The sequence below is a fragment of the Cavia porcellus genome, unplaced genomic scaffold (assembly GCF_034190915.1).
Source record: "Cavia porcellus strain 051 isolate PalLab524CR breed Dunkin Hartley unplaced genomic scaffold, mCavPor4.1 scaffold_17, whole genome shotgun sequence".
Taxonomy (NCBI): domain Eukaryota; kingdom Metazoa; phylum Chordata; class Mammalia; order Rodentia; family Caviidae; genus Cavia; species Cavia porcellus.
Window position 1 is genome coordinate 74,303,241 of NW_026947500.1, and position 250,782 is coordinate 74,554,022.

Below are 250,782 nucleotides of genomic sequence, written 5' to 3' on the forward strand. Positions count from 1 at the left end.
ATCCAACCACTGGGGAGGCTGAGGCAGGAGGGTCACTGTGAGTTTGAAGCCAGGCGGACCACATAGCGAGAACTCGTCTCAGAAAAACAAAACAAAAGTGGGGGGCAAGACACAGTTGGGGTACTTAGAGATACGGGAGCTGGTTCCTATGGATGCCTGAACTGGGCTTCACAAGAACCATGCAGGGTGGGAGAGTGCAGGTCAGAGCAAGCGCTCCCCAGTAAGCTACAGCCCAGGCCCTTTGCGTGTGTGTTCCCTCAGCCCCGAGGATTGAACCTGGGGCTGCTGCTCTGAGCTCCATTCCTTGGCCCTTTACAAACATTTTGAAATTCTGAGGCAGGGTCTTGATAATTTGCACAGGATGGTCTTGAATGATCCTCCTGCTTCTGCTTCCAGGATGATGGGGTGACAGTCATGCCTGGCTGAATTAGTCTTGATTCATTTATTTTTTTTTTTTTGAGACAGGGTTTTGAATTTGTAGTGATCTTCCTGACTTGGCTTTCCAAATCCAGGGATTACTAGTGTGTGCCACCACGCCCCATTCAAATTAACCATTTTAAAGTAAACACTTCAGTGTGTTTTACTATTATTCACAAGATACAACCACTACTGTCTAATTCCCCAATGGATGCCCCAGATCACCTGTCCCCTCCCCAGCCCTGGGACCCCTGAGTGCACTTCCTGTCTGTGGTGTCACCTGTCCTGGGCGTTTCCGATCCATGGAGCCCACATTGTGTGTCCTCCTGTGCCTGGCTTCTCTCACAGAGCACAGCACCCACAAGGTCCATCTGTACTGTGGTGAGTGTCACAGCCCACTCCTTTTCCTGGCTGTGTAATATTCCACCATGCGGACAGATCTTGGTTTGTGTATTCATCACTGATGGATGGCTGAGTTGCTTTTAACTTTTCACTGTTGTTCCTTGCATTACCATGAGTTTTCTTTTCACTATAAAATCTTCACAGCATTCCAAACCATACTCCAATTGCTTAGCATACACTGTGTCTTACCAAAGCCATCTGAGAGGTGCTATGATGATCTTTTTTAAGGTCTGGTTAAGCCACAAAGTGGCCCAGACAGGACTAGGACTTGTGCTCACTCTGCCTCAGCCTCCCAGAGTGCTGGAGTGACCTTGCACCCCCTTCACCTCATAGATGGGCTTGGGTGTGCACAGCTGTGCGTGGAAGGCTGGGGATTTGAACCCTGGAAGTCGGAACTCCCGCTCCCTTCAGTGCAGAGGCAGGCAGTGACCAGCAGGGGGCGAAGCATGCTGCGTCCCTGTGGCTGGGGTCGCTGGCCTGGGGGAGCCCAGGACACCCTGGGAGCCAGCCCTGCAGCAGGGTCCTGAGGTTCTGCAAATGTGGGTCCGAGCCTGGGTCCCGGAATGAGTCACCCGCCTGGCCCGGCCTTGGCCTTTGGAATCTCCCTGGGGCTGGGCAGCACGCATCATAGGTACCAACCAGAAAGTCCCCTGTGAGTGACATCATTACTTGGGTTCTTGGGGTGGCCACATGAGCAGCAGGGGGACCCTGGCAGGTGTGGCTGTGGCTTGCCTGCCTCCTGGGACCCTGCCCCAGACTTTTTTGTTTCTTGCAATAATGTCTCCTTAAGTCTTTAAATTACCCAGGCTGAGGGCTGAGGGCTGGGGATTTGTGAGTTCAATCCCCAGTACGAAAAAGAAAGAAAGAAATTGTCTTGGCTGGACTGGAACTTGGCATCCTCCTGCCTCAGCCTCCCAGAGTCCTGGGATGACAGGTGCTTACCACTACACTGGGGTCTTTGCTCCGAACTCAGTGCAGACCAGCCCAGATGACCCTCCAAGGTCACCTCCTTTCTCTATCTGAGGGGCAGCGGCTCAGGCACCCCCTCCAGCACATGATGGCAGACGAGGGGCCACTGGTTCCACCCAACTGTGCCACCCTGATGCTCTGTAACCTTCCATGGCTCCCAGTTGCCCAGGGTGGAGCCCCGCTATACCACCGTCCCCTCATCGGCCCTGCACATGCCCCTGGCTGTGTTTCTGAGCCTCGGGGGCCTTTGTGTGTGCCCAGGGCAGAGGTCGAAGGCCCAGGCCTCCAGATTCAAACCCGTCTGGCGGGTTCACAGCTCCCTGACATTGTGTAGGCACTGAAGGCCCAGCCCAGAGCCTAGGGGCTACTGGATGAAGAAGGGAGCCACAGGCAGAAACGGTGCCAGGCCCAGGGCGTGGACTCACAGGGGAGGGTCGCAGAGAGAGATGGAGAGAGACAGAGAGGGTGAGAGACAAAGAGGCAATGGAATCAGGTGCCCTGGCCCACGCCTGTCATTCCAACACTGGGGAGGCTGAGGCAGGAGGATCGCTGTGAGCTGGAGACCAGTCTGGGCCATAGAGGGAGTTTACAGACAGCCTGAGCTACAAAAGAGACCCTGTCTCAAAAACCAAAACAAAGCCAGAGAACAGAGATAAGGAGCCAGAGGCAGAGAGCGAGGGATGCTGGGAAACAGAGAGAGGCAGAGAGCGAGGGATGCTGGGAAACAGGCCTGCAGCGACAGAGATAGTGTGGGGTGGAGGGAAGCGGGGGCATAGCAGTGCATAGCTGCTCCTGCCTCAGTTTCCCGCATGCATGACAGGCAGGTGCGGGGGGCAGGACCAGGCCCAGCTGAGAGGAAGCAGCATGGAAAGCAGAAGTGGCTGGGGTGGCGGGCAGGACGGGTGCCCGTGGCTGCCGGGATCGCCGGGACTTTCCAGGTGGTACAGAAACAGGAAGTTGAGTCCAGTCCCGCCGCTCCCACTGGGCCGGGCCGGCCAGGGGCACCTGCCCCTCCTCACCTGTCCGGGACCCCGCTCTCCCTGCCTCTCCTCACCATGAGCTGGGCGGAGGAGAGGGGAAACTGAGGCTGGGGTGGGGAGGCTGAGGGCCTGAGAATCTCCTGACCCACAGGCTTCTTTCTGGAGTCTTCTGCTGTTTGAGGTTTTTAAGAAAGGCTGGGGTAGGCTGAGGCAGCGCTGGCTCCTCATCCCAGCTACTTGGGAGGCTGAGGCAGGAAGATCATCTTGAGAGTGAGGCTGCATTAGGTAATTTAGCAAGACTCTTGTCAAAATAAAACAATAAAAGGCAAGGGTGGGGTACAGCTCACTGGTGAACACTTCCCTAGCACGCAGGAGATCCCGAATTTGATCTTTAGAATTGCAGAAAAGAAAAAAACGGGGAGGGGAATAAGCAGGGATGGTTTATGTGCAAATCTCACAATCGCGCGGGTAGACACTGTAAGCCCTCCTGGGTGCACCTTATGGGGGGGGGCGGCAGCAAAGAGCGGTGATCTAACTTCCCTGGGGTCACACAGCCAGGAGCGCCACACCCAGAGCTCTGAGCTGAGTCCCCGCTCCTCTCCTGAGCCACCTCTTGTGATTCCTTGGAAATCCCCGAATGTGACTAATTCCCGAGATGCCCCGGGTCTTGGCACATTCCTGTGTGCTGAGCCACCTCGGCCCAGCCTGGCCCCGGCAAATGGCCTCCTTTCAGGCAGAAACGACCCGAGACAGCTGCTCGGTTTGCCGGGGCAGACGTGGTACAAGCTGAGTCTGGGCCTTCTGTCAGGTTTTCTGGTGACCTTTGGCCACACACAGGACAGTCCCGTGCCTTGGTTTGCTTGCCTGTGGAAGGCAGGTAATACCAGTTCTTGTCTCAGGGCCACCGTGGGACCACAGCCCAGTGTCTGGGCAGAGGACCCCAGAGCTCTGCTTTGCCCCTGGTTTCATTCTGGCAGTGCTGGGGACAGAACCCAAGGTCGCTCACATGTTAGGAAGTGTTTGCCACCAGCCTGCTTTTTTTTTTTTTTTTTGTCTTTTTGTGACAACATCTCACTGTACAGTCCAGGCTGGCCTTTAGCTCACTTTGTAGCCCAGGCTGGTCTTGAACTCACAAGGATCCTCCTGCCTCAGCCTCCCGAGTGCTGGGATGACAGGCATGTGCCATCATGCCCACTTCTCCAGCGCTTTTTTTTTTAATGTTGAAGCACAGTCTCACTAAATTGCTTAAGCTGGCCTCATACTTGAGATCCTCCTACCTTGGGCCCTTCAGAAGCCGGGATGACAGGCATGGGCCACTGGTTGGCACTTTTTAAATTTTGGGTTAAGGGGCCATGTGGGTCACTTGTGGGAGAAAATAGGAAAAAAAGAGACTGGGAACCTCCTGCCCTTCTGAACCTGGGTGGCTCGAACTCAGTGTGACTCCAGGCACCAAGTTCTGTCTCAGTGTAGTGTGCACCTGGCCCTGGGTTGGATTAGTGACCCCGTCCTCAAAAAAAAATAAAGAAAATTAAGAAAAAGTAAAATAACTTCAGAGTCAGGATTGCAATCCCAATTGCCCCAAATAGCATGCCAAAGGGCCACTTATTCTGGATAAATCACTTTGCCCCTTTGGGCCTCAGTTTACCCATCTGCCCCTTTGTCCCTTCAGGTTTGGTTACAGGAAACCCTTAGTTAATTCTATCTGCTAGTTCTGTGTCAGACTAGGTCTCTGAACAGCTTTTACTTTGCCCATGCTGTTCTGATCCCTGTCTATCTGGCAAACTCCTACTTGAATTTCAAAACCCCAGCTTCATTATCCTCTGTACCATGCAGCTATGCAGGATGTGCTAGGCAGAAACCTCACACCTCTTGGACTCTAAGTACCATGGTGCCAGTGTCTGATCCTGGCTCAGAGAACTGAGCTCTCTCTGGGCAGCAATTTTCTCAGCCTGAGGCCTGCCACAGAGATGCATCTCCAAGTTCACCAAGTGAAAAACAAACAAACTGACCGAGGCCATAGATAAGTAAACTCCAACTTCAAGGTTGGAATGGGGTGAGGAGGTGTCTGCTGATGGTGAGCTGGGTCCAGGTGACTGTGTAGTCATCTCTGACACCAGGCTGCAAAGAGGGTGTCTGCACCAGCCTGGCCCACCAGGTCCAAGCTGGCCTTGAACTTGAGATCCTCCTGCCTCAGCTTCCTGAGTAGCTGGATGACTGGTGTGTGGTGGGCAATTCTTAATAATTTTTGCATTCAGGTTTCTGTGCTTTCATTTTTCATGGGGTCTTGAGAGTTGTGTGTTCCTGGGCTTTGCTCATGGCCAGGTCTCATCTCTTTCCTTGCACAGGCAAATCTGGACAGTTTTCATCTGGCTGCTAGAAGCCTCTGAGGGGAAACATAGAGGGGTCCTCACTGTGCCTGAAAGGAACTTGCTTTTTTGGGGTAACCCTTGGGCCCCCATATGCATCACCATGCTGGCTGGACCTTAGTCCGTATTCCTTAGGAGACATTGCCGGTGAATGTTAGAATTACTGCAGAGGAGGCAAGAGAGGTAGAGAAACATAGGCTGCGAGCGGAGAGCTCAGCGTGTGCAAAGGCCCTGAGGAGGCTGGGGACGGAGCCCTGGTGCACAGCAAACCAACGTTGAGTTCACCTGGGTGTTGAAAAAAATATCTAAGGCTGGAGAGGCTGAGAGGAACCAAGGTGTCCAGTCCCGAGCAGCTGGGGACTGGCATCCTGGGTCCACCACAAGCCACGCCCACCGCCCACGCTTATTTAAATCAGCCCCGCCCCCACAGCGTGACCGGAAGTGCGCGGGGCCCCCAAGATGGCGCCCGAAACCCGGAAGTGAGCGGCGGCCACGGAGAGGCTCGGAGAAACTGAGGCGTCGAGAGCTTCGCGTCCGGCCGCACCCGGCTCCGAGGTGAGGCGTCCGGCCCGATCTCCCGCTGCAGACCGAGCACCTGCGCTGCGGCGGCCGGCCCGTGGCGAGGGGCCTCGTGCGCCCCTTCGGGGCCGGGGTTCCGGGGTCCGCGGGGCAAGGGCAGCGGCACTCCCGCCCGGAGCCGCCCCACAAGCCCCCCGAGCGCCCTTCTTCCGGCTTCGCGGTGCCGCGATCCGTGTTGAACCCCGAGCTTTCCTTTTCCGGAGACCCTTGACCCCAGGTCCCGGGTAACCCCGGGAGTCCCCCGGTGACCCCTTGAACTCGTGAAACTCTGTGATCTCTTGACGTCTCCCCCCTGGGAACCCCGGACCTTGCGTCTCTGCTGCCCCTTGGCCCTGGGCGACCCCAGATATCTCCCATCCTGGACCCCAGATTTTTCGGGGATCTGGGACCCCTTTCGCTCCACCCCTAACCCCGTTGCACGCGACATTCTTGGCCCTCAGCTCTGGGGACTCCCTCCGCTGGGGGTCGGTCCCCCCTGCTTTGGAAAGCAGGCTCTGGGCATAGCCGACCCCCGGGCGTCCTCACGGGGTCAGTCCCGCCGGTGGTGTGGGAGCGCTGAGCCTGAGGGGCTTGGAACCGCAGGCACCCCAAGGACTGGTGAGGTGGATGGGGACAGAGGTCTCGCTGGGGTGAGGAGCGCCCCCAGGAGCGTCCTGCTCTGTTAAAGCTCTCTCCAGCACTCCAGGACCTGGGCAGGAGGCCAGTGGGGCTTGAAGGCGCCAAGACCGGCCTGGGGGTGTGGGGCCCCGGAGCCCTCCGGCGCCTGGGCTGGGGGCAGTCTCCCTGATGAAGTGATTAACATTTTGTTAGGTTAAAAGAAAAATTGAGCGTGTAAACTGCGCCTCTGCCGCCGGGACATCCCCGGACTCCGCTTCCCGGAATGCCAGTGGGTCACACCTGCTCAGGAATGCATTTCCTGCCCGGGAATGATCAGTGCCGCCTTCTGCACCCCGCCAGTGGTGGGCCGTGGTGCCTGGCCCTGGAGCCAGCTGCGGGAGCCCTGTTGGCAGTTTGGGGTGGTGGTGAATGTTGTCCAGTGTGACAAGGGGTGCCTGAGGAGTCTCATGAGCCTGCTGTCCGGTGAGGTGACAGGCAGGACAGGAGCCTGGCACCTGGGGGAGTTCTGGAGCCCTAGGGCTCTGCTGGTGACAGGAATTGAACTCGGGAGAAATTCCCAGGGGTGGCGCTTCTGGCGGTGAGAGTGGGTGTTTTGAGCTGTTTGCAGCTGTGCTGGCTCCTGGGTGTTGGTCAGCTGTGGACTTCTCCAGAGGACTTGCGAAAGAGTGGCAGGGAGCTGGGCGTGGTGGCGCACGTTTGTCATCCCAGCACTCGGGAGGCTGAGGCAGGAGGATCACTGTGAGTTTGAGACCAGCCTGGGTGACACAGTGAGCCCAAGGGCAGCCTGAACTGCAGAGTGAAGCCCTGTCTCAAAAAACCAAAAACAAACCAAAAATCCAAACAAACCCAGAGAGTGACAGAGAGTAGCCCGCACCCCACATTGCCAGTGTCCCCACCCTTTCTTCCCCAGTGGGCACCCCCCTTTCTGGTTCTCCCAGCCTTCCTGGTTGTCATGGTGGTCCTGGATTTTCCCAGGGGAGGCCCCAGAGCTGGGGAGCTGCCTTTCAGACCCCCCCGGGGGTGGGGGCGGTCCCAGGCCCCCTGGCAGTGGAGGCATGGAGCAGGTCTCCCAGCCCCTGGGGACTGCAGGTGTGAGGCCTGCGTGTCCTCCCCAGGGAGAAGGGCTGGGTCCCCCAGGGGCACTGGGAGGCTTTTCTAGGAGGAATCTCAGTGGGTTTTGAAGTCCAGTGGGTCACAGGTGTGAGCAGGGGTCCATGTCCTGAACGCTGCCACCATGCATCGCTGGGCCAACTCTGCCCCCTACCCTGGTGGGGACACTGAGGCGCAGGGTGTCAAGACACAGCCTTCAGGCCCTTCTCCTACCTGCGGTCCCGTCCCATTCCCAGGTGTGACCAGCTCAGTTCCAATGGTGTCCCAGACACACCCCCTGGAGGGGGGCCCTGGCAGGAAATGCTGATGGGGTAGAAGATCGGGCCTAGTAAAGAGGCAGCTGTGACCCTGGGGGCCGCCCCCTTGCGGGTGGGGTGGGGAGGGGTGTAGCAGAATCTGAAGTCAACATCCTGGTTGGGGTTGACACGGTGGGGTGTGCGGAGGAGCCCCCACACCCCACAGCACTGACCCAGCCCCAGGTATGTGCGTGTGTGTTGGTGTGCTCATGGTAAGAACACATGTGTACGCATGGGTGTGTGTGCAAGCACATGAGCGCCAGGGGTATGAGTGTGTTTGGCATCTGGGCCACTGTGGGCGTGTGCAGGTACTGTGCACACCCCCCTCTGTGTGTGTCACCTGTGCCCGTGTCTGTGGGATCCCTGGTGGGCAGGGCTGTGATTGGACAGGACGTGGCTAGATGCTGGGTGCTGCCTTGGCCTGCCCAGTAACTCCCCCTGCCCTCCTTACTGTGAGCCCTAAGCCTGGGCCTGATGGATTGGAGAACGGACTTCCTCAAGGTCTCTGCTGGTGTGACTGCCACCTCCCGGTCCTCTCAGTGCTGCTTTGTGACAGGAGGACCGGCTCTGGGCGGGTGGTCTGGACTTCTGGTGAATGGGCTCTGGATGGCAGGCCTTTTGGAGGCCAGAGTCATACCTGTGCCAGGGGACAGGGAGGTGACCTGAGTGCGTGCGGTGACCACAAGCTCCTGGTCCTGTGGAGCCTCTGGGGACAGCTGGGTGGGGATGCCCTCTGCTGTGTGGGGCCTGGGGAGGCACTGGCTGTGGGAAGGTGATCTTTGTCCCCGTTGTGTGCAGGCACCCACCCCGCAGAGCCGAGGGCTGGCGGCAGACGGATGGATAAGTGGGGTGAGGGTCCTGTTGCACAGTGGGTCTTTGGTTTTTTGTTTGTTGTTTGGTTTTTGTCTTTTGAGACAGGGTCTCACTCTGTAGCTAGGGCTGGCCTTGAACTCACTGTGTAGCCCAGGCTGGTCTCGAACTTGCTGCAGTCCTCCTGCCTCAGCCTCTTGGAGTTCTGGGATGACACATGTGTGCTACCACACCCTGCCCAGTTGGTGTTTTGTGGCTCAAGGTTTCGGCAGGCGCCTTCTGCCTGGGTCCTAAATGGAGACCCTACAACCACTGCAGAGCCCACGTCCCCAGGAGGGAAGGACAGGGTCTTGGCAGGTGTCTCCTAAACCTTGCCATGGGCCTGGTGACCCAGGCGTAGGCCGACGGTCCTGGAGCCAGCGGACCGACCCGAGCAGGAACAGCTCCCTAAGTGAAACCGAAACCGGCAGTATGGGCTTGGATCCCTGATATGGATGAGTTTCGAAAGTGACAGTGATGTGCCCTGACTCCAGCGGGCAGGTCACCCGCTCTCCAGGGAGTCTCCACCCCCAAGGGCCGAGGGTCTGGGTGGGCAGTAAACATTTATGGACTGACTCATGGCTGCTGGGTGCGGCCACCAGTCCCTTGCTGCCAGCTGGAGAGACAGTCCCTGCCTTGGGGGTCAGGGCCGCAGTCACCGTGTTGTGTGGGGTGTCCGGATCTGGCTGGAGGTGAGCAGTAGAGCCTGCTGTGGGGGGCAGGGGGCTCTGCTCAGTGTCCAGATAGCCTTGGAAGTCGGGTGTCTGACTCTGCTGCCCCCGGCTTGCCGGGTCACAGTTCAGTGCCTCTCTGTGTAGCTCAGGTCTAGGTGAGCCAGCCAGGAGCGTTTTTGGGAGTGCTCCTCAGATTTTAGAATGACTGCCTCCTCCCCACAAGCTCAGGCCCCCTGAATCCCCAAGTGGATGAAGGGGCTTTCCGAATGGACCCGGGGTGCTCCAGGGCGCGGTCAGAGCCAGGTGGCAGAGCCCATGTTGCTCAGAAACCCTGGGAAAGTGCCCAGCACTGGGGGCCAGGCACTGGGGGCCAGGAATCACCCACTCTGAGCCAGGGGCTGCCACCCCCAGCCCAGACCGATGGTGGCTCTTGAAAAACCAGCCCATCTGGAAACCGGGCCGCATTCCAGGGCAGGAGGCCTGCTGTCCCCTCCCGTCACGTCACGTGCGCCCGAGCAGGCCTCCCTACCCTCAGCTCCTATAGTGGGTATGGGGGCGCTCCCTTCCTGACCCCATCCCTGGGCTTTCGCTCAGCTGGGGACTCAGAAGCCTCAATTTCCCTACATGCAGTCACATGGCTGGCGCCGGGGTGCTTTGAGGCTCCTGGCGGAGACACCCCATTCTCTGATTCCTCCCAGGGCACAGGGGACTCTGAAGAGGGGTTCCAGGAGAGGCTCAGGTAGGAGGTTGCCCGCATGCTCCGAGGCTGGTTGAGTATCACCTGTGTCCTTGTCTGTGTCACCCCGAGAAGGGGCCGCTTCCCCGGGACCCTGCTGTGGGCTGCGCCTCTGCGTGAGGAGGGAGATGAGGACAGCATAGTGCCCCTCCGTGTGGGCCCTGTGGGCAGGGCCTGGCAGTCCCAGTGACCCAGGGTCTCCCCTGGGGGGGAGGGGGAGAGGGCTCAGCATCTGCTGAGCGAGGGCCGGGCTCAGTGTCAGGTGCTTTGCTTTGCTTGTTCTGTGTGCTGTGTGGGGTGGGAGCCGGGCCTTTGCACTGAGCTGTGTGCTGTGTGGGGTGGGAGCCGGGCCTTTGCACTGAGCTGTGTGCTGTGTGGGGTGGGAGCCGGGCCTTTGCACTGAGCTGTGTGCTGTGTGGGGTGGGAGCCGGGCCTTTGCACTGAGCTGTGTGCTGTGTGGGGTGGGAGCCGGGCCTTTGCACTGAGCTGTGTGCTGTGTGGGGTGGGAGCCGGGCCTTTGCACTGAGCTGTGTGCTGTGTGGGGTGGGAGCCGGGCCTTTGCACTGAGCTGTGTGCTGTGTGGGGTGGGAGCCGGGCCTTTGCACTGAGCTGTGTGCTGTGTGGGGTGGGAGCCGGGCCTTTGCACTGAGCTGTGTGCTGTGTGGGGTGGGAGCCGGGCCTTTGCACTGAGCTGTGTGCTGTGTGGGGTGGGAGCCGGGCCTTTGCACTGAGCTGTGTAGGGTGGAAGCCGGGCCTTTGCACTGAGCTGTGTGCTGTGTGGGGTGGGAGCCGGGCCTTTGCACTGAGCTGCGCCCTCCGCGCTGTTTAGTTCATTCAATTTGAGACCGTCTTGCTAAGCTACCCAGGCTGGGCTCTGACTTGCCGTCTCCTGCCTCAGCCTCCTGGAGTGTGGAATGACAGATGCGTCACCATGCCCAGCGAGGCTGGCTCCCTTGCACCCACTGGGTGTGAGTGGGTCTGAAGTCCTTTTTTTATTCTATTTTTTGAGTCAGTGCCTCCTTCCTTTGTAGCCCAGGCTGGCCTTAAACTCACAGCGGCCCTCTTGCCTCAGCCTCCAAGTGCAGGGGTGACAGGCATGTGCCTCCCTGCGACTGCTGAGGGCTCGTTCTCACGCCTCGACGGCTCTGTCTTCCTCCTGCTGCCAGCCTCCCGGGTACCAGGGGCTCAGGACTCGAGCCTGCCCCACACTCGGTGGCGAGGGCTCCCATTTCGTAATCCCCCCCCATTCTGAGGACGATGGCCCTTCACCGCTGTCCTCTGGCGGGTTTCTGCCCACATGCAGCTGCTGCTTCGGGGACCAGATCAGGTGGGGGGCCGAGAGGAGTCCCCTGGCCAAGGCTTGGTCCGGCCCCATGCTGAGCGGACTGAGCCCGCACTTGGTCCAGCCTGCACTGTGCGGCCCGCTGTGAGGCTGCTAGGTTGGCGCCCCTGAGCAAGGGCCCCCGTCCCGACCCCCCGACCCTGCTCGCTGTCTCTTGTGCTTTGCTGTGGGCACTGTCCCTAGCAGGTCTCGGAGGCAGGGCTGGCGAATGCTTCTGGAAATCAGGCTGCAGTGTGCGACACCTTGCGGGGACCCTGTGAGCCCCCAGGAAAGGCTGTTCATCTGCGCCTTCCCTCGAGGGGAATCATTCCAGCTGAGGCCACCGCGCCTCCCCAGGGGAGAGCAAGGGAGGCACTGGGAACTCAGGGGACAAGCCCGAGCCAGGTGTGCACAGCCTCCCCCTCTCTGTCCGCCCTGCGCTCTGGGACGCTGAGGCAGGAGGATCACGGCTTCCCAGCCCAACCTGCACAACTGAGCAAAACATGGGTCACAGTAATGAAGAACACAGAGAGCTGAGGACATAGCTCAGGATGAAGGCCCTTTGTTCAATCCCAGCACCAAAAATAAAACTCTGAAACAGCCCTGTCCTCAGCCTCCTGCGTGCCTCCCCAAGCCTGCCTCTTCCTCATCCTCCACGGAAGGGCCTCCGCCTGGGCTGCTTGTGAGGTTCCAGGCTTGGGCGCTGGGCGCTGGCTCTTGTGTGCGTGTGCCTGGACTGTGCATGCCAGAGGTCAGGCGCAGTGGCCTCTGCCCCGCGTTGGCATCCAGGTGACTGGGTTCCAGACGCTGTCTCAGGACTCTGGAAGCCCAGGGTCATAGAATGACCCCATCTTAGCCTCCTAAGAGGGCTAGCCAAAGGTCGGGGCTGGCTCATGCTGGAGCTTGGGGCCCTCCAGGAGTTTCCTGGGCCTGCAGTCACCCCAGGCAGGGCTGCTGGGGAGCAGGAATTTATCCTATCACGAAGCAGGGCGTGAGTTCTCACACTTGTGATCCCAGGAGGGCAAGCTGAGGCAGGAGGATCTCCCTGAGTTTGAGGCCTGTCCAGGCTACATGGTGAGCTCAGGGGCAGCCTGGACCCTGTCTTGAAAAAACAGCAAGAAAGGTCCAGTCGTGGTCAGGAGCCCAGAATATGGGGCTCGGGTTGGGGAGGGCCCAGCGGCTCTTCCAGCTCCCGGGGTGCAGGCACCCCAGCCTCAATTGAAGACACTGTGGACCTGAGCTCCCAGGATTGTGTGTCCCCTTCCCTGGAAACCGGGTCTGACACTACGTGACTTCTGGCTCTTTCCTGAGGTCAGAAAGGCCGAGAGAGCTGAAGGCTCTGAAGGGATTTGGGACATCGAGGCATCTGGGACACTGCAGCTGGGGGTGTGCAAGGGATTTCTGGGGCTGCTGCGGGCCTTGGGAAGCAGAGGAGGGAGTTGGGGGGGGACGCGTGGCCGTGTCTTTTGCTGTCATGAATTTCTATCAAATCCGGTGGGCGTGTTTGGGGATGCTGATTCGTCACCCCATTGCTCCCTGCTCTCCCATGTCCCCTTCCTCATGGGAACCTCTGGGTCTGGCCTCACGTGTCCCCGTGTCTGTGGGGTGCCTGTGGGGCCCTGCAGCTGTACCTCAGCCCCGAGCCTTTGGGCGCCAGGATGGATGGAGGGTGCTGGTAGGGTTGGGCAGATCTGGGGTCCCGTCCTGGGCCTCTGGCTCACCCGGTGTCGAGGAACCCTGGGATGGCATGGTGAGGGTCAGAGTGGCCCCAACCTGGTTGATTCCTGTCGATGTCGCTCCCGGCCGGCAGGAAGGACACACGACAAAGTCTGGCAGTGGACAACCTTTTCTTTTATTTTCTCTCCGTACAGCCTGCCCTGGGATCGCTCCCAGCCGAAGCCTCCTCTGGTCCGCTCCCCGCGGCTCCTTCCGTGCTTCGCTCCGAAGCCTCTACCGGTCCGCTCTCCGCGGCTCCTTTCGGGCTTCGCTCCGAAGCCTCTACCGGTCCGCTCTCCGCAGCTCCTTCCGGGCTTCTACTTCCCCCCAGGGGTGGCACCAGTATATATACGGATACAGTGTCCAATCATGTTAAAGTAAGCAAGGCAAGCTGATTGGCTAACATATTATTGAGCGGGTTGTTTACGCGGTAAGCAGGAAACTAACGTGCTCGATGGGAGGGGTAATCTAACTCAGGCTTTACTCTTTACCACAGGCCGCATGATCGCTATATGCGGCGGCTCGGCAATGTGGTGGCTCCCAACAGATTCCCTGACTGTCTCATCCAGCTCGGGGGTGAGCTTGGGATCCCTCAGGATTGGAGATGGGCGGGTCACACAGTGTGCGTCAGCCCTGGCCGGGCTGGAGAGGCCGGGCTGGAGAAGCCGGGGAAGCTGGGACCTGGGCTCGGCTGGCCATGTGCGGGGTGGAGGCTCGGCAGGCGGGACAGTGTGGCCTGGAGACCTTGCTGCACTCACCTGCCGGGGGACCTTGTGGCTGTCGAGTCAGTGCACAGGGATGCAGTAGCTTTACTGCCAGCTCCCTGTCCCAGGGCCTGTCCTACATGGGCGGCCCCGGGACACACAGGACAGTGAAATGCTGGACCCCAGGGTTAGAGGCAGGCGGGAGCTGCAGGATTTCAGACTCTGGGGAGGAGGCGTGGAGGACGGAACCCATTGCTTTGACACTGAGCTATACCCCACGTAGGGAGCCTCCTGTTTCAGCCTCCCCAGTGGCCAAGACTAAAGGCCCGCACCACAGGGTTCAGCATGCCAGGGGTGAAGCTAGAGCCTCAAGAATATTACATATGGGGGCTGGGGATTTAGCTCAGCGGTATAAGTGCCTGCTTTGCAAGTGCGCAGTCGTGAGTTCGATCCCTGGTACCAAAAAGGGATATTACGTATGGTGTGTTGTTTTTTAGTTCATATTTGATGTTGTGTTGTTTTTGAGACAGGTTAGCTTTGATCTTGAAGTGATCCTCCTGCCTCAGCCTCCTGAGTGCTGAGATTTCTTTCCTTTTACTTTTTTTTTTTGAGACAGGGTCTAATTTGTAGTCCGGGTTGACCTTGAGCTCTACATAGTTTGGGCTGTCCTAGAACTTGTGGTAGCCACTCTGCGTCAGCTTTCTCAGTGCTGGGATTGTAGGTGTGCACCTCTGCACCCAGCTTCTGTCATGCTCGGTGTGGCTCAGAAGGAAGAGGGCTGGGGTGCAGTTCTGTGGGGAGCACTCACCTAGCAGCACAGAGCCCTGCATTCTATCTACAGCTCCGCAGAGAGGAGCCCGCGTGTAGTGGCACGGGCCTGTCATCACAGCACCCCCAGAGACGGAGGCAGGAGGTTGGCACATTTGAGCCCCAGCCTGAACAATTTTGCAAGACCCTGTCTTAACACTTTAAAAAAAGGTGGGGGCTGCAGCTTAGTGCAGAAGCCTTGGGTTTAATCTCCAGTTCCCCAGGGGAACAAGCAGAAAGAGCTGTTTAGAAGGGCCACCCGGGGGGCCCAGCCCCCATACCGTACCCCTGCAGGACTCCACTGCAGGGGGCAGGGTGAGGGAGCCGCTGGCCAGCAGTGTGAGCCTGGCCTGGTGTTGGGACAGGACGGCCACGTTTGTTCAGTCCAGCCCAGCCCAGCCCAGCGCAGCCAGCTAATGCAGGGGAGCTAACAGGGAGTGTGCCCGCAGGGTGCCCCTGGTCCCCCGCAGGCTGTCCCCAGGCCTTGCAGGAGGAGAGTGGTAGGGTTTTACCCTGAGGCGAGGTGTGGCCGTTTCCTGATCACTCATGAACCGCCCCCAGGTGAGCTTGGCAATGAACTTGAGAACTCTTTTTTTTTTTTTGGTCTTTTTCGTTTTTATCGGTACCAGGGATTGAACTCACTACTGCCTGCTTGTGCAAGGCAGGTGCTTATGCCGCTGAGCTAAACCCTCAGCCCCTACGAACTTGAGAACTCTTTTTCCTTCTGTCCTGCGGGTGGAAGCCAGGCTCCCTTCCCAGCCTGTGCTACTCTTTATTTGAGGCAGGCTCTGGCTAAATCAGAGTCACCTAGCTTGTATTAGAACCTTCGATCCTCCTGCCTCAGTCCCCGATAGTGCCCGATGACGGGCCACCATGCCTGGCTTGCAGCCTTACGTATCGTGTGACCGTGTCCGACCGCCCGCTGTAGCCTCAACACCTGGCTGTGCCCTGGTCTCGGCAGATGGGACCTGCCCGGGGGCTGTATTTTGAGGACTGTGCTCCTAAGCTTTCTGGAAGGATCCCTCCTGACCGCCGTCTGTCCTGTCCCCCATCTGTCCTGCCCCCCGGGGGCGCTGGTCCACCTAGCAAATCACAGGAACACATGCAACTGTTCCAGTGGCTTCATCTGTTAAAGCCACCGCAGATCTCTGGAGCCAGTCATGGCAGGACGAGGCAAAGGATCTCAAATTAAAGCCCAGCCTGGTGACTGCGTGGGGCGGTGCTGTTGTCCTTTAGGAACCCAGCAGTGAGTTCTGGGACCCCAAGCTGGATGCTGTGGCTGACCTGGGGTCATAGGCACCTGGGTGAGATGTGGGACCAGGAGGATGGGGGGGCCTCCCAGCTGGGCAGGGCAAAGCCACTGGGCCTGGAGCCACAGCTGCCATAGTCAGGTCTGGTGGCTGCCATCTGCCAGGAAAGGGTGCTCCTGACCCTTGCCAACCTATCTCAGCCCGTTCCACCAGCCTCAGCCCCTCCTCTCCGCCCAGCCTGGGGGCTGAAGCTCTCATGACAGCCTGAGTTTGTGTCCCGTGCTGGGGGCAGAGCCTTGCCAGGTGGGCCCCAGGCCGCGGGCCCTCATGGGAGTCCAGGATGCACTGAGGGGGCCTCCTTGACCCCTATCTCTTTGTGGAGGGACAGCAGGGCTCTTCCCACAAGACAGGGCACGCTGAGGCCTGAGGTGTCCCTTCCCTGTCGAACAGTGCAGGCTGTACCTGCCCTGCATCCCCAGGCCTGCGGCATCTTGCCCAGCTGTGTGGCTCCCCGGGAACTTCTCAGGTGGATCCCAGGATGTTGGCCACCTGACGCCCGCTGGTGGGGACCATAGAGAAGGGAATTCGTGGCCCAGGGGTGACCTCCAGGCCCTGAGGTCCCCAAGGTCCACACAGCAGACTCTGCACACCTGTCACTGCAGCTGCTCTGCCCACTGGGGCTTATGCTGTGGAACGTGGTCTGGAAGGGTCCTCGGAGTCCCAGGGCCTCTGTCCCTGCCGGTGCCAGGACAGGAGTGCGGAGCATGACTCAGTGACAGGCACTTTCCAGGGCCATCCCCAGCACCAGAGGAAGAAAGGGCCAGATGTGGTGGTACAGGCGTGTAATACCAGGGAAGTGCGTTGGAGGCTGAGGCAGGAGGATCGCAAGGTTGTGCCCAGCCTGGACAACTTTACAAGACTGTGTCTCAAAATAATTAAAACCAGGGGGGCTGGGGATTTAGCTCAGCAGCACAAGCACCTGCCTTGCAAGCGCACTGTTGTGAGTTCAATCCCTGGTGCCGATTAAAAAAAAACAAAACCGGGCATGGTGGCCCACGCCTGTAATCCCAGCACTTGGGGGGCTGAGGCAGGAGCCACAGCAGGTGAAAGGACACTGTTGCACCATATGATTGGCTCCAAGCCAGGCATGGTAGCCTGTCACAGTGAGGTACCTAGTGAGGTTAAGGTCAGTCTTGAATTATTAGCAAGACCCTGTCCTCAAAATAAATAAATAAAAACAAGGAAGGAGACAGGAAGAATGAAAGCTAAAGTAAAAAGCCAGGGGCCATAGCTCAGTCCAGAGGCCCTGGGTTCAGTCCCCAGGACGCAGGAGGAAGGCAGGGAGGAGGAGAAAGAAGGGGGCTGTGGTGCCCATCTGGGGCTGGAGAAGGGGGCCACAGGGGCTCCCCGCATTGGGAAGCTGCCTCCTGCCCAGCCCTGGTCCTGGCAGAGACCCTGCCTGGGCAAGGTGTGTGTACCTGGGAGGCCGAGCTGACTGCGCTTATCCTGAGCATGTGGCCCTGTGCTGAGGCCTGGCAGGTGGCAGGCATGTCCTGGGACCCTTTCCAGGGCCTGGTCTCCCCTGGGGCCCTGCCCGCCCATGCACGGTCTCAGCACCTTGCTGTGGCCTGCAACTGTCCCTTCCCACTGGATGAGTCACCTCAGAGCTTCTGTGCATCGGAAGCTGCCATGCCTTCGATGTCAGCTGAGACTGTGAAGTGTGGCCCATTCTCTTGGCGGAGACTCAGTGACCAGCCTGTGCCACAGCTAGCCAGGGACACCTAAAAATAGGCAACAGGGGACTGCGGGCCTGGGTCACACTTCACACACCACCACCCAGGCTGCTGTCATACCAGGCTCATTCTGGGCCCAGCAGAGTGGCCCCCTGGATATAGCGTGGCTTTGGGCACCAAGAGGTCTGCAGGAAAGGGACCCAGGGAGCACAGACCTCAGAGCAGGGGCGGTGGGTGAGGCCTGAGGGCTCCGTGGCAGGTGGAGCTGAGCAGAGGGCACCCGGGTGCCCGGAGCAGTGCAGAGCAGGGAGCCCTGGGGGTCGGAGGCCAGGAGAGGGCAGCCCAGCTGCTCTGGAAGGGACATGGAATGCAACCCAAGGCCACTTCCTGTCTGGCATCGCCTGTGCTGGACATTTCCTGTCCACGGAGCCGTGCTGTGTCCTCTGTGTCTGGCGTCTCTCACTGACGCATCCTCTGTGTGCATTCACACTCTGGGATTGCACACGCTTTTCCTGGAAGAGTAATATTCCAGCATGTGACTGAAGCCCCCTGTGTGTGTCCCTCTGTGGGCGCCTGGGCCGTGTCCACCATTTGGCCGTCACCCATGCGTCACTGTGAGCACCCTGTGCAGGGTCTCAGGTGACACCCTGTCCTCACCTGCCACTTTGGGGCCTGAGCTGTTGGAGCTGCTGACAGGGGCCCTATGGGGTAGGGCTCAGAGCCGCCAGATGCACAGTCCTAGCACGGGTGGGCTCAAGGCCGAGTGGGGTCCCTCTCGGGACCGCCCCGGGGTCACTGGAGCACACCCAGCTGTCCCCTTCAGAGTGGGGTGTCACTTTCCAAGTCAGCAGCACAGGGCTGGCTGTGGGGAGGGGCCTGCTGGGGGGTGTTTCCTGGCTGGCTGTCCCCGGGGGCCCATGCACTTGCTGGAGAGGTGCACTTGCTGGAGAAGTCCCCGTGCTGCAGGAAGGGGCTGCACCCCAGGAGCCTTGCCCCTTCAGTCCCATCAGCCCATTTGCTCAGGTGTTAGCAGGGTGTCCTGTGGGGTGTGACTGTTAGTGAGAGGTGGCCGAGACCCCAAGGCAGGGCAGGGTAGCGTAGGCACTGCTGCTGTGGGCTCTGGGCCTGTGGGGTCCCAGCTGGCGGTGGGGATGGGGCAGAGCACAGCAGGCGCCTGGCCCCAGGCTCCTGCCTGCTGTCCCCTCCCCCGGGGTTGCACAAGCACCCATGAGTGTGGCTGTGCGGTGATTACTGGAAGTCCCGAGGATTTCCACACTCCAGGGCTTGGCCGGGAGCGGTGGCCGCACCTCCCCTTCCTGCTGTCACAGTGATTAATGTCCCGGCCACCGCCCTCCCCACATGCCTGCCCGCCACCCACAGACCCCAGAGCTAGGGGCCGTGGGGTGAGGCTGGAGGGCTGGCGGGGCCTCAGGGATCCGGCGGGGTCCGAAGTCACCCACGGGAATCCAGCCATGTGTGGGCTGCAGCTGGTAAGGCCTCCAGGCAGGATGCTGTCAGTCCCAGTGGGCACAGTGTGAGCCCCAACCCAAAACGGGTTCCAGCTGCGCCTGGCTCGGCCCAGCCCCCCCGCGCCCTGGGACACTGCTCAGGGACCCTCCCTCTGGGCCTCGGCGGGCAGAGCCCAAGGTCAGCCAGCCGGACACTGCCGCCGCTCCAGGGCCTCCTTCCCTCCCGACGTCACGTTCACCTGCATGGCCAGCACGGAGCCGAGAGGCAGGGAGGGAGTCGTGGGCACCAGAACGGGGCCCAGGGCCTGTGGGTCAGGAGGGACGCCCTCAGACACCCACGTCTCTCCCTGCAGGGCATGATGCCACCCCCAGTGCCGCCACCAGCACGGAACCCCAAGCCCAGATAGACGCTCCTGATGCCTGCAGTGGGGCTTGCCATGGACGGGGAGTACCCACAGCACGAGCGCCCCCCCGCCGGCGTCCTGTACAGCCCGCCCCCGCTGCAGGTGAGTGCCCAACGGGCCCCGAGCCCTGCGCCCTGCGGTAACGCCCTGCTGGGAAGTTGGCCTCTACGGAGGACACTGCCCTGAAGAACCTGACCACGACCTTGACCTTGCCTGCTCCAGTGGACTTTGGGGGGCGGTCAGAGTAGAGCACTGAAAATGTATTTTTCTTTCCGACATGGTGACACAGGCTTGTGACCCCAGCTATGGTGGAGGCTGATGCAGGAGCGTGGCAAGTTCATGCCCAGCCCGGGCAACTTAACAAGAGAAGAGCGTATCTCAAAATAAAATACATAAAAAGTCTGAAGGTGCAGCTCGGGGTTTGCTGGGTGGCTCAATCCCCAGGGCCACCAGAACAAAACAAACTTAAGAAAACCTTCAGTGTAGCTGACTTTTTGCTGGCGCTGGGCCTTGACACTGAGTTACATACTCAGTTTCATTTATTTGTTGGTTTGTTTTAGGTACCAGGGATTGAACTCAGGACCTAGTGCTTGCCAGGCAAGTGCTTCTGCCTGCTGAGCTAAATCCCTGGCCTGTTGGTTTGTTTTATTTCAAGACAAGGTCTCGCTGGTTTCTAAATTGCTCAGGCTGCGTGTAAACCTGGGATCTTCCTGCCTCAGCCTCTCCAAGTTCTGGGATCACAGGCGCGTGTTACCTCGCTGCGGAGTATTTCTGAGGCCACGTTTGGCCCACAGAAAAGCCGCGCTCCCCTTGTCCTCCTGCCTCCCCTCCTTGCGCCACAGCCTGGGTCACAGCCGGTCCAACTAATTTACCCACAGCGACGCAACCTCCTCGTTAACAAGGCCAAGTTTGCTCCAGGTCTGGTCCTGGTGTTCAGCACGGACTGGGTTTTGATGCTGTGGGGCGCATGGGGGCCCTGAAATCCTCCCCATTCTGTCTTCTCGCCCACCCCTGGCACCTACAGATCTTTCTGGTACCCGGGTTCTCTCCCCAGAGCCGCAACTGGAATTAGGCAGCCCCACAGCCTGTGCAGGTGGGCCGTTGTCACTAATGTGTGTCCAAGCTTCTTCCATTTTGTAGCTTAGAGCTCGTGTCTTTTTCGGGGGGGGGGGGGTAGCATCCTGGGGTGGGATCCAGGACCTTCGCACTAAGCTACATCCCCAGCCCTTGTTAATTGATTTATTAATCATTTACTTAGGCTTTTTGAGACAGGATGTCAGTATCCAGCCCAAGCTGGCCTTGTGGTCACTGTGTAGCCCAGGCTGGCCTTGAGTGTGAAGCTATCTGCCTGCCTCAGCCTCCCAGAGTGCTGTGATCTGTGAGTTGTTGGCTGCAGTGGTGGTGGTGATGGAACCTGGGCCTCACGCGTGCCAATCACGCGCCTCCAGTGAGCCGCACCCCCACCCCTTCTTCCGAGTTCCCAGGACTGAGTACAGTGTCACAAGTCACCAAACTCCTAGAGGTCGGAGCCCGGCCCCCTCCTGTCACAGCGGCCCATGAGGAGGAGGGCTCGGGACCTGCCTTCCCTGGGCAGCAGGGACAGGGGGATAGGGCAGTCGGCTGGCGGGCACTGTGGTGCAGGAGCGGGTGCCAAGCGTGGCTGCTCCCTGCTGGACGCCCCGGGTGCAGCATCGGCCACTTCCTCCTGCCCCCCACCCCCCTGCCGCCCGGCCCCTCTGCCAGGGTCCCTAAGCTGTGGAGCTGGGAGACCCCAACCCGCAGAGTCTGGAAGGGGATGGGCGTCTCACAAACCTTGGGGAACAGGAGCTCGAGGCCCTGGCCGGCGTCCAGGGCCGTGGCACGGTTCAGCTTGGCTGTGTCCGGCTCCTCTCTGACCTCCCGTCCTGCCCCAGCTCCCCTCATCCTTGGACGGTTCCTCCCTGGTCCGCAGCTGGAGTGTTTAATTATTTCCCCACCACAGCCTCTGGGGAGAGTCCAGTTCTCCTCCGCTATAAATAGCGCTCTGTTCTCCTCTCCCCCGTGTTTAGTCCCCGGGGGTGTTTCCCAAATGGCAGTCCTGGGTCAGGAGGAGGGCTGGCAGCCGCTGAGGAGGGGACCCAGCTCCACAGCCACTTGTGAGACAGGCACTGAGCAGGCGCGGCTGGGTTACCCAGGTGTGAAGGTGCAGGCTGTAATCCCAGCCCTCGGGAGGCTGAGCAGGAGGGCTGCTTTGAGTTGGAGGCCACCCCGGGCTACACAGTGAGTTCAAGGACAGCCTGGGCTATGTAAGAAGACCCTTTCTCAAACAAGCAAACCCAGCCAGGGATATAGCTCAGCAGCACAGTGCAGGCCTGGCAAGTGTGAGGTTGTGAGTTCGATCCCCTAAAACCAGAAAAACAAACAAAACAAGCTCCAGGGGCTGGGGATTTAGCTCAGAGGCATAAGCGCCTGCCATGCAAGCGTGTAGTTGTGAGTTCAATCCCCAGTACCGATAAAAAAAAACAAAACAAAACAAAAATACAAGCTCGAGGAAAGAAGGGAGGCCTCGATTCCCTGAGGCTCCTCTGGCATCGGCTCCTGCAGGAGGTTCTCCAATTTTGGGCTGTGTGGCACACCACAGACCGGCCAGGGACCCTGTACCCTTTTTTTTTTTTTTGTCCTTTTTTGAGACAAGGTCTCACATTGTCCGTGAGGCTGACTTTGAACTTGCTCATGTGGCCCAAGCCGGCTGAACTCACGATGATCCTCCTGCCTCAGCCTCTCCAGTGCTGGGGTTACATGTGTGCACCACCACACCTGGCCTTTTTGTTTTCCTGAGCCATGATCTTGCTATCTTGCTGAGTTCTCCGGGCTGGCCTTGAACTTGTCATCTTCCTGCCTCAGCCTCCCAGATGACTGAGTAGGCATTTTGTGCTGCTCAGAGGACAGCCTCTGCCTCAGGGGGAAATCACAGGTATCTGGATGGACTCCATGACTGGGGCCAGTGCCTGTGTCCAGACCTCGTCCCCTAAGTAAGGCACCGCCCCCTCTGCTTGCCAGTGGATTCTCATTGGCCAGCCAAGGCCGGCTGCCCATCTCTGGACCAATCACGTCCTCAGGCCTGCTGTCTCACCTTGGAGTCACCCCTTTGGCTATGAGTGGGAAGCTCTGATTGGCTGCTGTGCCCTGTTTTCCTATTGGAGGGAACTTGAGTGCCCCTGATTGGCAGCCCCAGCAGAGGTCCAGACCAAGGGAGGAGGTTGGGCAGTCCAGCTTTGTCTGTCCCTGAACTCCCACCTCCTAGGCCTGCCCTGGGGGCTTCTTGGAGACCGTGCCCGGCAGGTGTGCCAGGGGACCCTCCCTGTGGTCCTCCTGCCTTGACCTTAGGTGTTCCCTGTGTCCCTCAATAATTCGTGCTTTATTTTGTTTTCAGTTAAACTTTTTATTTTGGCTAGGCATGGTAGCGCATGCCTGTAGTCCCAGCACTTGGGAGGCTGAGGCAGGAGGATCACTGTGAGTTCGAGACCTCCAAATTGAGCTCCAGGCCAGCCTAAACTGCATAGTGAGACGCTGTCTCAGAAAGACAAACACACACACCAGCTTTTTATGCTGAGATTATTGTAGATTCGCATACAGTCATGAGAATGCAGAGTTCCCCGTCACACCTTGCTGCCTGCTGCTTCTTACACAAGAGGTGACACAGAACCCCAGCTCAGGGTGCTGTCCTTGACACAGCTAAGGTAGAGGGTGTTGCTGTTACCCCAAGGGTTCCGTAAGATGCCCCTTCTTTTGTTTTGTTTTGTGTTTTGGCTTTTTGCAGCTTGATCTCACTACGTAGCCCAGGCTGGCTTGAAACTTATGGCGATCCTCCTGCCTCAGCGTCTCCAGTGCTGGGATGAGAGGAGGGTGGGACCAATCCTGGCCAAAATAAAAAGCTTTAACTGCTGAAAATAAAATAGAGCACAAATTTAAACCGCGTTGTTTCCAGAATGGTGTAGAGGTGGATCGCAGCAGTATGGCCCTTTCCAGTGGGCTCCAGTCTCCGGCGCTGTCCCTGGAGGCCCAGCGGCTTCTGTGTGTACCAAGCCACAACCCCCCTGTTACAGTGCTGTGGCCAGAGAGGTTGAGGTTCAGGCTTTCTCAGATTTCAGAATACTGTCATGTATAGGAAACTCGGTGCCCCGGGGTGGGATCCAGGTGCCTTGTGTGTCAGGTATATCTGTGCATGTGGCCTGGGGATCAGCTCTTTTTTTTTTTTTTTTTTTTAAGTTTTTTATCGGTACCAGGGATCGAACTCACGACTGCCTGCTTGCAAGGCAGGCGCTTATGCCACTGAGCTAAATCCCAGCCCTCAACCTGGAGATCATTTCATAGAATCTTTTTCTCTGTCTGGGACCTGACATGTGAAGTCATGGGGAATTCTCCATTTGCAGTATTACCTGACTTCAAAAAGTTTTTGGATTTGGATTTTGTTTGTTTGCTTGTGTGTGTGTGTGTGTGTTTTTCCTTTTTATCGGTACCGGAAATCGAACCCACGACTGCCTGCTTGCAAGGCAGGCGCTTATACCGCTGTGCTAAATCCCCAGCCCCTGTTTTTGTGTTTTTGAGACAGGGTCTTGCTGTGCAGTCCAGGCTGGCCTTGAGCTCACTCTCTGTAACCCAGGCTGGTCTCGAACTCACAACGATCCTCCTGCCTCAGCCTCCCGAATGCAGGAATTACAGTCATGGTCACCATGCCCAACTCAGGCTAATTTTGAACTCATTATGTAGCCCAGTCTGGCCTCCAATTCCCAGTGATCCTCCTGCCTCAGCCTCCCCAGTGTTACAGGTTTTTGGGATTTGCTTTGTTTTGTTTTGTGGGATTTTGTTTGGAGACAGAGTCTCATCATATAGTTCGAACTTACTATGTAGTCTAGATTGGCTTTGAACTTGCAGCAGTCCTCCTGCCTCAGCCTTTTGAATGCTGGAGTGACGGGTGTGTATCACCATGCCAGGCCTGGTAAAACTGCCAAACCGCTCTCCACAGGGACTGTAACACTTTCCATTCCTCTCCGCAGCATGTCAGTGACTGAGTTTTCTGCATTTTCACCAGCACTTGGTAGTGTCGGGATTGTTACTTCGGCCTTTCCAAGGGTGGCAGCCTGTGTGCTTGCTGCGGTTAGAGTCTGGGTTTTCCTGCTTTCAGTGATGTCGACGTCTTTCCCAAGCTGCTCTGTGACCCCTGTGACCCCGTGGTTTACACAGGAGGCCGAGGGGGCTGGGGACCAGAGATCAGGCCAGCAGGCCTGCGAAGTGAGCTCAGGGCCAGCCCACACTGCATACATAGCGAGAGCCTGTCTCAAAAAGACAAGAAATAGGGGGTTGGGGATATAGCTTAGTGGCATAAGCGCCTGCCTTGCAAGTGTGTGGTCGTGAGTTTAATCCCCGGTACCGATAAAAAAGAAACACACACACACACACACACACACACACACACAGACAACAAACAAAACAAAAGGAAATTGGAAAAGGAGGTGAGGGCGTAGCTCAGTGCAGAGTTGCTGGCTGCCACCCCCAGCACGGCAAAAACAAAAACAAATAGAGCCAAAGCGCAGGTCACCCCACCCTGGGTTAGGGTGCTCCCCCAATGGCCAGTGAGGCTGCCGAGGCCTCTCCTCTGGAGGTCAGGGTACCCTCAGAAGTGTGCATTCCAGGCCAGCCCTGGGGGTCCTGCTCCAGACCAGGAGAGGAGGCACCTCAGGGTCCTGCGACTCCCCCACCCCACCCCCGGGCCTTGCAGACCTCTTCTTCTCCGCAGCTCTTCCTTTTCCCAGGGCTATGTCCTCACTGGCCCATCCTGACACCATTCTCCTGTGTTCCAGAATGGTCTCTTGCACTGCCCTTGGTGGAGCAGCTTCTCCACACCATCGTACCCGGCCATACCATCGTACCCAGGCTTCTCCAGTGACAGCCAGTAAGTGTTTCCACAGAGAAACCAGAAGACGTCTCTCCTGTACAAGGCAGCAATTGAACTGGGTTTTGATGGATGTGTAGGAGTTTTCTGGGGGAGAACACTCCTAGCAGGGAAATCACAGGCAGAAGCAGCAGCCTGTGCAAACAGCCTGCCAACATTGCAGGCAGAGCCAAGAGGGGGTTCTAGAAGACTGGAGTGGGGGGCTGGAAATGTCCTCCAGTGAGGGGAGGGGTGTGACCTTCCTGGACCATGACAGCCCGAAAGCTTGGGAGCTGGGCCTGCTGAAGGCCCCAAAGGGTACTGTCCCCTCCCCCTGGCCTCTCCATGTATGAAGCTGAGCCTAGGTGGCTGGGGCAAAGGGACCCCAGCCCACGCCTTTCGGGCTGGGGCTCCCAGTGATGACTTTGGGACTCTGCACAGCAAGGCCGAGCTGGCTGTGGGAAGAGAGGGAAGCCCTTGGCCCAGCCTGTGGCGGGGACAGTCGAGGCTGCGCAGGGCGGAGGGGCCCAGGATGAAAGTGGGGCTCCGTGTGCATTGGGCGCCGCCCCCGCGTCCCTGCCATGCCCAGCTGTCACTGCTCCGTCTCCCCCCAGTGTGTACGCGAGCCCGACCTCCTTCCTGGACAGCCAGCCCTGCACCAATACCAGCTACGGGGCCGCGGCCTCCTCCGCCCCCAGCTTCCTGTCCAAGGGCAGCGACTTCCCTCAGGTAAGGGCAGCGGCTCTCATCTGGGGACCCGGCATTGCAGGGCGCACCGGGCAGCAGGCAGGGAGAGGGGCCGCCACAGGGACGGGCGTTGTGGGGTCACCCACAGGCCAGCTCTGGGGCGCAAGCCCCCAGCCCAGCAGTTCAGTGACAGCAAGACCCCGCCTCACAGCCAAAGCAGCAGGGGCAGGCCCTGTGCAGCCCCAGGACCTTGGTGGGGAGAAGGGGGAGGCGGAGGGCCCTTCGCAGCTGGCTCTGAGGTGGGGGGGTGACCTGGCAGCCCCGGGTGCAGCCCTGCCACTCCATGGGGAGCATAGACATCACCTCAGACCCGGCGGAAGCAACTGCACGGCTTCAAGCAGCACCCAAACAGGACAGGGAGCCGTTCCGTGGCCGGGCACGTCCTGCCTGGTCAGAACCGCTTCCGGCTGCTGTATAACTTGGAAGGCTCCAGACTGGGAAACCCTGCGTTGCTCTTCCGGGAGTGAGGCGAGCTTCAGGCCCCCAGGCTTTCATTGACATTGCCCCGAGTCTCTCAGCAGCATAAAAAAAAAGAGAAAGAAGGTGGCCCAGCTGGCTCTTTCTGCCCAGAGGGAGAAAACCAAACCATCTGCTGAGCCTTCCTGATTTCCCCCAGAGCCCAAGCCCCTGTCCCCAACTCCAGCCCTGTGGTTGGTCTTAGTTTCAGTGTCCATGTCTTATCCCCTGGGCTGAATCACAGAGCTGTGAGCCCCTCAGTGAGGCCCCCACTTGGCCCTGCAAAGAAAGATGAAACCAATGAGTAGGTGCTGACCAGGCTTCTGCCTGGGGGGGCTCCACAGATGGGTGAGAGTTTCCCAACTGGGGATCAGAGGCCAGTTCCGAGTCCCAGCCCTGCTGTGGGTATGACTGGGCCAGTGGTGCCCGTTCTGGAGAGCACGATACACAGAAGGGTTTCTGGAGGAAAAGAATGATGCTTTAGCCAGGCCTCGAGGCTCGTACGTGTAACCCCAGTACTGAGGGAGGCTGAGGCAGGAGTATTGCACATTGGGGGTTCCACCTGGGCAAACTTACAAGAGCCTGTCTCAAAATTTTAAAAGCAGCTGGAGATATAGCTCAGTGGTAGAGGCCCTGGGTTTGAGGCTCAGTACCAAAACAAACAACAAAAAACACAGCAGATACACACACAACAAAACAAAACACCCAAAAGAACAACAGAAAAAGCCAAAAACACCCAAAAGAACAACAGAAAAGGCCAAATCACTGAGCTGGCTGAATTGGCAGCAATCCTCCTGGACGACGAGGACCGTCACGGTGCCCGGCGGAGGCGGTTTGGGTTTGTAGAGGAGATGCGGAAGCTGGAGTCCCAGGTCCCGCCCACTGTCCGGAGCTGCAGTCCGCTGCCACCGCTGTGCGAGCCCGCGGGCACCGGGTGCTCCCCGCCGATGACCTCTGTAGGAGCTGGCTGCCCAGGTCCAGGGTATCCCTGGTGGGTCCCCCTGGTGGGCTCTGATGATGACTCCCGTCCTGCCGCCCTCAGGTGTCCTGCAGGAAGGGTGTCATGTCCTCTTCCAGGACTGTGTTGCTCCCCTGCTGAGGATGCCTCTGACCGCTCGGCTAGGCTCCTCTACTGTGCAGTGACCGATTTCCCCGCTCCCAGGCAGCAGGCCGTGGCCAGTGATGCCCTGGTCATCTGGGGTCAGGGCTCCACAGCAGACCCTTTTGCTGATATACCCATTTGAGACAGGGTCTCGTTGTGTAGCCCAGGCTGGCCTCGAACTCACAGCCATCCTCCTGCCTCGTCCTCCCAAGTGCTGGGGTGGCACCTTCTCCACTGTGGGTCCTACTGGGTGTCACTGCCGGCTTCCGCATCCTCCTGCCGAAGGTAGCGGGCGCTATGCAGGGCCAGCCGTCCTCCTGCCCGTTCCGTAGGTCTTGGCCCCGTCCCCGCCAGGCCGCTCACAGGTGTTTATCTTTCACATGGGGGACGTAGGCACAGTCGCTCACCGTCGCCCCGGCTGCCCTGCCTGAGCCCGTGTGGCCACCCCGGAGCCTTCTTCCCTCTGCATCTGCCGGGATGGCCCCGTGCCCTCCTCTGCTGGCCCTGGCCCTGAAGCACCAACCCGCCTCTCCGAGGGAGGGCCCTGCGCGCCCCATAAACCTCTGTCTCCGGGGCCACAGGAAGCCGCCAGGCTCTGCCATCCCCGGTCAGTGACCTGGAACAGCTCAGCGGCCCCCCGGGGTTGCCCATCCCCGGGCTGCAGGTGCGTGGGCAGCCCTGGGCGCGAGGTTCTGCTTCCATTTTTTTTGAATTTTTTATTGTTTTATTTTGTATTTTCCTTTCCTTTTTGAACTAAGATGTGAGTCATGTAACAGCAAAGCCACCATCTCAAAGTGCATGGCTCTGGGTGCCTCACAAAATAGCCGAGCTGCATGGCCATCGGACTGACCCTAGAACATGACCATCATTCCACCAGCGCCATCCCCATGAGTGCTCACTGACCCCTGCAGCCTGACACCAGGCCACCTCCTGTACCTGGCCTCGTCTGTCCTGAGCATTTCCTGTCCATAGGGCCCACACTGTGCGTCCTTTGTGTCTGGCATCTCTCTCTGTGCACGGCGTCCTCAGGATCTGTCAATGCCGTGGAGTGTCACAGCTGCATGCCTGTCCTGGCTGAGTGACGCCCAGGGTGTTGCTGAACCTCCTTGTGTGTCCACCCATTGGTGGACTTGGCGCCGTCACTGACCCGGGCTGCTGCTCCTGCTGCCTGGGGAACAGCAGGTGTTCGTGCTCCCGTGCAGGGTGTCACGGGGTGGTGAAGGGGACGGGCTTCCAAGAGGGCTGCTGCTGCCCGTGTGGCTGGGTCTTATTGAGGGTGCTTTCGGGAACACATGAGGCTCGAGGCTGGGCGTGACAGTGGCTCCCGTGCTGACCGTCCTCCTCCCTCTGCCACCCTGGTTTGTTCCTGCCCTGTCCTGAGCCCTCACCCAGGGCCGTTCCGCACTTCTCGGGGCTCCCCAGCCCCGCTGTGCCCTCCCATGGTCCGCCTAGCTATGCCCCAAGGGTCTGAGCCACAGCCCCCCACCCTGGGTCACTGCCGCAGTGCCCAGCACCCTCCGAGGCTGCTCACATCCAGGCATGGTCCCCGCTTTGCACACACTGCCCCCGTTGTCCCTTGGTGCTGGGAGCGCAGCCTGCAGGGCTCCCAGAGCCCCTTTCTGATCGGGGCTGCAGCACATCTGGAGGGCGTCTGTCCATCCAGCTGTCCGGGAATGGTGCTGTTCTGCCTGGCAGTGGGCACAGGGAGCCGGGAACCCGCCACCCCCATCGACTGCCCCTCAGCTGTGCCGGGCAGCAGGCAGCAGCGGTCTGGCCGCCAGCACCCTGCCGTTCCCGGCAGGGCCGGGCCGGACAGCTGCTTCCAGGAAGCCCTTTGGGGGGCATCGCTGCTGGCCTGCGGAGGGGGGCAGAGTGCCCTCCTCCTGCACTCCTGCGGCCCCGCGCTTACAGCCGCCCTTCCTTTGCGTCCCCTGTCCCACCAGGACCCCGGTGCTGGACAAAGGCCTCTCTGACCCTGTGACCCCTGTGGACGCGGCCCCTCCTCACCCCGCTTCCAGGTCTCCAGGGTCAGGGCCTAATTTGGCCTTCTGGGATCCAGGGTCCTCGGACAGGAGCCCTGAGCCAGGCAGAGGCCCAGTCCTCCACCTCCTCCCCGCCCCCGAGTGCCGCGCCCTCGTGCTCAGCTACACCGTGCACCGCTCCTGTGGCTGCGGGGGCTCGCCGGGTTCTCCCTGGAAGCCTCGGCTGTGTCTCCTCCCTGTACTGGGAACTGAGCTCGAGACGGTCACTGAGCTACATTTCCAGCCCTCTTTATTTTTTCATTTTTATTTTTATTGTTTGTTTCTGTCTTTTGAGACAGTCTTGCTAGATAGCCAAGGCTGGTCTCAAAATCACAGTGATCCTCCCGCCTCAGCTTCCCCAGTGCTCAGATGACAGGTGGGTGCCACCTTTCTCAGCTCAGAAGTCTCCTGAGGCTGTGCTGTTCCCTTCCCCCACTTCGGGGGGACCAACCACAGCCTGTCGGGTCTTCTGTTCGACACGGGGATGTCAGCAGGTGCAGGCAGGCTTGCCAGAGCCTTTTAGCGGTGAAGGACAAGGGACAGAAGTGACAGGCAGCAGGGGGAGGAATCCCAGGGCTGGGCAGCAGGGCTGAGCCCAGGGGGCAGCAGGGAGGCCCAGCTCAGCAACGCAGCTGGGTGGGGAGAGAGCCAACTGCACCCCACCTGTTGGTGACTGGACGGCCCTGGGGCCTGGCCCATCACCTCGTCCTGGCTGCCGTGCGCCAGTGACTGCTGGACTTGTCCTCCAGCCCTGTGCCACAGAGCCCTTCTCCTCACCCCCAGGGTGGCCACCGTCCCTGACTGTCCCTAGGGCTAGGGCGTGTGTGTCCTCCAGGTGATGCCAGTGGCTCCCTGCGAGCCTGGGCAGTGGGGGTGGAGGGTGGGCGGCCATGGGCCCCGTGGACAAAGGACCCCCTGCTTCCTCTGATATCTCAGGTGCTGTCTCCTGGGGATGCACCTGGGGCTGCCCTGCCAGATAGGAGGCGTCCGGGGACCAGAACAGATGTCACAGCTGTCGTGCATGGTTAACCTGGTTCTAAAACCTGTGGCCCTATGTTCTCAGCAGCTTCCCAGGAAGTGGGGACAAAATCACACAACCCCAAATCCATCCTTTTAAAGTACAGTCACAGGGCAAGGTGGCACATGCCTGTCATCCCAGCAGGAGGCTGAGGCAGGAGGATCCTTGTGAGCTCAAGGCCAGCCTGAGCTGCACAGTGAGGCTGTGTCTCAGAAAGACAAACAAAAAAGCACACTCATAGATTTGTGCAGTCACTACTGTGTCTTGTTCCAGAATGTTCTGCCAGCCCAAAGCAAGTCCCCATCCCATCTCCTCACCAGCCCCAACAGACCCGAGTCCACTTCCTGTCTCTGGGTCCTCCTTGGGCGTTTCCTGTCCGTGGAGCCATGCCGTGTGTCCTTCTGTGTCTGGCACTGCTGAGCGCAGTGTCCTAGGTCTGACCAGGCTGGCAGGAATCACCGCTCACTCCTTTTCCTGGCTGCACGGTGGTCCATGGCGTGTGTATCCGTCTGTTTGTGGCCTTGTGGTGTCCCACCTTTTTGCCTGTCGTGCTCGGTGCTACGGTGAGCATCCATGTGGACGCGCACCCTGCTAGTGGCGGCTGCCCCCAGAGGAGCCTTGTTCCCTGGTGAAGGGTTCACTCTGACGTTAGCCGTTTGAGGAACCGCCGGTAGCTGTGCCCTCTTGCATGCCAGTAGCTGTGCCCTCTCGCATTCCTCCCAGCCTGCCAGCCCTTCCTTCCACATCTCCCCAAGCCATCACTGCAGCGCTGCCCCAGCTGTCCCTGTGGCCCACTGTGTTGGGTGTCTCACATAATTTGGGGTGGCATCTCCCCATTCGTGCGGCCCTTCCCTACCTGCCCTGCCGTGTTGGGTCCACCGTCACCTACTCTGGCTTCAAGCAAAGGGTGGCAGCCATGGTAGCCCCAGGGGAGGGGCAGGTCTGTGCCTGTCCTGCTGCTGGGGACCCCAGTGTGGGGATTCTGGAGACCGGGTGACACAGCTGGTCGAGGGGCTACTTCAGCTGCTCCCCAGGCCCTGAACGGTGCCTGGCAGCGGGGTCTTAGGACTTACGGGGTGCGGATTCCATCCCTGTGGGACCCCTGTGCCCTGCACCTCTCCTGCTAGGGGCGCCCCTTTGAGATTACCCCCTCTGGCCTGGGTCTCCCCAGCAGCCCAGCTCTCTGTGGGCACCAGAAGTGGCCACCTGCAGCTCTGGAGCAGGGGCAGGACAGACACCGTGATGCTCAGGGGCCAGCATTACCACTGAGCAGGACAGGCTGTTCCCAGCCTGGTGCCCTTTCCCAGTGATCTTCTGCCCGAGGAGCCGCCCTTCCCCTGGGGCCGGTTCCTGCATGGCCCAGCCTTGCCTTGCCCTCCTGGGCTGGGGAAGAACAGGGCCACCTGGGGCGGGAGAGGGAGGGGCCGGTGCCTGGTCCCAGCTAAAACCCCAGGAGCAGAGTGTCCTGGGGAGCACTGGGGGTGGGATCAGAATTGCAACCCGAGGGATAAGTAGCGATCTCCTCTTGCGGGGCGCGAAGGGGCTGCCTCGGTTTCCCCACTCTCCTCATGCCTGTCATACTGGGTGGGTGCAGCAGAGCTGCAGCTGGCACCTGCCTGGCCCAGGGCAGGATGGAATAGAGCCCACAGCCTCGGCAAAGGGGGACTGAGGCTGAGCCCCCACACCCCTCCCCCCGCAGCGCCCCAGGAGGAACCCGGCTGGCCCTGCACGGGCGCAGCCCTGGTTGTTGACAGCGCCCGCCTGCCTGCCCACCCGCCCGCTGGGGCTGGGGCTGGATTCCGCCCCGTCCGGTAATTCTCCGCGCCCTGCCAGGAATCGCCCTGACTTAGCCGCCGAGCATCATTTCCTGAAAGTCAGCGGGCCTTAGAGGAAGTCAGCGGAGGCCGTGACTAACCCCACATGCAAATGCGGCCGGCCTGAGCGCCTCCCGTCCCTCCCCTCTGCCGACCGGGACCCACGATGCCGCCGTGGCCGTGGCCGCGGTCGTGAGGCATGCGCCCCGGGGCGGCTCTGGCAGGGGGACCCGGCGGCACCATGTCCCAGCTGCGCTTCTGGCTGCAGTTTGCAGCGCTCAGCAAGGTAACCGGGACAAAACCCTACCGGCCCGCCCCAGGGAGAGCGCAGGACAGGTCAGGCGCCTCAGGGACAGCTGGGGACAACAGTCAGGGGGCTGGGCAGGGTCTGTCTGCAGCCCCGCACCGCCTCTGGGTTTGGTTTTTGTTTTGTTTTGTTTTGGTTTTTTTGGCAGCCAAAGGGAATCGTCGGGGATTTTCCAAGGTGGGAGCAAACAGGGGACTCTGGTGGCTGGGGTGACAGCCGTGAAGCCAGGCACACAGGGGAATAGGTCCTCCGCAGCCAGGCTGGTAGCTAGGCTGTCGGGAGTGCAGTTTGTGCGCCCCCTACAGTGGTATCCCCTGCCTCTCAGCCCCAGGGATGCAGGGGGGATTCAAAGCTGAACCCCGTGGGCCAGGACAGAACTCCACCCGGGCAGGCAGGGACAGGTCCCCATCTTCCTTGGGACACCTGTGGGTCCAGCCAGAGCAGGGGACAGAATTACCTGTCTGGGGCTGGGGCTCCTCAGGACTCAGCTTCCAGGGCTGGAGGGGGTGTCATTTTGCTCTGAGGAACCCACTGCGGCCCCCAAGCCCCAGCGCAGTTGGGTGTGGCCGGCCGCTTCCCTCGGCCTCCACTCCTGGGTCTTGGCAGCCGCAGGGGCAGCAGCGTGCAAAAGGTGGGGTGCTAGCATGGGCACTGGACAGAGTCGGGGTCCCCAGGGGAGCAGGCAGTCGGGGGCACAGCACAGGCCCTGAGGCGACCCTCAGAGGTGGGGAGCTGCAATGCCACATGGTGTGACCCACCAAACTGTCACTTAGGTGCTGCTGGGAAGGGGTCTGTGCTGGTCCCCTCACAGCCACCCCTCTGCATGCAGGGCAGGCGGGGATGGGTGTTATGGGGTCCATAGAGCCTCACATCTGTCACCTCAACAGCTGAGGGCCTGTGCCTTGTGCACCTGGGGTGTCCACTCAGGGCAGGGATCGGACCACATGTGGTCTGGGGACGCTGCCCACAGAGCCTGGGACAGAGCAGGAGAGCTGGCCACAGGGCCTTCTTTACTTGACCTTGGCCGGGCACACCTGTCACCCCAGCCTCTGGGAGGGTAGAGCACCACAGTGAGCTCACCCTGAGAACAGAAAGGACAGGGGAGGCAGCGCGGGGCAGGGGCCCGCTGGACCCCAGCACCTAGGACTCTGCCTGGACCTGCAGGAGAGCTGCAGGGTCAGGTGCCCTGCAGGTGCCCAGGGTGTGATGTCCTTGGCGGGGGCCAGGGCAGCCATGTCCCATCCTCGCACTCCGGAGTCCCAGCACCCTGGTCCTGCCCCCATCTCTCATCTCCCCTCCTCAGGCTTCTGGGCGGATCCATCTCTGGGACATTCCGGGCCTCAGCTACCCCTCCATGAGGCTGTCCAAAGTGTCCCTTGGACTTTGGGGGAGGACGCAAAGGTCCTGGGCCATCTGCTTGGGTCCCATCAGCGTCCGTGACACCCATAGAATCTTCCCTGGGCAGCCGTGTCCACTTCCTGAACCACACTCTGACTGGGGTCCCCCCGGGGTGGCACTGCACTGAGTTCTCCTAGGGACGGTTCCTGGCAGGGCCCTCGGGGGTGGGGCCACCCTTTGTAGTCCTGGGAGGGCTTGGCATAACTGGCACCCCAACCTGGGTCAGACCACAGAACCTCAGTTTCCCTGAGACACACTCCTCAGCCTGCAGGATGGTGTGGGGTGCCCTGCCTGCCTCCCATCCCACCACCTGGCCTGCTGGCAGCCACCCAGCCCTCACCGAGGCCTGTCTGGCTGTCTGGCTGTCTGGCTGTCTGTCCAGGGACTTTCCTACTAGAGGCCTGGGGATGGATGCTGACCCAGGGACATCCAGGCTGGCAGTGGGGAGCAGTAGGGCAGGGATAGCCCTGGGGCTGGGCTGAGGGTGTGGCAGTCAGAACTTGCCCTTTGAGTGGGCCAGGCCGGCAATCAAACTCGAAGCCTTGTACTTGCCAGGCAGGTACTGTGTGGCTGAGCAGCAGCCCAGCTTTTTTCCCTTTTTGAGTGGGACATCATTTGTGTACACGTGATCATCTGTTTAAAGCATGTAACCCAGTGATTTCCATGTGTTCATACTGCACAACAAACATTCATCACTGACTCTGAGGTTCCCATGAGCCATCTCCCCCATCCCATCCCAGCACCAGAACCCACAGATCCACTTCCTGTCTCTGGATCTCTCATCTGTGGAGCCCACGCTGTGTGTCCTCCATGTCTGGCGTTTCTCACTGGGCATGGCGTCTTCAGGGTCCGTCCGTGCTGTGGGGAGTGGCATGGCCCACCCCTTTTCTTGGCTGAGTAATATTCCAGCATGGGGATAGACTTCAGTGCTGCTTACTGCCCTCCCACCCCGCACACAGGGCACCTCCTCACCAGGGCCTCTCTTGCAGGACTACTCTGAGGACCTGTCCAACACCTCCATCTTCTCCTCGTCGGTGGACTCCCTGTCAGACATCGTGGATACACCTGACTTCCTCTCAGCAGACAGCCTCACCAAGGTGCCCACCATCTGGGACGTGAGCACTGCCTCGTCCACCCATGACAAGGTTAGTGAGCAGACGTTCCATGCGGAGCCGCCCCAGGTGCCCCCAGACTTCTGTGTTCCTGTGTCCCAAGTCCCTCGAGGTCCATGTCGCCCCCAACTACTGAATGGCCCTCTCTGCTGAGAATCAGGTTCACCCTGCGGAGCACATATCCATTTTAGAGCTGGGCAGTGTGGTCACGCACGCCTGTAATGCCAGCACTCAGGAGGCTGAGGCAGGAGGGCCACACAAGTCCAAGGCCGGCCTGGCTACATAGCGAGACCCTGTCTCACTTCCCCTCTGCCCGCCGTAAAAGCAGTTTGGATGATAAATGCTCCCCCAGGCTGTCCAGCCCCCACACATTGTGCAGTGTTTGGGGAGCTGTGTGCTGGGTGCTGGCAGAGCTCTGGGCATGGAGCTAGTAGAAGCAGAGGTGCTGCCCACCCCTTCAGTGCCAGTGCGATGCCCCAGAGAACAGTCGGGTTCCCTTGTTTTTGGCTTGGGTTTCTGGTTTGTTTTTTTGAGACAGGATCTTACTATGTAGCCCAGACTGGCCCTGAACTCACAGAGATCCTCCTGCCTCAGCCTCCCTGAGTGCTGGTATGACAAGGTGTTTATCCCCTACCTCGCTGAGGTACCTGATTTCAGCATTGGGGAGGAAGGGACCACATCCACACCTCTCCAAAGAAGAATTGGGGTGTACGTTGGGAGTATATCTGGGGAACCAGCAGGGTGAGGACACACAGTCTCCCCCTGTCAATAAGGACTCACCTGGGGAGGCTCCCAGTGCCCCCATCCTGGACAGCAGAGGTACAGATTGCAGCTGGGGCTGGGTTCAGTGTGGGAGGTGTTGCCTAGAGCGCTGGGTGCTGACACCGCCCTCTGTACCTTCTCGGGGACCACTAAGCCCATGCACCTTGAAGTCCAGGCCCAGTAGGGCACTGCCAGCCCCGCCCACAGCCCAGCTGTCCATCCTGGGCAGCATAAGGGCATCTGAAACTCAATGCCCAGAGCTGCCCAGCCTGGCCGGGAACGTGACTCAGCCTTCCAGGAATTGCCGCCTCTGTTTGGATTTTGTTTTAAAAAAAAAAAAAAAGCCAGAACAGGAGGGTTGCAGGGACTTGTAACCTCCCTGGGCCTGGCTCCCAGAATCCCTCCCGGGTTCCTAAGGAGGACAAAAACGAGTCCTGAGAGCTGGTCAGCCTTCGACAGAACCTCTGGGGACCCTTGTCATCACAGGGCCAGACACCAGGGTCCTCAGCCTGTGGCTCCAAAAGCTCCTATGGGGAACCCACTTGGACTCTGGAGGGGTCCCAGGGCAGGTCCTGTTTTGGGACCACTCTCCTGTCTCTGGTTGGCTGTGGTTTGTACTAAGGACTGAACTCAGGGCCTTTGCTCTGAGCTACACCCTAACCCTGCTCCCACCATTTATTTTGAGACAGGGTCCCTCTAAGTTTCTAACCTGCCCAAGCTGGGTTTGAATTTTTAGTCCTGCCTCAGCCTCTCAGAAGGCTGGGATTACAGGTAAGCTCTGCCATGCCCAAGATTTGTTGAAAGAACATATATGCTTGGAATCCCAGATCCTGTCCGGGGACCCCTGTGTCCTCACCGTGGGACCTGGGCCTGCCTGGCCTCAGCACTGTGCTCTGTGCATTGATGACCGCACTGCTCAGGGGTTGGCAGGGTTCAGGTCCTGTGCATGCCCAACCCACGGACTCTGTGTCCCCCTATGCCCCAGTGGCATGCAGACTGCTTCCAGAGCCAGGTCCAGTCCATCCTGTCTGTGTCACTCCAGCTGGACCTGAGGATGGGCACTGCTATCTGTCAGAATTATCGAGCAATAGTCGGGTATGGTAGTGCATACTGGTCATCCCACTACTCAGGAGGCTGAGGCAGGAGGGTCATGGCAAGTTTAATGCCAGCCTGGGCTACATAGTAAGACCTTGTCTCAAAAAAAAAGAAAAATATGGCATACCTGCCCACTTCAGCTGATGTCCTGCCCACCCCTCAGCTATTCCTGCCCAGCAGACCATTCCCAGTCCTCGAGGACCCTGTGACCTCTCTGCCCAGCACCTCCCTTCTCGTCAGCTATCAGGTGAGCCTATCCTGGGCCAATGTACCCTGCAGCCCAGGAGGGGTCCCAGAAGCTGAGGACCTCCAGCATGCCAGGGCCTGGGTACCCGGAAGTAGGGAGCTCCTCTTTTTCCATGATGGGGAAACCACAGTCCCATAGAAGCCTCAGGGGTCTCCAGGCCGCCAGGTCCCCACAGGATGGGACTGACACCTGGATCAATGTGCCCTGCAGTCCCAGAGCCAGCCCGAGGATGAGGTGGAGGATGAGGAAGAGGAAGAGGCGGAGGAGCTAGGCCACGCCGAGACCTATGCTGACTATGTGCCTTCCAAGTGTGAGTGGCCCCTACTGGCCAGGAGACTCCACATCTCCTGAGACCCCCCCAGGACCACCCTCCACTAAGACCCATTGAGAGCTGGGGTCCCTAAGTCCCTGGGGGTCAGTTCCTCTATCAGCAAAGCTGAGGTCCACAGACTCGAGAAAAGCAGCCAGATGGTCTCCCTGGTCCCCTGGAGAGACCCCCTGGCCCCGCCTACTCCCTGATGGAGCCCTCTGTCTCTCCAGCCAAGATCGGGAAGCAGCATCCGGACCGCGTAGTGGAGACTAGCACTCTGTCCAGCGTCCCCCCGCCGGACATCACCTACACCCTTGCACGGCCCACCTCGGACAGCATGGCCCTGTCCGCCTTGCAGCTGGAAGCCATCACCTATGCCTGCCAGGTGACTGCCCCGACCCTAGCCGAGCCGAGCCGAGCCCCATCCCGCCCAAGGCCGGGGGAGCGGCAGCCCTGGCCTGACTGCCCCTTCTGGCCACAGCAACATGAGATCCTGTTGCCCAGTGGTCAGCGCGCGGGCTTCCTCATTGGCGATGGGGCCGGCGTGGGCAAGGGCCGCACTGTGGCTGGCATCATCGTGGAGAACTACGTGCGCGGCAGGAAGAAGGCCCTGTGGTGAGTGCAGGGTCCCAGCTGGGCAAGGGAGGGGGCCGGGGGCACCCCTGACCCAGTGGCCGCCCCCAGGTTCAGCGTGTCCAATGACCTCAAGTACGACGCTGAGCGTGACCTAAGGGACATCGAGGCCCCGGGCATCGCGGTGCACGCGCTCAGCAAGGTGAGCTGGCAGCCAGGGGTTGCGGGAGCGGCCCAGGGATGCCCAGCTGTCCCCCCACGGAGAGGCTGAGGCCTGCCCTGCGTCCACAGATCAAATACGGCGACAACACTACCTCAGAGGGAGTCCTCTTCGCCACCTACTCAGCCCTGATCGGGGAGAGCCAGGCCGGTGGGCAGCACCGCACGCGCCTGCGGCAGATTCTGCAGTGGTGCGGGGAGGCCTTCGACGGCGTCGTATCCGTGGCTGGGCGGGGCCAATTTGGTGGGCGTGGTTATGCCGAGGGGCGGGGCCAAGGCTGTGCAATGCTGGAGTCTCACAGGGGCCCAGCCTAAGTTACTAGGTTCCCTGGCCCTCCTGATCCTGTGCGGCCCGCCCCCCTCCCCAGTCCGCTCTGGGGGCTCTGACTGCCTGGGAGTCTGCACTGCAGTCTGCACTGCACAGGTTTCCACACCCAGGGCATGGACCAGGGGTTCTGGGGACACCCATGCAAGCGGTTGCTTTGCTGGGGCAGAAAGCTCAGAGGCCGTGCTTCATTTCTTCTTAAACTTCTAAGAAACAGGCCGTGTCTACCGCACTGTAGCTGTCTGGCCTTTCATGCACTACGCTCCTGGTGCTATTTGCTCTGGGTTCTCCACTCTGGGCTACCCGGTGAAGCCCTCCTATCTCGGCGGCCCAGAGCTGGAGAGTCACCAGATCCCTCTGCCAAGGCTGTTGCTGTCCCCGCCCGCCAGGGCTCCCAGCCTCTGCAGCAGGTGCACGCGCACCCAGGTGTGCTCCATGCTGCGGACGGGGTGGGGGGCGCCCTGGGCCAGCGAGGCCTGTGCAGTGCTGTCCCTGGGCCCCACTCGGGCTCTGCCCCCTCACTGCGTCGTGACTTGCCTGCACGCTGGCCCCGTGTCACCCATAGCCTCACTGCCACCTCCCCATCCCCAGAAGTGGGGGCTGGGCCAAGACGGGTGTGCTTCCTGAGCCGCAGACAAGGACAGGGAAGAGGAAGGCTGGTGGCCCGTGTGCCTCACCCCCCAAGAGGGTGCCTTCCGGCCGGTCTCATCCCGCACAGGGGCGCACGTCTGCCTTAATCCCAGCGCTTTGGAGGCTGCAGGTTCACACCAAACCAAAACAAGAACGAGCCAGTGGGGTCTGCTCCTGCATCCCTAGCCCCCAGACGGCATCTCTGCACAGCTGTCTTACAGAAAATACCAGCTTTGCGCTCTTGGCAAGCTGCGTGCATTGCAACACATTCGAGCTTTTAACTGCTCTAACCTTCTCCCTCCACCACCTTAGTGGCAGTTGAACTTACGACCTTGGCACTGAGGCCTTATTTTTATTCAGTTCCAGGGGATCGAACTCACAACTTCGCACTTGCCAGGCAGGCACTTGTGCCGCTGAGCTAAATACCCGGCCGCTTAATTTTTATTTTGAGACAGTCTCGATAAGTCATCTGAGTTGCTCAGGCCAGGCTTAAATTTGTGATCCTCCTGCCTCAGCCTTTGAGAATGAGGGGATCACAGGTGCTGCTTAAAATATTAACATCTTCCGTTCTCTTCCTCAGTGTTTTTAAAGGTGTTATGTTAGGTCTCCGTGTAGTTTCAGACAGTGAAATCAAGACCCTGAGTTGGTACTAACTGCTACCCAATGTCCACATCCATGAGGAACTGGGACTGATACAGTACAGGTGTGGGGTTCACCACAGACCCCCATGATGCAGGGCCCCCTCCTTCACGCTCCTCTGTGTGAGCATCTGCGTCCAGGCAGTTTCTGTTTTTTATGTGTCTGTGCAGTGCTAAGGCCCGAAGCCCTGACTAGGGCACAGTGGGCAGGGGCTTACTGCTGAGCCACCCCAGAGCGGAGGCTGCTTCCACTGCTGCCCGAAGGCAGCAAACCCTGTCACACAGCGGGGGGCTGGGCCGCTCCCTGGTTGGCAGATGCCACCAAGTACAGCCTTCACTTTCCAGGGATCGGGGCATCTCTCTCGTGGAACTTTCCTTAACTGACCCACCCCAGATCGTGTTTGATGAGTGCCACAAAGCCAAGAACGCCAGCTCCACTAAGATGGGCAAGGCCGTGCTGGACCTGCAGAATAAGCTGCCCCTGGCCAGGGTGGTCTACGCCAGTGCCACAGGTGGGGGTTTACAGGGGCCTCAGCTGGGCTCTTGAGAGCAGCAGGTGGCTGGATTGCTTGTGCAGCATCCATTAGTGATGCCGCATACCTGATGGCCATGGGGTAGCCTGGGTTACATGTGCAGCATCCATTACCAATGTCTGCCTCAGCACAGCCTGGGGCAGGTGCATCTATGAGCCGTGTGCTTCTCGGGACCTGGACAAACACAAGAGTGAGCACCAGCTGGCTTCAGCCAAGCTCAGCAGGTGCTCCCTGGCCTGGCTATGTCGCCCAGAGCTTCAGGCCTCCCCACCTAGCCCACCCCCTCACAGCCCTGGGGTTTCTGTCACCTATGCTCTGTGAACTCTGTGCAACTGTCACCTGGCTGAGTCAGGAAGCGCTGACAGCACCTCCACCCCTGCTGCCCAGGTGCCTCTGAGCCTCGGAACATGATCTACATGAGCCGCCTGGGCATATGGGGCGAGGGCACGTCCTTCCGGACATTCGAGGAGTTTCTGCACGCCGTGGAGAAGAGGTGAGCACTCCCCTGACCCAGCAGCAGGAGTCAGCGCACACCGTCTGCACAGCTGTCTCTCTCACCTGGGTCCCCTATCCTGCTTATAGGGGTGTGGGCGCCATGGAGATCGTGGCCATGGACATGAAGGTCAGTGGCATGTACATCGCCCGCCAGCTCAGCTTCTCCGGCGTCACCTTCCGCATTGAGGAGATCCCACTACCCCCAGACTTCGAGCGCATTTACAACCGGGCAGCGCTGCTGGTGAGCCGGGGCCCTCTGTGGGCACGGGTGGCAGAGGCCCACCTCCAGGACCCCAGCAGACTGCCCTTGCGATCACACTTGTTGTCTGCAAGAGTCTTGCCCGTAAGATGCCACAGATGTTTGCCAAAGTACTCTTTAAGTAGAATCAGGTGTGGTGGTCATCCCAGTGCTTGAGAGGTTGAGGCAGGAGGATCTCAAGCTCTTCCTGTACTGTTCAATGACCAAGTGACACCCTGGCTCAGCACACAAATCAGAAGGGCCAAGGGGGAGGCTCAGTGTGAAATCCCTGGGTTCAGTGCCCAGCACCTCAAAAAAGAAAACAAACAGGTAGACGCCACCTTGTCCTGGCCATGGTCTCAGGCAGGATTCCAGGCTGCACCCCCACTGCCCTGGCCTGAGGTCCTTGTGTGGCTGATACAGTGGGCGTGTGGTCTGCCTGGACCCTGGCCTCCTTCCCTGGCCCTGAGCTGGTGGCTGTGCTTAGGGTCACTGTCACCATAGGTCGCGTTCATACCGGTCCCTGCTTGCGCGCTCAGTGCCCAGGATGGAACCTGGCCACGCCTTGGTTCTCGGTGTCCCTGCTGGGCTCTGAGACGCCCCTCCCTGCCCCTCGATGCCCCTGAGCCTGACTACTTGGCTGGGCTCACCACGCGTTGTTCTTGCAGTGGGCCGAGGCCCTGGGCGTGTTCCAGCAGGCGGCCGACTGGATCGGCCTGGAGTCGCGCAAGTCGCTGTGGGGCCAGTTCTGGTCAGCGCACCAGCGCTTCTTCAAGTACCTGTGCATCGCCGCCAAGGTTCGGCGGCTGGTGGAGCTGGCCCGAAAGGAACTGGCCTGCAACAAGGTGAGAGGGCGGCTGCGCCCCAGCGCTGGGGGCCTGGCAGGCAAGCAGCGCACCTCAGGGTGGCGGGGAGCAGAGCAGGGTCAGAGCCACAGCACAAGAGGTTAGGGAGTGGAGCTGGCCGTGCTGATGCTCCCCTGTAAGCTCAGCATTTGGGAGGCTGAGGCAGGGTGACCGTTGAGAGCTCGAGGCCAGGCTGAGCTGTATCGGAGACCCTGTTTTCCAAAACCAAAACAAAGAAAGTAGGACGCAGACACAGACCCCAGGTTCCCGCCTCTGCAACCCAGCAGGACGCATCCGAGAGCCTGCTTTACTGACCAGCTAGGTGCTTCTCAATCTAGTGACACTGACATGTCAGGGTTCTTCACGGAGAAGAGGAACCATGGCACCCAGGTCCACGCCGCAGCCTCTCGTGGGCTCAGCATGGCGACCGGGGCAGACAGGCAGCTGGGGTCTCCGCGGGAAGGGACAGTGAGGCTGCGGCAGAAGCAGGAAGTGGCCACCAGTGGGCCATGTCCCCGGCCTGAGGGGACAGTCGCTGGAGCCGTCTTCGAGCTGCCTCTGTCCACAGTGCGTGGTCATTGGGCTGCAGTCCACGGGCGAGGCGAGGACACGGGAGGTGTTGGACGAGAACGAGGGCCGCCTGGACTGCTTCGTCTCGGCTGCTGAGTGAGTGACTGTGCCAGGACAGAGCAGGGCAGAAGGATGGGCAGCCAGGGCACCTCAGAAGCCACCCCAGGACCCCAGAGCCAGGGCCACCCAGCCAAAGTGGGGGCCCTGGCTCCGGCAGTGTGGGCCAGGCCCACCAGGCCCCTTGGGTCTCTGAAGCAGGTGCAGGGAGTCCGACCCCATATGGGCCCAGCGCTGTGTCAATAGGAGTCTGTGGCTTTTCAGAACTAGCCATTATGACCTCCCGCACCCCCCCCCCCAGTCCCTTCTGGAGTTCACCCAGCCCCAGGACCCATCCCAGCACCCTCCTGCTCCTTCTCAGGGCCAGGCCACTCATACGCTTCCCGCTCTTAGCCCTGGGGATCTGTGTGTCCCTCATTCCCCGGAGCCCAGCAGCTGTGTGGGCAGAGCCGGGCACAAGGCTGGCAGGTTGGGAGCTCAGAGGCAGCTCCCAGCCAGGCCCTGTCGCACTCCACTTTGTTCCAGCCAGGCATGGTGGCCCATGTCTGTCTTCCCAGGACCCTGGGAGGCTGAGGCAGGAGGACTGCAACTTAGAGCCCGGCCTGGGCAGCTCAGTTGACTTAGCAAGGCCCCTTCTCAACAGAGCAGTAAATGAGGGAACTGGGGATAGAACCAAGGGGGAGACCCTAGCTTCCACCCCTGGGACCACAGGGGCCCGCCTGCCCTGGAGAGCAGAGGGCAGCTGCAGGGCTCGAGCTGTCTTCTCCTTCCAGAGGCGTCTTCCTGTCGCTAATCCAGAAGCACTTTCCTTCCACCAGAAGGAAGCGGGACAGAGGAGCCGGCAGTAAGAGGAGGCGTAAGTCTGCCGCTGCCTGCCTGCTGCTCCCTGCGCTTTCTGCAAGCACCAGGCCGCCCCCACACCCGCACTCCCTGCCCTGCAAGGATTCAGCCTGACTCGGCCTATCCATGCTAGCCAGGCAGGGTGCCACCGCCCAGGCCTCCAGGACTGTCCCGGTGGCCACATGGAACACGCAGCTGGGCCCCAGCCTCAGCAGGGAGGCGAGGGGCCGTCACCCCAACAATGGCCAGTGCTTCCCAGATCAAAGTGGGCCTGGAACTCACTGGGGTGTGGACGGGGCTGGGGCCACCCACAAAGAGTCCCAAGGCCAGACTGTGCACAGTGGAAAGCCAGGCTCACAGGCTGAAGAACGTGCCCGGGGCCACAGCCAGGCCTTCCGCCATCCCCAGGCCAGGCCTTTAGGGTGCAGCATTTTTGAGAAGGAAGCCCAGGAAAGTGGCCGAAAGCTGCCTGAAGCCATGGCCATTCGCAGCAGATGGACTCAGGACTCTGGGAGAGTCTGATGCAGTGACACACAATGCCTGCAGTCCCAGCACTCTGGGAGGCTGAGGCAGAAAGATCACAAATACCAACTCAGCACAGGCTGTGCAGTGACTTAGCAAAACATTGTCTGGAAATAAGAAAACGGGCTGGGGATGCAGCTCGGGTACTAAGAGGGGCCTGGGGGTCCTGGCTCCTTCCTCAGGGCTCCTTCCCCTAGCTGTGCCGCGCCCAGCTTGGCATCCACGGGCCTCTCCCATTCAGAGCTTCCGCCTCCGCTCCCGCCCGCCACCCGCTGCAGCGCTGTCCCAGCTGCGATCTTGGCTCCTCTTGTAGGGCGGCCGTGTGGCCGAAGGACCAAGGCACTCAGGCTGGCGCCTGAGGGGACAGGCGTGATCCGCATCAGCGATGACAGCAGCACCGACTCGGACGCTGGCCTGGACAGCGACTTCAACTCCTCCCCCGAGTCCCTGGTGGACGACGACGTGGTCATTGTGGAGGCCGCCGGGCTTCCTGTGGATGACCGGGGTGAGCAGCCGGCCTCTCGCCCTCAGTCTCAGTTCTAGCTGCCTGAGGCCCAAAGCAGTGACATCAGGGTCCAGAACCCCAGTCCCCTGGTCTCCGGGAGAGTGCAGCGGGAGCGGGTTTCCCTCGTGGGCCTGACCTTGCCCTGCCCCCCCAGTCCCCCTGATCCCCCCACAGAGGGACCTGCACGGCCCCGCTGTCCTGGAGCGCGTGGAGCGGCTGAAGCAGGACCTGCTGGCTAAGGTGCGGGCGCTGGGCCGCGAGCTGCCCGTCAACACCCTGGACCAGCTCATAGACCAGCTTGGGGGCCCAGAGCATGTGGCTGAGGTAAGCTCTGGTGTCCCTGCTGATCACCTGTGTCACTGTCACCCCCAACCTCCACCCTGACTGTCAGAGTTTATGAGAAGCAGAGACCAGGCTGCTTTAGAAAGCTTTCCTGTCTCAGCCTTCAGAGCCTCCAGACCCCCAGTCTGGCCTGGCCAAGCCAGGTCTCACGGTCTGCAGTCCCAAGGCGGGACTCGGACCCCAAGCTCCCGTCCAGCCCCCCACCCGGCCCAGCCCTCGGGCAGCCAACTGCTGACCGTGACTCCTGCCACAGATGACGGGCAGGAAAGGCCGAGTCGTGTCCAGGCCTGACGGCACAGTGACCTTCGAATCGCGGGCAGAGCAGGGCCTGTCCATCGACCACGTGAACCTCAGGGAGAAGCAGCGGTTCATGAGCGGCGAGAAGGTGGGGGTGGGGCTCCGGGCGGGGCTGGCTTCTCCTGTGTCCTGTGTCCCGGTTCCCGGGGTGGGTGCCTTGGGAGCTGAGCCGCCCTCCCGCGCCTGCAGCTCGTGGCCATCATCTCCGAGGCCTCCAGCTCTGGCGTCTCCCTGCAAGCCGACCGCCGCGTGCGCAACCAGCGCCGCCGGGTGCACATGACACTGGAGCTGCCCTGGAGCGCCGACCGTGCCATCCAGCAGTTCGGTGAGTGCCAGCCCCAGCACCCCCCTCCTTCCCGGCCCCCCAACTCAGGGCCACCCCTGAGCGGTCCCCTCGCTGTGCCCCCAGGACGCACGCACCGCTCCAACCAGGTGTCGGCACCCGAGTACATCTTCCTCATCTCTGAGCTGGCTGGGGAGCGGCGCTTCGCATCCATTGTGGCCAAACGGCTGGAGAGCCTGGTGAGCCGGGGGCTGGGTGGGCCCCCCAGTGCAGGGTGGAGTCTGCTGCTGGGCCCCCCACCAACGGCCTCCCGCCCCTCCAGGGTGCCCTGACACATGGGGACCGCCGCGCCACTGAGTCCCGAGACCTCAGCAAGTACAACTTCGAGAACAAGGTGCCCAGGGCTGGGGGTCAGGGGCTGGGATGTAAGGACCCACCTGGCACCCCCCACTCACTCTCCCTGCCCCCCAGTATGGCACTCGGGCCCTCAGCTGTGTCCTGAACACCATCCTGAGCCACACGGAGAACCAGGTGCCTCTGCCTCAGGGCTACCCTGGAGGGGACGCCGCCTTCTTCCGGGGTGAGCTGAGGGGCGCCCTGGTGTCTGTCTGGGGTAAAAGCAAGCAGAGCAGCAGGTTAGAGTTTGGGGCGCCCGAGTTTGTAGACTGGGGTCCAATGGAAAGACTGTACCATAGCTAGGCATTCTGGGAGGCTGAGGCAGGAGGATGGAGAAGTGGGAGCCCAATCTGGGCAAGTGAGTGGCTTGAGAGATCCCCGTCCAACGGGAAAACACAAGGGCTGGGGGTGAGGTTGGTGTGAAGGCCCTGGGTTCAAGCCCAGTACCGAAAGGAGCTCCCCACCCCCACCCCACCCCAGCCATACACACAGCGGGCAGTGGACCTGCCAGAGGGGGCGCTACCACCCCAGGGGTCCCTGGGGAGGGTTCCTGGCTAGGATGTGTGAGGTCTCGGCCTATTCCTGAGGATGCTGGTCTCACTCCTGGAAGTCAGGATAAAGGGCTTCACCCTGCCTCCCCCTGCCCAGCAGCCGCACCCCAGGGCCCACAAAGACTCCCTGGTGCGGGGTAGAGCCAGGGCAGATGAGGGAGGCTCCAGGGGTCCCGCGGCTCAGGTGTGGCCCCTTCCTCACAGACATGAAGCAGGGGCTGCTGTCGGTTGGCATTGGCGGGCGGGAGTCACGGTCCGGCGGACTGGACGTGGAGAAAGGTAAGTCCTGAGACCCGGGCAGGGGTGGGGGGCGACGGGCCACCTGCCATGGCCTGTGACGTGGTCTCCTCTGGCACCCCAGACTGCTCCATCACCAAGTTTCTGAACCGCATCCTGGGGCTGGAGGTCCACAAGCAGAACGCACTGTTCCAGTACTTCTCAGACACCTTCGACCATCTCATTGCCATGGACAAGAAGGAGGGCAGATACGACATGGGCATCCTGGGTGAGCGGCAGGCACAGCCCGGGCGCAAGCTCCTCAGCCCTGCGTGACCAAGTGGCCTGGACTGCGGTCTAAGCAGCTGCAGCGCCAGCAGAGGGCGCCCTGGTGTACAGTCCAACCTCCCCTTGCTGGGACAGTGACCTTTTCCCTTAGCAACTTAAGTGATTTACCAAGATCCTGTGTCAAAATAAAAATAAAAAGGGCTGGGGATGGAGCTCAGTGGGAAGGCCCCAGGTTTACTCCCCAATGTGGCAAAAAAAGAAATTTTTTTTTCATTCTTATTTATAAAAACAAACCAAGCAGGCGTACACTCTCGCATCTCCCAGCTACTTAGGAGGCTGAGGCAGGAGGATCACTTGTTCAAGACCAGTATGGACAGCTTATCAAGACCCGGTTTCAAAATGAAAGATAAGGGCTGGGGTGTGGCTCTGTGTTGGGTGTTTGCTGAATACGTGTGGGGTCCTCGGTTCAATGCCCAGCACTGTAAAAGAAAATACACACAGACAGACACTGCTCACCAGGCTCCTCCCGAGACCAGGGCTGTTCAGATCAGGCCGCTAAGCCAGGCAGCGCCTTCCTGGGGTGAACATAGGCAGCCCAGATGTGTCTGGGCCAGGCTGTCTCTGCCCCACTGAGCCCTGGGGCACCCCCAAAGCTGTGGGATCCAGGGATGGCACAGTGCAGCCCAGAGCCCAGGTACTGTCAGTGGCAGCCCCTGGGCTCGGTCCCCAGCACCACAGGGGAAAACACAGAGGCCTGTATCAGGGGACAGGTAACCCTGCCCCTGTTAAGAGGCCCCCAACCAAGTTCATGCCCAGCCTGGCACCTTAGCAAGATCCTGTCTCAGACCTGAAAAGGACTGGGGTGCAGAGATCTGTCCCCATTATCAGCCAAAAAAGAGAAAAAGTGGGAGCAGGGACCCAGCCAGGCACCAGGTGCCCCCCTCACCTCCCGCTTGCCCGCAGATCTTGCTCCTGGAGTTGACGAGATCTATGAGGAAAACCAGCAGGTGTTCCTGGCCCCTGGGCACCCTCGGGATGGCCAGGTGGTCTTCTACAAGGTGAGCAGCCTCTGCCCCAGCCCTCGGCCCGCCTACCTGCCTTGGCCCTGCTAGTCTGCCCGCCCCTGACATCCCACGTCCCTGCAGGTCACTGTGGATCGCGGACTGAAGTGGGAACAGGCCTTCAGCAAGTCGCTAGGGTTTGAGGGCCACTACGATGGCTTTTACCTCTCCTACAAGGTGCGCTCTGGCTTGGGCACCTGGGGGTGGGCAGGGCACGGATCCCTGTCCCCCGGGACCTGGTGCCAGCCTCGAACTCGCCTCGGCAGGTGCGAGGCAAGAAGCTCAGCTGCCTGCTGGCCGAGCAAAGCAGCGCCAAACACTTCACGGTGTACAAGCCCAACATCGGCCGGCAGAGCCAGCCCGAGACACTGGACGGCCTGCTGCGCAAGTTCCAGAAGGCAGGGCCTGGGCAGCACGGGGACCAGGGTGGGGGCACGGGGCCGGGGCAGGACGGGCCGGGCTCACTCTGCTCCCCTCTGTGCAGGTCTCTGCGGAGGAGGCCCAGGAGCACTGGCAGAGCAGCTATGCTTACTCGCTGACACACTGCAGCCACATGGCCTGGTGAGCCGCGGACCAAGGGGCGTGCGGAGGGAGGGGTAGCAGAGGGACCCCGGCTCCCATACCGATGCCCGCCCCCGCGCCCGCAGGAACCAGCAGTGCCGGGCGGCCCAGGAGGGCAGGGACTGCGTGCAGGGGCTACGGCTGCGACACCACTACGTGCTGTGTGGGGCGCTGCTGCGTGTGTGGGGCCGCGTGGCCAACGTCATGGCCGAGGTCAGCAGCAGCAGCTACCTGCAGATCGTGCGCCTCAAGACCAAGGACGGGAAGAAGCAAGTGGGTGAGTGGGTGGGCACGTGGGCTGCACCTGGGCGCTGGGGTGCCAGGGCAGGGTCTGGGGGTCTGACCCAGCTGCCCCCGCACGCAGGCATCAAGATCCCCGAGGGCTGTGTGCACCGAGTGCTGCAGGAGCTGCGGCAGATGGACGCCGAGGTGCAGCGCCGCCGCCGCCCCGCGCCGCCGCCTGCCCCACGGCTCCCGCTGGCGCTGCCCTTCGGACCCGGCGAGGTGCTGGACCTGACCTACAGCCCCCCGGCTGAGGCCTTCCCGCCGTCAGCCTTGCCGCCCCCGCCGCCACACTTCGCCTTCCCGCAGCCGCCCCCGGATCCCGCGGCGCTGGCGCACCAGGGCTGCGACATCAACTTCAAGGAGGTGCTGGAGGACATGCTGCGCTCGCTGCACGCAGCGCCCGCCGAGCCCCCGGGGCCGCTGATGGGCGCAGGCACGGGCCCTGAGCGGCAGAGCGTGATCCACTTCAGCCCGCCCTTCCCCAACTCCTAGGCCGTGCCCGGCGGCCCGCACCTTTCCCCAACGGACAGACGGACAGGGCGCCGCTCCGCAGTGCCTTTCCCCGCAGACCCTGCCCGGCCCGTGCTGGGCTGGCTGCCGGGGTGCGGGGCGCCGTCCCCGGGCTGCCCCGGAGCTGGCGCCGAGCTGCTCACTCAGGAAACCCCGGTGCTCAGGTCCCGCCTCCGGGGCTCCACGGGGGAGGGGGGGGCAGACCCCATTAATATATGCAATCCCCACCCTGCGCCCTAAATTATTGCCCGCCCACCTCCTCCTCCCCAACCAGCGGCGGGTGGCCGAAATCTGTATTTATAAGGAACCCCAGTGTATATATGTAAAGAGATCTTTTTAAATACAGGAGCCTTTTGCCTACTTCCCAGTCTGCACTCACATCCAGGACCTGGGGGTGGCGGCCCCCCATCTGCTGAGGCCGCACCTGTGGGTGGCCCAGGAACGCACCCCTCTCTGCAACAGAGAGGGCTAGGTCTGGGGTGCTCTGCCTGCTTCCCCAGAGCACCCCCGCTTCCAGCGGGGGCAGGGGTAGCACCCGAGAGTATAGGAGGGGTTTACGGTGGCTCAGTTCTGAGATTTCGGCTCATACCTGCCTGGCTAACAGGAGGGCACAGGGTAGGGGGTATCACGGGGGGGGGGGCACAGGCCATTTCCGCCCTCCTGCTCTACCCAAGCTGCATGCCTTGCGGTGGGGAGCTCCAGAATGCGCCAGACCAATCAGTGGAGGGATTTAGTCATGCTGTGCTGGACCACCTGGGGCGCCCCACCTATGAGCCTGAGGTTTAGGGGGGTGGGGGGATCCAAACAAAAACCACAACAGGAACCTGGGTACCATGTGTGCCACAGCACTGTGGCACTACTGACCTCTGGCCCAAAATTCCAGGGGCCACTTTACCCAGAGGTTCCAGGATCACAGGTGTCTAGAAGCAGAAGCGACAGAAGACTCCGTGGATCAGAACTCGGAGGCAGTTCTGGCGACCCTCCCCTGGCACAGAGGTTCCCCCACCCAGCTTGTGGTCTTCCTGGGGATACTGCAAATTGGTGCATTGAGGAGCAGCTGGGCTCAGCTCTGCAGACCCCCCCCACTGTCTACCCCTCCCCCGCTTAGGAGATGATCTGGCCAGGGGTGGTGGTACATGCCCATAACCCCAGTGCTCCGAGGCAGGAGGATTGCTGCGAATTCCAGGCCAGCCCGGTCTACAAAGAGAGTTCAAAGCCAGCTTGGTCTACCTGTTATAGTGAGACCCTGTCTCAAAAAAACCCAAAGCCATGTGGACAATGGTCCCCCCTAAACACCAAGAGACTCAGCACCCAACACACTCTTGTCACTGTCTGGAGAACTGGGAAGGACGGAGGCTCCCAGGCCCCTGCAGCTACTCCCCAGGCCTGGCCTGGCACAGCGTCAGCCGCTTACTGCATTATCCCCTCTGCCTGCCCAAGGCTGTGGGATCAGTACAGCTGACCCAGATCCGCCAGGCACGGGACACACGGCCCTCCCACCCCAGGGAACCCCCTCCCACTCCAAGGAAGAGGGGGACACACTGCCCACTTCTATGCTTTATTCCCACAAGGTGGTGGAGGTGGGCGCCAAGCCCAGGCCGTGGCCAAGTCTCCCTCCGGCAGTGCACGCATCCTCGGGTCTGCCCCACCAGCACGCTGGTTTGCAGGCAGGCCGTCATGGCACCGGGTAGGAGACTCGGGGCGGCCAGGGTCTCAACGGGGCGCAACCATGGGGCTACAGGTAGCAGGGCAAGTCCTTCTCGATCACCTGCAGGGAGAAGGGGTGTCAGGGGTTGTCCTCTCCCCAGGGCCCCTATCCTCTCTGGGAGGAACCTACCAGGGGCTCCTCCATGGGGCCATAGCGTTTCACCACACAGCCATTCTTGTCGATGAGAAACTGTGGGGAAGGGGGGATGTATTAGTGGAGGGGCAGAGGTTCCTGGGAGAGATGGGGACCCTGCATCCCCACCTCCCATGCCTGCCAGCCCTTACCTTGGTGAAGTTCCATTTGATGGCGCTGTAACACAAACCGAGTCTGAGCAAGCTGCTGCCGCGCAAAACCACCGGCTACACAGCCTGGTCCCGGCCCCCAGCCCCCAGCCCCCAGCCCTGGGCACTCACTTCCCCAGCATCCCCTTCCCCTTGGGCTGAACTTTCATCCACTTCCACAGCGGGTGGGCGTCATCTCCATTCACGCAGACCTTGCTGAACATATCAAACTTGACGTTGTAGCTTTCAGCGAACTCCTTGATCTCCTCATTGGTCCCTGGCTCCTAGGAGACCAAGGCGCGGAAGGACAAAGGTGTGTGGGTGGGTGGCAGCGGACCCCTGGTCCCCGGCCCGCCCGGCGGCCCCGCCTCAGCCTTGAGCTCGCACCTGCTTCCCGAACTGGTTGCAGGGGAAGGCCAGGATGCGCAGACCACACTCAGCGTACCGCGCGTGCAGATCGACAAGCTGAGTGTAGTTTACTTCGGTTTTGCCTCATTGCGAGGCCACATTGGTGACAATGCACACGAAGTCCCTAGGGGCAGAGGGGTGGGTGGCAGTTAGGAAGACCAGGTCAACCCAACCCCTACTCTCCCGGCACCCCCACGGCCAGGCATTCACTTGTATTTATCCAGGCAGACCATGTGCCCGTCAATGTCCTTGGCGGAGAACTCGTGCATGGAGCGCGCACAGCGCCAGTCGTCCCGGGACGCGCACTGCAAAACACGGGGCGCTGAGTGGCGGTGGTTGAGACGGGGTGACGCGCGACCCACAAGGTGCTGGCGTGGGGGTGGGGGGTCCACAGGCTGGCAGACCCCAGGATCTGGGCACAAGGGAAATGGGTGTCGTCCCCAGGTGCACACGCCCCCCACTGGAGGCTCCAAGGTTGGCTGATAGCTGGGGATCCCAAAGGGCGCCGGAACGGGCAGGGGTGCTGGAACTCAGCGCGCACAGGGTCCAGCAGCTCGGAGCAGCAGTTCTCTGGGCTCTCCTGGGCCGCCCGCCCCGAGCTGCTGGGACGCGGGCGCGCTCTCCTGCGCCGGCGCGTGCGGGGTTGGCGCCGCCTAGGGCGCGGGCGCCGTCGGCCTCCGCAGCCGCGGCCCCGGCCCCGGCCCCGGCCCCGGCCCCGGGCCCTGCCGCGACCGGGGCAACTCGCGGCTGCACGGCCCATGCCCCCGTCTGGGCCGCGAGCGCTGTTTCGGGACAAAGGGCCGTAGCCGAGCGCCAGCCTCCACTGTGACGCAAGCGCGGGTCGGGAACAGCGTGACCCGCCTTCCAGGCCCCAGGAACGCCGCAAGCACCGCGGCGCCGGTTGCCGTGGTCACGATCCGCACCCTTCAGTCACCGCCACCTCCATCCTGGCCTCCATCCCCGACCTCTGCCCACGGTCCTGAGCAACCTCCCAGCACCTTCATTATATTTTTATTTTGCGACACAGGCTCGCTAGGTTGCCCGACCTAGCTCGAACTTGAGATCCTCCTGCCTCAGCTTCTCGAGTAGCTGGGACGCAGAGTCCTGGACACTGTCACCCCTCCCCGACCCCAGCCGACCGCGTCCTACCCCAGCTGACCCCAGCCTGGCCCGCCCACCATCCCGGACACCGTCACCTGACCCCGGTCACCGTCGCGATCCCCGACCCCGGCCAGGCCGCGCCGGAAGCAGCTTCCAGGCACGGTCACCTCGTCCGCGTGGCCATGTCGGGCCGGGAGCGGTGGGGGCGCTGACGCCTCCAACGGCCCCGGCGGGCAGGCGAGGAACGGGGAGCGGCGGGCGACGGGCAGCGCTCACCATGGTTCCGATCAAGCCAGGGGTAGCCAAAGCTCCGCACACAAGCGCCGGCTTCAGCAGGCGGCTCAAGCGATTTAGAAACATAGCGGCTACTAGAGCCAGCGGCTCCTCCCCTCGCCCTGCCGGCCAATGGACACGAGTCGTCTTGCCTCGCCAGCCCGCCCTCGGTCACGCCCACCCACGTTTCCATTGGTCAATCTCGCCGTCATGAGTATACGCGGCGATGCTAGCCAATCGGAGGTGGGAACAAGGGCAGACGGGGCGGGGAGCGGCCCGCAGGTTTGTTGTCGTCAGTGACTGCGCATGCTCCTCGAAGGTTGGTGAGCCGAGTGGGGGCCAGCCGGGAGCGGGGGGCGTGTCCATGCAGTCTGAGCGCCGGTTGGCTGCGGACTGTTATGCGGACTGCTGCCTGTGGGTGGGGGTGGGGGGCTCTTTGTGAATCCTAATACCTTTGGTTTTGTTTTTTGTTTATTTTGAGACAGGGTCTCACTACACAGATCAGGCTGGCCTTGAATTCACGGTGTAGCCCAGGCTGGCCGCCAACTGTCAGCAGTCCTCCTGCCTGCCTCAGCCTCCCTCCCGAGCGCTGAGATTGCAGGAGTGCGCCACCACACCTGGCTGGGAATCTCTTTGGAAACCTGGGGCATAGGCTGAACATAGCTGGACAAGACTCTCCCGCAGAGGAAAAAAAAAAAAAGCCTTTTGAACTGGGCGTGGTGGAGCACTCCTGCAATCGCAGCACTCAGGAGGCTGAGGCAGGAGAGTCGCTGCAAGTTCCAGACCAGCCTGGGCTACAAAGTGAGTTCAAGACCACGTGAACTGCATAGCACGTGTCTCTCTCTCTCTCTCTCTCTCTCTCTCCACACACACAAACACAACTTTTAAATATGGAAGTTTGACTTTTCCTCTTTTTTTTTTTTTTTTGCAGTAGTAGGGATTAAACCCAGATCCTTCACCCTAAACTCTATATCCAGCCCTTTATTTATTTATATTTTAAAGAGAGTAAAACTAAACAGAACAGAACAAAGCAGATCAAAAGAAAACAATGCAAATGAGGCAGATTTCAAAGCAAGACAACAGGAGATCATCCCTGGCTACCATAATGTCTTTTCTTTTCTTCTAAATAGCTGTCCGTATCTTCACACACAGTGTATTCATACAAAACAAATAGTATTAAACTGATCAGAACAGAGTGATAAAGGCATTACAGGCCTTCAAAACCAGACAATAAGAAAATCAACATGGCTGCCATAATGTCTCTTGTTCTACTTTTTATTTATTTATTTATTGAGACAAGGTCTCCCTAAGGGACTAAGTTACCCAGGCTGGGCTTAAGCCTGAGAGCCTCCTGCCAGACTCCCAGAGCACAAAGACATGGGTCTCCACCTCCTCCACCAGGCCCAACGCAGGTGCATCTTGCCCCTGGGAATCCTTTGTCCCTTAAACTGCTCATGGGGTAGCAGGTGGCCCTGGAGGCATCAGAGCTGGTAAGTTCCTAGGTCCACCCCAGAGACAGGGTGACGAGGTCCAGAGTTGGATTCTCTCGGGAACTGCGGATGACTCTCATGGCTGCACCCTCCCCACACCTCGTGCTCTGTCGGAGCACCCTGGTCTTGGCCACCACTGTACCCAGAGACCCACACATTCCTGAGAACTGAGTCATGGAATTCCTGTGTCCACCCCCACATTGGAACTCAGACCTGGGGCCTGCTGGGGGCTGGGATTGGGTGTCACTGCTTCTACAGACTCCCAGAACCCACTTCCCCACAGGCAGCTGGAGATAGGGTCCCTGGCTGGGCCCATGAGGGGAGCCCCCTCCTCTGCGGGACCCTGAGTGTGGAGGTGGCGGGTGACGCAGGGCTCCAGGGTGCAACAGTTCCCGTCTTGCACAATGTTTTCTCAATTCTGCTCCCGAGGGAAGAGGATCTGGGAGGCTGTTGGTGGAGAGCTCTGCTTATCACAGTTGCTCCTCAGGAAGCCCCCACCTCCGTTTCCTGTCTCCCAGGGACCGTGCTTGGTGATAGGGCACTGTGGCCAGAGACGGCCGCTTCCAATTTTGTTTTCTGGACTGGAGTTTTCATTGTCTTTTTTAGATCCAGCCTTGCTACATATCTCAGGCCAGCTTGGAACTTGTAGGAATCTTCCTGCGTCAGTCTCTGGGATGCTGGGGTCACAGGTGTGCGCCACCACACCTGCCTGGCAGCTTTCTCCTGTTTACCGTCACCTTGGTAGAAACCTTACCCGAAATGATTGTTTATTTCAAGGCTTCCAGAAAACCATCTCAGGGTGACGCCCTCCAAAACCACCTGGGATGTGGTGTAGGCTGTCACAAGGGCAGGGAATTGACTGGGGGCTGGAGCTGCATGCGGCTGCTCCCTGCGAGGGACCCCAACTACTCTTCGGTGAACCCCATTCCTAAAGCGGGAAGTGGAGTTTTGTGGGGCTCAGGGAGGATCCCTGAGTTGTGCTGGTCCAGAGAAGCCCACTATGTCCTGAGATCTTTTTCTTTTTCTGATCCCTTGAGCTCACTGTGTAGCCCAGGCCGGTCTCGAATTCCCAACAATCCTCCTGCCTCAGTCTCCCAAGTGCTGGGATCACAGGTGTGCACCACTACGCCCAGCTTTTTATATTCTGTAGTTTGAGAAGGACTCACCAAGTAGTTCAGGCTGGCCTCCAGCTCGAAGTCACTGAGCTCTGAGATGACAAGTGTGCACCATCATGCCCTAACTGATTTTTGTTCCCTTTTAAAGATGAATTTGTAGCCGGGGGTGATGGTGAACACTTGTCATCTCGGCAAAAGCGCAGAGTTTACTGGAAAAAAATTTTTGTTCAAAGCCCCAGTTTTTACTTTGTAACACGTGTTCAGACTGACACAAGACGCCCTGGCCTCCAGCCTGTTTGGAACAGAGACTCTTTGTGTAGGTGTTCAGGACACAGTGCCAGGCACCGGGAAGCAAAGCCCTGCCCAAGCCAGGGTGCTCAAGCCAGGCTGGCCCTAAACTTACAGTAACCCTCCTGCCCCAGGCTGCTGAGTGCCGAGCTTAGAGGCCTGCGCCGCCCTGCCCAACTGTTGTTTCTCAGTAAAGTTTGATTACAGAGGAAAAGCCTCTCTGTCTTTCTTTGTCTCTCTCTCTCTGTAACCCAGGCTGGTTTCAACTTCAGGCGATCTTCCTGCCTCAGCCTTCAGAATGCTAGAATGACAGGCATGTACCACCATGCTTGACAAAACACAGCTTCTGACATTAAGATAAAAGGTAGGATGCAGAAATTCATCATTGTGACTTTTGGAAAGGTGCAGTGCAGGATTTTTAGCACATTCACAATGTCACACAACTGTCACCTCTAATTTATTTATTTTTTGTCTGCCAAGGATTAAACTCACGACCTGACGCTTGCCGGGCAGGTTGGCCGAGCTACATCCCAGACCCTTATCTCCTCTAATTCTGATCTTTCCATCACCCCACAAAGAAGCCCTCTGCCTCCCCATAGTGGTCATCTCCCCCTCCCCGGCCTCAGCTCCCACAGGTCAGCTTGCTGCCGCTGCATTTTCCTGTCTGTAGAGTCCTCGGTGTGCGTCCTCTGTGTCTGATGTCTCTCCTTGAACGCACTGTCCTTGAGGTCTGTCCACACTACGGTGAGTATCACAGCCCCATTCCTTTTCCTAATATTCCACACCGGGATGCACTTCCCCGTGTGTGCCTGTTCCTTATTTGATAGACAGGAGTGGTTTTCACCGTTGGATTTTGCAGCGCTGTAGGAGTTTTTGTGTGACCCTGTGTTTTCATTTACCTGGGGTGGGACTGCTGGGTCTTAGAGAACCCTGTTTGAAGAGTTACCAGAATGCCTTGGGTTGAGACTTGTATCTAGTTGTTCCCCGCTAAGCTTCATGCGGTGTCAGGAGAGCCTTTTTGGAGGTGTCTAGGTCTAGGCTGTGTGTTGCTCGGCTCAAGTGTGCCATGCTGGGATTAAGGGCACTCCACCTGGTATGGCAGCCCCAGTGGAACCTTGTGTGCCCCGGAAGGGATACAGAGCAGGAGGGCGGCTGCTTCTGCCCTGCTTTGCCATGAGCCGTTTGCCCTCTGCACTGCCCTTTGCCGTGGGCCAGCTGTACTAAAACTTCTGCGAACTGTGAGCTGAAATAACCCTTTCTCCTTTAACTCGGGGCATTGGGTATTTTGTCTCAACAGTGAGAAAAGACATTTTGCGAGCAGCTGTGGCACCTGACTTTCCTTCCCTCCCTCTTTCTTTCTTTCTTTGTCCTTTTGACACAGAGTCTTTCTTGCAGTTCAGGCTGGCCTGGAACTCCCAGCAATCCTCCTGCCTCAGCCTCCCAAGAGCTGGGATGACAGGCACGCGCTACCACACCTGGCTGGCACCTGACACTTTCAGCCTGCCATGTTCGTGGCCCTTGGCCTGATTTCCCAGCCTCTGGCTCTGCCAGGCAGTGGGAGTGGCGGGTGTGAAGCCAATGGCCCAGTCCCCAGAACTGCCACTGAGGTCTAGGGTCACCCGCTGGACTCTGACCCAGCAGGCTGGCTGGGCCCTGCCAGCATGCAGGGGTCCCCAGGCTCATGACCTCCTCCTCCACTGCACCCACAGTGACTCCATGGCCCCAGAAAGCAGAGTTCAGAGAGCAGCTCAGCGCCTCTCCAGCTCTGTGAGGTCCCTGGCCGGGCAGGCAGCCCTGGGAGCAAGCCCTGCAGCTGGCATGGGCACCTGCCTCCGCCCTTCCTCCCTCGGGCCTGTGCTTTTCTTACTCCTGAAGAGGGAGACATTAAACTGTCCTGTCCAGGGGACTCTCCTGAGTTACAGGGGTCACATGGGCACCATCTCTGAGAAAACTAACCGGGCTCTAAACTGGCTTCCCAGCACCCAGATGTGCTTTCCTTCAAGGGGAAGGAGGGGCTGGCTGCTGCGGTGGTGGATGACGGCCTTTGTTTCACTTCCGTGTCCCTACTTGCTTGATGTCACAAACTGTAGAAAAGGGAACCTCTCCTTGGCCCCAGGCCCAGGCCAGCCGAAATCATTTCTCATGGCTGAGTCATGTGCCAAGAAAATCCCCCTGCAATCCCGCCCAGTCTCTCCAGTCTCCCAGAAATTTTGCAGTACGGAGTAACAGCAAGCCATGGCCACCCCAGTGCCCCTGCTGTCCTGCCCATGGCTGCCTTCCCTGGAACAGGTCGCCAGGGCTCAATTGGCCTCCACGATCATCCTGATTTCCCTCCTTCTCCCATTTAAAAGCCCTCCTCCTCGTCAGCCACAGTGGCTCATGCCTGTCTTAGCTACTCAGGAGGCTGAGGCAGGAGGATCTCAAGTTGGTGGCCACCCTGGGCAACTGAGCACGTCTTTAAGATAAAAAGACTTGAAAGAGAAGCCACATTGGACAGTGCAGACTTGGTCACCCAGGGAGGCCCGGATGCTGAAGCAGGAGGCTCAAAAGCTCAACCCCACTATGAGTCTCTTCCGTGTCATGGTGCCATCTACTTGCCTGACCCAAGGCTTGGTCCTCCATCCTGGCCTGCACCCAGGTAGCTGGTGATGCTCTCTCTTGTCTCCTGACACCTGGTCCATCTGGTGTCCAGGACACCTGGGAGCCTCCTGCCCTCAAATCTATTCCTGGAAACATTATGCAACTCAGGCATTCAGAGTGAGCTGGGGTTGTCAGCGGGTTACCTGAGAGGCAGGTGATGCTCCTGGCTCTGTCACAAGGCACAGGGAGGTGGCATGGGAGGAGCCGGGCACCTCTCCAGGGTTCTGGGGGTGAACTTGTGGCTGTGGGTGGTGAGCTGTTCTTATCTCAAACTATGGCTATCAGTGCTCCAGGCTCTGGACCTGGCCAACTGGGCTCAGGGCCCAGACGATGTGTCCTGGGTCCTCCCCCAGGAGTTGGCTCGAATTGCACCCAGTGCCAGGGACTGATGACACCCTGAAGTCTTTCCCCTTGGGACCCCGGGGCCTCCCCTGAACTCTCCTCCTGTCCCAACACCTTGAGATAAGAAGGCTGCAGCCCTCCTTCCCTGCCCCTGTCACTCCCCACCCACAGAAACAGAGAAACAAGACACAGGCCAGGTATGCTGTCAGCCACCTGTGATCCCAGCATGCAGGAGGCTGAGGTGGGAGGATCTCTGAGAGTTCAGTGCCAGTCTGGGCTACATAATGAGTTCAAAGCCAGCCTGAATCTCACAGCGAGACCTGGACACAAAAGTGGAAACTAAGGGGCTGGGGATTTAGCTCAGTGGCATAAGCGCCTGCCTTGCAAGCTGGCAGTCGTGAGTTCGACCCCCGGTACCGATAAAAAGGAAAAAGACCAAAAAAAAAAAAAAAAAAAATAGGGACTGGGGTGGTGGTACACATCACTGGGGAGGCTGAGGTGGGAGGATCATTGCGAGTTCGAGACCAGCCTGGGCTACAAGTGAGCTCAAGGCCAGCCTGAACTGCATAGCGAAACCCCGTCTCAAAAAAGACAAAAATAAAAGATAAATAAAGTCTGATACGCTGGCCTCGAACTCGCGCCTGTGTTCCTGCCTCAGTACCCGAATGCGGGGATAACAGGTGCACACCACCACTCCGGGTCTCGTGTGATTTTACATTGCCGCAGAGCAAGCGAGAATTGAACAATAACTACCACTCCCGAAAGACCGTGCGGTCAAAATCACGCGATAATTGCAAAATCACGAGGTCTCGCGAGACTAACCTCTGCTCTCGCCAAACTCAATCCGGGACGTCGCCTTATTCAGGCGTTTGCCGAGAACAGTCCGCGCAGAGCGGGGTCAAAGGGGTGGCCGCTGATCGCACTTCGACGCAAGCGCAGTGCGCACAGGTCCTGAGTGGCGCGTGCGTGGTGGTGTGCGAACAGCGGCGCCATGGACGACGAGGAGGAGACCTATCGGCTCTGGAAAATCCGCAAGACCATCATGCAGGTAAGTGGGCGTGGAGGTTGTGCCTTGAGAAGAAAGACGGGACAAGCGAGGACAAGGAGCGGGCGCGTCTTCCGCACCTCTGGCCCTCTGCGCGTCTTGCTTCTTTCCAAATCTGGGGAGGGAGGCGTTTCAGAGGGGGCGGCCACGGTGGGGTTAAAGTGGTTTCCCGGGGCCTGGCGCTCGGTTGATGGTTCGGAAACCAGGCCAAGATTGAGGGCCGGGCGTCCTGAGCCTTGGCTCCGAAGTGGGGTCCCTCCCCTGGCGCGGGTGCGCACGTATGACCACTAGGACTCGGGAGGCTGTAGCGGGAGGTTCGCCGTGTGTTCGAGGCCAACCTGGACTAAAAACTGATTTCCGAGCGAGGCTGAACTGCGTGGGGAGACCCTGTCTCACAAAAAAAAAAAAAAAAAAAAAAAAGAAGAGAAGAGAAAAAAGATAAAACAGTCAGGGCTCTTAGGCTGCCTGTGGAACTCAGTGTTGAGCGCTTGTCTCGCAGGCAGGTTCCAACCCCAGCACTGAAGAAAACGAAATGAAGAAGCCAGACATGTAGCACACGCTTATAACCTCCACATTCAGGGAGTCTGAGGCAGAAGGATTTCAGCCTTGAGCCTAGTCTCAGCAAGTTAGCGAGACCATGCCTCAACGTAAAAAAAAAAAGAAGAAAAAAACGAGAGAGGTTATCGAGTAGGTGGCCAAAAAGCGACCCCCGTGGAGGAAGAAGACAGAGCCTTATTTATTTATTTTGGTGTTTTTTGAGGCAGACTGGCCTTTTAGGTCCTGTTCGTGGCAATCCTGCTGTTTCAGCCTCCCAAGTGCTGGGATTACAGGCATCTGACTAAGAGCCCTTTAATGGGTGAAGCCCCCTGTGCCCTGATTCTGGGGTCCCAGCACCAGCAGTGGAAGGTCACACTTGTTTCTTGTTCCTGTCCAAGGCAGCTCTGCATGGCTGTAGGATTGGCCACAGCTGTGTGGGTTTAGTCCCAGCCGGATCCCTGCTAGGCTGGCTGATCTTGGTTGAGGCCAGGGTCTTTGTGGGTTTCTGAGACTGTATTGGTCTTATCCTATGGGGTGATAGTGGATCAGTCATGTGCTCCTAATATATTCTTCCCGGGATTTTGTATTTGTTTTTGTTTCCTATGTACTTCAGACTGATCCTAGACTCTATGTAGCTCAGGCTGGCCTGGAACTCAGTGATCTCCTGCTTCAGCCTCCTGAGTCCTGGGATTACAGGCCTGCGCCACCACACCTAGCCTGTTTTTTGTTGTTGTTGTTGTTTTTGAGACAGGGTCTCTATGCAGTTTGGGCAGGCCTTCAGCTGACTTTGTAACCCAGGCTGGTCTTGAACTTGCAACGATCCCCCCGCCTCCGCCTCTTGAGTGCTGGGATTACAGATGTGAGCCAACATGCCCGGCCATCGAGCCTGTTTTTTAATTTTGAGATAGGCTGTTGCTAAATTGCCCAGGTGGGTGTGACCTCACTATCCTGCTGCCTTGGCCTCCTGAGTAGCGGGCATGACAGGCCTTTGCCACCTTGTTTGTTTGTTTTCAGTCCTGGAAAGTGAGCCAGGGGCTTTCAGGTGAGCTGTATCCGTAGCCCTTTACATTTCTTGTTTGTGAAATGGGGTCTGGCCAAGTTGTCTAGGAGATTCATTCCCGTGCTCTTCCTGCCTCAGCTCCCAGAGTACTGAGATTACAGGCATGAACAGCTACGCCTGGCTGAGCCCTTAGCTCCCGAGGTTTTGTGTCCCAGGCTCTCCTACCTGTTTCCCTCCACAGTTATGCCACGACCGGGGCTACCTGGTGACCCAGGATGAGCTGGATCAGACCTTGGAAGAGTTCAAAGCCCAATTTGGGGACAAGCCAAGTGAAGGGCGTCCACGGCGCACTGACTTGACCGTGCTGGTGGCCCACAACGATGATCCCACAGACCAGATGTTCGTCTTCTTCCCAGGTGAGAGCCCGTCTCTGTCCCAGGGGTCCTGGTTCTGTATGTCATACTGAGGTGGCTCACTCTGTGGCAGTCTCCCCCTCTGTCCACATCTCCTCCTGACCCTGCTGTCCCCTTGGCTGGGAGAGAGCACCTTCTCTCTGCATCTTCTCAGTGTTATCAGTTTGTGACCTTCATGGTATCTTACATTTTTTTTTCCAACTTGTGTGCAGGGAATTACACACCTGATCCTGCCACTGTGCCACCCCTGAGTTGTGTCCTTGGCTTTTTGTGTTTTTTTTTTATCCTTTTGAGACAGGGTCTTGCTATGCAGCTCACGCTGTCCTAGAGCTCACTTTGTAGCCCTGGTTGGCTTCAAACTCCCAGGGATCCTCCTGTCTCAGCATCCCTGAGTGCTGGAATGACAGACCTGTTCCACCACACCCAGCCTTATTATTTATATTTCTTTTTTTTTTTTTTTTTGGTTGTTTTCCTTTTTATCGGTACCAGGGATCGAACCCACGACTGCCTGCTTGCAAGGCAGGCACTTACGCCGCTGAACTAAATCCCCAGCCCCTATTACTTATATTTCTGAGATAAAGTCTCCCTACGTTGTCCAGGCTGGCCTTGAACTTGTGATCCTCCTGAGAAACTGATGAGAGGTGTCACCAGGCCTGGTCCCTTAATCACCTTGTTTATGTATTGGGGTTTTTTGAGAGAGGCTCTTGCCCTGAGTTTGAGTTGCTCAGACTTCCTTCTAGGCCTGACCAGCCCTTGCCCGCCTTTTGAGCACTGTCTGCAGGTGCGCTCACACTTGGGGAGCCTGGGCCGGAGCTGCACACATCTGCGATGGGCAGGGTAGGGACCTGAGGCTGAGGAGGAGTGGGGTCCCTGCCGGAGCCTGCAGCTCCAGCCCCTGGGCTGTGGGCTCTGCCTCCCTCAGGGCTCAGCCGGCTCCGGCTCCCCAGGGCCCCCCTTGCCCCAGCTCCCTTCCCCCTGGGGCCATTCAGGCATCCAGCCCCATCCAGGGCCTCTGCTGCTCAGCAAGGAAACCTGAGGCCCCTAGGTGGTCCAAAGCGAGGCTGCCCTCCATCTGGTGCCGGGTCCCGGGGGTGGTGTGTCAGCATGTGTCTGTCCCCAGAGGAGCCCAAGGTGGGCATCAAGACCATCAAGGTGTACTGCCAGCGCATGCAGGAGGAGAACATCACCCGCGCGCTCATTGTGGTGCAGCAGGGCATGACGCCCTCCGCCAAGCAGGTGGGTCCAGGTCTCTCTTCCCTCTGCCTTGTGGCCAGAGCAGGGCTGTATCCCTGGGCACGTGTCAATGTTGCTTCTCTGACACTGAGACAAAGCCGGGCTGTTGGGCTCTGTGCCCAACCTCCTGAGGACAGAGGGCCCTGTGGTCACGCGTGGTGGTGCCACCTTCTCAGGGAAGGGTCTCTGTGCCGCAGGGCAGTCCCACAGGTGAAGGGTGCTGAGACCCCATGCCGCCCCCGCCCCAAGGCCATGAAAGTCCCGGGGGAGGGGGGCCTGGCAGTGACAGGAGGGCATCACACTGGAGGCTGAGCAGCCGGGTTCTCCCTTTGCAGTCAGTGCTGGGCGTGGGGGACAGGGCCCAGGCTGCCAGCCCTCCTGACACCTGTGTCCCTGCAGTCTCTGGTGGACATGGCGCCCAAGTACATCCTGGAGCAGTTCCTGCAGCAGGAGCTGCTGATCAACATTACCGAGCACGAGGTAGGCCCCGGGTGGAGGGCGGCAGGGGCAGCCCAGGGCTCACTGCAGCGTCAATGAGCTCTGATTGGCATGTTTGTCCCGACAGCTGGTCCCTGAGCACGTGGTCATGACCAAGGAGGAGGTGACAGAGCTGCTGGCCCGATAGTATCCTTTCAGGCCTGGGCTTCCCGTGCCCGCCTCCCCTGGTCCTGGCTGTCTCCCCTTCCTCTAGGCAGAGGCTGCTGCTCTTTGTGGAGGGAGGGGAGACAGCCAGGACTGGGGATCTCTGGGCCTGTTGAATTCCTGCCCACAGCCAGCTGGCTTTTCCCTGACTACTGCCCAGTAAGCTCCGGGAGAACCAGCTGCCCCGCATCCAGGCGGGCGACCCTGTGGCCCGCTACTTCGGGATAAAGCGAGGACAGGTGAGCGGCCCCTGGGAGAGCCCTGCGATCCCCTTCCACTCGGGCCACCAGGACCCGGAGGGCAGCGCCCAGGGTCCCCAGCTGGCTCTCAGCCTCCGCACTGCCCCGTGCCCTTGCAGGTGGTGAAGATCATCCGGCCCAGCGAGACGGCGGGCAGGTACATCACCTACCGGCTGGTGCAGTAGCCAGAGCGGTGGCGAGGCTTCAGTCTCCTTGGGGGTCAGCACTGCGCATGGCCCTGTCCTGTTGGCATCTGCCTGGCTTCTGTGGCTAGAGACAGAGGGACGTGGGCATGTCTGGGTCTCTTCCGTGTGGAGACCCGCCCAGCCTATTTGCTGCCGATGCCCAGGGTACCTCGTCAAGGTGCGGGTTCCAGCTGCTGTGTCTGGCTGAAGCCTCGGAAAGGACATGGTGCTGGCTTAGGCAGCCACCGGTGACAACAGATGAGCACCCGGAGTGGAGCTCCTGGTCCCCTGGTGTGGGCTGCCCAGTGTGCCTGTGGCCTGTCCCCACTCGGACCGTCCCCAACAAGCACACTGCGACCCAGGCTCTGAGGTCCCAGCCCGATCAAGTTCTCAGTTGCCAAGGGACATGGAGCGTGTGGGAAACGAAGCTGCTCTTCGTGAATAAACTCCCCAACACCAGGCTGAGTCCGGCTTCTGGGTGGCGGGCCCGCTGTGCGGGGGGAGGGGGGGGCACCTTGAAGGGGCTTGCTGAGCCCCCTGCCTCTCCCGGGTCAGCCTGTCTGACGCTCTCTAGCGTGGTGCTCGGAGGTCTCGTCTGTGCTGGGGAGCACTTTCTGTTGTATTTGGTTGCTTTCATTCTGAGGGTCCATCCAGGGACCTGACAGGCAGGGTGCTCACCCCCAGGCTGCACTGCCGGCCGCGGTCACCTCTGTTGTGTGGGTGACTTCTAGGCAGGGGCTCACTCTGTGGGGTTCATTTCTCTTAAGGTGCTGCAGCCTTGGCCCTCCCTAAAGCCAGGATGCTGTTACCCCAGAGGGAAGCCCTGTCCCCGTGCGCAGTCGCATCCCCTCCCCACCACCCAGCACCCACACCGCCACTTCCTGTCTCTGGTTTTGCTCACCCTGCGTGTTTGCTGTCCTTGGAACCAATAGTGTGTGTTTCTTGTCCCCTCTCTCACTGAGTGTGTCCTGTCACCCTCCTGGCCTGGCCAAGTGGGGCCAGAGCATGACTGTGCGTTTCTGTTCCAAGTTGTTCAGTGTGTCTGTTTCCAGGAATCGAACTCGGGGCCCTGCGTTGCTGGCGTTCGCTTCCATGTTGAGGCCCTCGTGAGCCGCGCTGCTGCAAGCACAGGGTCTCGTGCAGAGAGCTGTTTGTTCTGTGCTGCAGTCCTTGAGGTGTCCGAGGCGGGTGGTGACCTAGGGGAGCTGGGGCCCCAGGCCAGGTCACACGTGGCTGCACTGTCTCATGTGTTCACCCTGTGTGGTGTGGTGCGGTGCGAGGCCCCCTCGGCCTCCAGCCGGGCGGCTCTTGGGTCGCAGCTGTCCAGGTGGTGGGAAGGGGTTGCCTGGCTCAGGTTCACTTCTCCCAATGTGGCCTTCTCCTGCCCCTGCCCTGCTCGGGTGGCATCCTTGGAGAAGCTGTGTGCGTCCCTCACCTGTCACTTCTTGGGGTTACCCAGTCTGACTTTCTGGACCGCGCTGCTGGGGGTCGCAAGGAGTCGGGCCGGCAGAGGGTGCTGAGTGCCACCAGCTGAGACACGGTCTGGTTCCAGCCATGCCGCCAAAGCCAGCCCCCACTTGGGGGAGTAAAGGTGCTGGCCCCGGGGATGACGGCTGCCCTGCAGAGCCGCCGCTAGCCTGCTGGGCCGGCCCTCGGGACCCCAGTGCAGGCGGGAGGCCCTGGAGCGGCTGGTTCCTTTTTGTTTAGGTTTTTGTTGTGTGTTTTTTTTTCATGGCTTGATCTTGGTTTTTCATGTGTGGACAGGGTTTCTAATTTTTTGTGGTTCTCTTCTTTTATTTTCTCTCTCTCCCCTAGTCGTCTGTACCAGGTTTTCTAGGGTTAGTCTTCTGTACAGTTTTCCTGGTCCTCCCCTGTCCCCCAGCCTTGCTTCTGATCTCTCCCACCTCTTCTGTGTCTGCATTTTTTCCCTAAGCTCTTGTAAATTTTCGTCCCTGAGGGCCCACCTACTGCCTGCAGTTTTCTGGTTTGTCTTAGATTTTGCACTCTAACCAGGAATCTAGTGCAGAGGGTCTTCGGTGGGGAATCGATGGTCACCTCAGGGTGTCCTCTTCTGCGCTGTGTTGGTGGTGGTGTCACTGCTGACTGCCCGCTTTGGGCAGAGGCATACTTGTTTTCACCAGCTGATCTTCCCACTGCACCGGGCCTGAGGTCGCCGCAGGGTGTCAGAAAATCCTGTGGGCGGGGGCCAGGGACCTGCCACACACACAGGCTGCAGCGTGTCCCCGCAGGAGATTCAGGCGGTGGGATCTTCAAACAGACTCAAAAACCCCGAAGCCAGCCGGAGCACAAAAGCAGCTCCCCGTGGGCAAACCGGGCGCTGAGGTGGGCCGGTGTGAGGGCTGTCACAGAGCAGGCCGTGAGGCTCTGAGCAAACGGTTTCCCAGGTAACTGTGAGAAGGTGACCACGCTGGGACTCCCGCTTTGCGGCTGCGGGGCTCAGGCAAATGCCGGCAGCCCCAGCGCCCACATAGGAGGAAGCGGAATCGGTGAAGCAGGCGCCTGGACACAGTCCCGCTGGCGAGGTCCGCAGCCGGGCACCATTGTGAGGACGGAGCCTCAGGTGACAGTCTCACAGCTACTCATGCGCAGAGAGGCTTCTTCACACCGCAGGGAGCCACAGGAAGTGACCCATAGCTGCTAGGTAACGCAGAGTGACAGGGTGGCCCTGAGGAGGGTACACATGGATACAGCCGCTTCTCAGAGGCGGGGGGGACAACGTCCTCTGCAGGGAAAAGGCTTGTGCCCCAGAGATAAGAGGCAGAGTTAGCCACGATTAAAAAACCCAGCAAGGCGTGTGATAGGACTCCAGAAATTTAGCACAGGACCAGAATATTAAAATCTGTAGGGCTGGTCATGGTGGCGCACGCCTGTCATCCTGGCACTCGGGAGGCTGAGGCAGGAGGATCGTTGTGAGTTCGAGACCAGCCTGGGTTACAAAGTGAGCTCAAGGCCAGCCTGGACTATACAGCGAGACCCTGTCTCAGACTTTAAAAAAAAAAAAAGTCACATGCAAAGGCCAGCCCGTCAATCACAAGCCTGGAAGAACAGATGTGGTGACTTAGTCTCTTACTCAGTCCTGACTTGAAATCCACGTTGTCTGCAGTAGGGGCCAGGGATGTAGCTCAGCGGCACAGGACCTGCCTGGCCAGCACAAGGCCCCGAGTTCAGTCCCAGGTGCCCACCAAACAATAAGTGAATAAACAACTTGCAGATGCAGCTTGTCCATCTACAAACCCGCGGGCCACACTCGCAGCTCGTGGGAGTCACACGTTCGGCGTGGGACCTTGCAGCAGGGAAGAGCCTTGTGGGCCCAGCACCCACTGCGTGGCTCTGAGCTGTCAGCCACCCAAAAGGCTTGCCCATGTCCACCTCGAGGGAGCCAGGGACAGCGCTGCAGGACCTCTGTGTCCCCACCCTAGATCCTCTGCGGGGGTGCTGCTCTCACAGAAGACACCAGGCAGGCGGGGCGCAGGGGTGCACCGATCCCAGCACCCTGGGAGGCCGAGGCAGAATTGCAAAGGAAAGCCCAGCTTGGGTATCTTACTCAGTGACCTTAGGAAGGAACTGTCTCAAAATCAAAACTAATTCGACCCCCGGTACCGATAAAAATTTAAAAAAGACAAAAAAAAAAAAAATCAAAACTAAACATGGGTGTGGAGGTGCATACCTATAATCCCGGCACTGGGAAGGCTGAGGCAGGAAGGTTGCCATGAGTACCAGGCCAGCCCGGGCTATGTAATTACTTCAAGGTCATCCTAGATTACATGCCAAGACCCTGTGTCCAGAAAATACCAAAAGAACCACCCAAATTTAAAGTCAGGGATATAGTTCAATGCTAAGGTCCTGAGTTCAATTTCCAGACCACAATAATAAACAAACCAAACCCACTAGATTAAAAGTTTTATTTTAAGCAAAACAGAAGCTTGGGTTTGCAAGGACACCAAGGCCTGTGAGGGACTCCACTGTGTACCTAAGCCCAGCTGTCCAACTCCAGCTTTACACAAAAGTGACAGCTTCCTGCAGCCATAGTTCCCCCAGGGTTGGGGTGGCCGGGGCTGGCAGCAGCATTCCCCAGGGCCTGTTTAAGCTTGGATGGCAGCAGGGCGAGGTCCAGGTAGGCCCGAGTCACAGGGATGCCAGGGCTGTAGGACAGGCTTGTGAGGGACAGGGCTGTATAGTCCTCCAAGCCCGGGGTGCCCTGACAGGTGGGAGGCGATGTCCCCAAAGATGGGGACCCCAGCTGGACTGAGCCAGGCCTGCCCAAGAGTCAGACACAGGGTGGACCCCAGGCCCTGCAGTCCCTGGAGAGGCAGCCAGTGTGGTCTTGGAGCTGTGAGCATTGTCCAAGCCTGGGCATCCTTGGTGGTGACCCAGGACAGAGCCAGGACCCTCCGGGGGATCAGGAGAGCAGCAGTACGACGCTGCCACCTGGCCCAGGTGAATTCCGGCCACCTGTCCCCACAGCCACCTGCTGTGACTGTCTCACGGGCGGCAGCCTGACCAGCGCTGTGTTGTTGGACTGGTTGGTGTTGTAGGTGGACATCGACGGGGCCGGGCCCTCCTCATCCTCCTCCCCCAGCTGCTCCCCGCTGCCACTGCGGCTCCGGGGAGCCTCCTCGGCGCTGGCTTCGCCCTCCTGCTTCTCCAGGAAGCTGAAGCGGTGTATGGCACTCGAGTCCGACAGGGACAGGGGGTCCAAGGGCTCCTCCAGCTCTGAGTCAGAATCGTTGGATGCCACTCGGGATTCTGGGAAAACCAGGCAGAGAATGGAACAGGTGTTCCAGGGGCTGGGGATTTAGCTTAGCGGCATAAGCACCTGCCTTGCAAGCAGACAGTCGTGAGTTTCATCCCTGGTACTGATAAAAACGAAAAAAAAAAAATAAAAATAAAAAACAGGTGTCCCCTGGCTGCCAGAAACAGGCTGTCCCATTCCAGCCCCTGCTTCGGGGCTGTGTCTATGTCTCTCCCTCCAATATGGGGGACTGAACCCAGAGCTTCCCTCCGAACCCCAGCCTGATCTTTACAGTATTTTTCGTCTTGAGACAAACATATCGGCAAGTTGCCAGAGTTGTCTAGTCTGAGCTCTAACTTGGGATCCTCCTGCTTCATCCTCCCAGACTGCTGCGATGACAGGCATGTGCAACCATGTCTGTGTCCTGCTGCATCTCTTGGACACCACATTCCACCTCCCACACCTGCTGCACAGGGTCCGGGGCCCCATCTTGCCCACTGCTCACCTCGGCCCCCGTCGTCCTGCAGGACGTAGGTGGTGTCCTCACTGGCCTCCAGACAGGTCACCACCGGTATCACCACCTCTGAGCACTGGCTGCTCGGCTCCTCCTAAGGGACGGGATGGCGGGGAGTGTTAAGAAAATCACAACCAGATCCCTAAAGGATGAACTGGCTGCTGCTAAGCCCCAGAGAGTCCGCAGCAGTGACACTTAGCAAGCACTCTGCCACCGAGCTCCTACATGTCCACAGTACTTCAAATATGTTTAAAAAATTTTTTTTTCAAAATTAGAAGCAGTGGGGCTGGGGATTTAGCTCAGCGGCATAAGCGCCTGCCTTGCAAGCTGGCAGTCGTGAGTTCGATCCCCAGTACCAATAAAAAGGAAAAAGACAAAAACAAAAAAACAAAAACAAAATTAGAGGCAGTATCTCAGTAAGTTGCTAAGTTGCCTAGGCTAGCTTCAAACAAAATCCTCCTGCCTCAGCCTCCCAAAGTGCTGGGATGACAGATGTGTACCAAACCCAGCCGAAAGTTTTTTTTGGGGGGTGGCTGGTCTTTTTGAGACAGGGTCTCCTATGCAGTTCAGGCTGGCCTTGAGCTCACTTTGTAGCCCAGGCTGGTCTCGAACTTGCAATGATCCTCCTGCCTCAGCCTCCTGAGTGCTGGGATGACACCTTTGTGCCAACACACCTGCTTGTGAAAGTTCACTTTTATGATTCCCTATCCACTCTGGACATCTGCTAACCCCAATGGCTCCTATGTCAGGGATAAGTACTTTGATTAGGGAGACCAAGCCTGGCCCCGATGCCTGCACAGGAGTCTCTGTGCTGAGGCTGCATCCTACTCAGCTCCCTGGCTCTCAAGGCCTATGAGTGTGCTCACCATGCCCAGCTCTGAACACAGCTTCTAGTGAGTTCAAGGTCAGGCTAAACTGTATAGTGAGACCGTGTGTCAAAAAGCAGAAACAAACAGAACCCAACTGTGGATCTGTGCTGATCATGGAGAGTCTGATATGAGTTCCAAAGGAGGGTGTGGGGCCCACAGGGCCTTTGCACATGCCAGGGCTATCTTACCCAGTTCTCTGCTAGGAAGACACCACCCAGCAGCTGCCCTGTCCAAACCAAAGCCCTCACAAGGTGGTGTCTCCATCCTCCACGCACAGCCCTGGCTCAGACCCACCTGTGTCCGCAGCCCCTCCTCTGGCTCGTCCCCAAAGACCAGGCTGTACTGGGTGATGAGGGTCTCAATAACCCGGGCCTGGTGGGGGTAGTCTACCAGCGAGGACAGGGAGACAGTGGCGTCAGTGGGCCGCGGCCGCAGCAGTGTGGGCCCGAACACAATGCCTAGGTTTCCCGGGGTCATCTTGTTGTCCTGTTCTACCTCCACGACCCTGTGGGTGGGGAAGGACCGAAGTGTGTGAGTGGCCCCAGGAGACCCCCTCCCCCTCTCCCACCCCAGATCCCCGCCCAGCGGCCCTGACCTGCGCAGGTGCCGCAGCAGGTACTGCAGTGTGGCCCGGTTCTCCCAGGGCAGGTCCTGCAGCAGCTCCCGCAGGCGGCCCGCCATGGCCACGGCTGCGGCCTCACTCTGGGACCTATCCTGCCGGGCTCCGCGGGATGCGGCCTTGGCCTCGGCCTCAGCCTTCAGGTTGTCCTTGGCCAGACCCACCAGTTCGTGGTAGAGGCGGAAGGAGATGAGAGGCTCCGGCAGCTGCAGGACGATGGGAAAGGATATGGTCGGGGAGATCAGGCTGGGGGGACAGCACACCTACCAAGGCCACGCCCCTGCTGAGCCCTGGCCGCGCCCCATCCAAGGCTCCACCCACTCTGAGATATGACCTTGACAGCCCGCCAGAGCCACGCCCCAACAAAGCTCTAGCCACGCCCAATCAACTAGGCCACACCCACCACAGCATCTGGTCACACCCCCAGCTCAGTATGGGACCAGCTCCTGCCAAGACCACGCCCCTCCCAGCCTCTGGCTCCACCTAGCTCTGGCCCCGCCCCCAGGCCAACAACAACCCCACACCTGACGCAGGTAGAGTTTGAGGACATTGCTGATGTCATGGGGAGGGGCCTGTGACAGCTCCACCAGTTCTTTGGCAGTCTCAAAGGCCTGGCACAGCTTCTCCACACGGGTCTTCACCCCATTGACTCGGTAGATGCCCTGCGGGGAGGCGGTGAGTCCCCGCCCACCAGCCCCCCCCAACCCTAACCCTAACCCCCGCCAGCTCCCCCGGGCACCTTGGTGTGCAGAGCGCGGTGCTCGATCTCACACACGCACTTCTTCACAATGAATGGGATGCCGTCCGGGGTGCCCGAGGCCGCGCGCCCGAAGTCCTGTCCAAAGAGCTGAAGGCGGCCCTGTAGCTTCTTGTGGCCACACTGGATGGCCAGGGTCTCCAGGCATTTCTTGTGGCACGCCAGGCAGCACTGGGGACGCCAGGAAGTGAGCCCAGCAGCCCGGCCCTGTGCACACCCAGATCCACCTCCCCTCTCCCCAGAGCCCTCATGACCCCCCTGGTACCTGAAAAATCACAGGCTTTCTCTGAGACAGGGTCTCAATATGCAGTTCAGGCTGGCCTTGAGCTCACTTGGTAGCACAGGCTAATCTTACACTTGCAACGATCCTCCTGCCTCAGCCTCCCGAGTGCTGAGATGACAGGCATGCGCCACTACATCCATCTGGTACTGCTTGTTCTCCCTGCCCCCAGGGCCTTTGCGTTGGCTGTCCTTGCCTCCACCTCAGACACCCTGTTCACCCCTAGCCTCTCCTCCTAGGAGACCCAACCCTAAAAAGAGCCCCACTTGCCCTTTCTTTGCTGCTCCCCTCGCCCCTGTACTATCTAGAACCTTCACTTTAAGCTACATCCCTATCCCTTTCAACTTTTTTTTTTTTCTTTTTCCTTTTTATCAGTACCGGGGATCGAACTCACGACTGCCTGCTTGCAAGGCAGGTGCTTATGCTGCTGAGCTAAACCTCCAGCTCCCTTTTCTTTTCTTTTCTTTCTTTTTTTTTTTTTTTTGAGAACAGCATTTCGCACAGTTGTCCAGAGTATGGCTGGGCTCATACTCCTGACCTCCTGGCCTGGCTCAGCCTCCCAGAGTGCCGGCTGCCAGGCGTGCACCCCACGCACCTCCTCACACTCAGCCCCGTGGAAGTAGACGTAGCTGTTACACTCGCGGCACTTGGCCGGCGTGCGGAGTTTTCGGAGCCGGTGGGTGCGGGCCGCCTTGGACAGCCCGACATGGCGGAAGGGCCCGCTGGGCACGGCCACTGGCAGCTGGGGGGCCATGCTATTGATGTCATCTGGGGGGCAGAATGAGGAGTCCGTGTCATTGAGGCAGGAAGGGGACAGGCCCAGGTGCCCAGAGCCCTCTCCCGACCCGTGTCCCATCCTCTGCCAGGCTCAGGTCCCCTCACCCTGCTCCACCTCCTCCGTCCCGGCTCCGCCCTCCTGGTCCACCAGCTCCTCACTGGACGACGCAGTGCCACTGGATGACATCCGCTGGAACTTCTTAAAGTCCCCTGGCCAGGACACGGGGTTGTCAGAGTCCCAGCGTGACCCAGACCCACAGCCGGCGGGACACGACCGCCGTCCCCTGGGCAGGAGGGAGGACGGGGCAGCGGCCACCTCACCTGAGCCCGTGCCTGGGTCCACGCTGCTGTCCGAGTCCGAGACGGCGCTTGGCCACGACTTGTGTACCTGGTGTCCCCGTCCTCCTGGGGAAGCAGAAAGGGGCAAGTCCTGTGCGGAGCTGGGCTGGGGGCTGCCGGGAGCCGGTGCCCACTCGGGGCCTCTGCCAGTGCTTACCCCTGTGCTCCTTGGCTGATGTACCCTCACTGGGTCCGCCTTCCTCCGGGGGGCTGCTGCTGCTGGTTGTGGTGGTCTCAGTCCCCAAAGTGTCGCCAACATTGAAACTGCTTTTCCGGGTACGCATGACGGGGGACCTGGCGGGTACCCGGGTGGAGCGGGAGGTCACGCGGGCAGCCGGTGGGAGTGGGGGTGGGGCTCTGGGGCGGGGCTCTGGACGGGAGGGTGGGCCTTGGGTGGTGAGGGGCGGGGCTCTGGACAGGAGGGCGGGCCTTGGGCGGGGAGGGGAGGGGCTCTGGGCGGGCCTTGGGTGGTGCGGGGCGGGGCTATGGGCGGGGCGGGCCTGGAGCGGTACCAAGAGTTGGTGGACACGTGCGGCTCAAAGTCATAGCGCACGTCGGGCTCCTCCTCGCGCTGCAGCTGCCGCACATGCGACGCGTACTGCCGGCCAGGGTCGTAGAGCTTCGTGCTCTCGCACAGCATCTGGAAGTGCACGGGCAGCGGCGCTGTCTGCATGTGCATGAGCTGGTAGTAGGAGATGGTGGCCTGCGGAAGGCGGGTGGGGACCGGTCAGGCACTGGGCCGTGGCTGCTGACGGTTAAAACCTCCCCTCCCCCACCCTTCTCCCCAGTCCCCCGCCACTCCCCCTCCCCACCCCCCGCCAAGCGGGCGCGCAGCACGGCCGCCACCCACCGACTTGATGGTCTGGTCGCTTTGGCGGATGATCTCCTGGATCTGCCGCAGCGCGGTCACTTTCGTGTCCTCCAGCTCCTGCTTCTGAGTCTTGGCATCTGCCACGCACGTGCGGTAGGTGGCCAAGGCTTCCTCCGCCTGGGGTGTGTGTAAGGGGGTCAGGATGGGCCGGGAGGCTCAGCCCAGGGGCTCAGGCCTCAGCCAGTCTGTTACTGGTCAGGCCTGACAGGGAAACCTCCCGAGAGCCGGCTTGGTGCTGCATGCCTAGCATCCCAGGGCTTGGGAGGCTGAGGCAGGAGGATCACCAGGAGTTCGAGGCCAGCCTGGGCTACATTATAAATTCAAGGCCAGCCTGAATTGCATAGTGAGACTCTGCCTCGAACATAAATTAATTACAGTAACGTGGAGGCGGAGCTGGTTTCAGATTTGGTTGCATGCTTGTGCAGTTGAGTTGACCACAAATAATCGCTACTGACCTGGTTTTGATACAAGGGAAGGTGCCGGTTTGATACACTATACTAACTGATCCTGAATTCCATTTAGATTCCACTTGCTCTGAAGCCTTTATGGGACTTTTGCCTTCTTAACCACTGAATCCATAAAACTAATGGTCTTCTAGTGTGAAAGTGCAAATTTTAAACTTTCAATTAAAGCTGCCTTCTGAAAGGTTTTGTGGTTAACAAAAATAGTACCCTGTAAAATAGATTTGATGCTGACTGGAGAAAAGTGTTGCCCTTTGATTAAGAATAAAGACGTTCCTAAGATCAAAAATAATTAGTCAAATAAAACAAAAATTCTCTGGAGGAGCCAGGCAGGAGAAGGTGGGAGGGGCATTTTTTAAATTGTGTGTTTATTTTGTGGTCCTAGGAATGGAATCTTGGGCCTTTACATGAGCTACATTCCCAGTCTGATTTTTTGGGTTTTGTTTTTTTACTTTTTGAGAGAAGGTCTTGCTAAAGTGGTCCAGGCTGGGCTAGAATTTGAGATCCTTCTGCCTCAGCCACCCACAGTGCTGGAATGACAGCTGTGCACCACCACAGGTGCCACCGGGAAGGGTATTCTCAAGAGGAGCTGGGGTCTGAGTCGAAGCCTGGAGGCGAAATCTGCACCCCCGGTCTCATCCCCATACCCTGACCTTGTTCTTGGCTTCCTCCTCCAGCCGTCGCCTCTTGTCCAGTGTCTTGGAAGCTGCACTGCCCACCCCAGGTGGGGTGGCGCCCTGCTCTTCCTTGGCCACTTGAAACCGGGCCTTGTCATGGTCCTCAGAGCGCTGCACGTAGCTCGCCTTGGCCTTTTTCAGGTTGTTTTCAGCTTCTTGCTGTGGGTGTGGGAACGGGGAGATGGGCTCTGACCCTGCTCCACCAGTGTTTGCTTCCTGGAGACCCACGGCCCACTGCGGCTGGCAGCATGGGTGCCCATTGCTCAGGTGAGGAGGCTGAGGCTCCCCACAGAAGCACCAGCGATCAGCCAGCGCCCCGGCAGACGCGGCTGGCGCCTCACATCTCAGCTGATTTCACTTCCTTCCAAGAGATGAAATGTGGGGGGGCCTAGACAGGAAGTCAACAGCCCTGGGGCTCCTCAGGAAGCGCTTGGCCAGAAACTGGGGGGCGGATGGGGACTGCAGAAACGATGAGGTTCAGAAAAGAATAGATTGTGCTCAGGTGCAGCTTGTACTTGCTCTGGGTTCAACACCCCACCCCAAAAAGAACTAATACAATTAGGACCATAACGGTGATAAACAACCCTGATGAGGGGAAGGCCTTTTCGGATGAGTCACCCAAAAGGCTGTTAAAAAAAAAAAAAAAGAAAGAAGGCTGCCCCCGGTGGCACACACCCTGGCCTCCCAGCACCCTCCAGGGAGGCTGATGCAGGAGGGACACAAGTTCGAGTACAGACTGGGCCACTTAGTGCAAAGTGTTTTTGGTTTTATTTTTATTTTTTGAGAGACTGAGCCTTACTGTGAGGTTCCCGCTGCTATTCAACTCACTCTGCAGCCCATTCTAGCCTGGAACTCCCTGTGACCCTCCTGTCTCAGCCACAGGAGCACTGGGGTCACATAGAGGCTGTGGCCACCACGCCCATCTTCTGCAGGGCCTTTGAAGCATCACAGAGAGAATCAAGAAGAGACTACTTTCCCGGAGCCCCCTACTTAAGCTAGTGACCCCCAGGTTCTCTCCAACCTGGGAACCCTCGTGCTCTGGGGGCCTCTGGACAGTGAATCTTTGAACTAGGGCAGATAGATCTGAGATCTTTGCAGGAACCAACGAGGGCGCATGCGCAGTCCAGGTGTCCCACACCTGTGCAAGACACTGCGCATGCGCAGCCATCCTGTGTGTTTTTTTATACACACACCACACACACACACATACACACGCGCGCGCGCGCACCCCACACCCCTCTTCCGTGTCCCCTTGCCCCACCCCGGCTCCTACCAGCTTCCGCTGTGCACGTTGCCAGGACTCCTTGATTTCCTTCCTGCGCCTCTCATGCTCCAGCCGCCGGTGGGTGAGGGGCTGGGCGAGAGGGGACATGAGTGGGGACCTGGGGAGGCACCCCCGGCCGCCCTCCGCGCCCCGCAGCCCACCTGTATGAAGGTCTGCGCCTGCAGCGTGGTCGCTGCCTGCACAATACTGTGGCTGAACTCCATGTCCTGTTCCAGGGCCAGCGAGTAGATGGACATCAGGGGCATGTGGGGCTGCGGGGCAGGTGCTAGGTCAGGGAGGCTGGGGCCGCGGTGGCCCCAGCGTTCCCGGCGGCCACCTCCCTCCCTGGATTTGTGCTGTACTGGCAGAAAATACTGCAGCATTTTAAGAAACGGTACCGGGAATTGAACCCAGGGCCTTTGCACTGAGCTACATCCTCAGCCTTTTTTATTTCAGGACGAGGTCTTGCTAAGTCACTAAGTTCCCCAGGCTGGTCTCAAACTTGGAATCCTCCTGCCTCAGCTTCCCAGAGTGCTGGAATGATAAGGTGTACCATCACACACAGAATGAATTGTGACTTTTTTTTTAAACGGTCTATATAAAGTCCAGACTGACTTTGAACTCATTTTGTAGCCCAGGCTGGCCTCGAAATCCTAGGTCCTCCTGCCTCAGCCTCCTGATGCTGGGAGAGTCCAGGTATGCACCATCACGCCCAGCTTCTTTTCTTTGCTAGAGCCCAGGAGCCTTCTACCATTGAGCTATATTTTCAGTTTTTTTCCATTTATTTGAAACAGAATCTTTCTCAGTCACTAGGTTGCCTTCTGAAACTTTTGCTCCCCCTGCCTCAGCCTCCCGGAGAGCCGGGGTGGCAGCCCCCGGGCTATCCCGTGCCCACGTGGAGCCCACCTCTTGAATCACGCTCTGTCGGCAGCCGTGGATGATTTTCAGCAGACCCTTAGCGAACTCCATCTCTGGGGGAGGGGGCGGACAGGGGGCGTGGTCAGGCAGGAGAGGGCGGATCCCTCCCCGCCCTTCCCACCAGACCTCCTGCGCATGCGCTCACCCAGCGCCATCCGCTTCTCCAGGTAGCCAATGAGGTCTTTCATGTACTTGGCCATGTTCTTGGCATACTGCAGGGCCACGTCCACGCCGCCCTCACAGCGCTGCAGAAGTAGGTCCACCTCCTCCGGGGGCAGGCAGCCTGCAGGGTGCGTGCTCAGCTCCCGGGCCAGCGGGATTGGGGGGAGACGCCGCCCCCCACCCCATGCTCTGTGACCCAGGGACACGGCCACTCACCTTCCTCGCAGTCCTCGGCGCCGGCTGGGGAGCCCTCGCTGCCTGAGTAAAGGTTCTCCATGGCCTGCTCGAACGGGGACACTCTGACTTCCCTGCCCCGCTGCACCTTGTGTCCCCGGCCCTCACCCCGTATACCTCTGCTCACCTGGCTGGGGTCCCCAAGAGGCACGGCCAGGAGTGTGCTGCTATCCACCTCACCCATAAAGAACTCCGACACACTGCGGGGCCGGGATGGGGGCTTAGTGTCTGGGGAGCCCTGGCACCTCAGCCTCCATCCCTGGTTTCACAGACAACCCACTCACCTACTGCTGAAGGACACTGCCATGGTCTCCAGGGCTTTCTCAAATTCCCTTTTGTCTGAGTCAAGGTTACATTCAAAATGGAAGGCTGGAAGTCAGAGACATAGACACGCGGTTGGCCTACTGAACTCCTATTCATCCTTCAAAACCCAGTTTAGATACCCCCTCTTCCAGGAAACCCTTCCAAGCCTAGCTGCCTCTGCTGACCTTTAACCTTGGCGATGAGCTTGCCCGCGGCAGTCAGTGTCTCCAAGGTGTTCAGCATTGGGTACTTGCAGATGACCTGATGTAGCACACGCAGGGCCTCCCCCAGGCGCTCATGGGCCTTCGGCCTCCGGGCCTCCAGGAGCTCTGTGGGGCCGAGTGGGTGTGAGCAGGGAAACAAGCTTCCTGTCCCAGGTAATATCTCCCTGGCTGCTCTAAGCTGCTGCTCCCCAGTAGGGAAACTGAGGAAGAGGTAGGAAGGGCAGGGAAGCCAGGGGAGGTCACTGTCTCCCTCTGGGCTCCTGGTGAGATCCACAAAAGCTCAGCCTGGACAGTGGTTTCTCTCAGAGCACTTCCCAGCCCCTCAGGGAGCAAATCCCCATGGGCTGCCTCCTGGGGGCAGCCTAGGGCCCTGGCAGCCCCGCCCAGGCCCTCCTGGCAGCACACTCACTGAGAAGCCCGGATTATCCGAGCCCCCCTTTGCTGAGGGTTACAGGAGAGATCCTTTAACAGCACACAGCCTCCTATCTCCGCTGGCCAGGGTGCGGGGCCTCCCTACTCCGGCTCCAGGTAGCCAAGCAGGGCTGTGGCCGCATCTTCCTGGTCGAACAGAATTTTAAATGCCCTAAATTCTCTAAATTGGAAGATTTTTTTCCCCAGAACTGGGACTCGAATCCAGGGTCTCATGCTTGCCAGGCAGGCGCTATGCTGCTGAGCTATGCTCTCAGCCCCTGGAAGAAATTTTTTAAAGAAATGGAGTATCGGGGCTGGGGATTTAGCTCAGCGGCATAAGCACCTGCCTTGCAAGCAGACAGTCGTGAGTTCGATCCCCGGTACCGATAAAAAAGAAATGGGGTATCTATCTGGGAATATAGTTCAGTGGCATAAGCACCTGCCAGATAAGTGCAAGGTCCTGAGTTCAATTCCCAGTACAAAAAGAAAGAAAGAAAGAAAGAAAGAAAGAAAGAAAGAAAGAAAGAAAGAAAGGAAGAAAGAAATGGAGTATCCGCCTAGGCGGGCATGGTGGCAGCGCACGCCTGTCATGCCAGAACTCGGGAGGCTGAGGCAGGAAGATCTCGGCCAGTTCAAGGTCAATCTGGGATACATAGCCAGACGCTGTCTCAAAACAACCACAAAATAGAAACGGAGTGTCTAGTGGAAGCCACATCACAGGAGTTTATGGGAGAGGCCAGGATGACCAAAGACAGGGAGACCCAGGAGTGGGTTGGACCCCTGCTGAACACCACCAGGACAGGTGGCCCAGCCACTGCAAGAGTCTGGGAGGCTCAGAACCCAGAACTGGCCGGGGCTCGGGGGGAAACTACACTGCATTGGGCCAAGTCATGCTGGGGACCCGAACTGCAGGTCCCCTCACCTGGGGGCCGTGCCCAGCAGTACCTGGGCTGCTGTCCAGTACGGGGTACACGGTGCCACTGACACACATGGCAGGGATTGGTGTCCACTGAGGACAAACTGTGAGCCACAGCCCACCCCGGCATCCCCATGGCTTGGGCTCCTGCAGCTCTCGACAGGAAAGAATCCTGGCTGAAGCAGTGCTATTCTGAGTCAGGGGGAATGGAAGATGCATGGGGAAACTGAGGCCCAGAATTGAAGCCCAAAGCGTTGGAAGGCTTGGCTAAGGGACAGGGCCTTGCAGACCACACCCGCCTGCTGTGCCCACCTGCTGTGCCCACCTGCTGGGCAAGACTGGAAACAACCTCAGTGTCCTTTGGCCACCTGGTGACCTGCACACCAATGCTGCAGAGCCTGTGGTCACTGCCCTATTTCTTTTTTCTTTTCTTTTTCTGTCTTTTTTGACACAGGGTCTTGCCAAGCAGTCCAGGCTGGCCTTGAGCTCACTATGTAGCCCAGGCTGGTCTCGAGCTCACAACAATCCTCCTGCCTCAGCCTCCCGAGTGCTGAGACTACAGTTGTGCACCACCACACCTGACTCTTTCTTTTCTCTTTTTGCTTGTGTGGTCCTGCGGATTGAACCCAGAGGTGTTCTTCCATTGAGGGGTACACACTACCCCTTTATTTTGAGACACAGTCTTGTTTTTTGTTTTTTTGGTGCCGGGGATCAAACTCATGACCTCGAGCTTGCCAGGCAGGCGCTTGTGCTGCTGAGCTAAGTCTCTGGCCCTGAGACCTCAGATCCTCAGGCTCAGCCCCTCAGGCAGGGCTGGAACTTGCAGTCTTCCTGCCTCAGCCTCCCAGAGTGCTGGGATGTCAGCCATGGGCCACCCCTGAGTCCCAGGCCATCTCATGCCAGGCAGGGCAGTGGCACTGGGCAGCCTGGGACTCTACCTAACCCACATCCCATGGCCCTTCCTGAGACAGAGACCCCCAGACCCATCCAGACTGCCCGCCCACAGGACACCCCTGGCCTAGGCCAGGCCCCCAAGGAAACCCAGGATCGGAAAGGAATGGAGATTAGGGTTTCCCCAGGAAACGGGCCTCCGCCCTGGGACCAGATAACCAGGGGTCTCCTGCCCTCCCACCAGAGCTGCAGAACCACCCCCAGCACCCTGCAGGCAGGGTGGGGCTGCTGGGCCTCAGTTTCCCCATCTGTGGAACAGGTGGCTGAGGGCAGCCATCAGAGCACTTGGCACTGTGGTTTCCGGAATCAGCTGGTGGGGGCCCAAAGATGCCACATGAGACGCTGTGCCTGCCTCAGCTTGAGGTGCCCGCCCGGGCTGCCAGGGACAAACAGGAAGCAGATGAAAATAACCCGGCAGGAAGCCGGGCCGTCGCAGCCGCGTGGAGGAGAAAACGGAACTATCTATCTCAGGCCACTTGCTCCCAGCACCTCCTGCCTGGTACATGCGCTCCTGGTGTTCTCGCCGCAGACCTCAGGCCGCCTCCAGTTCACGTGTCTCTGAATGCAGAAGGACCCCGCAGTCCTTTTCTCTAACACCTCTTATGGTTCCCTACTGGCCATGTATGAGATCCAGGCTTCTCCCCTCACCACCCAACTCCTATACATCCTTCCAAACCTTAGCTAGAATGCCCTGGTCCAGAGAGTTCTCTCTGCAACCCAAATCCTGTTCTTAGTACTTTGTGCATCTGGCCCTGCCTTCCACCCACCCAGGCAGCTCACCATCGTTTGACACACACTCCTTGAGTTTTACCAGACCATCTGCTAAGCGGGACACATCAGCCAGCAGGCTGGAGATATCCTCAGTGGTCTCAGGGCCTAGACCCTCAGCAGAGGGTTCTGCAGGGCTGGCAGCCATCAAGGGGCTTCGGTAGCCCCGGCCTAGGGTCCAGGAGCCCGAGCCCGAGAGCGGGAAGCCTGCAGCGCTGGCATGGCGGCTGAGGCTGGTGGGCCGCTTCAAGGTGGCCGAGGTCTTGACACCCGAGGACGACGCTGGGACGTCCAGGCTAAGTCCAGGGAACACGGAATCAGCCCCATCTTTCCTGGACAGCTCCTGGGGGAGGGGGGGCGGAGGGGTCAGTGAAAGGGGTGACACGCTGCCTTAGTTTCCTCAGAAAGACCGCGGGGTCCCAGAGGATCTTCGGCCCCACCCCACAGGATCAAAGCCCTGGGGGGGCCGAGATTTGGGGCCGCACCCCCCTACCTGTTACCCAACATCCTCTTCTTTCACAAACAACGGTCCCTGCCCAAACCGCAGGCGGGGCGGGGCCTGCGCGGGCGTGGGGGAGGGGAAGGGGCGGGGGGGGGGGTCCAGGCCCTGGCACAGTGTCCTGCAAACCAGCTCGCTTCCCCGGGAAAGGCGACACTCAGGATCCCTGTACCCTCGGCGTCCGTCCGGGGGGGCCCAGAGTTCTGTGGGTGCCCCCCCCACCCGCCTCTTTACCTGCGTCCCAAACCGAAAAGGCTCCCCAAACTTCGTGGACGCCCCTAAGCCTGGCAGACACACCCAGGCCCAGAAACACCCTGGGCCCACTGCATCCATTAACCGATCCCCTGAGAGCCTTTAGCCCAGGGTCAGCCCCCACACTGGCTAGAACTCCCCAACGGCTCCTGGAACCCCAAAAGGGCCAAGCCCTCGCCGACCACCGCGCAGTCCCCCACAGACCCACCCCGAGCTCCCCTTCCTCCCCTCCCCGCTCTCCAGGTTTCTAAGGTGGTCAGCTTAGGCACCAGCTCGGTCCCCCATACCTTCAGCTGGACTCCCGAGGGCCCCGCTCCCCTCGGCGGTCCCCGCTGGCCCGCCCGTTGCGGGCTGTAGCTGGTGCGGGACCCCGGTCGCCGACCCAGCATGGTGGCAGGGTGCAGTCCCCCTCGCGGTCCGCGTCGCCAGCTCCGCGCCCCGCGCCCTGCGCTCTACGCCCTGCGCCCTGCGCTCTGCGCCCCACTCACCCCCGACGGCTGCGGGCTGGGGCTTCCCGCGCGGTTCTTTTTGGAGATGGACGGGGTTTTTATGAGCTCCCGTTTCTTCTTGGAAAACATGGTGCGGCCGGCCCGGCGGCCGGGGGCTGCGCTGGGCTGGGCAGGGGTGGGCGCCGGGCTCCGGCGGGGGGGTGCCGGGGTCCTCAGCGCCGGGGCTCGGGGCGCGGGCCGCCGCCTCCCGACCACATTGCCGCGGGCCGCCCCTCCCAGCTGTCACGCCCACGTGACCCGCCCCGCCTGTCCCCGACCCGGAGCAGGACAGGGCTCCGGAGGCGGCGCCCAGGCCCAACTCCGCCCTCCCGGCCTCAATTTGTCGCTCCGCAGTGTGGGCGCGAACGTAGGTCTCCAAAGACCCGCCCCCGCCCCTCGCCCCGCCCCGGCTTCCGCTTTCCCCAGCTGCGCGCCCGCGCGGTGGGGGAGCAGGCGGGAGGCGCGTCGTGGCCGGCACGCGCGCCCTCGGGTGGGGGGGGGACGCCACCACCCCGGAGCAGCTGGGAGCGCACAACCCCGCCTTCGCCCCCGCGCTTGGGAGGCTGAGGCAGGAGCATCGCTGCAAGTTCAGGCTGGAGCTAGGTGGTGACTGGAAGTCGGGCCTGAACTGCACGGCGAGACCGAAGAAGGAGGAGAAGAGGAAGAGCTGAGCTCGGATCAGATCAAAGACCCGCGTTCAGATAGGGACCACGGGGACGCGCATTGGCACACACTTGTGGACGCGGCGTGCTGAACTGCTCCGGTCTCACAGTGGTCAAGCTCCGCCCTGCAGCCCCGGCCATGTGCCTGCCTCCGGGCAGCTCCGCGCCGACCCGAGGGCCACCGCAGGGAGGGCGTGAGCGGCGTCTACCCCCACACACCGCCTGCTCGCTGTCCAGCACCCACCCCGGCTGGCCGCACTGCCCACCGCCTTCTCCCGTGTGCTTCCCAGGGGCGCGGCGGTGCCTCCGGGCGGGCACTGGGCCCGCAGGAGAGCACAGAGAAGGCTGCGCACACCGTGGGACCCGCGGGGTCAGAGCCCGGCAGCTGCCGGCTGTGCTGACCCCTCCCCAAAAGTGTCCTCTTGGCAGCGACTTCTTTCCTACCCCAGTTTCAGCCTGTCCTATGAGTCATCATGTGATTATCTGTCATTAGCTGTTTTTTTTATTATCGGGTGGTTTTTTTTTGGGGGGGGGGTACCGGGGATTGAACTCATGACCTCGAGTTTGCCAAGCAGGCACTTAGGGCCCTGAGCTAAGGTTTTTGTTTGTTTTTTGTCTTTTGCAGTCCTACCACTGAGCCACCCACCCCTCCACTCCATCCTGTGATTTGAAAACCCAGATCTGGGCTTGGTGTGCACCCCTCATCCCAGCAGTCTGTCTGGGAGGCTGAGGCAAGAGGATTGCAAATTGAAGCCCAGTCTGAGCAATTTAGCAACTTAGCAAGATTTTGTCTCTAAAAACAGCTAGGGGTTTAGCTCAGTGGCATAAGTGTCTGCCTGGCAAGTGCAAGGTTGAGAGTTTGATCCCCTACCTGGATAAATAAAAACATAGACTGGGGATACAGCCCAGCAGCACAGTGCCTACCTGGCAAGTGCAACGTCCTGGGTTTGATTCCCAGTTTCAAAAATTAAAAAAAAATGAAATAAAATAAAAAAGAGCTGACAGCCAGTCGTAGTGGCACATGCCTGTCACCCCAGCACTCGGGAGGCTGAGGCAGTAGGATCTGTGCAAAGTCCAGACCAGCCTGGGCTATGGTGTGAGCTCAAGTCTAGCCTGAACTGCATAGTGAGACCCTCTCTCAAACTCCCCACCAAAAAGGAACAAAAACCAACAGAGAGAAAAACACTTCACCCTCCCAACCACCCCCAACTATGCACACTGACCTTTGGAGGAAGGGGGGCCTCTCTGGGGCACAGGCCAGGAAGCCCACAGCCCCCTGTCCCAAGCCCAGCTCTCCAGGCTTTGCTCCAACCACACACCCAGCCCAGTAGCCCCTTGAAGGCCATCTGCTGTGTGCTCATTGCTGAGGGACGCGGACTGGAAAGGCCAGCAGCGGGCGGAGGGCTCCTGGCTGGTGGGCAGGCAGGTGCTCCGGACTCCGTTAAGGTGCCTGGGACATTCCACAGCGCTGACCTCATGCCCACTTCACGGTCCCGGAGCACTCCCAGCTGCCACCCTTAGGTGCCAGGCCCATGTGGGTACACAGGGACCTCGGCACAGGACACTAGACCCCAGGGGGCCCCACATGCCTGCCAAAGACACACAGTGTCCACACCACATCTTTGCAGCCTTCTCTTTATTCTTCTGGCATCTCAGGGACACCGGGAGTTAGGTTCATGTCCCTTTTGGGTTGTTTGTTGTGAGACAGGGTCTTGCAATGTACACAGCCCGTGCTGCCCTTGAACTCACTACGTAGCCCACTTTGGGCTCCCTCTCCCAGCGATCCTCCTGCCTCAGCTTCCTGAGTACTGAGAAGACCGGCATGTGCCATCGCGCCAGGCCACCTGGCCATTGTTTGTTCTGGCGTCAAGGGGCTCCCACTTGCCCCCAGGACAAGGAGGTTCAGAGCACAGTCTCCATAGTGCTGGGTTCATCGAGAAAACAGCTTGAGGTGCGTTTGGGGTACTGCAGGCCTGGTGTGGTGTCCAACCCCACCTCTGGCTCCTCCTTCTCCTCCTCGGCCTCATCTTTCCCCTGGTCTTTGGAGAAGTACAGGAAAACCTGGCCCAGACAGAAGGGACGGAAGGATGGATAATGAGCCCAGGGCGCTGGCCCCAGATGTCCTCCAGCCCCGGCTGGCATCTCGGTCACCTCCTCCAGCGTGGTCTGGCTCACGGAGAAATCTTCCACGCCGTGCGAGGGGCCGTGCGCCGCCAGCTCCCCAAACACTCGCGCCAGGGCGCAGCGCCCGCCGGGCGGCAGCTGGAAGCGAAGGCGGCTCCCATGCGCTTCCCGCAGCTCGGCCCCAGGGAACTCGGCCGTCACAAAAGCCGCCGCCTGCTCTGGTCGGTCCGCAGGCACCCTCAGGGTCAGCGTGTGGCCAGCCCCGAACCTGGAGTGGACAGTGCGGGGGGGGGGGGGGCGGGGATCAAGCTTGCTCACTACCCACCGCGACCCGGGTCCCGCCCACACCATCCCAGGGTTCTTTGGCCACGCCCACCTGACACCGCCTTACCCTGTATCTGAATTGGACCTCCATCCATCCACACCCACTCAAAAGCCCCGCCCACTCGATCACGCCTACTTCCTCGGAGGCGGGGGGCTCCTGACCTCTTCAAACCACAACCACCAACCTAGAGACCCGTTCTCTGAGGCTGTTCACAACCCTCACCCCCTACTAGTCTCTGACCCTCCCATCTCTACAAATGACCCCAAGCTAAGACCTAGCCACGAGCCTCTCTGACCCCCTTCCCTACACATGTGGCTCCACCGGACGGCCTAAACTTGCTCCACCACCGCTTTCCTAGGAGGTCACCACCTGCAGGCCCCGCTCACTCGCCAACCTCCCTGTAACCCCACCCATAGGCTCACCCACAGCCTCCCCCGCACCAATCAGATCACGCCTCTGTCCTGCTGCTGCCTGTCAATCTCTGACCCAATCCCCTGTCAGTGGCCTCCGGTACCAGACCTGGGCTCTCTGCCCCGCCCACAACCCCCGCACCTGCCTGGACACCTCTCACCAGGGGTGCTCACCTGCTCTTGAGGTGCTGCGCGCTGCCCAGGCAGCGGAACCGCCCGTTCACCATGATGGCCAGGCGCGTGCAGAGCGCCTCGCACTCCTCCATGCTACGGAAGCCCCATACCATGAGCCGGCGGCCGCGGGCACCCGCTACTCTGGGATTCCCGCCGGACCCAGATGCTCTGGCTCCTCGGCGCGGGACCTTCACCCCACCCCAACCCAGAGGGGTCAGAACCTCCCCATGCACCTAGACCTGGGCCCAGCCTGGACCTCCCCGACTCCGCCCCGGGTGTGCGGTGGAAGCGCAGGGCCCACCTGTGCGAGGTGAGCACCACGGCGCGGCCCTCCCGCACCACAGCCAGGAGGCTGTTCCAGAGGAAGCGCCGCGAGCTGGGGTCCATGCCCGTGGTGGGCTCGTCCTGGGACAGAGAGCGGGAGGCACTGAATGGAGTCCCGCCTCCCTCCTCACCCCTCCCAGACCCCGCCCCGTCAGGGCCCCGCCCCACTCACGCACCAGAAACACCACTGCCGGGTCCCCCACCAAAGCCACTGCGGTCGCCAGCTTCCGCTTGTTGCCCCCGCTGTAGGTGCCTGCGGGTCTGTCTGCATAGCGCAGGAGCCCCAGCCTCGCCAGGCCTGAGCTGGCGGTCTGCGGGGGGCGGCCAACGTGGACAGGGGTGTGGTTAGAGCAAGAGGCGGGGCCAGGGTGAGAATGGGCAGAATGAGGTGGGCGGGGCCAGTGAGTGAGGGGCGGGACCACACTGGAAGTGGGACGGGCTATGGCGTGCAAGGGGCGGGCACAGAGAGGAAGTGGGAAAGGACAAAGTGGTTTGGGGGCGGGGCAGAATGCGCAATAGGCGGGGTCAGGTGGTGAGGGGCGGGGCCACAGTGAAAGCCCGGCGAGCCAGAGAAAAGGGAGAAGTCACACTGGAAGTGGGGCGGGTCATGCCTCGCACAGTACGGGCCAGAAAGAGAAAGGGGCGGGGCCATAGTGGAAGTGGGCGGGGCCATGATGAGCGTTGGACTGGCTAGAGAGTGGGGCCAGGCTGACCCAGGGCTAGAGCAGAATGAGCAGGGTTTGGAGGCAGAGCGGATGTGGCGAAGTTCCTGGAGATGGAGCTGGGCCACAGCGGGTGCTGGGCAGAAGGACGGGTAGAGCTAGGATGAGCAGGGAATGGAGTCACCTTAAGGACCACAGCGCACACAGAGCAGGGTCAGAAAGTAAAGTGTGGCCAGTGAGGAGGCAAGCTGAGCGGCAAGAGGGAGCCAGAAGGGGTCCTTAAGTGAAAGATGCGAAGCATTAAATTGAACCCACAGCCGGAGGCGCATGGGGTAGCGGGGATGAAGGCGCAAGGCGTGGCCGGAGGAGGGGCTGGGGCCAGCAAGAGGGATCTGGGGCGGGGCCAAGAGCTGGAGCCCTGATAGGGCCACAGCAGGTGGGTGTGGCCAGGAGGGCCCGAATCAGACCTAGTGCAGGGGATGGGGACGGGGAGAGGGGGCCGGGGGGAGAAACAGGGCCTGGGGCGTGGCTCACAGCTTGGGGCGTGTTCCATGGGGGGCGGGGGCGGGGCAGCTCACCTGAGCTACCTGTGCTTCGGGAACTCCACGCAGGCGAGCGAACAGTTCCAGGTGCTCACGCCCAGTAAGCAGCTCGAAGATGGCATCGGACTGGGGGCAGTAGCCCATCCGGCGGTGTGCGGCGGCCGGTTCCTGGGCCACACTGGGAAGCAGGGGACAGGAGGCTTGGGGAAGTGGCCATACTGGAGCCGCACACCAAGCTCGTGGCCTCCACGCATCCTCGGCCCAGTGCCTCGGGGCCTGGTCCACGCACAGCGGGTATGGGGCTCTGGCTCAGTCACCTCCCCAGAGTCCCCTCACCTGTGGCCTGCCAGCACGGCCTCGCCTCCACTAGGCAGTGTGTCCCCCGACACCATTCGAAAAGTGGATGTTTTTCCTGCTCCATTCACCCCCAGAAGTCCGAAACACTGGGACACACACAGAAGGCATCAGTGAGGCCCTGTTTCCACCTGGCTGGGGTTCCTTATGGGGGCTGGGGCCGGGTGGAGCCCGTCGTGGATGACTGGCTGGAGACTGGGAACCGAGCTGGACCTGGCTGTAGCACTCGGGAGGCTGAGGCAGGAGGATCATAGCGAGTTTGAGTCCAGTATGGGCTACAAAGTGAGCTCAAGGTCAGCCTGAACTGCATAGTGAGACCCTGTCTCAAAAAACCACGACCAAAACAAAAAATCACAACACATGTGAGCATGCATTAGGTGCTTTTTTTTCTACATGTCCTGGGGATGGAACACTAGGCTGCACCCCCAACCTTTTGTGTTTTTATTTTGAGTCGGGGTCTTGCTCTGTTGCCCAGGCTGGGCTTGAACTTGGGGTCCTCCTACCTCAGCCTCCGAGAGTGCCGGGATTACAGGTGTGCACCCCTCTGTCAAGCCTGCCATACACGCTTCATGAGGGTTTGATAATGTGGCCTCAAACACAGGCACTCAGGAGGGTGCTGGATACACAGTACTTCTCACAGTGTTTAGTAAAGTGTGCTCAGCACAGACTTCCAAAGCCACAGCCCCCAGTCCCCTCACCTCTCCGGGGGGGACCCCCAGGCACAGGCGGTCCACAGCTGGTGTCCTTTGCCCCCGGTACACCTGGAAGGGACACAGGTCACGCACTGAGAAAGGAAGGGGGCCAGAGGGGCCCCCAGCCCAGCTCTCTGCCCAGCTGTGGCTACCTTCGTCAGGTCCCTGAGCACCAACAGGTCTCCCTGGGTGGCTCCTTTGGTCACCCGTTCCCGTTCCCGGGCCACGTCCTCGTCCTCCTCCCCCAGGGGTGGCAGCAGCCCTAGCTTTGGGCTAAGGATGAGTGAGCTGAGTGAGCTGTAACCATTTAGGTCCCTGGGCCCTGCCACCCTCCCCTGGGCCCCACTGACCGTGGCAGGAGGTAGATTCGGTGCTGCAGCAAAAGGGTGAAGAGGAGGAAGAGGGGGCCCTGTACTGTCATGGCCAAGAGGTTCTTGCCAACCACCTCCCAGCGCAGGGGCGACTGGAATTGGCTGTCTCCTGTGGGGACAGGAAGAAAGGTCCCTGGAGGACCGGCACCCTATCCAGCTCACCCTGGATTCTTGGGAGAAAGGACCCAGTTCTGCTACGATGCTCAGATGGGATCTAATTTGCAGAGAAAATAAGATGTATGGCCTGGGATGGTGTGCATGCCTGTTATGTTAGCACTTGGGAGGCTGAGGCAGGAAGATCACCGTAAGTTTGAGGCCAGGTAGGCCTCATAAAGCAAGTTCCAGGCCATCTTGAATGACATAGTGAAGGCTTGTCTCAAAACTACAAAACAAGGGGCTGGGGATTTAGCTCAGTGGCATAAGCACCTGCCTTGCAAGCAGGCAGTCGTGAATTTGATCCCTGGTACCGATAAAAACGAAAAAGACAAAAAAAAAATAGCTTTTACAACTGCATATTGCAGTTTGTACCTCTAAATTAGCCCAGTCTTTGGGGTGTCTAAAGTGTTTGGTTCTCTCCCTGGGGCCATTTGTTCCCCTACCCCCTTGACCTTCACCCCACAGGACAGGAAGTCCTTACCGAAGCGCTCGAAGGCATCAGCCATGGCTTGGTTCCGCACCATGTCAATGAGCCCTCGGCCCAGGCAGAAATGGGGAAAGATCAGGAAGACCCGTCTTAAGATTCGGCTGACAGCCTGGAGGTTCTGCTCAGGAAGCCAGAAGAAAAGTGTCATTCAGAGCTGAGGCCCCAAACCCATCCCAAGCCCAGCCACCTCATAGAGCCCCACCTGGTCAGACAAGAGCTCCAGGACAAAGGTGGCCATGCTGCCATTAATGCCAATAAACAGGTTAATGCAAGTGAGCACCACGTAGGCCGTGCTGGGCACAGAGAAGAAGAAGGAGGCCGGGTACATGAGTGGTGTGATCGACCAGCTGTGGGGATGACAAGGCCAGAGTGACTATCCTCAGGCTGGGCTCACACGTGAGATCTTCCTGTCTCAGCCTCCCAGAGCGGTGAGAATACAGGCATCTGTGTGCTCGGCTGATGGTGAGCTTTTAAGGCCACATTAGCGTAGCCCTGAGGTAGTGCACCCGGGATCCCCTCCGCTCTCAGGAGCTGCAGTGAAGTCCCGTCTCCCTCCCGGCGGCAGGTGGGGCCCTCACCCGTACAGCAGCAGCAACAGCAGGAGTGCAGGCAGGTTCTCGGGGGCCACGTAGGCCTTCTGCTGGAAGGCCAGGAAGATGAGGACCACAATGCACGCTGCCACCAAATAGTTACACTGCAGCGGAGACAGGAGGGACCCGCTGGTACGAGGTCAGTGGCCCCCCACCCCGCCCGGGCCCCGAACTCCTCTGCTACTTTTATTTTCTTGCAGTAATGAGGATCAAACCTAGCACCTTCACACTACACTGCCTCTCCAGCCCTTTTTATTTTTTATTTTGAGACAGAGTCTCATTAAGTTACTAAGTTGCCCAGGACGGGATCGAATTTAAAAGATCCTCCTGCCTCAGTCTCCCAGGGAGCTGGGCCAAGAGGCATGCACCAACCAACACACCCAGCTTGGACCACCCTGGCATTTTGGGGAGGGGGTGTATGAGGTCTCTCTCTGCCCTGCAGACTAATCCATGCCCTTCCCAGCAGCCCCCACCCGCACCATGTCCCAGAGGAAGTTGCCCAGCCAGTAGAGAGTGGGCGACAGCCCCCCGATGAGCTGCAGGTGCTTGGCACGAGAGACACGCTCCTCGATGAGGACCAGGATGAAGCTCGCTGGGACGAAGGACATGGCGAAGACCACGCAGATGGAGACCAGGACATCCACCGAGGAGGCCATGCTGGGAACAAGGGTGCCTGTTCACGTGGCCAGCATGTGGCAGAACTCAAATCCAGCCCCACCACCCAAACAGCAGGGACACTGAGGCGGAGGATGGCACATGGAGCTGAGACTCACAGCGCAGCCTCTGACAGCTGCTCCTTGGTCAGATTCAGGGGGTGGTTGAATGTGATGATGCTGTGGGCATGGCGGGCAGGGCCCACGGGCAGTTGGGTGCGTAGGAGTGCATTGTTGGCTCGGTTGACAAAGGCCACCATGGCGTGCCAGCCTTTGTTGTTGAACCAGATCTGAAAGCAGTCATGGTCACAGGGTCAGGCTTTCAGGATAAAGGTGGTGGCTGGGGGGACACTGACCTGTATCCCAGTTCCCACCTTGAGGCTGTTCCGGGCATCCAAGCCAAGCGCCCATGCAGTGAGGTTGTTCAGGATGCGGTCCAGGGCCCCGCCAGGCTCAGGGCTCAGCAGCGCCCGCAGCTCGTCCAGAGAACGGCCTAGCTCTCGGCCCGAGGGCAGGCCCGGGTCTGGGCCCCCTAGTGAGAAGCCCCCATACCTGGGCATCGAGGCAGGGTCAGGGTGACAGGTGAGGACCAGGGAGCCAGGGAAAAGCAGAGAGAATGCTGGGAAAGCACCCAGGCCAGGTCTCCACTCACCTGATCTCATTCACCCACTTCTTGGTCTTCAGGCTGTGGGAGGGACAGATGGACAGATGGACAGATGCACAGAGAGGCAGGGATGGGCAAGAGACAGGCCTGAGAGTTCAGAGCGCAATGGGAACCCAGAGGGGAGGGTCCCAGCTGGCACCCAGGCTGCTGTCCCAGGCCAGGCATGGCAGCACGCACACACCCGTCATCCCAGCACTCTAGGAGGCTGAGGCAGGAAGATCTCAAGTTTGAGTCAGGCCTAGGCAATTTAGTGACACAGCGAGACCCTGTCTAAATTAAAAATGAAAAGGGCCGGGGATGTGTGAAGGCCTTGGGTTTGACCGGGGTCCTGCTCACCCCTGGCGCACCAGCCGTGGGTAGGTCTTGACCAGGAAGTCGGACAGGTTCCTGCCAGTCAGGTTCTGCACCACCTCCCCGGAGCTGCTCAGGGCCTGGGGCGGCGGGGGTCCCCCCGCCGCAGCGGGGCAGTCAGGCAGCAGGCGGCGGGCACCGGGCTGGCTGCACCGGCAGGCCGGGGACGGGGACCCTCGTGTCCAGTTGCCTGTGGCCAACATCTCGGCCACGTGGGTGGGCACCTCAGGGACCGAGAATCGGCACTCGGGGGCCCTGTGGGAATGGAGGCGGGGTTGCTGGGCGCCCTGGACACCCCAGGCAAGCAGGGGAGCCAGGAGGGAAACCGAGGCAGGGAGGGTGGACGCACCGGGCGGAGCCGTTGTGCATTTGCGGCTGCTCCAGGCCGGCTTCCTCCAGCAGCGCCCCGAGCAGGCGGGCCCGGTCCGGGTCCCCCGGGGCGTCGTCACTGTTGGGGGGCAGCGTGGGGGTCAGGGCTTCACGCTAGCCCCGCCCTCCCCCCACTCACCTGCTGTCCCCGCGCCCACCTGAAGAAGGACACGTGGGCACCGTACATGGCAGGCTGCAGTCGCAGCGCGGGGTAGTGGCCAAAAGGAGGCGCGATGCGGCTGAACACCAGGGCCAGGCCCACGAAGAGGGCAGGGAGCACGACCTGGGGGGCAGCGCGTCAGGGCCCCCACTTCCCTGCCCTCGGCTCCCCAGGGTCCTCAGTGAGGACACGGGGGCCTAACTGTCCCAAGAAGCCACCGCGGGGACAGTGGGGTGGACACCGCGCCCGGACAGTGCCCGCGGCCCTGGCACCCCAGCCCGAGCTGGCTGGGCCCCCTCACCTGTGCGAAGAGGCCACGGCGGCTGCGCCGGGCCAGCAGGAATCGCCTGAGCAGCAGGGCCCGGAGCTGCTGCTGGCTCAGCGCCCAGCCATGGACCCGGCCTGCGATGTCCACCCCGGAGCCCTGCAGGGCCTGCGTCTCTGAGGCCAGCCCGGCTGTGGGGGACGGGAGGGTCAGAGGTCAGGCCGTGCAGGTCCCGGGGTCCCGGAGGGCAAGGGCGGCACTCACCCGGCTCTCCGTTCTCCTCGGGCAGTCCTGGGGCCCTCGGGGTGCCCGTGGGCATGTGTGGCCAGGTGGCACCATCTGAGGGGTTCAACAGGGGTCACAGGCAGGGGTCAGGGGTCAGTCAATTGTCAAGGTCAAGGGTCACGGGCAAAGAAATCAGGACCAGGGTTTTGCACTGGGGATGGACTCAACCAGGGCTGGAGACTCGGTCGGAGGTCGCATCCGGCTCTGGACCAGGGTCAGGGTTCAAGAGCCGGGAAACCCTGGTGACTCCCATCGGTTCTGGGTCCGAGCTATTGCTGTCTTCTACCACCTTCAGGAAAATCTGGGGACACAAACAGGGAGCTGAGAGCCTGGGGACCCCTGGAAGGTCTTCCTTGTCCCCTTCAGTCCCCAGCCCTCTTCCCAACCCCTACCTATAATACACCTGCTGTTCATAAGCCAACTCTTGTTCATGCTCCAAAGCCCCATCTCCCCCAGGCCGCCCTCGTGTACCCCAGTGGACGCACACTGGCCTCTCCCACAGCCCCCTTGCACCTCCTCCAGGCTGGTGTCTGAGATTCCATAGCCGGCGAGCTGCAGTGCCCCCAGCTGTCTGTCCAGCTCCTGGAAGAGCCTGGCAAAGCTGCCGTCCTGGGCGCCCCCGTAGGGCATCGCCAGCACCAGCTCATGGGGCAGCTCCTCCACCAGCCGTGCCCCTGGCACCCAGGACCGCACCAGGCTCAGGAGTTGTGCTGCATCTGGGGGCAGCAGGGCCTGCGAGGCTCCCGTGCCGGGCCCTGCAGGCAGAGGTCAGGGATAACTTGGCTTTAAGGTTCACTCAGGTTTGTTTTTGTTTTTGTTGTGGAAGGGATGGGGCACAGGATTGCACACTGAGCCCCAGCCCCAGGCCCTTGGAGTTTTTATTTTGACACAGGGTCTCTCTAAGTCACTAGTTACGAGCAGATCCTCATGCCTCAGCCTCCCAGAGTACTGGGATTACAAGATGGAATAAATGTAAGGATCAAAGTTAGACTCTACAGTCGTTGTTCAGATGTATCCCAATGCTGGGGCTTAGAAGTCCATTCTGGGGCTCCCTGAATATTTGTTTGAAACAGGGTCTTGTTATGTCACCCAGGCTGGCCTCAAACTCATGACTACCCTCCTGCCTCAGCCTCCTGAGTGCTAGGATCACAGGCACACACAGCATGCCTGACCCTTGGGGGCCACAGCGCCCACCACCACACCTTGGGGTGGCCCAGGCCAGCTCCCACCTGCTGTGCCGTCCTGGCTGCCCGGCTTGTGCTCCTGTCCAGTGTCCAGCCTGTCCTTCCAGGGACTGTCACCCTGTAGGCAGGGACAGCAGTTAGCATGGCAGCCAGGCCAGATGGAGCGGTAGGGGTCAGCGCTCCCCAGTCCTCACCTTCTCCCTGGTGGCCAGGGATGGCAGACTCTTTGCCAGTGTCAGGTAGTAGCCAGAGCCCAAGTGGCGACGCAGAAACAGTGGGGAGCCACAGCAGCACAGGCGACCACTTGCCACCATGGCCACACGGTCTCCCAGTAGCTCAGCCTCATCCAAGTGGTGGGTGGAGAGAATCAGTGTGCGACCTGGGCATGGGGATCCAACCCATGTGAGCCATCTTAGGCCACCAGGGCTTTCCCCACACTGTGGTTTCCACTATGGAATGAGCATCTCAGCTGGGCAACTCCTACTCATCCCTCAAAACCCCACCCGGGCACTGCCTTGCCAGAGATCTTTACTGGATGCCCAGAAGCAAGATCCCAGGGGAACCTCAGTCTTCCCCATGTTCTCACCTTCTCGGTATTTGAGAAGCAGCTCCCAAATGCCACGACGGGAAGCAGGGTCTACACCGGCTGTGGGTTCGTCCAGGATAACGACACGGGAGCCACCCACAAAGGCAATAGCCACTGATAGCTTCCGCTGCATCCCACCTTAGGGTAACAGGGGGACCTCAGCCGCCTCTGCCCACTCACACAGAGGGCAGTGCCCGGATCTGCCCTGGCTTCTTCCCTACCTTCCCTTGAGCTCACCAGAGAGGTGGCGCGTCTGTGCACAGCGCTTGGAGAGAAGTCCCACGTCCCGCAGCAGCCGGTCCTGTTCGGGGCCCACGGCGGCTGCGCTCAGGCCCTTGAGGCGGCCGTAGAACCACACGTGCTCCTCCACTGTCAGCCTGCAGCAGGGGACAAGGACCCACGGCATTGTGGTGGGCGGGGCCTCAGGGAGCCCCGCCCCCGGCACCTGTGTACACGCACATATCGAACAGGACGTTGTGCTGTGGGCATACGCCCAGGTGAGGCCGCACTGCTGCCATGCTGCACCGGACATCGTGCCCCAGGACGAAGGCTGAGCCGCCGCTGGGCGGGAAGAGGCCACTCAGGATGGACCTGGGGGTGCAGGGGTCTCAGAGCTGCGCCTCTCACAGGACGCCCCCTCTATGATCCCACTTCCCAAAGGTGTGTTCTCTCTTTTTTTGTTGGAGATAGGGTCTCTCTATGTAGCCCAGGCTGGCCACACACTCGTGGCGATTCTCCTGCCTGGGCCTCCCGAATGCTGGGGTTATGGGTGTGACCCACCACACTCGGTCTCCAAAGGGGTGTTATGTCCCCACTTTATAGGGAGGAAATACTTTCGTCCAGCCCTTTGTATGCCACCCCACACTGCAACCCAGAACCCAGGGCCTTTGCTCTGAGCTCTGTCTCCAGTCCTTAAATGTTGAGACAGGGTCTTGCTATGTTGTTCAGTTGCCCTGCCTCGGTTGGAACTTTCGATCGTCCTGCCTCAGCCTCTCAAGAGTGCTGGGAAGACAGGTATATGTTATCGCATGCCCAGGTTACAATCCAGAATCTTCTGGCCCTAGATGTGTTCCCCACTGGACAGACAGGGAAGCTGAGTCCAGGGGAAGGAGCAGCATGTCTGGGGGGCTCACAGCGTGGTGGTCTTGCCCGCGCCATTGTGGCCCAGGAAGGCAGTGATGTGGCCTTGGTAGAAATCCAGGCTGAGCCCGCGAAGGGCTGGCTGCGGGGAACCCGGGAAGTGCTTCTCCAGGCCCCGGATGGAGACTCCGGGACACAGGCCAGGTGGTGCCCCTTCCACCAGCACTGCAGAAAGAGGCAGAGTCAGCTGGGTGTAGATGATGACGACGACACCCGGGGCCCCTCGGAACTGGAATCAGGTCAGGCTAACCCCTGAAGTCCGCAGGGGTTAGGGAACAGCCAGGCATGGTGATGGGCGGCACCTGCAACCCAGCACTCTGGGAGGCTGATCTCAAGTTTGAGCTGAGCTTGGGAAATTTAGCAAGACTCTGTCTTTTTTTTTTTTTTTTTTTTTTTGTCTTTTTTGTTTTTACCGGTACCAGGGATCGAACTCACGACTGCCTGCTTGCAAGGCAGGCGCTTATGCCGCTGAGCTAAATCCCCAGCCCCTCAAGACTCTGTCTTGAACAAAAAAGACAAGAAGAGCTGGGCGTGTTGCTTAGTGACAAGGCACTGGGTTCAATTCTCAGTATTAATTTGAAAATTATAAAGTTAGGAGCCCCCCAGGAGGCTGCAGCCTGAGCTGGGGTCCGGGAGTGGGGAACTAGACATGGGGAACCTGGTTTATTTGAAGATGAGCAGGACTGGGGAGTCAAAACAGGAAAGAAACTGGTTAGGTTTGTGGGGGTCTCACCCTTTGGGTCCTGCGGAGCAGGGGCTGGAGCAGGACCCTTGGGGGGTGCAGGTCCACACCAGTAGCTCCTCCGGAATGGGAAATTCCAGGGTTCAGGGATCCCGTACTGGCCTGAGGGGAAGCGCAGCTCAGTGATGCCTGCTCTCTGCAAGGGAGAGCTTAAGTCTAGCCTCTGCTTCTAGAAGCCAGAGTCAGGTGGGCGGGTTTTGGGCTCGATGCTCCAAGCCCCGCCCCCTGAGAGACAGCCACTTCCTGTCTCAGCCTCCCACAATGCTAAGGATTGCAGGGGTGCACCACTACCCCGGGTTCAGAGTGTCTTTGGCACAGGCGCGCCGCAGTCCCTCTCCTAGAGGAAACCTAACCTGGGGGTCCAAGGACCAGTGACCAGAAGTCCCCCGGTACCCTGTCGCGTCCCTGCCCAGGGCCCCACCCCCTAGGCCCACCTGGGCACACGGCTTCCAAGTACCAGACGGCGAGGGCGTAGAGCGCAGCATCCAGCAGCAGGAGGCCCGAGACCTGCGCTAGGCTGAAGACGTCCGCCCCTGGCGCGCGTCCCAGATTGTGCCACTGCGCGCCCTCGCCCTGCTCCTCCAGCAGCGCCAGGGTCTCGCAGCCGAAGCCGAAGGCCACGGGCGATAACAGACTCTGCAGTGTGTGGCGGGCGGGTCAGCAGGAGGCCGTGACCAGGAATGGCCCCCCTCCCTCGTCACCCCAGCCGGGCCCTCACCGCAGCCACGCGGACCCCCGCGGGGAGCAGCTCCCGCCAGGCCACGCACAGCACGTAGGGCAGGTAGAGGGCGAAGTAGGCGAGGCCTCCGCAGGCGGCAGCCAGGTTGGCCCGGGAGAAGAAGGTGCTCAGCAGGAAACTCTGGGTCACGGTGGCCACCGCGAAGGTTGCCAGGAAGAGGAGCAGCACGGCCGGGTGGCTGTAGGGGAGGATGTCCCCAAGCTGTGGGGACGGGGCGGGGGGTGCTCAGGGCTCTGTCCGGGTATGGGCCTGGACTTGGGTTTGGGGGCTCCCCAGAAGCTCTGAGCCCCGCCTGCCCCTGCGCCGGCGCGCACCTGGAGCACCAGCACCAGCAGCGCGGCGCTGAAGACGAAGGGCGCTAGGCAGCTGAGGAACCAGCCGAGCCAGAGCACGGCGCGGCCCAGCCCCATGGCGCGCATCGTGTCGCGCAGCCGCGTCTCCTTCTCTCGCACCACGGCCTTCACTGTCAGCGCCACCGAGTAGATCCAGGCCAGCGTCAGGAAGAGCGGCAGAGAGCGGCTCAGCACCCGCAGGAAGCTGGAGGGGAGGAGGAAGGTGGGGGAATGCGGATGGGGGCTCTGCGCCCGCCCACCCCACCCACCCCAACTTGGCGTGGCCACTCGCCCTGGGACACCGAGGCTCCCCTGCCTCAGGCCAATGCAGCCTCGGGGGTCCAGGCCTCAGTACAAGCCAACTTTTTTTTTTTTTTTTTGTGACGGTGTCTCGCTATGCAGTTCAGGCTGGCCTTGAGCTCACTTTGTAGCCCAGGCTGGTCTCGAACTCGCAACGATCCTCCTGCCTCAGCCTCCCGAGTGCTGGGATTACAGGCGTGAGCCACCACGCCCGGCTCGGTACAAGCCAACTTTCCCTTTGTACCCCAAGATTCATCTGGAGGACCCCTGGCTCCTCCCCCTGCCTGGGGGTCACGAGACGTGCAACCTTGACTGTCCCTTAAGCTTCGGAGCAGGGGGCTAGGGCTGAGTGGGGTGGGTGCGGGGCTCACACGTCGTCCACATAGCATGGGTAGGGCATCTGCTGCAGGTAGAGGCCCGTGCGGGGGTTGGCGCCGCTGAGCACACGCACGGCTGCCCGCTCCACCAAGTCCTGCAGGTACACGAAGCCGCCCCACACATAGCGCAAGTCAGACAGGGGGTCCGCAGACGGGCCAGGGTCCCAAAACCTGGGCCGGGGGCATGGTGGTCAGTACTGGAGAGAAGCTAAGAAGTCCCTGCCCATCACAGCCTTAGCGCTCTTTACCATCTCCTGCACCTGGCCTGCATATATACAAGCCACCTAGACTTATTTTTCTTTTATATCCCTGGCCACCAGACCACGGCCCTTAATACTCTAATTGGTCTAAGGCACTAGGGGCTCCGCCTACCATTCCATAAATGGGCAGGTTCTGCCATGGCTGCGTCCAATAGGCTGAATGCCCTGGGCCCATCTACGCTGCCTTCAGACCTATACACCTGGTAGGAGGGCCTTGGCCCACCTCTCAAGTGCATAGGTCACGCCTACCTCAATTCCGATTGGTTTAAAGTTCCATGAGCTCGGCCTAGCACACCTTTTATGGGAAGCTCCTAGGCCCTGCCCATCAATCGCTAATAGGCTGAATAGCCTGGCCAATCACCATACTCTTGACTCAGCCCGCCCACCAGGCTCACTTGTCCATGATCCTATTGGTCCTGGTGACATCGTCGATGTCCATGCGAATCTTGACTCGCAAGTGTCCAGGACTAGGTCCTGGCCCTGACACTTCTGCAGGGTCCGGGGTGTCCTCTGGGTCCAGGAAGACGATGCCGGCCCAGAGGCGGCGCTCAGCCAGTAGCTGAAGAGCCCGAGACACCAGGGCGGCCTCCGAGGGTGTGGCTTCCAGCTTGTCCAGAGACACGCACTGCAAAGGACCCAAAGCTGTCCCCTCAGGCTTCCACAGGACAAGGCTGCCGCTTCCCTTTGGGTTGCTGGGGCAGAGCTATCCTCCACGCTCGGATCGCCGGGTTGGACTCTGCTTCCCTCCAAGCCCTCACCTCCATCACGCCACCCAGCCTGTGCACCACGCGGTCCACATCGGCGTGCGCGTCCCGCCAGCTATAGCCGCCCCTGCTGGGGTCCAGGAAAGATCGCAGGGCCTCTGCCCCGGCCCGGCCTCCAGGTCGTGGCCGCGCTAGCAGGAGACTCTGGGGGAGGTATAAGATGAGGGGGGTCTCTGGCGCCGGATCACAGGAACCCCGCCCCCGTTCACCGCCCTCAGGCTTCAGGCTCCAGCCTCCCCCTCCCCGTCCTCCACTCCAGCCCTACCTGCAGCACGGCCATGTTTGCACTGTTGTTCAGAAAATCAAAGAGCTGGGGTCCCAGCAGGCCCCAGACTTCCTGGATGTCTCTCAGCAGAGCCAGCTCTTCGAAGGTCCGATTCACCTGCAGGAACGCGTCCACAAGGTCTGCCTGGACCAGGCCTGTCCACTGTCACCCCGCCCTTTGAGGGGTCCTGGGCACTTGCCTGGGCTCCTCCCCCTGTTTTGTTTTGTTTTATTGGTACTGGGCATTGAACCCATGGCTTTTTCACTAGTTACATTCCTGGTCTTTTTTATTATCACCAAATTTTATTTTTTACTTTTTCCCCAGGCTTTTTAATATGCTTTATTATTTATTTATTTATTTGGTTTTTTGAGACAGGGTCTCTCTATGCAGTTCAGGCTGGCCTTGAACTCACTTTGCAGCCCAGGCTGGTCTTGAACTCACAGCAGTCATCTTGACTCAGCCTCCCAAGTGCTGGGATGACAGGCTTGTGCCACTACACTAAACTCCTACCTGTTCAGAGCACACTGCCCCAGCCCTCTGGCCTCCCCACCTCCCCCAGCATCAGGCCACACTCACCTGGGCCATGATCTGCCGGGTAAAATTCGTATCAGGAGCAAAGAGCAGCTTCCCGAGGACCAGGGGCTTCAGGCGTCTCCAGAGCAGGCGGGATAGTGGGTGGTCACCCAGTGAGCCCATCAGGTCTAAGCAGGCAGGGCCTGGGGGTGCAGATGCCATGAGCCCCGGCTCCACACCCACCACCCCACTTCCCAAGTAGGAATACTGAAGCCCACCACTCACTCAGGCCATGGGCTGGCAGGTCGGCTGGCACCTGCTCCATGCCCACCAGCTCCTTCAAGTCTCCGTTCTCGTACCAGTTGAGGGAGAGACCCCCCGGGCTGCTGGGGCCCTTGGCACTGCACAGGGCTTCCGACACCAGCTCCAGGGAGCTGCTGGTACCCCAGGGTCTCTGCAGCAGAGCTTGGAGCTCTGCCAGGCTGGGCAGTGCCAGGAGCTAAGGAGAGGTTGTCAGGGGGCTCTGGCAGTCTGCCCCCCACTGGAGCCACCACCAAGCCCTGACCAGGGCAGGGACCCCTCCCCCCCGCCGTGTCCCTTTTCCTAATCCTAGCTTTTGCTCCAAGTGCATAAACAATAGGACCTCATTATTGCTTCCTGGCTCAGCTTGATCCTGAGTGTGATTTTTTTCTTTTCTTTTCAGTAATGGGGATTGAGCTCATTTGCAATGAGCTACATCGCCAGTCCTTGTTATTCTCTTTATTTTGAGACACAGCCTCCATAGGTTGCCTCAGTTGGGCTGGAATTTGAGATCCTCCTGCCTCAGCCTCTCAGAGTACAAAGATGACAGACAAGTGCTACCGTATCAAAGTTGGGGGGAAAGTCTCACCTCCTGAGCCAGGTCCTCAGCGGCCTCCACAAAGCTGCCCAGGGACTCCTGCGCTTGGCTCAGGATAGACCTCAAGGATTCCTGGGGAGAAGATACCAAGGTTGACAAGCACCTTGTCACCTTAGATCAAGCACCCGCTAACTGTCCACCATGCTGTCTTTCTGCCATTTTACGAATGTGGAAAGTGAGGCTCTGAGCGATACAAGGGCTTGTTCAAGGTCACATACTTGCTGGAGTTTTTTTTTTTTTTTTTTTTTTTAATCGGTACCGGGGATTGAACTCACAACTGCATGCTTGCAAGGCAGGCACTTATGCCGCTGAGCTAAATCCCCAGCCCCACTTGCTGGAGTTTTTGTCACCATGCCAGATACTCCCTGTCCAGGCACAGGAGAGGAATGTCCCTTTGGGTCCTGGAGCCTGGCATCAGAGCCCTCTGAGAGCAGCTGGTCCCTCGGCCCTGCTCACCCCTCGCAGAAGTGTCCCCAGGAACTCAGTGGTCAGCGAAGGTTGCTCCTGCTGGTCATCTTGGCGAGGCCAGGCTGCAGGTGGAACGCACAGAACAGTGCCATGCAAAGATTAGCCAGAGAGGTACCCACTCCACGGCCCCCATTGCACAGCAGGGAACTGGGAGACCTTGGCTGCCTCACCTGCGTTGCGGGCAGCTCTGAGCGTGGGCATCAGTGCACCCAGGCTGGCCAGCGTCCTGCGGGCACTTGGACCTCCCAGTACAGTGTGGGCATCTGCTAGGAGCCGGGACACGCTGGGGACAGAGGCAAAGTGGGAGGCTCTCAGCGCCCCACCCCACCCCCCGGGCCCCAGCCAGCCACAGGGCATCCTCTCTCACAGGGAATCATTGAAGTTACTCAGGGATCCGGGCTCCTCCCCGGGCGTGGGCTTCGGGAAGCAGGAGTTGTTCACGTTGCAGATGAGACCCTGGAGCCAGGAGATGGTGCCCGCGGACGGCAGGGGCTTGTTGGGGAAGTGGCCTGCGGACAGAAGCAGACGTGCGCCGTGAGCCGGGGACCCCGCCGCCCTTCCCCGCACACACAGCCTCTGTCCTGTCCTCGGGGCTTACATTCATGCTGCTCCAGCGGGGGGTGCGAGTGGCGGACGGCCACCAGGATGAAGAAGAGGAAGAGAGGCCATAGCAACTCGACCAGCAGCTGAACCTGGGGGCAGAATGGGCCGGAGATCGTGGGGATCGTGGGGATCGTGGCCGTCCCACCGGGCCACACCCCGGGCCATTACCGGCTGTCTCCTGCGATATGTGAAATTCTTCCAAAGCAGCAGCATCAGCTGGGTTCGGAAACCCATGGTGACGCTGCAGCAGGGGACAGGAGGCAGGAGTCAGTGCGAGGGTCGTGCTGTGTGGCTGCAGGCAATTCCCTGCCCCTCTCGGAATTCATCCCTCTCAGGGGTACACCGCGCAGGGTCCGCAAAGCTCTAGGAAAGCCAGGTTTACAATAAGCAGTTGATAAAGGGAGTCTCTACCCGGGTGGACTGAGCCAATGGAAACACTGCCCGAAGCCGTTCCCGCAGCTGATTGGTTGCCAGGGCTGTCGCTCCCACAAAGCAGCGCTAAAGACCATCCCCGAATCCCCGGGGGCGGAGCCTCGGTTTAACGCTTCCGTCACCAGGTTCCACTCCCAAGTCCCACCCAGGGACCGGGTCAGGTCTGGCGCCTCCCAACCTGGCCTCACCCTACACTCAATGAAGGGTTCCGCCTGTCCAATGACGATAACAGGAACGAATTTTTTTCAGTTACGAATATTTACTGCCGAACTGGCAGAGCCATCTAGATTATCACTCCAGTTACAGAATAGGAAACTGAGGCTCAAGAAAGGACGAATCAGCCAGGCCTGATGGCGCAGGCCTGTGAGCTCAGCACTCTGGGAGGCTGAGGCAGGAGGATCATAAATTAGAACCCAGCTTGGGCAATTTAGCAACTTAGAGACCTTGTCTCCAAATAAATAGATAAATAAATAAATGATTTTTTTTTAAAGGCTGGGATGTATTTCAGTGCGAAGGTCCTGGGTTCAATGCCCAAGACCAGAAAAGGTGGAGTCAAATCCAGGATCCCAAGGAGCGAGTGCATCACAGGTCAGCCCACCCCTTTATACACCCTTCGAAATGCCACAGGATCCAGGACACGGTCAGGAGCGGGGCAGAGCTAGACGCCTCGTCCTGGCATTTCCTTGGGACCTTTCGGGGTCTACTTTGTCGTACAGATAACGAAACTGACGCCCAGTGCCAATAAGCAGCCGCAGGTCAACCGTGCACGCGGGAACTAGAGCCCGGCCATCCCCACCCCCAATGCCCCGACCTCCACACCCTGGATTCAGGATCTGGGGTCACATGGGGGCTTCGCAGGTGCAGGCGGGCTCAGGTCCTTCAAGTGACCAGCTGCCATCTCCTCTCCTGAGTATTATGGATCAATTCAGGGGCCCCTCAATACTAGCGGAAAGGAAATAAGGGTCAGTTGGAGCGGCCAGCATCCTCTAATTTCCAGGCAACTAGCCTCTGGCCATCTCTGAAAACCACCTCTGCATGCTCGAGTCTCCCTCTTTCGTCCTCCTCCTCGGGGTTCCTCTCACCGTTCGGCCCCCCAGCTCCAGCCGCTTTCCCTCCGCCGGACAGCGGCCGGGGGGTGCCACCCCTTTAAAAGGAGACCCCGGCGGGCTTGATGCCCCGGTCGCTGATTGCGCTTCACTACCGGGAGCCGGAGGCAGCGCCCCGCCCTCAGCCACTGCTATTGGCCTTCACGCCTGTCACTCACAGAACGACCCATCCGTTGTGTAGAGCTCCTGAGAAGGCGGGATTACCACCAGTCACCTTGAGCCGGGTTTCTTAAAGGGGACACACACGTTTCGGTGTCATCTTGCCCCCTCTAACCCGGGCCTTAGCACACGGCTCCTCATATTGCATAAATGTTGGTAATACTGCAGCCCATCTCCTATGGGAGACCCTGTCCCCGGGACCTGGAGTCTAGCCAGGGTCAGATTCAGGGATACCATTCGCCCTCTGTAATACGGGGTTTGTGTGGTTGTACACACCTGGGATGCTAGCACTCTGTGAGGCTGAGGCAGGAGACTGACAAGTGAAGGCCAACCTGGCTATAATTTAGCAAAATGCAAAATTTAAAAAAGGACTGGGGATGTCACTCAATGGTAAGGCCCTAAATTCAATCCCTAATACCACAAAACTGAAAGGGGGAGGTGCTGCAGGCCTAAATTCCCAGCACTCAGGAGGCTGAGGCAGGAGAACTGAGACTAGATCAAGGCCTGCCTGGGCTACACAGTCAGTTCAAGGGCATCCTGGACTACAGAGACCCTATCTCCAAACAAAGCAAAATAAAACAAAAGCATCGGGTGTGTGTGTGTGTGGTTGTCTCTGACCCAAGTCTTTATTCTTTCATTCATTCGTTCATTCATTCAACAAACATCCCTGGGGTCTTACACACTAGGGCTATGTGATAGTGGAAGAACAGAAGGGAACCCCAGAGTTTTAAGATTAGAGTTTTGGGTGGCAATGGTTGCAGAGTTCGTGGAAAACCAGATGGTTCCCCACTCTGAGAAATGGGCACATTTCACAAGATCAGGATAAGGCTGAGGCTGCTGCGTGTAGACACAGCTCTGCCCGTCTGAGGAAGAGGAAGCGTCAGGATGGGGCAGATGCTCCATGGAGGAAGGTGGCTTTGAGGATGCATAGGAGTTCGTTGGGAAGGCAGGATCAGCTGGAGGCCAGGAGGCTGAAAGCTGGTGTGTGGCATCAGGCCACAGCTCACAGGGCAGGGAGTTTGGGGCCCGGCTCCCTCCTTTCTTCCTAACCTCTCCCTTACTCAAGTCCTGGGCTTAAGCGCAGATTCACCTCATAGGTTTCGTGTTTGTTCCCCCTCGGCCCCCCCAGGCTGCCTCTCCTCCCAGAGCCCCTCCTGCAAAGGATCAAAGCAACCCTCGCCCACACACGCACCAGAGTCTCTCGGGGTGCTGGGGGGAGACTCCCCGAGCTCAGGCGTTTTTTTCTTAAAAACGGAGGTTTTTATTGCTCTGGTCCACATTGGTATTTCACATTTTCTCATAGTCCAGGGGCCCCTGGCCGGGGGTCCGTGTCCAGTACTGAGCGGGGCAGTGCGGGCAGGGACAGCAGGGTGAACACAGCTGGCTGGGGTGGGGAGCAGAATCCCCAAGGGCCACAGTGGGGGGCAGGGGTGGGGGCCATCGGGGGTCCTGAAGACTCCCACAGTTTAGGGCTGAGTCAGGTACCCACAAGCCGCTAAGGTGGGGGATGGGGGACACACGACACGAATCTGGGGCCAGGTTCCCCTGCCTGGTCCTGTTTCTGCCCCATACAGCTCGGCCCAAAGCCTACTGGGAAATCTGAGGTCTGGAGCCCCTGCCCCACCCCCCAGCACCCCAACGCGGCCAACTCCTTCCCCACCTAGTGGCTCAGTCCTGCAAAGGTACAGAAAGAGGATGGGGGAGCCGAGCGTGCTGGTGCACACCTGCAGCCCGGCGCTCAGGAGGCTGAGGCAGGAGGATCTTTGCAAACTAGAGGCCAGCCTGGGCTACACAGTGAGTTTGTTCCAGCCTAAGATATGTAGTAAGACCCTGTCTCAAAAAAAAAAAAAAAAAAAACACCCAAAAATCAAAACAAAAGAGGAAAAGTTCCCGGCACCCCCCCCCCCATCCCACCCAGCCCTGCACCACTGAAAACATTAAACAGAAAAGAAGAAAACATAGAAGACTCAAAACCCGGGGCGGAGGGATGAGGTGGGGGTCAGCAGGGTGCCTCAGCAGCCGGCCTCCTCCTGGTAGTAGGGAGGGTACTCGGAGGAGTCCCCTGGGCCATCACTGATCCCTGAGGAGACCCCGTCGGCTGGGCCCTGGGGACAATACTTGGGGTCGTAGATCTGGCGGCCAAGGCCGAACACCTGGCCACTCTGGTTGGCGCCCTGTGTGTACCCCATCTGCAGGGACATGGAAGAGTTATCGCACTTGTCGGTCCCCAACTTGGTGTCGTAGATGTGCCGCCGGGTGCCCGGAGCCGTCATGCCCACCTGGAGAAAGACAGGAGGGGTCAGAGCAGGGCAGGAAGAGAAAAGGGGTCCCACGGTTCCCAGGTGGTTTCCCCGGCTGCTGGGAAGCCAGATGCAAAATCCCTATGCAGCTTATGCCTGTCATCCTAGCAGTCTGGGAGGCTGAGGCAGGAGGATCTCCAGATCTACTATAGCTGCAGCAACTTAGTGACATCAGTGACATGCTGTCTTAAAACATTATCAAAAAAAATCTCTTGGAGTCTTTCCAGGGCTTGCTGCAAACTGAGGTGTGGATCTTTGCTCCCCAAGGGCTCCTATCCTTTTAACTTGAAACCTGACTGTTCTACTTTCTCCCTGCCTGACAGGGAGCTCCTTAGCTGAGGCTCAGTCCTCCAGGGAATCTGGATCACATGGACACCTATGCCCAACTTGGTGGAAAATCTGAAGATCTTATGGTCTTTTCTCATTTCTTCTTGTGCAGTACTAGGAATGGAACCCAAGGCCTCCACACTGAGCTGCTTTCCAGCCCATTTCTAATTTTGAGACAGGGCCTCACTAAATTGCCCAGGCTGGGCTTTGACGTGGAATCCTCCTGCCTCAGCCTCCCAGTGTACCAGGCTGAGAGACGTGCACCCCCAGAGCGGGCTTCCTAGGATCTTTTGGGGGAAACCGAGGCACAGGGCAGTGCAGAGACTTCCCCAGAGGGGGCAGTGCAGCCGTGGCCGACCTGGCTGGCACACTTGTTGGTCCCCATCTGCAGGCTGATGGTGGAGTGGTCCATGGGCGGCAGGATGTGGTTCTTGGGGTCATAGAGGTGTCGCCGGGTGCCATAGGCCGTCATGCCTGACTGGCTGGCACACTTGTTGGTGCCCATCTGTGGGAGGCACACATGCGGGGAGGGGGGGGTCAGGCGGGCCCTGGCGCCGCCCTAGGAGGACACCAGGGCCCCGAGTCACGGCAGGGTCACCTGCAGCCCGATGACACACTGGCCAGCCTTCATGGTGGCATCGTCAAAGTTCCGCTCCTGCTTCTCCGAGTACTTGACCCCGATGTCCACACCGCTCTGCAGCCCCTTTGTCTTGGCCTGGGTAAACAGAGGGGTGAGGAGGATGCAGGGTGGTGGGGAGCCTGGATCTGGGTGGGCAGTGTGGCCTGGGGAGGCCCAAGGAGAAAGATGCAGCCTCCATGACAGGAGGAGACTCTCACACGTGCAAGATCCAAACCGGGCGTGGTGGCGCATGCTGCAATCCCAGCACTCGGGAGGCTGAGGCAGGAGGGTCCCTGGGAGTCGAGACCAGCCTGGGCTACGAGTGAGCTCAAGGCCAGCCTGGACTGCACAGTGAGACACCGTCTCAACAAATATTGTGGCGATCCTCCTGCCTCAGCCTGCTGAGTGCTGGGGTGACAGGCGTACTCCACAACACCTGACCAGACCTGGCATTCTAGGGCTGCCTTTACCTCCTCTGGCTCACCTGAGCCAAGCCCTTCTCTCCACCCTGGCCAGACCCTGCCCAGTCCTGCCTGTCTCTCAGCCTGGGCTCCCACAAGGAGCAGGATGGGGGCTCAATTCCACAACCCAAGACCTCCTTCCAGGGTTTGGGTGCGGCTCAGGGGCGGCACCAACAGCACAGAAACCAAACCAAAGCAAACGGGAAGCCAGGTGTGCAGGCACAGGCCTGCCTTCCCAAGGCTCGGGAGGCCGAGGCAGGAAGATCACCAGGTGGTGGAGGCCAGCCAGGCTTTGCAGCAAAATCATCTCTCAGAAGAATCAAAAGAAAAAAGGGAAAGGGGGGCGGGAAGTTGGGATTTAGCTCAGTGGCATAAGCGCCTGCCTTGTAAGCAGGCAGTCATGAGTTCGATCCCTGGTACCGAAAAAGACCAAAAAAACAAAACAAAACAAAAAAAAAAAAAAAAAGAGAGAGAGAGAGAGAGAGAAAGGGGGCTCCGCGCACTGCCCCCACTGTGCTGTGTGACCACCATGCTGGGCCGCTGCAGTCCCCCCGAGCCTCACCTTCCCCGCCAGCGCCAGCAGAGACACCTGCACTTGGGTCAGGTTCCCGCTCTCGAACAGGTCGTTGGCCTCAAACAGGTCCACCGGGTTCATGCCGTAGCTGACCATGGCCTTGATGAAGTTGGAGAGGTTTTCTAGCTGGGAGGAGGCAGGAGCAGGGTGAGCAACGGACCCCGGCCAACTGGGTCCAGGGCGAACGGCCGCCCCTCCTCCTTCCAGCCGTGCCCTACCTGGTGCCAGTTCTGCATGGACCGGTTGATCTTGGGTACCGAGCCTGGCTGCAGCTTGTTCATGAGTCTGGGGGGACAGGGGCAGAGCATCACTCATCAGGAGCCTCAAAACTCCCCCAAGCGCAGGCCTCCTGGGCAATCTTGCTGCTTGACTGACTAAATGACCATCTTTCCTTATGGTACTGTGGATGGATCCCAGGGCCTTCACCCCTGAGTTGCAGTCCTAGACCTTTTAAAAATTTATTTACTTTGAAACGGGGACTCAACACGTTGCTAAACTGCCTAGGCTGGGCTGGAATCTGTGATCCTCCTGCCTCAGCCTCTCGAGCGCTGGGATTACAGGCACGTACCACCACGCCAGGCTCTGTTACCGTTTTTAATGTACAAAACTGTGGAAGTCTGAATATCTCGTGAAATGGCCAGTGTAATGGGATTGTTCACTGTCAGAGACCCCTCACGGGGCAATAAAGACAAAAGCCCAGCAAGGTGTCACACATCTGCCATCTCAACTGCTCAGAAGGCTGAGGCAGGAGGATCTCCCGTTTGAGTCCTGCCTGGAAAACTTAGCAAGACCCTGTCTCAAAATAAAATAAAATAAAATAAAATAAAATAAAGCACGGCGGCTGAGGGGAGAGTGCCCGCCTATGAAGCCAGCGCCCGCCCACTCACGTGCACAGGATGACCCCATCCTTCAGGCCCTTCTGGAAGTCAGGGCCGATGGCCAGGCCCGTGAGGCCCTCGATCCAGCTGCGCAGCTCGGCCTCCTTCTGCGGGTTGTACTTGGACAGGAGCTGCAGGGGTGGAGGGCGAGGGCTGAGCAGGCAGCGGGAGGAGCCAGGGGAGGCTGATGCAGGAGAGCGGCAAGATGCCACCCAGCCCGGAGAACTTAGCGACTCAGCGAGACCCCAGCGCAGAGGGAAGACATTAGAAGAGTCTGGCACGAGGAGGCCCCGGCCCCATCCCATGTGCGACCCTGCAGCAGTCAGTACATTCACAGTGGTGTGCGGCGCCATCTTGAATTCCGTTCCATCACCCCCAAACACCTGTCCCCTCCCCTGCCTCACCCCCAGGGCCACTTCCTGTCTGAGTCCACCTGTCCTGGGCGTTTCCTGTGCTTGGAGCCCATGCTGTGTGTCTTCTTTTTTTATTTTTAGATACAAGGTCTCAGGTTATGTAGCCCCAGGCTGGCCTCAGATTCACAGGGATCCTCCTGCAATCCCTGCACTAGGGAAGCTGAGGCAGGAGGATCTCCAGTTGAAGTCCAGCCTGGACAATTGAGGGACCTAGCAAGTGAAATAATAAAAACATGCCAGGGGATGAGAAAGTCCTGGGGGCCACCCCAGTACTGCACCACTAAGTAAACAAGGAGAAACCCGCCGAGGTCACAGAGCCCCTGCCTTCCTTAATGGAGAGATGGGGCCCTTCCCTCACTGCTCACTCCCCAGCTCCCCAGGGACCAGAGGGACCCAAGAGGCCCTTTCCTGGGTTTGGTTCCCCCATGCCCAGCTCCCCATGACCAGTGACAGCTGCCTCTGGTCTTGCTCGGTTTCTCCCCTGTGCAACGGAATCATTTGCACAGCAGGTGTGTGTGTGTGTGTGTGTGTGTGTGTGACGGGGTGAACCCAAGGTCTGCACACTGAGCCTCTCTTTATGTCCATATTTCCACACAGCGCGGTCTTGCTAAGTTGCCACCTTGCCCAGCCTGGGCTCTGAGTAGAAACCTTCCTGCCTCAGCCTCCCAGGCCTCGGATGACAGCCGTGGAACAGCACGCGGGCGGCCTGGAATCAGGTTCTCCGTGCAGGCGCCCCACTTCCTGCTTTGTGCTCTAAACTAGGCCACAGGGGATTTTAGCACCTGCACAGGGACACAGGACAAAAGGGGACAACCCAACAGACCGGCGGCCACCCGGGGCTCTGGGTTCCCACCGCCCAAGCTGCAGTGGCCTTGTCCCATCCCGGGAGTGGCAGCTCGGGAGACCCAGGTCCGCCCCGCCTGCGCCCACAGCGGTCACCTCCCTCCGCCCTCGGCGCATTCCAGCTGCCCTCAAACTGCCAGGAATGTGGCCCTGGCCTCTGAGGCTAAATTGAGACCAGCTGTTCCCAGAGGCCCGGACCCCGGCCCAGCGCGCATTGCACGGCAGCTCTGTCTCCCCAGGCCTGGCCAGCGTGCTCCGGGGAAACTGAGGCACGAGCCTCACCAGAGGTCCCTGGCGTGCCCCGGCCTGAAGCGGCTGTAACGCCTTCGGGCTGTGCGCTGGAGGCCCAGGAAAGGCCACTTCCAAAGCGAGTGCGACCTGGAGGTGACCCCAGGCGGGGGTCGGTCCGCGCCACGCCCACCAACGCCACGCCCACCACAAACCACGCCCACCCATCTGGCTGGACAAATGCAGGGGACCCAGCTCTGTCCCCCAGGGCCGTCGGTCCCGGTTCCTCAGGGAGAAGCTCCCCTGCTCAGGGACAGCGACCCGGCTCGTAGGCCACCCTGCCTGCATCCCCATCCTCCCCTGCAGAGGTGGCTCCCGCAGGCCTAGGCAGGGACGCAGGGCCGGGCCAGGCAGGACAGTGTCCTCCGCGTGCCCCGACAGGCCGGCCGTGACATCACCTTCCATCGCCCGTGGGTGATGACAGCCACCCCTGCCCCAAGCCCCCACCCCAGCTCTCCCCTGCCGGAAGATGCTCTGCGACTCCGCCTGCGCCCAGCTCCCACTCGGGCCCAGAATTACTGCTTTCTGTCTTTATTTTAGTTTATTTATGTATTTATTTAGGTTTTAGTACCGGGAGTGACTCGAACCCAGCACCAGGGGCCTCACACTGAGCTCGGCCGCCCGCCCCTTTGTTACCCTGGGAAAAGCTCTGGCTGCGCCGCCAAGGCTGGACCTGACTGACCTTAGGATCCTCCTGCCTCAGCCTCCTGGAGCGCTGAGAAGACAGACCTGGGCCACCCCAGCCAGTTTCCAGGTGACCAACTCCGCGCACACTGAGGGGCCCCTCCGCTGTCCCTCAACTCCGTGCGATGGGGAGCAAGCTGGGATCTGGGCCCCGTGGCCCCCCAGCCCAGGTGTGTGCGGCAGGAAATTCCGCTGGGGGCCCCCTACGCCCTCTCCAAAAGCCACCAGCCCCGCCCCTTCCCCTCCCAAAGAGGAGCACCCCAAAAGCAGAAGTGAAGAGGAAGGAACAGCTGGGGTCCCCTAGACCCCGGGGCTTTCTCGGGCTCTGAGCCAGGCGCGCCCAGATCTCCCTGAGCGCAGGGCAGCCCCCCAACTCCCCAGATGTCGGGGAGGGCCGGGGTACCCCTGCACCCCCTGGTAGCCGTCGTCCCCGAGGGCTGCTGCGCGGGTCCGAGCCAGGACTCACCCGGTTCTTGACCTCGGCGGAGAGCCCGTACGAGGGACCCTTGTTGAACTGCGTGGAGCTCATGGCGGGACGTGCGGGCGACAGGACGCGGAGCGACTGGACGGGGACCCGGGCCCGGGACCGGGCGGGCGCGGAGGGGGCGGGCCCGGGTGGCGCCGCCCCCCGCCGCTGATTGGCTCGGAGCGCAAATGCCCTTATAAGGCCGGGAAGGGCCGAATTCCTGCGGCCGCAGACTTCCTGAGTCTCCGGGACCGCCGACCCCCGCCCGCCGGCTGGGCCACCCCGCCGCCCGCGGGAAACTGAGGCAGGCTGGGGCTTGGCTCTGCACCGCCCTGTGCTTCCTGCTGGGAGCTCTGGAGTCTCCCTCACACCTTTATCTGGGTCTCAGTTTATCTTTTTTGTACCTTCGTGGGATTTGTTGGGTGGGACCCTTGGGGGGTGCCAATGAAAACCCTTCTGTGTCACTCAGAGGCAACTCCCAATCTGCCCGTTCCTCCCCGGGAACTCTCACAGCACGGGGATGGCCAAGGGGACGGGCAGACTTCTCTGCAGGGGGGAGGATGGGGCTGGGGCTTTAATGGATGTATAGGAGTTTGCCAGTCCAAACGGGAGTGTTTTCTTGTCAGCACGAAAGGATGGCATGAGGGCTGTGGTGATCCGATCAGCTGGGAAAATAGAGCGGCTGTGTGGGAAAGGGCTTTGAGCGGAGAGCTGCAGACAGCTGGGAGCCAGTGGAAGTTGTGAACGGAAGTGAGCTCTGGCTAGGTTAGGCGTCGCATTGGGCCAGACACACAGTGAGCGTTTAATAAGTGCTTGAGCCTATTATTGATCTATCAGCGGATCAATAAATTGCCAAATGAGTAAAGGAGCCATCCTCTGTTTGTTCCCTTGTCTGTGTGCTGGAAGAAACACTGCCGCATTGCTGGGACAGTTTGCAGCAGGGAGCCTGCTTGAAAACTGTTCAAAGAAACCTTCCTGTCAGAGGGGAGATGGGAGGTGAGGTTTTGAGGCTTAAGTAAGAGGACACTTCTTACTTAATACTTCTGGTAAGTGGTTGGCTGGGTTCCTTGAAATCTTGGGGATGACCTTCCCGGGGATGATTCCTCCCTGAGGCCCTGCTCGCGGAACATTGGTTTCCTCTTTTGGCACCTGTCATTCTCCCATTCCATCTCTGAGTTTGAGACCCAGTGGGGTGGTTTAGGTGAATCCTTGCACTTCTGGGTCTTGGTTTTGAGGTCTTGGCAAGTGGGCCCTGGGGCTGGGGTATCTCTACAGAGCCAACTGTGGGGCCAACTGCCAGCATGACAGCCCCCTAAACAGAAGCTCAGGGGATTCCAGAGATCCTCCTGCCTCAACCTCCCAGGAGCTGGGATTACAAGTGTGCACCACTAGGCTTGGCTCAAAATTTTTAAAAATTGGGTCAGGGAATTAGCTCAGCAGCACAAGTGCCTGCCTGGCAAGTGAAAGGTCATGAGTTTGATCCCCAGTAATGAAAAAAGTTTTAAAATTATTATTTTGTTATTATTACTTGTTATTGTTATTTGACATAGGGTTTTACTGTGCAGTCCAGGCTAGCCTCGGACTCGCTATGTATGTGGTAATTCTCCTGCCTCAGCCTCCCAGGTGCTGGGATCACAGGCGTGTGCCACCATGCCTGGCAAAATTAAAAAAATTTTAAAGCGGTGATAGTGTGGCTCGGAGGCAGAGCCCTTACTTACCATGCATGAGGCCCTGGGCTCCATCCGCAGCAGAGCAAAAGATAAATATTTGCAGAGTGCCAGGCAGGCACCTGCCCAGAGCTGACTGCATCAGCAGAGCAGAGAAACTCAGGAATTTCGGGCTGGGCAGCAGGAACCCGGAGGGTCTCAGGGACTTCTTGGCTTCCTTTGGGAAGAACGGGCTGGGCCTCTGGACCACCTGGACCCCTCACCCAGGATGTCACAAGTCTTCCCAGGTCTCACCGTGGGAAGGTTTGGGGCCCTGGAAGGACACGGCTGGGAAGAGCGTTTTGGAGACCCCGAGCAAGATCTCAGCCTGCTCCATGTGAGGTCTGGCCCCGAGGAGTCGGGTGAGGACGGATTACTACACCCACCGACTGGAATAATGCTAGCAAATGACAGCAACAAGAAGGCTGTTTCACCCGGGCGCGATGGGCAGGCAGGCTGGTAATTCCCAGTGCTCTGGAGGCGGAGGCAGGAGGATCCCTGGGAGTTCGAGACCAGCCTGGGGCTACATAGACTCTGTCTCTAAGAACAAACAGAAACCCACCCGCCCAAATTAACCATGGATGGTACATATGTACATAACAGTGTCAAAGTCGTGCATTTATTTTATTTTATTTTATTTTTTTTTTTTTTTGTCTTTTTCTTTTTTATCGGTACCAGGGATCAAACTCACGACTGCCTGCTTTCAGGCAGGTGCTTATGCTGCTGAGCTAAATCCCCAGGCCCAAGTCGTGCATTTATTAAGCACCTCCTGCATACAGGACATTCTGTGCAACAGGAAGCAAGTTAGGGCTGGGAAAGGTATCAGAAGGGGCACCTGGGAGGTCTTTCCCAGTGTCTGACTTGGCCATCAGTTGCGTTTCTTACATTCGTCAGGTGCTTCACAACTGCCTCTGTCAAAGGGGGCCCTGGCAAGATATGTTTGTACTCAAAAATATGGAACGCTTCACGAATTTGCGTGTCATCCTTGCGCAGGGGCCATGCTAATCTTCTCTGTATCGTTCCAATTTTAGTATATGTGCTGCCGAAGCGAGCACAGACGTGAACTTGGAGCTTTGGCTATTTAAGGACCAAAATTATACTTACTTCACAGATAGGTCGATTTGTGTCTTTTTTTTTTTGTAACATCTCATCCTAGAATATCTTCTCTAATCATAGTTACTTTGAATGTCTCTCAGCACGCTAAAGAATCTCAGATGTTGATTAATTTGACTTAAAAAAGTCTTGCTGCCGCGTAGGCTTATGGGATGCCGTATGCAAAAGAGACTGTGGCTCCGCCCTCCTCCCCTAAGCCAACAACTCAGGCCGCCCACGAGAGGGTGGGGCCTCCGCGGGCGGCCGCGGGCATCCCAGGGTGCCCCGCGGACCGGCGGCGCTCTGGCCGGCCGGGCCTCTCTGGTGTCTTAGGGCCCGGTGGAAACGCGAGCGAAGGCGGCGGCGGCGGTGTCCGGGGCCTGCGGCGGCCCGGACACGTCTCGGGCACTTGCTGACCGGTAGGGCGACGCGGGGAGGCATGTCAGAGCACGCGACGCCCGCAGCCCCGGGGCCCGGGCCCAACGGTGGCGGCGGCGGCGGCGGTGGCGGTGGCGGCGGCGGCCCGGCCCCCGCGCGCGGACCGCGCACCCCCAACCTGAACCCCAATCCCCTCATCAACGTGCGCGACCGGCTCTTTCACGCGCTGTTCTTCAAGATGGCTGTAACCTACTCGCGGCTCTTCCCGCCTGCCTTCCGCCGCCTCTTCGAGTTCTTCGTGCTGCTCAAGGTGACCGACCCCGACCCCTGGCCTCTGACCCCGGCGGCCCGCCGGCTCCTGGCCTGGCCCCCCAAACCTAGATCGGGCCGACCCTTTGGGATCTTAATGGCTCTGACCTCTCACCTGGGATATTTTGGACACGGTGCCGCCTTGGGTTCCCCATGGCAGAAGCCCAAAGGTACCCTGTTGGTAGTCGCTGGTCTCGCCTTCGCCTGACCTAGATCCCCACCTTCTGCAAACCCGGAGCCCCACCCCGACCTGCCAGGACCAGGGCCAGGGCCAGGGCCCTCCTCCCCCTGCCCTTTGACCCCGATTCTGCAACCTCGATCTTGGCCCCAGGATCCTCTGTCTCCCTGCTGGACCCTTCCACCCGGTGACGGTGTTCCCCTCCTGACACCTTGCGCTGCCCACGCTGCCTTCTCCCTACACTGAATCTCGCAGCCCTGCGTGTGACTTAGCTGAGGTCACCTCGCTAGGGTTAGCAGCAAAGTCACACCCAGCGCCGACTCCTCTGGCTCCTCCAGTTGAGCCCAGCCGCCCAGCCGCCGGCTGATCCGGCTGTCAGGCTGTCACTAGCTGTGGTCCTCGGGTTCCCCGAGTTCGGAGTCTTGCTGGAGTGACAGCTGACAGCATTCGGAAGACCTGGAGCTGGCCGGCTGCCTGCACTCCGGGTTTCCCAGCCATCTAAATGGGGAAGGGCAGGGGGAGGTTTGCTTCCTTGCCTGATGGGAGTGATGGTCAGTGAGGCTGGTGGACAGGTCCCCAGCCTGGGCCAGCTGCTCAGGGCACTGCTTTTGGGGCTCAGGAGAAGGAGCTGGAGTCTGACCACTGGACAGACCTGGGTGTGGGTCCTGGCCCCCACCATAGCCTCGGAGAGACCCTCCCAGGGCCTCCGGTCCCTGCTGTGGGGAACCAATGCCCCCGAGCAGGTGCTTGGCCCATCTTTAGCGTAATCCCCAGGAGAGCTCAGTCACTTGAGCCCAGTGTGGAGGGTTACTGAATGAGGGCTCCTCCATCCGGGTCCCCCATGTCTTCAGATGTCGACCTTGTGGCCGTGGGGTGTGTTTTCCCTGGGACACTGCATGCCTTCTGAAAGAAGTCCCTGTGCCCCCAGCCAGAGCTTGGCACAGCCAGTGCTGTGCCCTGGGATTGCTGCTCCCAAAGGTGCTTCCTGGTGGCCTCTGTCCTGGTCCGGCTGCTTCCCCCATCAGGTGTGATGATTGTTGGGTCATCCCTGCAAGCCCTTAGCCACCTCCAGGCAGGAGGCACTGTCAGGATCAGAAACACCCCACATACACACACATTGCACCAGTGCCCGAGCTCTGGATGCACAGTCAGCCCCGTGCCTCTCGGTTGCTCTGTGAGGCTGAGCCCAGCTGGTTGCTGAGTTCAGGGAAGCTCTGCTCCTCGCTTCCTGCTTGTGCGAAGGGCTGGGCTTCCGCGGCTCCGTGGAGGGATGGTGGCTGCTTCCTCTGGGCCTGTGCAGCTGGGCACCTTGGTCCCCACGGCTGGGCTGAGGTGCTGTTAGGAACCCCCAGCTATTGCTGGGTTCTGGGAAGAGGTAGCAGCCAGGCCACTGTGGGAGGGACCCTCAGAAGGGCCGGTGGGTTGAACCTGGGATGTCAGTGGCCAGCACTGAACACCAAGAGGTGTTCTTGGGGCAGAAAGCCCTTGACTCGTGCTGCCTCTAAACACAGGTGGGGGCCCCATCTCTGCTGGGCAGGATGGCCAGGTGCCCCTCTCGAGGTCACTGGGAAGACTTGCCTGGTGGCTGTCTCTGTGGGAGGAATGACCTGTCGCCTTGGGATGGGACACCGTGTAGGTTTTCCTGGCTGGGGCTCAGGCTCTGCGAGCCGTCCGGGGGAGGAAGGTGTGGCCCCACGCCTGTGTCCCTTAGTCAGCACTGGGAGTGAGGCAGCCGGCACTTGGCCCTTGATCTGTGAAGAGACACGGAAAGGCCTGTGGGGAGGCGGTATGTTGCTTGCTGGAGCATGGGCCGGGAACTGGGGGGGCTCTTGGAGGGGCTGAGGAGTGCAGCCTGGGGTCTGGCCTCTGACCCAGGCTCTGGTCTCCTCCTACCGTCCGACCTGGGGGCACAGTGTGAGTGGGCCAGGGTGGTGGCGGAGGACGGGGTGTCCAGGCAGCAGGGTTTGGGCAGGATGCTAGCACAGAGGGTGATGGGTGGACGGCACGGTGCCAGGGTGAAGGGCTACAGCATGGAGCTCCCAGGGGACATGGGACCGAGTGTGGGTGAATGTGGCTGCACACTCCTGCTTCTGACTGTAGAAGGAAAACAGAGGCAGGGCAGAAGGCAGGCTGCCTGCAGTGGGCCCACTCTGAGAGGTGACGTCAGAGTCGCAGTGGAGTCCTTGAGTGCTCCCACCACACCCCTGGTCCTTGAAGGACTGCTCACTGGGACCTGTGCTGGGTGCAGTGGGCGAGTGTCCACCTGAGGTCTGCAGTCTTCTCTGGGGGACCTTTGGGGATCCTAGGGCCACCCTGGGAGCATGCCCTCACCCTCGGACCACAGGCCACAGAAGTGTGACCCCAGGAAGCTCCAGCACCCCAGGCCCAGCACCATGCAGCACCCTCAAGTGTTGGCACGGTGCCCAGGGAGGTCCTTTGCAGTGGACTGGGTTCCCAGCCCCCAGAGAAGGCCTGGGAGACCCCAGGCGCCATCCCCTGCACCAGCTCCTTGGGATGGGGTCCTGCCGGATGCTCGGCTCCTGGCTTGTGTCTGTCTCCCTGGTGCTGTGGCCTCTGCCTCTTTGGGGTTTTAGGCTGCGGAGATGGAAACTCAAGTTCCTGTTGGCCTGGGAGGCGGTGTCCCAGCTCCCAACCAAGGAGCCTGTGGGGGCTCAGCTCTGTGCCAGGCGGTGGGCTCAGGGAGAGGGGTGGGGTCCTGGGTCTCCCCTGCGGTGTGCTCATGCCATCCTGTGGCCTAGTCACTGTCATCAGGCCAGGTGGGCACTGCACTCTGGCAGCACCTCCCTAGAGAGCCTGGAGCAAACCCCAGGTTGCGCTGTAACCCTGCTGAGTGCCACACGGCTCCCTGGCACCTGGGGGGGGGGTGGCTGATGACCAGGTCGGTGCCACCTGTGTGCACAAGTGTCCTGCCTGCCATGCACACTGAGTCGGGGTGGGGAGGGCTACCTGGCCTCCACCTGTTCCGTGCACATATGTGACATATGACAGCCACATATGTCCCTAGACATTGCCCATTGTCCCCCAGGGACAACACCAGCTGAGCACAGAGCCTCTGGTGGGGGATCCTGGGTACCCCCAAGGACTCCACACTCTGGGATCTCCTGCCCTGCAGAGGTCCTGGGCCATCACCCACAGTGACAGCCACACACTGAGCAGGGGGGGGGAGGTCCCCAAAGCTCTCTGGTCACACCGACTGCCCTAGCTGTCCAATGGGCTCGAGGACTAGGCCGGATTTCCCCGTGGTAACCAGTGCCCAGCACAGGGGTCCCTGTCAGCACCTCAGGTGGGTGTCCTGGGCATCGCATGGTGCCGAGCAGGGTCTCCAGCCTCTGCCTGCTCCGTGCCAGGGGGAACCCAGGGCTAACAGTCGCCAGTATCCCCCAAGGACAGTCATCCCGAGAATGGCCACTGTCCCATTTTACAGATGGGGAAGCCGCTTGTCCCAGGTGGAGCAACCGGGCCTTGCCTTGGGAACCTGGCCCACTGGGGCTTGGCTGTGTCCTGGGCACCTATGTGGGTCCAGCATGGGGGGCACTATTTTTAGCAGGTGAGATCAGGGGCTCAGAGGGCACCACAGGCCTGAGTATAAGGCAGGGGACAGCCACGAGGCCAGAGTAGGGACACGGCAGAGATGGTGGCTGATGGTGCCTACAGCCCTTTCCTGTGTGCTCGTAGAACCGGAGGCCCCCTGCGCCCCACTCACTGCCCGGCTCTGCCCGCAGGCGCTGTTCGTCCTCTTTGTGCTGGCCTACATTCACCTCGTCTTCTCCCGCTCCCCTGTCAACTGTCTGGAGCATGTGCGGGACAAGTGGCCTCGGGAGGGCGTGCTGCGCGTGGAGGTGCGACACAACTCCAGTCGGGCGCCCGTCTTCCTGCAGTTCTGCGGCAGTGGTGCCCAGGCTGGCTTCCCGGGCCTGGCTGTGGAGCCTGGCGGCATGCAGCCAGAGGATGAGGAAGAGGAGGAGGAGCTGACCATGGAGATGTTTGGGAACAGCTCGGTCAAGGTGGGCTGCAGCCAGGGCCTGAGGGGTGGTTGTGTGACCTCGAATACTAGGGTCTCCTCTGCACTGGGGTCCTGGCGCTGCCCCTGTCCCAGGCAGAGGGCCACCTGGGCCCTGACCAATGAGCTGGCTTTGGACACAAGGGACATCCCAGAGGCTCCAGGACCCCACCCACCACCTGGGCCTGGCCGAGCCCTCCTCGCCAGACATGTTGACCCCCCTGTCCCTGGTCACCCGCAGTTTGAGCTGGACATAGAGCCCAAGGTGTTCAAGCCACCTGCGGGCACCGAGGCCCTGAACGAAAGCCAGGAGTTCCCCTTTCCCGAGACGCCCAGCAAAGGTACGGGGGTGCCCAGCCATGAGGGTGGGGTGCTGAGCCCCTGCCGGCGCCCCTGACCTGCCGGCTCCCACAGTGTGGCCGCAGGATGAGTACATCGTGGAGTACTCTCTGGAGTACGGCTTCCTCCGGCTGTCACAGGCCACACGCCAGCGCCTCAGCGTCCCAGTCATGGTGGTCACCCTGGGTGAGCCTGGCCTTCCCTGGGCTCCTGCCGGGCAGAGCGGGGCAGTGGGATGGGGGGTGGGCAAAAGTCCCGAGCTGCCCCCGCCAACCCCCCTGCCGCTGCCCACAGACCCCACGCGGGACCAGTGCTTCGGAGACCGCTTCAGCCGCCTGCTGCTGGAGGAGTTCCTGGGCTACGACGACATCCTCATGTCCAGCGTGAAGGGCCTGGCAGAGAACGAGGAGAACAAGGGTGCGGCCCGGGCGCACTGGGGAGGGGGTGGGGCGGGCCAAGGCGACCCCTGCTCACCGCCACCCCCACAGGCTTCCTGCGCAACGTGGTGTCCGGAGAGCATTACCGCTTCGTCAGCATGTGGATGGCGCGCACATCCTACCTGGCGGCCTTCGTCATCATGGTCATCTTCGTGAGTGCCCCGCAGTGGACAGGGCGGGCTTTGGGGGCTCGCGACCCCCACCCCCGCACCTCTGACTGCCCCCCTCTCCACCCGGCGCCCCCGCAGACCCTCAGCGTGTCCATGCTGCTGCGCTACTCGCACCACCAGATTTTCGTCTTCATTGGTGAGTCCCGGCCACCGCCTCGGGGTGCGGGTGCCAGGTGCTGGGCAGGTGCTCACTGTGGCCCCCCTCCCGCCCGCAGTGGACCTGCTGCAGATGCTGGAGATGAACATGGCCATCGCCTTCCCCGCCGCCCCGCTGCTCACCGTCATCCTGGCCCTCGTGGGTGAGGACCTTCCCTCTCCCTTCCCCTGCCCTCTCCTCCCCTCCCTTCCCCTCCCCTTCCCTCCCTTCCCCTTCCCCACCCTGCTTGTGCCCTGCAACCCAGCCCGCTGTCCCCCAGGCATGGAGGCCATCATGTCCGAGTTCTTCAACGACACCACCACTGCCTTCTACATCATCCTGATCGTGTGGCTGGCCGACCAGTACGACGCCATCTGCTGTCACACCAACACCAGCAAGCGCCACTGGCTGCGGTGAGCTGCGGGCCGGGCGGGGGGAGGGGGGCGGGAGCCGGGTGGGGTACAGCTGCACGCCCTGATTCATGCCTGGCCTGCAGGTTCTTCTATCTGTACCACTTCGCCTTCTATGCCTACCACTACCGCTTCAACGGGCAGTACAGCAGCCTGGCCCTGGTCACCTCCTGGCTCTTCATCCAGGTGCAGCCCCCACCCGAGGCAGGGACCCTAGTGCGGGAGGCGAAGGGAGACAGAGGTCGGGCGGGAGGCTTGGAGAAGGGCCGAGCTTCGCGGCAACCTGCCCGGGCAGCTGGGGTGCCCTTGGCCTCCGGGTTCAGGGATGGGCGGAGCCGCTTCTGCCCTGGTGTGGGCGGAGCCTCAGGTCAATTCCACGCAGGCGCTTCTGTGACCAGAGGGCCGTGGGCGGGGCCTGAGGCCGTGGGCGGGGCTGACTCCGCTCGCTCCCTCCTCCCCCGCCCCCAGCATTCCATGATCTACTTTTTCCACCACTACGAGCTGCCCGCCATCCTGCAGCAGATCCGCATCCAGGAGATGCTGCTGCAGACCCCGCCGCTGGGACCCGGTGCCCCCACCGTGCTGCCGGACGACCTGAACAACAATTCGGGCGCCCCGGCGGCCACCACCTCCTCCTCTGACCCCGCTAGCCAGCCCCTCGCCCTGGGTCCTGGCTCAGCCGGAAGCGGCGGGGTGCCTGGGCCCGGGGTCGCGCCCGTGGCGCCCAGCAGCTTGGGGGCCATGGCTGCGTCGGTGGCTGGGGGCGACCTGGGCTGGATGGCAGAGACTGCCGCCATGATCACCGACGCCTCCTTCCTGTCCAGCCTGGGCGCCTCGCTCTTGGAGCGGCGGCCTGCCGGACCCTTGAGCCCCAGTGGGGGCCCACCCCGCACCCCCCAGGACAGTGCCCCCCAGATTCCCCCCTTGGCACCGGACACCACGGCCTCGCCAGCAGCCACCCGGGATGGGCCCGTCCCCTTCCCCGCCCCCTTTCCCGCCCCCAGGACCCCAGCCGACTCGCGCTCGGAGGTTGGGTCCTGAGCATAGCAGCTGCCACCTGTCCCTGGTCCCAGCTGGCGGGCCTGACCTCGGAGCCCGTGGTGGGGAGGCAGTCCCTGATGGGGCCGGGGGGGGGGGGCCCTCCCCAACTGCCCGTCTGCGCTCTGGCGGTGGCTGTGACATCAGTGAGGTTTGGGAGGCCCGACCTTCCCCGGTGCGCGGGCCCGGCGTGACCTGCTAGGAAGCTGTGTGTGTGGTGGTCTGTGAGGAGCGGAGCGGCCGCCAGAGGCTCCGGAGGGGTTCGGCGGGAGGCGTGGGGCACCTTCCTGAGGCAGGGCCCAGTGGCCGGCCACAGTGGGGAGCGGCTGTCTCGGGCCACGGGGCTCAGCCAGCCTGGCTGCCAGGTGCTCCCCACGCAGTGCCTTTCCGTCCGCCCCTCCCCGCACTCTGCAGCTTGGGGTCCCGGGGCGTGGAGCTGCGCCGTGGGCACGGCCTGCGCCCAGGTGCAAGTGTCAGCAGCACACGCGCGGGGTGGCAGCGGGAGCCAGGCGCTCGGCGAGGATGAGCGCAGCGTGCATTCCATTCTATTTAATTGCAGTGTACAAAATTGTGTTTGTATATAGAATAAACTGTCCGCGGACAGCGTCCCGTCTGCGCTTGCGTGTGGGCAAGGGTGGCCTCATGGTGCGTCCTCAGGGACCGGCGCGGGCTGCAGCAGTCGCAGCGGCCGGTGGCGGGTGCCATCCCCGAGCCGGGCCCGGAGCTCCCCGCGCCGCAGCAGGGCCTGGCGCAACCTCTCACGCACAGCCTCTATGTGCTGCTCCAGCTCCTCCAGCTCTCCCGGCCGCGGTGGCGTGGGGGACCGCCCGTTGGAGCACAGCCAGACGGGACCTTCAGGCTGCCCGGGCTCCTTGTCCTGTGCCGCAGCCACCGCAGGTTCCAGCAGGAAGCGCACGCGGCGGCGCTCTGTGCCCACGGCCCGGCGCACGCGTTTCCACTGTCCAGGGCTTTCGGGGTCCGCCTGAGTGTCCTGCTGCCGTTCCTCGGGGTCACTGGGGACAGGGGACGGGGCTAGGCAAGGTACCCACTCCGCACCCTCGCTTCTGCCCAGGTGCTTTTGGAGGGGCGGCAGAAGCGCGTCAAGGACCCTCCCCGAGTCCCCGCTCACCTGGACTCCACCTCCAGCCGCTCCGAAGCCCGGGGCCGCTCCGTGTTGAGCGCGCGGTGGATTTTCTAGACCCCAGACAAAGGCCGGCGGGTTGGCAGCGGGACAGGAAGGCAGCAGCGCTGTCCCCCAGCGCCCACGCACCCCGCAGCCACCCACCTGGCTGGTGTGCAGCCAGTACTGCAGACGGCGGCCCCGGCGGATCCGCGGCAGCACCAGGCGATAGAAGACATGTTCGCCCAGCGAGCTGAGCAGAGCGCTGCCCAGGCCCAGGCAGAGCAGCAGAAACAGGCCCGAGAAGTGGTAGATGCCCATCTGCAGGGTCTGGGGTGGGGACACAGGGGCTCGGGCTGCGCCCCGCGCGGAGAGGCGCCAGCCGCACTGGACGGGTGGAGGAGGGGCACCGAGCAGGAGCGCGCAAGAGCAGACCAACGTCCACGTTGGCCATGGCAGGAAGTTGGGTGCCTGGACAGGGCTCAAGGGCTCCCCTGCCCGTCACCGACCCTGTGCCCGGGGCCCTGGCCCACCTCTGTGACCGCGAAGACTCGCTTCCCGCAAGGCACCATCTTGTACCACTTGTCGTGGAGCAGGTCGATGAAGCCCGAGGACTTGTAGCGGCTGATGAACTCAGACAGGTTGGAGGTGAGCGGCGAGTTCTGGGGCAGGCCGATGCCGTAGCCTGGGGGAGACCAGGGCCAGTAGGATGGGACCCTGGGTTTGGGGGAGCCTCGGTCAGGCCTCGGCCCCCTCGCGCCCCCTCTGGCTCTCTCACCCTCGATGGCGAAGGGCTTGCCCACGGTCAGTAGCTTGCAGTCGGGATCGATGGACACCTCGTAGTCCAGGAGTGCTTTGTCCATGATGAAGGCGTTGAGCTTGGGGGGGTCGCTCCTGCGGGATCCAAAAGGGGGAATGGGTGGGTGAAGCCACGCCCCTTCCCCGAGGCCACGCCTCCTATCAGACCCCGCCCTGACTCACGTGAGCATGGCCACACCTCCTGGCGTGGTGGGGGCACTGTGGCGCCGCATGTGGGCGTGCATCTCCGGGAAGCTAGCCTTGATGTAGGCCTCCGCGCTGCTCTCCCACACCGTGCCGAAGCGGAAGCCCTGCGGTGGGTGATGCAGCTGCGCGGGGTGCGGAGACTCCTCAGTGGGAACCGGTCATCGCCTCCCCAGCTCCGTCGCGCGTGCCCGGAGGGTCCCTAGGTCCTGATCACCTGCGCACGCGTGCATCACCCTGCCCCGCCGATGCCCGAGAGCCCCGAGCAGACGCCACCCAGAAAGGCCCAGTGTTCTCCCCCAGCACCCGTGCCTCCAGCCCTCTAGCTCAGGCCTCCCTGCCCCGGACCCGCTGAGTCGCCCTGCCCTGGTTTCCCTGTGTTGACCCTGGCCTCTTGTCCAGGAAGCCACCAAGTGGGATTTATGCTAAAAGTAAAAGTCCTCATCTAGCCAGCTGTGATGTACCTCCCAGGCCTGACATCCCAGTACTCTAGGAGGCTGAGGCAGGAGAATCACAAGTTCAAGACCAGCCTGGGCAGTTTAACAACTCAGACCTCAAAATTTAAAATAGAAAGGTCTGAGGATGTAGCTCAGAAGGAGAGCCTCCCTGGGTTCCATCCCTAGTAGCACAAAGGTACAGACGTGGTGGTACCTGCCAGTCATCCCAGCACTAGGGAGGCCGAGGCAGGTGGCCGAGGCCAGTCTGGGCTAAACAGTGAGCTCAAGGCCAGCTTAGAGTACATAATAGGACCTTGTTTAAAAAAACAAGAGTGGGGCTGGGGATTTAGCTCAGCGGCATAAGCGCCTGCCTTGCAAGCAGGCAGTCGTGAGTTCGATCCCTGGTACCGAAAAGACAAAAAAATAAATAAATAAAAATTAAAAAAAAACAAGAGGCCAGGGATTTAGCTCAGTTGTTTAAGTTCTTGCCTGACTGTAGGGCCCTGGAATATTCACAGGTGAAACTCAAAAGCTCTGAGGCCACTTTCAAAATAATCACTGGTGGGCACTGGTGCCATGACAGGGTAGTTAGGGGTTGGCTCAGGAGTGTCCAGAGCATCACGAGGTTCACTGCTCAGACTCTGGAATGTTTGAAATTGGTATTAAAAAGAAAATCTAAGCTGGGCATGTGTGGCACACACCTGTAACGTGAGCACTTGGAAGGCTGAGGCAGGAGGATCGTTGCGAGTTTGAGACCAGCCTGGGCTACAGAGTGAGCTCAAGGCCAGCCTGAGCTGCACAGCGAGACCCTGTCTCAAAAAAATAAAAATAAAAATCTGTGTTTGGTACATCTGTCATCTCAGGAATTAACTGGAAGGCTGAAGCAGGAGGATCACAAGTTCAAGCATGGCCTGGACAACTTAGCAAGATCTCGTCTCAAAATAAAAAACAAAAAGGTCTGGGCATGGTGGGAAATGCCAGTAGTAGTCCAGCAGACTGGAGGCTGAGGCAGGAGGGTTGCCACAAGTTCAAGGTCAGCCTGGGTTACAGACTGAGACCCTGTCTTAAACAAACAGAAAATAGGGATGTCATGTGGGAAGGTCCTGTGTTCCATCCCATTAGTGGAAAATGAAAACCCTGCTCTGTCCTCAGCCCCCATGGCTCCCACCTCCCTTGGGGCCAAAGCCCGAGTGCTCCCTGCAGTCCACGGGGAGCACTCCCTGCCCGGGCACCTCCGCACCGCCTCCTCCTCCTCCTGTCTCCTCAGTTCCCCCTTGCTGCTCGGGCCGCGCTGGGCTCCCTCCTCCCCCAGGGCCTCTGCACCGTTGTGCCTCTGCCTTGCTCCAGAGGCCCATGTGCCCACTTCTTATTTCCTGCTTTTGGGGAGTTAGGGGGACCTCTGTGAGGGACTTTCAGTTTCAGTTTAGTTTAGTTTTGTATTTTTGTGGGGTTTTTCAGTTTTGATTTTTTGAGATGGTCTCTGTATATAATGCAAGCTGGCCTTGAACTCCAGGTGACTCTCCTGCCTCAGCCTCCTGAGTGCTGCAAGACAGAGCTGGCCCCAGAGCAGGGCATGGGCTGGGCGAAGGGTGCGGCGAAGGGTGCGGCTGGGTGACAAAGCCCCAGCCCAGCCTGCCTCACACCTCGGCGACCCGGCGGTGCAGCCCCGCCCTGGGCCCACCCACCTTGGGGTCGTGGATCCCTGACAGCTCCTCGAAGGTCTTGTCCCCGACCATGACGGCGGCCAGGTTGGCCGTGTAGGTGGACAGCACCAGCAGGCAGAAGATGGCCCAGAGGTTCATGAGGAAGCGGCCGGTGGCACACTTGGGGCTCTTGCTGGACCCGGTGCGGCCGAAGAGGATGGCATAGCAGAGGTTGAGCGCCGAGGAGTAGGAGAAGACGGTGCCCCTGTTGCGGCCGCGCGGGGTGAGACCGTAGGGGCTGCGCCACTCGTACAGGGTAAGGAAGAGCGCGGTGAGGTGCAGCGCGGCGAAGACGCCCAGCCACATGGTCCAGTGCAGTGGCCACATGAAGGCGCCAATGGGCGAGGCGGTGTCCCGCGCACGCACCATGATGCCCAGGCTGGTGGAGAAGAAGGGGCTGGTGAAGTCCATCACCCGCGAGCGTGCCGAGTTGATGCTGAAGCTGGTGACCGCCATGTGTGCCGTGCCGGCCAGCAGGTCGCCCACCAGCCCGGTCCAGCGGCCATCCCGCAGGGCGCCATACTTGCCGTCACCCACGATGTACAGCTCGAAGTCGAAGGGGGCGTCCTCGGCCAGCCGGGCCAACAGGTCCATGCAGTAGCCGTAGCAGCACTTGCGCAGGGCACGTGGGGCTGAGCCGTTGGCCAGCGCGGCAAACATGGAGTCGAGCGTGGCCGAGTTGTTGGTCCCTGGGTCCAGGCACAGGTGTCCAGCGGGACACTGCCCGTCCTCGTCAGGCTCCCGGGCGAACACGAATGGGTGCTCTATCAGCGTCACCACACGCAGCTTGGACCGGGCCCTGGTGCCCGGCAGAGGCAGGGGACGTGCGGGCACCGTGCCCGGCTCCAGGTCCAGACGTCCATCCCGCCAGTTGCCCACGGTGGCCCAGGCTGGGGCACCCCGAGGATCCTGGCGCAGACTCCACAGCCTGAACTGTCTTGACATGTGTACCTGAGAGGTGGCCGTCACCCACACAGGCCCCGTGAGGCCCTGGAAGGACGTGTTGGCCAGGAACCTGGGGGTTGGGTGGGCAGGGGGTCACACTGGCATCTCGCAGGGCATCCGGTCCCCACATTGGGGACCACAGTTCCCCATCATCCCTCTTGCCAAGGAGGACGCTATCTCCACTACAGGGGACATCACTAGCCCACAAACTCCACAGGCTCAGGACTGGCCACACAGGGGCTGTCCACTGAGAGGGCACTGCCTGGCCTGGCCTTTTTATGTTTTTCATTTGTTTGTTTATTTATTGGGACAGGTCCAGCCATATACTTCCGTCTGGTCTGGAACTCACTATGTAGCCCAGGCTGACTCAGAGCGATCCTCCTGCTTCAGCCTCCTGAGTGTTGGGATTACAGGCAGGCATCACACAGCCAGCATGACTTTTCTTAATTCTGGAAACAGTTTTGCTAAATCACTCATTTGCCCAAACTGACCTCAAACTAGCAATCCTCCTGCCTCAGCTTCCCAGGGCGCTGGCATGATGGGTGTGAACCACCCGAGGGCAGGGGTGGCTGTATAATGGGAGTCCCAGGGGAGAGCTGTACTCACCGGGCCAGCCAGCGCCCCCGGGACTCTGGCCCTGCAGGCTGCAGGTTCTCACAGCTGAATGCGGCTGGGAGCAGGGCGCGTTCTGGCTGTACTTGGGCAGCAGTGCCCAGGGCCTGGGCCACCAGCACCACGGCATCGTGGATGGCAGCCTCCAGGGGGGGCCGGGCCACCTCGCCCAGCGCCAGCAGCCCAGGGGGCAGGCCGGCCGTGGCTCTGGGCAGTGCTTCTGGGGACAGTGGTGTGCCCAGGAGCCAGCGGGGGCCAGGGGGCGCAGCCTCCAGCACCTGCCTGGCACGGGCAGCGTCACAGCCCAAGAGGACAACCATGGAGACAGGTAAGTCCCCTCCCACAGGTGTCCCCAGGGCGGCCAGGCGTGCCCCCAACCCTGCGTCCCCAGTGTCCAGCCGGCTCAGGTCCAGCACAAGCCTCGGGGCGCGGCCAGCCCGGCTTCTCCAGAGGGCCACCAAGCCACTGGGGTCACGGACACGGCACAATGCCAGGCCCACATCCTCCCAGCCATGGGCCTGCAGCACGGCCACCAGCACATCCAGCAGGGTCTCCAAGGGGCTGGCCCAGTCCAGCTGCAGGTGGAACGGCGTCTGGGAAGTGGGCGGTCACAGTTAGGGTCAGTGTCCTCTCTCAACTCCTATCACTGCTTGAAAACCCAGCTGCTTTGCCCCTCCTCTATGGAGACTTCCCCATCCATCGGGCAGAATTCCAGTTCCCCTTCTGAGCTCCCCCAGCCTCGGGTCACTGCTTCCATCCCTGTTCCAGCCCCCCTACAACTGCCTGGGGCCCCTCAAGGGCTGAGGGTCACAGCTGCTTGAGGACAACCTGAATGCATGCGCAGAGCAAGCCGGAGCGCTCCTAGTGGACTCTTCCTCCCGCCCCTGGCCCTGCCCAGCGCTCCGAGATCTGCTCTCCGCAAGGGGACAGGTGACCCGACGCTCAAGCGGCCAGGGCGTTACTCCTGGGTGGACACGGGCGCTGCACTGCATGCCGGGAGACTGAGGGCGGTGGTGCTGCTCGTCCCTCGCACTGGGGTCCCAAGCCCGGGCCCGCGCGGCCCAGTGCAGTGCAGTTCCCGTGATGGGCTGCAGAGGGCGCCGCGGGTCGGGGTATGGGTCTCCTCTCTTTCCCCAGACCCGGGTAGTGGTGGGGGGAGGTGACCGAGGGCCCCAGGGCTGAACCCCAGAGCCAGGGGACCTGACAGGAGCCGGGCACTGGGGGGCTCCTTTCTGGCCCCGCGTGGGGTGTCTTCGGCCCGGTGTCCTTGTTGGGGTCCCGACTTCCTGCTGCTGAATTTGGGCCTGGGGTGAAGAGATTTAGTACCAGGACCCGCGGAGGAGGCAGGCGATGGCATGCGGATGGCCGCTCCCAAGGGTACCCCCCGCGTAGGGGTACCAAAATCATCGGGAGAGGGAACTGGGGGGGGGGGTCCTAGGAGGCCTGGAGAGGCCGGGATTCGCTCACCCAAACTGCACCCTCCGGAGAGGAAGGTGACCCGCCTGCCCTCCCAGACAAGCGCAGGCCCTGGGGGAGCGCAGGGGGCGGCGCGGAAGACCTGCGGGTGACCGCGCCGGCGCGCACGGCATCCGGCGGGGTCTTCGGGTGCATCCGTTCCGCGCGCCCCGGTTTCCCCGGGCCCCCAGCGCCTGGGTCGCCACGCCTGCGTCTGCCCGGGGCACCCGGCGTCCGGCGATGGGGTCCCTCGCATCCCGGGGGAGCCCCGGCACTTCCCGCCTCCCCGGGGCCCCGTTCCCGCGCGTCCTGGGCGCGCCGTCCGCGCGTACCGGGGCGCCGAGGGGCGCGCGCGCCTCGCGCCGCAGCAGGCTGAGCACCGGGGTCTCGGTGGCGGCCGCCAGAAAGTGGAGCTGCAGGAGCTCGGGCCGGGCCTCGGGGAAGGCGAGCAGGGCCGCCACGCCCGGAGCCGCCAGCGCCCGGCACAGGCCGCGGGCCAGCGAGGCGGGGTCGCGCGCGGGGGCCGCGGCGGCCGCCAGCTCCAGGCTGAGGTTGTAGGGCAGCGGCGGGGCCAGCGCGGCCCGGGCCAGGGCGGCGCGGGCGCGGGCGCGGACGGCGGGCGCGCGGGGCAGCAGGACCCCCAGGCGCACGGAGCCCCCGACGTGCGCCAGGACCCCGCACGGCTGCGGGTGGCCGCGGGCCGGCTCGGGCCCCAGGGCCAGGGCCAGCGCCAGGCCGAGCCTCAGGGCTCGCACAAACTCCATGACAAAGTTGCGGGTCGGAGCCGGGCGTCGCCGCCGCCACCGAGCCACCGCGCAGCAGGGGACCGCCCCTGCGGCCTGCGCAACCCTCGCCGTCCGTCTCGCCCTCCGTCTCGCCCTCCCGCCAGCTGCCTGCTGGTCCCTGGCGCCTGCAACCTGTCAGCGCAGAGCGGGATCCATGCCCGGGGCTTGGCCAGGGGCACACTGGACAGGGCCAAGAAATCGTGTCCTCATTTTATTTATTTATTTATTTTTTTCTTCTCTTTTTTTTTTTTTTTTTTTTTTTTTAAGACAGGATCTGATTATGTAGTTCAGGCTGGCCTCGAACTCTCTGAGATCTTCCTGCCTCAGCCTCCCTACTGCTCCCAGCTTCATGGGCCCCATTCTGTTGAATTCTGTAAGAAACTGCTCCCACACCGCACCCCTGTTCTCCAAGATCTCAGGCCCCACCCCCTGCTTACCAGCGTGGGAAAGGCTGCTCATTGCTCAGACAGGGAAACTGAGGCTTGGGCTCACATTTGTCTCCATTCCAAGAAGCAATGATCTCTGTAGTCCCTGAGTGGGTTTTCACATTGTGTGCACTCGGGGGCACTAAGACAGGCACTGAGGGCAGAGGGAAACCTGCCCTCTAGCCATAGGTAGCCAACCTGGAACACAGAATACCTCTTCACACATCAAAACCCAGTGCCAAATGCTCGATTCTGAGAAGCATTTCTTTTTTCCCTATGTGTGGGTAGGCTCAACTTTTTCTTTCTTTCTGAGACACTGTCTCACTATACAATTCAGGCTGGCCTTGAGCTCACTGTGTAGCTCAGGCTAGTCTGGAACTTGCAGTGGTCCTCCTGCCTCAGCCTCCCAAGTGCTGGGATGACAGGCTCCACCACACCTGGCTGAGGATTTCTCTTGATCTGCACACACCAGTCACTTTATAGTTGATGGCTGGGTGTGGACTCATAGCCCCCAGTGTCTTCCTGCTCCTCTAGGGTCTGTGGATTCACCAGGCCCCTCAGGCAGTCTGGGCACACAGTGGGTGTTCAGTAGATGTGGTCACTGGAGAGTGAGGGATCCCCTTGCTGAGTAGCTGCACATCCTGTCACCTGTCCCCAGGGAGGGGACAGTAGGGACACCCAGTCCTGGGGAGTGAATCTGCTTCTGCACACAGCCCTGTGTTCTCTTGGAGCCAGAATGAGAAAACGTTCCGTTATCTGCCAGACGATGTCAGCTGCCGGCAGCGAAATGAATTGGGATTTGGGATGCCTTCCCTGAGGGCTGGTGGCTGGGATCCAGGGGACAGAAGGGCCAGCTTGTCTCTGGGCCACAGGAGTCCTCAGAAATGGGGACAGGTTTCCGGTCAAAGACACCGTCTGTGGCTCAGGGAGCCAGTCAACAAACATTTCTGTGCAATGGTTTTGGGAGTACTGAGTCCCAGCTCTCCGGGTCTGTTTCCCCACTCATGCAAATCAGATAGGAGGAATTTCCAGCCCTAGCTGCTGAGGACTGAACTCGTAGAGTTTTATCAGGGTCACATACACAGAATTAACTGCGGTGCTCAGGTTTAAACCTGGGGGGGGCCCCTGTTGAGTCAGGCCCTTGTGGGCCGGAGATTTAGCTCAGCGGCATTAGCACCTGTCTTGCAACCACAAGGTCATGAGTTAGATCCCCAGTACCCAAAAAAAAAAAAAAAAAAAAAAAAAAAGGCTCTTGTTAGAAGGCTAAGTTGCCCACCCAAGACCCAAATTGCCCCTACATTCCCCTCCTTCTCCAGCTGGGCTCCCGAGGGGGTTGGTGACACCCTCGATGTCCCTTGGTTCTCAGGCAGCCTGCAGTGACCGCTTTGATAAAGCCAGGCAGGGTCACTTTCTTTCCTCTCAAGACGGGGTCTCCCTCCCTATGTCACAGGGGTCCTCCTCCACTTCAGCTCAGCCCTGCTTTTCCGCGCTGTGATGGGGGGGGGGCAGTCTGGAGAAGACCATGTGAAGTGGCCGACCGGGAAAATGCCCCACCCCCCGGAACCCCCCAACTCTTCGCGCTGTGACCCCGCAGAGCTGTGGCTCCTCAGCGCCAGCTGTCCCCGCGCGCCCTGCTCCCTCCGGCAGTCTGGTGTCCTCCCGGGCTGGCTGCCCGCCTACAGCGGCTGGGCAGGGCGGGGGAGGGGAGGCTTGAGGAGGGGACCTCAGCCGAGCTTTGGGCTGTGGGAGTCTCAGGTGGAGGTGGGGGCAGGGAGGAACCCAGACCAGGGAGATGCTGCTGCCTCTCAGAATCTGCAGGCTGCAGAGTCAGTCTGGAGGGGCTGAGGGACACCCCCCCAAACCCCTTGTATGCTACAACTTTGATGAGAACCGAGCTTGCCCCATGGGCGGGGAAACTGAGGCAGTGCCCTGGGAGGGGCGTGAGGCCTCCACCCTGGGCAGGCTCCTGTGTGAGGGGCTCTGGAGTACTGCGGGGCCCGCACAGCCCAGGAAGGGGCGGGCGGAGACGGAGGCGGCAGTGCGCGACAGTGAACTCAGCGCTGGCCACGTGCCCGCCACAGAGGTGACAGCGCAGCTCAATCACAGAGCGGCGCTCCCGGACCATTAACCAGGGCTGGCGGCCAAGGAGGTGCTCTGGAAGGTTCCGAGGGTGTCTGGCTGGCAGCGTCCCCAGGACATCGGGGACCTGGCCAAGTGGCCTGCAGGACACCCCAGCACCCTCAGCCCAGACCCAGGCTAGGGGCCCGGGGGGACACAGCGCCTACCGGGTGTCATTCCCTGGAGGAGGTGAGGGGACCTGGGCTGGAAGCTCTGTTGCACGCTGGCCTGGCTCCCCCAGGAGTACCAGGGCCCCCACGGTGGACTCTCGGGGTCCCCAGATCCCACGGCATCCCCTCCCTGCTGCCAGCCCCGCCTCCTCGCTGCCTGCACCTGGTCCAGGGCCCCCTCAGGACACCGCTGTCCCTCCCCCTGCTGGGGTGCCCCCAGGTCAGTCTCAGCACCTGCCGCCCTGTTAGGGGTGCTCCGGATGGGTCGCCACAACCCACAGCAACGAGGCGGCCTCCGTAAACCATGTTTTGTTAAAAACCGAACAGCACCAAATAGATAGCAGAACACACACCACTGGGCCCAGATGGCCGGAGTACAAGGAGTGAAGTCCAGAAATATGGAGCCTGCAAACCTGCGGAGCCCGGCAACCCACAGGCTTGAGGCTCCTGGGGCCTCATGGAGGCCAGACTCCGCCCCTGGGCGGGGCTTGTGGTCAGGGGCCAGGCTGCAGCCCCCAGGGGCGGGGCCACGGCATACAGGGCGGGGCTTGTGGCCGGGGCGGGGCCACACCTCACTTGGTGGGCCTGGTGATAATGTGCGTGGAGAAGTCGAAGAGGTCGCGGTTGATCTTGCGCAGGTTTCGCACCTCGTCCTCCAGCTCGCTCACACGCACCCGCAGCTGGTCCTGACCGCCCTGGGGAAGGTGGGGATCAGGGGGTGAGGGCCACGCCCCCCACCCCAGCTATATCCGGAACCCCTGTCCCCCCCCCTCCGCGGGGTCACCTCAATCACACACCTTCTCCAGGGTGCTGCACATCTCGGCCTGCAGGTGCTCCAGCCGCCCCAAGTAGCTGGGCTCTGAGCCCTGTAAGACAGGGACAGGGACCGAGGGCCTGGGTCATGCCCAGGAAGGGGCCCCCACCCAGCAGGAAGCAAGTTGCGTCTTGGGAGAGGGCTGACGTGTGGGGAAGGGAGAGACACTGGGGTCCCGGGTCGCCAGCTGGGGACAAAAAACGGGTACCAGGGTGGCCCAGGGGCACGGAAGCGTACCTGGCGGTGGAGGCCCAGGCGCAGCGCGAGGCCCCCGCGGCGCGGGTCGTCCCCGTGCTCGGCGCCCAGCAGGTGCCTGTTGAAGGGCGGCAGCGGCAGGCTGGGCCGGGAGTCCGAGCTCAGCATGGCCACGGGTGCCAGCACGATGGCCGCATTGGTCACTGGGCCCTTGAGCGTCACCGTACGCATACACTGCTTGCTCTGCACGTCCCACAGACGCACCGACTCATCGTGCGAGCCCGAGAGCAGCACGCTGCCGTCGGTGGACACTGACAGGCAGGTCACCTGGTTCCTGTGGCCCCTGAAGACCTTGCCGGGCTCCTGCTCGGGCTGGAAGCTCTGCTCCCGCTGCACAGGCTGCAGGGCCGAGACAGGTGTGAGCGCTGGGGGCGACGCTGCCCAGGCCCCCAGCCACCCCCAAATGGCTCTGCTGCTCACCCCTGCACACAGGTCCACCTGGAAGATGGACCCATCACTGCCCCCGCAGAACATGTGGTGCTCGGCCAGGTCCATGGTCACGGCCATGATGGCCACGTCGAAGAGGACGGACAGCAGCAGGTCGCCTGAGGAGATCTCCCAGAGCTGGGCAGGGGGTCAGGGATCAGGTGTCGGCAGCCCCACCCTGCAGCGCAGGGTCAGAGGGAACCCAGGCAGGGTGACACTTGTGGGGTGGCTCTCGTGTCCCTGTGAGCACGGCTGGCTAAGTGGGAATTTCCAGGTGACAGAGATCCTGGCTGTCCCCTCCTGGGCATCCTCACCAGGAGCCCAGGAATTACAGGTGTCTGAGCCCTGCTGACCTCAGGTGCTCCCCGGGGTGAGACCATGCTGTACCTTTATAGTCTGGTCCAGTGAGGCTGTGGCCACCCGGGCCAGGGGACCTCCGATGCCACAGTGCACGTCGGTGACCGGGAGCGTGTGGTGGGACCACACGTGGCGTGGTGCCGGGATCCTGGAGGGGTCCACCTGCAGCACACTGCAGGGGTGGGGTATGGTCAGCACCCTGGGCTCCCAATGCCCATCCCCCACCCTGAGGAGACCCCAGAGGCTGGTGCCACCTGCATAGGCTCCAGGCCAGCGCCAGGCAGTCCTTGCTCCCCGAGATGAAGTGGCTGCTGTCACCCGTGAACTTCAGGCAGGACACGTCCTGGTAGTGGCGGCTCAGGATGACCAGGAGGTTCCCGGTGGAGACCTGTGGGCCGTGGGGGTGCTGCTCAGAGGGGAAAGTGGGGCACGGCGCTGTGGAGAGTTTTGACCTTCCCGCCCCAGGTGAGGGTGGGTGGTTTTTGCGGCCCTGGCCTCAGTGGTCCTGCTGGAGAGGTGTCCCCACTTTGTCCCCAGGTGTGTGAGGGACCCAGCAAGGGCAACAAGTTTTCTGCCACCCTGGGTCAGCAGGGACCCTGGAGAGGGCAGCACTTCCCGTGTGGCCTCCTCAGGATTCTGCTCCATTCTGTGGATGTGACCCTAAGAAACAGGAGGGGTGGGGAGCAGATCAGGGTGGGCTAGTCAGAGCCCACCTATGTCAGAGCCCCGCCTCACAGGCAGAGAGAGATGAGGTCAGACTGGGGCAGGCACGTCCTAAATCTAGTGACTGTCCCTCCAAGGATGCGGAGGGGCAGACACAGAAGAGAATAAAGCTGAATGGGCATGGCAGCACACAGGAGGCTGAGGCAGGAGGATTGCTGCAAATCTGTGAGTAGCCTGGGCTACATAACAAAAAAATAAATGCATAAAGTTGTAGATGTGAAGCATGCGTGCCATGATGTGGTCACACTCTGGGGACGCCCAAACCCTGAGCGCTTGTATCACCCCTGTGTCAAGTTTGGAAGCCAGGACAGCCAGGGCCACATCACAGCCCTAGGACATCCTTGTTTCAGAGCGTAAGACACAGCTCTGAGATGCTCTGGGTGCAGCAAGCCGGCCACTGGGCCCACAGCCTAGCTCCTGGCTCCTCTTACCGTACCCCTCACCTGGCTCTTCACTGGAGTACAGAAAGGGGACCACACCGTGGGCACCCCCTCCAGGTCACAGCTTAGAAGTCCTCCGAGAGTTGGCAGTCACCTGACACCCTGCCCGGAGGCACTGCCCACCAGGCTCTGGTCCTCTGCCCACACCACGATCCTCGTTCTCATGGTAAGGTCATGACCCCCACCCCCATCTTTATGGGCTCTGTCAGCTCAGAGCTCTCCTGCCCTGGCCTCCTAGACACCTTGGGCTGGATCAGGAAAGGCAAAAACGGGGCTGCCTTTGCCCCCAACTGCATCGCTCCAGTTGAGGGGGAAGGCAGGCCCCCCAAATACAGTGGTGTCGGTAACAAGTCCAGGTCCAGACCTACTGAGGGCTGAGAGTAAACAGCTTTCCTGATGCTGCCGGGAAGCCCACTTGTTTGCAAATCACCAGGGCCGCCCCTGACGTGGGAGGGTGTCAGAGCTTGGCCGCAGCCTGACAGGTGACCCCAGGTCCCTTGTAGAAAGGGTCAAGAGCGTGTCTGGGGCTGCGTGGTGTGTGCGCAGCTCACACCCGGTTCCCCAGCAGTGAGGAAAGGAAAGGTGAAAACCATCACGCTGCCTCCTTCTATAGAACTTTAAAGCCAAAACCACCAGGTCCTGGGAAGGGGTTCCTTGCCCACCCCACGTCTTGCAGAGTGTGCGTCTGTGGCTGGTGACAGAATTAGGGTCTTGTTTAAAAAAAAAAAAAAAAAAATTAGGTCTTGTTGGGACTTGAAAGAGTCCTGGGGGAACAGCCAGGCATGGTAGTGCACACCTGTAATCCCAGCGCTCAGGAGGCTGAGGCAGGAGAATCCCTTTAAGTTCAAGACCAGCCTGGGTTACAAAGTGAGTTTAAGGCCAGGCTGAACTGCACAGTAAAAGCCTGTCTCAAAAAGACAAAACTAAATAAGAAGTGTTTGGAGGGAACCAATGGATGCAGGCAGCGGGGTGCAGGACAGGTGAGACCGCCTGCCTCCTCCCAGCGTGGGCTCTGGTCCTCCTGGTCGTTCTCTGGGCCCCGAGGATGAGGCGCACACCCACTTCCCCTCCTCTTACCTCCCATAGGTATATGCTTTCTGCGATCCCCGCCAGGACGTAGAGGCCATTGGGTGCCGTGGTCACACAGGTGACGGGCCCGGGGCACATGATCTTTTGCTGCAGCTGGTCCTAGGGACACAGAAAAGGTCAGTGAGCTTTGCCTGGGAGGCGGTGGGGGTGGGGAGCGGAGATGCCTGGGCGCTGAGAGGGGGACAGCCAGGCCCAGCAGGGACAGAGTAGTTGCACAAGGCAGGGTTCACACCTGCACAAAAGTCCCTGCTTTATTTTGTTTCCAGTCCGAGGCCTTCACACTGAGCCACAGCCTCAGCCCCTCAGCTTTTTTCTGGTCTCTACACACGGTCTTACTAAGCGGCCAAGTTGCCCAGGCTGAGTTCGAACTTATGATCCTCCTGCTTCAGCCTACCAGATGGGAGCAACCACGGGAGTGTATCACCCCGGGCTCCCGGCTACATGAGGCTCTGCAGGTCAGCGTCCTCTGGACAGAAAGGGCAGGCAAGAAGGGCCTAATGACCAACACAATGGTGCCCTAACACCCTTTCCCCCAATGTGTTCCCCGGTCTCGCTCCTTCCTCGCTGACCCATCCCGCATGAACTCCGCGGGCTCGCACAGAGACGGCAGCAGGGGAACCAACCCCTGAGCTACATACTGGGGGGCTGCCAATGATGAAGCTCAGTGTCTCTTTTAAAAGGGAGAGAAGAAATGCATGTGGTTCCAGGGCTACCCATTCGAGGAGCTCCTTCTTCCAAATCCACAAACTCCAAATGATCCCATTTCTCTCCTTCAATCAAATTTTGCGCTCCGGAGTCTGCGCATGCGCACTTGCCTGAGCGGCCATCCATCTCCAAGCGACATCAGCAGCCCTAAATGCGCGCCCCCAGTCCCACGCGTGCGCAGAACGCCCCAAAGTGCCCACCGCCCGGCACATACGGAGACTCCCTATTGCGTCCCCGCCTTCCCAGCGGGAGCGGTGCCCAGCCCTTCTTCCCCCGTTTCTTTCTAGATCTCCGTGCTCCCCCACCGGAGCCCCAGACCCGCGCGCCGCACCTTCCGCTGCAGCTCCCAGACACTGATGTAGTTCTTGCCCAGCTGCGCCGCCAGCAGGTACTCGCCGTTCAGCAGCGCCAGGCCGCGGGGTCCAGCCGGGCCACCGCGGTAGGTGAGCAAGTTAGCGCCCGAATGCAGTTCCCACACGACGCAAGTCCAGAGTTGCGCCGTCGAATCCGTACACACTGCCACCTCCATGGGCGCCGCCATCTTATCCCCGCCCCCGCCACCCCGGATCTCCGTCATCACCAGCGAGACGAGAATGACGCCTTGACGCGCATTAGAGCGGCACCTAAACCTCCTCGGGGGCGGGGTTGGCGGACCCGCGCTTGCGCAGAGGCCCCGGGAGCGTTCACTGCTCCAGGAAATGGGTTTTTCTACCAGGTAGAGAATGCAAAAGTCGTGTTCTATAGGTAAAGATTTTGGATTTGGATGGTGATCACCTTCGAGGCCTAGGGTCTCCTGCCCTCGAGGAGTTGGTAACTTCAGAGCCCTGAGGTCTGAGTTGGCCATTCTCCTCTCTCTGTGCGCTTTTGGCCAAGTAACCAAATCTCTCTGGTGGATATGTGTCTCTTTTTAAAATGTACATATAAAGACAATAAATAAAAAATGAAATGCACACATATAAAACAAGGTCCTCATAAAGTTCAGAGGCTCGAAGGAGACATTGCAATAGAGTCGAATCCAAGCCAGAAATTATTTAGGAAACGCCTTGCACAGTAAAAGAAAACACAAAACCCCTGGTGTATCCACCCGGCACACAGTGCGCAGTGATTACTGATGGGCTTCTGCTGTCCTTTGACCTCGTCTTTTTGAGACCACAGAATTCAGAGTTCCAGCTGGGACACCTGGTGTCCACCCAGCAGGGCCCAGCTGCCAGTTAGGAGAGCCATTTCCAAAAACAATAATTTTTCTCCTTTTTTTCATGGTATTGGGATAAAACCCAAGGACTGACACATGCGGGGTAAGCACTCTGTTACAGAGCCACACACCCAGCACTAAAACTGGTTTTTTAAAAATTACAGGGCGCCCACCTGTAATCCTGGCTCCTCGGGGAAGTCAGGGCAGGAAGATCGCAAATTGAAGCTCTGCTCGGACAGTTAGGAAACTGCTGTCTTAAGTTTTTTTAAAAAGTGACGGGCATGGTGGTGCACATCTGAAGTTTCAGCACTCTGAGGCAGCAGGCCGAGGCAGGAAGATCCTTGCGAGTTCGAGGCCAGTCTCAAAAACAATCCCCCAATAAAATAAATAAAATAAAGGGCTGGGGGTGCAACTCAGTAGTAGAGCAGTTGACTACCTGGGTTTCACTACAGGAAATAAAACCAAATCAAACCCCAGAAGGTGGAGTTCGTGGTCCGGGTTTGGAAAGGAATTCATGTGAAAATCAAATCTGCACTCAGGGCCGGAGGCGGGATGTAGTCCCCGGACCCTCACCCCAAGCCCGCTGGGAGCTCAGCGGAGCCTGTGACCGGTCAGAGATGCACGTAGGGCGGGCCCGGGTGCTGGGGCCCTGGCCCTGGAGATGTGGACAGAGGTGAGGAGTCCTCTGGTCCAGGCCCGGTGCCGCAAGGGCAAGCAGCAAGCGGTGGCCGCTAGGTGGCGGGCGCGAGCCACGGACCGAGTTGGAGGGCGGCAGGAGCGCGGGAAGGGGAGGGGAGGGGAGCCGGGGGCAAAGACCCAGAGGCAGGTCGGTAGCAGAGACCTGGCCGGGCAGGGGCTGCCCCAGGAGGGAGAGGGTCCACTCTGCTGCTGTTCAGGACCCCAGCTCCCTCGACTTTATTTATTTTGGCACCAAGGATTGAACTCACAACCTCACACTTGCCAGGCAGGCGCTTATGCCACTGAGCTAAATCTCTGACCCCTTGATTTTATTTTTAATAACGTCTCGTGCGACCTGCGATGGCACGCATCTATCATCGCAGCACTGGGAAGGCTGAGGCAGGAAGATCTGAGTTCAGGGCCAGCCTGCGCTACCCGGACTCTGTCTCAAAACAAAACAAGGATAGCGACTCCCTACGTAGTGCAGGCCGGCCTTGAACTCACTCTGAGCGCAGGCTGCCTGGAGCTCGGCGGTGACTCTCCTGCCTCAGCCTCTCCAGGGCCGGGATGACAGGCATGCGCCGGCACCCGAGGCTGTTTGCACCTCGTGCCTTGGCCAGGTCACCGTGCAGCGGTCCTCAAGCTTCGCAGGTCACACGTGGGTGTGTGCGATGGCTCCCGGGACGGAGGGGCTTGCTCTGGATTTCAGGGTCCCAGGGCCACGGGCGGTGACCAGCTGCGTCCTGGGACCCTGCAGCCAGAGCCGGCGCTACCCTGGACGCTGCAGCTGGCTCGCGGGTGGTGGCCGCTGTGCACCCCGCCCCTCCCGGGGCCGGCCCCGCCTCCCCCGAAGTCAGAGGTCACCCCGCCCCTCCGCTGGAATGGGGCCCGACCAGTTGTGCTTAGAGCCGCGCACAAAAGCCGCGCTCGGGGCATCTGGGACCACCCAGCGCTGGGACTCGGTGGTACCGTGCAGGGTGTGGGCGGCTGTGCCCCGATCTGAGGGTGGGCGCACACCCAGGGAAACTGAGGCCCGGCCATTCCCTGGGCTGGGAACGTCGGCCCTGAGCTTCACCCCGGAGCCTCTGCCCGGAGGGAGCAGCTGGGAAGGAGGGGCGCTGTGTGGCCTGGGGTCCCGGGCGCCCTCTCTGAGGAGTGGAGTGAGGACCAGACCCTCAGGTTGTTCTGTCTGCAGCCCTGGGGCTCTAACCCGTGACCTTCGCACTGAGTTACACCCCAGCTCTTTTTCAGTTTTGAGAGCAGGTCACTAAGTTGCTAAGTTGCCCTGGCGGGGCTCCTCCTGACTCAGCCTCCCAGAGTGCAGGCCTGACAGGTGTGCGCTACCACATCCGGGTCTTTGTCACCAGCCCTTGTCCCCTGGGGGTCCAGAGGCCTCAGCTGGAAAGTGTCACCTTCTCCTCCTGCTCTGGGTCACAAGCCAGCCGCAGTGGCAGGGGCGGTGTCCTCTCCTTCCTGTGGACCAGGTGACTGCAATTGGGGCTGCCCCGCTCCCCGCCACGGTGACCTTGGTCCACACCGGTCCCCAGAATGCAGAAATCATGGATCAGGTTGGCCCCTTCTCGGGCCTGGTGCCCGTGCTGTGGCTTTTTGGGGTTGGGGGTGGCACACTCACAGCTCTGCACCTGGGGAGCCAGGGCCCACGGCCCACCCTGGGGCCACAACGTGACAAGTGGGAAAAGCCGCACCCCCAGACCAGGCAGGGGACAGGCAGCTCCTGCCGGCTCCCGATCCTGAGGCCAGGGCGAGGGCAGAGGTGGGGTCACAGGTATCTGCTCAGTTTCAGTCCAGGAGGGTGAGAGGCTGCTGGCCTGTGCAAAGGCCTGGGGCCGTGGCCACACCCCGGAGGCTGCAGGGTGCTTTTCTAGTTTTATCTTTCTGAGACAGGGTCGTATCTGCAGCTCAGGCTGGCCTTGAGCTCACTCTAGCCCAGGCTGGTCTGGAACTCAGAGCGATCCTCCTGCCTCAGCCTCCCAAGAGTTGGAATGACAGGCGTGAGCCACCACACCTGGCCTGCCGGGACCCTTTTTAGGGAGCCAGGTAGTATCCTCCTGGATTATTACCAGGAACATCGGGGCTGGGGTGCTCTGTCTCTGTGGGTGCTGCAGGGTGCTCAGCAGCGTTTTTGGTTTCCACCCATCTTGTCATGACAGTCACGTGTCCCTAGATATGGGCTAGTGTCCCTTGGGGGTGCCTGGTCCACCTTCCTGATATGCTGGGCAGGGTGGAGATGCCAAGGTGAATCAGCACAGGAAACCAGCTGTGGTGGCACACCCCAGCATCCGGGAGGCTGAGGCAGGAGGATCGCCAGGAGTTCCAGCCCAGCCTGGGCTACAACGTGAGACCCTGTCTCAAAACAAACCTGAAAACACACACACACACACACACACACACACTCAAAAAAAAAACCCAGCACTGGAGACATTTTCTGTTAAAGTCAGAAGTGTTTTGTTTTAATCTTACGAGCTTTTCTGGGTTACAGTTGTTTTAAATATTTCTGAAGTTTAAATACAATTTGCATAATAACGTTATTATAAAATGTAAACTTTCAGTGTTCTTTTAAATTTCAAAATCACACTTTTTTTTCCTCTTTTTTTTTTTTTTTTTGGTCTTTTTGTAATTTTTTTTTAAATTTTTTTTCTTTTTAATACCTGAATGAGCTTCAAAAAACCTGAACATTGTTGTAAATCCCCGCCGCGGCCGGGGCGAGCCGGGGGGCCCAGCCAGAGGTAGACAGCAGTTTTTACCATTTGTTTTCCTGTTTTTTAGGATTTTTTTAAGGTTTTTTTTTTTCTTTTACCTGAGTTCCGGTGTGATCACCACACCATGCGAGAAGCCCCAGAGAGACTGAAATATCTGTGTCACAGGTCAAGGATGAGTTTGTGTTTGTCAAAGAGGGGACAGGTGGCAGAACAAAATAAAAGCAAAAATCAAAAGTTATGGAAAAACAAGAACAGGAAGGAAATGGATAAAAGTCATACAGTGGGGGGAAAAATGAAACTGTACAAACGCACGACTCTTACAAACGCTGGCCCGCTGACCTGTCCCCGCCCCCTGCCCCGTCCTCCAGCCAGAGCCCCAAGCCCGGCCTAGGGGGCCCAAAAAGGGTTTCAGAATCAGCCTGTCCAAGGGTCCCCGCAAACCCCTGACTACCCTGAGTTTGGGGGCCCCACCTGCACAGTGCTGCGGCCCTGACCCGGGCCCCACCCTCACTCCACTTTGCATAAGGGGAGCCTGTGCTGCTCCCCCAAAAGACATCCCTTCCCACCCCCCCCAGCAGGCAATGGCAGGGACCCGGTGAGGCTGGGGGGGCCTCACCCGGCGACCCCAGCTTCTGATCTGTGGGGTCCCAGGAACCCTCACACACCCCATCCTGCAATCTTGGGGCTGCCCCGGGCCACTGTCCTGAGTTGGGATCCAGTCCACTCGCGAAGGCTGGAAGCTCAGGCCTGCATGCGCCACCCCGGGACACCCCACGGCCTGAGCAGGGGGGACAGAAAGGAGATGGGGGACGGATTTTTGGCATCGGAAGTCAGACCTGAGGTAGAAAGAAATGTACAGTGGACATTGCCCAAGGTGGCCCCGAGAGCCGCCTTGTCCAGAGGGGACGGAGTGGCCGGCTGTGTCCAGAGCTACAGGTGGTTCTTGCAGAGGGGGCCAAGATTGAGTCCCGGCACAAGAGCCCCCTACCCCGGGCACACACACCCAGGAATGATTGTGCTAAGACACCAGCCCCCCAAAAGGGGGCAGGCAGAACCTTCCAGAAGGAAAAGCTGAGAGACACCCCACACACAGTGCCTACCACCCCTCCTGGGAGAATGGACAAAAGGGGCCCAGCAGGGACCCCAAAACACAGAAAGAGCGGGTCCCCCCTTCTCAGGCCGGGGGTCTGGGGGAGCCTCAGCCCATGCCACATGCAGCCTGGTTAGCACCAAGTCCAGGGTGATCAGAGCCTGGCGGGGTCCCAGGGACAAGGGCACAGAGGCCTCAAAGTCCCCCAGACCCCACCACGGCCGCCCCTCATTTTCTTAGCATGGTGGGGGGACCCAGGGTCCTTTCTGGGCCTCTGTCTGTTGACTGTCACGGCGGAAGCACAAAAATCTCAGCCCCAAGCGGAAGGCGAGAAGAGCGGGGAGCGGAGGGTCGGGGTTCGGGTTGCCGGGCCCCTGAATCCTCACCCTGAGCTGGGCCTGGCTCACCCCCCCAAATCATCCCTGAGACAGGAGCCTGGGGCCGTGCCCGGGACCCCCGGCCTGGATTCTTTCCACCCCATCCCTGCTCTGAGCGTCCAGCACCCTGGGCTCCAGGGCCACCCACCGGCCGCCAGGAACACCCCCAGGAGCCCAAACCAGTCAGAAAAATTAAAAATGGTTATTGCTGGGGTTGGGTTTGTGTTTCCTTTGCTTTTCCTAATCCCTGAATGAGCACAAATATATAGATATATAGATATATGGATATCCTCTTCCTAAAGCCCCACCCCCCAAGAATAAAATAGAATATTTACAGAACAGAACCCCCCCAAATCTCTTAAAAACCCTTTGGGAGTTTGAGGGTCACTATTTAAAAAAAAAGGGGGGGGGAGAATGGAAAAAAAAAGCACCCCAAACTTCCCACAGCAAGAAATTAAAAAAGAAAAACAAAAGAAAAGAAAAATCAGTGATCTTGGCTCAGGGGTTTCATTCAACACAAGGAGCTGGGTGTGATGAGTGGGTCACGGATAAAAATAAAAAGTGAAAATTGAAAAACAGAAACAAAAAGAACAAAAAACAGACGAAAATCCGAACACACAGTGCAGGGATGTATGAGGTAAACAGGGTTGGCTTTGACATTGCGGCCTGGCCACTTCCCTGGGAGCGGAACGGAGGACTCCGGGGCTCCAGTGGCTCGGTTTCCTCCTCACGATTCATCTCTCAATGTCCCAAACCTGAGAAATTCAAGTGTTCCTTGCTTTCCCCCTGTTTTTATTAAATTTGCTTTATATATCTGTATTTATATATATATATTCTTTTTTCTTTTCTCTTTCCTTTTTTGGCGTCAATGTGGTTTCGTGGTGAGGCTCTGCTCTGCCCACCGGTCACTCGTGCCCTCCTGGACCCCAGACCCGGGCACTGTCAGGCTCCTGGGGTGGGGGGCTTGGGGGGTGGCAGCCGGCAGGCGGGGAGCCACAGAGTTAAGGCAAAGAGTTATTTGAGGTAGAAGATGTAGGGGGTGCAGCCAGCCCCGCTGCACCCGCCTGGCTGCCCGAGCTGGTCCCCGTGGGTCCTCCCCGGCCACCTGAGCTGCTGCTGCTGGTGCTGCTGCCACCACCACCTTTGCTGGGTGCTGAGGGTGCTGTGGGGGCCGGCGGCTGAGCAAACAGGACCCCTGGTGGAGGACAGAGGACAGACTGGTCACGGGGACCGCTGGCTGTGTCCAGCCGCGAGCTGACCCCGAAGAAGATGCCCACCACCTCCCAGCCACGGTGCACTGGGCAACCAGGCTGCGCCACGCCCCCAGCGCCACACAGTGGCCAGTTGGTGCCACTGCGGCTTCCTGCTGTCCTGAGGACTCTAAGGTCCTTCCTTGGCTTTTTTGTTTTTATTTTGAGACAGGGTCTCATTAAGTTGCTAAATTGCTCAGGCTGGGCTACAACTTGCTTTTTTTTTTTTTGTCTTTTTCCTTTTTATCGGTATCGGGGATCGAACTCACGACTGCCTGCTTGCAAGGCAGGCGCTTATGCCGCTGAGCTAAATCCCCGGCCCCTGGGCTACAACTTGTGATCCGCCCGCCTCAGCCTCTCAAGAGTGCTGGGATGACAGGTACATCCTGATGGCCAGCTCCCGCGCTGTTTTACTTTGTTTTGTTGTGAGACAAGCTCTCGTGATGTCGTCCAGGCTGCCTTCCGATGCTCAGCAACCCTCCTGCCTCAGCCTCCCACTCTATGAAGACGCTGCCTGCTCTTGTCTGGGATGGCCGGCTGCAGGCTGGAATCAGCCCGGCCGCGGACACCTACCTGTGTACATGATCCCGTTGAGTTCCACCGACATGCTGATGCTGTTGCTGCCGTTGGTGCCCGCGAGGCTGGCGGTTGAGTCCTGCCGGCTCTCAGAGGCTGCAGGGAGAAGAAAACCACAGCGCAGGGTCAGCGTCCCTCCCAGCCGCCTGACCGGGAGGTCAGCAGGTTGGTGCTAACGTGTGTGCTCTCACTAGAGGACTCCTGGGGCGCCGGCCTCCCGGCTGCTGGCCGCCGGCTTATTGATTGCCCGGTGCTCTTTACATGGGTCGGCTCGGGCGGGAGGCGCAGGGCGGCGGGCTGGTACCTTGGCTGTTGATCCGGATGCTCATGGGCAGCTGGGCGGTCATGGCCAGCAGGTTCTGCTGCAGAGCCCGGTGCAGAAGCCGCTGCTGCTCATCTGAGACCAGCACCATCTTCTTCTCCGGCGGCTCCCCGGACTCCAGCTTCTCCCGGATGTGCTCCAGGGCGGCCGCCTGGGCCGCCGCCTGCACCGCTGCCTGGGCTGCTGCCGCCTGCACAGCTGCCTGGGCCGCCACCACGGGGTGGCCCGCCAGGGACACGGGCAGGCGGCTGGGGACCGTGATGGGAATGGCCGAGTCCTCCTCTAGACACACAGAGGACAGGGGGTCAGGAAGGGACCCAAGCGGGCTGGGCTGGGCCGGCCTTGCACCCCAGGCACGGTGCAGGGGACCCCTCTGCTGCTGGGCAACTCACTTCCTCTCCAAGGAAGCAGGTGGGTTTGCAAAATGGGCGCACCCACCATAAAACCCTGTTACCGGCGCCCAGGAGGCTGAGGCAGGAGGATCACCACACACTGGAGGTTGGCCTGGGCTACCTAGAGAGTCTGATGCCAACCTGGAACTACATAGTGAAACCCTGTCTTCAAAAAGTCGGCTAGGGGCCGGGGAGTTAGCTCAGTGGCATAAGTGCCTGCCTGGCAAGCACAAGGTTGTGAGTTCAATTCCTGGTACCAAAAAACTCCCCAAAAAACAATAAATGATCTTTTTTGGTAGCAGGGACTGGTACCGCCATGGTATTTGGCACTTCTACGTTTATTGCTATTAGTATTATTTTGTCTTTTGAGACATGATCACTTCGTGGCTGGCCTTGAGCTCACTTTGTAGCTAAGTCTGGCCTCAAACTGCCAACGATCCTCCTGCCTCAGCCTCCCAAGCGCAGGGACGGAAGGGGTGCACCACCACACCCGGCATTTTTATCATTATTATTTTTTGGACTGGGGATGGAACCCTGGGCCTTTTCAATTTTTTATACGGACAGAGTCTTGCTCAGTTGCCAGGATACCCAGGCAGGGCTTGCCTACGAGACACTCCTGCCTCAGCCTCCCAAGTGCTGGGATCCCCGAGGCTGCCTGGAGAGGGGCAAAGGACTCCCCGGACCCCGCGGTCACGCTGGGATTGGCCCCGGAGCTGCACACGCCCCTCACCTTTTTTGATCTTGGGGGCCGGGGTGATGGAGCTGCCGTTGGTGCTGGCGGCCAGGCCCAGGGACTGCACAGGCAGCTTGGGTGAGGACAGCATGCCGTGGGCGCCGCCGGGCGAGTAGGAGAACAGGGAGCCGCCAAAGCTCTGGCGCCGGCCTTCCCGCCGGTTGCTGTCGATGGCCGCCTGCAGCTCGTTGGGGCTGCTCAGGCCCCGCCGCTCACACTCGTAGGGGTACAAGTACTTCATGTACCTGCGGGGGGGAAGAGGCACGTGGCAGGGGCAGCACTGGCCCGTCCCCTCGACCAGCTCCTCTAAGGACAGGCTCCCATTGCATCGCTAAGTTGCTCCCAGCACTCGGAGGCTGAGGCAGGAGGACAGTTGCGAGTTCAAGACCAGCCTGGGCTACAAAACGAGCTCAAGGCCAGCCTGGACTGCACAGTGAGACCCTGTGAGCTGGAGATCGTCCTGCCTCAGCTTCCCAGAGGCCAGGAGGCCAGGTGCATGGCTCTGGGAGTGAGGGTGCTGTGTCTTTAAGCCCTAATCGTGGTCAGCGGCACCCCAGGCCCCACATCGCTTGCCCACAGCCCTGTGCCCGGCCACTCACTGGGTCCGCAGCGTGAAGGCGGCACTGGTGATGGAGGTGGGCAAGTTGAGGCCCTTGGTGATTTCCCGCCACAGCTTCTTGTTGATGACCTCCACCAGACCGCCCTTCTCGGTCACCAGCACGTACAGCATGAACAGGTCGAGCACCTGCTTCGCCATGATGGGGATGCGGTTCACCGGGGTGCCTGCGGGGCAGGGCACGGTGAGGGTGGCACCAGGGCTCTGGGGCGTTCCTGGCCCCCACCCGCCCTGCGCTGGGAGCTCCCCAGTTTGGCAGCCGCAGATGTCCCCAGAGGTCACCCTGGGGCAGCTCCCCTCCCCACCCAGGAGAGACCCCGCCTGACGGCACCAGGAGACAGCACTGCCTCAGCCTCCACGCCAGTGAACAGGACCCACGGACAGCACAGTGCTGGGGACAGGCAGGGGACAGGGAGGGGACAGGCAGGGGACACTCGGGCTTTGCCGCTCCATAGCAGCTGCCTGGGGCCCAGCTCCTCCCCCGGGGCCGCCCCTTCCCTGGCTGGCTCTGTGAACCAGCGGCCACCAGCCCAGGCCTGCGCTCAGCGGTTCCGAAACAGAGGCAGCGCCCGCCAGGCCGCCCTCTGCCCACCCCGCTCCCACCAGCGCCCTGCCCACAGCCTCTGGAAGCCCTGGAACTCGCCCCCCTCCCAGCCCTGACCCTGAGCTCAGGAGACCCCTCGCTCCCTGACTCCCCCCCCCCCCACAGGGCCTGGCTTCTGCAGCCACATGGGCAGCCTGACCCACCTCCCCAGGTAGGGCTGCTCAAGCCCAAGGGGAAACTGAGGCTCGGGGATGGGAACCCTGAGAGTGAAGAGCCAACTCACCACCCTACCCTCTATCTGGGAGCATCTGATACAGCCAGAACAAAAAGACAAAATAAGCCAGGTATGGTGGCACAGGGCTGTCATCCCAGCACTTGGGAGACTGAGGCAGGAGGATCGTTGTGAGTTAGAGACCAGCCTGGGCTACACAATGAGCTCAAAGCCAGCCTGGACTGCACAGTGAGACCCTATCTCAAAAAGAGAAAGAAAAAGGTCCAACACAAAACAAAACTTCTCCCCCTGTTTAGAATAAAGGAAAAGGGCCTAGTAGGATGCAGATTGTGTCCTCAAGGGTAGAGGCTGGGGGACTGGATGGATTCTTAGCCCTATAAGCTCCCCACTACAGAAGTGTAATGTTCAGGGATGCAGAAGGCAAAAAAGGGACTCTGAGGTGGGGTTTTGAGGGATATATAGGAGTTTGTTTGTCACCCTCCAGGAACTCTGAGCTTGGTGAGGTACACAGGGCAGGACGCAGACCACAGTGATCCTGTGTGGCCAGAGGTTAAACAGAAGCAGCCAGGAGCCCCACGTCACCCACCCTCAGTGGTGACTTCTGTGCCTTGAGGAAACCATCCACCCTGCCGGGCATTGGGGACCCAGCAAGATGGTCAGCTGGGGGTTTGGGGGGGCAGGCTGGGACCTGGGGCCCCCTCACAGATGGTCAGGGGGCTCCGGCAGGTGTGGACAGAGTGATAAAGGGTGTACAGGGCCAGCCAGGGCTGCGCTGGGAGGATAATGTGAAGGCCCTCTTCAGGGGCCCAGCTGCTCCCCACCCGGCATGGGAGGAGTTAACCAGGGCGCTGGGCAGTGGGGTCCAGGAGCCCCCGCCCCTCCCTGCCCCTCCCCCCTTCCGGTGGTGGCAGCTGGGCTGGCGGCTGTGTTTACAGAAGCTGGGAGGGTGTGGCCTGGACAGAACTGGCCATGGGTGGCTGGGGCCCAGGCCAGGAGTCGGGGGACCCAGGCAAGATTCTGTCCTGCTACCCTGAATCTGCCTGCCCCAGGGCCCTAGGCTACAGCCCATCCCTAGCCTCAGTTTCCCCAACCAGGTCTGATGCCAGATCTGCCCTTGGCTGGTTTCCCCTCGAGGCCCGGTCACCCCACTCCATCCCAGGCCTCGGCCACGGGGCACCTCCTGGTCCTGCCGTGGGGTCCTAGGAACAGGGACTCCCCGAGGCCACAGCAGGGCAGGGCAACCCCTCCCCCCTTCCCACCCCCTTTCCCTGGCCCCCCACTCCGTACCTCCACCGTACCCTCACATCCCCCACAGGTACCCCACACCGCCCAGGCCTCACCTCGCTTCTGCATGAAGCTGAACAGGTCGTCCAGGAACTCCTTCCTCTTGGGGTCCCCGTCCAGTTCATAGAGCTGAGGGCAGAGCACGCAGGGGTCAGAGGGCTGCACCCCAGGGAGGGGACCGGGGCCAGGCCTCACCCTGCTGCAGGGACGCAGCTCTCAGAGGGGCCCGGCCCAATCCCCGCCATCCCAGAGTCCCTGGGTTTGAGACTGGGTCACCCCGGCCTCTGCCTCTGTCGCCCTGTGTTCCTGAATGTTGGCCCTGAAGGACCCCAGTCCGCTAGACTTAGAGCTATCTCATCTCCATCCCTAACTTAGCGGTGACATCTGCAAAGCGTCTCGCTGGTTGCCGAGGTGTCCAGGGTGAGCCCGAACTTGAGATCCTCCTGCCTCAGCCTCCCGGAGCGCCGGGATGACAAGCGTGTTTTGCTACACCCGGTTCCAGGAAGTGGGGGGTCTTGGAGGCAGCACCCGTGTGACCTCACGGAATCATCGGGACCGCCATGGACGTCCCCCGGGGCTCTGCTCTGAGAGCCGGCCGGGCTTCACAGATGAGGAAACTGAGGCAGGGCAAGATCACGGAGGCTACAACTGAGTTGTGTGTGTGTGTGTGACCAGCTCCCCTGGCCTCTGAGGCCTCGGCCCGCTGTGTGACACCAGCCCGTGAGCAGGGTGGGGTGGCCCAGGCCTGCAACCCCAGTATCTGGGAGGCTGAGGCAGGACGATGGGAATTGCAGCTGGATTGGAGAACTCAGTGATGGCCTGCCTCAAAATAAAAATAAAAATAAAAAAGGGAAAAAGAGGACCAAAGAAAAGGGCTAGGAAACCAGCTCCCTGGAAAGGCGCTGGGTCCCATCCCCAGCGCTCACAGATCAACCAGTGCCGGGCACTGTTGTCTACGTGCCAGGCTGGGCCGGTCAGGGCGGAAGTGACGGACGGACCTCAGTCTAGAGGGGGAAATGCCGTCTGGGGCACCCGCTGGGGCTCTGGGGGGTGGGGGGAGCCCTGAGCCCGGGAAGGCAGGCAGGGCAGGCTGGGCAAGGGGCAGCGGGCAGAGATAATTAGAAAGCCCGGTGCAGGCGGGGGCCAATTTACCCGGGAGAGGCCGCAGCAAATACCAGGCTTCAAATTAAGCTCCAGGGAATGTGGCTGGCTGGGCTGTGGGGGGCCTTGAAACCACCAATTAGGCCTAGGCTGGGCTAATCTGTCATTAGGTGCCCAGAGCAGAGAAGCTTGGGCCGGATGCTGGGAGCTTCCCTTCTCCCTGGCCCTTCCTTCCGCGCCCCGCCCCGGGCCTCAGTTTCCCAGTCTGTGTAATGGAGACGGGGGAGGGTGCTGGGGTCAGGAGGACGCAGCGTCCAGACCTCAGCTCTGGGTGGTCCAGGCCCGCAGAAGGCCAGCTGTCAGGCCTTTGTCTGTGCCCCACCCCGGCCAGCGCCAGACTGGCCGGCCCGCATTCCTGCGCTGATTTATGACGGCCTGGGAGGCCCCTTTCCCCCTCGGCTGCCCCAGGGCTGCGGGGCCTGCAGGTAGACCGGGCTGGACCGGCCGGGCCTTGTCCTTCCTGCCCTGCCCAGCTCTCCCCCTGCCTGTGTCGGCCCTGGGTGCCCCTCACCCCCTCCTCTCCACGCCCTTCCCTGAACCGAGCCCAGGGAGCCCAGGGCCACGTACACCTGTGTATGGGGTCCATGTGGGTCTCAGGTCTGGAATTCAGTTAAGCACCCGGCAACCACTTCATAGATGCTCCTCCTCAGGCCAGGCGTGGTGGTGCTACGCCCATGACCCTCACTACTCAGGAGGCTGAGGCAGGAGGATCTCAAGTTCAAGCCCAGTCTGGCAACTTAGTGAGACCGAGTCTCAAAATTAAAAGCTTAAAAAGTGCTGGGGATACAGCTCAGAGCAAAGACCCAGGCTTCCACCCGCATCACGGTCGGCACACACACACACAGAGACGTTTTATCCTGGACACTTAAAAACTGTGACCACCAGTATCCTACATGGGGAAACTGAGGCCAGGGCAGAGATCGCAATCTGCTGATGACTGGAAGGCCGCAGGGCACTAAGTCCCAGGCCATATAGGGAGCTCACAGGCTTTTGCTGGGCCCCGCCGGACCCCCATGAAGCCGGTGCGTTGATTCAAGGCCATAAAGGGGACACCCACAGGGCCCCTGGCTGCTGGGGGACCAGGCGGCCTTAAAGGCCACTGCTGTGGGCAGCAAAGTTGCAGTTAAGGCCGCCCCAGCTTTGTGGGGCTCAGGCCCCTCGTTCCGCTCCCCTGTGAGGTGGGTCCCACCTGGCCAGCTGGCGGGGCCTCAGGGGACAGTGTCTAGGCCCTCCACGGCGGTGTCCAGGCCCCCTCCCCACACAAATGCTGTCTCCTGAGAGCAGACGCAGGCCACCGCACCAGCCGGCCTTCCCCTCACAGACCCGACCTCCTGGTGTCCCACGTCGTCCCTGGGTCTGTGGGTGGATGCCTCTGGTTTCTGGGCTGTTTTGGGTCAAGAGGGCCTTTCTTCCCCTGTCTGATTATCCCCTCGTCTAGAACTGTGCTGGCCCGCCTAGACCAGGGCCCAGCCTAATTCAGCTCCGGCCATGCAGGCCCAGATTCCTGGCCCCTTCCAGGGACCTCGTCCTTTCCATCTAAGATATGGACGCAGAGTCGGAGCACGGCTGGGGCAAGGGCTGGCTGGGGCACACATGTCACCCTCCCCTTAGGAAAAGTCCACCTAAAAAGGGGACGCCGCTCTCCTGGCTCCCGCCCAGGCCTCTCGAAGCCCCTTATTCCCACCCAGGAAAGACAGCCCCCAGAACACACCCACGCCCACCCCAGGGCCTTTGCATTGTCCGTGGCCCCAGCCTGGAATGTGGGTCCGGCCTAGATCTCCCCAGGTTTCTTTCTCCCCACCGCCCCTGGGCCTCCACACCCTGTCCCTCCTCCTGCTGGCTTTCTTCCAGCACCTTGCACAGGGCTATCGGTGGATGCATGGCGCTCGGCTCTGGGTGTCCACAGGGCTGAGGTCCAGGGGCTCGGGGGGCTTGGGGATGAGAGGTCGTGGTCCTTCTAGAGCAGACCATGTGTCCCGCATCCGGACATGGCCTGGGAGGAGACTGGCAGCCCTGGCACTAGTCCTGGCGCTGGCCCTGAGGGCCAGTTGGAAATTCCCCGTGGAGCTGCAGCTGCCACTGCCAGGCCGACAACCCCGAGCTGTGACAGTCAGCAGCCCTGCGGAGCAGGGCTCTCCGGGGACCAAGTGCCGAGTCCTGGCTTGGGGCCTGCGCCTGCCCTTAGGGCAGGTCAGCAAAAGAACCCTGAGGACACCGGACGACCAGAGCCAGTCTCAAAAACAAAACATTTAAGCCAGGCACGGTGACATGTGTCTGTGACCCTGGCCCTCGGGAGGCTGAGGCAGGGGGATCTCTGTGAGTGTGAGGCCAGCCTGGGCCACACAGAAAGCCCTGTATTAACAACAAAGACCACACAGTGACCAGGCCAAGGCCGTGGTGGAGCAGATGCGGGCTGGCCCGCCGATCCCAGGCTGGACCCTGGGACGCCTGCCCAAGTCACCTCCCTGCTCCTGGGCCCCACCTGAGCGTCTGGGCAGGTTCCCGCCATAGAGGGAGCCCAGGGCATGTCCCAGCCGAGGGGCCCCGCTGTAAAGCAACGGCCCCTGTGTCTGTGGGGCCCTGAGAACTTTGTCCCCCCCGCTCCCCTGCCCTGCCTGCTCAGCCCCCTGCTGCGTCCGGCTGGCTCCAAAGTCCATGGGGCCCCACCTGGGACGGGATGGGGACCAGGCGCGGGCGGGTGGTGGGGGCACCTGGACTGCAGGTGCCTGGGCCACCAGGAAAAAGCAAGAAGCCACCCTAATGTCCCAGGCTTGGGGACCAAGGACAGGGAGGAGAGAGAGGAGGAGGAGGACATGGAGGAGGAGGAGGAGGAGGAGGAGGACATGGAGGAGGGGGAGGAGGAGGGGGAGGAGATGAAGAGGAGGAGATGGAGGAGGAGGAGGAGATGGAGGAGGAGCACGGGGAGCATGAGGACCTCCACCGCCTCCCGGCCAGCGCCCCTCTGTGCCCCACCCAGCGCCAGGGAATCCAGGTCTCCCAGGTCTGGTTGGCCTCACCAAGCTCAGGGACCTGGTCACCTGAGGTGTCCTGGCTTTTTTATTTTAATTCTCAGCTGCTAAAAAACAGCAGCATGAAATTCAGGGACCACGCAGTCAGGCGGGGCCACACTACCACCTCAGTGGAGGCCAGAACGCCCCACGGTGCCGAGCACTTACCCGTCCCCTCTCCAGCCTCAATGCCCACAGGTCCCCTTCCTGTGCCTGGCTGCGCCAGCTGGGCGGCTCCTGTCCACACTGCCTGCCCTCCTGTGCACGGCGTCTCTTACTGCTCATGGCGCCTTCCAGGTCCCCGCACAGCGCGGTGAGTGTCGAGGCCCCGTCCCTTTTCCTGGCTGAGTAATATTCCACCATGTGGGTGGACACTGTTGCTTTATCTACTCCCCCCTCACTGGACACTGAGGCTATTTCTACCCCCAGGCCATGGAGAATCGTGCTACCGTGCGCGTCCAGGTGGATCCAAGCCATTTTCATAACCTTTGGGTTCTGGCTAAGAAATGACTCACCATTTCTCTAGCCCGAATTCACCACCGAGGCTGTTTTCTGTCTCCTGCCCTCCCCGCCTCCTCCCCTGTGAGAGCCTGGAGGAGCGGCCGGGGATCTGATAGCCACGCTTCTCTCGGCCAGCTGCAGGGAGGGGAGTCCTGGGGCGGAGGCTGCTCCGCAACCCCCCAGGGCTCCCTACGGCTCCCCAGAGACAGGGCCCGCGCCCTGCCGCCCCAGGCCCCTGGCCCTCCTCAGCCCCCTCCCTCCACCGGAGGCGTCCTCAACTCTCGCCACAGAGGCCTCCCGGCTGTTTGTGCCTCGTCGCCGGCCTGGCCTCAGGGCCTCTGCACTCTCGGGTCCTCCCCTCCAGAGTCCCCCGTCCCAAACTTCAGTCTCTGTCCCCACAGCTCCAGGGCACCTGCTGTCCCCAGGCCCAGGGGGTGCCTCCCTCCACAGCCCTGCCCAGCAGCCTTCCCTGTCCTGGGAGGCGGCGCCCACTGGGAGAAGCAGAAACAACCAGGAGAGGGAAGATGGCCAGCTCCCATCACCCCGGACCCAGCCAGGCCCCTGCCCACACCCCGGGCCAGCCTGACGCCCGCCAGCCGGCCCACATCATCAGGGACCAAGACCTGGGGTGGCTGAGATGACTCGGCATGGGGACCACAGCGACGATGCCGATGGGGACGTTGGGTGGGCAGGTCCCTGGAGGCCTAGGCGCCTTGGAGTTCCCGAGCACCCACGATGCCTGGTTTGGACAGAAACAGCCTTCTCCATACCCCAAGGGGCCCGCTCGACACTTGGGGAAACTGAGGCAGGGGAGAAGGCCAACGACATGCCCCTCCCCTATGTGCTTGTCCAGTCCTTCCCTGGCTCGGGAAGCAGGGACTCGTCCTGGGGGGTGCCCCACCCCTAAAAGATAAAGTCAACGAGCCCCGAGCTGAGCAGAAGGCCGGGACCAAATCAGTACCAGGCAGTGATCCAGGGTGGCGTGGGGGCCACGGGGCTCAGGTGGGAGAGAGACGCTGGCAGGCCTCAGTTTACCCATCGCAGCCGAAGGGGGCCGACACTGAGGTCCCTTGCAGAAGATCCGGCCGGGACACTCAGGGGATTTCAGGCCTGAGGGTTTTTTCCCCGTTCCGGAAACTCCCCGGAGAGGACCTGGCAAGGGCGACCCAGCCGAAGGGCCACGCAGGGACCCGGGCATGGAACAGGGCTTCTGGTATATGTGTGTGGGGGGGGGGCATGTTGTGTCCATGAAGGACCTGGACTTCCCCACCCAGGGGTCCCCAGCCCTTGGGGAGAAAACAGCCATCAATTTGGGGTGTGAGAGAGCTTGGCGTGGTGGTGCCCGCCCGTGATCCCAGGTCTCGGGAGGCTGAGGCAGGAGGGTCTCTGTGAGTGTGAGGCCGACCTGGGCTACACAGTGAGCCCAGGGCCAGCCCGAACTGCACAGTGAGCCCCAGTCTCAAAGCAGTATCGGAGTGCCAGGGGAGATGCTGGCTGGGGTGGTGGTCTGAGGGGTCGCAGGGGCTGGGGACTGCAGCGGGAACCCTGCATTCAGCAGGCGCCTAATCAGTGTTCCTTGTGCAAACTTGGGGCCTTCTCAGCCCTCTCTGGGCACAGCCTGGTCAGGCACGGGTCTCGGGGTGCACCTGACAGCTTGGGGGCTTCCCCGTGCCTTGGGCCACGCGGCCGTTTCATTTCCTGTCATCTCCTCGGGCTCCAGGAAATTGGGGAAGTGATTCTGGGTAGGGCAGAAACATCTGTCCGCGGTGGCCGGGGCCCCCGCCAGCCCTCGCACCCCACCCACGGCCGGTATTAATAGCGCTCCTGAAATGACCAGGCGGCCCCCGAGCTTCAGGTGTCTCTGGATTTCCGGATCACGAGACCGGGTGGGGGGCGACGAGCATTACCCATGGAGGAGACATGGGGTGACAAGGGGGGCACACAGCCAGACAGAGAGGAGGAGGGAAAAGAGGCGGCCACGTGGCCTAGGCAGGAGTCCAGGCCTCCCAGAAGGAGCTGGCCACTGTGTCCCGCGCCGAGCTCCATCCCCAGCCCTGTGCTCGGTTTTTTCATTTTGAGACAGGGTCTCGCATCCCGGCTGGATTTGAACTCGGGACCCTCCCGCCTCGGCCTCCTAGGCAGCTAGGCTTCCCGCGGCTGAGTTTCCAGAGGCACCATCACCGCATCCAAACCCCACCCCGGAGGACGCTGTCACGGCTCCCGGTGCCTGTGGACACCCCGTCTCCAGATGGGCCCACTCCAGGCTGCAGGGAGCTCTGTGTTTCAGAGTTACTGTCCACTCCTGAAACTGTGCCCTCCAGATGGAGGTGTCCGGCAGGAGGGCAGGACGGTGTCCCCGAGTCTGGGCCCTCTCCCTGCCTGGCCCCTGCCCCCCTCAGCCCGGCCCTAACCACGGGGCCAGGCTGTGACCCATGGCTCAGCCTCAATGGCCAGATTAGTTACCGTTTAACCCTGTGACCCCCATTGTCCTCCAGCCGTGTGCAGTGGGCCGGCGGAGGAGGGACGGGCCGCCCCCACCCCACGGGCACCCAGCTACCTGGCCATACCCCAGCCAGGGAGGGCAGAAGGGCCCCGAAAGGGAACCAGGCAGTGAGGGTCACTGGGCCCCCGACAAGGGTCAGGGCGGCTGTTCCGCGCAGTACCTCCCTAACAGGGACCAGGCAGAGAATTTCAGGTCTCAGAGCCAGGCTTGAAGCCTGGTGTGGCTCAGGTCTGTCATCCCAGCACTCGGGAGGCTGAGGCAGGAGGACTGTTGTGAGTTCAAGACCAGCCTGGGCTACACAGTGAGCTCAAGGCCAGCCTGGACTGCACAGAGATCCTGTCCACACTTCAGTGGTCACCAGGGCTGCATCAGCAACTCGGGCTCTAGGCCGCGTGCGGGCAGCTGACCTGTGCCCAGTTGCAGCAGTGACCGGATGGGGGCTCTGGGCAAGCTCAAGGCTAATGGTTAACGGGACCCTCAGCAACCTCAGGGGGCCACGGTGGGCATGCAACACGGCATGCACAAACACAAGCATGGAGACACCACAGCAGGTGCACATGCAGACACATGCAAACATGGCCCAGGACAGCTGGCTGTGGTGGTGCACACCTGTCATCCCAGCACTCGGGAGGCTGAGGCAGGAGGATTGCCATAGGTTTCAGACTAGCCTGGGCTACACAGTGAGCTCTAGTCCAGCCTGGACTATGTATCAAGACCATGTCTCCAAAAAACCCACAAAAGTCTGGGATGTAGCTCAGTGCAAAGGCCCTGGGGCCAGTCCCAACTGGAAAAGGAAATAATAAACAGGGACCCATAAAGGGTGTCAGGTTCCTGCGCCACACAAGAGGTGGCTGGAGACACGGCAGAGGCCTCAGATGACAGACGGACACATGGACGCCACCAGATGGGTCCCTGAGGACAGAACCCTACACACACAGGGCCCCCAGTGCTGCCCGCCAGGTCCCTTCCCCCGCCCCAGCCGGGGACGCTGTGCCAGCCGGCAGCGTGTGTGCTATTAGAAGGCGTGGGGCAGGGCCGGGCGCTTGGCAGCGGCCCCGGGGTGAGCAGCCGGGCTACGGCGGCGGCGGTGACCCTGCGGCAGTGACCTGGCCGCCAGACGGTGGTGCAGGGGCCAGATAAGGTTCTTCCGGCTGAGTCAGTGCGGTTCCCGGGGCTGGCACGGGCCAGGGCACAGTGCCAGGGGCTGGCAGGCGGGCGCCCTCCTGTGCCCGCCGCAGCCTGGCTGGCCGGGTGCCAGCAACCACAGCCGCTTTGATGAGGTGGCGCTGCCCAGCGAGGGGCTTCCCGCCCCGTCCCCACCCTGCCCGGCCGGGCAGCCGAGGGCCCTCTGGACACATGCCCCGTCCTGCACGTATCTGGTGGTGGCGGCAGCGGCGGTGGCAGCACCCTCTGCCCAACCCGGGGCCTCTATGGGCGGTGCCCTCTGCCCTGCTGGGAAACCTCAGCCTCCTCCTCCACTGGCTCCTTTGTCCCTGCCTGGACCACAGACTGTTCCATCCTCCCAGCGTGCATAGCGCCCTGCCAAACATCCCCATGAGCCCTAAACGCGCTGGCAAACTCATCTATACCCTTCAAAGCCCCAGTTCCAATGCCCCTTACCTCTCTAGCAGCTCCCCCTCAACCCTTTTTACTACGCCCCATTCCGGCCCCTTGGAGGCACACACAGGTCTGGCTCCTACCAGCCTGGGGGGACCCTGGGGCGCAAAAGGAGGAAAGTATCTGCCCATCCGCTCCCCAGCTCCCACCACACGTGGCCCCAAAACCAAGCAGCTCCTAGTGCTTGTTTGCTGGGAAGCAAAGGGGGCACCAATCAACCGGCTGGGAAAAACCAGGGACCGGGACTGGGGATTTAGCTCAGAGGCATAAGCGCCTGCCTTGCAAGCGTGTGGTCGTGGCTTCGATCCCCAGTACGGGGGGGGGGGGGGGGGGGATGGGACGGGGGGGGGACCAGGGACCACAGCAACTGGGGGGGAGGGGAGGGGAGGGGAGGGGAGGGGAGGGGAGGGGAGGGGAGGGGGCCAGGCCAGAGCTGAGGTCCAGTCTGCCACACCCCGTAGTCCTTCCAGCCTCCGGGGCCACCTACGGTTTTTCCTGCTCTCGAGCGGCGCTGAGCAACACAATCTTTTTTTGTTGTTGTTTTTTGTCTTTTTCATTTTTTCGGTACCAGGGATCGAACTGGTACCATGACTGCCTGCTTGCAAGGCAGGTGCTTATGCCGCTGAGCTAAATCCCCAGCCCCGAGCGACACAATCTTGAGACAGGGCCTTGCTAAGTCACTAAGGAGCCCAGGCATGGCTAGAACTTGGGCGCCTCCTGCCTCAGCCTCCCGCAAGGCTAGGATGACAGGTGTCTATCAAGGCGCCGTCTACGCATAACTGTGTGTGCATGGTGTACACAAGCTTCTCCTCAAAAACCAGGAAAATCCCCCACGTTCAGCACAAGTTAGCCTCACAGTCAGACACCCAAAGGTCCACACGGTCTGCACACTGGTACGCTCACAAACCCACATGTCCAGCATGGCCTATCTGAACACTGGAATATTAGTCAGCCAGGAAGAGGAGAGGCTGTGACTTCGGCCATAGCATGGCAGGACCCTGAGGACACTGTGCTCAGGGAGAGACGTCAGACACAGAGGACACACAGCATGGGCTCCACGGGCCGGAAATGCCCAGGATGGGTGACTCCAGAGACAGGAAGTGACCACAGGGGTGCCGGGCTGGGAGGGCCGGGTGACTGCTCACAAGATAGCCGGGGCTTCCTTCTGGGGCAGTGGGACGTTCTGAAGCCAGCAGAGATCTCTGCTGCCAACGTCCTGCAAGCCACCGAGTCACACACTCCCAGACGCAACGCACGTGTGTGTAAATCAGACCTCATGCTGCCGAGCTGCTGAAAACCAGGTTCCAAGCCCCACAGTGGCCGAGGACCTGGGCTTCAGGAGCCACCAGCTCAAAGCCCACAATGGCCACTCGGTGCTCGGGTGTGGCCCTCGGGTGACAGGAAGCTACCAGGATGCCTGCCCCATGCCAAGATCCTGATGATGCACCCTCCCCGGACCAGCCAGGAGCTCCTTGGCCGAGCTGGACTGCTCCACCCTGGGGGGCCCTGGACGGCCCTGGACGCTCGGGCAGCTGAGCCCGGCCTGCAGCCCACAACAGAGCTTCCCAGCTGCACGATAGAAACGTCAGCCCCGGCCCTGCCAGAACCCAGAGCCAGGCGGCGGCCAGCCAGGACTGCCACGTGCCGGGCAGGGCAGCGGGGCCGGCGCCAGAGTCAACACGGCCCGGCAGCCCTGACATCTGCTGGGCACCGATGCCCGGCCAGCTGGGCAGGTGGCAGTGCCAGCCCCAGCTTGGCAGGGAACATAGGGCCCGGGCTCCAGTGCCCGCCCCGTCTGCCCATGGCAGCCAATCGCCCTCCGAGGCTGCGTCCCCAACCAGACAGGGGGCGGCGTCCAGGCTCTGCACACGCCAAGCTGTGCCCGTCCTGGGAATCAGGTGCAGACTGTCACCCTGCCAGGTCACATCCTGGGCACACCTGTCTCCGTTTTTTATTTTGGGGGGTACCGAGATGGAACCCAGGGCTCCCGTACTGAGCTACATCCCTGACAAGGGTCTCGCTATGTGAACCCCAGACTGGCTTGGAACTCACAGCCATCCTCCTGCCTCAGCCTCCCAGAGTGATGGAGTTTCTGGCTCCTTTTCGGAGTTCAGTGCTGGGTTACAAACGCTCCAACCCGAGGGGCCTTAGGCTGCCCCGTGCTGCTCAATGATGTGATGTCATCCCTGACCTCCTGGTCATCACTGACCTGCCCCTGACACAAGGAAACTGAGGCGCAGAGCACGGTGGAGCTGTCCAGACAGCCAGGACCTCCCTCTCAGGTCTGGCCAGAGCTAGCAGCTGAGGCCAGGCACTGGGCGGGGCCTGGTCACGCCCAGGAGCGGTGACGTCCAGGCAGGTCTGCTGGCCGCCTGCCTGCCTCACACCTCGACGCCAGGCCCATCCAGCCTGGTGACATCACCCAGCTCCCCGGGACTCCTGGAAACTCTCCTGCCTGATTCCTGAAAATTCTCTGTCCTGCCCGAGCCCGGCTTGTGCTGTGCCCAGCACCGTCCCCTGCCTTTGAAACTGGTTACACCCTACGGCACCATGCGTCCGGTTTCCAGCTACCTCTGGGTTTATAGCTGCCTACACTGAAGTCTCCCTCTCTCCTGCAGGACCAAGAACTGAACCCACAACCTGCTCCCTAAGCTACGCTCCCAGCCCTGTGAGAGACAGGATCTCGGAAGTCACCCCGGGATGCTCCTGCCTCAGCCTCCCACACTACTGGGAGGACGGACATTCCCAGCCGTGTCGGGCTCCAAACCGAAATCTCTGGATCGCTAACAAACCACAAGGCCCTTCTCCACCCTGCAAGCACCCGGCAGCCCTCAGAGGGTGGAGCCTGGGGGGCCCTGGGACCCCCAAGCCGGTCCCTCGTAGCTATCACGGGTCGCTGGAGTCGTCTCCTCACCCCTGGCTCCCACTGGCAGCTCCGGGAGGCCAGGCCAGGCCCAGCTGGCCGGGGGCTGAACGCAAGCTCGGCCACATCTGCTTCCCATCTGTGTGCCGGACTTCAAAGGCCCCTCCGCCGTCCGGCCACTTCCTCCAGCCCGGCCGCCTGCGGGGAAGGGCCAGGGCCGCCCCTGCTTCCTCCGAGACCCGCAGCGGCCCAGGAAGCTTCTGGGGGTGACCCTGAGACCCCCCCACCTTGCCGGCCTTGCCCACCCTCAGCTCCTCATCCCAGCCCCATGTGCCTGGCTCTTCTGAAGTTGTATCCAAGCGGCCACCAACTGTCCAGCCTCCCACAGCAGCCACACAGATCATCTCAATGCGGACTTGAATTAGGGATCCTCCTGCCTCAGCCTCCCAGACAGCTAGGATGACAAGCGTGCACCCCTGCGCCTGGCACCCACCAGGTTTGGGGAAACCGACTCACAGCACGGGACCTGGTTCCTCGGCCAGTCCTCTCAGAGACCTCCACCCACCCTGGGGGACAATGTCACCCCACGAGGCGTCCTGCCTCCAAGCCTTTATGCCCTGGTCCGTCCCAGCCTCTCGCGGAAGCCTCAGTGTGGCTCCCCCAAAACCTATGGGCTGGGGTCAGCGCGATACAGGGTGATGGGGACAACTGGAGGACCTCCGGTCCCGGCGACGTCGTCAGACCCACCTGCTTGAACTGCTCCTCGTAGGTCCAGTCCCCGTGGTCCGGCGGCTGCAGCTGGGAGGTGACGTGGGAGGCCCCGCTGGGCTGTGGAGGGCCAGGTCCCGGCCGCTCAGGACCTCCGAGTGCCCTGGGGACGCCATCGCCACGGAAGACCTGGGCCGGTGGGGCCTTGCGGGGGAAGAGGCCCGCAGAGCCCAGGCCTGGGGGGCCCGGGGGGCCCAGCCCCTCTTCCTCCTCCTCCTCTTCCTCCTCCTCGAAGTCCTCTTCCTCCTCCTCTTCCTCCTCTTCCTCGTCCCCCATATCCTCCTCGAGCTCCTCTTCCTCCTCCCACTTTTGTTTCCTAGAGTGGACACAGGGCACAGACTAGTCAGGGGACAGGGCGTTGGCTTGTCCCAGTACCTCGGAAAGGGGTGTGTCTATCCCGGCCTCAGTTTCCCCTTCCAAAAGTGGGGACAGCAAGCTCCCACATGCTCAGGCTTCGGGGCCCCTAAGCACTGGAGTTATCAAGGACATTCATTCTGCTGCCAACACCCCAGGACAAGGTGACCTATTCCTGGGCCCAGATCCCAGCTCCTACCCTTCCCCAGGCCTGTTCTGCACCCCTAACCATCAGGCAGTTCCTGCCCCAGGACCTTTGCACTGTCTCATCTTCCACACGCCTCAAACTCACAGAACTTTGTGCACCGCCCATCTAAAGCCCGTTCCCCCCTCCAAGGAGCCACGAGGATTTTCTCTGCCACCCCACTGGCCCAACTCACATGTCCTCATCAGAGCCCATGTCCTCGAAGGGTCTGTCTCCTTCCAAATGCCCCAGCCCCTCCTTGCCTCGGCCAGGCGAGCCAGGAGCTCCTTCCTGGTCCATGTCCTCGTCCTCTGAACCGGGAGGACCCTCCACAGAGCCAGCACCAGGGCTGGGCGGGTGTCCAAGGCCAGCAGCGGCAGCCCGCATGGCAGCCAATGCGGCCATCTGTGCCCGCTGCATGCGGGCGCTGTCGGGGTCCCTGTCTTCCTCGGGGGCGGCCCGTATCCGGGCTGTGGGTCCCGGGGCAGGGGTCTCGGGCGGCGGGGGCGGCTGCTGCCGTGCCTCCAGCTCCTGGTGTGCCCTCTGCTGCCGCTGGAGGAGGGTCTCCATCACGGCCTGCAGCTTCATGGCTCTGCGCGCTGGGCCGCCGCCCCGGGCACCGGGGCCAGGCGGCGGGGGCGGCCCCTGCGGGGAGGGAGCCCGGCCACACTGCAGCGTGGGGGTCTCGGGGGAGCTGGGGCAGTGCAGGATGGCGGGGAGGGCGGGGGCGGGGGCCGCCGGCTCAGGCTGAAGGCTGGCAGGACATGCCCGGGGCGGCCAGCCGGGGCCCTTCGCACGTGGGGGACCCGGGGGTGATGGCTGGGGTCCGGCTCATTCACGGGCTGGCAGGCACCTGAGGGGGAGCAGAGAGAGAGAGAGGACAGACAGACAGACAGACAGACAGGCAATAAGACCACGGCCAGCCCCGTGCATCCCACATCACATCGCAAAGGCTCTTGGGAGAATCCCTGGCCCCTGTGCCCAGCGGGACGCACACCTGGTAGCCTCCCCGGACACAGAGGGGCGTGTGGTCCCCATGGCCCTCTCTGGCTGCCCACTGGCGTGAGACTGGGTAACAGGGCCACCCCCGCCAAGCCTCAAGGGGTCTCAGGGCCACCGGAAAATGCACTGCTGCCACCTGGGTCACCCAGCGATCTCGGGGTTTCTGTTGCTTCATAAGGAAAGTCGGGGAGACCTCGTGTTCCTAGATTCTGATTGGCTACAGCCAGTCAGTTCCGGACCCCAGAATCCAGCCGGGTTCTGGGCTCTAATTCCAAGGTCTCAGTGCCACCCAGGCCCAGGTTGGGGCAGCCCAAACCAGGCACCCCAGGACCCCTCCTTCCTGGTCTCTCTCAGCGCTGAGCTACACCCCCAGCTCTTGCAGGTTAAAGACAGGGGTGAACAGCCCGCATTTGGAGATCCTCCTGCCTCGGCCTCCCAGGGAGCTGGGATGTCGGGCATGCGCTGTCACGCCCAGCTCCTCTGTTCTGATTAACAGACAAAGTCAGATCGAGGGCCTGCCGTGACACCCCCTACCTAAACGGGCACCTCACCACACAGCGAGGCCCACACTGTGGCCCCTCTGGGCCTCAGTTTACCCCCTGGCCAAACATCGATAATGACAGCAACGGAAGGGGAGGGGATGGAGCGGACCTGTGGCCCCAAAGGTCAGTATACAGCAGGTGCCACCTGGGGGTCAAGGGGCTCCCCATTTGCCACTGGGGAAAACGGGTGCCCAGGTGAGGTCAGGGCCCCTCATGCTGGCTCTGCTCTCCGCAGGTGGCAGGGGTCTGTGGTCCCTATGTTGGGGCCTCCTGGGGCAGATATCCCACAATGCAATGCTACTGCGCTCTGCCCTCCCAGGGGCCCAGGCTGCCCCAGGCCATTGCCACCCACCTCTGCCCAGGGTGGGACCAGCATGGGGACAGAGTGGGCAGAGGGAGAGGACAGGAGGGTCTAGGAAGCCGCCCCCAACCCTGACGTGGCAGATGAACCCAGCGTTCACCCAGGACCGGAGGGGTCGGGGAAGGATGGAGGAGCTGGGGACAGGCTGCAGCCACGGGGATCCTGGCCACTGGACACACGCGGGACCCCGGGGTGGCCTCCCTCCCAGGGGCCTCCTCAGCCCCCAGACTTCCAGTGTCAGGCAGCTGGGGGAGCCAGGTGGTGGCCCCACGGGAAAAGGAGGCAGGGGACATCCCAAGGGGACTTGGCTGGTGTCACCGTCTGTCCAGCAAGGGCACAGGTCCCAAGGCACAAAGAAGACCTCGGGGAGTTCTGTCCTCCAGAGGTCGCCAAGTCAGCACCCAGGGCGCCCCCATCTCCGGGATGGTCACCAGTCGCCGCTGGACCCAGGAAACGCTGAGGGGACATTTCTGCACGGCCGCCCCTCCCCCGCCGTTGACAACTTGGAGCCGAGCCCCCCCTCACGGAAACGCTGCAGGCGACGCCCCCTCCTCGGTGGCGGTGCAGGGTGGGGGGCAGAGGAAGAGGCCTGAGGAAGCCGCTCCTCCCGCTGCCCTCCTCGAGGGCCGCCGGGTTTAATGACCCTTCCGGGTCGCCGGGTGGGGGAGGGGCTCGCCACGGGCTCCTCCACGTTGGGGCTGGCGGAGAGGAAGGGGGGCAGGTGGGCACCCCAGACCACCTCCTGACCCCAAGACCAGGCCTGGGCTCCCCCATCGGCGCCGGCCCCCAGCCCACCCCCCTGACGCCGGCCACGCTCACCCTGCAGACCCCTCCTCCTCCTCCCCAGCCCTTTGTCCTCCGCCCCCACCCCGATTTTATGACAGCCCCGAGGAGAGGCTCCGCCAGGCGGGGCGCCGGGTGGAGGGTGGTCGCCCGGACCCGCTGGGTGGGGGTTGGGGACCGACCCGGAGCCACACCCTCCTGCCCCCCCCCAAGCCGGAGTGGGGGAGGTCACCCGCTCGGCCGGGCCTTGCAAAACACGGTTATTTAAAGAGTTGTGCAAGGCTGGAGCCCGCGGGTGGCGAAAGAGGCCCCCCTTGCTCCACGCAGGGAAGCACGGGGGGGAGGGGAGGGCGGCGCGCGGGGCTTGGGAGGGGGCTGAGAAAGTGGGGCGGGGAGGGGGCTCCCCCCAAGGAAGTGAGAATACCAAAACCCCAGCGGCAGCGGCCACAGATGATAAAAACCCCGTCCGGATTTCAAAGGCTTCTTGGAAAGCGGCCGATTTGCATGGGGACGGGAGGAGGGGGACCCCTGTGGCCCGAGCGGCTAAAAACGGAAGATATTTGACAAACCCGCCGCCGGGCCCGGCGCGAACGTTGGAGTTGACACACGCGCGCTGCCCCCCCCCGCCCGCTTCCTGCGCCCGCTTTTGTGTCTTGGGGTGCGGGGAGGTGCCAGTGCTGGGGAGGGGGCTCTCCCTGGGAACCCGGGCCCCGGGAACGCAGCGGGGCGGCCGTGGGAGCCGCGGTGGACACTTCCGAAGGGAACGGGCCAGGCTGGGAGGGGCTCCCGGCACTGCCCACCTAGGGGCGCGCCAGTGCCTGTCCCGGTTTGGGGGGGAAAGGGGGGAAAAAGGGAAAAGGAAAAAAGAAGAAATAAACCCCGGGAGCGCAGACCCCGCGCGCGCGCGCGCAGAGCGCATTTCCTTCCGCCGGGTCCGGGGAGCGCGTGCCCGCGACCCCCCAAGCTCCCGGCGCGCCTCGGCGCACTTGGGTACCCGGGGAGGTCCCGGGGTCCGGGCTAAGGCACGGACGATCACCCCTCCAACTGCGACGGGCCAGAGGCGCCTGCCCAGACCCGGCTCCCCATCCGCGTCTCCACCTAACTTTGGAGACCCCACCCCCACCCGCTCTTCGGTCTCCAGGGCGCGGAGCGCGCAGCCCGGAGCCCGAGCGCGCTGCAAACGGCCTTACCGCGCGCGGCGGCTCGGGGGGCGCATGCCCGGGGCCCGGCCTCCCCGTCTGCCCCGCCTCGCCGGCCTCCCCCGGCGCCGGTGCGCGCTGTAGGCTCCCGGCCACCCGCCGGGCTCGTGCTGGGCGCGCCGACTCACCGACTCGCCGAGCCCCGTCCGCGTCTACACCCCCATCCGCCCGGATTGGTACGAGGCTCCCCGCGCGCGGCCGGCCCCCCGCCCCGCCCCTCCCCCACCCGGCGCTCACCGCCCCGCGGACAAATCACCGGGTGACGAATCGCTCTCAGATGCAAATACCTCGCCGGTGATTCAGCGTGGTGGGCCCGGGACACGGGAGGGGGCTCGCGGGACCCCTCCTTTTTCTCCAGACGCCCCCCAGCCCAGCCCCCCCCGCACCGATCTCCCGCGCTCGGGCGGACGACGCTCAACGAAACCTAAGAGAGGCTGGGGGGGGGGGCAGAGAGCGGACGGAAATTTTCAGGTCGCGGCCCCTTTAAATGATAATAAATAATAAAAGGGAAGGGGAAGGGCACCACCGAAGGCCCCGCCCCCTGCCCTAGGGACCGTCGGCTAAAGGCGCTCCGCGATCCCGAGCGCAGAGGGAGCCAAGGGCAAGGGCGGGGCTGCGACCGGCGGAGGAGTCTACGGTCCGGGCTAGGAGCGGGATCGGAAAGCGACCTTGGCACCCTGCGGTGGGCGGGCGGGCTAGAAACCGATTTGCGTCCTAAACCTTTTCCCTAGCTTACCTGCTTGAAAACAAGTTTAAGGGCTGGGACTTGCACCTCCGCCCCTTAGGCTGAGCCACCCGGAGAAAGTGATTTCACTCCCCGGCCTCGGTTTCCACGTCCGTGCAATGGGCGTATTGACCCGGAGAGCGCAGAGCCGCGGGGACAGCGGGGCCAGGACGGGAGGAGACGGACGAGGACGCGCTGGGAGGCAGGGAGGGAGGGAGCCAGGCCCTGCCCGTGGGGAGGAGGGCGCGGCCGCGGGCGGGGCTCTGCGCGCGCAGGGACGGGGAGGGGGGGGTCCCCGCGGGGAATCCCGGCGACCCCAGCTGTCGCCACCCCGGGGAGCGCGACAGCCACGCGAGGGAGGGGAGATGCGAGGCTCCAGGATCAGCTTCCAAACAATGGTGTCGCGGGGCGGGGCGGGCGCTGGCCCAGGCCTGTCATCCCAGCCCGGAGGGAGGCTGAGGCAGGAAGATCACCGATATCGTGTCAGAATAAAAAGAAGGCCAGCGTCGGTAGTTCAGTGGAGGAATTCTCAAAATAAAAATAGGATAAGGCCCTGGGTCCCATCCCTATATTAATGATAATAAGATAATTATAATAACTAGTGCTGTCTGCGCTGGGCGCTGGATGCAGCGCCCTCCCAGGGTCACCCCGTTTCTAACCTGCAGGGTGAGGGGACCGAGGTACAGTGCAGTAAAGAGGGGAGATCCGGGCTCTCCAGGAGCCCCAGGGAGGACCCACAGCCTAGATAAGGCCCTCGGGAACACGGGGACGGGCCACCCAGAGGGACTCTGCTGCAGTGGTGGGGGTCCTGGGCAGCCCGCCTCCCCTCCCCTCCCGCCTTCTCAGGACTGCACAGCTAGCAGAGTCCTGGGCTCCAGGGATGGTTCTCGCTGCCAGCAGGGCTGGCACTCAGGGCTGTCCCCAGGGCCCCGCAGCCTGGAAGTCAGTCACAGGTACCTGGAAACCTCCAGCCCCAGGCCATTAGACACCGGGCGGCGGGGGTGTGGCTGAGCGGGGAAGCACCTGTCTAGCCAGACAGAAGCCCTGGCTCCCTCCCCAGGATCTCTCTCTCTCTCTCTCTCTCTCTCTCTCTCTCTCTCTCTCTCTCACACACACACACACACACACACACACACACACACACACACAGCACAGGCAGGCAAGGTGGCATAGGCCTCTCATTCCAGCACTCTGGAAGGCTGAGGCAGGAAGGTCTCAAGCCCAGCCTGGGTAATTTAGTGACTTAGCATCTCAAAAAACTAAAAACAGCGCAAGGTGTCCTGCAGTAGTGTGAGGGCCCTAAATTCAATCCCCAGTACTACAAAACAAAGAGCCAGGCACGATGGCACATCTGTAATGCCAGTGCTCAGGAGGCTGAGGCAGGAGGACTGCTGCAAATTCAATCAAGCCCAGCCTGTCCTCCATAGTGAGACCGTCTTAAAAAACAAATAAATAGGGGCTGGGGATTTAGCTCAGCGGCATAAGCACCTGCCTTGCAAGCAGGTGGTCGTGAGTTTTCGATCCCCGGTACTGATAAAAATGAAAAAGACAAAAAAAAAAAAAAAAAAAGAAAGAAAAAGAAAACAAATATACAGGTTAATATTGAGTAAAAACCCAAAGGAGAGGCAGGACAGCCCTCCCCCAGGGCACAGGCAGTAAGGGAACATCCTGGGATAGAAAACTTTGGGGGAACCGGGTCCCAATTTAGGTCTCTAAGATAGGGCAAGATAGCACAGACCAGGAATCTGCCAACTTTGCGGGTGGGGAGGACGTATGTCTCTACCTCAGTTTACCCCTCTGCAAAATGGGCTGCTCTGATGTCACCACGTGTCTAGGGGTTCTGGGGATTACTCACAAGGCAGAGGGCAGGGTGGGGGCGTGAGGGCGGCGGGATGCAGACCCTGCGGTCCCCTGCCTGTGTGGCTACTGCCCTCCCAGAGGGAAGGAGGCCTGGGGCACCCAGGCTGCCCACAGGGTGAGGTCCTATTTTTAGGCCAGGGAATTTACGTGGCGGCTGGCAGGCTGGCTGCGGTGCAAATCGAGGTCAGCGCGGATCCCTCTGCCTGCAGCTTTCAAGCTGTGAAATGGCTACAGCGCACCCCAGCCAGGCCTCTGCTTCTCCTGGCTCAGCCCTGCTCCTCGGTCTGCATCAGGGCCTCCTCCCAGGCCCCTTAGTGTCTTTATTTTGAAACAGCTGTATTTTAGAGCGCTCTGCCTGCTTCCCCGCGCTGAGGGCAGAGCCTCTGAAGTTGGAATGAATGCATTTGGATGATTTCTCTCGCCCCCAGATTTGCTTGTCTCTCCACACAGAGGTCTCTAAAATAATCTCAAAAATACAAAATAAAAGCACCCAGAGGGGACCCAGGATATAGCTCAGTGGCACAGCCTCTGCCTGGCAAGAGAAAGGTCCTGATTTCAATTCCTAGTACTCAGGGGGAGGGGCGGGGCCAGGTTTGGCAGTACACACCTGTAATCCCACCTCTGGGGAGGCTGAGGCAGGAGGATCCCCAGAGGTTCACAGCCAGCCTGGACTACAAAATGATACCCTTGCCCAAAAACAAAAAATAACCATAAGTGCGTGGCGCTGAAAAATTCACAAAGAGGCCCTAAGTGTCGCTCTTCACAGCACCCCACACTTCCAGCCCCAGCTGGCTCAGGTTAGGGTGCTAATGAGCGGCGTCCCCAGTGTAGGGCGGAGAAAGGGAAGCCAGCAGGCTGCGCAAGGCGCGCGCGCCCCCTGCTGGACGTTCACAGAGCTGCTTGTGGGCGTGTCCGAAGGGGGCGTGACCTGAAGTAGGCAGGCAGGGCCGGAGGCGTATGGGTGGGGCCTGATGTGCGTGGGCGTGGCCTGCAGCGAGTTGGTGGGACCGGCGCTGGCAGCCACCAGGTGGCGCAAGATCACTTCCACAAAGACTGGCGCAGCCAGGCGCGCTGGGAGCCAGCACCTCAAGTTCCAGACCAGCCTGGGCTACAAAGTGAGTTCGAGGCCAGCCTGGGCCACCCAGAGAGCCCCTGTCTCAAATGCACAGACAAACAAGACCACTGAAGATGAGGGGAAACTCAGGCCTGCAAAACCTTTTTTTCCCCTTTACATTTTTCTGTTGTAATTAGGATTGAACCCAGGGCCTTTGCACCGAGCAACATCCTTGGCCATTTTTTTTTTTTTCTTTTCTCTTTTTGGTACCAGGAATCAAACAACTTCGTGCTTGCCAGGCAGGCACTTGTGCTGCTGAGCTAAATACCCAGCCAGGTGTTCCATTTTTAAAATTTGTTTTTTCTCAAAATAAAAAATCCACATCAGTCTCTGTACATACCACCACAAGCTTGATTAGTCAGCCCTAGCACAGGGATCCGGTCCTCTACAGCTGACCCTGGGTACACGGTGGGGAGCACCACAGCCCTGCCCCTGGAGGAGACCCACAGGGAGGTCAGCCTTGGCATGTGGCAGCTCCTGGCCCAGCCTGGAGGGCTTCCTGGAAGCAGAGGCAACCGAGCCAAGATGCCAGTCATGAGTTTCAGCTGGCCTGGCACAGGGCAACCGGCCCGTGGGAAGCCCAGAAGGTAGGCGGGTCCCAGGGGCCGCACAAGTGTGGCCAGGACAGGTGAGCAGAGGGGCCAACACCCAGCGTGTGCTACAACAGCCAGGGATGATTTTTTTTTTCCTGTCTTTTTGAGACAGAGTCTCACTGTGTAGTTCAGGCAGACCTGGAGCTCACTTTGTAGCCCAGACTGGTCCCGAATTCACAATGATCCTCCTGCCTCAGCCTCCCAAGTGCTAGGATGACAGGTGTGAGCCACCATGCCCGGCCTTGGTCCACTTTTTTTAGGAAGCGCAGAACCCAAAGTTTTCTCATAGAGCTACGCCCCCACCAGACCTTTTTTATTTTTATTTTTTGGGACAAGATCTCGCAGTCACTAAACTGCCCAGGTTGGCCTTAAACTTGCGATTCTCTTGCCTCAGCCTCCTAGAGTGGGGACCAAAGCTGCCTCTAGTTTCCCAGGTGAGGCCCAGGCACCGAGATCAAGGTCCTGCGGTCAGGGATAGCGGAGCTAGCGCGTGGCCGAGCTAGCCGTCAACCACAGACCGGACCCTGGGCACACTGACGCTGCAGGACCGTGGCTTTGGTTTGGTTTTGTTCTATTTCACTGTGGGGCTGGGGCTGGAACCCCAGCACCTCCTGTATGCTAAGCTCCTGCTGTGCCACTGAGCTATACCCCACCCCTCACTGGTCTGTTTTGGGGTGATCTGCTACGGAGCAATTGATCGTGTGTGCTCGCTCGCAGCCCCGTGCACTCCAGCCCACACAGAAGTGATGAAGAGGACGATTTCGCAGTAGGAGGGACTGAACCGGGCCGCTGCACTGAGACCTCCCCCAGGCCTGTTAATTAATTGTTTTATTCAGTTAAACCAGAGGCTTCCTAAGTTGCTGAGTTGCCCAGGCTGGGATGGAATTTGAGACCCTCCCGCCTTAGCCTCCCAGAGTGCTAGAATAAGTGCACTGCTCCCCAAGACAGGGCTGATTTATGCAAGGACACCACTGCTCCCCCAGTCCAGGCCAGATGCTCCCCTGATAGCCACAGGGTCCCTCTGTGTCACTGGTCAAGGCGTGCACACCTCCCTCTCCCCCCGCATTTTAAGATCCAGAGAAGTCCTGGGATCTTAGCAATGGCACAGTCAACCACAAAGTGTGGGGAGACCTCCAACTCTCTCTGGAAAGCTCTGTCGAGTCTTCCCGCTGGGGCCTCCCCTGGAGGACGCTCAGAAATAGTGATCATGGTGTCAACAACAAACATCACAACAAATGAAGACCAAGCCCCACACAGGGACGCGACAAAAAAAGAAAACCACGATTAACAGGAAAACAAGCTTCGCCCAGGTGGCCACAGGGGCTAAGAAAGGGGCTGCGAGCCCCCCAGGACTCACAAGCTGCACGGGGCCAGGCCCCGACTCCAGGGCCTCAGAGTCCGGGTGGCACCGGCTGGGCGCCCAAGCAGCGCAGCTCGGCTTGGGGGGCACCACGAGCCAGGAGCGCGGAGGCACGGGGCCGCCGCCGGCACCTTGGGGCGCAGGGGCACACGCTGCGGAAGGCCTGGCGGAAGTGGGAGCCCAGGAAGGCGTAGAGCAGTGGGTTAAGGGCCGAGTTGCTGTAGGACATACAGTGCGCCCAGGTCTTGAGTGCGTAGGCGGCGTAGCTGCGCGGGTGCCACTGGCCGGCCGGACCCAAGGCCTGCAGCACCAGGAACAACTGGATGGGGCCCCAGCAGGCGGCGAAGAGCAGCACCACGGCTGCCACCAGCCGGGACACCTTGGCGCGCACCGCCCCCGCGCGCTGGGCCAGCAGCCGCCCCTGGGGACGGAGGAGCCAGTTAGAGGGAAGGTGGGGTCAAACGGGTCCCCTAAACCGCGACGTCTCCAGCCCCGGGCCGCCCTGCTGGGCTGCAAACCTGGGAGGTGCTGTCGGAGGGCGCAGGGCGCAGGGCGGCGCGGCCGAGGTGGCGCAGCATGGCCCCGTAGCAGGCGCAGGTGGCCGCGAGCGGCAGCAGGTACAGCGCCAGCAGGTTGTAGAGGGCGAAGGCGCGCTCCAGGGCGGCGCTGGGGAAGGCCTCGCTGCAGTAGGTCCTCGGCCCCGGGGAGAGGCGGTGCAGGGCGAGCACCGGGGCGGACAGGGCCGCCGAGCCTAGGCCAGGCGCCAGGATGGAGACGCCGCCAGGGGCCCGGGGACAGAGCACACCCTGGGGACGGGACCCCGGGTCTTTGCCTTTAGCCATGCCCCACCCCTTTTATTATTTTAGTTGAGCCAGAAGCTCCCAAAATCGCCCAGACTGAGATCTTCCTGCCTCAGCTTCCAAGAGCCCTGGGATGCCAGGCTCCCATGCGCCCCTCGGGTTGCTGGGTGAGCCTCCTCCGCTAGGAAACCTTCCGCACGCATTTCCCAGATGCCAGCCTCAGGCCGGGGACAGGGACACCCATGGGCCCGCAGACCTGTCCCCCTCCTCTTCCCGCGGCCCCCCGAGCTGCACTCACCCACCCAGATGCCCAGGCTGACGGCCAGCGCCAAGCGCGGCGTGCGGCGGTGCAGAGCGCGCAGCGGGAACACGGTCACGTACCAGCGGTCCACGCTCATGGCGGTCAGGGTGGCGCACGTGGCCTGCACGGAGACCTGGAAAGGTGGGGAGAGGGCAACGCTCTGTGCTTGGGCCCTGTGTCCCCTCCCCACGCACACACATCGGGCCACGCAGACCGCGTTGGGGAGGGAACTTGGGACCTGCTCTTCCGCACCTCCTGCTACGGACCACCAGTTCGCAGCGGGTATCTCCATGGAAACACAGACCCCGCCCCTCAAAGACCCTGCCTAGATGACACCGCCCACACCTAGGCCCCGCCCTCAAGCCCACGCCCACTCACAGGCCACGCCCTGAGCCGCCCAAGAAAGGCACCGCCCCGCCCCGCCCCAAGACCCCGCCCCCACAGACCACGCCCCGAAAGGCGCTGCACACATCGACTCCCAAGCCACGCCCCACAGACCCACGCCCCGCCCCTCGCCCCGCGCCATCCCGGGTCCCCGGCCCAGCGCGCACCTGCTGAATGTAGTTGACGAACTTGCACATGAAGTCACCCAGCACCCAGGTCGGCAGCGGGTACAGCAGGGCCGTGAAGGGGACGCAGCACACCAGGAAGATCACGTCCGTGGCCGCCAGGTTGGCTGCGGGAGTCGGAGGGGCATGTGGGGTCTGGCCTCCCCGGCCCCAGGTGCACCCCAGAGCTCGGAGGAGCAGAGCTGCGCAGCCCCGGGTGCCCGTACGCTGGCCGCGCGCTCACCACCCGCCGCACCCCTGCCCTGGCACTGAGCGCTCCGCTCCGTCCCGGGCTCCGTTTCCTCCCTCCCAAACTGGGGTCGGCATCATAGTGTGGCGGTGCACGGCTGTGATCCCAGCACTGGGGAGGCTGAGGCAGGAGGATCGCTGAGAGTTCAGTCCCTGCCTGAAGTACATAAAGGGAACCTTATGTCAAAAAAAATAGTATGTGTGTCGGGGGGGGGGGGCGTAGCCCCACAGTCACCCCAGAAGGAACGCCGCGCGCACCCATGCACCCCAGCACCCAGAGGGGCCAGCTGAGGCTCAGAGCGCCCGGGGCAGCGGTCGAAGCTGCCCCAACACCCCACGGACCTGTGCATTCGAGCCACGGAACAATTTTGCAATAGGACTCTGGCAGTGGACGGGGTCTCCCGGGCACCCCTCTTTTTATGAGCCTCCTTTTTTAGTCTTTTTTGTTTTGTCTTGTTTTGGCGCTGGCGATGGAGCCCAGAATTTTTGCACTGAGTCACATCCCCAGCCCCTTTTTTATTTTTAATCCTGAGATGCGCGCTTCCTAAAATTGCCCAGGCTGGGCTCAAACTTGCGACCCTCCTGCCTCAGCCTTCCGGACGCGTGCGCCACAGTGCTCTGCTTCCCGGCAGCTGAGCGCCGGTGGCCGAGACAGCGAGCTCCGGTCTGAGGGGTGCAGAGACGAGGACTGGGGGGGGGGGCCTGCAGGAGAGAGAGCCGAGTCCTGGGGAGCCGCCCCCTCCGCCCCTGCGCCCGCACTCACCGATGTAGAAGTTGCTCACCGTCCGCATCGGCTTGTGGCGGCAGATGACGAAGATGACCAGCGAGTTCCCGGCCAGGCCAAGCACCATGAGCGCGGCGAAGAAGAGCGGCACCAGCCAGGCGTCCAGCGGCAGCGGCGCGGGGTCCGGGCCGTCCGAGCCGTTGCCCAGCGCCGCCCAGGACGCGTTGGGCCCCGGAGTGGCCGCAGCGCGCATGGCCCCGCAGTCTCCTGCTGCTCCTCCTGCGCGCCTGGACCCGGCCCGGGACGTCCGGGGGAGCTGGGGCGAGACGCGCAGGTCCCGAGGAGGTTCCCGGCGGTGCTGCTGGGCTCCGCGATTCCTCCGGTCGCGCGCAGCGCCCCGCGTTTATACCGTGCGCCCCGCCTTTCTCCCCCGCCTTCTGGCGGCTGCGCTGCGTGCGCGCCCCCCGCCACCATCCGCCCGCCCTTGTGGCACCGCCAAGGCCAAGGCCAGGGCCAGGGCGGGGGCGGGGGTGCAGGGAAGGGGAGCAGGGAGAATAGTGGGGGTGCTGGGGGGCCGAGACCCGAGGTGAGCGCTGCAGAGGGTCCCGAGCGTCTGTCCCAGGATCCCGGGTGCCTTGGACGGTTCTGGGTAGGCGAGGCACTGCTGACATGTGACTTTTTATTTTTAGTTTTTGGTGGTGTCAAGGATGGAAGTTGGGGTGTCCCGCCAGCTTGGCAAAGGCTCCCCCCACTGAGCGGCACTCCCCTCACCTTAGCCCTTTTTATTTTGAGGCAGGCTGGCCTCAAACTTTGCATCCTCCTGCCTGAGCCTTCCCAGTAACTGTGATTACAGGTGTGCGTGCACCACGGCCCCGCTCAGGTCCGGCGGGGTCTTGCTGAATGTGGAAGCTGGCGCCCCGTGGGGCGTCCGACTGACATCTGCAGAGCACGTGAGGGATTCGCACCTCTGGCTGCAGGAACCAGGGAGAAGGTGATTCTAAAAGGGGGGACCTGGACCCCACCATCCCACACCGGGGTCACCTCGTAGAGACCTCCCGCAGTCTGTCCTGGGCTTCGGCAGACTCAGGCCACAGCGGCATACTATGGAGCAGAGAAAAAGAGGCTGTCACTCAGCAAGAAATACTAAAAAGGGCTGGGGATTTAGCTCAGAGGTGTGAGTGCCTGCCTGGCAAGCGCGAGTTCGTGAGTCTGGTCCCTGAAACAAAAAAACAAAAAAAAAAAAAAAAAAAAAAAAAAAAAACTAAAAGAATCAGGGCATGGTGACACAAGTCTGTTATCCCCAAAGTGAGAAGACATGGAGCTCATCCAGGGCGACATGAGACCCTGACTCAAAGTGAAAATGAAAATAAACCAGGCACATGGCGCACGCCTGTCATCCCAGCACTCGGAGGCTTAGGCAGGAGGATTGCTGCGAGTTCGAGGCCAGCCTGGGCTACAAATTGAATTCAAGGCCAAGCTGAACCTTTTAATGAAACTCTCCCTCAGAAAAGACCAGAGAAATAAAAAAATAATAATAAACAAAACTAAAACCCAGGTGTGGTGGTGGATGCCTATAATGCCAGCATTGGAGAGGCTGAGGCAGGAGGATCACTGTGGTGAGTTCTAGGCCAGCCTGGGGTACATAGTGAGTTCAAAGCCAGGCTGGATTGCATGGCGAGATCCTGGCAAAATAAATACAAATATAAAAAGTGTTGGGGATGAACTCAGTGCAAAGGTCCTGGGTTCAATCCCCCAGAGTGTAAATTTATGCATGCATAAATATAAAAAGGAGAACTTAGGGAAGCAGGTGGCAGGCAGCGTGCTCTGGGATTAAGCTCCCACCTCTTTCCTGGACCTTTGCAGTTAACCCAGGAGCCAGATCTGGGAACTAAACGTCCCCGCCAGCGTTTCGCACCCCTGCCACGAGGGGGCGCGCTTGCCTCCCCATCGCTTTCTCTCCCTCTTCCCAGGTATCTGCACGAGTCTCACACCCTGTGCTCTGCTGGGTCCGCCGTCCCCAGCTTCTCTCCTTTCTCCCTCCTTGCTCTTTCTTTGCTGAAGCACTCGGGAGGCTGAGGCAGGAGGATCGCTGCGAGTTCGAGACCAGCCTGGGTTACAAAGTGAGCTCAAGACCAGCCTAGACTGCACAGCGAGACCCTGGCTCAGAAAAACAAAACAAAATCAGCCAGTGACACTTGATACAGGGCCATCGGGAAAGAGGAGCCCTTCTCGGCGGGACTGGCGCGACCACTGTGGAAGCCAGCGTGGAGATCCTCAAAGAACTGGGGCTGGAGATGTGACCCAGCCAGTCCCCTTCTGGCGTCTTCCTAAAAGAAGTAAGCGCCCCCTGCTTTTGTAAACAGGGAGAGGAGGCGGGGCTGGAGGGGGCAGGGAGCGGGGGAAATCCAGTTTTATGTGCAGGTACAAGTTCTCTAAGGCGCTTGTGATGATTGTGTTTATTTAAAATACACCAGTAGCTCAGCGCCGGCCTGGCAAGCACAAGGTCAGGAGTTCTATTCCTGGTGCCAAAAAATAAACAAAAAATTCGACTGAAAGAAAAAAACTCCTACAGCCAGCCTGCCGTGATGGCACACGCCTGTCATAGTACTTGGAAGGCCGCCAGGCGAGGCCCGCCTGCACTACACAGCAAGGCTTTGTCCCTAAAAAACCAAGGCAACCAACCAAACACACAAACAAAAGCAAACTCAGGGCACCGGTTCGCTCGGGATCGCCATGCCCCCGGGACTTTGCACAGGCTGTTCCTCTGCTGAGGCATCCTCCTCCCCACGGCCACTCCCGCTACCACGCAGCTCCTGGACTGCCCACTCCCGTCCCGCACTGGGGGGGCAGGAGCCTCTCTTGAGTCACCGCTGGAGCGCACGCATGCTTGTTGAATGAATAATAAACGTAGAAGGACAGAGAGGGGATGGGGTAACGCTGCCCCGGGTTTTTGTTATTGATTGACCGATTGATTTTGGAGACTGGGTCTCGCTATGCAGTCCAGGCTGGCCTCCGACTCGCACCGATCCTCCTGCCTCAGCCTCCCGAGAGCCGGGCTTCCAGGCGTGCGCCAGGGACCAGGAATCAGGGCCGAGCTCCGGTGGCGACCGCGCTGGGCCCCCGGGAGGCGGGAGGGCCGCCCCGCTCGCACTCCGCCGCCCCTCCCCCGCGTCCCCGCCGGGCCCCGCCCCCTCCGTCACTTCCGCCGGCGGCGCAGGCCGGCAGCGGGCGCGGAGCGCGGCCCGGCCATGGTGGCGCTGGAGACCCCGGAGGGCGGCGCGGAGGCGGCGGCCGGGGGCGCCCCGGGCGCGCGGCGGAGGCTGTGAGCGCGCGGGGGCTCGCGGGAGACTGGGGGGCGCGGGCTTCCCCCCCCGGGCCGGGCCCCGCGCCCTCCCCTTCCTCCCCGCACCCCACACTTGGGGCGTCTTCCTGGCTCTCGGGAGCCCACGAAGTGCCCGGGGAGGGCTCCGCTCCCCCGGCTCCGTGTCTGTCTCGGGGGCGGGGGGTCCCCGAGGCTGCCCGGCCGGCTTGGGCGCCTGCACCCCGCAGGGCTGTGAGCGCACCCCTGCGTCCTGCAGCCGCGCTCCGCCTGCGCCCGGGGTGCGAGGCCAGGTTTAGTGGGGAGGGGTCTGCGCCTCGGGGCCTCATGGGGGTCCCGGGACCCTGACGGGGCTGGACCTGCGTGGGTCTCCCACTGTCCGTGGAGGTGACGTTTGTGGGGGTCCATTTCTTGTTTTGCTTTGTTTTTTTGCGACACGGTCTCGCTGTGCAGTCCAGGCTGGCCCTGAGCTCGCTTTGTAGCCCAGGCTGGTCTCAAACTCGCAACGATCCTCCTGCCTCAGCCTCCCGAGTGCTGGGACGACAGGCGTGCATCAGAATGCCCGGCTTTGGGGTTTATTTCTGCCTCCTACAAAGGAGTCTGTGAGATTTGAGTCAGTTATTGGGCCCATTGCCTCAGTTTCTCATCTGTAAAATGGGATTTCATTGGTGACTGCTTTTGAGTACCTGAGACCAGGCACCCAGCTCTTAGGTGCCCACGGTGACAGGAACGTCTGTTTGTATATTTTAATTTTTCCATACTGGTGATGGAACCCAGGGTCTTCACACTGGGTTACAGTCCTACCTCACCCCCACCTTTTTTTCCCCCTGAGACAGGGTCTCACTTTGTAGTTTACCTTGAACTCACAGAGATCCTCCTGCCTCAGCCTCCCGAGTGCTGGAATGACAGGGGTGCCCCCTCCAACTTGGCTTCTTAGCCTTTTTTTTTTTTTTTTTTTTTTTTTGAGACGGTCTCATTGTAGTCCAGGCTGGCCTGGAGGTCGTTGAAATCCTCCTGCCTCGACCTCCCTAGTGCTGAGATGAACAGGTGCGCGCCATGCTGGGCTCCTTCTAGGTGGTCTTTGTGACTCCCCTGAATGTCCTCTTGTGTCAGTGACTTTACCATCACTTAGTGTGATTTCGTCACCGCATGCTGTATTGCTGTCTCATTAGTGGTTCCTCATTGCTTTGTGGACACCTAGGCGGGGGCCTGCTGAGTCACGGGGTGGCCCAGGCGGGCCTGCAACTTGAGATCCTCCTACCTCGGGCTCTTCTCCTGCTTGGAAGACAGGTGTTGGCCCTGGAGCCAGTTTAGGTGCGAGAGGCAGGTGTGGCCCTGGGTGTGGAAATGTGGCCCAGGCGGGTCCCTGGCAATCTTCTCCTCCTGCCCGGGGGCTGGGAGTCGCTGGTCTCCCCGACCCCTGCCTTGCCCGCACCTGCTGAGTCCTACGCCCTGTTTCCTGTTGGGGAAGTCCTGTAGCTTCCTCTTGTCCTGGGGCTGGCCGAGCAGGGGCAGGGAGGACCCTGGGCCTTTCCCCTGAGCTTGGTCCACAGCCCTTCATAACATTTTTTTTCATAAAATATTTTGAGACAGGGTCTTACAGAGTCACTCAAATTGTCCAGGCTGGGTTTGAACTTTCGATCTCCCTGACTCAGCCTCCCAGGGTGTGCTCATCCCCGGGCAGTGGCAGTGTGCAGGGAGAAATGGGCTCTGGGGCAGGGGGGAGGCCGGTTTTCCTTAGGCTCCCGCTGGAACCCCACAGCGTGAGCATCTCTAGCACCCCTTAACTGCTCAGTTTCTCTGGCTGTAAAGTGGTCTCATTGGATGGTGTGGAAAAGTGGCCCAACTGCTCTTGGTTAATCATGTAAAAGAAGTTTTGTTATTCACTCAACAAACAATGGCCGGGGTGACCCCTCAATGGCTGCTGCAGGTTGTGTGACTGAGGGCCGCGCTTGTCCTTCTGGGTTCAGAGCAGTAGAAAGTGGCTCGGGAGTAAACAAGAAGTTGGTGGCCCAGCTGGTTCCGGTGCCAACCTGGAAGCAGGAAGAAAGACTGGAACCTGGGGTGGGGCGCTGTAGGAAGGTGACATTGGGAAAGAGACCCAGGGAGTCAGATAGAGAAAGGTGCTGGGCGGAGGGTTGGGCCTTTGGCACCCCAGGGTGACTTGGGGTCAAGGTCGGGTCAGAGTGGTGCCTGCGCATGCGCGGTGGAGGGTAAAGGCATGTTTCCCCGGGCGGCTCCCAGGCGGTGCGCCTGGGCCCCGGATGTAGGCTCTTATCTGCGCCAAGCAGCTGCCTGGTGTAGGGAGGTTGGGGTTCCCTGGGGCTCAGTAGGGCACCCCCGAGGTGCCAGCCTGGCACAGTGCACAGCGTTCTCCGAGCACCCAGGGGACGTCACTGTGCCCAGACTGGCTTTGCAGCGCCCGCCCCTGCAGCTGAGGGCGGAGACACTGCCCCTGGGTTTCCCAACCTGTGCGTGACATCAGCTGCACAGTGTTTGTCTCCTCGAGGGACAGTGTAGGGGACGGGGAATGAGCCCAGCATGGAGGCAACGCCCGATGTAGGGAACCCCCGTGGCCAGGCACGGTGAGTGAGGGAGTGAGCTCCCCGTCCCAGGAGGTAGGCAGGTGGGTGAGCCTGGTTTTTATATTTTATTTTGTTTTTTTTGAAACAGGGTCTCTATGCATTTTAGGCTGGCCTTGAACTCACTTTGTACCCAGGCTGGTCTCAAACTCGCAGTGATCCTCCTTCCTCAGCCTCCCGAGTGAGTGCTGGGATCACAGGCGTGCGCCACCATGCAGAAACTTAGTGCTGGGGTCTCCGGACACAGGTGCAGACCCAGCACACCCTGCGCTCACGCCTGGCCTTCCGGGTGTCTTACCGCGGGCCCTGGAGTGTCAGGAGGCCGTGTCTCTTTTGATTTTTTGGTATCGGGGATCGAACTCAGGACCTCGAATTTGCCAGGCGGGCGTGTGCCGCTGAGCTAAACCCCTGGCCCGAGCCCGTTTATCTTTAATTTGTGTGGTGGACACTGAATGCCAGGAAACTTTGGGTGGACTTTTCCGCTGTGCCTTGGAATCATGAGATGATTATTGCTGAGCACTGATTGGGGAGTTGTTTTTAATTCTTTGCAGTACTAGGAATTGAACCCAGGGGTGCTGTACCGCTGAGCCTCGCCTCTAGCCCCTCATAATTTTTAAAATATATGTTTGGTTTGTTTTGTTTTGCACTAGGGATCAAACTCACGACCTCAACCTCACCAGGCAGGAATTTTTACAATTTTGAGCTAATTTCTCCATTAAGTAGTTCCGGCTGGGCCCCACTGCGGTACTCTCCTGCCTCAGCCTCCCGCGTAGCTGGGTTGATGGCGGAGCAGCTGCACTAGGCCTCCAGATGGGGGGCTTTGCGAGTTTGGGGCGTCTGGCCTGCTGCGCTTTCTCCTGCCTGCAAAATTTCCTTCCCAGAGCTGCCGCACACCCTGGGTGGCCACTGAGACTGGCACCTGCCTGCCCCCCAGCAGGAGGCTCGCCCGGTGCCGGCGGGAGCCCGCTAATCCGCGGCCACTTAAGCCCCATTGGTTTGGGATTAGTTTAGCCCTGCGGCTCCGCAAGGTCCCCACACTCGCTCAGGCCAGGCGGCTTTAACGCGGCTTCCTGCTGCTGCGGTGGGGGCAGGCTTGAGAGTCTAGGCTCTTGGTTCCCTAGAGTCCCCAGGGCCGCAGGTTCGAGTCCCGGCGGCCCTGGGCCCCCCTGGGCTTGAGACTGAAACCCAGCCGGCTTGGAGCTGTTTGCCTGACCCAGCTGCAGTCTGATTCCGCCCAGGAACCCCCTTGTCATTGCTTCCAGGCCTCTTCAGGGCTGCCTGCCTGCCCTAGCCACCTCCCAGGTGAAGAGGTTCTCAGCCTCCAGACGGAAGCAGCACTTCATCAACCAGGCCGTGCGGAACTCAGACCTGGTGCCCAGGGCCAAGGGTCGGAAGAGCCTCCAGCGGCTGGAGAACAGTAGGCAGGGCTGTGGGGGGCGTGTTGGTACTGGTCAGGGGGCAGGAAACAGACTTCTCCCCAACTAGATCAGAGCTGAGTCCTGTCTGGGCGTTGGAACTGGGGCTTTAACAAAGCAGATCGAAGGACGCGGGAGCTGTGGAGGTTGCATAGCTTCCGCCTGTTTTCATCCAGCCCAATACCTCCTGACCCTGCTGGAGACAGACGGGGGGCCACCTGCTCTGGAAGATGGGGACCTGACGCCTGCCGCGGCCCCAGGCATCTTTGCAGAGGCCTGCAGCAATGCCACCTACATGGAGGTAAGGCCAGGCCAGGCCAGGCCAGGCGCCTGCCCTTCCCGGGAGTCCCCGGCCCGGTTCCAAGGCTCCTGGTGTTGGATAAGGAGCCCACTAGGGTGTGGGAGCTGCGTTAGCACCCCCACAGTGTCTCCGGCCTGCCTCCTGTGTCCATTTACACTGCCAGAGGGGAAACTGAGGCCCAGTGTGGTGGTCACCGCCCGCCTCTCTTCCAGGTATGGAACGACTTCATGAACCGCTCCGGGGAGGAGCAGGAACGGGTGCTGCGCTACCTGGAGGACCAGGATCAGAGCAGGGCCCGGAGGAGGGGCCCTGGCCGCGGTGAAGATCGCCGAAGAGGTGGACTTGTGGGTGGGCCCAGGGTGTACATGGCGGGTGATTGGTGGGTGGGAGCCGTTTTAGGGGTGTGGTCAAGACGGATTGGGACTTGCATGTAAGAAGGGGGTGTGGCTCGGGTGGGCAGAGCTTTGGGGTGGAGCCAAGAGCTAGGGTGCGGGTTGGCCAAGGCTGGAGTGGCAGGACCAACCAGCAGGGGTGGACGGGACCAGGATATGAAAGGGGGTGTGGTTTGTCGGTGGGCGGGGCCTAGGGTGGGGCCTCACAGCCATGGTGGCTTCTTCCAGAGGACCCAGCCTACACCCCTCGCCAGTGCTTCCAGCGCATCAGCCGACGCCTGCGATCCGTGCTCAAGCGGGGTCGCATCCCCATGGTACGTGCCAGGCCAGCCAGCTGCTTTTTTCTCCCAACCACGTTTTTCTTTAGGGTTTGGGATCAGGTTGAAGGGAAACAAATTATCCAGGGCGGGTTGCATGATGGGACACAAAGGATATAGACCCAAGAGACTATAGGGATAATGGAAGTGGGCACAGCAGGATGTATAGGAGTTCGCTAGGGGGAAGGAACAAGATGGATGTGGTATGGACATGTTTAAGTGCCTCGTACTATTGGGAACAGCCTCATGTAGTGGGTCATATTGCCATTCAGGCCCCAGAGGCTGTCCCAAGCCCCGGGAACCTGACCAACAGGCAGGGTCACACAGTGGCCTGCCATCTGGGGCATCTCTTCTGCAGGAGACGCTGGAGACCTGGGAGGAGCGGCTGTCGAGGTTCTTCTCCGTGTCCCCCCAGGCCGTGTACACGGCTATGCTGGACAACAGGTAGTGGGCGTGGAGAGCCCTCCTGCTGCCCTCGCACCGCGGCTTTCATCCGCAGCTAACTCCCTCCCCTCCGCAGCTTCGAGCGGCTGCTGCTCCACGCCCTGTGCCAGTACATGGACCTCATATCAGCTAGTAAGTGCGGCCCGCGGTGGCCGGCAGCAGGGGGCAGGTGGAGGGAGGCGTGGCAGTGGGGTCCACAGCAGTCGGGCTGGTGGTGCAGTCTGTCCCCCAGCGTGCTGGGAGGCTGAGGCAGGAAGATCCCAAGTTGAAGACTAGAGTGGACTGTTGAGCAACATAGCAATACCCTGTGTCAAGAGGCCTGGGCTTCCATCCCCAAAAAACAAAACAAAACAAAAAACCCATCAAGTGCTGGGGACAGAGACCCGCTTGGCCTCTGCGTCACTCCGGCAGGGGATCCCAGTTGTGGTGACCAAGCCTGGGCAATGAGACCAGGCCTCTGTCTGGGCGTGCATAGGCATAAGGCCCCCCTTGTGCCCCACCCCGTGTCCCCGCCTTTGTGGAGGGAGGGAGCTAGCACAGCCCAAAGCACCCCCGTGTGGTCCCAGCTTCCCACACCTGTCCCTGGCTCCTGCCTGGAGTTGCCAGGGAGATGGTTTCCATGGCAACCCAGGCCTTGCCGCCCCTCCTGAGCTTCAGCCCTACACCTACCTGCTTTTGTTTCTGCAGCCTGAGCTGGCGGGGGCAGGGCGGCTGCCCGGGGCCCAACCTGGGCTGGGCCTGGACCCACTGGGCCTTCGTGTCCTTGCCTGCATGTGGGACGCGAGGGGGGCACTCAGGGTCATTTCTTCCCCCACCAACGCCTTGCACTCGCAGGTGCTGAGCTGGAGGGCGGGAAGCAGATGAAGGTCAGCAACCGCCACCTGGACTTCCTGCCCCCCGGGCTGCTCCTGTCTGCCTACCTGGAGCAGCTCAGCTGACGCCACCATACCACGTCCAGACCAGACCTCCGAGGCCATCTGCTGAGACACGTCCTGTTTTTAGACTTCATTCTTAGAAACCAGCTTGCCCTCTGGGGTGGCCCTTTCTCCTTCATCCTTGTCCCCCACCCTGCACAGTTCTTAAAAGATCAAGTCTGGGGACAGGGGTTGCCTTGAGTGTCCCAGCCCCCACGTGTACCACCCTGGGACTTGTGTTTGGGTGGGGAGATCTCACTGGGTACTTCCATCTGAAAGTTTTGTATAGCTTTTTTTTTTTTTTTAATTTGGGTTCAGCCTGAGGCTTGAACAGCCAGCAAGAAGGCTGAATTTTTGTCACTTTTAATGAATTAGGCAAGGTTTGTTACAGACTTTTAAATTTGTCTTTTGGAGGGAAAAACCAAAAAAACACCCCGGTGGTTTCCTGTGGGGCTTTGTCGTGGTCCCCGCTTGTCTTTTACCACTTTTTAAGCTGTCCTTGTGTGTGTCGGCGTGTGACCCCCACAGGTCCCCGAGACCCAACACGCAGCTTTGTCTCAAGGGCTGGTGCGTGATGCTTTTAATGTGTGAGCCACCACGCCCCACCGGCCTGCTCCTCACACACCCCCGGTATTCTGGGGACCCAGGACTTCCAGCCAGAAGCCTCTGTCCTCACCTCCTCTGCACAGCCTGGCTCTGGCTTGGGAGGTCAAGGGGCCCCAGGGCACCCGGGTATGGAGCAGGCCACCCCCGGCCCCTGTGTGGCCCCTTGTTATGTGTGGTGGGGGTGGGGAGGGGTGACGTTTAATAAATTACTGGTGCTCTGGCCACAGGCTGCGTTGTTTGTCGGGTCAGCACTTCGCAGGTCTTGGTCCCTGAGGGTGAGAGCCTTGGGTGACAGGCTTCTGTGAGACCCAGCCGGTCCTCATGGGTACCCGGGTCCCCCTGCAAGCTTTGGGACACCGATGGGGATGGGGTCTCTTGTGGGAGGCTGGTGAGGCGGTTACTGGTTCCCCCTAGCTGCACAGCGAGGTAGGAGGCGCCTGGCAACTTAGCGACCAACTCAGAACCAAAAAGGCTGAAACAAATAATTACAAAAAGGGGGATGGGGACTGGGCATCTTGGGGCGCAGGCCTGTCATCCCTGCGCCCGGGAGGCTGAGGCAGGAGATCACTGCCAGTTCAAGGCCAGCCTGGGCTACACAGTAAGGCACCGGGCCCTGGACTGTATCTCCAGCACTGCAAAAAACAAAAACTACAACCCGAGCCACTGAAAGATGAGCTGCTCGCCTCTCCCGCCTCCTGGGGCCCTGGCCAACGTCCTCAGTTGCCACCTGCCTGGCTCCAGACGTCCCCCGCTGCTGTGTGCTCCGTCGGTCGGTCCCAGTCTGGTTCTAACAGCCCTTGCTCTAGGGAGTCCACACCCTGGAGCCCGTGCGTATCTGATGGCCTGTGAAGTGAGATGGACAAATGGATGAACAGACGGACAGATGGACAGATGGCTGGGCTGTTGGCTATCCAGGCTGCCCGGCCTCCTCTAGGGTGTCCCTTTCTGTATTTAGTTTACAGCAACCCCCCCCACTCTCCACTTTTGGTTTTTCAAACACAATTTGGCACACACACACACACACAAAAGCCAGGCAGCCAGGAGATGCAGCTCAGTGCCAACGTTGGGTCCTATCCCCAGTACAGAAGGGGGAAAAAAGTACCCCGGCGTCCCCACCCCTCGAAGCCCAGACTGACCTCAAATTCTAGATGATTTTCCTGCCTCAGCCTCCCGAGTGATGGGATGACAGGACCAGCCAAAAAAAAAAAAAAAAAAAAAAGGCTCCTTTCTGTAACAGGGATCAAACTCAAGACCTTGTGTTTAGCAAGCAGGAAGCTATGCCACTGAGCTAAGTCTCCAGGCCCTTCTTGACTCTTATTGTGAGGCAGGGTCTCTTTAAGCCATTAACTTACCAAGATGGATCTAGAACTGGATCGTCTTGCCTCAGCCTCCCACAGTGCTGGGATGACAGGCGTGTGACCCCACACCTGGTCCAAGCATCCACTTTTGGAAAAAGAATTGGGGGAGATGTTTAAAACTGAAATGACCCACAAGTTCACAAGCCACCATGTGGGTGTACGGTTTGGAGGCCCCGTCTCACAGTAAAAAACCTGGGAATGCAGCCCACTGGTTAGTGCTTGCCCTGGGGACCCTCAGCTCCGGTTCCATACCCAGCACTGCTTTAAAAAAAAAAGTCAACCTATGATCCCGCTCCCCTACTTGCCTGTGGAGACCAGACTTGGCTGAGTTCCTGCAGCACTGTTTACAAAATGCCCAAGGCATGGACGAGGTCCCAGGGTACCTCAATAGATAAGTGGACCAAGAAAATGGATGTTTATGCAGAATGGAGTACTACTCAGGTGTAAAAAGGAGGCCGCATCTTTCGTGGGAAAACAGATGGAACAGGAAGTAATGTTAAGTGAAACAATGTTCTCTCTTCTGTGTGTGGAAAAAGCAGGAACGCTTAAAAAATGGAAACGTCACATGAATCATAAAAAGATGAAGGTATGTCATGTGTCACATGTGTCAGAGGCTGTTTTTCTGCCAGTGAGCATCAGGACCGAAGAGATAAAAAATATGGAACGCTTCACGAATTTGCGTGTCATCCTTGCGCAGGGGCCATGCTAATCTTCTCTGTATCGTTCCAATTTTAGTATATGTGCTGCCGAAGCGAGCACAAACCAGGTGCTTGCTCACCACCTATTTAAAGACCCTAAAATAAATCTCTTTTCAGTAAGGGTGATTACTTTTTAAAATTTCACTGGCTTTTTTTTATACTATTAGTATCCAAACATCGAAAAACTGAATATATTAATTAGTCAAAGTTCATAAAATGTCTTTCATTTCTATCATATATAACTGCAGTGGCTGCTGGGAATTTCTATATGCAAATAATCCAAGAAGTCAAGCTGTGCTGGAGCCATCGCCATCCCACAGGTCTTTGCGAAGCCCTGGTGCCGCTCCGGCGACTCGTTGGTCCGGAAAAGATGGCGGCACAGGAGTTGGGCCGCTGGGGCGAGTACGGGCCGCGGCCGCCCGCTCGGCTGGGCGCTCGTGCCAGCCAGGTGAGCGCGTAACTGTGGCGGCCTGGAGAGGTCTGCCGGCCTCCGGACGGCATCCGCGGCCCCTGGAAGTTACTGCGGGACCTGCCGGATGCGGGGCGGGGCTTACAGGTCAGGGGGCGGGGCCGGCCGTAGAGGATCCTGGGTAAGCGACTTGAAGCTCGGGGTGGGGCCTTGGGCGGGAATTTGGGGTGAGACCCGCACTGATGCCCACGCTGGGGTCGGGGAGTGGGGTCTGAGGACCTTGAGTGTCTGGGAGCAGGACAGAGAGAGCTGAGGGTGCAGGGACGGTCGCAGAACTTGGTACGGGGTCTGGAGGTCTTGGGTCCCTGGGTGCAACCTGGGAGTTTGTGGCCCACCGGGGAATCGCGGGGTCTGGAGGTGGAAGCGTGTTGGGGGCAGGGCCTGAAGGCTGTTTAAGGGGCCTGTGATGAGAGCTTGGGGTCCAGGGTGCGACGTGTAGGGTGAGAAGCAACGGCGCGGGGGGTATTGAGCGAAATGAGTCAGAGTACTTGTGTTCCCCCGGCCACTGCAGTGGTGCAGGGAGATGCTGTCCCATTGATGCCAAGTCCCTAGAAAGTCACTGCCCCTCCCGCCCTGCCCCTTACGTCCTCAAAGCCTCTGCTCTCCCCTCAGAATAGACCCAGCGTCCATGCACAGTCTCTCCTGACCCCCTTCCGCCCTTGCTGTCCCCTGCACCAGGGCAGTGACCTCTCCCTGTCCCCCACTGCACCCATACCCTCCATGATTTGCCCCTGGAGAGTGCAGCCTGAAGGGCCTGCAGAAACCTAAGACTGTGTCCGCCCTCTTGGCTCCCACCTGGTGGAGGATGGACACCCACAGGCCCGGGAACGTCCCCCCACCTTCTTGTCCTAAAATCGCCACGCTTAAATCTGGCCACAGCCCAGGCTGCATGTGACCCCTGGACCTTTGCACTGGCTGATGCTGTCCTTAGTTCCCTCCGGGCAGCCCAGTATAACACTCATCGCATCATCCCTGCCCCTGACAGGAGCCAGCAACGGCCTTGGGCACGGTGGGCACCATGGATCTGGCATACGTGTGCGAGTGGGAGAAATGGCCCAAGAGCACCCACTGCCCCTCGGTGCCCCTGGCCTGTGCATGGTCATGCCGAAACCTCATCGCCTTCACCACGGACCTGCGGAATGATGACCAGGGTGGGTCCCTGCCCAGCCCGCTGCTCCCTGCGCCTTCGGAGATGGGCAGCCAGGGTCTTAAGCCCCGTCCCTCTGCACTGGGGGTTGGGCATTGTCACCTCCAGGAAGCAGAGGCTCAGAGCCCTCCCATGCCTGGGACCTGGGGTTGCCCTGGTGAAGGCAACCGTGGGTGGACTGGCTAGGGCACGGTGACTCGGTGACTCAGGCCCCTGCTGGCGGGCCTGGCCATTGCTCTGGTAATAGGAGCTGTTAGGGTCACAAAGCACAGAGGCTCAGGATAATGAGGGAGACGGAGAGGGAGGCGCCCACTCGGAGCCTTTGAGGTCATTTTCTTCCCGTTTCATTGTCTGTGTCTTGTTTATGTATTTATTTATAGCGCTGGAAATTAGGCCTCAGCCTGAAACCCAGTTTTAGTTTTTATTTTGAGAGTGGGTCGCACTGAGCCATCCAGGCTTCTCTGCAATTTGCAACCCTCCAGACTCGGCCTCCCAGAGCATGGGGGGGCCAGGTGTGCGCCACCACCCCTGGCTTCTGTGTCCCTTTCAAAAGCATGTTCGAAGCCACATCGGCGGCCAGTTCCTTACATTTCAGCTGTGGTCCTTAGCACAGGGACCACCCCATGGGCTTCGGCCTCCTCTGGCAGGCCCAGGTGGCAGGGCTGACCATGGCCAATCCCCCCCAGACCTGACCCGCATGATCCACATCCTGGACACCGAGCACCCCTGGGACGTGCACTCCATCAACTCGGGCCACAGCGAGGCCATCACCTGCCTGGAGTGGGACCAGTCAGGTGAGGCTGGGAGCCTGGGTCTGCAGGTCCCCGAGCTGTGGGTCCTGCCTTTCGGGCTCAGTCCTCTCGTCCAGGGAGGCCATGACGTAGCTCTGTCCCACAGGCTCCCGGCTGCTCTCGGCTGATGCCGATGGGCAGATCAAGTGCTGGAACATGGTGGACCACCTGGCCAACAGCTGGGAGAGCCGTGTGGGCAGCCTGGTGGAGGGCGACCCCATCGTGGCCCTGTCCTGGCTGCACAATGGTGTCAAGCTGGCCCTGCATGTGGAAAAGGTAGGTGGCCCCAGCAAGATGCGCGCCCCACTGCCCACCGGCCATCCTGTCTGCTGTGCAGTGTGAGCGTCCTAGGTTCCTCTGTGAGCTCTGGACGAGGTTCACACCTAGAATCAAACTCTGAATCTGAGTTCAAGCTGGGAATGGTGGCTCAGACCCGTCATTCCAGCATTCAGGAGGCTGACAGGCAGGATGATTGTTGCAAGTTCGAGGCCAGCCTGGGCTACAAAATGAGCTCAAGGCCTACCTGAACCACAGTGAAATCCTACCTCAGAAAAACCAAAAAAAATTTGTTAAAAACACCAAAACTTTGGGCTGGGGTTTTAGCTCAGCGGCATAAGCGCCTGCCTGGCACGTGCAAGGTCATGAGTTCAATCCCCAGTACCACCAAAAAAAAACCCCACAAAACCAAACCCCAAAACCTGGGCCAGGGGTTTAGCTCAGCGGCCCAAGTGCCTGCTTGGCAAATGTGAGGTCATGAGTTTGATGCCTGGTAACAACAACAAAAAAAAACCAAGTCAGAAGGCGGTGCCAGCTACCCCAGCTGAGAAATGAGCAGGTTCCCAATTTAGCAAGACCTGGTCTCAAGAAATAAAAAGGGCTGGGTGGAGCTCAGTGCAGAGGCCCTGGGTTCAATCCCTGTTATGGCAAAAGTAAACGGAAGCCGTTTTTTGGACCTTAGAAAGGAGGAGATGCCCATTTCGGATGGTGCCAGGTTGCGAGGCCGTAGTTGAGCACCATGCCGCCTCTGCCTTGTGCGCTGGCGTCCCGGGGTGCTGCCCTTGGGTGAGGGGCGTGGGGTGCCCGCGGTGACCCAGGGGCTGAGCGAGCCCCCTCCCGCTCCCCAGTCCGGCGCCTCCAGCTTCAGCGAGAAGTTCTCCCGCGTGAAGTTCTCACCCTCGCTCACGCTGTTCGGCGGGAAGCCCATGGAGGGCTGGATCGCCGTGACGGTCAGCGGGCTGGTCACCGTGTCCCTGCTCAAGCCCAGCGGCCAGGTGCTGACGTCCACCGAGAGCCTGTGCCGGCTGCGCGGCCGTGTGGCGCTGGCCGACATCGCCTTCACGGGCGGTGGGAACATCGTGGTGGCCACGGCGGACGGCAGCAGCGCGCTGCCCGTGCAGTTCTACAAGGTGTGCGTGAGCGTGGTCAGCGAGAAGTGCCGCATCGACACCGAGATCCTGCCCTCCCTGTTCATGCGCTGCACCACCGACCCGCACCGCAAGGACCGCTTCCCCGCCATCACCCACCTCAAGTTCCTGGCGCGAGACATGTCCGAGCAGGTGGGGGCCGGCGCGCTGGGCGGGGCCTGGTGTCTGGGAGAACCTGGAGCTGCCCGCAGCCCTTGGCTTGTAGCCCCATCCTCCATCCGCAGAGCCAGCGGTGCCCCTTGCCATCCCATGACCCATACCCCCGAGCCCCAGGCAGTCAGAATGACCCCATTAGCACCCCTTCTGCTGCAGGAGGTGACGGGTGCTCTGGTCCCTGGGATTAGGACAGTGTTGGTTTTGTTTTTGTTTTGTATGTCTTTTTTTTTTGTTCTCTTTGAGATGAGGTCTCCCTATGCCGTCCAGGCTGGCCTTGAGCTCACTGTGTAGCCCAGCTGGTCTCGAATTCCCAACAATCCTCCTGCCTCAGCCTCCCGAGTGCTGGGATGACAGGCGCGCGCCCCCGCACCCGGCTGTTTTTTCTCTTTTTGAGAAGAGTTCACGCTGTGTAGTTCAGACTGGCCTCCAAATCATGGCAGTCCTCCTGCCTCAGTGTCCCAAAAGCTGGGGTGACAGACATGGGCCACCACACCCATGGGACAGATGTGCCGCTGAGGCTGTTGCTCAGCCTGCCACACCCCATTGTGCTCCCACAAATCTCTGAGGCCGCAGGTGTCTCGGCCTTCCCCCCACCACGGGAAGCGCCCCCTAGTGGTGACATGCGCGGTCTCCGGAGAGGCCGCAGTGGGTGGGGAGGGGACACAGGACGCCAGGCCCCTGTCCCCCGCAGGTGCTGCTGTGCGCGTCCAGCCAGACCAGCAGCCTGGTGGAGTGCTGGTCCCTGCGCAAGGAGGGGCTGCCGGTGAACAACATCTTCCAGCAGATCGCGCCCGCCGGTGAGGCCCCGCCGCCCTGGGGAGGGTGGGGGTTGGGGGCCGCTGGGGGCTGGGAACGGAAGGCAGGCAGCAACCCCGACGGCCGCTAGGTTTTCATTTGTGCAGGTTCATTTGTTCACTCCGCCCTCCTTGTCCTCCTTGGCCACCGAGCGCAGGAGACAGGCTCCGAAAGAGGAGTTGCGTGCCCCCATCACCCAGCAAGGGGGGAGCAGCCCAGGTCCAGCCCAGGGAGTGGCCGTGCCAAGGTCCGGGGTGAGGCTGTGGCCCCAGCAGGGCTTCGGGACCGCAGGGGGACACCGTGGCCTAAAATGGGTGTAATCTTTCCGAGACCCCAGTTTCACGAGGAGGTCGGGGCGGGGAGGGGGCTGAGTGGATTTGTGGGGGCTGCGTCCCCTGGCCCCTCTGCAGCAGCCCTGCTCTCCCGGTCCCTCCCAGAGCCATGGCCCACCCTCAGCCCTCCCTGAAGGCCACCTCAGTCGTGTTCTGGTCTTTGGATTCACTGAGGCAGGGTGTGCAGTTCCGCCTCGCCTTGGACTCCTGTGTAGCCCAGGCTGGCCTCAAACTCCAGGGGCTCTTCCTGCCTCGGTCTCCTAAGTCCTGGGTTACAGGTGTCCCCGCCATGCCTAGCTCTGAAGCCACTCAGTTCTCAAAACCCCCCGGATTCCCGGACCCCCCTGAGGAGCCTGTGGGTTTCAGCCCAGCCCGAGCTGTGCAGCCCCCTTCCCCCGCCCCTTCCCCCGCCCCGACAGCGCCTGCTGCCCATTAGTGCTAATGGGCCCTGCAGAGGCCTGGTGGGCGGGCCAGCGCTGATGGAAGCCGCTAATGAGCGGGGTCAAGAGGCCCCTGAACTGGCAGCCACCTTTACATAAACCTCCCATTGTGTGGTCCGGAGCAAAGGGGAGGTTGCCCCTTCCAGCCGAGTCACCCTGAGTCACCTCCCAAGCAGCAGGCAGGCCCAGAGGTCCGGGCTCCTCAGGGCCAGGTGGCCACTAGCCCTTGCCTCCTGGGCCTCGCTGGGCACAGCCATGGCCCTGCCGTGGTCAGGAATGGCAGTGTCCCCTGAAGCCCGATCACACAGTCCTGGGAACCTGGCGCATCTCACCCATTCAGGAAGTCATCACTCCCACAAACGCTCACGGTCCCGGGGTGTGGCCTCTGCCAGCCCCTGCCACCTTCCCAAGGGCCCCCCACTCCCCTTGACCTGTGACCTAGGGCTGGTGGCCGTGACCCACGCTGGGGTGAAGGCCAGGGCGCAGGTCCACAAGGCCAGGCCCTGGTGACAGCCCTGCACACTCCCCATGCTGCCCGTGACCAGGTCCTCCAAGAGACACTGAGACTACTCTAGGCCTTGGTTTCCCCTGGAGAAAGATGCTGGCCAGATTCTCTGAGGGCCTGGGAGGCCACGGGAAGGAGGCTGGGGCTGGGGATGCAGGGCACTGCTTTCCCTCCCCGAGTCCATGACCGGCTCCTTGTCCTCGCCGGGCCTGGTTATTCCTGTCACTGTGGGACATCTGTCCCCACTGCCATGCGTAGGTGCTGGAAAACTGAAGGCCACGCGTGGAGGCTGCTGCTTTACCAGCTGAGGGCATGGGGCTCTCATGCCACACAGCCTTCTGGGGGTGGACTGGGGGACTGGGTTCTAACCAGGACTTCGCAGGTGACAAGAAACACAATGTCACCTCTAGCTGGCTTGGGTCAGGAAGGGCTTCTGGCTCCGGGTCAGTGTGGCACTGCACCAGCAGGGGACAGGAAAGTGTCCCCACCACCAGCTCACACCCAGGGCTGGCTGGGTGCTGAATCACAGCCGCTCAGGAAGCTGAGGCAGGAGGGTTCCTAAGTTGAGGCCCAGCCTAGGCAACTTAGAAGACGCTGCCTCAAAGTAGAAATAATGTAAGGGTTTGGGTGTAGCTCAGCGATTAGCGTCCCTGGGTCCCCTCTGGAAATGAAATCAGGGCTGAGTCCCATGGGCAGCCTCGGGTCACGGCCACCCTGAGCTAGCCAGCCGGAGGAGCTGCACACTCCACCGGGCCAGCCCTGCATCCTCTGCTTAGGAGGCAGCAAGGATGGATGGGACCAGGAGGAGAGAACGCGGGGTGCTCTGACAGCTTTGTCAGTCCCCCCCCTTCTTTCTGTCACCCTATTTTCTTGTCCCACAACATTCCAGTTGGTGACAAACAACCCATGATCCTCAAATGGCGGATCCTCTCAGCCACCAACGACCTGGACCGTGTGTCGGCCGTTGCACTGCCCAAGCTGCCCATCTCACTCACCAACACTGACCTCAAGGTGGCCAGTGACACCCAGTTCTATCCCGGCCTCGGTATGTGGCCCCCAGCAGGTCCCCTGGGGGTGGGTGACCAGCTGGCCTGGGGGACACAAACTTTGCGCCTTCATATGCAAAGAGCAGTTACAGATCAATAACATGGGGTGACTCTCTCCCAGGCCGCACTTAGCAGCCACAGTGCTGGCCCTAAGGCTGTCCGGTGCTGTTCCCCACTGTAAGGGGCTGGGGTCTGTCTGTACCTCAGGCTGTTCTCCCAAGTGTCAAAGAGCACACCAAGCCTGACCTTCGTGTGTGTGTGTGGGGGGGGGGGGGGGGAGGCTGCAGGTCAAACCCTGAGCCTTCACACTCGGCGCCATCTCCTGGCCACTTTTTTTAATTTTTAATTTTGAGACAGGGCCAAGTGTGGCGTCTCACCACGGCTCTCGAGTTCTCCAGGCTGGGCTCTTAACTTGCCATGGATCCTCCTGCCTCAGCCTCCCCGTGTCAGCCCATGCCCAGCTGGCTCAGGGCCTATTGTTGGGAGCCCACAGAGGACTGTGGAGACTCAGCTTCTGGCCTGGAAGCCATGCCCAGATTCTCAGCATCAGCCTGGCCTCTTCACCACCTCTGAGGATGGCTCAGTCCTCTGGTGTGTGCTGGGCCCTGGGGACCGGCCTGCCCTCAAGGAGAAGCAGAGCCCAGTGGTTTTCTCAGGACCACAGGAGTGTTGGTGGCTGCCATCAGTCCCCCAACCCTGCCACTGTCCGAAGTCTCCAGGAGCCCAGGCTGCTCTGCGCCCCTCACCAGAGCCCTGATCTTGCTGCACTGAAGGGTCCCTCATTGGGAACACATATCCCTAACCTGATCCCACATCAGCTGGGACCCAGCCTGGTGCTGGGGCAGCTGGGGCAGGGTCTGAAGCCACCATGTTCTGGGGGTCTAAAAGGGTATAGCCGGGCGTGGTGGCGCATGCCTGTCAGCCCAGCCCAGCCCAAGAGGCTGAGGCAGGAGGATTTTTGCAAGTTGGAGGCCAGCCTGGGCTACAAAGTGAGCTTAAGACAAGCCAGAACTGCATGGCGAGACCCTGTCTCAAAAAAGACAAAGTAAAGGGTATGGGGCGAGCGGCTGCTGGACTTGGGGGGCTCCAGCCCCCCGACGGGCCACCCCCAACTCAAGTCCAAAGCTGATGCCCATAGCTGCTCGCGCCCAGCCCTCGCCCACGCTGACTGCGGGTCCCCTCAGGGCTGGCACTGGCCTTCCACGACGGCAGCGTCCATGTCGTGCACCGGCTGTCGCTGCAGACCATGGCCGTGTTCTACAGCTCGGCCACGCCGCGCTCCGTGGACGAGCCTGCCATCAAGCGCGCGCGTGCCGCCGGCCCCTCTGTGCACTTCAAGGCCATGCAGCTGTCCTGGACCTCCCTGGCCCTGGTGGGCATCGACAACCACGGGAAGGTGTGCACCGTCACCCTGCGGCTGGGGTCTGGCGGGGGCGGGGATGGGGTGGTGGGACAGGCAGGGGGACCCGCGCCCCGCAAACCTGCGCCCTTGCCGCCCCGCAGCTCAGCATGCTACGCATCTCGCCCTCCATGGGGCACGCGCTGGAGGTGGGCCTGGCGCTGCGGCACCTGCTCTTCCTGCTGGAGTACTGCATGGTGACCGGCTACGACTGGTGGGACATCCTGCTGCACGTGCAGCCCGCCATGGTGCAGAGCCTGGTGGAGCGGCTGCACGAGGAATACACACGCCAGAAGGCGGCGCTGCAGCAGGTGGGCGGGGCCGCGACGGCCGTGGGCGGGGCCGTGGGCGGGTGGGCGGGCTGAAAGTGCGGGACCTGGGGGTGGGGGAGGGAGCCAACCGGACAGGTGAGAATAAGCGGGCAGGGGAGGCCATGGGCGCAGGACGAGGTGGCAGGGGCCCGTATGGAGCAGGTGAACTGGCCTTAAGTCTAGGATAGATGAGGTTGTGCAGAGTGTAGAGGCTCCAACCTGCTGCAGACTCTTTAAAAACCTGTGCTTTGTCCACACCCATAGTGGTGTGGACCTGTGGCCTTGTCAGCCCAGCACTATGGGAGGCTGAGGCAGGAGAATTGCAAGTGGACCCCCCACCCTCAGAAAACTCATTGATCCCTAACAAGACCCTGTCTCAAAAATTAATTTTTGTTTTAATAAAAAAAAATTAATTTTTGCCGGGCCTGGTGGCACGTGGCCATAATCCCAACACTCTGGGAAGCTGAGGCAGGAGAATCACCACCTGGACTCACATAGCGCGTTCAAGGCCAGCCTGAACTGCACAGGGAGACCCTCCAGAACAGCGGGGTCAGGCTGCGCAGCTGTGCCCTGGGGTGCCAGCAGGGAAAGTGAAGGGCTGAGAGCAGAGGGGAGGAGAAGTCCTGACACCCCTCAGTGGGACACCTGAGACCCCTCTTCCCAGGGCCCACAGTACCCAGCACCACTGAGCCTTAGAAGCTGTCTTGTGAGCCAGGTGTGGCGCCGGATGCCTGTCATCCATGCTACACTGGAGGCCGAGGCAGGAGGGTTTCGGGTCTTCTTGCTGTGTTTAGCCCTCACATGAGGCCCCATGTCTCATCCAGACAGTGCTGCACCCACCAGGCCGGGCGGTGTCCCCGGCCCCCAGCCCCTCCTCTCTGCCCTCTTCCCCAGGTCCTGTCCACCCGCATCCTGGCCATGAAGGCCTCGTTGTGCAGGCTGTCGCCCTGCACAGTGACACGCGTGTGCGACTACCACACCAAGCTCTTCCTGGTGGCCATCAGCTCCACCCTCAAGTCCCTGCTGCGCCCCCACTTCCTCAACACGCCCGACAAGAGCCCCGGGGACCGGCTGACTGAGATCTGCGCCAAGATCACCGATGCGGGTGAGTGGGGCGGTGACAGGCGCCTCGGTTCCCGCTGCCAGTCACCTGGGATTATGGGAGGAGTTTGGAGCAAACCCCAAGATGCTTTTGGGACCGCCCCATCTAGACAGCCAGGCAGAGCCTGCACCCTGGCTCCATGCTTACCTTTCCCTTTAAAAAGTAAGCTTCCAAGGGCAAGGCGATGCAAGCGTGTTATCCCAGGACTTAGGAGGCTGAGGCAGGAGGATCGCTGCAAGTTGGAGGCTGGCCTGGGCTACATACCCAGACTCTGTCTCCAAAAGAATCTTTTTTTCTTTTTTACCTAAAAATTCAGATTTCGGGACTGGGTATAAGCACCTGCATGGCAAGCATGAGATTATAAATTCAATCTCCAGTGCCAAAGGGGAAAAAGAAATTTCAAATTCTACCTGGGGGAAGTGGCTCCCACAGCCTGTTAGCCCAGCAACTCTGGAGGCTGAGGCAGGAAGAGCCGCCTGAGGTCAGCCTGAGAAATTTCTTGAAGCCCTGTCTGAAAATGAAAAATACATAAAAAGGGCCGGGCCCCTGGTGTAGCGTGCTGGGAGTGCGCTTGGCCCGCGCAGGCGGAGGCGTGGGAGCTGCACCCTGTAGAGAAAGCAGCACTGGAGCCCAGCATGGCCTTTCCCTCGCTGTCCAGAGGGGGCGCTGCCCGCCAGGCTGGCGGGAGGTGGCATGGGACTTCCCTGGCCATCTGCCGTCCCCAGCTCTGGAAGGGACACGCCACAGCATCCCGGGTGCTCCCCCACGCTGGCACCTGGGCCTGTGCTGTGTGTGTCCCCGGTACATCCCAGGGGCTGCGGAGCGCTTCCTCACTACGCTGTTTCCTCGGTGCCTTTTTCACGGCTGTTTAAGTATCCATCCCACCCAGGCACAGGCTTTCATTCAGCGATACCCTGGTTTGATCAGAAGCCTACGCTTCTGGTGGCATCTGTTGTCATCCTAAGCTGCACCCACGGGCATCCACCGGGCGTCTGACGGGTGCCGGGCACCACGCTGGGGCCAGAACCGAGGGTGCTCAGTCCATGCAGGTTGAAGAACCTCAGGGCCCCTGACCACCCTGTCCTCGTCTCCTTTCAGACATCGATAAGGTCATGATCAACCTCAAGACGGAGGAGTTTGTTCTGGACACGAACACACTCCAGGCGCTGCAGCAGCTCCTCCAGTGGGTGGGAGACTTTGTGCTCTACCTGCTGGCCAGCCTGCCCAACCAGGTGCGCGTGCGCAGTCCCTCGTAGCCCCGCCCCTTGTAGCCCCGCCTATCCTTTAAGTCCCACCCACAAATCTCACTGTGGCCCCGCCTTTATCACCACCTTTCCCACCAAGGCCCCCTGCGGTCCTGCTCTCCTCTGCTGCCTCTCACCCTAAGTATGAGGGGTGCACGGTGGTTCGGAGCTGTGAAATCCCAGCCCTGGGGACAGAGGGAATCCGGCTGCACTGACCGGGCAATCTGGAGGTGTCCCTAGCCCCCACATACCGCTGTCAGGAGTAGCCAGTGTCCCCCGGACTGCATGCTCACTGTGACGACTGCCTCACAGGGTTCCCCGCTGCGGCCGGGCCACAGCTTCCTACGGGATGGCACCTCGCTAGGCATGCTTCGGGAGCTGATGGTGGTCATCCGCATCTGGGGTCTGCTGAAGCCCAGCTGCCTGCCCGTGTACACAGCCACGTCTGACACGCAGGACAGCATGTCCCTGCTCTTCCGCCTACTCACCAAGCTCTGGATATGCTGTGAGGCACCCTGCCTTCTGCTCTCATCTCCCCACCAAAATACAAGCCCTAGTGGGGTCCCCCTACCATAGCAGAAGATCCCATAGACAGAAGCAGCTCAAGGCCTGTTTTAGAAAGGAGGTCACTGGAGCCAGAGATTAGGAGGGACTTCCCAGGGCCACCCAGCAAAGCAGGCCAGAGCTGGCCCTGGACCTGGTGCACCCTGGTCCCCTGCACAGGTCCATGTGTGTCCTAACAGGCAGTGGGTGAGGTTCCAGGCTGGCCACCACAGGTGACGATGTCTCCGCCCTGCAGGCCGCGATGAAGGGCCAGCAAGTGAGCCAGACGAGGCCCTGGTAGACGAGTGCTGCCTGCTGCCCAGCCAGCTGCTGGTGCCCACGCTGGACTGGCTGCCCGTCAGCGATGGGCTGGTCAGCCGCCTGCAGCCCAAGCAGCCTGTGCGCCTGCACTTTGGCAAGGCACCCATGCTGCCTGGCAGCACCCCCACCTCACAACTGGACGGCCTGGCCAGGTGTGCCCCGGCCCCGGGTTTCTGCCGTGTGGGGATGTGCATGCTTGCCCCTCCTCTGTGCTGCCCCAGGCTGTGCGTGCATGGCTGCTCCCCTCCTGGCTTCTTCCTTTGGGCCTCGGGCTGTGGCTCAGTGGTGAGCACTTGCCTAGCACGCACCAAGCCCCGGGGTTCCTCCTTCCCAAGGACCCAGGGCCTTTGCACAGGATCCCTGCACCGTAGGGGTGCGTGCCCAGGTCTGCTGACCCCCATCTTCACTGCACAGTGGTCCTGAGGTGGTGGTGGCAGCCACCCCGTCTGCAGGGAAGCAGCTTCAATTTAGTTGTATCTGACTGGTGGTGCACCTGTCATCCCAGCACTCTGGGAGGCTGAAGCAGGAGAATTTCTAGTTAAAGTCCAGCTTGGGCAGCTTAGTGAGACCCTGCCTCAAAATTTACAAAAGGGCTGGGGTGTAGCTCAGTGCAGAGGTCCTGGGTTCAGTCTAGGGTACTCAAAAAAGGCAAGGTCACTTGGACATTTTTTATAGCCCGGCGGTCCATACCAGCCTCCCGCTTGGATGGTGGCAGAGGTGCTGGGCGGCCCCCCTGGGAGCAGGCTCTCTGTCAGGGCACCAGCCCGCCCGGCCCACCAAGGCCACCACCCCCGTAGACAGAGGCCCTGCCCTGGCTGTCCCCACCTCCCCTCACACCAGCCCCCCCCCCCAGGGTTCCGGGCCAGCCCAAGATCGACCACCTGCGGCGGCTGCACCTGGGCGCCTACCCCACCGAGGGCTGCAAGGCCTGTGCCAGGTACGGCGGGCGCCGGGCTGTGGGCGAGGCCCAGCCTGGGGGCGGCCCCCGCTCACCTGAGCCCATCCTGCCGCCCGTCCCTAGGTGTGGCTGCGTCACCATGCTCAAGTCCCCCAACAAGGCGACCGCAGTGAAGCAGTGGGAACAGCGCTGGACCAAAAACTGCCTGTGCGGGGGGCTGTGGCGGAAGATGCCCCTCAGCTTCTCCTGAGGCGGCCCAGCACGGCCCACGGCACAGTCGGGCCCAGAGCGGGTCACACAGCCCGTGGGGCCGCGGGGCGCCCCACCCGTGTGCAGAGCGCCCGAGACCTCGAGTGGGAGCCTGGTCGGAGCCAGGCAGGGTGGCAAGCAAATGGTTTCAGCACTTAGGAGGCTGAGGCAGAAGGGTGGCCTCAGCTGGGATTACCTAGGGGGTCCCTCAGCCAAAAAAAACAGCGGGGGAGGGCTCATCAGGCCCCTGTATTCCCATTTGTTTATATTTTATTTTATTTTATTTTTGTAATGTTCCCCTTAGAACATGCCTGGTGGGGCTGGGGATTTAGCTCAGTGGCATAAACGCCTGCCTTGCAAGCAGGCAGTCGTGAGTTCGATCCCTGGTACTGAAAAAGACAACAAAAAAAAAAAATGCCTGGTGCTCAGCCACGTGCCTCAGTTTCCCTCTTGTGTCCGCAGAACCTGTCACCTGGTGTGTGCTGAGAGCAGGCGGGGGGGGGGTCCTTTTCATCTGTCCCCTCCTCGCTTTGCCTTGTCTTCCTCTGTCCCCCTCCACCCCGCCTCTCTGAAGCTCTCAGGCCTGCGTCCCCAGAGGTCCAGCTTGCCACCTAGCAGCACGGTCATGGATTATGTCATTGTGTCGAGTCCCCCGCAGGTTTCAGGCGAGCCCTGCCTGGATGCAGTAATTGGCTGTCCTTTGCACCCCACAGGGCACCCGGCTGCATGTGAGCCCAGGTCAGTGTGAGGCTGGGGAGCAGCCACCCCAGAGCCGCAGGCAGGGCAGCCCCGTGGGGTGATGGGGCCAGGCACCCCAGGAAGCCTTGGGGACAGGTTTGTGAGCGTGTGGCCAGGCAGAGGCCGCACTTCCAATCCCCACCCTGTCGCTGTACCTCCCTTGATGCCACGCTGTTGCTTTACTGGGTCTGAGGCCACATCCATTAGGAGTGGCATCCGTGTCTTTTGCCTGGGGTCAGGTAGACACCTGCTGCCACCAAGGCTGGCAGGAGGCGACAGCCTCATCCCCTGGGCCTCGGCCTGGGCCCACACCACCAGGCCTGGCATCCCTGGTTTGGGTTGCTAACTGGGGAACTCCTCCTACCACGGGCAAGCTGGCAGGGTGGGGACCAAGGGGAGGTCACACATTGGGGATGGCCACTGTGGGCGGCTTCTGAAACATTCAGTTGGCCAAGATGAGGTGGGCATTCTGGGACATTCTATGTCCCCACCATAGGGCTTCCTGACAATCTCATTTCTGTGGAGCTCCACGCCTGGGCTCAGCAGTGGGGAAGCCTGACCTGTGTCCCTGGGCACAGTTCTTGGAGGCTTAGAGGATGCTCCCCAGCACACCTGTCAGCCTCCTTCACAGCCACCTCCTCCTCCAGAGACCCCCATGGCTACCCCTGACCACAGCATAGGGCTGAAAATGCCCAGGGGGTCTTGGAGCCAAGCAGGTGTGACACCCCACATGTCACTCTGCACCCTGGCTCTCAGTACTCAAGAGGCCCTCCACCAGTGCCCCAGGCCCTGACTTCCTTTGGGCGAGTGGGGTTGGGCCCATGCAGGGTGACATCAGCCCATCACGCCTGCCTGCATGACCCAGCCTGTCCCCAGGGCCACAGAGAAGGCTCCTGTCCTTCCTGTCTCCAGGGTGTGTGAGTGACAGCCGTCAGATCCATGGGGAGGTGGGAGAGCTGCTTTCCCAGGTCAGAGAGCTGCCCACTGCCTCTGGATCGATCCTGCTCCGTGGTGATAAAATAGGGCTTGCAGCCAGGCAGCACCTGTACCCAGACACATCGCCTGCTGGACAGTAACTGTGCCTGGGCCACGTCACTGTCCTCAGTGCTGTCCCGGACAATGCAGGACACCCTGGAAAAGCTGATTTTAAAATAAATAACCAGCATTTTCTGCATGCATCCTGAAGTATAAAAATCATCCATTGTTTATGCAAAATTTGTGTGTGTGTGTGTGTGTGACAGATACAGAGGCAGAAATAGGATCTGGCTGTATAGTTCTGGCCTTGAGCTCACTATGCAACCCAGGCTGGCCTCCAGCTTCATTGATCCTCCTGCCTTAGCCTCCTGAGTACTAGGATTACTGTTATGTGCCACTGCATCTGTCCAAAAATTTCCTTTAAAGCTGGGCATGGTGGCACACACCTGTATGCACAGTACTCAGGAGACTGAGGCAGAAACCAAAAGTTCAAAACCAGCCTGGGCTATATAGTGAGTTCGAGATAAACCTAAACTACAGAGAGCCTATCTCAAAATAAATAAAATGACACAAGGAATTCGTGCACACACGGAAGATGTAGTTAGGCAACCCAGACAGCTCTGGAAGCATTTATTATGGCTCCTGGGCTCGTTACTGCAGTCCCGCTCAGGCCGCTGCACCCAGCACGCTGTCGATCCAAGCTGTGTAGCTGGCTACGCGCGTGTAGATCCCCGGCTTCCTGCGGTTGCCACACACCCGGGATCCCGAGGTGACCACGCCCTCGAGCACGCCCCCGCACACCAGCGGGCCGCCAGAGTCACCCTGTGGGACGGGTCGGAGAGAGTCATAGACCCAACCTCTATTTTAGGCCCCGCCCCTCAGCTGCGAGCTCCACCCAGCCTTTAGCCTGTGCCCTTGCAAGCCCCGCCCCGTCTGCCAGGACTGGCCCTACCTCTCAGTCCTGGTTCACACCCTCTTTACCAGCCCCGCCCCTTCTTCGGGCTTCGCCACATCAGAACCAATCAATTTATGAGCCCTGCTCATTACTCGACCTGGGCCACGCCCACCCTTAAGGCCACGCCCCTTGCGGAGGTCCTCCTTCTCAGGCTCCACCCTTTCCCTGGCGCTACCCTATCCACGTGACCACTCTCCCCGCCCCTTCCGCAACCCTGCCCACTCACCGAGCCCCGCCCCAGCAGCCCCGCCCCACCCCGCCTCGGCCCCGCCCCGCGCGTCCACGCACCTTGCAGCTGTCACGCCGGTTGCTCTCCGCGCACATCATGCGTTCGGTGATGGTGCCGTCGTGGTACTGGCGCAGGTTACAGGTGGCCCGGTCTAGCACCGGCAGGCGCACGTGCTGCAGGCGGTCGGGTCGGCGACCCGTGTGACTGACGACGCCCCAACCGGCCACATCGCAGAGAGTCCCGGGCGCCACGTCGCGGTCCTGGCGCTGCAGGGGCAGAGGGCGCACGCGCGGGCCCAGCACCGCCTTCTCAGACAGCTGTTGGGGCAGGAGGCTACATCAGGGCTGCGTGGCCGGGGAAAGGTGGGGGCGAGATGGGGACCAAGGGGAAGCAGCGCAGCGGGCGAGACACCGCTGGCCAGGGCTGACCTGAAGCAGGAGGAGGTCGTGATCGATGGTGTCGGGACTGCTGTCCGGGTGGGGCACTGAGCGAGTCACGTCGTACAGGCGCTTGGAGGGCTCGGGCTGTGACAAGGAGTGCGCGCCCAGCAGCACCTGCACCTTGCCGTCCCTATGGACGGGGGCGGGGGCCGAGGTTGGTGCCCGGCCCGCAGGCCCCGCCCAGTCCTCAGGCCCCGCCCCCAGCCCAGCCTAAGGCCACGCCCATCGGACACGCCCCGGCCAGGAAGGCCACGCCCTCTGGGCCGCCCCACCCCGCCCTGCACTCACGCCTCCTCCAGGCAGTGCGCGGCGCTCAGCACCCACTGTGGAGCCACCAGGACGCCGCCGCACAGGTGTCTGCCGTCCACCTGCACCGACGCCATGTAGGGCCGCGCGTGGGCCTCGGCCTCCTGGCCGCCCAGGATCCGGCCGCGGGGCTGCGCCGCTGTGGTGGAGAGAGGGCCGTGAGGACCAGGGTGCAGCCTCCTGCCAGGCCCCCCCGGCCCTGGGGCCGCGGGCCCATCACTGTGGGGCGCAGTCCCAGCAGCTGCGGACGCAGACACCCAGTAGGGCGGTGGAGGCCCCAGATGGAGCCACAGGCGTTGGTGGGGTTTGGGCCAAATGCCAGCGCCACGCCCTGATCTAAGACTTTCAAATTAAACCTAAGAAAAGTGGGGCGACAAAACCTAATGCCCCCGCCTGCCCTGAAAGCCCCACAGGCCTCAGTTTCCACGGTAGAACTGTAGATTCCTGCTGTGGACAAAGTTCAGAGTTCTGAAGGCTCAGATTTCTTAAAACAGGGACCCACTAGGTAGCCCACGCTGACCTCTAACTCGCAGGGATCCTCCTGCCTCAGCCTCCTGAGTGCTGGGATGACAGGCGTGCGCCATCACACCTGGCCCCTTAGCTTTTTTCTTTTCTTTTTTTATATACCGGGGATTGAACTCACTATCTCGCCCTTGCTAGGCAGGCGCTTACTGCCACTGAGCTAAATCCCCGGCAGCCCCTTGGCTTTTGAAGCTGGCCGTTTGTGAAACTGGGGGACCCCAGGCCAAGCCCCCACTCCCCAGGCCCACTCACCACACACCGCAGCCCCCAAAAGGAGCAGAACCACCAAGCGGGCCATGGTAATCGCAGACTGGACACTGAGCCGGGTGTGATGGGGGCCTTTTATGGGGGTGGAGGGGGCGGATGCCTCCCAGGGGCCCCATCTGAGCCTAGGGCATCCATCCAGCTGGGGAAAGGGGAACCCGCCTGCCTGCCCAACCCCCTTTACCCCCCATTTCCTCATCCCCTTGCCAGACTTGGGAATAGGACAAGGGGTCTCTCCTGTCCCAAAGGGCCTGGCCAGATCCTACCCTGTGGGGGTGCCTCCTGGGGATGGCCAGGAAGAGGTGGCCCGGGTGCCCACCGCAGCCCACGTGTCCCCCAGGCCACTGTGTCCTTCCAGCCCCAAATTTCACAATAGCAGCTGGAGGTCCAAGTCTGTAAACAACTTGCTTAATCTTCCCCGCCCTTCTTCAATTCCTCCAGGGGTGCAGGGAGTACTTCCTAATGCCCCTGGACCATGCCCTTGGTCTGGGGGTGATTTGACACCCCAAGAAGCAGAGAGTTGCAAAGATAGAATGTAGAGATGGCTGGAAAGATGGTCAGAAACAAGTGACAAAAAAATAAAACATGTAAAACTGGTGCAGGCATCACTGAAGAAAACAGAGATTTTTGCCTTCAGGTATGGTTTGATCCAGGTGCCTAGATGAGGTCAAGCTCCCATTTCTGGTTTCTCCTTTCTTCTTTAATGGCTTCTCTGCCCACTAGGCTCCCCTGTTGTTGTCCCAGAGGCCCCAGACTCAACTTATGAGCCTTCCTAAAATGTCCCATCATAGCAGCCAAATTCTCAGGGCTGCTTCTGATTGGCTGAGTGAGAGGAGGAGCTCCCTCCCAGGCTGAAGCCTGGACACAGGATTTGATGCCCAGGGTCTGAGACAGTGGCGCTCTGTGGGGTGAGGGTTCGGGTCGGGAACGGCTGGGCGTGGTGGCGCACACCTGTGATCCCAGCGTCTGGGAGGCTGAGGCAGGAGTGTAGCCAGCCCAAGCGCAGCATAGATATTTAGCAACTTAGTGAGCCCCTGTCTCAAAAGATAAAATCAAAATACAATGGGCTGCGGATGTCGCTCAGTGTGAAGGCTCTGGGTTCAAATCCCAGTGCCAGAGGGGGGAAAAAAGAAAAGAAAGGGAAAGAGGCAGACAGAGGTGATTTGTCAGGCCCTCCCGTGTTTCCTTCTAACAGAAGAGCCAGGGCCGGGGCGCCGGGGGATGTGGCACAGAAGGAAAGCGGGCCTCAAATCAGAAGATCTGGGACTCAGGCCTCTCGGGACAGAGCCCAGATTGTGCAAGTGAGAATGTCAGATTACAGCAGCTCTTGGCCGCGGCCCAGGGCCCGGCAAGATGGAGCAGCCCGTTCCCCTCTGCGGCAGGGACGCTGAGGACACGGACAGGCCTCTGGGGTGGACCACGGCCCTCAGCAGGGGCTAATGAGGAAGGAGGTGCCTCGGGGCAGAGCGGGCCCTGGACTTATCCACTGTCACAAGGAGACACAGCTGAACTCTGGTAGTCCGCTTTTTCTGGTTTGTTCTTTCTTTCTTTCTTTCTTTCTTTCCTTTTAATACTTGAGTTGACCCCAGGGCCTTTGCACTGAGCTGCACCCCCAGGCCTTTTATTATTTATTTTGAGCCAGGTCTTGCTGTGTTGCCAAGCGTGAGCTCACACTTGGCACCCTCCTGCCTCGGCCTCCTGGGGAGCTGAAGACTAGGGATGATATGCACCCCCACACCCAGCTGGCACTTTTCTTCTTTCTCTGCCTCTGGCATGGTTCAGGATGGCGGGAGCTGCGTGTCACAGTAACCGCCCGTGACCACAGAGGGCTCCTGTCCGTGCCCATGGGTCAGACACTCCAGTCTCCTCATGAAATGCAAGTTTTTGTTTTGTTTTTATTCTTTTGCAGCGCTGAGCCTCAACCCAGGGCTCCACCCCTGGCCTGTGTCCCTGGCCCTTTTTATTTTTTTCTTGTGAGAAAAAAAATCCTATAAGTTCTAGAGAACAAAAACCAGAAATGGGTCCTTTTTGTGAAAACTTAAGGAGAAAGGCGGGTGTGGTGATGCCCCCGTCATCCCAGCACTCAGGAGGCTGAGGCAGGAGGATCACTGCGAATTCAAGCATAGCCTGGGACATATAGTAAGTTCAGCTCTGGCCTGAATGAGCCAGCTCAACAAAATAACAGTGTGTGTGTGTGGGGGGGGTGGCTTCTGACTCTGGTGCCACTTGGGACGGTGTATTTGGGACACCCCAGCCGCTGTACCCCAGGGGGGCCAGAGAGACACCAGGCTCGCTGTACAAAACAGAGAGGCTTTTATTGCCCTTGACGTTGGGGGAGTGGATGTGCAAAGGCCAGGTGGCCCGTCCCTAGGGGGTCCTGCTCCCGGGCACCCTGGGGTGGGGCCGGGGGCTGGGCTGGCCGGAGTGGCTGATGGAGTTGATCCAGTCGATGTACTCGGCCACGGGCGCAAAGGCATCAGGGAAGTAGCCCGAGCCACAGCCACCCCGGATGAAGGAATCGATCCCCTGCACCAGCCCGTTGCATACCAAGGGGCCTCCGGAGTCGCCCTGCAGAGGAGCACTTAGCAGCTGGGTGGCGGGGGCGCCCTCTGCTGCCCACGGGCCACCCCGAGAGGCCTGACCGTGCTCAGCTGGGAAGGGGACAGGGTCAGGGGGACTCACGAAGCAGATCCCGGCCCGGCGCCAGGGCACCAGGGTGCAGACGTTGACGCGCCGGCGACACTGGGACGTCACCACCGTCACGTTGAGCTCCTGCAGGACACTCGGGACAGGCTGGTTGGTGCCCAGGCGGCCCCAGCCCATGGCCAGGCACCGCGTCCCGTTCCTCACGCCTTGGCCCTGGGCGGGCAGCCGGGCCACTTGGACATTGGTGTTCATCTTGGCCGAGCCGTTGAGCTACATTGGGCAGTGGGGGGACCAAGAGCCGGGGAGTCACAGGGGACCTCACCCAGCCTCAGTTTCCCTATCTGAGGCCGCCCTGTGGTTCTGGTCGCTTGCAAGGCAGGAACCCAACCCTGCCTCAGTTTCCCATCTGCAAAGAGAGCTCATGGTGTAGTGTGGGGAGCTGTCCTTGTGTGCAGTAAACAGCAGACACTCAAAACAACAAAACATGGGCAATGCAAAAGAAAATGAGACTCCACCCAAACCTGCCGGGGTGAGGCTGAGTCAGGAGGGTTGCTTGGAGCTCAAGGCCAGCCAAAATGACATAGCAAGACTCAGTCTCAAAAAAAAAAAAAAAAGTTTGTTGACTGACAACTGCTGGGACCTTTCCTACAGTATCATCTCATTTAATTCCTCCACAGCAGTCCAGGGAAGCATTAACCTCCCATTTCACTGAGGCTCACTCAGGGAGGGAACGAGCCACCCTGCTACCATGGCTGTCATTCCAGACCCCGCGATGTGGCCCCAGCATGTCCCCCGGTCCTCTTCCAAGTCCTCCCAACCTCAGCACCTGGAGAATCACGATGTCATTGAGCAGCAGTGTGGGGTCAAAGCCGTTCTCAAAGATCCGCTCCACACCGAAGGTCTGCCGGGTGCGCTCCCTGCGCCGCAGGTCATGTGCGCCCAATACCACCTGCACTGACCGGAAATTTCTGCGGGCGGGAAAGGTGGGTGACCCTGGGGCCTAGGGTGGCAAGGGGACCTCAGAGACCCACCACGCCTTCCCTGCCTGGAGTGCAAGGGGAGCTCCTCCTCCATGTGGTCCCCTGGACTTTTGCCATCCCGCACTGGGGAGGCTGAGGCAGGAGAATTTCTGTGAGTCTGAGGCCAGCCTGGCTCGTCTAGGGGGTTTAAAGCCAGCCTGAGCTACACAGTGAGAGACCCCCTCTTTTCTCCAGGGTTCGGAGGAGTCCTTGGTGGCTCTGGGGTGGGGGAGCTCAGGACAGGCCCTGAGGGGTCCCACCTGGTGGGACTTGGTGGGGACTCACAGGCCATTCACGCAGTGTGCAGCCGACATCACAAAGTCCCTGGCGATGAGTGTCCCACCGCAGAAGTGTCCCCCGCGCCGCTGTAGGGACACCATGTAAGGCCTGGAGTGGGGCCGTGCCGGGCGGCCGCCCACGATGTCTGAGGCCAGTGTAGGGCCTGGGGGTGCAGGATGGGGAACTGAGGCACTGGGGGAAGAGAGGCCGCGTCTGGGTCCCCTGCTGGGACCCGCAGCCTTTATCTCCCAGATTCTCATCCTGACCCCCCCCCCACCAGGCGGGAGCGCAGAAAGGACTCCGGACACGTGGGCAGGGACCACTCACCGGCCAGCAGCAGAGCCAGCAGGGCGTAGGCGAGGGCAGGCCTGGGGATGCGACGGCCACGGGCCATGGTGGGTTGGGGTTCCAGGGCTCCTGGGCCAGCCCGGCCACCAGGCCTCTTATAGCTGGGGCTGCGGGGCCGTTACATTGCCCCATGGCACTGGCACCCCCACTTCCTCTCGGGGTGCGAAGGGGGCTGAGGGCTGGCGGGGTCCAGATACACAAACTTGGATGTCGGGTAACAGCCTCTTTCTGTCTTCCTTCCTTTTTTCCTTCTTTTTCTGTCTGTCTGTCTGTCTTTTTCCTTGAGACAGAGTCTTGCTATGTAGTGCTGGCCTTGAACTCATAGGGACCCTCCTGCCTCAGCCTCACCCAGTGCTGGGATGATGGGTCGTGTCACCACCATGCCTGGTGTAAGGGGCCTTTTTTTTTCTTTTTTCTTTTTTAGACAGGGTCTCACCGTGCACTATAGGCTGGCCTTGAGCCCAATATGTGGCCCGGGCTGGTCTCGAACTTATGATGATCCTTCTGCCTCAGCCTCCCAGTGCTGGAATTCTAGCTGTGCGTCCCCACCCCTGGCTAACTTTTTTTCTTTACCATAAACCAGTCCCTGTTACCGCCCAGAACTTACTTAGCTACACAGTTAGTCCCTGGTAGGGTGGCCTCTCATCCCAGCTGCTCAGGAGGCTGAGGCAGGAGGATCCCACATTAGAGCTCACCTCAGGCAACTCAGCAAGACCTGGTCTCAAAATACAAAAATGCTGGGGGTGTGGCTCAGTGGTGAGCAGCTACCTGGCATGCAGGAGGCCCTAGGCTCCGTCCCCAGGATGTGTGTGTGTGTGTGAGTGTGTGCACACACACACTCACACACACACACACACACACACACCACTGCTCATTCGGCTTTCAGATGTAACTGCAAATCCCGTATCTTTCCTGTTCAATTCCGGGAATCGAACTCATGACCTCCAGCGGAAATCCCGTCATTTTGCAACCTGGACCTTGGGACTGATAGGATCTCCTCCTCCTCAGTTTCCCCATGGCACTAAGCATTCCCAGTGCTCCCAGTGCTGTTCCTGGCATTCCTCTGGGTCCTCTGCCAGGCTCCCATGGCCCAGGCAGCATAGCCTGCCACCTCTTTTGGTGGGGAGGTACTGGGGATTAATCCCAGGTCTTCCTGCTAAGCTATGTCCCAGCCTTTTTTCATTTTTTGTTTTGAGACATCTCTTGCTAAGTCACTTTGCTGCCCAGGCTGGGCTGGAACTTGAGATCCTCCTGCCTCAGCCTCCCTGAGTGCTGGAGGAGCTGTGGGGTTTTTTTGTTGTTGTTTTGTTTTTTTGTTTTGTTTTTTCTTTTTCCTTTTTATCGGTACCGGGGATCGAACTCACGACTGCCTGCTTGCAAAGCAGGCACTTATGCCGCTGAGCTAAATCTCCAGCCCCTGGAGCTGTGGTTTTGAACCTTGGCCTCCATTTGCAGCTGGATAATGTCACACCAAGCCTGGCACCAGTGATACTGGTCCACTGTCTGAGTCTCCCCAGGACATCCTGGGGCTATGTTGAGCCTTGTCACTGTCTGGGCTGGAGGAATGACCTGGCAGGTGATGCCCAGGCCCGAGGGCCTCCCTGCTAGAGCAAAAGGGAAGGAGCCCAGGCCAGGAGTTGGCAGATTCCTGGCAGCCAAAGTTGTTACAACACCAACGTCCCCGAGTGGGCACAAGGTGTGGGGGAGGACCCAACGGATGGGCAGGGGACAGGGTCACCAGAGCTGGGGGGAGGGCTGGACCGTTTGCCCCTGCATCCCCCCCACATGCCAACCCCTAAAGCTCTCTGTCGGGGTAACCGCCGCCTCTGTCTCCAAGCCGGGTATGCAGCAGGCGCTCAGGCTCATCTGCCCCTCATCCCAGCTTGGTCAGACTCCTGCTGAGCGGTATCGACCTCTCCCCCTTGGGCAGAGACCTTCAGGGCTGCATCCAAGCTGCCACAGAGCACTTAGTGCCCACCTGCTGGACACACAGCCCTACTTGGAGCTGTACTTGCAGGGGGAGGGGTGAGAGAGGTCATCTCTGGGGGCTTTGGTTTGGATGAGGCCAGATTCAGAGGCAGTGACATCTAACGGTGTGGACTCTGGATTCGTATCCTGGTCGCTACTGCATGGCTTCAGGCCACCGAGTTGATCTTTTTGTGACTCAGTTTCTCCTCTGTAACCATAGGGGCCGGGATCTAGCTCAGCAGCATAAGCACCTGCCTTGCAAGCAGGCAGTCGTGAGTTCAATCCCCGGTACCGATAAAAAGGAAAAAGACAAAAAAAAAACAAAAAAAAAACCAACTGGAACCATGAAAATAGACTTCATCTCCCAGAGCTGCTGGAAATCTCAGAGAATCAGCACCTCGCAAGGCCTTGGCTTAGGAAGTGCTGTCTGCGAGGCTCTGCTCAGTGAGTGTTGCTGGGACTGCAGGGCGTGCAGACCTCTCATCCTGGCGATCAGGAGGCTGAGGCAGGAGGATCGACACAAGCTCATGGGCAGCCTGGGCTATGTTCAAAGCCAGCCTGAACTACATAGCAAGATCCCGTCTCTCAGAGAGAGAGAGAGAGAGAGAGAGAGAGAGAGAGAGAGAGAGAGAGAATATGTTCCTGGGATCAGAGCTAAGGAGTCAACAAACCAGGCTGCCTGTCCCCCTTGGACTCTAGGAAGCTGGAGCAGGAGGATCCCAAATTTAAGTCCCACTTGGAAACTCAGAGGTTTAGAAAGAACCCATCTCAAAATAACAAAGGCTGAGGACCCCAATTGTTGGCTGACCCAGAGGCAGGGACCCCCTCCTGGGGTCCCGGGAGCCGTTTCTCGCTGTGCTCTGTCCTTGTGCCAGGCATCCTGTTTCTTATGCCTGTGGTTTGGCGTGGCTGAATTTCAACAGCCCTGGCCGATCTGGCAAAGCCATCTGCATCCGGGACCCGCGGCCCAGGCCTCCCCAGGGCCGGGCTTCCCTCTCCAGCCTTCCTCTGAAGCACCCTTACTAAGCAGCCCAGACAAAGAACACTGTCGGAGGTTTTTGCAGGCTTTCCTTCTTTTGTGTTTGTTTGTTTGTTTTGCCTGCTAGGCAATGGTCTGCTTCTGAGCCTCACCCCCAGCCTCCTTGTGGGTTTTTTTTTTTTTTTTTTTTTTTTTTTTTTGGTCTTTTTGGGATGGGGTCTCGCTATGCAGGCCAGGCTGGCCTAGAGCTCCCTTTTTAGCCCAGGCTGGTCTCGAACTCGCAGCAATCTTCCTGCCTCAGCCTCCTGAGTGCTGGGATGACAAGCATTCCCCCTTTTGTGGTTTTCTTTCTGCCCTGTCTGTGAACTCTCCCTGTCTCCTCCTGCTCCCTGACGCTGGTCATAGCAAGGTCCCCATGGGCGGTCACGAACTCCCCAGAGCCCAGCGCCTCTGCACGGGTTTGCTCCTCACCTTCTTGCGGGCTTTAAAGCAATCGGAGCTTCCCCGCCCTGTGGTCGGCTGAGATTTTAAACAACCTGGAGAAGCCACAGGCCTGGGCTTCAGCCGCTTCGGCTGCCACCAGGCGGCGGCAAAGGAGCCCAGCCTGGCAGAAGTGGCCTGGCACAGCAGGAGACGCTGGAGCCAGCCTGCCGCCGCCTCCAGGAAGTCCCCCCCCCACCCGCCTACCCGAGCTGGACCAGAGCCCACGGCCCCCCGGGGCCCCCCTGACCGGGCCCTGGGCCGCTCCCTGAGTGCACACGCGGAAAGGACAGACAGACAGGTTGGAGGGGGTTTCCACCCTTATTAATGTCAGGACAAGGGCTAGCGCGGGCCAAGCTGGGGGACTGGCGCGTGGTGCACCCGCGGACCACTGAGGTGTCCAAGCTCCGCAGGATGCCTCGGAGATCAGGGGCCGCCCGAGTCTCCCAGGGGCTGGGGAGCCACGGAAACGAGCTGGTCAGTCCCCAGGCCAGGCCGAGGTGGCTGGGGTGAAATGTGAGGAAGGCTAGGGAAGGACGTGGCACTTAATTATCCCCTGCTGGACACCTGGACCGCTAGTTTCTGGGCGGGTCACCCACCCGCTCCCGTGGTCTGAGAGGCTCTCCAAGGGAACAGCTGGGTGAACAGCCTCCCAGAACAAGGAACTATGCCCACTGGTCCCACCCCCATCTCACTAGCCACGCCCAATCACCGCGCTTTACCACGCCCACCGCCACGCCCACTAGCCAACCCTGCCCCCACTAGCCACACCCTTCCTACTAGCCACGCCCAGTCACCACCCTTCAGCAGCCCATCTCCTCACCCATTGGCCTGCTGGGTCCTCACCAGCCACGCCTATAACCACACTGGCCACGCCCTTCCAATTAGCCACGCCCACCTGTCCAGTAATTTTGGAGCTGATCCCAGCTCTGTGCCTTGGCCCCAGCGTGGACACATTATGCCGCCAGTATAGGTAGGTGATTGCAACTCCTGCAGGACTCGGAGCCTGCCCGAGCTAGACGAGAGCCTACACCTCAGGTGCCCAGGCAACCCCAGCCCATAACCAGGCACTAGGTCCCCCAGCACAGTGGCTGGGGTCCTGCTGGGGAAGCCAGACCACCTCAGCGCCAGCGGAGGCTGGTGGGTCCAGCAGAGGTGGAGAGCACGGGGTGGGCAGAAGGTGATGTCCCCAGCCCCCGCACAACCTGTCTCCTGGGGTACCCCTCCATGTTTCTACCCAGCTATTTCCTCTCCCTCGATCCCCTCTGTATCATTTGACATGGGCAGAGCTTTTTTGAGTGCCAACTGTATACCCAGTCCCCTACCTAACGCCAAGTGTATACTCAGTCATATTTTTTTGTTTTTGAGATAGGGTCTCACTTGCAGTTCAGGATGACCTTGAACTTGTTTATGTAACCTAGGCTGGTCTCAAACTCCAAGCAATCCTGCCTTAGCTTCTGGAGTGCTGGGATGACAGGCATATACCCCCACGCCCTGCTCTCAATCCGATTTTGAGCCCTAGCAGAGGGCACTATAGTGAACAATTCCCTCAAAATCCTCTAGAGGGAGCGTGCCACTCACCGGGCAAGGGCTAGAAAGAGCCTCTGAGTTCCACGGTGGGGAAGGGACCTGGGGAGGGGCGACTGCGGATTGCCCGGATCCAGGAGGTGGAGCTGCGAGGGCACCCAGGAACACAGTCCTGTCTACCCCGGGCTGTCCCAGAGGCCTGGTATGCAGCAGGCACTCCATAAGTGCGCGCCTGTGGGAGCAGCGCGTCCCCGCGGTTGTCCCAGGGACCTGGCTGATGGTGAATCCCTGCTGCTCTGGCTCCGGGCTCAGTCCTGGCCGTCCAGTGCGGCCTCTGCCCCTCTCCCTCCCTTTGCCCCTCCCCCTCCTATTTGTTTGTTTGAGACAAGGTCTCCCCATGTAGTTCAGGTTGGCCTCGAACTCGCTGCCAGGTCCCTGCGTCAGCACTACTGTGCTGGGATCCTAGACATGTGCCACTGCCCCTGGCTTTTGCCTTTTCCTTTTTCCTTTTTTCTTTTTCTTTATTGATTACTGTAGTAGAAATGGAACCCAGAGAGTACTAAGCTACATACTCAGGTCTTTTCTTTCTTTCTTTCTTTCTTTTTTTTTTTTTTTTTGGTCTTTTTCCTTTTTATTGGTACCGGGGATCGAACTCACGACTGCCTGCTTGCAAGGCAGGTGCTTATGCCGCTGAGCTAAACCTCCAGCCCCTATGGTCTTTTCAGTTTTAAAATTTTATTTTATTTTTTTTTTTTGGTGCCAGGGATCGAACTGACAACCTCGTGCTTGCCAGGCAGGCTCTTATGCCGCTGAGCTAAACCCCTGGCCCCTCTTTTATTTAATTTTTGATGGCAGAGTCTATAATCTCACCACTCTGGCAGGCTGAGACAGGAGGACAACTTTGTGCCCAGGCCTGGACGACAATTTTATTGAGACAGGAATCTCACTGTGTAGCCCAGGATGGTCTTGAATTTATGGTGATCTGCCTGCCTCAGCCTCCTGAGTGCCAGGATGACAGGTGTGCGCCACCACACCTGGCCCAGCCTGGGCAACGTAATGAATCCGTAAGACCTTGTCTGAAAATTAAAAAATACAAATACATTTTTTTTGTCTTTTTCCTTTTTATTGGTACCAGGGATTGAACTCACGACCGCCTGCTTGCAAGGCAGGTGCTTATGCCGCTGAGCTAAATCCCCGACCCCTACAAATACATTTTTAAGGGCTCGGGATGTAGCTCAGCGGCACAGCACCTGCCTGACAAGTGTGAGGTTGTGAGTTCAACTCCCAGTACCGTAAAAAATAATAAAAATAATTTTTAAAAAGGACTGGAAAGGAGTTGCTGGGAGGGTAAGGGAACAGGGAAAAAAGAAAAAGAATCAAGATATATCACGTGGGGGCTGGGGGTTTAGCTCAGCGGCATAAGCACCTGCCTTGAAAGCAGGCAGTCGTGAGTTCGATCCCCGGTACCGATAAAAAGGAAAAAGACAAAAAAAAAAAAAGATATATCACGTAGTGTATAGGTACAAATTCCCTATGATGGGGGCTGGGGATTTAGCTCAGCAGCATAAGTGCCTTCCTTGCAAGCAGGCAGTCATGAGTTTGATCCCTGGTACCAATTAGAAGAAAAAAGGCAAAAAAAAAATTCCCTATGATGAATGTGATCATTATGTATACCTAAAATGTATCAATAAACAATTTATTAAAAACCCAGGTGTGGGGGCTGGGGATTTAGCTCAGTGGCATAAGCACCTGCCTTGCAAGCAGGCAGTCGTGAGTTCGATCCCTGGTACTGATAAAAAAGGAAAAAGACAAAAAAACAAAACAAAATAAACCCAGGCGTGGTGGGGCACACCTGTCATCCCAGCACCCAGGAGACTGAGGCAGCAGGATTACTTCGAATTCAAGACCAGCCTGTGCTACAAAAGCCAGCCTGCGCTGCATAGTGAGACTCTGTCTCCAAAAGTCAATAAATTAAAAACAAATAAAATACAGTGAGCCTCCTGCCTCAGCCTCTTGCTTGCTGGGAGAACAGGCATGCGCCACTATGCGCAGGTTTTGTTGTTGTTGTTGTTTTTAAGTATGGAAGACTGAACCCAGTCTAGCTCTGAGCTGGAACAGCCCCAGCTCCTTAACTTTTTTTTTCCATTTTGAGACAAGGTCTTAAGTTGTGCAGGCTGATACTGACTTTGTGACCCTCCTGCCTCAGCCTCCAGAGTAACTGGCTTACAGGGATGTGACAACCCATTGGATCCTTTTCTGGATTTTTTTCTCCCTTCTCTGGATCTTTAAGAATGATACTTGCAGCTGGGCGTGGTGGCACACACCTGTCATCCTAAAACCCTGAGAGGCTGAAGCAGGAGGATCACAAACTCGAGCCTGCCCTGAGGAACCTGGTGATTTTGGCTTTTATTTTATTTTATTTTATTTTTGAGCCAGGATTGTGTGAGGTTGAGACACTGCCCAGGCTGGGCTCAAACTTGCGATCTTCCCGTCCCTGCCAGGGTGACCCAGCATCACATCGCCCCAGCTTCTCACGCGTGGCTCCGGGGGAGCCAGCCTTTTCAGGGTGGGAGGGGCGGGTCGAGGAAGACGCTGGGGTCCTGGGGCTCGGATCCAGCCTCAGCGGAGTCCCGGGGTCCAGCGACCCGGCGGTGTCCCCTCTCTGTCCTCCCGTGTCTCCTGATTTCCTTCTTGTCTGTGCTTTGTTTAGGTTTCAGTGTTTTTGAGACAGGGTCTCTCTATGCCGTCCAGCCTGGCCTCGAACTCATGGCGACCCTCCTGCCTCAGCCTCCGGAGAGCTGGGATAATGGGTATGCATGGCCATTTCCATCCCAGTCAGTGGACCTCCGGGCCTCAACTTCCCTGTCTGCCGTGGGGACACGAACAGACCGAGCCCCTGGAGCCGTGCTGAGCTCGGGGTGGGTGCAGAGCCTTGGGGCTCTCAGGCAGCTCTGGCTACCCCCACTCCCTCCCCGGGGGCACTCCTGCTCCTTCCAAGCCCGCACAGCCCCTTCCCGCACTTCCTCCTCTCCTGCCTGCTGGGGCCATTTGTGGCTGCTTTCAACACCGGGATTCTCAACGGCTGTCCAGGAGCCTCCCCCCTCCTCCTGCTGGCTGCACTGGGAAACTGAGGCACGGTCCACAAGCAGGCAGCCCCCACTGCTGTGGCAGGAATGAGGGGGGAGGTGGCGCCTGGACATCAGCCACGGTGGCTCTGGTGTCCTTTTCCTCATGCTGCCCAGGGGGTGCCTTCTGTATAGGGCAGGCAGCTGGGGTGCACTTCCAACGGGGCAGGAGCCTTAGTTACCCCCATTTCCAGCCCAGGAAACTGAGACCTGGATTCCAAGTGCTGTATCAGGGAATACAGGTGTGGTGGTGCACGCCTGTCATCCCAGCACTCAGGAGGCTGAGGCAGGAGGATCAGTATGGGTTTGAGGCCAGCCTGGGCTCCATACTGAGACCTTGTCTCAAAAACAAAACAAAACAAAACAAAAAAACCCACAAAAAGAAACCAAGCATTGGAAAGTTTGTGGGAAAGGTGTTGTTACCACCCAGAAAAATCTGGGGTGTTTTGCTTTTTTTTTTTTTTTTAATAAATAGGGTCTCGGGGCTGGGGACTTAGCTTGGCAGCATAAGCACCTGCCTGCCAAGCGCAAGGTCGTGAGTTCGATCCTTGGTACCAAAACAAATAGGGTCTCATCAGACGAGGTGGCGCACTCCTGTAGCCCCAGCATTTGAGAGGCTGAGGCAGGAAGCTTTTTGCGAGTTCAAGACCAGTCTGGGATGCAAAGGGAGCCCAAAGCCAGGCTGACCCACATAGCGAGACCCTGTCTCAAAAAAGACAATAAATAATAAATAAATGAATGAATACATAGGTCTCACTGTGTAGCCCAGGCAGCCTGGAATTCAGCGATCTTCCTGCCTCAGCCTTCGGAGTGATGGGATGACAGGCGCGCGCCACCACCATGCCCAGTTTACCACTAAAGTAAATCTTTGCCAACACGGAGCTGAGCCTCTGAAAACATGAGACAATTTCAGAAAAACATTGTGACTCACAGCGGCGCAGACAGCAAACGGGCGAGAGCGCGGGGGCGGCCTCTGTCGCACTCCAGCGAGTGGCTTAATCACACGGCAAGCGCCAGGCCGCTCCCGGCGTGTCCCCCAGCTGTGCATACAGAAGGCGCTTGGGGCTAGCGAACCCATGCGCAGTATCCAATCCTGTCACTCGGGGCCTGGCAACTTCGGACAGGGCCCTGGGCTCTCCGGCCTCAGTTTCCCCGTGTGGAGCTAGGTTTAGCAGGTCTCCGCCCCGCAGGGCTGTGCGCGCTGGAGGTGCCTTCGGTATACAGCAAGCGCTGCCTAAGTGCGCAGGGTCAGTTCCGCCCAGCGCCCTCCAGGCCCGGGCACCGCCAGGTCGGCAGGCGGAGGGGAGGGAAGAGGGATGGGGACCGGGCGGGGCTGAGAGGGCCCCGCGCCCCACCGCGCCCTGCTCCTGCCCGAGCCTTTGTCTCCTGGCCCGGCGCCCGGGGAACTCGCCATGGAAACGGGAGCGCGCGGGGCGGGCGCGCCGGGTCGAGGGGGCTGCGGGGGGACGCGGAGGCCGTGACCGCCCGGAGCCGCCTGCAGCGCGAGCCCAGCCCGCGCCGCGCGCCCTAGAGAGGCCGGCGGGGAGCGCGCGGGGGCGCCCGGGGAGACCGAGTCCCGAGGCCCCCGGGCCCCGGGCCCCTGAGACTGCGAGGGGGCGGCGACCGGCGCAGGAGGCCGGGCGGGGCCGGGGGCGGGGCCGGGCGGAGGCGGGGCCTGCGGTGGACACGCCGGCGCCCCCTTTGCACGCAGACAAAGAGCCCGCGTGCCGCGCCCAGGCCGCCGCGGGGTCCCCGCCGGGCCCCTCCCCGCCCCTCCCCCTCCCCGCGCCCCACCCCCGCCGCGGACCAGCTTTGTGCTCGCCGCCCGCCAGGTGAGGCTGCGGAGGCGCCGGGCCCCACCCCTGCGCCCCGGTCCCTGGGCGGCTGCGCTGTGCCGCGCCGGGAACAAACGCGGGCACCGAGACCCCCGGGCCGGCAGCGCCTTCTCCGCTCCCCTTCCCGACCTGCTCCCCGCCTCTCCGGCCGTGGTTGCCGGGGTCCCGGGGTCCCCAGGGCTCAGCGCGCGTGTCCCCCTCCCCAGCGCAGCTCTGCGCCCCTCCAGCCTCGGCCCGCAGCGCCCGCGGCACCATGATCTCCGCCAAGGAGAAGAATAAAACCCCGAAGGACAGCATGACGCTTCTGCCCTGCTTCTACTTCGTGGAGGTGAGTGAGGTGCCGGGGGCGGGGGGCTGACGCGACCCGGCACAGATGCCCCTGGCCGCCTCTGGAGGGGGCCGAACCCAAGGTGGGGCGAGGAACGTGGGGCTGGGTCAGAAATCTTGGGCTCTGTCGGTCGAATAGGAGTTTCAGAGGCGCGGAAGGGTGGTCTGGGCTGTGGGATCAGTGTGTGCAAAGGCCGGGAGGCGGCACCTGCAGCTGTGGTCCGGATCAGAAGCCAGCCTGGCCCCGCAGGGTGCCGGGAGGCCAGAAGGCGGGGCTGGGCGCGCGTGCACTCTGCCTCCGCGGGCGCCCGCACCGCCTGGGGTGCCAGGTCAGCCCTTGCTCCGCCTGGGGCATGGCGCGAGCCCCCCACCCCGAGGACCTCACAGGAATTAAGGGCTGCCCAAAGGCCCCACCGGCGGGCGCCGGGAGGGCGTGCCTGCGGCCTAAGCCCGGGAACAATGTAGGCTGAAGCGCGCGCACTCCGTGCTGGGGTGGGGACCCACAGTGACATTGGTCAGTCCTTGAGTGACAGGCGCGGAGAATCCGGCTCCTGAGAGAGGCCGAGCAGGACTTGGTGCTGGACAGGGTGGGCTCTGGGACCCCCGACCCGTGCGGGCAGCGGGTGCCACTCCGGCTGGTGACATCACTGCAGGGCCTGCAACAGTTTGGAGCAAATCTGCTTGGGGCTGCAGCTTGCAGTGACAGGGGCCTCCCCCTCCTGCGTGTTCCCCACCCCGTTGGGAGGCAGCTGTCGCACCCCCACCCCGCCCCTTTCCCCACCTCCATTCATTCTTCCTTTTATTTAGGGATTTGTATCTGCAGTGCCGGGGATGGAACCCCAACCTGAGTCCTGAGTGTGCAGGGCAAACAATCACCGCTGAGCTGCCTTGCCCAGCACCCCTCACCCCCCATCTTTGTTTTGTGAGTCAAGGTCTTGCTATGGGGTTCAGGCTGGCCTCGACCTCCTGGTGATCCTCCTGCCTCAGCCTCCTGGGTGCTGAGATTATAGGTGCGCACCGCCATGCCTGGGAGCTCTCTTGTCACATGTTTAATGCTTCTGGAAATCGGTTGACATCTGTTCTTCGTCCTCCCCGTCTCTCCCCTACCCCAGCCTCAGCCCCTCCCTCTTTTCAGTGTTTGTTTTTTTTGTAGGGCTGGAGATGGAACACAGGGCTAGGCCATGCAAGCCGTATCCTAGCCCCGATGCCTCATGCTAACTTCTTGCAGCTCTGGATTGAACCCAGGGCCTTTGCACTGAGCTCTAGTCTCAAGGCTTTTGAGACAGAGCCTCTCTAGACTGGCTGAGCCAAACTAGGCTCGAATTTGCGCTCCTCCTCCCTCAGCCTCAGAAGTGCTGATGTGGTAGAGGGTCTCTCCCATGTAATTTATTTTATTTGTTTTTTGAGACAGGCTCTTGCTACATAGCCCAGACTGGCCTCGGAACTTGTAGCGATCCTCCTGCCTCAGCCTCCCGAGTGCTGGGGTGACAGGCGTATGGCACCACGCCTGGATATTCCATTTTTACTATTATTTTTTCCATATTTTGAACACATAATTCTGTTCCTGTCATTGTTCCAGCCGAGGCCTTGGGCTGGCATTACGCAAAGTGTCTGAGGCTTGCTCGGTGCAGTGAGGCGCTCCATCCCCAGTAGCTGGGCACAGCTGTGCCTTGAAACCTCTGTGATCAGGAGTGGGGATGAAAATCCTCCCGCCTGCACTGTTGTCCAGCCCAAGAATGAGCTTATGCTGGGGACCCTGGTACATGCTTGTGATCTCACCTACTCAAGAGGCAGAGGCAGAAAGGTCATAAATTCAAAGCAGGCTAGGCAACTTCCCAAGACCAAGTCTCAAAATAAAAAGGGCAGAGGGCCAGGCGTGGTGGCACATGCCTGTGATCCCAGCACTCGGGAGGCTGAGGCAGGAGGATCTTCGAGAGTTTGAAACCAGCCTGGGCTACACAGTGAACTCAGGGCCAGCCTGAACTGCATAGTGAGACCCTGTCTCAAAAAGACAGAACAAGGGGTAAGGGCTTTAGCTCAGTGGCATAAGCGCCTGCCTTGCAAGTACGCGGTCGTGAGTTCAATTCCCTGTACCGATTAAAAAAAAGACAAAACAAAAAAACTCAAAAAATAAAAACACAAAAACAAAACCGGTTTAAATGAGTCTCCTGTTTGCTTTCCCAAGAGCTGGGCTACTGGTGCAACCCCATGCTTGGCTTCTTTTTCCTTTGCTTTTTTGGGGGGATGGGGGTGCAGGGGGTTGAACCCAAGGCCTTGTTGGTGCTACACTAGCACCCTGCATTGAGTGCCTCTGCGCCCCTTCTTGTTTTTTCCTTTGAGACAGGGTCTTACTATGTTGCCCAGGCTGGGCTTGAACTTGGAGTCCTCCTGCCTCAGCCTCCTGGGTAGCTGGAATGACAGGCAGGCAGCACCTTGACAGGCATCAGACCTTTAAAAAATTTTAAAAAGCCCCCCCCCTCCCGGAAGGACATCTTTGAATGTCTGCATACCTCACTCCTGGGCCTCATGGATGGGAGAGACAGGGTTTTTATCTGGGAGCCCTGGATGATGACTGCTTCTCCAGTGTCACTTCCGGTGTGGCTGGGTTTTGGGTTTGAGTCTGCTGGGAGATCTGACCACTTCAGTTTGTTGGTGCTGAGAAGCTGCTGCTTGTTGGGCCCCGTCCCTGGCAGGGGACTTTTAAAATAATCTGTATGTTTTGGGGACAGGGTCTCGCTATGCAGTTCGGGCTGGCCTTGAGCTCACTACGTAGGCCAGCCTCAAACTTGAGTCCATCCTCCTGCCTCAGCCTCCCGGGTAGTGCTGTGTACTTTATTTATCCGTCTAAGTCCTGTGATTCCTATCACACATTTGGGGAAACTGAGGCACATGGTTGCAGAGCAGAGCTGCGCAATCCATGGCGTCCAGGAAGCAGAGCAGGGGAGGAGAGCCAGAGAGAAAGGAATTGGGACCAGAGGTACGGTTTTGGGTCACACCCCAATGACCGGCTCCAGCCAGGCCCCAGCCTGACGGCTGACCCACCTGCAAACTAAGTGTCTGCTTTTGGGGGTTGGGGGAGACCGGGGCCTGAACCCAGGGATTCACACTAAACTACATCCCCAACCATTTTTATTGTTTTATTTGAGATAGGCTATGGCTCAGTCACTAAATCTTGAATTTGGAATCCTCCTGCCTCAGCCTCTTTAATCTTTAATCTATGGCAGGTGTGTCACCTCCACAGCTGGCTTTGGAGAATGTTTTTGATCCAAACCACAGGATATGCCAGACACTGTCCCCCTCCTCACTCATCTCCTCGGGCCTTGGGCCTGAGCCCCACTCCCTCAAGCCCAGCGCTTTCCATGCTGACGCCTACAGACCCCGCAGCGTCGCCTCTCCAGACCCCTGCAGGCTCCTGCCTGCCCCCTGTACACGTTTGGTGGGGCTGGAGCCAAAGCAGTGTAGGACACAGTGGGGGTGTCAGGCATGGCCACGGACCAGGGGGTGTCTAAGCAAGCACACCCCAGCAGGGAGGAAAGAAAAGGAGAAACAGAGGTGAGATACGTGGTTTTCCTCTATGAAAAGAAGGGCCGAGCCAGGGTGGGTAGCACACACCATAATCCCAGCACTCAGGAGGCTGAGGCAGGAGCATCAGTGTGAGTTCGAGGCCAGCCTGGGCTACATAGTTCAGGACTAGCCTGAACCACATAGCAAGACTTGTCCCCCAAAACCCCCCAATAACAAAAATATGACCAAAACAGGTGTGTGGGGTACCTGGAGCGAAGTTAGGGACAGATGGTGAATGGAGGGAGAGATGAGTGGGTTGTGGATGGAGATGGATGGATAGTGATTGGTGGGTGCAGAATGGATGGACGGTAATGGGCAGATGGTGATTGGTGGATGCAGAATGGCTGGGAGGATGGTGACTGGTGGATGGTGATTGGTGGATTAGGATGGATGGATGGATGGTGATTGGTGGGTAGCAATGGAAGGATTAAACTGGATCAGCACAGCGCAGTCAGGGGTTTGCAAGGAGAACAATCACATAAAGGACACACAATGTATAGTATTAATTATAATGGTCACCCAAGGAGTCAAATATAAGGAAAGTGCAGGAAATTTGCCCACACCACCAAAGACTTAAAAAATTCCGCTGAGCTCCTGGATCCCATGGCAATAAGCTGCATGAGTTCAGCTGAAAACCTAGAGCCCATGACAATGACCCATACAGGTCTGTCCCACAGATCTGTTCTGGGAAGGCCCAAAGGTCAGCAGTGGAAGCCAAACAGTCTATGCCAGCGGGGTGAGGGAGCTGTGCCAGCAGGTTCTGTACTGGAGCTAAGAAGTGATGCTCAAAATAAGAATCAGGGCTCCCAGAAAACTACCACAGCCATTCTCAGCGACACGGTCCCAAGCTCCTCTGACATTGAGAACAGCTGAGTTCATATCAGGGAAGCCAGAGTGACCAGTGGCTCCAAACAATAGCACTTAGGAGAACCCACCAGGCTCCTCTTCCTCTCCAGGTCTCCTTTTATGCTGGTGACTGTCCTCAGCAGGGCCACCCACGCTCAGTACCGTGCTGATCCAGTTCAGCTAGTGTTTAAGTTGACCACCAGTTTTGGTGGATGGATGGGTGATGATTAGTGGGTGGGGTTGGTCAGCTAGATGGTGATTGGTGCATGTGATGGATGGATGGGTGGAGTGGATAGGTGGATGCATGGTGGGTAGAAGGATCAATGGGTGGATAATCGGATAGATGGTGGGTCAGTGACAGTGGCTGGAGAACCCTGTGGACGGATGAACTGACCTGCGGATGGAGGGCGTCAGGGCAGGCAGAATCTACCGTGACCACACAGTGAGTGTGAATGCATAGCCACATGGGCAGGAAGGGGATTCGATGAGGCCGGTGGGTGACACTGGCTGGCCGTCCCTGCAGCTGCCCATCGTGGCATCCTCCATCGTGTCCCTGTACTTCCTGGAGCTGACTGACCTCTTCAAGCCGGCTAAGGTGGGCTTCCAGTGCTACGACCGCACGCTGTCCATGCCCTATGTGGAGACCAGCGAGGAGCTCATTCCCCTGCTCATGCTGCTCAGCCTGGCCTTCGCGGCCCCTGCCGCTTCGGTGAGAGACCTCTGGGGCCTGGGAGAGGACGCGGGCAAGGGCCCCAGGCATGGCCTCCGCCCTAACGCCGCCCCGCACTCTGGCAGATCATGGTGGGCGAGGGCTTGCTCTACTGCCTGCAGTCGCGGCTCTGGAGCCGCAGCGGGGGCCCGGGCGGGGCCGAGGGCAGCATCAATGCGGGCGGCTGCAACTTCAACTCCTTCCTGCGGCGCACAGTGCGCTTCGTGGGTGAGTCCGGCACACAGGCCACCGGGGTTGGGGAGTCCCTGCCTCCCCGCACCTCCCACCCCTGCCTTACCCTCTCACCCTTCAGGCGTCCACGTATTTGGGCTCTGCGCCACTGCCCTGGTGACCGACGTCATCCAGCTGGCCACCGGCTACCACACGCCCTTCTTCCTTACCGTGTGCAAGCCCAACTACACAATGCTGGGGACCTCGTGTGAGGCGAACCCCTATATCACGCAAGACATCTGCTCCGGCCACGATGCCCACGCCATCCTATCTGCACGGTGAGCTCCCCGCCCAGGGCCCGGGTGGGAGTGTCACGGCCCTGCCCTGCCCTCCCCCCCGATTCACTGGACACATGGGGAAACCAGGCACGGGGCCAGTCCCTGGACAGTGGGGCTCACGCTGGCACCCCTTCCAGGAAGACCTTCCCGTCACAGCACGCCACGCTCTCCGCCTTCGCCGCAGTCTACGTATCGGTAAGTGTGTCCTGGGTCCCCAGCCCTACAGCCTGGTCACCTTGCTCCAGCCCCCCGGGAGCTGGCTGCCGCTGACAGCTGCTCCCCGCAGATGTACTTCAACTCAGTCATCTCCGACACCACCAAGCTGCTCAAACCCATCCTGGTGTTCGCCTTCGCCATCGCCGCGGGCGTGTGCGGCCTCACTCAGATCACGCAGTACCGCAGCCACCCCGTGGACGTCTACGCCGGATTCCTCATCGGGGCTGGCATTGCTGCCTACCTGGTGAGTGGCCGGGTAGCCACAGGCTCGGAGCAAAAGAGGGGATCCGGGATCCGGGATCCGGGAGTTAGGGGGGACCCCTGGTGTGTCTGAGGGCAGCTCCCCAGCCACCCCGCGCAGGCACTGACGTTGGCCATGTCCCCTCAGGCCTGCCATGCAGTGGGCAACTTCCAGGCTCCGCCCGCGGAGAAGTCCGCGGCTCCGGTGCCCACCAAGGACCCGCTGAGGGCGCTCACGCAGCGCGGCCACGACTCTGTGTACCAGCAGAACAAGTCGGTGAGCACCGACGAGCTGGGCCCGCCCGGGCGGCTGGAGGGGGTGCCCAGACCCGTGGCGCGCGAGAAGACGTCACTGGGCAGCCTGAAGCGCGCCAGCGTGGATGTGGACCTGCTGGCCCCCCGCAGTCCCATGGGCAAGGAAAACATGGTGACCTTCAGCAACACGCTGCCGCGCGTCAGCACACCATCCCTGGACGACCCCGCGCGCCGCCACATGACCATCCACGTGCCGCTGGACGCCTCGCGCTCCAAGCAGCTCATCAGCCAGTGGAAGCGGACGGCGCAGGAGGGGCGTGCGCTGGGGCTCGCGGACGAGGCCAGCCCGGTGCACCTGCGTGCGCCCGCCGAGCCCATGGCCGAGGAGGAGGAAGAGGAGGACGACGACGAGGAGGAGGAAGACGAGGACGAGGAGGAGGAGGAGGTGGAGGAGGACGGCGGCCCCGCGCCGCCCACGCTGTACCCCACCGTGCAGGCACGGCCCGGGCTGGGCCCGCGCGTGCTGCTCCCGGCGCGCCCGGGCCCGCAGCCCCTGGTACACATCCCGGAGGAGGCCGCACCGGTGGCGGGGGCGGGCCCGTCCCCCAAGGGCGGTGCCGCCGCCGTACGCGCCAAGTGGCTGGCGGTGGCGGCGGCAGAGAAGGGCGCAGGCGCGGCCCCACCCCCCGCCCCGACGCCGCCCCGCGCGCCCAACCCTCCGCGCCTGCTGCAGGTGATCGCCATGTCCAAGGCGCCAGGCGCCAAGGCAGCGGCCGAGACCGCGTCCTCGTCCAGTGCCAGCTCGGACTCCTCACAGTATCGCTCTCCGTCGGAGCGCGACTCGGCCAGCGTGGTCACGGTGGACGCGCACGGCCCGCATCACCCCGTGGTGCACCTGTCGGCGGCCGGGGCGCCCTGGGAGTGGCGTGCGGCCCGCGGCCCCGAGGGCGACGGTGGCTATGAGCTGGGCGACCTGGCACGCGCCTTCCGCGTCGGGACCCGGGCTCCGGGCACGTCCCCCGGTTCGTCCATCAGCGACGCGGAGCAGGAGGAGCCGCGCTTCGCGGCCGTGGCCACTGTGAATCTGGCCACGGGTGAGGGGCTGCCTCCGCCGGGCGCAGCAGACGGAGCCCTAGGTGTTGGGGGCAGCCGCGAGGCCACGCTGCGAGCCCCGGTGGGGGGCGGCCCGGGCCCCGGAGAGCGCGAGACGGCCGAGGCCGAGAGCTACTACCGCAGGATGCAGGCACGCCGCTTCCCAGACTGAGCGTGCCGGTAATAAATGCTGCTTCCTGGAACCCGGCTCCTGGGTCCTTTGTGGGGGGAAGGGGACCCCACCCTGATTCCCCATCCCCGAGGCGAGCAGAGCTGAGGTCAGTAAGGAGGAAGACGAGGCTGCAGGACATAGAAATTTATTCGGAGTCCAGGTACAGACTGGCCGGCTGCCTCGTCTACAAGTGAACAGTGAGGGGGGTACAGGGGAGGCTGCGCCGGGCGGCGGCCTGGCCAGGTCCCCCTCGGGCGAGCCCTGGGCAAGGCGCATGGAATGTGTGGCCACGGCTCACCTGTAACTGCCGTTATCAAAATATACATCTGTCACCGTAAAAAACCGCGTGCGCTGCGCTGCCCCGCACCCACAACAGGTATAAAAAAAACCACAAATATTTACACCCTTGTTACGTGCCGCAGGGAGACCCTGCCGCTGCTGGGGCGGCCAGGAGAACGGTGGGTGGGGGCGGGGGCTGAACCCCGCCGCCCGGGCCCCCCGCCTCAGAGGCAGAGAAACAGAAAGGAAACTTTGGTCCAAAAGTCGGAAGGGAGCGGAGGCGCCCTGGACAGCCCGCTCTGCTCCAGGCCAGGGGCGCCCTGTAAGGCAACTGCAGGTGGAGGGGCGGCGGGCGCCGCCAGTTCTGAGACCGGATCCTGCCTGTGACTTCAGTAATTACAAGGAATAAAATAAAAGGACAGCATACAAAGTAATAGAAGCTCGGATTACACTCATACCATGATATCTTGCTATAAAAAAGTTACTCAAAACTATTGCATATAAACGAAAAGACTAGGATATTTGGTCATTTGGGCGTTGCTAGGCACAGCTTGGGCAGCCACTGCGCGGGCAGAGATTACGCCGTGGCCCGGCAATGCGGAGAATCACTGGGCCATCACTTGATTAGGGCTGGGTGGGGGCCGAGGGCTCCACCTGCGCCGGGCACATGATCTGGCGGGAGGGAGCAGGCTGCGCGGGGCAGCGGGCAGAGCCACCCGGCCTGCATAGCCCTGGGCGGAAGGGGTTAAGGCACGGGGTGCGGGCTGTGGTCGGGGTGCCCTCCCATCGGCCCGCCCGGCCAGGGCAGCCAGATCGCCGCTACAGCCCCGGGCGCCTGAGCTGTCCCTTCACCGCAAGGTCAGCAAGGTGAACTCGATTTAATTTTTTTAAAAACAGGTAAACTGATTTCTCTTTTAAAAAAATAAAATCTCTGGTCTGTTAAGGTCACTTCAGCTGCTTTTTAAAGTGGCTTTTTCTGGAATGACGGAAGTTGGTGCCAGGACGCCCGGCCGCAGGCCTGGCCTAGATGGTGGACTTGGAGAAGGACACCCGCAGGTGGTGGTTCTCGCCCAGGTCGTGGTTGTGCAGATCGATGAGGGCCTGCACGGCCTCCTCCACTGAGCCCATCTGGATCAGGGCCATCTTGCGGTCCTTCCTGTGAGGAGGCGGGGTCAGAGGGGCAGGGGCGGGGCCTGGGCAGGCAGGGGAGGGGCTTGGGCAGGCAAGGGCGGGGCCTGGTACTCACTGGAAGAACTTGAAGCCCTTGACAACGCCACCATTGCTGGAGAAGAGGCTCTTGAGGTCTTCCTCTGATATCGAGGGCCTGCGGGGAGCAGGGCACTCAGCGCACAGGGCCTCCGATGCCCTAACCCTAAGGCTCTTTGCACACCCAGCCAGGAGCCGGGGGCCGCTCACTGTGCGCTGGGGCAGGCAGAGGCAGAGGCAGGGTGCGGGGTGCCCCAGCCACAGCCACTCACGGGATGTTGGAGAGGTGCAGTGTGGCCGAGGGCGGGAAGATGTTCTGGAAGTTCTTGGAGCCGGGCTTCTTGAAGCGGTGCAGCGGCGAGTTGCCGTAGTCCTTGGTCAGGCCCTGGTCCTCCTGGCCCTCACGCGGCAGCTGCACGTTCTGATGCTTGGACAGCGTGATGCGGATGGGCTTCCCGTGCAGCTTGTGCCCGTTCAGGTGGCTCATGGCTGCGGGGAAGGAGGGCGTCACGGCGATGGGGCTGGGGTTGGGGTTGAGGTTGGGGTTGGGGCTCTGGGTGGGGCCCCACCGGCTGGCCCTTACCCAGCTGGGCCTGGCTCCCGTCCGCCATCTGCACCAGCGCGTTCTCCTTCTTGTTGAACAGGATCTTCACCCGCTGCACGTCACCATAGACTCCTTCAAAAGCCCAGCGGGGACAGGGCTGAGCGGTGGCCGGCACCCGGCTCCCACCCCGGCCCCCCGCTCCGCTCGGCCTGCCCAACTTTGCTTATTCCGTCCGGGGCCATGACCGAAGCCCTCGGCCGGCAGCCCCGGCGGAGACTGGAGCGCGCCCGCCACGCCACGCGGCCCGGGAGCAGCATGCGGGGCAGTGACCCATGCGCGTCTGCGGGGGGGCAGGGCCGCACCCCGCACACCGAAGCGAACCACATACAGCCGAATGGCAAACTCCGAACTCATAGTACAAGCCAGGGCTTCAACATAATCTCAATTCAACGAAAACCAAGTAATAAAAGTGTGAATAACATACCGAAAAGAATAAAGAGGCTTTGGGGTGTGACTCTCTTTAGAGGACAGCAGAGCAAGGCAGCGGAGGGACAGGGGAGAGGGAGAGCGGGGGGACGAGGTGCCATCGTCCACCCCGAGGAAGACAGTCCCGCAGGCGTGCAGCGGTTGATGGACGATGAAGTTGTCAGGATGTTAATTTCAAGGGCAGGTTGGTTTCCGGAGAGCAGGGTTTGAGGGGGAATTTTTGTTTTTATTTATTTATGTTTTGTTTGTTTCAAGCAACAACAGGAAGCAGAAGAACCGTGCAGTCAGTTGGCAAAGAAATTCCGGATCAGGGCAAGAAAACAAAATTGGGAAAGGGGAAGGGGAGAAAAGAAAAAGTAGCAAAAAACACAGGTCAGTAAATCCGAAGGAGACAGGCGGCACCAGTCACACGCACTTTCGCTCGCTCACTGGTGGCCAGGCCCAGGGGCAGACTGGCCGTCTCTCCCCACCGCCTCCGCCCGGCAAGGGCCCGGCCTGGCCACAGCAGCCCCTGCTCAGGGTGGCCTTCCGGCCCGTGCGCAACAGACCGACCCCCGGGAGCCCGGCTGCTCACGGGCCACCGCCCTGCACTGTGCCAGCAGAGACGCAACCCTGGAGCTGCCGATCCGACGCAGGGAGGAGACGGAGCCCGAGCCCAGCAAAGGGGCGACCACGAGCGGCCCCCTGCCCTCTGCCCTCCGCCCCTCGGCCGCCTACCTCAGGGTTCAGGTTGCTGACCAGCAGGACTGAGTTCCCGGCCCCCGCCAGGCCTGGGATGCCGATGCGGCCAGCTGCTGCAGCCGCTGCTGCCGCCGAAGGGATGGCCAGGGGCGCCAGCGCTCCGTGCACATTGGGGACAGACAGGCCTGGGGGAGGGAAGAAGGCGAGGTGAGCCATGGTGGGTGACACTGCCCACGACCCTATCATGCACGCGGGGCACGGCCACCTGCAGGCCAGGGCCAGGTGCCCGGGCCTCCTGCTGGCCCCAAGGTGCTAGCTGGGGCATGCCCTTCCTTCCTTCCTTCCTTCCTTCTTTCCTTCCTTCCTTTCTTTCCTTTTGCATGCGGCAAACAGCACGAAGCTCTGTTTGCAGGTGGGCGGGTGGGTGCCGCGCCCTTGGCAGGCAGGCAGGCAGGCTGCGGGCGGGCTGGGGTGGGCATGCGCCACCCGCATGCACGCGGCTCCAGGCCGCCGGAGGCCCAGCGCATGCGCCTCCGCTCCGCTCCGCGGCGGCCGCTCGCTTACCCGGCCCCGCACTCAAGCTAGGGGGCCGCAGCCCACCACGCCGCATCCTCGTCCTCGCCCTCGCCCGGCACTTGAAGGGAACCAGACCAGAGACCGCGCGTTGGCGCCGCGCCTGCCCTGCCTGCCGCCTGCCCGGCCGCCGTGCGCTCATCCGCGGGCATGCAGGCCTGGGGCCGTGAGTGCGGTACCTGCGGCTTGAGGGATGGCAAAGGTGGGAGGGAACCCCGCTCCTGCATACGGAGAGGCCGAGATTATACCCGGTGCACCTGGAAACAAACGAGACACTAACCATCGCACCCGCCGGCGGGCGGCGGGCGGGGGCGTGCGGGCGTGCGAGGGGCGCTGTGGGCGGCGGGCCTGGGCGCTGCCTACCTAGCCTGTCCCCTCCCGCCCCCTGCCCGGTGCAGCAGGGACGCGTACCGAAGGCTGCCGCCATGGTCTGGTCCAGCGAGGGCTGGCTGTCGCCCGAGGGCAGGTCAGGGCGTGTGTAGTCGCGACTCTTGTCGTTATTGTACTTCACGTTGAGGCTGGTGAGCTTGGAGAAATCGATGCGCAGCGTGCAGCAGGCGTTGTAGATGTTCTGCCCGTCCAGGGACTGCGGGGTGGGGCAGCAGCTCAGCAGGCTGGGCTTAGGGCTGGGTTTAGGGTCAGCGCCCCACCCGGCAGCGCCCCACTCACCAGCTTGGCGTGCTGTGCGCTCACGGGGTCCGCGTACTGCAGCAGCGCCTGGAACTGGCTGTTCTTGGTGAAGGTGATGATCTTCAGGACGGTGCCAAACTTGGAAAAGATCTGTGGGCCAGGGGACGTGTGGCCATGAGCGGGAGGACACCCCGTGACCCCATAACCCAACCCACCCTGCCCGCGGCCCCACCTGGTGCAGCACGTCGAGCGTGACCGGGTAGAAGAGGTTCTCCACGATGATGCGCAGCACCGGGCTCTGCCCTGCCATGGCCAGACCCGCGTCCACAGCGGCCGCCGACGCCGCCAGGGCCAGGTTTCCCGACTGCACGGAGTTCACGGCCTGCAGCGCCGCCTGGGCCCGCTGCGGGGAGCGGGGGCAGGGAGGGAGGCGCCGCTGTGAGCCCAGCCAAAACAGGGCAACACAGGGCACCCCAGTGCAGCCCGCCCGCCCACCGGGGCACGCACTGCCTGGTTCGGGGAGCTGTCGGTCTTGAGCTCCTTGTGGTTGGAGAACTGGATGTAGATGGGCTGGCCGCGCAGCACGGGCGGCACGGATGTGTAGTAGTTCACCATGGTGTTGGCTGCCTCCTCCGTGTTCATCTCGATGAAGGCCTGGTTCTTGCCCTTAAGCATGAGCAAGTTGGTGACCTTCCCGAAGGGCAGCCCCAGGGAGATCACCTCGCCCTCTGTCACGTCGCCAGGCAGCTTGCGGATGTGGATCACTCTGGAGGGGACGCCCGTGCTCCTATTGTCACCTTTGAACTTCTTGCTGTCATTTCCGTTTGCTGTAAAAAGGGTGGTGGGCTTACCACCAGTCCTCAGGCCTCCTGTCTGCCCTCCACCCCTGGGTGGCACCTGGGGACCCAGGGCCCGAAGTCCAGCAGCCGGGGCCACCGCTTCATACACACCGCCCCACGCCCCCCTGCCTGTCCAGGCTCTGGGAATGCCCTGGCAAGAGACCACAGAGGCCAGGAGGGTTTCCGGTGGGGTGCAGGACTACCTGCAGAGGCAGAGTTGCTGCTCATGATAAAGGGGCCGTTGGTGACACACGTAGAGAAGAGCTCGTCAGATCCCCGCTGCAAGAGAAAGAGGGACTTGCCCTGTACCACTGGCCACCATAGCTAGCGACAGCACAGCCACCTGAGCCCCCACCCTGTGCAGCCCGCCATCCTCGGTGCCTCAAGCTTTAGCAGGGCTTGTGGATCGAGATCCCCATCACAGGGGGCCATCAGCTCCAAAGCCTCAGCCCAGGAGCCTGCTGCCCTCCTTCCCAGCTGCTGCGGAAACCTGAGCTTCCCGAGCGAGAAGCTACCCCTGTGCTGGGTGCTGACAGGCCACTCCTCAGGAAGGCAGGTACCCCCAACCCAGCAAAACATGGCATGAGAACTAAGAGGCAGTTCTTGGTCACCTGGGTAACAAGCACTGGGGCCCAGGATCTCGGCCTGACTGCTATCACTGCTGCCTCAGACCCCCAAGGTTGACGGGCCCCAGGTACCCACTGCACCCTACCCCGCAGCAGCCCCAGGACACAGCCTTGCACTCAGCTCCTCCCTGACCCGCCTTTCAGGTGGCTGTATTTCCAAAGGCCACCTCCCACCCACTGAAATGCTGCCCACCTCATACCCAGGTCTGCAGACCAGGTGACACCAAGGAGGTCACCTGACAGCCCGACCTCCCACAGCTGAAACAGTCCTGCAGTCCTCCAAGGGTCCAGGCCCGGCATGAGGCCAGGAACTGTTAAGGCCTGTGGGGTCTCCGTGGCTCTGGGCACAGCTTAAGGCTGAGCTCCACAGGGACACACACACACACCGCCACCCCCAAGGGCAGGCACCAGGCACCAGGGCAGCCCCCTTCACTCCCCCTAACCTTACAGGGGCATTTTGGCTTCCGCCTGGGCGCAGTGTGGGCAGGGCCACGCTTCCTGGCAGTGAGCTCTTGGCACCTGCCCGAGCCCTAACAGCCAGGCCCTGGGCAGAGCCAGCACGCCCACACCCGTCTGCAGGGAGCCCCGGGCCCATTCAGCCCCAGCCTGAGCCTGCAGAGCAGCACCCTGGGCACAGCTGCTGGTCCCAGCAGACAGGGCCCTCTGCACACTGTTGAGTGCATCATGGAAGAGCCTGGCGTGTGGGAGCTGACAGCTAACGCCCCTAGGCAACTCCCCCTTCGAATCCCCTCAGCCTTGGGCAAAGACCAGGGGTTAGCGGAGCCTGTGCCATCCTGGTCCAAGAGGGGTGGGTGAGCCTGGGGAACCAGGGCCAGAGGCAGAAGCCCAGCAGGCTCCACCACCCAGGACTGCAGATGAAAGCCCCACTCCCTCCTCCTACCTCTGAACAAACAGGTTTATCTGCAGGAGGATCTGCAGGCTTGGGCAGACAGCAGCCCAGCAGGGAAAAACTGAAACCAGGTCTGGGGAACACCAGACTGTCTAGAAGCCAGCTGGCTGCTGTGTAGGACACCCCCCCCCAGCTATGACCCAGCAGGGAGGCCGGTACTGGGCCCACGCAGGCTGTGACCAGTTGGCACAGGAGGGCAGCGTACGTAGGACTAGGTGGGGGCTTCCCCCAGGGCAGGCGGTCCAACTCCAGCCTCGAGGGCTGCCAGCACCAGCCAGACAAAGAGACCTAAGCCCATGGTCCCAGCTTCGAGGCCTGGGCAGCACCAGGAAATCCTGTCTCAAAAAGGAAAAGCCCTTCTTCCACCTCCGCGTACCTCAAAACATGAGCCAAGACTCACGTGGGAGAATGATCACACGGGCTTCAGAAACCACTCTTCTGAAGCACCTGCCCTTAGGGTTAGGGTTACGGGGACACCTTCCAGCAAGGCCACCTGAGGGCCTGGATCCCACTGGGCCCCAGCTTCCTCCACAGTCCGAGGGTGCTTTACTTTTTGAGACAGTGTTTCATTATGTTGTAAGCCAGGCTGGCCTGCACTACTGCCTCAGCCTCCCTGATGCCAAGCTCACAGGTGTCTCCCCCCCCCCCCAGCTTTCTTTTTGGAGGCTCATCTGAATTCCAGACCTGCAGACCACAGGACCACAGAGGGGACTGTGCACTGCACAGAGACCTGCACTGAGGGGTGGCCAGCAACCCCACCTGTTCCACCCCACATCCCACCTGGAGCCCCAGCGCCTGGACGGACTCACAGGTATGCTGCCAAGAGCCCCTGGAGAGCAAAGCAGCCCAGGCCAGTGAGAGTCTGGGCCTGAAAGGTGCAGGAGACCCAGTGTCACCGTGCACTTCCTCAGGCCAGCAGAGGCCGTGAATCTAGGGATCAACTCAGCAGCACAAACCAAGCAGTGTAAAAAGCAGCGACGTGAAAAATGCCTACCTTTGTACCAACTGCTATGTCTGGGACGATGCTGTGGAGAGAAATGAAGAAGCGTCAGCAACGTATAGGGAGCAGCCCGGAGGCGGGCTTGGGCTCTCGGCCCATGGCCAGCTCGGGCGCTTGCTCGGCAGGCCAGCGAAGTGAGCCATCCAATTCATCTCAACTTGAGAAGGGGCCACCATTGTCTGCGAGCACCCCTGCCTCCCAGCAGGACCCCAGGCTCCGCCTCTGGAGGCTTCAAAGATCCCAAACAGAGTCACACCCTCGATGGCAATCTGTGAAACTGTAAGTGCCCGGGAAAGACCGACAAGCAGGCAGGAGTCTACCGACCCTGAGATCAGAGCTTCCAGACGGGCGCAGAAGCTCCCGCGGAACCGGGTACTGCCGGAGCGGTGGTTAACATTAACGAGAGGCACAGGCGGGCCAGGATACGGCCCGAGTTACTAATCAACCCCGGCTGCACGTGACTGGACTTTCTCCCCTCCTGGGGAAGCCAGAGGAGACACGAACCCTTCACCTCCACCTCGGACCCGCGCTTTTCATAGCAAAACCCGCCGGAGACCTCGACGTGGTAGACGCCGCTGGCCAGGTCCTATGTGACTCACGGTCGTCTGCCTGAGTAGGGGCCTTAGTCAGCGGTGGGCCCAGGCTCTGCCCGGGAGCTGGGCTCTCCATACACCACCGAAGCCGCGATCGCAGGCGCCGGGCCGCGTGGATCCCGCACCCCGTGCGCAGCCCTGCCGCTCCCGAACCCGAAGGCCTCAAGCCCACAACAAACAAAGCAACAACAACAACAAAAAGACTCAAAAAATCACTAGTTCAACACACTCCAGAAGCACTGACTCAAGGAAAAAGTCTCCCAGAAACCACACTGGACCGCCAAGTAACTCCGGGGCGTCGGACATAGTGCCCCGCAAAGTCCCAGAAACAGCGGCTTCGCCCACCAGCCCAGGAGGCCGCACCTGGACTGGATTGCTCACACGCGGGCTCGACGCGGTCAGCCCCGAGGCCATCCCTTCCGGGCGCGGGCGGCGCGCTCCCCAACGTCCCGGGAGGAGAAAGGGCCGACCCTAGCCCAGATCTTGCGCGACTTCAAATCCTGGACCCCACTCCCGCAACGTCCGGCCTGGACCCGGGTGGGGTCCGCGAGCAAAGCCCGCGCGGCGGGAAAGGCGCGCGTACCCGCGGCAAGACGCGCACGCGCACGGGACACTAGTAGAACTACGCACGCGCGCGCGCTCGACTCCGGACCGGGCGCGCGGAAAAGGGCGCATGCGTATAGGGTGGACGGGAAGCGGGAAGGGCCTCGCAATGCCGTAGAGAATCGAACAAGAAAAGTTGGGACTGTGCAAGGAGATGCGGGAGGGCGTGTTGGGCAGCGTACGCTAAGCTTAGGAGTGGAAAAGTAGAGGGCTGAAACGCGCCGGGTGGGGAAGGCGGAAATGGGCGCGGAACAAGGGCGCGGCTCCTCCGGCCCGGGGCTCCCGCAGACGCCACGCGGACAGGAGGCCCAACGCGCGCAACGGCCCTGGCGACGGGGGTGGTGGCGGCAGGGCAGACGCCAGGGCAGCCTAGGCAACACTGCAACGCGGAAGGGGTAACGAGTGCGGGGCAACTCACCCGTCCATGGCACAGAGAGCAGACCCGCGGGGGAAGGAGTGGAGGCGCCGGAATAGCAGGAACCGACTCAACGGCTCCGAGTTATAGACTCACAAGATGGCGGAGACGCCCGCACACGTCCCCCGCGCGCGCTGCCCATTGGCTCCAGCCTTGGTCGGGGGCGGAGCTAGTTATGCGACCCTCCTCCAGGACCTATCAATTGCCTAGGGGCCGCTACTGAGGTGGAGTCAAAGAGGAGAACCCGCGCCTATTGGAGGGAGCGGTTATCCGTCATGGCGGAGGGCGACAACGGCCTGTGAGGTAGGGAGAGGTTGCGAAACCCATGTGAGCACGTGATGGCATGTAAGCCAATGAGCGAGCCGCCGTCCGGCGTGGGACTTTTGAGGGGGAAGCCATCTTGAGAGTGGGTACGTGGCGAGTCAGGCGGATACAAGCATGCTTGCCCTCCGGCTGCCGCCATCTTGCAAGCGGGCAGGGGTCGTCCACCTGCGGCATGAGCTGTGTTGCCATCTTGAAATAGGGCAAGAAACATGCCGCGCTCCATCTTGTTTGTGGGCATGTAGCCAAAACATCGGATTCAAAGTGAGCCTTTGCTCCTGAATTAGTGCCTGGGGAAATGGAGGTCACAGCGATGCGTGCTAAGATCCCGGGTCACTCCAGAACCTCCTTGGACCACTCCGGCGCAGCTGAGCCCGACTGCTAGTACAGAGGTGGGGAAATAGAGGCTCGGAGCATAAGGCGAATGCTTTCTCTCCCTGCGGATGGGAAAACTCAGCCCCCAGCTACGGAGGGAATGATGGCCGCTTATACAGATGGGGAAACTGAGGCTCAGGCACAGAGTGGACAGGAGCGGAATCACACACTCGGAAACCGAGCACGGTGGCACACACCTGTGATCTTAGCACTTGGGAAGCTGAGGCAGGAAGGTCACTACCAGCCGGGCCAATCTAGTGAGTTAAAGATTAGCCCAACTGAAAGATACCTCCTCAGAAAGTTGAAAATAAAAGGATCGCACACTCTCCAGGCTCTGTCCAGTGGGGTACCCACCACCAGTGTTCCTAGACCCTAATCTGTTGCTGGCCGCAGAAGGAGGCATTGGGCCTGTGAGTATACGCTCAGTAAACAGGGGAAATTATCTGGATTCTTGCATCTCTGCTGGAAAAGGCATTGCAACCGCCCCAGCACAGACAGGAAAGGCCAGGTCTGCTTTCCCCACGGGGTGAGGCCAGGCTGCCCTGGAGTCCTGGCGGGGGCCCAGCAGCCTCGGGTTCCCAGCAGGCCTGGTGCCAGGGATTCCAGCCGGGATTAGGGGCGGCTGCCGAGTTTTACGAGTGTTACGAGAGTCCAGTGGCTCAGCCAGCCAGCAGGCCGGCCAAGGCCCGCTAATCAGGAATGTCCTGGTGGATTTAGGAAAAGCCTAGTGCAAGCCTACGGATTTGCACAGCCAGGGATGCTTGTCCTCGGCCCCCCGCAGCGGGTGATGAGGGAGGGATCAAAGGTGGGAGCCCACAGACTGGGCCAGGGCACCTCAGGTGGCCACCGAGGCTGCCAGGTGCTGCGTACAGGCCTAAACCCACCTCCGATTGCTAAATGGCACAGCTGCCTCAGCCTCCGGGGTGCTGAGACTGCTACCTTGCTTGGTCTCCAGTTACCTTTGCAGCCAGGCTGACTACCCGTGCATAGCTGTTCCTTCTAGAAAGTTCTTCTTAGAACCTGTCCCACAGCTCTGCATGTCCGTCCCCCCTGGGAAATCCCTCCTTGCCCCTGTCAGTGGTCTTCCTGCTGGAGGCCAAGCTGGGAGGTCACAGCCGCTGAAAGCCTTTCCCAAGGGAGGCGGCCTGCACCAAAGTTCTGCCTGTCCCAGACAGATTCCAGAGGACCAGGATGAGCAGGGGGCGTCCACGGGCCAGCTAGGCACCCTCATCCAAAGCAGGATTAAGACAGAGCTCTGAGACTCTTGTACCTGGCGTGGTGGTGCACACCTGTAATCTTCGCTGGGGAGGAGGCTGAGGCAGGAGGATCCCTATCAAAGTGAGCCCAGACTGATCCACATAGTGAGACCCTGTGGCAAAATAAGTCAGGCCAGCCCCAGCTGGCCTGGGCCCAGCTGGCCTTCTGGTTCGGGGAGCCCGGCTGGAAACGGTGCGGGAGGAAGCCCGCAGGCGCCAGCACCTGAGCCGGCAGCAGGTAAGGCCCCTTTGTCTCCGGCTGGCCCGCCCGCCAGCTGCTCCTTCATTCATGATTCAGAGCAGCGCAGAGCCCACCCTGCCTTTGTGTGAGCGGCACATTGGCGGCCCTGTCCTGAGGAAAACCGATCCTCCAGATACTGTGGCCCTGAGTGGGGGTGACGGCAGAGGCTCCCAACCCGGCCTCCGCTTCTCTGCAGGTCTGACCGGGGAGTCGAGGACCGCACCCCAGTTTACCCCTCTGTCACAATTCTAGTGGAGCCAGAGCTGGGGATTTCCTGGGATTTACACATTAAAAGGGCTTCGTCCGTTTAGAATTGTGGATGTGACTGCCCTCCCTCCTTCCATTTTCTTCCTTTGTGAGACAGGGTCTCACTATGCAGTTCAGGCTGGCCTCAAAGCTTGGAAATCCTCCAGCCTCAGCCTCCCGAGTGCTGGGATTAGAGACACACTCAGCCCTCTCCCCACCCCCCTCTCGCACAGGCTGAGGAGGTTACAAAGTGAGGCTGTGGCCCCTACTGAGTCCCTTGGTTAAACTTCCAAAGTCGCAGGTTGACCCAGTGAGCATCATGGCTGAGGTATTAAACTCCTCAAGTTGACACTCCTCAAGTATCAGCCAGAGAAGGCTGGGTCCCCGAGGGCTCCCTGGAGGCTGAGGCAGAGGCTTGTGGGGAGGGGGCAGCTTGGGCTGCATGGCGAGTCCAAGGCCGGCTGCCTCAGGCAGCAAGACCCGTGCTCAAAGCGGAATACCAGTCAGTCAGTCAGACAGGGTGGGCTCAGCGCTCTCATCCTGGACGGGACCTCCCTTCAGCAGGGACCTGGGGAGAGCTGGAGGGCGGGGCAGCGAGCGGGGGTCCCAGCCGGGTCCAGCTCCCTGCAGCTGTGCTCCTGCCCCCGCTCACCTCCAGGATTAGAAGGGAGACCCAGGCGTGACGGTGCTCGCCTGTCCTCCCTGGACTGGAAGGCTGAGGCAGGAGGATTTCAAGTTTGAGCCCAGCCTGGGTGATTTGGTAATCCACTGTCTCAAAATTTAAAAAAGAAAACAAATAGCCACTGGGGATGTCGTTTAGTGTGAAAGTCCTGGGTTAGCAGAAAAGCACAAAACCTTGGATCAGAGTGTTTTAAAAAAAAAAAGGGAAGAAGGAGCCAGGCGTGGTGGTGCACGCCTGTCATCCCAGCACTCGGGAGGCTGAGGCAGGAGGATCTTTGCAAGTTCAAGACTAGCCTGGGCTACAAAGTGAGCTCAAGGCCGGCCTGAACTGCATAGCCAGACCCTGTCTCAAAAAGACAAAAAAAGGGTGTGGGGCTGGCCTTAAATTCACAGAGATCATCTTGCCTCAGCCTCCAGAGTGCTGGGATTACAGATATACACCGCTACACCTGGCTTTATTTTTTTACTTTGAGATATGCTCTCACTACATTGCTAAACTGCCCAAGCTGGGGCTGGGGATTTAGCTCAGCGGCGTAAGTGCCTGCCTGGCAAGCACGCAGTCTCGAGTTCGATCGCCAGTACCAAAAGAAAACAAAATACAAAATACATTGTCCAAGCTGTGCTGGAATTGGAGAACGTCCTGCCTCAGCCACCCAGCAAGCTGGAGTGACAGGTGTCACCCACGACCAGTTGTCTGGGCCTGTCCCTAAATTCCCTGAGTCCCCCCCCCCAGTCTTTCTCCTGCCCTAGGACCCTAGGTGACAGGACTGCCCAATCCCCTCAGGGCAGAGACCAATCCCAGACACCAGGCTCTGCCTCCTGCAGTGGGGAATCAGAACCCCAGCTGAGGTCCAGGCTGCCCCTCCCCAGTCCTGTGCCGCCTCTATCAGGCTCGGCCTGAGGTTTGGGGTACAGGAAAAGGACACTAGAAGTGACAGCTCTGTCCACGGCCATCAAGGCACTGCAGTCCTGGGCCCGGGACCCCTCTCCCTGCGCCTGGCAAGGTCAAGCTTGTGAATTCCATTCCCAGTTTAAAAAAAAAAAAGTTGGGGCTGGGGATTTAGCTCAGCGGCATAAGCACCTGCCTTACAAGCAGGCGGTTGTGAGTTCAATCCCCGGTACCGATAAAAATGAAAAAGACAATAAATAAATCAATAAATAAAATTTTAAAAAAGTTGCTCTGGGGAGGCTGAGGCAGGAGGATTGTTGCAAGTTCCAGACCAGCCTGGGCTACAAAGTGAGCTCAAGGTCAGCCTGGACTGTACATCTAGAGCCTGTCTCAAAAGACAAAAAGATCTGAGAATATAGCTTAGTATAAAAGCCCTGAAAAACATTTTTAAGAAGTCCCAGCTGCATGGGTCGGCAGGCCGCTCCGGACTGTGAGGTGATCGGCTTGTGTTGGGCTCAGCCACCCTGGTTACGGCCGGCCCGGGCTGTCGCCACGGTAGCGCAGGGCGACGCAAAGCCCTCCGCCCGTGGCCTCCCAGGCTTTGCAAAATTCATTGAAAGGCAGCCGGCTCAGTGCGCGGAACCTGAGTGCGGCTGAAAGCGATCCAGGCCCAGATGCTCGGCGGCACCTCGAGGTCAGCGCCCGCTGCACAGGGCGTGGGGGCGGGAGCAGCGGGGCCCAGCCCCACGTCCCGCGCCCCCTGCATCCTCTGTGGGGTCCAGAGCTTGGCAGCATCTTTGCTTTGTTGTGCACTACTGGGGATTGAACCCAAGGTCTTTGCACTGAGCTACAGCCTATAATCTTTTTTTTAATTTTCTACTTTGATTTTTCTCAGATTTTCATTTTGTTTTTTAGGCCAGCCCAGAACAGTTGAAGGGCGGAGGCACCCACAGAGTGTGACCCGGTCCCCCAGTGTGCATGCATAGTGCCCAAGGCAAGACCAAGTGTAGAGTCTGGTGGTGATGACTCTGGGAGGCTGAGGCAGAAGGATCACAAGTTGGAGCCTAGCCTCAGGCAATTGAGTGACTTCTAGATTTGGTCTCAAAATAAAACTATAAATGGAGCCTGGGGAATATAGCTCAGTGCACAGGGCCTGGGTCCTGTCTTCAGCACCCCTCACCCAGAGAGCCTAGGGTCCCTTGGAAGGGTCCCTGGCATCAGCTCCACTGCCAAGGGGACATGGAGGCAGTTAGCCTAACCCCGGAGGAGCCAGGCCCGGTAGACTGCCTGGGTGCGCTGGGGGGGAGGCCCAGGCCCAGCCACCATCCTCCACCACAGGTAAAAGATGAAACCAGAGACCAAAGCCCATGCTGATGACATCAGGACATAAATAGTTAATAGGGGAACCAGACACCGATCTCCATCTCTGGCAGGGGCTCAGGTGGCCTTCCATGGTCCCTATGCCGGCCCAGAAACAAGACTGGCCCTTCCTCGGAGCCTGAGACAGGACGGCCGTGTAGCCCACTGACTGCAGCCCGGAATGGGGTCACAGCAAGTTTTTTCCCATTATTGGTGATGGAACCTGGGGTCTTTGTGACCAGCTACACCCTGCTAATTTTTTTGTTTTTAAGGAGCAAAAGCTTATTTTAGTTCGCAGTTTGTAGAGGTTTTAGCCTGCAGCCAGCCAGCTCCAAGGCAGAGGGCCACAGGAAGAGGAGGACAGTCCACGGCAGGGCAGGAGGCAGGCAGCCTCCCTCCACCTTCTGTCCCATCCAAGCTACCAACCGATTGGTTGGTGCCAGCCACACCCAGGAAGTGCCTTGCCCAGGTTAAACCAATCAGTAGACTAATCCAGTGTGACACACTGGGGACTCCCGAAAGCTGTGACTCTAAGCCCAAGGGACTTTGCAGGGACATTTGGACAGCAGTTATGAAGCTGGGGGCACAACTGTCATCCCAGCACTCGGGAGGCTGAGGCAGGAGGATGCACAGAGCTGAGAGCGGCTTCCTTTTCTCCCTGACCATAGATTCCTCCAAATCAGCACCCACCTGCGCCTGAGTGCACCCCACCTCCAGCCAGGCCAATCAGCAACAGCCCACCTTTCCTGGCTCAGCTGTTTTTATTTTGAGACCCCTGATCTCCCTAAATTGTCCGGGCTGGGCTCAACCTTGCAACCCTCCTGTCTCAGCCTCCCGTAGAGCTGGGATTATAGGAGTGTACCATTTTCTGCACTAGCAGATTTTTACTTGGAGGGTGTTTTGGTTTTTGAGACAGGATCTCATTAAGCAGCCCAAGCTGTCCTTGTACTCACTTTGTAGCCCAGACTGGCCTCAGACTCATAGCAATCCTGCCTCAGCCTCCGTCCTGCTGGGATGACAGGCATGCACCACCACCCCCAGTTTGGAGGTTGGCTTTGAGACAGGATCTAGCTGTGTGGTCCAGGCTGCTCTCCAACTTGCAGGGGTCCTCCTGCCTCAGCCTCCCCCGAGTGCTGGGAGTCACAGGTGTTGGGATGCCAAGCTAGTCAGTTTTTAAACTGTTGCAAGGCAGAATTGTAGGCATTGGACTGACACCCATTTGGAAAAGAATCCGCAAGGATTTTTGTATCCATTTTCCCTGCATCCATTGAAACACAAACTCCTGTTTTCCCAGACCTTGTAGAAAAACACTTGACAGTTAAAAGTTACAACTGGTCCTAGAGCCAAAAACAACCCAGGTGAAAACCAATCCTCAGGCTGCAAACCTTAATGTTTGAGATGTTATTGCCTTGCACAGGTTTTAAAGTTTTATTTTGTAACTTTATTCTGCATAACACAAATAAGGCCTGTGGCTTTGTTTAAAATGTTTTCTAGGGCAACCCATTCCGGTTAACTATTCCTATTCCTAGTTCCTTTTGTCCAGTAAATTTTTCTGCTCTTGAAAATAAATATTTTCTAAAATGGGCATACTGTCCCCAGGTATGTTGTCATGGGCTTCTAACTCCAGAACTCAGGAGGCCGAGGCAGGAGGATCACTGCGAGTTTGAGGCCAGCCTGGGCTACATAGTAAGACCCCGCCTCAAAACAAACTGTTCTCTGCTCAGGCATAGTGGTGCCCTCCTGTCATCCCACTATGTAGCAAGGGGATCACAAGTTCAAGGCCATTTTCAGCTGGCCTGGAACTCAGAGAGATCTTCCTGCCTCAGCCTCCCAGGTGCTAGGGGTTACAGGCATATGCTGCCACCCCTGGCACAAACTTAATGGTTTTTTTTCTTTCTTTCTTTTTTTTTTTTTTTTTTTGGTTCTGTTAGAGGCAGCTGAGCTAACTAGAAATATTACAGGCAGTCAGACAGGGCTGGGCCCTCGAGGGAGCTGGTGGAGTCGACTGAATGTCTTGTGACCTTGGAGGAGACACACACCTGTTTTGCTGTCTTGCTGTGGGCCAAATCTCAAGACAGAAGGCAAAACAAGACAGCCACACCCGAGGGAGGTCTAAACCTTGGGGTTAGGTATGGCTCCCCCCAGCCCCCACAGGAGAGTCCCTGATCTGTAAGGACGGTCCTCGCTATGTGACTGGCTTCCCCATCTGTCCCGGATTTAATCAGTTTCACCTGAGACGGGCGTGGTGGCACACGCCTGTCATCCCAGCACTCTGGAGGCTGAGGCGGGAGGATCATTGCGAGTTCGAGACGAGCCTGGGCTACAAAGTGAGCTCAAGGCCGGCCTGAACTGCATAGTGAGACCCCGTCTCAAAAAAGACAAAAAAAAATCAGTTTTAGCTGGACAGTTAATCTTACTGGCTAGCCATAGTTCTGCCCCACCTCATGCCTGCCTTGCTAGTTCCCCAGTTTTCTCCACCTGGAACCCCTCTCACCCCATGATTTTGCTCTATAAAAGTCCCTGGAAAAGCCAGAGTCCCTGACAACTCACTGGGGACCCCTTCTGTCTCCCGGACAGAAGCTTGCTTTCTCTCAATAAATAGATTCTGCTCCTAACCTCCGTTGTTCCTAAACCTCATTCTTTGATTTTAGAGAACAGGACCGCTACTTTAGAGAGCAGGTCCAGAGTTTCACCCCTTTATCAATACCAGGGATCAAACTCGGGACCGTGCGCTTACCAGGCAAGTGCTTGAGCTGCAGAGCTAGATCCGCGGCCTCTAGAAATTTTTTCCACTAGCTCAGCAGTGGAACTCGGAGCCTTCGTGGTGAGCCTCATGCCGTCCCACACTTGCTATTTTGTTTGTTTGTTTTGAAACAGGCTTGTGAAGGGGCTGGGGATTGAGCTCAGCCGCATAAGCACCTGCCTTGCAAGCAGGCAGTCGTGAGTTTGATCCCCGGTACCGAAAAACACACACACACACACACAAAAAGAAACAGTCTTGTGAACTTACTGTTTGCCCAGCCTGGGCTAGAATTTGGGATCCTCCTGCCTCAGCTAGCTCTTTTCTTTCTCCCTTTGTTCTCTCTCTCTCTCTCTGTGTGTCTCTCTCTCTCTCTGTCTTTCTTTCTCTCTCTCTGTCTCTCTCTCTCTCTCTGTCTCTCTCTCTCTCTCTCTCTCTCCCCCTCTTTTCTGTCCACACTGAGTATGTGTCCAGTGTAAAGGTACACACCTGCAATCTAACACTGGGAGGCTGAGGCAGGAGGATCTCAGATACCAGCACAGCCAGGGAAATTTAGTGATTTAGCCAAACCCTATCTGAAGATTTAAAAGGAAGAAAGACAAAAAGCTGGGGATGTGGCTCAGGGAAAAGGTCCTGGGCTCAAACCCTAGCACTAAGGAAAGAAATAAAATAAAAAGACCCTCCCTCTAAATTTTTATTATCACCATTATTTTTGGTTCTGGGGATCGAACTCACGACCTAGTGCTTGCCAGGCTGGGGCTTATGCCACTGAGCTAAATCCCGAGCCCCTTCTCTCTAAATTATAAATAAATTTTAAAAGTTACCTGGGTGTGATGGCACATGCCTGTACCCCAGCACTCACGCGGGAGGCTGAGGCAGGAGGATTGCTGCATGCTTGAAGCCAGCCTGGGCTACATAGTGAATTCAAGGCCAGGTCAAACTATATAGTGCGACCCTGTCTCAAAAATCAAAAACTAAAATTCAAAAAGACGGGGAGTGTAGCTCAGAGGGCAAGGGCTTCAATTCCCAGTACCAAACATCCACAAAAAGAAAGCACCGAGCCCCGCTGTCTTCCCCTGGCCCTCGAGTTCCTCCGTGGCACTCACAGGGTTAAATTTCCAGTGTTTCCCCCCCCCCTTCCCCGCCGGAAACTTCTAGAATCAGTGATGACCAGAGGCCCCTGCAGCACCCCAACACCCCCCACATCCCCTGCCTTTTCTGGGCATTTCCTTTCTCTTTTTCCTCGAGGAGAAGCAGATCCCAGTAAGAAAAACAAGCTCGCCTGAGCCCCGTTTATCACAGGCCGGCCTTCTGGAATGTTCCTGTGTCATTTCCAGATATTGTCCCAGATCGGGCTTGGCTGTATGTACCATTGCTGCCGGGCCACAGCCTAGAGATTGAAGCCTGCTGCTTTTCCGACTGCCTGCAAAAGCACCAAGCCTGCTTACATCCGGGAAGCCTTTTATTTTGTCTGGGTCTTTGCTAGCCTGAAACGCAGGGATCCTCCTGCCTCAGCCTCCCCGGTGCAGCAGGCTTAGGGGTCTGTGCCACCGCCTAGGTCTCTCCAGAAAAATTTCCGTCTCTAATACCTCCCAGGCTGGCAGGGGGAATGTGAGGGGCTCCTGTGGGGATCCCATACTGAGCACCCCATTTCCAACCCCCGGCAAGAGTTTCACCCAGACCCCAAACCAGCGTCCTCCAGATCCCAGACACAGAAGTCTGTTTTTCTCTCCGCCCTGCAGCCCTGGAAGGAGGTTGTAAAACAAAGCCACAAAAGTGGGGACTGGGGGCTTCACGTCCCTCAGGCTGGGCAGGCCTGACCCCTGCTCCTCCTCGCCCGGCAGCAGCTGACACCCACATTCCCCACACTGTTTGTTTGTTTTAAATTAAACTCAGCCAGGAATTCCTTTCCGGGTCTGTGGTGAGTGGTGAGCCGGCAGGACAGTTCCACTGCAGGGCTGCAGCTCTGATCCTCCCACAAGGCGCTGCCCACGAGCGGCCCGAACCCCCTGCACCGCCAGACGCCCAGCTGGATGATCCCCCCACACATGTGCATGCTCAGTCCCCTGGTTATTTTGAGGCAGGAATTTGCTAAACCACCCAGGCTGACTCCAGCTTGGGATCCTCCTGCCTCAGCCTCCCCAGGGCAGCAGCTGTCCTGATAGATGGGGTCGCCACACCCAGCTCTGACTTTTAGGGGACTGGTGACACAAACCAGAGAGGCATCGCCTGCCCCCTCCCCAGCCACGCCCCAGCCCTTCCGAGTCACGGGACCATCTGGTGACCCCCAGGCCCTTGGGGCACTGGCCAGCTCCCAGGCCCAGCTCTTCCTGGTGAGTCAGTTCCAGCCACCAGCTGTGACCCCTCCCGCCCTGCGACTGCAGTGACAGGGTGGAAGTTTGAAGAAACTTTAGCCTCATGGTGCCCCATTCTCTGTGGGTCCGGAAGTCAGGACCCAGGAGAAGGGGACAGGCCTGGCCACAGCGGTCACAACAGGGCAGTGTGTCCCTGGAGGCCCCCGGGGAGATCCCCGAGGCCCGGCACTACATGGATAAACTCTCCTGTGCCCTCCAGTAGGGGAGAACGGCCAGCATCTCAACCACTCAGGAGGCTGAAGCAGGAGGATCTCAAGTTGCAGGCCAGTGCGGGCCACTTAGCAAAACTCTACCTCAAAAGGAAAAAATAAGGTCTAGGGACCGAGCTTGTGTGAAGGCCCTAAGTCCTGTCCCCAGGACGCGCACAAATGACTAATAGACAAACCGTTTAAACAGAAACCAAAAAAAAAACCTGTCCCTGGAGCCCCTGGACCCCGCTGTGGTCACCTGAAACCCGGACTGGGGACACTCCGGGGCCACACAGTACCCCAGACTGCTGGGCCACGTTGGTAAGTGGGGTGACCTTGACCACCTCAGACGGGGCCGGCAGGGCCAGCTGTGGAGTCCTCCACCAAGTGGCCGACATCATGAAGTCTTTTTTGTCTGTTTCTTTTTGAGACCAGATCTTGCTGTGTAGCCCCGGCTGGCCTGGAACTCATGGAGATCTGCCTGCCTCAGCCTCCTGAGTGTGGGATTATAGGTGTGCATCACCACGTGCAGTTTGAATTCTATCCTTTTTTTTGCTCTCTTTCTCTTTTCCCCTGTTTTTCCTTTTTTACCACTAGGATGCAACCCAGGGCCTCCACACTGACTTCCAAACCCGGCCCTTTACATTTTTTATTTTGAGCCAGTGTCTTGCTACTAAGTTGCCTGGTTTGGGCTTCAACTGTGGTTTTTTCCTTTGTTTGTTGGTTTAGGCAGAGTCTCACTCTGTAGCCCAGGCTGGCCTCACACTCCTGGGGGTCCTCCTGCCTCAGCCTCCCCAGCGCTGGGACGACAGGCGTGTACTGCCATGCCCAGTGAGAGCCAATATCTTAAATGCCTGTAAAGACTGCTCAGTACGGACATTCCACTCCAAGCTGTCCCAGGACCTGGAAGACCTGGGAGGACCCAGAACTGGGCCCCAGATCCCAGGCTTAGGATGCTGCATGGAAGCACTTAGGAGGCTGAAGCAGGAGGATCAACATCAGATCCAGGCCAGCCTGGGCTACACAGCGAGTTCACAGCCAGACTAAACTGCAAAATCAAAAAGAAAATCAAAAATTAAGTATCTTCATCTACAGCTCAGGGCTCTGTAGCCACCACCTCTGTCTAACTCCAGGGCCTTCCAATCCCCCAAAAAGAAGCCCTGTCCCCATGAGCAGTCACCTAGCCCCTCCTGGCCCCCACAAGACCACTTCCTGTCCCTGGAGTTGCCTGTCCTGGGCATTTCCATGGAGCCCACCCTGTGTCTCCTCTGTGTCTGGTGTCACTCACTGAGCAAGGTCCTGCCACGCTGCAGGACTGTTACACCTTCTCCTCTTCCTGGCTGTATAATACTCCAGCATGGGGATGGCTCTTGCCATGTGTACACAGCAGTCCACTGATGAATGCTTGGGTCAATCCCATATTTTGGCTGCTGTGAATTTGTGTCACTGTGTATTAAAGACGCTGACCTGGACTGGTCACAGTGGCTGGCAGTTAACTTTATGTTACCAAAATTTGGTGGGTACCAGAAATTGAACTCAGGACCTTGTGCTTGCCAGGCAAATGCTTATGCTGCTGAGCTACATCCACAGCCCTTTTCTTTTTGAGACAGAGTCTCACTAGATAGCTCAGTCTGGCTTTAAACTCACTGTGTAGCCCAAACTTGAACAAGGATCCTCCTGCTTCAGCCTCCCTAGGGCTGCTATTACAGGGATGGCCACTCCCAAAGAAATCGGCCTCTCTGGGGGAAACTGGCTGGATTCTTCGTCCCCAGGGGACAGGCCATGCTCCCAGTCAGGGGACCACAACGGTCTTCCCGGTCCCATGAGGCAGGGGCCGGCCTCCTGGGCTCCACCTGGTCACCAACATGTGTTTCCCAACCTCATTCCAGCCTCTGGCTCCGAGGATTGGTGTCCCTGGATCAGTGGACCTCATAAAGTTGTCACTCAGAGCCTGTGTGACCTGGGCTGGCGGTGGAGGTTGGCATGGGTGTTGCCTCCAGCATCTGTAAAACTGTAAAAAGCTTCATTCCAAAACAGGCTTAGGGGGGGCACAGCCATCCTCCCGACGCGCAGAGGCCGAGGCAAGATGATCCCCAGGAGTTGGACTCCAGCCAGCTACGCAATGACTTCAAGGCCGGCGGCCTGCACTTCAAAACAGAGCAGAACAAAACAAAGGAACCCGCAAACAAAAGGCACCGGGGCGGGACGCCGGTCGGGAGGGAGGCCTGGTTTTCAGTGCACAGCGCCCCCCCTCCGCCTCCCCGCCGTCGCTGCCGGGTCTGCAGCTCCCGCAGCCCTGGGCTTTGGCCTCTGCAGCACGGGGTCTGAGCCGCGTGGTTGGTGCTGTGGCGCCCCCTGGTGGCCGCGTGCGCCTGCACCTCGCGACCTCAAACCAGGAGGTGGCCCCGGAGAATCCACAGTCACCGAGCCCTGACTGCGCGTCAGGCGTCCAGGGTGTCGCTGTGCAGTCCAGGCTAGACTTGGACTCGTTTTGTAGCCCAGGCTGGTCTCGAACTCGCAGCGACCCTCCTGCCTCAGCCTCCCGAGTGCTGGGCTGACAGCCATGAGCCACCACGCCAGGCTCAAATCCTGGCTGTGCCCAAGGTGGTTGGAGTTGCTCTTTATCTGGGCCACTGCCGGGCTCTCCCTGAGTGGCTGCGGGAGCAATGTGACCGTCCTGAACCCCACACAGGGAGGACTCCAGGACACTGAGCTGTCACAGATGACGAGATCCAGTGACAGCGGGGGACCAGGACCCAGACCTCCCGTCCCTGGGGACACACGCGGGATGGAAATGGCTAAAGGGCTGTGACCTGACCCTGGGGAGCATGAGGGGTTGAGGTCATCGTGGTGTGGTCTGGGTCTGGTCTCTGATCCCCCAAGGTCCCCCAGGCACAGCTGCGTAAGAAAAGCGTTGGCTTCCTGAACCTGAGAGGTCCTCGCACAAGGACAGAGAGAGCTCTGCATCTACGGCATAAAGGCCTGGTCACCAGCTGGGAACGGTGTCACCAGCTGCCCAGGGTCCCCCAGTCTCCCCTGAGTGGACTGGTGGGGGGAGGATGAGAGGCGACATGGCCGGCTTTGCCAAAGGAGGAAGGGGCCGCAAGCCAAGGATTGCAGGCACCGCTGGGAGCCAGAGAGCGACCTCCTGGAATCTGGGAAATGACAGAACGTTGACCTCAAACTTCTGGAACCGTGTCCTTCAGGGCCCAGGCTGTGGCCCTGGGTCACAGCACTGTAGGAAACTCTTACAGTTCCACGGAGAGACTGCAGGCAACAGTGCACCATCTGGTTTTTAAAATTTTTTTCAGACAGGGTCTCGCCGTGTTGTTCAGGGTGGTCCTGAGTTCATTACGTAGCCCAGGCTGGGCTTGAACTCATGGTGATTCTCCTGCTTCATCCTCCCCTCCCCCATGTGGTGATGCCACTCAGGAGGCTGAGGCAGGAGGATCTCTGCAAGGTCCAGACCAGCCTGGGCTCCAAAGTGAGCCCAAGGCCAGCCTGAGCTACATACAGACAGGAGGGCGACAGTATTTGAGACTGGACAGGTGAGGTGGACACAGCTGGCCTGATTGTGGGGCTCCATGCCTATGACTGCAAAGAAGACCCGAGAGGCAGTCTCAGCCTAACTCTAACCCTATTTTAAAAAATGATA

At 60.3% G+C, this 250,782-nt stretch overlaps 17 protein-coding genes and 2 non-coding genes across 53 annotated transcripts; 6 read left to right on the forward strand and 13 right to left on the reverse strand.

Moving 5' to 3' along the window:
- The first annotated feature begins 5,557 nt into the window (after positions 1–5,557).
- On the forward strand, positions 5,558–49,840 carry Sbno2 (strawberry notch homolog 2). Of its 4 annotated transcripts, XM_063229197.1 has the most exons (33): positions 5,558–5,689; positions 13,189–13,410; positions 19,350–19,502; positions 25,241–25,332; positions 25,926–26,040; positions 35,164–35,319; positions 37,307–37,390; positions 37,601–37,700; positions 37,931–38,085; positions 38,182–38,315; positions 38,385–38,475; positions 38,565–38,708; positions 40,480–40,597; positions 41,006–41,111; positions 41,201–41,354; positions 42,020–42,196; positions 42,765–42,862; positions 43,597–43,679; positions 44,499–44,690; positions 44,845–45,014; positions 45,286–45,417; positions 45,519–45,654; positions 45,739–45,851; positions 45,935–46,006; positions 46,084–46,192; positions 46,764–46,838; positions 46,921–47,064; positions 48,027–48,121; positions 48,209–48,301; positions 48,391–48,522; positions 48,609–48,685; positions 48,772–48,962; positions 49,050–49,840. In XM_063229197.1, exons 3-33 carry the CDS (start codon positions 19,413–19,415, stop codon positions 49,460–49,462), a joined length of 4,041 nt encoding a protein of 1,346 aa, XP_063085267.1. In that variant the 5' UTR covers positions 5,558–5,689; positions 13,189–13,410; positions 19,350–19,412; the 3' UTR covers positions 49,463–49,840. The 4 variants fall into 4 exon arrangements, with proteins under 4 accessions (XP_063085267.1, XP_004999324.2, XP_063085268.1 ...); XM_004999267.4 differs by lacking the exon at positions 13,189–13,410; XM_063229198.1 differs by lacking the exons at positions 5,558–5,689; positions 13,189–13,410 and adding an exon at positions 18,881–19,017.
- A 1,375-nt stretch (positions 49,841–51,215) lies between these two features.
- On the reverse strand, positions 51,216–53,338 carry Gpx4 (glutathione peroxidase 4). The gene is made up of 7 exons (NM_001256319.1): positions 53,255–53,338; positions 52,088–52,182; positions 51,857–52,001; positions 51,602–51,753; positions 51,473–51,497; positions 51,318–51,377; positions 51,216–51,248 (listed from the first exon to the last, which is right to left on the reverse strand). Exons 1-7 carry the CDS (start codon positions 53,336–53,338, stop codon positions 51,216–51,218), a joined length of 594 nt encoding a protein of 197 aa, NP_001243248.1.
- A 6,631-nt stretch (positions 53,339–59,969) lies between these two features.
- Positions 59,970–64,879, forward strand: Polr2e (RNA polymerase II, I and III subunit E). The gene is made up of 7 exons (XM_003460959.5): positions 59,970–60,174; positions 61,950–62,124; positions 63,242–63,357; positions 63,754–63,834; positions 63,920–63,978; positions 64,157–64,235; positions 64,355–64,879. Exons 1-7 carry the CDS (start codon positions 60,118–60,120, stop codon positions 64,418–64,420), a joined length of 633 nt encoding a protein of 210 aa, XP_003461007.1. The 5' UTR covers positions 59,970–60,117; the 3' UTR covers positions 64,421–64,879.
- Positions 64,880–68,328: 3,449 nt separating this feature from the next.
- Positions 68,329–84,765, reverse strand: Arhgap45 (Rho GTPase activating protein 45). Of its 4 annotated transcripts, none has more exons than XM_063229199.1 (23): positions 84,613–84,765; positions 81,501–81,831; positions 78,404–78,547; positions 78,200–78,284; positions 78,043–78,115; positions 77,898–77,961; positions 77,665–77,802; positions 77,508–77,572; positions 76,763–76,873; positions 76,611–76,691; positions 75,314–75,496; positions 74,179–74,316; positions 73,841–74,031; positions 73,486–73,622; positions 73,311–73,394; positions 73,095–73,199; positions 72,808–72,980; positions 71,915–72,103; positions 71,700–71,837; positions 71,152–71,381; positions 70,851–71,061; positions 69,679–69,781; positions 68,329–69,187 (listed from the first exon to the last, which is right to left on the reverse strand). In XM_063229199.1, exons 1-23 carry the CDS (start codon positions 84,748–84,750, stop codon positions 68,841–68,843), a joined length of 3,459 nt encoding a protein of 1,152 aa, XP_063085269.1. In that variant the 5' UTR covers positions 84,751–84,765; the 3' UTR covers positions 68,329–68,840. The 4 variants fall into 4 exon arrangements, with proteins under 4 accessions (XP_063085269.1, XP_063085271.1, XP_063085270.1 ...); XM_063229201.1 differs by lacking the exon at positions 84,613–84,765 and adding an exon at positions 82,728–82,982; XM_063229200.1 differs by lacking the exon at positions 84,613–84,765 and adding an exon at positions 82,527–82,701.
- Positions 84,766–85,010: 245 nt separating this feature from the next.
- On the reverse strand, positions 85,011–104,161 carry Abca7 (ATP binding cassette subfamily A member 7). Of its 5 annotated transcripts, none has more exons than XM_003460896.5 (47): positions 104,033–104,161; positions 102,687–102,881; positions 102,514–102,607; positions 102,283–102,424; positions 102,086–102,198; positions 101,904–101,977; positions 101,439–101,519; positions 100,835–101,048; positions 100,613–100,752; positions 100,037–100,153; positions 99,766–99,915; positions 99,403–99,632; positions 98,742–98,918; positions 98,053–98,275; positions 97,718–97,939; positions 97,434–97,635; positions 96,991–97,101; positions 96,251–96,422; positions 95,577–95,708; positions 95,355–95,494; positions 95,118–95,255; positions 94,726–94,910; positions 94,577–94,649; positions 93,861–94,102; positions 93,516–93,648; positions 93,327–93,401; positions 93,099–93,253; positions 92,796–92,920; positions 92,618–92,716; positions 92,254–92,523; positions 91,906–91,938; positions 91,628–91,805; positions 91,374–91,543; positions 91,080–91,257; positions 90,589–90,704; positions 90,213–90,357; positions 90,005–90,128; positions 89,347–89,476; positions 89,149–89,269; positions 89,003–89,065; positions 88,287–88,393; positions 87,987–88,128; positions 86,923–87,057; positions 86,724–86,827; positions 86,423–86,515; positions 85,541–85,781; positions 85,011–85,450 (listed from the first exon to the last, which is right to left on the reverse strand). In XM_003460896.5, exons 2-47 carry the CDS (start codon positions 102,750–102,752, stop codon positions 85,292–85,294), a joined length of 6,534 nt encoding a protein of 2,177 aa, XP_003460944.2. In that variant the 5' UTR covers positions 102,753–102,881; positions 104,033–104,161; the 3' UTR covers positions 85,011–85,291. The 5 variants fall into 5 exon arrangements, 4 of the variants coding, with proteins under 4 accessions (XP_003460944.2, XP_013001127.2, XP_013001131.2 ...); XM_063229196.1 differs by lacking the exon at positions 85,011–85,450 and adding an exon at positions 87,460–87,566 and having other exon boundaries at positions 85,610–85,781; XM_013145673.3 differs by lacking the exon at positions 86,423–86,515.
- Positions 104,162–105,452: 1,291 nt separating this feature from the next.
- On the reverse strand, positions 105,453–112,227 carry Cnn2 (calponin 2). The gene is made up of 7 exons (XM_003460895.5): positions 112,069–112,227; positions 109,384–109,505; positions 108,715–108,781; positions 108,485–108,622; positions 107,441–107,557; positions 107,201–107,347; positions 105,453–106,494 (listed from the first exon to the last, which is right to left on the reverse strand). The coding sequence occupies exons 1-7, from the start codon at positions 112,129–112,131 to the stop codon at positions 106,228–106,230; spliced, it is 921 nt and encodes a 306-aa protein (XP_003460943.1). The 5' UTR covers positions 112,132–112,227; the 3' UTR covers positions 105,453–106,227.
- Positions 112,228–114,722: 2,495 nt separating this feature from the next.
- LOC111755146 (U6 spliceosomal RNA) lies at positions 114,723–114,829 on the reverse strand. The gene has a single exon (XR_002789727.1). It is a non-coding gene; the product is annotated as a U6 spliceosomal RNA (small nuclear RNA).
- A 306-nt stretch (positions 114,830–115,135) lies between these two features.
- Positions 115,136–122,888, forward strand: Tmem259 (transmembrane protein 259). Its single transcript, XM_003460894.5, has 11 exons — positions 115,136–115,554; positions 119,475–119,756; positions 119,994–120,093; positions 120,167–120,277; positions 120,386–120,508; positions 120,580–120,680; positions 120,777–120,834; positions 120,914–120,997; positions 121,115–121,247; positions 121,331–121,430; positions 121,713–122,888. The coding sequence occupies exons 1-11, from the start codon at positions 115,306–115,308 to the stop codon at positions 122,283–122,285; spliced, it is 1,914 nt and encodes a 637-aa protein (XP_003460942.2). The 5' UTR covers positions 115,136–115,305; the 3' UTR covers positions 122,286–122,888.
- On the reverse strand, positions 122,817–130,402 carry Grin3b (glutamate ionotropic receptor NMDA type subunit 3B). Of its 3 annotated transcripts, XM_063229205.1 has the most exons (11): positions 129,889–130,401; positions 128,096–128,694; positions 127,068–127,559; positions 126,527–126,923; positions 125,543–125,650; positions 124,384–124,529; positions 124,181–124,296; positions 123,936–124,087; positions 123,568–123,732; positions 123,412–123,476; positions 122,817–123,295 (listed from the first exon to the last, which is right to left on the reverse strand). In XM_063229205.1, the coding sequence occupies exons 1-11, from the start codon at positions 130,318–130,320 to the stop codon at positions 122,923–122,925; spliced, it is 3,045 nt and encodes a 1,014-aa protein (XP_063085275.1). In that variant the 5' UTR covers positions 130,321–130,401; the 3' UTR covers positions 122,817–122,922. The 3 variants fall into 3 exon arrangements, with proteins under 3 accessions (XP_063085275.1, XP_063085273.1, XP_063085274.1); XM_063229203.1 differs by having other exon boundaries at positions 126,527–127,559; positions 129,889–130,402; XM_063229204.1 differs by lacking the exon at positions 125,543–125,650 and having other exon boundaries at positions 126,527–127,559.
- A 2,945-nt stretch (positions 130,403–133,347) lies between these two features.
- Wdr18 (WD repeat domain 18) lies at positions 133,348–138,434 on the reverse strand. Its single transcript, XM_063229224.1, has 8 exons — positions 138,195–138,434; positions 137,147–137,257; positions 135,161–135,294; positions 134,937–135,078; positions 134,544–134,687; positions 134,106–134,462; positions 133,852–133,920; positions 133,348–133,749 (listed from the first exon to the last, which is right to left on the reverse strand). The coding sequence occupies exons 1-8, from the start codon at positions 138,402–138,404 to the stop codon at positions 133,627–133,629; spliced, it is 1,290 nt and encodes a 429-aa protein (XP_063085294.1). The 5' UTR covers positions 138,405–138,434; the 3' UTR covers positions 133,348–133,626.
- A 3,741-nt stretch (positions 138,435–142,175) lies between these two features.
- Arid3a (AT-rich interaction domain 3A) lies at positions 142,176–167,623 on the reverse strand. Of its 6 annotated transcripts, none has more exons than XM_003460880.5 (9): positions 167,452–167,623; positions 163,025–163,681; positions 162,270–162,606; positions 149,926–149,998; positions 147,793–147,976; positions 147,191–147,438; positions 146,051–146,350; positions 145,744–145,842; positions 142,176–145,115 (listed from the first exon to the last, which is right to left on the reverse strand). In XM_003460880.5, exons 2-9 carry the CDS (start codon positions 163,414–163,416, stop codon positions 144,922–144,924), a joined length of 1,827 nt encoding a protein of 608 aa, XP_003460928.1. In that variant the 5' UTR covers positions 163,417–163,681; positions 167,452–167,623; the 3' UTR covers positions 142,176–144,921. The 6 variants fall into 6 exon arrangements, with proteins under 6 accessions (XP_003460928.1, XP_063085281.1, XP_063085282.1 ...); XM_063229211.1 differs by lacking the exon at positions 167,452–167,623 and adding an exon at positions 167,003–167,170; XM_063229212.1 differs by lacking the exon at positions 167,452–167,623 and adding an exon at positions 166,953–167,170.
- A 4,196-nt stretch (positions 167,624–171,819) lies between these two features.
- Kiss1r (KISS1 receptor) lies at positions 171,820–176,091 on the reverse strand. The gene is made up of 6 exons (XM_003460891.4): positions 176,030–176,091; positions 175,028–175,927; positions 174,019–174,143; positions 173,465–173,600; positions 172,885–173,117; positions 171,820–172,787 (listed from the first exon to the last, which is right to left on the reverse strand). The coding sequence occupies exons 2-6, from the start codon at positions 175,239–175,241 to the stop codon at positions 172,398–172,400; spliced, it is 1,098 nt and encodes a 365-aa protein (XP_003460939.1). The 5' UTR covers positions 175,242–175,927; positions 176,030–176,091; the 3' UTR covers positions 171,820–172,397.
- Positions 176,092–178,162: 2,071 nt separating this feature from the next.
- Positions 178,163–185,502, forward strand: R3hdm4 (R3H domain containing 4). Of its 9 annotated transcripts, XM_063229233.1 has the most exons (9): positions 179,658–180,892; positions 180,981–181,070; positions 182,152–182,306; positions 182,481–182,605; positions 182,818–182,949; positions 183,226–183,311; positions 183,642–183,758; positions 183,835–183,890; positions 184,593–185,502. In XM_063229233.1, the coding sequence occupies exons 1-9, from the start codon at positions 180,849–180,851 to the stop codon at positions 184,694–184,696; spliced, it is 909 nt and encodes a 302-aa protein (XP_063085303.1). In that variant the 5' UTR covers positions 179,658–180,848; the 3' UTR covers positions 184,697–185,502. The 9 variants fall into 9 exon arrangements, with proteins under 9 accessions (XP_063085299.1, XP_063085301.1, XP_063085302.1 ...); XM_063229229.1 differs by lacking the exons at positions 179,658–180,892; positions 180,981–181,070 and adding an exon at positions 178,163–178,310; XM_063229231.1 differs by lacking the exons at positions 179,658–180,892; positions 180,981–181,070 and adding an exon at positions 178,163–178,310 and having other exon boundaries at positions 183,673–183,758.
- Positions 185,503–187,288: 1,786 nt separating this feature from the next.
- LOC111755145 (U6 spliceosomal RNA) lies at positions 187,289–187,395 on the reverse strand. The gene has a single exon (XR_002789725.1). It is a non-coding gene; the product is annotated as a U6 spliceosomal RNA (small nuclear RNA).
- Positions 187,396–187,626: 231 nt separating this feature from the next.
- Med16 (mediator complex subunit 16) lies at positions 187,627–200,774 on the forward strand. Of its 6 annotated transcripts, none has more exons than XM_003460889.5 (15): positions 187,627–187,782; positions 188,789–188,954; positions 189,637–189,744; positions 189,848–190,017; positions 190,866–191,297; positions 192,013–192,118; positions 194,283–194,438; positions 195,624–195,835; positions 195,943–196,149; positions 197,044–197,254; positions 198,350–198,483; positions 198,808–199,000; positions 199,295–199,511; positions 200,213–200,296; positions 200,381–200,774. In XM_003460889.5, the coding sequence occupies exons 1-15, from the start codon at positions 187,705–187,707 to the stop codon at positions 200,505–200,507; spliced, it is 2,601 nt and encodes an 866-aa protein (XP_003460937.2). In that variant the 5' UTR covers positions 187,627–187,704; the 3' UTR covers positions 200,508–200,774. The 6 variants fall into 6 exon arrangements, with proteins under 6 accessions (XP_003460937.2, XP_063085280.1, XP_063085276.1 ...); XM_063229206.1 differs by lacking the exon at positions 187,627–187,782 and adding an exon at positions 187,793–187,924; XM_063229208.1 differs by lacking the exon at positions 187,627–187,782 and adding an exon at positions 187,867–187,890.
- A 2,041-nt stretch (positions 200,775–202,815) lies between these two features.
- Positions 202,816–205,083, reverse strand: Cfd (complement factor D). Its single transcript, XM_013145622.3, has 5 exons — positions 204,924–205,083; positions 204,132–204,288; positions 203,832–203,973; positions 203,463–203,720; positions 202,816–203,041 (listed from the first exon to the last, which is right to left on the reverse strand). Exons 1-5 carry the CDS (start codon positions 204,967–204,969, stop codon positions 202,886–202,888), a joined length of 759 nt encoding a protein of 252 aa, XP_013001076.1. The 5' UTR covers positions 204,970–205,083; the 3' UTR covers positions 202,816–202,885.
- Positions 205,084–207,231: 2,148 nt separating this feature from the next.
- Positions 207,232–212,808, reverse strand: LOC100724414 (neutrophil elastase). 3 transcript variants are annotated; one of them, XM_003460887.4, is made up of 5 exons: positions 209,207–211,198; positions 208,886–209,042; positions 208,408–208,549; positions 207,618–207,851; positions 207,232–207,503 (listed from the first exon to the last, which is right to left on the reverse strand). In XM_003460887.4, exons 1-5 carry the CDS (start codon positions 209,271–209,273, stop codon positions 207,303–207,305), a joined length of 801 nt encoding a protein of 266 aa, XP_003460935.2. In that variant the 5' UTR covers positions 209,274–211,198; the 3' UTR covers positions 207,232–207,302. The 3 variants fall into 3 exon arrangements, with proteins under 3 accessions (XP_003460935.2, XP_063085310.1, XP_063085309.1); XM_063229240.1 differs by lacking the exon at positions 209,207–211,198 and adding an exon at positions 212,646–212,808 and having other exon boundaries at positions 207,232–207,851; XM_063229239.1 differs by having other exon boundaries at positions 207,232–207,851; positions 209,207–211,502.
- A 6,339-nt stretch (positions 212,809–219,147) lies between these two features.
- On the forward strand, positions 219,148–227,102 carry Plppr3 (phospholipid phosphatase related 3). The gene is made up of 7 exons (XM_003460879.5): positions 219,148–219,469; positions 224,402–224,587; positions 224,674–224,815; positions 224,901–225,096; positions 225,234–225,291; positions 225,383–225,556; positions 225,701–227,102. Exons 1-7 carry the CDS (start codon positions 219,395–219,397, stop codon positions 227,069–227,071), a joined length of 2,202 nt encoding a protein of 733 aa, XP_003460927.3. The 5' UTR covers positions 219,148–219,394; the 3' UTR covers positions 227,072–227,102.
- Positions 227,103–227,200: 98 nt separating this feature from the next.
- Positions 227,201–236,594, reverse strand: Ptbp1 (polypyrimidine tract binding protein 1). 3 transcript variants are annotated; one of them, XM_003460877.5, is made up of 14 exons: positions 236,460–236,594; positions 234,840–234,870; positions 232,513–232,588; positions 231,978–232,297; positions 231,703–231,873; positions 231,510–231,620; positions 231,252–231,426; positions 231,020–231,097; positions 230,304–230,452; positions 229,585–229,618; positions 229,140–229,232; positions 228,829–229,045; positions 228,597–228,674; positions 227,201–228,506 (listed from the first exon to the last, which is right to left on the reverse strand). In XM_003460877.5, the coding sequence occupies exons 1-14, from the start codon at positions 236,465–236,467 to the stop codon at positions 228,374–228,376; spliced, it is 1,674 nt and encodes a 557-aa protein (XP_003460925.1). In that variant the 5' UTR covers positions 236,468–236,594; the 3' UTR covers positions 227,201–228,373. The 3 variants fall into 3 exon arrangements, with proteins under 3 accessions (XP_003460925.1, XP_023418005.1, XP_003460926.1); XM_023562237.2 differs by lacking the exon at positions 236,460–236,594 and adding an exon at positions 235,802–235,992; XM_003460878.5 differs by lacking the exon at positions 231,020–231,097 and having other exon boundaries at positions 236,460–236,593.
- Between the last annotated feature and the right edge of the window lie 14,188 nt (positions 236,595–250,782).

Bases quoted from the DNA above. Each gene is read 5' to 3' on its own strand.
- Sbno2 (XM_063229197.1), top strand. From the start codon at position 19,413: ATGCCTGCAGTGGGGCTTGCCATGGACGGGGAGTACCCACAGCACGAG. The intron at 38,709-40,479 runs GTATCCGTGGCT...GACCCACCCCAG, and splicing joins GGGAGGCCTTCGACGGCGTC to ATCGTGTTTGATGAGTGCCA. The intron at 45,852-45,934 runs GTGAGCCGGGGG...CCGCCCCTCCAG, and splicing joins CCAAACGGCTGGAGAGCCTG to GGTGCCCTGACACATGGGGA.
- Polr2e (XM_003460959.5), top strand. From the start codon at position 60,118: ATGGACGACGAGGAGGAGACCTATCGGCTCTGGAAAATCCGCAAGACC. The intron at 63,835-63,919 runs GTAGGCCCCGGG...TTGTCCCGACAG, and splicing joins TCAACATTACCGAGCACGAG to CTGGTCCCTGAGCACGTGGT. The intron at 64,236-64,354 runs GTGAGCGGCCCC...GTGCCCTTGCAG, and splicing joins TCGGGATAAAGCGAGGACAG to GTGGTGAAGATCATCCGGCC.
- Arhgap45 (XM_063229199.1), bottom strand. From the start codon at position 84,750: ATGAGCACACAGCAGATGGCCTTCAAGGGGCTACTGGGCTGGGTGTGT. The intron at 76,874-77,507 runs GTGGGCTCCACG...CCTGCCCCGCAG, and splicing joins GACAGAGCGTGATTCAAGAG to CCCCACATGCCCCTGATGTC. The intron at 75,497-76,610 runs GTAGGAGCCGGG...CCACACCCACAG, and splicing joins AACGTGCACAGCGGAAGCTG to CAAGAAGCTGAAAACAACCT.
- Abca7 (XM_003460896.5), bottom strand. From the start codon at position 102,752: ATGGGTTTCCGAACCCAGCTGATGCTGCTGCTTTGGAAGAATTTCACA. The intron at 90,705-91,079 runs GTGCGGGTGGGG...TCTCCGCTGCAG, and splicing joins GCAACTTCCTCTGGGACATG to TGTAACTATTTGGTGGCAGC. The intron at 90,129-90,212 runs GTGGGGCTCTAT...CTTCCTGAGCAG, and splicing joins TGGAGCTCTTGTCTGACCAG to AACCTCCAGGCTGTCAGCCG.
- Cnn2 (XM_003460895.5), bottom strand. From the start codon at position 112,131: ATGAGCTCCACGCAGTTCAACAAGGGTCCCTCGTACGGGCTCTCCGCC. The intron at 108,782-109,383 runs GTGAGTGGGCGG...CTGTCCCCCCAG, and splicing joins GATGGGGTCATCCTGTGCAC to ACTCATGAACAAGCTGCAGC. The intron at 106,495-107,200 runs GTCGGCCACGGC...GTCTTTCTCCAG, and splicing joins CCAACAAGTGTGCCAGCCAG to GTGGGCATGACGGCTCCGGG.
- Tmem259 (XM_003460894.5), top strand. From the start codon at position 115,306: ATGTCAGAGCACGCGACGCCCGCAGCCCCGGGGCCCGGGCCCAACGGT. The intron at 120,094-120,166 runs GTACGGGGGTGC...CGGCTCCCACAG, and splicing joins TCCCGAGACGCCCAGCAAAG to TGTGGCCGCAGGATGAGTAC. The intron at 120,835-120,913 runs GTGAGTCCCGGC...TCCCGCCCGCAG, and splicing joins CCAGATTTTCGTCTTCATTG to TGGACCTGCTGCAGATGCTG.
- Grin3b (XM_063229203.1), bottom strand. From the start codon at position 130,320: ATGGAGTTTGTGCGAGCCCTGAGGCTCGGCCTGGCGCTGGCCCTGGCC. The intron at 125,651-126,526 runs GTGGGTGGGCCC...TTTTTGAGACAG, and splicing joins CAGGGATCCACGACCCCAAG to GGTCTCGCTGTGCAGCTCAG. The intron at 123,477-123,567 runs GTGGGTGGCTGC...TCTGGGGTCTAG, and splicing joins ACTGGCTGCACACCAGCCAG to AAAATCCACCGCGCGCTCAA.
- Wdr18 (XM_063229224.1), bottom strand. From the start codon at position 138,404: ATGGCGGCGCCCATGGAGGTGGCAGTGTGTACGGATTCGACGGCGCAA. The intron at 135,079-135,160 runs GTGGCACCAGCC...CCACCCCTGCAG, and splicing joins CTGGCCTGGAGCCTATGCAG to TGTGCTGCAGGTGGACCCCT. The intron at 134,463-134,543 runs GTGAGCAGCAGA...TCGGCCCTGCAG, and splicing joins AGGTGGACCTGTGTGCAGGG to CCTGTGCAGCGGGAGCAGAG.
- Arid3a (XM_003460880.5), bottom strand. From the start codon at position 163,416: ATGAAGCTGCAGGCCGTGATGGAGACCCTCCTCCAGCGGCAGCAGAGG. The intron at 147,977-149,925 runs GTGAGGCCTGGG...CCTGCCCCGCAG, and splicing joins CAGCTTCATGCAGAAGCGAG to GCACCCCGGTGAACCGCATC. The intron at 145,843-146,050 runs GTACCAGCCCGC...TTCTCCCTGCAG, and splicing joins CATCCGGATCAACAGCCAAG to CCTCTGAGAGCCGGCAGGAC.
- Kiss1r (XM_003460891.4), bottom strand. From the start codon at position 175,241: ATGCGCGCTGCGGCCACTCCGGGGCCCAACGCGTCCTGGGCGGCGCTG. The intron at 173,601-174,018 runs GTGCGCGCTGGG...CCACCTTTCCAG, and splicing joins TCGTCAACTACATTCAGCAG to GTCTCCGTGCAGGCCACGTG. The intron at 172,788-172,884 runs GTTTGCAGCCCA...CTCCGTCCCCAG, and splicing joins CCTCCGACAGCACCTCCCAG to GGGCGGCTGCTGGCCCAGCG.
- R3hdm4 (XM_063229233.1), top strand. From the start codon at position 180,849: ATGGAGGCAACGCCCGATGTAGGGAACCCCCGTGGCCAGGCACG. The intron at 180,893-180,980 runs GTGAGTGAGGGA...TTTTTGAAACAG, and splicing joins AACCCCCGTGGCCAGGCACG to GGTCTCTATGCATTTTAGGC. The intron at 183,891-184,592 runs GTAAGTGCGGCC...TTGCACTCGCAG, and splicing joins CATGGACCTCATATCAGCTA to GTGCTGAGCTGGAGGGCGGG.
- Med16 (XM_003460889.5), top strand. From the start codon at position 187,705: ATGGCGGCACAGGAGTTGGGCCGCTGGGGCGAGTACGGGCCGCGGCCG. The intron at 194,439-195,623 runs GTATGTGGCCCC...GGGTCCCCTCAG, and splicing joins CCAGTTCTATCCCGGCCTCG to GGCTGGCACTGGCCTTCCAC. The intron at 199,512-200,212 runs GTGTGCCCCGGC...CCCCCCCCCCAG, and splicing joins CAACTGGACGGCCTGGCCAG to GGTTCCGGGCCAGCCCAAGA.
- Cfd (XM_013145622.3), bottom strand. From the start codon at position 204,969: ATGGCCCGCTTGGTGGTTCTGCTCCTTTTGGGGGCTGCGGTGTGTG. The intron at 204,289-204,923 runs GTGAGTGGGCCT...TCTCCACCACAG, and splicing joins TTTGGGGGCTGCGGTGTGTG to CGGCGCAGCCCCGCGGCCGG. The intron at 203,721-203,831 runs GTCAGCCCTGGC...CTGCCCCAACAG, and splicing joins ACGACCTCCTCCTGCTTCAG to CTGTCTGAGAAGGCGGTGCT.
- LOC100724414 (XM_063229239.1), bottom strand. From the start codon at position 209,273: ATGGCCCGTGGCCGTCGCATCCCCAGGCCTGCCCTCGCCTACGCCCTG. The intron at 209,043-209,206 runs GTGAGTGGTCCC...CTGCACCCCCAG, and splicing joins GCTGGCTCTGCTGCTGGCCG to GCCCTACACTGGCCTCAGAC. The intron at 207,852-208,407 runs GTGCTGAGGTTG...TGCCCAATGTAG, and splicing joins ATGACATCGTGATTCTCCAG to CTCAACGGCTCGGCCAAGAT.
- Plppr3 (XM_003460879.5), top strand. From the start codon at position 219,395: ATGATCTCCGCCAAGGAGAAGAATAAAACCCCGAAGGACAGCATGACG. The intron at 225,292-225,382 runs GTAAGTGTGTCC...TGCTCCCCGCAG, and splicing joins TCGCCGCAGTCTACGTATCG to ATGTACTTCAACTCAGTCAT. The intron at 225,557-225,700 runs GTGAGTGGCCGG...ATGTCCCCTCAG, and splicing joins CTGGCATTGCTGCCTACCTG to GCCTGCCATGCAGTGGGCAA.
- Ptbp1 (XM_003460877.5), bottom strand. The intron at 231,874-231,977 runs GTGCGTGCCCCG...CGCTCCCCGCAG, and splicing joins ACAGCTCCCCGAACCAGGCA to CGGGCCCAGGCGGCGCTGCA. The intron at 228,675-228,828 runs GTGAGTGGCTGT...TGCTCCCCGCAG, and splicing joins CTGCACCTCTCCAACATCCC to GCCCTCGATATCAGAGGAAG.